General features: G+C 43.1%; 6 protein-coding genes and 1 pseudogene across 14 annotated transcripts in view; 4 read left to right on the top strand and 3 right to left on the bottom strand.

Annotated features, from left to right (window-relative positions):
* Nucleotides 1-12,679, top strand: part of SMIM1 (small integral membrane protein 1 (Vel blood group)) — a 19,055-nt gene extending 6,376 nt beyond the window's left edge. The window contains exons 2-3 of the mRNA XM_020975449.2: nucleotides 8,408-8,533; nucleotides 9,656-12,679. Coding sequence (XP_020831108.1) covers nucleotides 8,430-8,533; nucleotides 9,656-9,782 — 231 coding nt within the window. The 5' untranslated portion in view covers nucleotides 8,408-8,429 and the 3' untranslated portion in view covers nucleotides 9,783-12,679. The remainder of the gene's footprint in view (nucleotides 1-8,407; nucleotides 8,534-9,655) is intronic.
* Nucleotides 12,680-20,904: 8,225 nt separating this feature from the next.
* Nucleotides 20,905-35,282, bottom strand: LRRC47 (leucine rich repeat containing 47). The gene is made up of 7 exons (XM_020975436.2): nucleotides 34,665-35,282; nucleotides 29,276-29,731; nucleotides 28,083-28,199; nucleotides 26,225-26,340; nucleotides 24,460-24,562; nucleotides 24,006-24,095; nucleotides 20,905-23,774 (listed from the first exon to the last, which is right to left on the bottom strand). Exons 1-7 carry the CDS (start codon nucleotides 35,280-35,282, stop codon nucleotides 23,529-23,531), a joined length of 1,746 nt encoding a protein of 581 aa, XP_020831095.1. The 3' UTR covers nucleotides 20,905-23,528.
* Nucleotides 35,283-63,371: 28,089 nt separating this feature from the next.
* On the top strand, nucleotides 63,372-65,603 carry LOC110198061 (alpha-globin transcription factor CP2-like; annotated as a pseudogene).
* A 3,868-nt stretch (nucleotides 65,604-69,471) lies between these two features.
* On the top strand, nucleotides 69,472-95,533 carry LOC110200190 (UDP-GlcNAc:betaGal beta-1,3-N-acetylglucosaminyltransferase 7-like). 3 transcript variants are annotated; one of them, XR_002322194.2, is made up of 3 exons: nucleotides 69,473-70,819; nucleotides 73,152-73,714; nucleotides 95,448-95,533. XR_002322194.2 is itself a non-coding variant. In XM_020975403.2 (2 exons), the coding sequence occupies exons 1-2, from the start codon at nucleotides 69,938-69,940 to the stop codon at nucleotides 73,650-73,652; spliced, it is 1,323 nt and encodes a 440-aa protein (XP_020831062.1). In that variant the 5' UTR covers nucleotides 69,472-69,937; the 3' UTR covers nucleotides 73,653-82,963. The 3 variants fall into 3 exon arrangements, 2 of the variants coding, with proteins under 2 accessions (XP_020831062.1, XP_020831049.1); XM_020975403.2 differs by lacking the exon at nucleotides 95,448-95,533 and having other exon boundaries at nucleotides 69,472-70,819; nucleotides 73,212-82,963; XM_020975390.2 differs by lacking the exon at nucleotides 95,448-95,533 and having other exon boundaries at nucleotides 73,152-82,963.
* On the bottom strand, nucleotides 84,581-134,420 carry CEP104 (centrosomal protein 104). 6 transcript variants are annotated; one of them, XM_020975354.2, is made up of 22 exons: nucleotides 134,342-134,420; nucleotides 119,606-119,732; nucleotides 117,375-117,548; nucleotides 116,615-116,753; nucleotides 113,642-113,704; nucleotides 113,254-113,330; nucleotides 108,399-108,567; nucleotides 107,462-107,617; nucleotides 106,659-106,889; nucleotides 104,705-104,902; nucleotides 103,331-103,498; nucleotides 101,969-102,142; nucleotides 99,396-99,572; nucleotides 98,346-98,552; nucleotides 97,942-98,058; nucleotides 96,202-96,238; nucleotides 95,862-95,943; nucleotides 94,057-94,165; nucleotides 92,033-92,171; nucleotides 91,392-91,459; nucleotides 89,357-89,447; nucleotides 84,581-88,255 (listed from the first exon to the last, which is right to left on the bottom strand). In XM_020975354.2, exons 2-22 carry the CDS (start codon nucleotides 119,716-119,718, stop codon nucleotides 88,134-88,136), a joined length of 2,811 nt encoding a protein of 936 aa, XP_020831013.1. In that variant the 5' UTR covers nucleotides 119,719-119,732; nucleotides 134,342-134,420; the 3' UTR covers nucleotides 84,581-88,133. The 6 variants fall into 6 exon arrangements, with proteins under 6 accessions (XP_020831013.1, XP_020831030.1, XP_020831022.1 ...); XM_020975371.2 differs by having other exon boundaries at nucleotides 134,347-134,407; XM_020975363.2 differs by lacking the exon at nucleotides 134,342-134,420 and adding an exon at nucleotides 129,013-129,171.
* Nucleotides 129,204-162,140, top strand: DFFB (DNA fragmentation factor subunit beta). Of its 2 annotated transcripts, XM_020975418.2 has the most exons (7): nucleotides 129,204-129,416; nucleotides 131,734-131,860; nucleotides 138,621-138,809; nucleotides 140,823-140,902; nucleotides 143,926-144,096; nucleotides 150,713-150,813; nucleotides 154,542-162,140. In XM_020975418.2, exons 1-7 carry the CDS (start codon nucleotides 129,303-129,305, stop codon nucleotides 154,774-154,776), a joined length of 1,017 nt encoding a protein of 338 aa, XP_020831077.1. In that variant the 5' UTR covers nucleotides 129,204-129,302; the 3' UTR covers nucleotides 154,777-162,140. The 2 variants fall into 2 exon arrangements, with proteins under 2 accessions (XP_020831077.1, XP_020831085.1); XM_020975426.2 differs by lacking the exon at nucleotides 138,621-138,809.
* A 792-nt stretch (nucleotides 162,141-162,932) lies between these two features.
* Nucleotides 162,933-173,330, bottom strand: CUNH1orf174 (chromosome unknown C1orf174 homolog). Its single transcript, XM_020975337.2, has 4 exons — nucleotides 173,161-173,330; nucleotides 166,790-166,903; nucleotides 165,209-165,718; nucleotides 162,933-164,480 (listed from the first exon to the last, which is right to left on the bottom strand). The coding sequence occupies exons 1-4, from the start codon at nucleotides 173,173-173,175 to the stop codon at nucleotides 164,376-164,378; spliced, it is 744 nt and encodes a 247-aa protein (XP_020830996.1). The 5' UTR covers nucleotides 173,176-173,330; the 3' UTR covers nucleotides 162,933-164,375.
* Between the last annotated feature and the right edge of the window lie 115,028 nt (nucleotides 173,331-288,358).

Here is a 288,358-nt window from a genome sequence, read left to right as displayed (position 1 = left end):
CAGTGAGGCTTTGAACAATGCCCTCGGAATCTGAATTACCCATCCCACTTGGGAGATTCTTCCAAATTACCCGGTTGGTGCCTTTGGCTATTATGTGTTACTGATGAAGGCTAGGGCTTGGACTCATCTCTGTAGAGCCTGGCCCAACCAGCTGGCTCCCAGGGGTACTTAGCACAAGGGAGACCTCTTGAGGGTGTGTGAATGTACAAAATGTCTCTCTGCTGGACAGATAGCTGACATGCGGATCCTGCTGGTGGTTGTCAGAGGTATCTTTCCCTAACTTTTAAATTGCATGAGAATAAAATGGTGTGTTTTGGGATCCTCTGAAAAGAAGGATATTTGTATGGTATTCAATGGAGGTTACTGTGTAACCTGTACTGTGTACGGGGGGGGGAAGGGGAGAGCAATTGAGGTTAAGTGACTTGCCCAGGGTCACACTACTAATATCTGAGGTCAAATTTGATCTCAGGTTCTCCTGACTCCAGGGCCAATGCTCTATCCACTTGCACCACATAGGTGCCCTGTGTAGCTTATATTTTGTATAACCTCAACTCAGGTATTAATCACCTGCTACTGTATATCATTCCCCAGGAAGCTAGGTGACTCAGTGAAGCCTAGGCCTGAAGTCAGGAAGATCGGAGTTCAAATCCCAGCTCCGCTACTCAACTCTGTGTGACTCTGGGCAAGTCATTTCCATTCTGCCTCAGATTCCTCATCTGTAAAATGAGGAGAATAATAAAAACTACCTCTCAGGGTAGTTGCGCAGAACGGGATACTATTTGTTTAGAGCTTAGCAAAACTTCCTATATAAATGCTGAGGATGATTATTTTTCCCAACCCCAGCTGCTAATGCCTCTCCCCAATTATCTTTTTTATGAGTTTTGTAGGTCCATATATTATCTTCCCTAGGTTGAAGATAAGCTCTTTAAAGGCCTAGGACTGGCTGATTTTTTTTTTGTTTTTGTAGCTTAACTTTAGGCACTTACGTAATCCTTGTTGGATAGAATTGAATTCCAGACTCTATCCCTGTTCCCCAAGGAGCTGGGATAGATTCCCTTTCTCCTCTTCTCTGCCCCTCCCCCGCCCTTTGTACTGTAAGCTCCTTGAGGGCAGGGATGGTTTCTTTCTTCCTTTTTTTGTCTTTGTTTTTGGATTTTAAGCTCCTTGGTTTCTTTTCTTTTTTCTTTTTGTCTTTGTAGTCTAATTACAAAGTCCTTTTAATTAAGGATTAATCCATTCATGATTAAGATCCACCTTTGATTTGATTAGATCTCTCCTTTCCCACCCAATTCTTCTCCTTCTCTACCAAGTCAGTTCTATTCCCGCCTGCCCTAGCGTTTATTAGGCTCTTGCTATGGGCTGGGCTCTGTACAAGACACTGGGGATATATGGACCAGAAGGAAGCAGCCCCTGCCTACAAGAAGCTGCTATTCTAGCGGGAGGATACGAGTGCACAGATAAGAACACACAAAGAACATATCGAGAACATGCAGTTATTTGGAGGGAGGAGAGGGGTGTCTGGGAGTGGCATGGCGGGGGGGGGAGAAAGTGGGGAGCATTAGGAAGGCCTAATGAGGGGAGTTGAGCCTGCTGGAGAGCCTGGGAGTCCAGGAAGCTCAGCTAAATTCCACTTGGCGGTGACATCATCCTTGTTTCTGAAGTCACCGACACCAAACGGTTCTCTCACCCATTCTGTCTTCTCCTTAGGGGGCCCCTTGGTTGCCCTAGGTGTGGCTTGTATGCAGAGTTAGCCCTCCCAGTCAGGGAGGCCTCAGGCCTGGGTCCCTGAAGAGGCCCAGAGCTGAGCTGTTCACATAAGGAGGATTCTCCCTGAACTGAGTAACATCTCGACTAGAAGGAACCTTAAGAGAGCCTAGGCCCAGGGCAATAGCCCCATTTTGCAGATGAGGAAGCTTAGGCCTACTGAGGACAAATAAAGGTCCACCCAGTTTTGGATTCTCTCACTCCTGTCCACTCTTCCTTAGCCTCCCTGAGACAGAACAATGGCTCTGAGCTCGGCTAGGCTGCAGGCTGTATTTACTTCCTAGAGACTGATTAGTGCATAGAGGGTCTCTCCCATTAGAGTGTAAAATGGGAGGCAGCGAGGTACAGTGGAAAGGCACAGAATTCCGAGTAAGAGGACCTCATGTCAAATCCTGCATTTTCCTCTTTCTACCTACGTGACCTTCTCTCTCTGGGCCTCAGTTTCCTCCTCTGTGAAATGAGATTGAATTAGATGGCCTGTAAGGTCCAGCCTATGATCCTATATGTCTCCCGCACACAGTAACTAGTTGATTAAATGAGGCTTTCCTTAGCACTCTGTTGTCGTTGGGTCATTTCAGTGGTGTCTGACTCTCTGTGATTCCATTTGGGTTTTTCTTGGCAAAGATACTGGATTGCATTGTCATTTCCTTCTGCAGCTCATTTTACAGAGGAGGAAACTGAGGCAAACAGGGTGAAGTGACTTGCTTAGGGTCACACAGCTAGTAAATGTCTGAGGCTGGATTTGAACTCAGATCTTCCTGACTCTAGTCCCAGTGCTCTAAACATACGCTGCACCATCTAGCTACCCAGCACTAGTCTAGTATTATTTATTTTTTAGCCCATTGCAAAGGCCTTCAACTCGTTCGATCTACTCCTCTCCTCTTTATTCCTTTCATTCTCCTGCCTCTATCCCCCAAACTCCAGCTTTTATAGAGTTTCACTGACTTATGGAAGGAAGAAAGCTAATGGGGGGGGGGAGTCCCATTTCTAAAGTAATGCCCCAAAAGATTAGGCTAATTACCGGAGAAAAGAAATAGTCCAAGGCACTCCGAACCTCGTGAGGATGGGGGTGGGGTGGGGTGGGAGCCGGGATTCTTATCTGCACTGAAAAGCATTATCTCATCACTCTGTGTCTGCGGAGCCTTTTTAGTAATAGCAGAGATAAGGAAAGGACCTTTGATCTCCTTCCTGGGGATCTGCCCGGCGAGGAAACGCCCCTCTGTCTGTTCAGATAGACACCATATCTTCACACTGTACCCTTACAGACTTGCCTAGGGCAGTGGTCCTCCAGTGGTACCTGGGAGTCTTTCAGACCACGTCTGTCCGTATCAAATGAAATAACATTTGTGAAGTGCTCAGCACAGCGCTCAGTCGTGACCCCCAAATGGGGTTTCCTTGGCAAAGACACTGGAGTGGTTTGCCATTTCCTCTTCCAGCGATTAAGGCAAGTTAAGTGCCTTGCATTGTGCTAAGAGCTTGCTAAAAAGGGCCTCATCTGATCCTTACTACTATCTGGTGAGATAGATGCTATTATTCCCATTTTAGAGTTAAGGAAGCTGTTAAGTGACTTGCCCAGGGTCACATGTCTAGTAAGTATCTGAGGCTGGATTTGAACTCAGGTCTTCCTGACTTCAGGCTTAGTGCTCTGCCCACTGCACCACCTAGTGGCCTCTAGAACCAGCAGGATTTCCATTGCAGTGGGTGGATGGATGGATTTGCCCAGAGTCACAGAGCCTGACTCATCAGACCAGAGGGACTCTACCCAAGTACTCCCGCCTTCAAGGCAACAACACTAAGCTGCTTGGGATGTCTTGGAATGGAGAGTATGTGAAGAAGAGGAGCACGCGGCCTAATCAAACAAGCAGCATTTATTAAGTGCCTACTGTGTGCTGGGTGCTAGGGAGTTAAACGAAGACCAGGGGGGTAAGACTGAAGAGGCAGATTGGAGTGGAATTGTGGATGACCTTAGGTGGGCAAGGTCAGGATTTTATCTTTCATCCCCAAAGCAATGGGGAGCCAGTGTTGAGGCCAAAGGAAGAAGGAAAGTGTGCCTGGACATGTATCATGCCAGTTGGCTGCTTCCCAACATCTAGGGGCCCGCTCCCTGGGATGGAGAAGACAGCATTTGGGCTGTTAACCCCGCAGAGGAATGGCCCTAGGCACAGGAGGTGATGATATAGTAGAGAAGTGCCCTAGGTGTCAAGAGCCTGGGACTGGAGTCCTAGCATTGGCATTAACTTGCTCTGTGACCCTGAGCAAGTCTCTTGCCCCCCCATGCCTCAGTTTCCCCCTCTGTCCAGTGATAAAGGAGGTAGAACAAAGTGATCTCTTCCTGCTGAGACATCCTAGGATTCTTTCAAAACTCAAGACACCCGATGGCTTTGACCACATGATGTCACTCCAGCAGCCAGAGCAAAAACGTAATGCTCATTTTCTCAGCTTCTTCCTCTCCTTGGACTATGGTGACTGCTTCTCAACTGGCCTCTGTCTCCTTCCTCTGCACCCCTTTCAGCCGGTGTCCTTGGCAAAAGAAAGTTGCTGAGGAATGTTTCAGGGAAATTCTCAGAAGTCTCCATCCCTCATTACCTGCAGGATAAAGTCCAGATTCCTCAGGCAGAAGTTCCCTCTTCCCCAGCCCTGGCCCATCCACCTTCCCAGGCTCGTCTCCTGTCCCCCATTGCTATGGCCCTCTTCCCTGGCAAACAGTTCTGTGACGTAGGCGAGGCAAATACTACATATAATGGGTGGGAGCTGCAGAAGGGCAGACTGAGTTTTGGTGCAAGGAAGGACTTGCCACCACTTAGAGCCACTCTAGGGTGAAATATCAGCTGTCTGGGAAACCTCAGTCTCTATTATTATTATAATAATAGCTAGCATTTAAATGGTACTTTAAGGTATTTATTAAGTATATGACTAATAATATAAGCCTTAAATGTATGTACAAATCAAATGCACATATATGTAAATTTTGTATATATGAATATATAGATAATATTATTTTACACACATGTGATCACATCTATACATGTGATCACATAAACATTGATGTGATTACATACACACACACACACACATATATATATATATATATATATACATAAAGATAGATGGATGAATGGCTATAATTAGTGTGTGATTCACATGATCCTCACAACAGCTCTGTGAGGTAGGTACTATTGTTATCACGTTTCTGTTATTCAGTCATTTTTCAGTCATGTCCAACTCTCTGTGACCCCATTTGGGGTTTTCTTGGCAGAGATACTGCAAGGGTTTCCTTTTCCAGCTCATTTTACAGAGGAGGAAACTGAGGCAATCAGGGTGAAGTGACTTGCCCAGGGTCACACAGCTCTAAGAGTCTGAGGCCAGGTTTGAATTCAGGTCTTCCTGAGTCTCCACTCTCCCGTCTCCTCCGGTTTGAAGTCTCAAGTAGAGGTTGGACAATCGCTTGGTGGGTACATGATGGGTGCAGGATAGACTTTTTCAGTCCCTTCTCTGTGGTGTCATTAGCATCCCATTTTATGGAAACTTGAGAGATGTGAAGGAACTTACCCAGGATGATACTACTGTGAGAGTAAGCATCAGAGGGAAGGCTAGACCCCCTCTTTGGATCCCAGGTCAGCACTCTTGCCACTATAGCCCATGGCCTCTCAGTGTATTATCTCCCCCTCCCCTCCAACTTTTCCTCCAACAAACTGGTTGACTCCTTATTCTGGTCTCTCACTCATTCCACAGTCCTGGATTCTAATCTCAATTCTATCACTTAGGACCTGTATGACCTTGAGCAAGGCATTTCTCCCTCCCAGTGCCTCAGTTTCCTCATCTGTAAAATGATGACCCTCCCAGCTCTACTGGAGAGCTACGATCTTTGCCCTACCCTTCTGCCTCCTGGGATGTCTTCCCACACTCTCCTGAAGATCTCCGTCCTATCCACCCAGGTCAAGGGAGCCTTCCACACCCTCCAGGAAGGCTTCCATAGCTGCTGATGCTCAGGAATCTCTGCCTCCTAAGCTCCTCCTATAAGGTCTTAGACTACCCACTATTGTTAGTTACTTAGGTCAGACAGTCCATCAATAAGCATTTGTTAAGCATCTATTATGTGCCAGGTGTTGTGCTAAGCACCATTTCCCCTACTTGACCGAAAGCCTCCTGAAGGCAGGGACTGTATCTTAGTATCCCCCAGTGCCTGCACAGCCAGCATTTAGTAACTTGATTCAATTCAGCAAATATCAGTTGAGCACCCACTATGAAAAGTGAGCTGTTATGTATTTGATGATTGACTGACAAGATTCATCCTCTTGTATTGTCTTAGCTGTCCTCTGGGGCATCATGGTAAATGGATGATAGGGGATGGAAAGAAAGAAGAGACTTTGCCTTTAAATGGGGGATGAGGAGGGGTATATCGTGGTTGACCTCTTCCCAGAGCCCTAGGCCAGTGGGATAGGCCAGTACCAGCCTCCACCTGGCATCCTGTACCTTTAGTTATATAATTCTGATGGTACTGGACCCTGACTTCCCTCTCTCCCAGGGGAGGCAGGCACAGCAGACTTATCAAGCAAGAATGTGCTTATCAGGGGTTGGCAGCAGCCTCGCACCCCTCCCGCGTCCTGGCGGCTTCCCTTGTGCAGGCTGACAATATTCCACTTGTCAGAGATTAGCACCAGCTTTTCCCAGGCCAGATAAGCCAGCAGTGGACATGGGAGTGCTCAAAGGGTGGGGAGAGGGAGAAGAGTTCATTCCAAGCTGCTTTGAGGCCTTCCCTAGAGTCCATGGGCTCTTCGAATCCTCAGTTTCATCCATGAGAGCATTCCCAGGCAGATCACCACCCATTCAAGCCTGCTCCTCTTGTGTGACTCCTAGCCTTGCCTTCCAAGGAGTTCAATACAAGGAGCCCACATATGCTGGGGGCCTTCTTTGATTTCTTCAAGGAGCACATCCATCGTGTACCCCTCATTCATCATCTTTCTCACTCATACATTTCTTTGTCTTTTAACCAGTGCTTCCTTGTTTTAAAAATGAGGATATGACGGATGGATGAAGTCCATCCTCACTCTGTGGAAGAGAAAAGAAGAGAGAAGGAGAGGGAAAGGAAGGAAGGAAGAAAAGTTAAGGGAGGGATGGAGGAAAGGGAAGAAAGGAAGGAAGAAAGAAACCCTTAGAATCAACCTTAGAAACCATTCCCTTGGTTGAATGTAAGATCTTTGAGGGCAGGGACCCTCATTTTTACCTTTGAATCCTCATTGCCTTTGTCTTATGGTAGTAGGACTTTGATAAAGGCTTGATGATTGAGTTAAGCCCTGATTATTAGGACCTCACAGTGTTAGGAAGGAAAGAAGGATTTGTTAAGTGTCAAATTACTTTGTATCAAAATTACTTTACAAACATGAATGCATTTGATCTCCGTAACAGTCCTGGGAGGCAGGTGCCTGTTATTTCCCCCCATTTTATAGCTTTATAATTGTTTTATGGTTTTATGCTAGATGGAACAGCGGATAGAGCTCCCAGAGTCAGAAAGACTCACCTTTCTTGATCTGACCTCAAATACTTACTAGCTGTGTGACCCCAGGCGAGTCACTTAACTGTTTGCCTCATCTGTATACATGAACTGGAGAAGGAAATGGCAAACCATTCCAGTATCTGTGTCCAGAAAATCCAAAATGGGGTCACAAAGAGTCAAGACGTGATCGAAAAACAACAGTTGAAGAAACTGAGACAGAAGTTTAGGGACTTCCCCAGGGTCACTGAGGCTGGATTTGAACCCAGGTCTTCCTGACTTTAGGCTCGGCACTCTATTCATTGAGCTTCCTCACTGTGATAGGTTCTGGAAATACAAATACGGGAAAGCAAGGCAGTCTTAGCCTTGAAAGAGCTTACGGCCTAATGGGAAAGGGCAATATGAAAGGCTTAGAAATAGCTAGAACATGACACAGAGGCCTAGTTCTAGGCTCCAGCCATTTGAAAGCTCATCTTAACCCCAATTGCCCAAAAAAAAAAAAGATAAGTAATTGGTTTGTGGGGTGGGGAGGTAAGAGCAGCTGAGGGGCTCAGGAAAGGTTTCATATGGGAGGTGATATTTGAACAAAACTAATACATGCCTGAGGGGCAGCTAGGTAGTGCAGTGGATAGAGCGCTGGACCTGGAGTCAGGAAGATCTGTGTTCGAATATGGCCTTAGGCACGAGTTGTGTGACCCTAGGCAAGTCACCTAAGTTCTGTCTGCCTCAGTTTCCTTAACTGTAAAATGGGGGTCATAACAGCACCTACCTCCCAGGTTTGAGGTGAGGATCGAATAAGATAATATTTGTAAAGTGCTCAGCACACATAGTAGGAGCTGTATAAGTGTTAGCTATTATTTCTGTCACTCTTAGTAGTGTCTAACCACACTCCAAATCAGAGGGAAGAAGCTGGGGGACGACGAAGGTACACGGGAAGGTGGAGCAAGAGTCCAGATAGCTTAGCTTCCTTTCCCACATTCTTTCGTCCAGCTAGGTGCTGGCTTCTTGGCCAGTGAGAGGCAGTGTAGCCTAGTGGGGAGAACAGGCACCGGAAAGATGAAGAGCAGGCCAGTGTCGTCTTTGCTTTTCTGTCTGTGGAACGGGTTCCTCCACACCTAGGTTAGGTAACCCAGTGACTGCTCCCTCTTCCAGATCTCTCGCTCCCGCCTTGGGAATGATGGAAGCCCAGGAGAGCAGCGTCCAGTACAACAGATGGAGCAACAGCCAGGACGAGGTCAGCATGAATATGTCGGCCTCGGGAGGCTTGGACTGTGAGCGGTAAGGAACCCCAGGACTCCACTGGGGGGCAGGGGGGGAAGGGGAGGCCTCGGCCAAGTTCTTTAAAGCTCCCAACCTGGCTCCAGACTCCAAGATGGCTCCCACCTGGCAAAAACAAACAGCTGGACCGTCCATGACTCCACATTGGCCAGCACCCCCCGTGTGCCAAGAATTGTGTTGCCAGCTTCTTTCAAGACCCAGCTCAAGTCCCACCTTTTGCAGGAAGCCTTCCTTGGTCCCCCAGCTGCTCGTACTGGTCTTCTGAGATTATGATATAATTATTTACATGTTATCCCTTCCAGTCTAATGTACAGTCCTTGAGGGTGGGGACTTCTGTGTTTTGGCCTTTCCTTGTATCCTAGTGCTTAGCACAGTGCCTGGCACATAGTAGGTGCTTAATAAATGCTTATTTACTGACACGGTCCCTCCTGTGTTCAGGAACTTGCAATAGCTCCCAATGGACCGTGTCTCAGCTTGGCATTCAATGCTCTTCATAATCCCACTCTCCCCTGCCCCCCAGCCAGCTCTGTCTTCTTTTCAGCCAGCCTAGTTCCCTCTCTACCATGTCCCTTCTTCATTCATGGTCTTTGCCTTCCTAAAATGTCCTTCCTTTCCCTAGCCTTGCCTCTCATCTAAACCCTGACCATCCTTCCAAGTTCCGTCTCCATGCCTCCTTCTCCCTTCTCTGATTTCTCTAGGACTCAGTCTCTAGCACACATCACAGGCCTTACTCATAGGCAGCTTTGCATGGAGCTTAGAGGCTTAGTGAGTGTCCCGTCCTGTCTCCCCCATCCTAGGCAGGAAGCAAGCAAGCTCCTGGAGGGCAGGGAATCCTACCTTGTACTAGGTCTTCTTCATTTCCCCAATGCCTAGCAGAGTAAGCACTCATTAGAAACTGAGGCCTGGAGAGGGGCTGCCTCTTGCCAGCCCCTTCTCATTATCTCTGGGTATGGCTTCTGCCCCCAGTGCCTTCTCCCCTGAATCTGCAAAGAATATCTTTGTTCCACTCTGGCAGGGTCCAGTCCAGTCCAAATCGCTATTATGAGCCACTGTGGGGATCGATTCCCATCTGTACCTCTCTGACTCAGTTGCCCTCTTTGGGGGCTTGTCTCCTCATACCAGGATCTGCACCAAACTATGCACTGGGAAGCTGGGCATCGCCATGAAGGTGGCAGGCGGAATCGTTCTGTTCTGGGTCATCTTCATCATTGGCTACGTCACCGGCTACTACATCCACAAGTGCAAATAGCACTTCTCTGAGCCTATCGGATACCTTTTTGAGGAGCCCTCCACCTACCCAGAGACCTCTTACTTCCTGGCTCAGACCACCATGTCAGGCTGGCCCCTGGGGGCACATGCACCCATAGATATAGACACACATACACATAGGGACAGATACGGACACATACTGAATCTCTCTTCAGAGAAAGAGAGAGTGACAGACACATACAGGCACATGCTGAAACAGACACTGGATAGGAGGCAGACAGACAGAGAACACACACACAAATCTTTCTTCTCCCCTGTCCCAGGATAGGACCGCAGACCACGCCATCCACATCCTATCCTTCCCCTGCCACATTCTACCACCAGGGAGAAGCACCACACAGTTACTGAAGCCCAGGACTGCATCTCCCACTCATCTCCTCCTTTGTCACCTCTGTGTGCCTCCTCACTGACCCAGACGACCTCTCCTTTGGACCTGTGGCTGCCCTTGACAGCTAGCGGTCCAAGAAAGATGAGGGAGACCGGGGCACAGTTGTACCTGTCAGAAGCCTTTCTGCAGTGCTGGTTTATGTTCAGAACTGTAGTCAGATGCAGTGTTCCTATGCAGGATCTACCCACCCTGCCCCATCCTTTGCAAGAGCAAGACCTAGACAGGAAGGAAACCATCCAGTCAGGGAATGCTCTACAGGGAACTCATCACCGAAGCAGGACTGAGAATGAGAATCAAGGCCACTTCTAGGGTTCAGTTTCTGCCCATCCCTGGTGGGGGTAAAATCTGCTTCCCATTTGCTGTGACCTCTCCCCCCATCCCTGCCCTGCCTCTCGCCACCAACTCTACTCTTGAGAAACTAGACACAGTGTGAACCTGGTTTCAACATAAATTTATTGAGGAAGGGAAAGGCAGTGGCCCACTTATCTCCAGCAAAAAAAAAAATATTGAAGGGAGGTAGCATCATGTATGGGAAAGAGGTATGTGGTTCAAATCCTGACTCCTCCATTTATGTGTGAGCATGGGAATGTTGGGAAAGTCACTTATTTCTGGGCCTCAGTTTCCTCAACTGTAAGATGAGACTATATGGCTTTGAAGGTCCCTTCTCTAAATACATGCTTTTGTGGCAATGATTCAGCAGGGAAGCCCAGTAAAGCCCAAAATTTCCCGTGTCTCTGGCAGTCGGCAGGGAAATTCGTAGCCTTACCTCCTAGCCTCTGTTGTCGAAGATCCTAGGCTCATTGGCCCACAGCTGTGTCACTGGCCCCCTTCAGTGTGTATATGTGTGTTGAGGGGCGGGTCTCGGCCTTTCCGCTCTGGAGCCTTGTAAGAGGTATCCCCTATAAAGATTCCTTTGCCCCCTCTCCTGGATTTGCCCTCAATTGCTGCATTAAAGTCCCAGGGAATTCTGTCCCCTGGCCTCCCCTGAAGGAAGAAAACCCCAGTGAATCTGAATTGGGGGCCTTCTATTTCTGATGGCCCCTAGTCACAGGTGCCAGCTATAAAGACTCTGGAAGCCCAAGAGAAAGCCCCCATCCTGATCCAAGAGGCAGAGGCTGAGCCACGGAGGACTGGGGTATTCTGGGGGTTGAGTCCCAGCCTCCATACCCCATCCCCTTCTTGTGCCCTTCCAGAGAGGCAGAATAATGGAAAAGAAGGGGGAAAAAACGCCCTAGACATGGTTCCCTCTCTGAGTCTCAGCTTTTTCCTCCTAAAAAGGACAAGATGCTTCCCAGGGAAGAACTATCCAGCCTGGCACAGGTGGCTATGATGGGGTGACTGTTGGGCAAAGTTGGCTCGCCTGGAATGCGGCTGCCAGGGAGCTGCCGTGGAAGCAGGCAGGGGTACCCTCAGCCAATACTGCTGCTGGTGTCCCCTAAGCTAGGCTCAGGAAGGGGAGGAAGTAGTCCCAGGGATGGGGCTGCTGGGTCCCCTTCATTTCCCAGTCCGGAGCAGGGGAGCCCCTCCTCAGACACTATGGCTCGTCCCTATTAGTTTGGGTGTTCTCCACGTCTGTAGTGGCAGCTTTGTTCCCTTCCCCCTCTCTTTATCCCAAGTGGTCCCTCCTTGGACCTGGGCTTACCAGAAGCAGTTAATATAAAAAGCTTTCATGGAAATCTTGACAACCTGGGGCTATAACCCAGGCTCTGTCACTAACTTAACCTTGGACACATCTCATTTAACTTTTTTGGAGGCTTAATTTCTTCATCTGTAATATGGAGGGGGGGAAGGGGGTCTCTACCTTACAGGGCTGTTGTGAGGATGAAGTATGAAAATGGAGGTGAAAGGGGCAGCTGGGTGGCACAGTGGATAGAGCACTGGCCCTGGAGTCAGGAGGACCTGAGTTCAAATCTAGCCTCAGATACATAACACTAGCTGCGTGACCCTGGGCAAGTCACAACCCTATTGCCTAGCCAAAAAAAAGAAAGTGGAGGTGAAAGAGCCTTGGAAAGGACAAAGGGCTCTGGCTTTCTAAGTGGGGTGATGTTCACCTTTCATTTTCAAAGAGGACTGTTGACATCGGGGTGATGTCTTAGGCTCAGGAGTGAATTGGAGATTCTGCTGATGGACTTCGGTGGGATCTTGGGGACCTTACACCCCACCCCAAAATGAGCAACCAGTTTGACTCCAGGTCCCAGAGGAAGTTTTAATGATGGTTCTTTCTCTGCTCTTTGTCAGGGAAGGGGTAAGATCAATCCACACCATGCGGGATACAAATACAAACATTAGCTCAGCTGCCTTCAAGAAGCTTACATTCTCCTGGGGGAGGAGGGGAAGGAGGATGATAGAGTGGAAAGAGCCTGGGTGGGAATTCCAGGTCCATCTCTTAGCACCTGTGTGACCTTGAACAGCTTACTCCCCTTCTCTGCTCAGTTTCCTCATCTGTAAACCTTGAAGGGGATGGATTAAATGATCTCTTCTAGCTTTAAGCCCGTGAACTCCTCCTCTCTGGCTCTGTTCCCCAGGAATGTGCCTCCAGTCCTCCCCTCTATGCCCAACTGGGCTCAGAAGCAAAACAAAGGACTTCCAGCGGCCAGAGGACAGGGCGTGTCTGGGCCCGGAGCCCAGGACACAGAGGCCTCTGTGGTCAGAGCAGCTGGCCCTGCAGGGAGAGAAGAGCTCCAGCTCTGGCCTTGGCATCCTGTCCTAGGCCTCCCACTCGTTCAGAATGCTAGCTGCTGGCCCCTGTCTCCTCCTCTCCTGGGCCAGGACCTCCGCTTCCAGGCTCTCCTCCCCCAGCAGACTTCAGCTTCGGAGGGCTGGAGGGTTCAGAGCAGTCTGGCTGGGGGGAGGTCCCAGCTGGCACTTGGAGGGAATCTGTTCTGTGACTCAGGACCTGCCCTGTCCCATAACTGGAGTCACTTATTTCAGCAGGAAGCCAGCTGTTAAACTCCAAAGCAAACCCAGAGCCCCAGGGGAAGGAAGAGCGGGACAGTTTAAGCTGAGAATGAGGAAAGTGAAGCCCTAGCTGAGCCAGCCTGCAGGTATCAGCCTCGGATCTCATCATAGGAAAGAACGTTAGAGGGATTCAGGTTCAACCTGCAACTGAACCAAGAATTACAAGTCAACCAATCTCTTGAAGACCTTCAGGGATGGGGAGCTCACTGTCTTGAAGCAGCCCATTCCAACTTTGGACACTTCTAATTGTTAGGATGGGCAGATAGGCAGTGCAGTGGTTAGAACTCCTCTGGGCTTGGCATCAGGAAGACTCATCTTCCTGAAGTCAAATCCAGCCTCAGACACTTTCTAGCTGTGTGACCCTAAGTCACTTAACCCTTTTGCCTCAGTTTCCTCATCTGTAAAATGACCTGGAGAAGGAAATGGCAAACCACTACAGTATCTTTGCCAAGAAAACCCCAGATGGGGTCACTGAGAGTCAGCTGAACAATCGTTAGGACGTTTTCCTAATGCCCAGTCCACACCTGCCTCTTGACACTGTCCACTGCCCCACTGATCCCAGTTCTGCTTTTTAAGCTAAGCAGACCACATGACAGCCCTTCGAGATTTTTTAATACAGTACTCCCTTGTACCCCAAGTCCTCTTTCTTGGGTTAAATAGCCCCGGTTTCAACTGGTCTTCAGAGGACATGGCCTTCAGTCCCTTCCTCATCCTGCTTGCCCGGCTCTGAATGGGCTCTGAATTAATAATGTCCTTCCTAAAATGTGAGTTCAGAGTCACATACGACGTAATAATGGTTCTCATTTACATGGCACTTTAAGGTTTGCAAAGCACCTTCCATATATTATCTCATTTCCCCCTCACATTGCTACTGTGAGGTAGGTGTTATACCCATCTTACAGATGAGGAAACAGAGGCAAACAAGTTAAGTGGTTTGTTACACAGCTGAGTAAGTGGCTGTGGCTGGGTCTGAATTCACGATTTCCTGATTCCAAGGCCAATGGACTGTATTGACCCAAAAGACCTTCTGGCCAGGGAACAGGGGACAGGTCAGAGAGTGGAATGGTTTCAACGCCTTAGTAAGAACTATATAGGAAGAAATCACCCTCACATCTATCTCCAATCTCCAAAGAAGTCCAGACCCAAGCAACCACCCCACCATCACCCACTGTGATATAGTGACATTATCGATGCTGGGGAGTCTCCTCTCCTCTGCCCCCACAATTCTTTCTTTGTTCTCATTGAATTTGTTCATGCTAAACTTGAATGTGATAAAATCTGGGCAGTGTGGTGGAAAGGAAAGGGGCCAGAACAGAAGATCTGGGTTTGACTTTATAATTTTGCTCTGCTGTCCCCTTGGTCAAATTGCTACCCCAGTCTGGAACTTGGGAGGTTTAGATCAGATGATCCCAAGTTCTCTTTTAAAGGACATAGAGTTCTTTAAATTCAGCTTTTTTGTTTTAAATTTTTATGGCTTTTTAAAAAGCCACATCCTCATTTTTTACAACATCATAATTTTCAAGTACATCCCTCTCCTGTCCTCGATCCAGAGGAAGCCCATGCTTTTTCTTGTTTTGTTTTGTTTTGTTATTTTTTTTCCAAGCTATTTCTGGTAACAAAGAAAGGGGAAGAGGAGAAACCCAAAGTCCCCCACTTCTTCCAAGAAAGGTCAGCCTTTTACAGCCACATGTAGCTGCTGATTCGATCAGGTTTCACAGCACCTGAAGGGCAACAACAAACAGAAGTCCAGGAGAGACGAGAGAGAATAATTTTTATTTTACTCTGGTTGATGTCAGTGGAGAAGCAGCATTGTACAGCAAGATGAGCACTGGTTATGGAGTTGGAGGTGCTGGGTTCAAATCCTGCTTCTGTGACCTTCAGTGACTACCTTTATCTGTCTGGGCCTCAGTTTCCTTATCTGTAAAACAAGATGGCCCCTACAGCCACTTCTGGTCTTATGAATACTGGACAAGGAAATCCCATAATAGGAAGGCAGCATAAATGGCCAAGCTTGGTGAAAAATGAGCCAATTTGGAAATGACTTTGAGGTGCAAAGCCCTCACCCTAGGGTTTTCTTGGCTAGAGTCTCTCCCCCCTCCCTTTAGGGGACTGTGGTCTCCCTTGAGTGCAGTGGAGTAGGAGCTGGGTGCTTGGTCAGGATTCACCAGAAGATCAGCAAAGTTTGCCTCTGAAGGAAGGAGCAACATCCCTCCCTACAGTCAGCCAAGACGCAAGAGGCAGAGTCCAGATGGCACATATTACCCTTTCATCTTTTTCCTTTCTTTCTTTCAAAGTGCATACAAAAGGGGTAGCTAGGTGGCGCAGTGGATAGAGCTCGGGTCTTGAGTCAAGAGGACCTGAGTTCAAACCAGCCTCAGACACTTGACACTTACTAGCTGTGTGACCCTGGGCAAGTCACTTAACTCCAATTGCCCCATCCAAAAAAGCAAAACAAGAAAAAAGAGCATACAAGGAAACTCTTCTGTTCCCCCAAATCAATAGCCAGGATTAGGGAGCTAGGCGGTGCAGTATATAGTGCACCAGGCTTGGAGTCAGAAGACCTGAGTTCAAATCCAGCTTCAGACACTTACTAGCTGTGTGACCTTGGGCAAGTCACTTAACCTCATCTGTAAAATCGGGATAATAATAGCCCCTGTCTCCCAGGGTTGTTATGAGGATCAAATGAGATAACTGTAAAGTGTTTGGCACCTAGTAAGTGCTATGTGAATGTAAGCTATTATTATCTCCTTATTCCTTCCTCTTTCCCCTATGGAAGAAATGTACAAAATCTGGGTGCTGTGAGTCTGAGGGATATTTCCTCAGATGTCAAAGAAATGGAATCTGCAGGGTTGTGTACAGACCAAAATCATTTTATTCTGATTCCATTTCAAAGAAAAGCCTGTACTATCTTAATTAAACCTCTGGTCCCACCTAGATGGGCAGCCTAAGGTGCTACAGTGGGTAGTGTGGGGCCTGGAGTCAGGAAGACTCATCTCCCTGAGTTCAAATCTGGCCTCAGACACTTCCTAGCTGTGTGACCCTAGGCCAGTCACTTCACCCTATTTGCCTCAGTTTCCTCATCTGTAAAATGAGCTAGAGAAGAAATGGCAAACCACTCCAGTATCTTTGCCAAGAAAACCCCAAATGGGGTCATGACTAAAACACTTGAACAACAAAACCCACCCAGATAGTATATCTGGTCCCACCTACACAGCTGATGAGACCTCCTGCCCCTCATGATGAGATTTACTACCAGGAAACATGACCCCCATCCTCACCCCAAACAGACCAAATCTTGAGCAATATTATTAAAGTTAAAACATTCTCCCTCTTCTAAGCACCTGACATGTTTTCCCTACTACTCAACCTCACAAATAAAGTGGCAACGCTTCACATGATAGGTTCCTTTTGTCATCTGCCCCAAGGCCATGTAAAATCCTGTATGTCTGTGTATATCTTCCTCAGCTCTGTGGAGTTGCTGGCTAACTTAACTGGCAGCTGTCCATCAGCTGATAATACCTTCTTAATCTTCTAGCTTTGCCTCCTGGTTTATTGATCTCCAGTCAAAAGGATGTTGGCAAGACGAATTACTCTCCAGGAGGATCTTAGGGTTTCTGGGCTGAGACATTCCCAACACCCTCCAACCCCAATGCAAAATAAGACTGATTCCCTACCCACTCCTGATCTCCTAAGGTTAGTCCACAAGTTTCTGGCTCTTCCTGGTACTCTCCATTTTTTCTGAGCCTAGGTTTGAGATCTCAAGAGCCCAGGGGCTGCTCAAACCCAGCTCCCCAGTGGATAGAATTCTCTGTGCTTCTGGATCCTGCCTTTGGGACTGACAGCTCTGTGTTTCAGAGCTAGGAGACCCTGGCACCTTCTTGGGGTTACCTAGCGATGGCTGTGGTCAGTAACCCTGGTGGCACCAGGAGGCAGCTGGTTCAGAAATAGCCATATCACACTATGTGGGAGGTGAGAGCTCTCAGATGGTGGCTAACAGCTAAGTCCACTGCCCAAGCTTGGGAGTCCCTGGCTGAGATCCCACCCTTCGGGAGTCTGGAAAAGAGATGGACCAGCATGAGGGCTTCAAAGGTCTGCAGGGGAGGGGTCAGTCTCATCCTGGGTCTTAAGATATCAATAACTTCTCCATGAGAAGGTAAAGCGCCTGGCGGGGTCCAAGTTTCTCCAACAACCAGACAGAAACGCCAACCTGATGTCTGTAGGTCCTCCATCTTTGTTCAGAAGACTGTTGACTGTTAAGTCTCAGGTAACAAGTGTGCAGGTTAGGGACCACTGAACTCCAGCGTACAAGGCCCCCCACATACTGGCATGGAGGAAAGGCTTTCTGATTACACAGTGATTAAGGCTAGGTCACCCAATGGTGTTTTCCAGCCACAGGGAGACAGAGGAGTCCACAGATTCAGGGTACACATAGAAGGACTTTGGGCATCCTTGCAGGTCAAAGAATGCTTGGTTTAGCAGCGATCCCCTTAGCATGGAAACAAAAGATGGGATACAAAGCTGGACTAGGTTATAAAGAGCTGGCCTTGGAGGCAAGAAGAGCTGGGTCCCTGTACAGCCTTTGCCTCCTTACTGGCCATGGGATGGTGTGAAAGAAAGCCTGTTGGTGCTGCCAGGGAAATTCCCACCCAAGCAGACCCCAAACTGGAAACTAAGGAAAGCCTTGAATTTCTCTGGCTCCTCAGGACATTCCTGCTCCTAATCCCAGTGTCTCACCAAAAGCCCCTGCTCCTTCCCGGCAGTAAAGGGAAAGCAGGTATTTGTGCAAGAGTCCCTCGGCTCTGCTTTCCGACTTGTTAAGCCCCCTGCAAGAGGAAAGGGCCAACAAGTGCTTCACATCCTGGGATGAGGGAGGAGCCTGGCTACATGTGAAATAGAAGGATCAACGGCTTGTGTCCTTCTGCCTGCCACCAAGGAGCTGTGCGACCTTGGGCTCTCTCTGGGCCTCAGTTTCCCCTTTTGTCAAATGAGGGGGTTGCACTCCTCCCCTTCCGGCTCTGACATTCTCGGATTCCAGCACTGGCGAGTGGGAGGGCCCCGGTGTCCTGGTACGCCATTCGGACGGACTTGTCCTGTTCCGGAGGTCCTGAAACCCCCGAGGGAGAGAATAGGATGCGGTTCACCTGATTGATCCACTCCCAGATGCGCTTCTCGCTGTAGTAGCCGGGCTCGGAAGACCCCTCTCCAGGGCTGTTGTTTCCCAAGGGTCCCGCCAAGCCAGGCTGAGGCGCGGGGGGCGGCCGCAGCAGCAGCAGTGATAGCTTGGATCCCTGAGCTGTGGCCCCTCGGGGCTGCCTGGGCTGAGCGCTCCGGGGCGGCTGGGCGCGGCGGGGAGACGCTCGGGGATCTGAACGCCGCAGCAGCCGGGCAGCGCCCAGCTCCCAGACGCGCACCGTCGTCGGGGCAGCCGCCGAAGCCGGTGAGCCAGCCAGGGGAGGCAGAAAAGCCCCCTGGCTCGGCGGTGGGAGGCGGAGACGAGCCAGGGGTGCCATCGGGGCGGCCAGAGAGAGCCGACCAGGCTGGTGGCTGCGCTCTGGGGCTCGAGCGCCCCGGTTGGGCACGTCCACCGTGGGGCCGCCAGCCTGCCGCCGATCGCCGCCGGCGCGTCGCTGGGGCTGCAGGCCACCGCCCAGGGCCATGGTTTGGCTCCCGGGCCCAGACCTCAGCTTCGGCCGCCTCCAAGGCCGACAGATTCTGCGGTGAGGGCTAGTCAGCGAAACTCTGGTCCGTTGTCCCACAGGCTGTCCCACTTCATGGAGTGGGTGGGTGCGCCCCAGCCCCACCTGCCTGGAAAGGCTCGGGTAACAGGAAGAAGAGCTGAGGGTTTCAAAGCCAGGAGCCAGAGAGAGGGAGGGGGATGGGAATGGGAGTGGAGAGAGGGAAGGAGTGGGTGGACAGGTTGGAAGGGCCTTCCTTCGCTGGCGGGGCCGCCCCTCCGGACGCTTAGGTGCACCCCCTGCGCCCAGGCTTGGTTCTGCCCTTTCTACTCTGGCCTAGCAGTTCGGCTGGTGGACGAGCGGGAAGATGTGCGCTCGCCTCCGGATGCAGTGGGGCCCAATTAGCTCTGGGAAGTTCAGCTCTCCGCATATTGGCAGCATCTGTACCCTGGGCCAGAGCTAGACCTGCCTCAAGGCACAAGAAACCAGGGATGGGGACACCTCCCACCAGGTGCATTAGCAGCGGAGGTCACTGGGACCTGCATTTGGGAAAGGGGCAAAGGAGACCCCTGGGAAACGAGCTTCACCTCCTTAAGAGTTGGAAGGGTCCTTAGAGGTCATCTAGACCAGGGGTGGGGAACCTGCAGCCTCGAGGCCATATGTGGCCTTACAAGTCCCTGGGTTTGGCCTTTTTGACAGTCTAATTTACAGAACAAATCCTTTTATTAAGGGGATTATTTCTTAAGGCTAGATTTTAGCTCCACCTTATTTCATAGACTGAGGCCGTTTTTTCAGGGGAAGGTTTTTTCTTTTTTTGGTGGGGGAGGGGAGCAAATATTTCTTTCCCCCTCCTATTAAAAAAAGACCCTTGTAACAGATATGCTTCCTTAAGCAAAACAAATTCCCACGTTGGTCACGTCCAAAAATGCATGCACCGTTCTGCACGTTAGCACACATCCCTTCTGCAGGTAAGGCATGTAAGCAGCACCCCGACTTTACATTTGCACACTGAAGCTCAGGAAAGCTTGGTGTCCTGAAATGTTACCCGGTTACAGCCAGGTGAGGAAAGGGTACTTTGTATGCAAGAACTCTTCCTGCTACAACGCAACGTTGTAGCTTCTAAGTGAATGTACCCAAGCATCTTGACTCCCAATCAATAAACCTAAGTGCCTGCTAGGTGCCAGGCACTGTGCTAAGCACTAAGGGCTTAGATTTGAGAAGCTTCAAGGCCCCTTCCACATGGAATACTGGCCCCTTCCACATGGAATACTATCTCCTAACCCTTTGGACTTTTTTTAAAAGTTAAATCTGTTATTTAATGATCACTACCAGGGTGATGGTTTAATTGGGAAAGTTTGCATTCACACAAGCCACACCCATGAAGCAGTTGGCACAATGGTCAGTGCTGGATTGGAGCCAGGAGTTGGGTTCAAATCCAGCTTGACACTTGGCTGTGTGACCCCGAGAAACTCATTTTTATCCTTCCTACCCATTTCCTCATGTGTGAAATGAGAGGGTTGGATTAAACAGTCTCCAAGCTCCCTTAAAAGCTCAGTTTCCGATCCTGTGACCTAAGTCTTAGGTGCTAAGGAGATATTCTGGCTCTTACAGTAGGCCATCTACCAGGAAGAACACCAGATCCTTGGCAACGCTGACCTCTTGCTTCTACAGAGAAATGCCAACTTCTCAGGCAGGCACCTGAAGCCTTTCTCAGCCTGGGTCAGTTCTCCTTCACAAACGCCACGTTCTAGCCAAACTAAGACTATTGTCCTCCGGCTTGACGTTCCACCCCCACTCTGGACTCCCCTCACCGAACACCCTTCCCTCCTCCTGGTCTTGCAGAATCCTTCCCTTTTTCTGAAGTTTGGCTCAAGGATCCCCCTAGTTGTGGGGGCTTCCACCATCCTCATTCTTCATTGTTACTCCCTATTCTGCATTCATATCCTAAGCCCTGGGCAGAATATAAGCGCTTATTCATCTTAACATCCCAGGCAAACAGCATGCCTGGCACGCGGCAGGTACTTAATGAATGTCCTGGGTTTCTGTCCCAGAACCAAAAGAACATGCTAATAAAGAAAAGATTCGGTTTGTTACAGATTTTATTGAATCCTTTTGATACAGAGAAGCCAAGTAGGGCCCTTCTTTCCCCTCCCTCAGACCACCTGCGCAGGCTCTCAGAACAGGGCCGACTTTGACTAATCGACTGGACATAGCTGTGACACGGGCAGCTGATAGGCTGGTGATGCCCACACATGGAAGGCCGAGAACAGCAGCTGCTGGCCCCCAAGTGGTTTTTTTCCCTGCCGTCCATTTGCTGGGTCTTGCACCCAAAAATACTTTCTAAGGAGTAGACAGTGCTCATTAGCAGCCTCTGCTTCCCCAGAAAGCCCAACAGTGACATCAAGGGGTAAGCCATCCTTTACATCAGCAGAGTTTGAAGCAAAAACAAGATACAGAGGGGAAAACCATAATCCAGATTGGCATGGAACAATTCAGCAATCATGAATCTTATTTTCTCAACCTTCTACCCAGGGCCCAAGTCTGCAACCAGGAGTCAGAATGTGATCGTGAACCCCTTCTATTTACAGTATGAATAGCTAATACATGACCAGGGAGGCTCCAAAGCAGGAGACTTACAGATGACATCAATAGTTAATATTCCACCAAGGGCAGGCAAACAAGGGTCCCTTGTTAGAAAATGCTATTTGGTGCTGCTGGTCACTAGGCTTGTCACTGGGATTATGGACACTGGTCTGTGGCACAAATAATCATAACTTCCCACAATTTCAATGGAGAATGACCCGAAGGACCCTCGTTGATGGCTATTTATTTTTTATCGAAGGCAGCCAGTTTGCTAATTGACACTAATTTTAAGGCAGCAAGCCTGACTTCCTTTCACATGTCCTGATCTGGAGCAAACTGAGCCTCCAATTACTCCAGAACTGGTAGATTTTGGGGTACTCAGACACATCTTACCTGCTAAGCTCCCCTCCAATGGTGGCACGAAGGTGACCCTGGGCCTAAAACCTTTGCCAGCAGAGCACAAGCACAGAGGTCTGATACCAAGCTGGAAAAGCTTCAAATGCTGGGCCAACGGCAGATAGTGTGTCTGTTCCATGAGAACCAGCCTCACTGCGTTTGGAAGACGATGGCCACTAAGAGATTTCATTGTCTTTTTTGGCCACAGTAACTCCTGAGGACTATCTATGAGAGCTGCAACCTGCATCAGTGGTGGGGGGAGGAGGGCATGCCCACCCCATGAAGTGCATAAACACATCCAGGACTAAAGTGGGAAACTGCTCAAATGAAGGAGAAGAGCCATTCAGCTTTTGGCATGCAGGCTTCGTTTAAGATTTCTGGCTTCCTGGTACTTTTTAGAAGAGAATGTCTTCTCTTTATCACTACCTAAGGGAAATAACTGCTTAACCGCTGTCTTTAAAGAAAGAACACAGCCCCAGTAGGGGTGTGAAAAGAGACAAAGGGAGGTAGGGCACCAGAGTCAGTTTTGATTATATTTCAACGTTAAAACCTTCCTAGATTCCTTCCTGTAAGTAGGCCAGAAAGGGCTCCTCCAGGCACACTTGTCTGCACTGATCCCCCCTATTGATGAGTGAGTACTGCTCGAACAACCTAAATAGGGAGACACCGGCCCTGCCTCAAACACCCACACAAGACACAGGTTAGGACCACACCCTCCCACGCCCCCAGTGACTGACCGAGGGCTCTGATCATTCCCACCCCACAGGTCCCACACTGCTTATTTCTGTAGTCACAGAAAGAACACCTTCATATGTCAGTGCTTTGAGGCTAACTACACTGCTTGGCTACAGTTTTCATAATTTAACAGAGCAAAAGGCATTCTTAACAGCATTATTAGCTAAAAGAATTAGATCAAACGAACTCCATTTTCCTTATTCCTTCTTTCCTTACAAAAATTATGATTTATTCCAAGGTACTGTCATAGTGGAAATTAAAGTTTAACTCAGTACTTTTAAGCTGTACTACTGTCATAAAGTCAGTCTGCCTTTTTAACAAAGATGATCTCTAGTAAAAGAATAATTTTATACTTCTTAAAACCCTCCCAATTTTAAACCTAATGTTGTAGTCTAGGGGTGGCGAACCTGCGGCCTGGAAGCCACATGGGGCCCTCTAGGTCTTCAAGTTCAGCTCTGACTGAATCCAAACTTCACAGAATAAACACCAGTAATAAAAGGATTTGTTCTGTAAAACTTGGACTCAGGCAAAAGGCCGAACCCAAGGATGAGGGTGCAGGTCCCCCCCCCCCGCTTTTAAAAGCAGACACTTTTGGGCTGTGAAGTCATGATACCAGAACACTGATCTTACTCAGTTCATTTCAAAATCCATTTAAATTTCATGAAAAGGATGGATGAAACCAGCCCTTTGGTGCCTTAAAACCAAAACAACCATAACACTGAGTTTTACAAGTATATGATTAGACTAGGTGGCCTCTGAGATTCCGTGGTTTTTCACTTTTGGCATCAAGAAGAGACAGCTTCACTGTCACGAGAGAAGGAACTGAGCAGACGTAGCTTTGGAAACTGAACTATTACCTATCTTCTTTTATAAAATTTGGGGGTGGAAAATGTAGTGAATAATTTAATTATACCATATACAAACTCCTGTCCAATAGGCCAAAATGACAAGTATTTTACAAACAGCTTGCTGAGAACTGTGGCCATCTCCATCAACGGATGATGGTTATATGGGAAGCAGTTATGTCCAGATCTGTCTTAGAAGGATACAAAACTTTTAAGTTTCCCTCCATGTCCACCACTCGAACCTGCTCCACGATTAACGGAGAACTGCTATCTTTTTCAGCATTCTGATTAGACTGGAGATTGAATGGGCCAGAAACACCATCGGCTTCCGTGTCAGAGAGGGACTGCTCCTCTTTATTTTCTAAAGTGAATTTGTTGAGCTCTGCCATTTTCTGCAAAAGAAGTATCATTTTAATTAAAAGAATGAGGCGACCTCTAGAGCCCTTTCCAGCTTCATAATCCCAAGGACATGAAGCAGTTAACATTTCTCTATAAACCAATGTAGAAAGTAAATGTGTCAAATGTAAAGACTGAGAAAGCCAGAGGACAAAATTCCCATCACTTCTAAAGCTATTTCTACTTCTCAAAGACAGTTAATGTACTTGATTTACTAGGCTTCTTACCAAAATGAGGGTGTCCATGATATCTTTACAGATCTGCAGACTTGTAGCACTTGTCACTTCCAGAAATAAATCGGAGGTTGTTGTTTTAATCTAAAGAAGTTGCAAAAGATTTCAGAAAAAGTGAATGCTGTCAAAAATGGGTGTCAACACCTGCAATTTCTACTCTAAAAGAAGGTACAGAATGCAATTCTAGAAGCCAAAAAAGTTCCATGTCTCCTAACAGAAAACACTGGTGTGGAATGATGCATTGCAGAGTTTTCTGTTTCGTATCATCGACAGTTACTTAACATAGGATAAAGTTTTCCTCTGCCTCAGTTTACTACTAAACACAGTTGTGGAATTATAAGAATACTTTAATCATCAAGTATTAATAACTCTTCAGTAGATGCATTTACCTATCCATGACATAACAGCATAAGACATTTATAATACATGTTTATGATGTCACACATACCTTTGTCTTCTCACTGTTTGTTATTGGTGGAAAAGAAATAACCACATTATCTGCATCTACTAGACAAGGGTAGTTTTCTTTTCCATCTAATAAGTGAAGGTATCTGCCAAAGAAGGAAAAAAAACAGGGGCATCACAGTTAATTATTCAACCACCTGGACCCCAATCACTGAAGTGTAGCAATCCAGAAAGGGCCTGGGCTGAAGTTTGTAAGACCCAACTCTAACTCAATGATCCTATAATCTACTGAAAAAAGGTCTGTTGAACAAATTAAGAGCATAATGACAAGAAGGAAGCTTCTGATACATGGCAGAGAATAAACAGTTTAGATAAATGTATATGCATCCAAGAGAGGCAGTGCGGCTTAATGAACAGGGAACAGGCCTCAAAGTCAGAAGTCTGGCTTCTGACACACAGTGCCTGTAGGATACTGGGCAGGCAAAAATTCTAAGCTACAGAGAAGCTGCTGACCTCCACTGGTGAAGGTAATGTCCTCACCCTGTGAGTTCTCCATACTATGAAATACAAGGTCCAGTCCCTATCCCTATTTACCCATAAACAAGGTGGTAATTATTAATAATGCATCTTATTCATTAAAGCATGTGCAAGAACCCTGACCTGGCTAAGACATCCTGACCAAAATAAGGGGTCTGGGTAAAAAGAACCAGTCTTCCCAGCACTGTGGGTACCTAGCTGGACCTTCCAGATTCATGAGTTTTAAAAGTCAGAGTTTTAGTTTTTTTCATCCACATAATTTTAGAATTTTTCTGATCCTTGTCAGTAACAACATTTCCTAATTATTTGGGAGGTGTTAGCTGAAAAAACTTCATTTCCTCCTAGTATTTTAACCTCCAAAATGATTACTGCTCATTTAAAAAAACCAAACCTAGACCAGGAAGCATCTCCTGACATTTCCTGGGTGTCTGAAAAGAAGCTCTTAATTTTCACAATGTTTCTAATACGTGAGGAGAGTATGGCAAAAGCCCATCTGGGAATAAGACCATTTACTTCACTTGCAAATTCCGAATTGTCCATATCTTTAGCATTTATGGAGATAATTTTTAAATGGGCGTGTGAGAATCGACATCTAGTATAACAGTACCTTCAGATATTTACTTTCTAACTTGCAAGTCAGTTGTTTTCAGTTCATAAACTAAAAGAGAGGAAGCCCAGTATAGAGAAGTTTGGTTTTGAAGCCAGGAGGCCTGGGTTCTAGACCTGCCTCTAACTTTGTAACTGATATATTGCATGCCTTCTCCTTGGGTGTGGGAGGGAGGGAGAAATTTGGAACTCAAAATAAACATATAATGAATTGCCCTGTTTAAAAAAAATGATGAAACACACTGCTCACCTCCTGACAGAGGTGAGGGATGCAAAGGACTCAGGGCAAAATGAGACAAACATAAATACATATGTATTTGTAGTTCCCTTTTGGACATGGCCAACGTGAACATTTGTTTTGCTTGGCTATACACACTTGTAACAGGGATTTTGTTTGTCTTTGGTTTTTGACTGGGGTGGGGGGAAGGAGAGAATGAAGATTTTTACTAATTAAGAAAATAAAACCAAACTTAATAAATAAAAGCCAGCACTGGACCTTGATTCTTCGAGCACGAGCAACGTGTAAACAAAAAGCGCCCTCTGAGGCCTAGCTCCACCATCTGTGCTGCAAGTCACTCACTTCTCTCCTCTATCCTTCTCCCTTAGAACTCTCCCTTCCTCCCTCCATTGTTCTGAGAGTGTGAGGGGAGGGAGCAGGGGCTGACCTGTGCAAACCTGAGACATTCTGCCTTTTCTTCTGCTTTCTCTGCTCCTCAGCTTCCAGCTGCAATTGTCGGACGAGGTCCTTTGCTTTGATCTCCTTCCGTCCCAAGGGGACAATCTACCAAATGGGAAAGAAACAAAATGACTGAGTTGATACTGCCAACTTTGGGAACTCAGCTGATCTAACCTAAGATGCTACAACCCCCCCCCCCATTCTCTCTCACACCTTACTCAGTTTTCTAAGGGGATGGGAGGCATCTCTCCGAGCTGACAGTTACTAAAAGCCTTAGGCTTCTGGAGAGGCAGTGTGGTGGAGCAATGAGGGCACTGGAAATGGAGTCAGGAAGACCTGAGTTCAGATCCCAGCTCCCTTAACAATCCTGTGTGACCCAGAGCAAGCCATTTAACCTCTGCAGGTTGGATTCTATGGCCTGAGGTCCCCTTCTGGTTTTACTCTACAATATCATAATCCTATGATACTGATTCTTTACTATGTCCCACGTAACAAATATTCTTACACCTGAGGCTTCACTCCTGCTATGTTCCCCAACACTCTAGGATACACACAACTTTCTAATACCAGATAATTTCCTGTTAACTCGTAGCTCAAAAAATTCATTCATTCTTAAAACAAGTTTCCAAAGAAAATCAACTAGTACAAAAGCCATTATTTTAAAAAGCTTCTAAATGTGGTAATTTAATCAAAGCCTAGTTAGTATAAAACAGAGCATACAACTTGCTAAGTCAGAACCATAGGAAACCCATGAGTGCCTTAGGAAAAAAACCCAAGCTCTACTTGTGAGAAAATCATTAACTAGGGACAATAAAGGAATGGAAAGAAAAGAGCAGAAGCCTGCAACCAGACCTCGGACACCACCTGCCCTCTGACTGGCAAGCACGCCGAGCCTCTGGTTTTCCAGTCCCACTCTCTGGAGACTCTCAATTTCCAAACACTGTGAGTAATGTACAGGAAAGGGATGGGTTGGATATGGATACCTTTCAGACTAACCTTAACCTGGAGGTAAGCATGTTAATGAATTCCCGAAGGTTATCAGATCTGAGGAAGTAGGGCCAAAGGAAAGAAGGAACAGCAACACCTGAGCTGGTCAAGTTAGGTGAAGTATGCCCAGGAGAAACGACTTCCCTGCCAAAACCTCAGGGATCCTCAGGTAACCCTGATGCTATGCTAGGGAAGAATTTAGAAGAACAAGGGCAGGTTATGAGGAAACCTCTTAACAGAGGTGTGGAGTATACCAAATGAGAGGGTTGTGAACTTGGATAGAGACCCAACACCTACAAGTTCTTCCTTGTTTCAAAATGAGCAAAAATGTGCAAGATTACAAGAGGGAAACCTTACTATGACTACTTTGTTTGGAATGGAATCTGGGAGTTTAAGCAATTGATTTCAAAGTCATCTCTAAACATAACCTGGTGGGATTTGGGGGCAGGGAAAAAGAAGAGAAGGGAGTAAGGGTTTTTTTAATTAACTTTTTAGGGAGCGAGTTTTAAGCATGAGTGAGACCGAGGTTTTTTGTGTGGTGCGCACAGGCGTGCGCACACACACACATACACACACCTGTAATAGGATTCATAAATGAAAATATTTAGGTTTTTCTCAGAATATGTGAAGGACTGGAAATGTAGTGGGGCTACAGTACAATCTGGAATCGAGCCTTAGGCAACTCTAAAACTTAAAGCGATAGACAAGTTGCGATCTGCATCAGAGGAGGGCATTTTCGTACCAACAAAATCACAGGCTCTTGACACTCAGTCTTATACTGTCATCCAAATATAGCCCACCCTAACATTTTGTTGGAAACATCACATGCCCACAGGAGAAGCAACCATGCAATCGCGCACCTTCAGCTCTTGGGGAGATTGTGCTCTGTAGACCAGAGGGCCTTTGATCAGCTTAAGGTCATGAGTTGCTATCGTTGCTGCTGTTCTTTTCTCACAGATATCTTCGTGGAGTTTGGTCTAAAACATAAATTCAAAGGGATTATCAAGACATTAAGGTCGCTCTAAAAGTAAAATGTCAAAATGATCTCTGAATCCAAAGGCTCCACGCCAACAACTCAGTGACTGGACACTGGTAACCTAAGTTTCCAACACCCTCCATTAGGACAGCCCCTCTCTACAACCAATGAATGGCTTGTCTTATTGAGAAAAAAATTTAATGGAATTATTGAAATTAGTTACTTAACCTTAACAGAAAAAGGTCTTCTTTGTTCACATTCACCTGCATCACTGTTATCTAAAGTAGAAGACAGTACCTGGGTTCTCAATAAACCAACATTGAACTCTGACTTATGGTTGAATTAAAGCAAATAGGCCTAGAGGAAGAGTTAGAGAACAGGTCTTTCTCTAAATATTTATACTCTCAAAAGCAAAGTTTCTGACAATCTGCTTTATGATCACTGCCAATCCAACTAAGGGAAAAAATTCATGGTAAATGTACAGATTCACAACCTAGTATTATGTAAAAAAACTGATTCTGGCCACCTAGAGGAAAGGTCTGGTAAAAACATGTTAAGATTTTAGTTGAAAGACTGGTAGATTCCTTTAAAAGCCACATATTTCTTACGCTCAAAGATGCAGCTTTAAGTTTTGGGGGAGGAGAGGTCAAAAGGAACAAGAGAAATCAGGCCCGTTGACGTCCTGCCAATTTAACAATAATCTGACAACAAAATAACAATTTAACAATCCTCACACCCTGAGGATTTACAACTAAAACTGTAGCTTGGAGCAGAAAGTTAGAAAATACAAAAAAATGCTCCAAACTTCAGGGGATGTTTAACTGCATTAAATTTACCAGTTTAAGAAAAGGAATAGGTTTTGCATGTGGGGGAAAGCTAAGACAACTTTACCAACAAAAGGAGCCTTCCCAGTTTTTGAGGGAACAACTAACACTTTCCTACAACTGGACTCCGGGGGTGCGGATTTGAGACCCACTGGTTCCCACGATCTCATTTTCCTAAATGAGTTTTCACCCGCTTTTAGCTCTCTGCTCTAAGCCCGCCTGAAGTAAGGGGGCCTAACTCCCAGGATACAACCTGCATTGAGAGGAATCGCTTCAGAGCATTCCCTGGCCTCAAATTCATGCCCTTGACAACAGTGCAAACAATGTAGGGACGGACGTCCTTCACCATCGGGTTCACTTGGACAGTCACAGAAGTGGGGTTTTCAGAGACATGCAGAATCCTGATGAGAAGCTTGTTTACTTCCTCCACTTCCTCCTCCTCGCCCTCTCCACTCTCCTTTTTCTGCTTTCGCTCCCTCTTTTTTTTCCTGCTTTCTTCTTTTTCCGAGCCGTCAGTCTTTCCCCTTCCTTTGCCCCGTCCCCCAACTCGAAGATACTCCAGGATGGACTTAGGCTGGCAGCCATTCACCATTTTCTCCAGGCGTTTATCTTTCAATTTGTTCCCTTTGAAATTGATCTCCTTGAGCTTTGGACAGTCAGCAAGTTCCCCGGGAATTTCACTTAACTGGTTGTTAGCAAGATCCAGAGTCTGAGGAAGTAAAACAAGAGAGATTAACGGGACAGCAAAGGAGACCTAAGCTTATGGGATCACAGTCTAGAGCTGGAAGGGAACCCAGGGGTCACTGAAGCCCACTTGTCTCCTCTGCCTCGGCCCCACCCTGGCTCAGGCCCTCATCACCTCCTGGCCGCAGCAACAGCTGCTGGGGTGGGGAGGAGGGCGGGGGCAGGTCCTGTCTGTCTCAAGTCTCCCCTGCTCTAGTCCATCCTCCAATCAGCCACCAAGAGGATTTTGCTAAAAGCAGAGGTCTGACCGTGTCCCTGTCTGCTCAATCAATTCCACGGGCTTCCTATCATCTCCAGCAGGGCTGTTTGGCATTCAAAGCCCTTCCTAACCTGATCCTCCCTGCTAACATCATCTTTCCAATCTTCTCACGCCACACTCCCTGACCTGTTCTCTTATATCCAGAAACACCGGCCTCCCCACTGTCCCTTTAACTAGGCACTACTCCACCTCTCCACTCCAGGCATTCTCTCTGTCCCCTCTGCCTGGAACACTCTCCCTCCTCACCTCCACTTCCTGAAGTCCCAATTTAAATCCCACTTTCCACAGGAAGCCTTTCTCAATCCCCTACAACTCCACAGCTTTCCCCCTGCTGACTGTCCTCAGTTTATCCTGTCTACATCTTGTTTGTACACAGTTGCTCCATCCTTCATCTACAGAGTTCCCCTATGCTGAGGCTAAGCCACCAGACAGATTATGTGGGGATAGGTCAATTCCACATTGATTAGCAAGGACCTGGAGCTGGAAGAGACCTCTGTTCTCACAGTCCAACCCTCCCCTCATTTTACAGATTAAGAAACTGAGGTGGGGCAGCGAGGTGGCGCAGTGCATAGAGCACTGGCCTAGAAGTCAGGAGGACCCGAGTTCAAACTTGACCTCAGATACTTAACTAGCAGTGTGACTTGGGGCACGTCCATAACCCTGTCTGCCTCAACTTCCCCATCTGTAAAATGAGCTGGAAAAGGAAATGGCAAACTGCTCCAGTATCTCTGCCCAGAAAACCCCAAATGGGGCCAAAGAAGAGTCAGATACAACTGAAACAGCTCCACAACAACTAAACTCTTAATTTTTAAATAAAATGTTGCTCTGTCATCTGTGAGCAGACTTGCTGAGGGTGACAACCATGAAAAGGTGATTTAAAAAAGCATACTAATATGATCACTGGGTTTGGGGAAAACGTTTAACTATGGAGAGCCAGCTTAGGGAAAGAAACAAAGGGTAAGAATAACTGGTACTAATCTGGATGGAAAAGCATTAACAGTGGTAGGAATCCAGAAATCACAGCAGTGCAGCCTCTCAGGAGAGGCACCGAGGGGCCTGACTTCTCTAAGCCTCACAATGACCTTGCGGGGGAGGGCCAGGTCTTTGGACTCCATGTAGGGTAGTGCCTGATACAGGAAGAAAGAAAACAAGCGTTTATTAAGCCCTTGGTACTCACCAGGCTCTGTGTTAATAAGTGCCTGATAAACGATGAACAACTCTGCTATTATTGTGCCAATTGTTACAGATGAAGAAAATGAGGCAGAGGTTAAGTGACTTTCCCAGCCCAAGGACACACTTCTAGTTAAATGTCTGACGCTAGATTTCAACTCAAGTCCTGCTGACTCTAGGCCCAGCCTCTACCCACTGAGCCATCAGCCAGTGGTTCCCCACCCACGGGCTTCAGTTTGCCCATTATACAAGGTGAGAGGCAGCATGAAGTCATCAATCAGAATTTATTAAGCACCTCTGTGCAAAATTCTGTGCCAAACTCTAGGGATACAAAGACATAAAGTCCCTGCCCTCAAGAAGCTTACTTTCTAACAGGAGTAACAACACGCATGTACACATAGGTATGACAGATATGTCACCAGAAGGAAGGTAATCTTGGTGAGGAAAGACACTAGAGGCAGAAGCGAAGAGGGAGAGCTCAGCCTGTGCAGAGGCATGGTGACAGGCCTATGTTAGAAGCAGGCCGACCAGCCTGGCTGGATGGTAGACTAGTGCGTGCAGGGGAGCAACGTGTAATAAGGCAGGAAAGGTAGCACGGGACCAGGCTGGGGGGAGGCTTAAAGGCCAAACATAGTGTTTATCTGATCCTTAAGTTACTAGGGAACCACTGAAAAGTTATCAAGTAGAAGGGAGACGTGGTCAGACCTCTGCTTTAGGAAATGCCCTCTGGCAGGTCTGTGGACTGGGGAGACCAATCCATAGGGTGCTGGGAGAGGTGATGAGGACCTGGGGTCAGGAGATGTGAAACAGGATCTGGCAACTCCCTGGACATGTGGGGTGAAGGGGACGTGAACTGAGGATGCCACCAAGCCTAGGAACGTGGTTGACTAGAAGGATGGGGGTTCACTTAAGGTAATGAGCTGTTTTGGACACACCGAGTTTGAAGTATCTAATAAGTTGATGATATAAGCATGGAATTCAGGAGAGGAAACGGGCCTGGATTAACAGACCTGCAAGTCTTGAACGGAGATCACTGATCTCATAGGAGATGAGGCGGAAACCAAGTGGGAGAAAAATAAGAGACTCAGGAAATACCCCTCGTTAGGGGCACGCTGCAGAGAATGATCCAGTGAAGGAGACTGAGCAAAGTGGTGAGTCAGGTAGAAAACCCGGAGAGAGCACGGCCACAAAAGCCCTGAACGAAGAATGTGTCTGTCAGATGCTGCCGAGGTCAACAAAGTGAGGACTAAGAAAAGGCCGTTCCATTTGAGTGGGCAGCTAAGCCTGGTCACTAGTAACTCTGCAGAGGGCAGTTTCACATGAAGGACGCAGCTAGAAGCCACAATGCAGAGTATAGAAGAGAGAGAAAAAAAGTGACGTCAACAAGTATGACTGAGAAATGGAGATGTGACAGGACCTAGTGAAGGGTTTTTAATGATGGGGACGACTTGGGGCCTGGAGTTAGGAAGACCTGAGTTCAAATGTGGCCTCAAGACACTTCGTAGCTGTGAGACCCTGGCCAAGTCACTTGTCTGCCTCATCTTTCCTGTTCTGGAAAATGAGCTGGAGAAGGAAACAGCAAACCACTGCAGTATCTCTGCCAAGAAAACCCCAAATGGGGTCACCAAGTGTCAGACCCAACTGATGGGGGGGAGGGGGTAAGAGAAAATTTAAGTTTTGCAAAGAACTTCACAATTGTCTCATTTTATCCTCATATAAACCCAGTGAGGAAGGTTCTATTACTATCTCCACTTTACAGATAAGGAAACAGGCAGATAGAAGTTATGTGACTTGCTCAGGGTCATAAAGCTAATGTCTGAGGCTAGATTTGAACTCAGGTCTTACTGACTCCTGGTCCACCCCTTTATCCATTGCACCACTAACTGTCAAGAGAAAAGACATAAGGAAAGAAGAGGGAGCTCATGGCAAATGGTCATGATCGATCGTACTGGTAAAATATAAGAGGTCTCCAGAAAAGAAGATAGGACAGGATGAGGTTTGAACAGTACTGAAGACTTGGAGCAGTATATGGAAAGAGGGACAGAAAACTGATCAGGAAAGAATCAAAGGATTGCCTCGATGAAGCAAAGGCCCAATTGAAATTAGGAGACACATATGAAGTGGACCCAGTCAACAATGCTAGAGACTTCTAAGTCTATGAAGCCTATTCAGCAGTGCTGTGAGTAGGAGCAGAGAAGGCAGATGGTGGGAGAGATTCAGGGTTGGGGATGGTAGGGCGTAGGCTACCTAAAACAAATTATTCAAGAGTAGAACAAAACAGTTTTACTGGTTGACTGGGAAGGGAGAAGAGTGAACAGAGGGCCAGCCACTCAGGAAGAACCGGGCTCAGTCCAGCTCCTAACACACACTAGCTTTAGGACCAGTGGCAAACTTTGAACTTCAGTGCCCCAGAAGTCACTGAGGCTTTAAGTTAGACTAATGTGCCTACTGGGTGTGGCACTGTGCTGGGTGCTATAGATAAAAAGCCAAAAACAGTCACTACCGTAAAGGGGTTCACTTAGATCAATGGTTCTCGGTTGATTTTTTTTTCCCTCACAGCAAAACATTCTCTGCAAAAAGAATCGCAGGATTTCAGATTTAGAGATGGCAGAGACATTAAAGGTCATTTAAGTCCAGGACACTAGAATCTGTAATTTTGATAATTGTATTTCAATTAATTTAATTTTTATCAATTAATTTCTTCTGTCACCCTGCATATTTTATTACATATTTAAAAACATTAGTTTGACAAGGGTTCCATAGGCCTCACCAGAAGCTGCCAAAGGAGGTTCACGATGTTGCAGAAAAAAAACCGAGGCCTTGGAGAGCTACCCGAGGTCATGCACTGGAGGCAGATGGACGGAGGCCCTCAGACTCTAGATGGTGCTTTTTACAGTATTATGAACCAAACTAAAGGTCTGGCACCAAAGGACTCTGGAGCAGCAGGCCTAGGGATTCTGCAGCCTCTCCTCCTCTTCTACAACTCCATTCCCTGGCATCTGACGCCACTTTCACCTCCTCAGATAAAGCCACGTAAAGCCTTGGGGTGGGACTCCTTAGCAGACTCACCCTGGAAGAACCCTGGGACCGAGAGACAGCCTTTGACAGCTCCTTCCAACTCTAAATCTGATGATGCAAAGACAAAAACGCCCTCCCGGATTTACTTTCTAAAGGAGGTGGCATGGAAGTTATAAAGCAGGGGCTGGTCCGCTCCTCTCTCTTTAAAAAGAAGGGACCGGACTCCATTCAATCGTCTGAAGTCTCCAAGGTCAATGACGTGTACTCAGACTGGGCTAGAGGAAGGGGTCACTCTGGGCAGGTCCCTGCAGCTCTCAGCTCCAGCATGCCTTCGGGCACCTCCCTTTCCGTCTCCAGGCCTCCTTTCCCATCTCTGCCCCTGCCTCAGTCTTCCCAGCAGCTCCTCCCTCCCCCCTCCCGTGCCGGCTCCCCGCGGCAGGCGGGCGCGCACCTTGAGCGCGGGCAGCCCCGCCACGGCCGGGCTGAGCTCCTGCAGCTCGTTGTCGGCCGCGGCCAGCTCGCTCAGCAGCTGCAGCGCGAAGAGCTCGGCCGGGAGCGCGCGCAGGCGGTTGCGCGCCACGTTGAGGGTCTGCAGCCGCGGCGCGCAGCGCGCCAGCTCGGCCGGGAGCGTGCGCAGGCGGTTGGCGCTCAGGTTGAGGCTCTGCAGCTGCGGCAGCGCCGGGGGCTCGGCGGGGCCCAGGCCGCGGCCCGGCGGCAGCTCCTCCAGCGCGTTCCCGGACAGGTCGAGCACGCGCAGCGCGGGCAGCGGGCCCAGCTCCGGGCTGAGCGCGGGCCCGAGCGCGTTGCCCCGCAGCACGAGGCTGCGCAGGCGCGGGAGGCCGCGCGCCAGCCCCGGGCCCGGCTCGCGCAGGCTCGCGCAGCCGCACACCTCGAGGGAGTGCAGCAGCGGCAGCGAGAACACGCGCGGCGGCAGCCGCCCTCCCGCCGCCCGCACACGCTCCTCCAGCGCCGGGCCCGTCAGCAGCAGCTCCCGGCGCTGCTCGCGCTCCACCAGGTCCACCTCCGGCCACGGTTCCGGCGCTTCGGCCACCACCGCTGCCGCCGCCATGACGCCCGTCCACCTCGACCGCAGGCCGCCTGACACTACTGCTTCCGGGGCGCCGCGCCTGCCCTCCCCCCCTTCGCCTGCGTCACTTCCGTGGGAAAAGTTAGCGAGAAACGCGGGAGGCCAGAGAGGTGTTTCGTGGTCCATAAAGAAATGCTAGAGCGCCACCACGGGGAGGGGGGGGCTCCGGAGGGTGGATCATCGGCCCATAAAGGAATAATAGAGTTGCCTCACCATAGAGAAAGCTTTAGATGACTAGAGAGTCTACACGTTGCTGGAGGTGGGGGTGGGGAGGAGAGGACTAGAGCGCCGCTATTCGGTTGTTGGTGCCAAGGCCTCCCCACCGTGACCGATGGTGCAACATAAGATTCTAACACAGAAACAGCTTCAGGCTGGAAAGTCTCCTTCAAGTCATAGAATAGAAACGCAAGAGAGACACTTACGGGAGGATAGAAAGTAGTTCATCCTTCCGCCAGGAACGCTCCACCATAGAGAGCGCTTGGAGGCTAAATGGAAACATCATGCACCGGAACCTGTGGGACCATTAAAAAAAAGAATGGAGCTATCACCATGGAGAGCTCCAAGAAAGGCCCGCTGGAGAGTCACCTCCGCTCGTGGGAAAGGGGAAGCTTTGGTATCAGTGCGTGGCTAGAGAGTCACATTGTAAATAAGGAAGAAGCACTTCCTATTGAGAACTCCAAGAGGCTAGAGTCATACCCTGAACCATGAATAGTGGAAGGGCCGTGACCATAGAGAACTCCAAGGAAGGCTAGAGAGTCACACTGTGAACTACGACTAAAGCTTGGGCGTTTGCCATAGAGAACGAAGGCGAAGGCTAGAGAGTCATACCGTTAACCATGAATACTGGAGTTGCTTTGACCATAGAGACCTCCAAGAGAGGCTAGAGAGTCGGACCACTCTACTGAGCCAGCCCCGCAAAGGGCAGTACCATGGAGAGCTCCAGGGGGAAACTAAAGAGTTTAGTAGCATTGTGATTCCGGAAGGGTTTCCCAGCTGGCACCCCGGGATTTGTGGATATTGCCACCCAACTACAAAATAATACTAATAACAATAATAGTGTCTCATTTCTGTGGCCCTTTGAGTTTTCACAGAGCACTTTCCTTCCAACAGCACCTCGAGATAGGTATTACTGTGCCGTTTTACATATGGGGAAACTGAGACCCAAATTGGGGAAGGGGCTTTCCAACAGTCACCCAGCAAGTAAGTAGCAGAGCCAGGACTTATGAGCTCAACATTCCATTGCACAAAATATGTTCCTTCTATCGAAGGTGGGCTTTTGGGGGAACATAACCAGCTCCGTTCTGCGCTGTATTTGCTGTTATGATGTACATGTTCTGAATATCTCCTTCACTTCCCCAATCACTTTACATTACACAGGAAAACTCCCAAGACTTTGAATAGTTCCTGGAACTCACTTGCTTATTTTTATTCCATCTAAAAAGTCAGAAAGTAGGAGTTTAACGAATGCTAATTATCTAACTGACCGTTAAAGAAGATACTGTTTTCTTTAGTCTGATGTAAACGCATTTGTAATAGTTTACGCAACCTTTTTGTTTTACTAAAAATGTGCCTTTCTGTGTACATATCGGTCTGATCAGCCAGTCAGGCAGACCATAACTTGACTGTAGCATAGTGATTTCATTTTGGCACTCAGCCACCACCAAGGGGCAGCTAGGTGGCGCGGCGGATATAGCAGAGGGCCTGGAGTCAGGAGGAACTGAGTTCAAATTGTGGGAAATAAGAATTAAGTTTCCACATAAGTAGATAAGAAATCAACACAGACAGGCTAACTTCTCTGTCCAAGGGTGGGGGGGGAGTGGCAACACAATTCTAGGCACATTATGTTAAGGGGTGGGGATCACATGTATATAAAATATATGAACAGGGTGTATAAGGAAGATTGTAACCCAGAAGGATTAGGACCAATCCTGATCCAGAAGGGAGGAGTTAGGCAATTACTAATTATAAAGCTTGCTCTTGCTTCTGTACTCAATGCACTCTCCCCTTCAAAGGGGGTGTGCTGGCTTCTCATGAGAATCGAAAGGACGCGCTTCAACCTCTTTAATAAAAAGTCTTTGAGACACCAGTCTTTAGAACTGAGTCTGGAGTCATCTTTATAACAAAATCAGGCCTCAGACACGTAACACTTACCAGTTGTGTGACCCTGGGCAAGTCACTTAACACCAATTGCCTTACCAAAATAAAACAAAACAAAAAAAGAGACAACCAACCACCTTTGCCTGTCTATGTGTCCTACCTGATCTCCCCCAAAGCTGCTTTCTAAGCCTACCTAAATAACTTACTTGGTCTTACCCAAACTCTGGGTCACATAGCTAGATTATTCATGCAGTGGCTAGTAAGGACCCTTAAAATTCTTGCAACACTTTTTTAAACATTGTACATTTTTTTTGTTGGACTTTTAGATGATGTTCCTAAATGTCTCCCTTATTCTGACATTATCTTTGTGAAGAAGGGAATGCATCACCTTTCCTGTTTTACATGTAGGAAGATTTGAGGCAAACAGGCAGCAAGTGATTTACCCAAGGTCTCACAGTCAGAGAAACAAATTTCCTGATCACCACTCTTGTACTCTTTCATGGGATCTCACTGATGCTCCCCAAGACATTCCCATCTACCTGAACTGGCTCTCCACTTTATGTGGAAAGTAGCTCTTAGGCTCTCATGATTGGATGGATCATGGATTTGGAATCTAGTCTCCCAATCATCAGGGGTGTGCCAGTCATAGCACCAGAAAGAAACACATATTTACAGGACGATTCCAGGCTCTCCATCAAGACAGCCCTATTTTGGGGAAGGGCACAGCAACTCTGCTTAGACTTTAGGGTCTCCATGTGCCTTCTCCTAGGAAAATGGCCTCTAAACTTTTTTTTTTATTGAGTGATTTTATCAATAAAAATTTTTAACATGCACTTCTAATATATTTGTATTTACTTATTAATTAATTGGGTATGAGAGCATTGTGTAGACAGAGAGTTGGTTTTGGAGCCATGAAGATCTGAATTTACATCCCACCTCTGACATATGCTAGTTACGTGACCATTGTCAAGTCAAAAACTCTGTCAAGTCAAAAACTCTTAGTGCCCTGGGCAACTCTCTAAGACTTTAAGTTACAGAGAAATTATAGCCCCACATTGGTAGGACTTTCCTCATCCAGGAGTTCACTGTACTGATTACATCACAGATCTAGTCTCTTCCTATAAATTATATGTATGTAATACAGTACAAATACTGTACAAATACCATACATATAGTTACATACATTATACCAAACGGAGAATTTTTAAGGGATAAAATAAAGATGAAATAATACTTTGAAAATAATATTTTATGAAGAGTACAAAATATTTTTATTCTCACAAAAATATTAATTATATTTTTGCGGAGAGTAATGTGATTGAATATGCTTCATTTTCTTTGGAATTTGATTTGAAATTTTATGATACAACAGTTAAAAAGTCTGGTTCTTTATTCAGTTTATTTTGTTATTTGATTTAAAGGCTGTCATAGCTGGAAAAGATACATCAATATATGTAGATCCAAGTGGATGGAAATACTTCATTGGTTATGCTTACCAAATCATGATGCTCATTTTTCAATCCCATCTACCAATTATGCAAAGGGTTTTTTTTTGAAATTCGCCTAGTAAATGTCTACTTTCTGTACTGTCAATGTTTTTTTTTTCAAACTAATAGGCTCTTGCATTGTTTATATTTTTCATATTGTTTTGGAGACCATTGCACTAAGAAATGGGAAGATCAGGAGAGAGACAGAAGGAGAGAAGGAGGGAGGGAGGGAGGGAGAGAGAAAGGGAGGGAGAGAGAAAGAGAGAGAGAGAGAGAGAGAGAGAGAGAGAGAGAGAGAGAGAGAGAGAGAGAGAGAGAGAAATGGGAAGAGAAAGAATCCATGAACTAAAAAGTGAAACAAACTTTCTAAATGACTTTGGATGACTTTCTAAATCCCAATTTTTCTTTTCATGGAACATAAATTAAAGTTATGGATGTGAATTATGGGACACCATGATGTTTGAATATTGAAAATTTCACTTTACCCCAGGGGGACAGAGAGATTCCTAGTAGGCATAAGTAAGTTAAAGCATATGAGTAGCTATGATTTGCACTAAAGAAGTAGTGTAACATAAACCATTAACAACAACGACAACAATACTAATGTTGCCCATCAAAAGTCAGTGTGACTGGCTCAGGGTATGACCTTCTTGAGGTCTCTTTAATTTCACCTTATTCTAGAGGTAAGTGGAGAAATAGGTGGAGGGGGAAAAATGCCACAACAGTCCCTGGCACAAAGTGACCAGGTTATTTGGAGATAAAAGATGTTAATTGAGAGAGAAGGTCTCGGTTCCATTTGGTTTCCTTCTTCTGAAAAACTTTTTTAAAAAGCCATCTTTAAAATACATATTGCAAATGTAATTTATAAGATACTTTGAGCCACCACACAATCTGCTAATTGCCAAGCTGGATGGAGGTCTCCTAGCCACTTGAATTTTGCTTAATCAAATATCCATTGCTTTTCCTTCCCTCTCCCCCCCTACTTTCTATGGTAAAACACACTAAAAATTATCTTTTTCAAACCAATATTTAGAAAAAGAAAATAAATAGGATACAAACTTAAATGTCAAAGCAACCCTTAGTTTTTTTTTTTTATCTTGTCAACTAAATCTGTTATTTTGGGCAAGAACACAAAGTGGAAAAAATGAGAGTGGGGTAGATTCAGGCATTATTCCATAGTTTTCTCTAAGAAGCTGGAATTCAGTCACCCTCTGCTGACTTTTCTTAATTCTCTTAAGAAACTGAGATGCGTCAATAAACCAGAGAAAGGAAAAGGATTTAAATGCAAAGAAACTTTTCTTTCTCCTGGAAAACTTTTCCATTTGATGTTGCTGCCACCTCTGAACTGTTTCAACAGCTTCCTTTTCTTTCTCTCTACACTTCCCGTCTTTGAGATCAATCTATTTTCTGTGAATAGAGAGCATGTTTTCTTTTAGTGTCACTGCTTTTTTCATCTCCTCTTCTAGATTGTCCTTCATTCCTTTAGATTTGCATTCCCAAACAGCTGTCCTCTCTTCTGTTCCTTTGGTGAGATTTGACATGGCAGATTCAAGCTTTTCTATTCTGCCAATTATTTTTGCTTTGTAGCCATAAAAATCAGTTCTCATAATTCTCATTTCCTTTGTAAATCACCCAGGAATGGCATATTGTAGTGGTTTCATGTTCTTTTCATATGCCACAGGATCTATTTTCTCATTAAGTGTAGAATCATTTTCCTTTGTTTTTTACAGTATTTATTCGTAGATGCCTGAACATATTCGCAACATTTGGAAGGCATATTTCCTTCTGCTGTTGATGTCTTTCTTCCCTGTTGATTTATCTGCTTATGCTCAAGGTCTTCCTGCTGAGTTCTTTGGTAATTTCATATTTATTTTTCCCCTATTGCTCACTTTCTGACTCTCTTCCCTCTGATGATGGTTTCCCTAGGGTCTGGATCTCAAAGGTTCTCAGCCTCCTCCCATGCTGGGCAATTCATGGTTTACTAGCCTAGATCTCTGCCTCAAGTAATTTTTGAGGGGCCAGAACTTGCCTTAATGGATGCTGGGATTTTAGGCTTAGCAGAGGGCCATACAGTCCTTCTTCACCCCCCTCCCCGCAGCCCACACACATGGTGTCCTGTTCCATTTCCTCCATTCTTCAGTTCTCTGACCTGACTATATATAGCATTGCCACATTGGTGCTATTGCAGCCTGAGATGATTTTTGCAGTTTGGAGCTTGAATTCCCATAGTATTAGAAAGAAGGAGGGACTATGGGGTGTGGGGTTGCATTTCATTGCAAGCCTATGGCTCAGGTCAGTTAGTGCAGCCTTGTTATCAGGAAGCATGGGGAGAGGGCACCAGGGAAGGGGTCCTGGTGTTACAAGTTAGGCATTAATTCATGGAAGTTTTTTTTAAACCTTCTTTTGGGTTCTTGATGTCCTACCATGGAGACAGCTGAGTTGCTTTATATTTGGCACATAATTTCAGTTCTGGAGGGGTTTTAGTCACCTTGAGGATTAGAGAAAATGTCTAGTCCTCTATTTTGTTGTTCATGTGACTCAATGGTCTTTCTCTTTTCTCTCAAGAGAGTTATTTTAAACTCCTGCTGTACCGAAGGTTCTGATGCTGCTATGAGTCTTCTCTTCTCCACTTGGAAGCTCTAGAAATCCAAGTCTTTAGTGACTTATGCCTACCTGTAGACAATTAGCCAGCCTTGATAGAAAAGCTATTACGTTAATAATAAGAACACATTCAGAGCAATTAACACCTTTGCAACCAATCTTAATATAAGCCTTTGGGATGGTAAGATGGGTGAACAGTGAATTTTTAAAAATATCCAAACAGAAACTCATGTAATGTGAACAAAATACAGACTGGCCACAGCTATAGAAAGATTAACATGCCAGAATGAAAAAGGAGGAAGAAAACAGAGATGTTCTCAGAATGCATGACAAATAGGTTAAAGTATACAGAAATATTTCCTGAATAAACAGATACCACTGCTCAGAGGGATAGTAAAAGCAGATTATAGAAATATATCGGAGTTATTGACTGTAACTTATGTTAGTCATGTAGAGGAAGTAGACTGAGTTTTGGGAACATATCTCCCTTAGAGATCAAAAGAACAGAGCTACAGAGTTGTATAAGTACAGACCCTAAGCCTGGCAAGGTCGGGATAAGCCTTGCTGACTTCTATCTAGAAGGAGGCCTCCACTATCTTAGAGATCTCCTGCCCCACTAGGATATTCCGATGAGATTAACCACAAAGAAAACATCACCACTACAACAAATATGATCTTTACAAACTCCAGAATCCCATGATTAACAGTTCTAACCCCAAGGTTAACACCTTCTTTCCAAAATCACTCAACATCCTGTCCCTATTACTCAACCTCCCAAATGAGGAAAGTGGCCAAGCAGCTTACCTGATAGGCTCTTTTTACTGCCTATAATGTCAGCCCTGAGTTCCTCTCCAATATCACCCCTAAGGCTATGTAAATCCCTATATTTGTGTGTATGGCCCTATGCCCAGCCTTTGTTACCTGACAAGTGAGTTCAGCTCTTCCTCACTTAAATCCCATTCACTTGCACATCATGGCATTACCTTCCTGATGTCATGGTCCTCTTTAAGAAGGAAGGACAAACATCAGCAGTGACACTTAGCTGATGCTAATTAAACATTTTCTCTTCTAGCCTTCCTTCCTGGTTGGTTGACCTCCAGTCAAACGGACCAAGGTGGGAGGAACTACCCTCTGGGAGGCTCTTAGAATATCTGGGTTGAAGAATTCCCAAATAGTCCCTGCCAGAAGGACCCTACCTAATGGTTAAGCTCCATGTTGTTGTTGTTGTTTGTCCTTCATTCTTGAAGACAACCAATGACATCAGGAGTTGAGTTAAGATCCAAGAAGAGAATCAAAAGGACTTGAGGGGGCAGCATATGCACAAACTCAAACAATAATTTGCCAGCAAAAAAGCAAATGGCTAAGTCAAACAAATTTGCTTACAGAGATGAGGAGCTCAGGTTTGCAATGTTAGATTAGGTGGCACAGTGGATAGAGTACTGGGTCTGGACTCAATAAGACCTGAGTTCAAATCCAGTCTCAGACATTTACCAGTTGTATCACCCTGGACAAGTCACTTTATCTATGTCTTTTGCCCCAGTTTCTTCATCTGTAAAATGGGGATAATAATAGCACCTACCTCAAAGGGTTATTGTGAGAATCAATTAACACAAAACATTTTAAGCACTTTGAAAACCTCAAAGCACTATATAAATGCTAGCTATTATTATTATTCCTATCAAAAATTACCAAAAATACATTTTTAAGGAGTAATGACAATACTGATTCAGACTTTATAAGGAAACAGAAGTTCTGTAACAAATCTCTGCCAGGTATTTAGAAATACATAGTCAAGTGGTCAGAACTATACACCAGAGCCTCACGATTCTTCATCTCCATACTACCAATAGAAATTCCAAAGTATCTCTGAGAATTCAACAAATAAACTGTGCTGGAATGGGACACCGTATTAAATAAAACAAACATCCCAGACATAACATTGACCAATAAGAACTTACGAATACCATTTAAAATAAATTTTACCATAATGAATACTAATAACCTCAAAACAACACAGATGGGAAGGTTTTAAAATATAGAAATGTATCAGAAAACAACAAAACCACATGGAATCAGAAAGAAATACATATGAACCCAGTGATACTGTCTACTATTGGAATTGTCCCAAAGATGCTTTCAATGAGTCTATAGAAGATAAGCCTACATCCTGAGAGAAATCATTATTTCACTATTATATTAATAACCAATTATTAAATTAGGATCCAGGTTTTTCTTCTTTATTTCCCTATTTAAGGCCAAGCCAATGTAAAAAGTCAGTTTCTGAAGGACATGGCTGATTGATTAGATTGCTCAACCCTCAAGATGCTCTTCAATCTTGGTCAGGACCCCACCCAACTAGAAAACCTAATTTCTATTTAGGTAAATAGAATCCACTGTGTGTGAGTTCCTACTCAGGGGAAAGAAGCCCTGTCCTTGGTTCCCTGCATTAGAGTTTAGGGTGACCCAGCTCATGAAGAGAAAGCCAACCAGAGTTGTCTGGATGGAGATGAATTCCCCTGTCCATAGTGCTGGAGGCAGCTGAGTTTCATGCTCAAGCCATGTTCTCAGCAGAAGAAGCTGAAGACTTCTAGCCTATCCCCTCATTAAATGTTCACCAATGAGGGTGGATTTTCACTTGTCAGGGGCATTCCCTTTTACAAAGGCAGTCAGTATCTCCATGGGTTTGTCTTTGGTCACTGAGAGAAACCACTGACCATCAATTTATTGATTGCCTGCTAGCCCAATTGATATCTATCTCTTGGGGTTTTTCATTTATTACAATTCTAATACTTCTATTCAATTATTTTTAAAAATTAACCATTTGCCCCCTGTACAATAGTTTACTGAATATTAAGCATAGAATAATAATATCAGCATGGTGAGTTATTCCAGGATCATTTCTGAGTTCCATAGAACATAAAGGTGAGAGGAAACCATGATAAGTGATATTTATATAGCATTTTAAAGTTGGCAAGCACTTTTCATATATCAAAACCTTACCTCTTCCCAAGTTTCCTATTTCCGATAATAATGATAATAACTAGCATTCTTATAGCCCTTTAAGGTTTGAAAAACTCTTTACATGTTAACTTGGTCCTCATGATAACCCTGTGAGGTATGTGCTATTATCATCATCCCTATTTTAGAGATGAGGAAAGTGAGGCACAGGGAGATTAGGTGACTTGTCCAGGGTCACATTAGCTAGTAAATATCTCAGGCAGGATTTGAACTCAGGTTTTCCTAACTCCAGACTTAGCTCACTATCTACTGCTCCACCTAGCTGTCTGGGTGCCTATTATGGGCAACACCATCCCTCCAGTCATCCAGGTTCAAAATCTAGGAGTTATTCTTCACTATGCACTCTCCCTCCCTACCATATCCAATCAGTTACCAAGTCTTGTCAATTTTACCTTCACACTGTCTTTTAATCTTTCCCTTCCTATTTGTTCATATACTAACACCCTAGCTTAACCTCACATCACACTTCTCCTGGGCTGTTGCAGCAGCCTTCCAACTGGTCTCCTGCCTTTATCCTCCACAGATACCAATGAATACTCCTCAAGCATGGATCTCACCATGTCGTTCCCTTCTCAAAAGCTGCAGTATTTCCCTCTGACTTGTACTATAAAATAAAAACTCTTTTTGGTTTTTAAAGCCTTTTGCAATCTGGCTTTTTGCGTATTTTTCTCCTTCATTCACTCTGTGCTCCAGTCAAATTGATGTATTTGCTGTTCCCCATTCACAACATTCCATCTGTGAAAGCAGGGAATTAGACTTGTTGGCCTGTAAGATCCTATCCAGCTCTAAATCTAAGCTTCTTTGATTTCCCATTTCCTTGCCTTTGCACAAGCTGATCCTAATGCCTGGAATATACTTCTTTCTTGCTTCTTCCATTATGGAATTCCCTAACTTCCTTCCAAATTTCATTAGAGCACCATATTCTGGGGCCATCACCAGTTGTCTTGATTTTTGTCCTGCCACTGGACTCTGAAGACTCTGGAGGAGAGAGTGAGGCTGATGACTTCGTGCAGCTCTGCCTCACTTAAATCTCATTCACGGGCAAGTCAAGACACCACTTCATGATGTCATTGGGCCCCTTCAAAAATGAACAATGAACACCCCCACCACCACCATATTCTGTAGGAAGTCTATGGGAACAAAAAGCACTGTGGTTCTATAAGAAGTCTATCCTGCTCTCTTCTCACTTCTAACCCCAACACTAGTGTCCTCTCCATGGAAATTTTGTATACATTTTATATTTAATTTTCTGTGTATTGGTCATTTCCCCTAATTGAATGGAGGCTCCATGAGGGTAGGGACTGTTTTTAAAATTTTGTCTTTGTAGATTCATGATGGAAAATGCTATCCACATCCAGAAAAAGAACTATGGAGTCAGAATGCAGATAGACACATACTCTTTGGTTTCTTTTTTTGTTGTTGTTTCTTCTTTCTTGTGTTTCCTCCCATTGGTTCTAATTCTTCTTTACAACATGACTAAATATGTTCAGTATGAATGTGTATGTAGAGCCTATATCAAATCGCATGCTGTCTTGGGGAGGGGAGAAAGTTAGGGAAGGGGAGAAAATTTAGAATTCAAAATCTTATGGAAGTGAATGTTGAAAACAAAAAAAGAAAGAAAAGAGAATTTTTTAAAAATTGTCTTTGTATTACCAGTGCCTAGCACAAAGTAAGTACTTAATGTGTTTTGGAATGCCTATACGAATGGCTTTCACAACAATCCCATAAAGTAGGTACTACAGTCTTATTACCCTCATTTTACAGGTAAGGCACTGAGATTGAAAGAAGTTATTACTTAACTAGCCCTTGGTCCCATAACTAGTCAGAGTAAGAGTCAAGATGCAAAGCCAGATGTCTCCAGACTACAAAACCAGGGTTCTTTCTAAGACATCGAGCTGTCTCTTCAAGGAAGTGTGGATGTCTGGGGAAGGAGGAATCCTGTTTATGTAGATGGATTGAAGGATGAAAGACAGACGACCAATCCTCTGCTCAGGGCAGTGGATTGAGTGCTGGGACTAGAGTCAGGAAGACCTGAGTTCAAATTCAACTTTAGACACTTGCTAGCTGTGCAACCCTGGACACGTTACTTAAGCCTGTTTGCCTGTTTACAGTCAATGTAAAAGTAACAGGGGTGGGGCAGCTAGGTGGAACAGTGGATAGAGCACCGGCCCTGGAGTGAGGAGGACTAGAGTTCAAATCCAACCTCAGACACATAACACTCACTAGCTGTGTGACCCTAGGCAAGTCACTTAACCCCATTGCCTAGCAAAAAAACAAACAGACAAAAAAAGTAAGAGGGTCATGGCACACATGCAGATGACATCAGGTTGCAGAGGGGTGCAAAGGAATAATAATAGTGAGCTCTCTTTTACTGGAGTATTATTTCAATGAAGGCAATGACCCAGTTTTAGATAAGCTCTTAGTTTAGGATTAGAAGAAACTTCTTCCATTTTGACTCCCTCAGAACTTTTGTGAAATTGTTTGCCACCAATGCGGAGGAGATGAGACAAGGCTTGCCTTTCCTACTGACAAATTCCTCTTAGCTCAGATGTCCTTTCCCTTCATAAGCCAGTCCATGTTGTCTGTAATCATTTCCCCTTGCCATACTCCTTAGGGAATCTTGCATAGCTGAGTGGCTATGGACAAAGGTGGAGTGTGGTCGATGCCTGGAGCAGTGTTCACTGCCTTGCTGATCTCTTCATGTGTTATTAAAGTTCCATTTTCAAGGTAGCAATGTCTGTCTGCATCTGAAGGTTTTCCCCTTCATGTGCCTATGGCTCTGCTTTTTAGGCTTTGCAGACATCCAATTTTTGCTGAAGTCTCATCTTGCCCCCCTCCACTCCCCCTTAAATATAATTTTCCCCGTCATTACTGACAAGTTTAAAGAATTTTGTTCCATGCTGGTCAGAGTGAGCTTTCAAACAGGGAAGCATCATTTGATTTTTTTTTTCTCCTGTTAGAATCAAATCCACTGAAATTCATTGTAGGGCACATGCATGCTGTGAAGGGCAGTTATTTTTTAAAAATCTTTGGCTAATGTGTAATTTTCTCAGGAACATTTCAGGTTTTGCTGCCTACATTTATACATAATAAATACACAGATGCAGCTAGGTAGAGGAAAGCCCATGGCCCCTGGGATTAGCTTTGTTTCTACACTCCCCTCACCTGCCCCCCATCTGAATGAGTGAGTATAAGGAGTTTTAAAATTGAGAAGCTGGTGGACTTTGAACCCCAGAGCACTTGATAGTTTTCGGGGGAAGGCTTTTGTAGACTTTCAGTCATTTTTTAGTTGTCAAACTTTCATTCATGCCATTTGGGGTTTTCTCAGCAAAGATACTGGAGTGATTTGCCATTTCCTTCTCCAGCTCATTTTACAGATGAGGAAATGGAGGCAAACAGGGTGAAGTGACTTGCCCTTGAGTCACACAACTCCTAAGTGTCTGAGGCCGGATTTGAAATCAAATGAGTCTTCCTGACTCCAGGCCTGGCTCTCTATGCACTATGCCGCCACCTAGTGGCCACTGGAAAGAAGGCATGGAGACAAAAAGGAAGACAGTGGAAATGGCCAGCCTGAGCCAGAGGTTTCTGGCAGAAAGACCCAAGATCTCCACCACAGTTTGGTTGACAGACAGACTTAAGCTTGGAAGCTCTATAGCTAGGAGTATTTCTGCTCTGTGATCTGAAAGGCTTGGCTCTGGGGCAAAGATTCTGCTGCTGGAGATGAAAGCTCACTCTTGTTGGTACTTTTTGAAAAAACAAAAACAAACAAACAAACAAGCAAAAAACCCCCCAAAACCTGACTTTTCCTCCAGGAAAAAATCCAGAAAAATTTTGTCTCCTCCTCTCCCTCCTAAGACTTTACTTTTCTCAGGATTAAGTCTCCTGTGTATCTAAAATAATTGTGAATTGCTTCATGCCTTTAAATTAAAAGACCATGGCAAAGCTAACTTTTTTCATGAGGAAAATATAGAAAAAGATTTCATTGGAAGTCAGAAGCTGGAAGCAGAGAGAAGCTCCATCTGCCTGCGTCCAGGGGAGCCAGGCCTGGCATGGACTGGGCGTCAATATCATTTATTCATTCATTCACCCAGTGAAGTTCAGCAGGAGATTATGAATTCAGAGAAATAATGTTCGGCAGACGAGCATCCAGCGGAGATAACACACCTAAGAGAGACAACGCAGCTGTCATAGACTAGTGGGGAGCTGGTGTTACTGTTGTTGTTCGACCTTCCTTGGTTTTCTAGAAAAGGGCCAATGACATCAGGAGGGTGAAGTCTTGACTTGTATGCGAGTTAGAGTTGAATGAGGCAAAGCTGTACAAGCCCTGTGGGAGTAAGCAGAATGCTAAAGATCAAGGCTTGATTTATTGTGATGTCAAATTACTTAGAAGAGTGGAGTCAAATTCAAATAGAAAGGGGGACCACAAATCCTTACATGAGTGAGGATAGCAGTATATTGACCTAGTATTAAAATATCATGTTATCTATGTTTTATTGTATTTTTTAATTTTATTACTTATTTCCCAATTATATTTTAATCTAGGCAGCAATTAGGATGGCCCAGTGGGTAGATCTCCAGACTTGGAGTCAGGCGGATTCTGAATTCAAATCCAGCCTCAGACACTTCCTAGCTATGTGACCCTGGACAAGTCACTTAACCCTGTTGGCCTCAGTTTCCTCATCTGTAAAATGAGCTGGAGAAGGAAATGGCAAACCACTCCAGTATCTCTGCCAAGAAAACCCCAGATGGGGCCATGAAAGGTTGGAAAAGACTGAGAAATGATACAACAAGCAGCCACATGCTGGTATTTGACATCTATGGCCTAAGCCTAAGAAAGTGATGGAGAAAATGTTAATGCAGAGTTTAAATTTAAATTTAATTTAAAATTTATTTTAAAATTTAAAGCTGTGTCCTGCCTTTTCAGAGAGTCATTTTTAAATGTTTACCAGCACACTCCTGCATATCATCAGAAGACATGGCTAGAAGATATCAGAGGCCCTGCAGCATCAGAGACATGTTATCATCTACTGGGTCATGCTCCTTGGACAAACATGTTCCCTTTGTGTGGCCTGTATACATAAATTCCCTTCATGTATCCATTCTTTGCACCGATGAGATGTATATTTATGAGAGAATGTGCCCCATGTACATGAGGGAAATGTTTTGTGGCTATTTTTCTTATCATGCTATTTCACTAAATTCCTTTTCTTAGAATTAATTGTGTCCCCTGGCTGACTATTAAGGATAAACATACAAGCAGGGGCTCTTGAGGTGTAATTTTGAGCAGATAAAGAGCTATGGAACATTTTGAACCTGAAATAATTTTGTCTGGAGGTCCCACTGAGAGAAATGATTATTAATAGCTAATACCTTGGGGAGATTCAGAGCTCTCCCCTTTTTCCAAATTCCTGATTTTAAAAAGTTCAGTCTCTTGAAGGACACTACTGATAATAACATTGCATCTACTTTCCTCAATCTCAGTCAGATCCCACCCAACATTATAAGGAATTTAATCTAAGCCTGTTGTGTTCTAGATAGCCCAAGGCTGGGGGTGGACTGAGAATAGATAGTTTCAACAAGATGTCCCTCTCAGCCCCTCATGGACCACCTACTCTTCAAAGGGTATCTAAACTGTGAGCCTGCTGCCATGACCATCTCTGGGTTAATCGAGAAGGCCAAATGATCAACCTTTTATTAATAATCTGCTGGCCTTATTAATAAAATGATCAAATTACCCTGAAACTATGTCTCTCCAACCTTTTTAATCAACACACCACTTTTAGAGCTAGGTTTGCCCTAGGTATTCTGTGTAAAAAGTGGCATGAATACTTGAGAGCATGCAATAGAATCTTCCATTAGGAAGGACATTCAAATTGTACCCACCTTTAAGAAAGGTAATGATGATTATGTTGTAGAAAGATCCCTAAAGGAGCTTATACCAGTGTGCTTTCCCCCAATCACTCCATGAGACAGATAGTATAAGTGGGTAAGTAAACAAGCATTTGTGAAGAGCCTACTATATATCAGGACACACTGTGCTAAGTACTTTACAAAAATCTCATTTGATCCTCACAACAACCCAAGGCAATGGGTGATGTTGTTATTACATTTTATAGATGAGGAAATTGAGTCAAATAGAGGTTAAGTGACCTTCCCAAGGTCACACAGCTAATAAATGTCTAGGGATGGATTTGAACTCTCATCCTCATGACTTCAGAACCAGCAGCCTATTCATTGTTCCACCTAGATGCCTCTAAGTACCAGCACCTTCATTTTACAGATGAGAAAACTGGTCTCAGAGAGATTAAGGTCATCCAGATAGTGAGGACTGAGATTTTTTTTTTTTTGGTGAGGTAATTGGGGTTAAATGACTTGCCCAGAGTCACACTGCTAGTGAGTGTTATGTATCTGAGGCTAGATTTGAACTCAGGTCCTCCTGACTCCAGGGCCAGTGCTCTATTCACTGTGCCATCTAGCTGCCCCCCAGGACTGAGATCTTGAACCCAGGCTTCCTGGCTCTCTCACTATAACATGCTGCCTCGAAGGCCAGTCAGAAGGCAGAATGTGTCAAGTGAGCCAAACCACCGACTCCTCTCAGACACAGGAGAACAACCCAGCTAGAAACTCTAGGGAGCAGCTGCATCTGCAGGTGCTGGATGGGGTCCCCGGGGTCCTCAGCAACCATAATTAGAATGACCAAAGACCGTGTTATTTTCCTTTCTTTGTATCAGCAGCCCTTAACGCAGTGCCTGGAGTGGCATAGGGTGTAGGTGGGAAGAGTACCAGGCTGCATTTGCTTTGGGACATGTGAGGTTGAGTGTTTATCACTAATGTGGTTTCCTGATTTTACTCTGCTTTTCTGTTTTAAGTCAGTTATCTATTTTTCCACTGAGAGGTAGCATGGCATGGTGATAGAAGTGAGACATTCTGGGTCTGAGTCCTTCCTCTCACATATATTTCCCCTGGGAGAGTCACTTAACTTTTCTCTGCTCCAGGTAATTCTGTAGAAGAGTTGTTGACTTGCCTTCAATTTAACAACCAACAAGTATTTATTAAGTACCTTATGCTGTGCACTTAGGATACAAACATAAAAATGAAAAAAAAAACCCATACTCTCTCTTAAATTACATATTAAGTATTTTATTTTTCCCCAGTTACATGTGAAAACAGTTTTCAAGATTCATTTTTAAAATTTTGAGTTCCAAATTCTCACCTTCCCTTCCCACCCCCTCACTGAGAAGGCAAGCAATTTGATATAGGTTATACATGGATGGTCATGCAAAAAAATACTTTCATATTAGTCATGTTGTAAAAAAAAGATTAAAAAGCCACAAGGAAAATAAATAAAGTAAAAAAGTATGCTTCAATCTGTATTCAGACTCCATCAGTTCTTTCTTTGGGGATGGATAGCATTTTCCATCATAAATCTTTCAGAGTTATCTTAGATCATTGTATTGCTGAGAATAGTTAGATCATTGACAATTGATCATCTTACAGTATTGCTGTTACTGTATACAACTTCTCCTGGTTCCACTCATTTCACTTTGCATCAGTTCATATCAGTCTTTCCAGGTTTTTCTGAAGCCATCTCACTCATCATTTCTTAAAAGCACAATAATATTCCATCACAATCATATACCACAACTTGTTCAGCCATTCCCCAATTGATGGGCATCCCCTCAATTTCCAATTCTTCGACACCAGAAAAGAGGTGCTATAAAAATATTAACAAACCCTACTCACATTGGTACAGGGAATATCCTCGCAGAGAGTCCCCTATACCAAAGAAATCACATGACCATGACAACCACCACCACAACAGAATCCTTTTCACATTATCAAGTGATGTCAAATAATCATTAGTAAAATGGCCTGGTCTTTTGAGGAAGAAATTCAGAGGGAACTGGGGGCTTCTGTGCATTAATTTGAGTAGATCAAACTAGGCTTTAAAACCTTGGCAATAGCTAGAGGGCACTATACCCCAAAACTTTTTTTTTTCTTGATGGAATCAAGAACCTTAACAGTCATGCATGTCAAGGTCAGTGGTTGATCTCAAAGACAAATGGTTTATGTTCATGTTTTTGTAATAAGCTGTTTCATGCTATGCTTAAATTCACCTTGTTTATTAACTCTTCTTTGAAATGCCCCATTTTCCAGATGAGAGAATTGAGGTCCAGATAAAACCAGAATCCAGCTTTCCTGACCTCCAAGTCTTGTCCCAAGATCATGACCTTATCTAGTCATCAAAGCAGTTCCCCTAAAGCAACGCACTTTCCCAATGGGAGTCTATATGTTTGAATGTTTTATAACTGCATTAGTCTAAGAAATATTCTTGATTTCAGGTAGAACTTTCCCCTGAATTAGTCCAAGGTAGAGAGTATTTTAGGACAGTGAATTAAGCTGTTAAACTTGAAAGAAGTCTTCCCCTGGGGGAAGAGAAAATGACATTTCTCTCTGCATAACAAGTTCTATTTCCTCCCTCTCTGTCTCTCTGGGGATTATGACTCAGGCGGCATGGGTGAAGTGGCACTGAGGAAGCTGGTGGTGTGAAGGCTGCCAGAATCAGAAAGGCAGAGTGATAGCCGAGGTAGTTCAGAAATAGAAACAGATCTGTTCTCCCTTACCCCCCAGCCAAAAATAAAGAAAAACAAAACCTTGGTTACAAACATATATAGAATCAACATTAAAATAACAACAACAATATGGGTGAGTCCATCACCTCTCTGTCAAGAGGTGGGTAGCATGTTTCATCCTGAGTCCTCTGGAATCATTGTAGTTCATTGGACTGATCAGGGCTCTTTTCAAAGTTGTTTGCCTTAACAATTATATTATTGTATAAATTGTTCTCTTCCTTCTGCTCACGTTAGTTAGCCTTGGTTCATCTAACTCTTCTTGGGTTTTTCTGAAACCATTCCCTTCATTATTGCTTTCTTCCTTCCTTCTTTCTTCCCTCCTCTCCTTACTTCTTTTTTTTTTTAGCCGATTTCCAGGGATTTATTTTTATATGATATTTTATTTTCCTCCAATTACATGTAGAAACAAATTTTAACATTTATTGGTATTTTTTTAAGTTTTGAGTTCCAAATTCTATCCCTCCCTTCGTCCCATCCTCCCTCCCTGAGATGGTAAGCAATCTGACATAAGTTACACATGTACAATCATCCTTCATCATTTCTTACAGATGTTCAGCAATGACTAGCATCTCTTGTGTGAGGGCTTGCTGACCCCTTTTTAGGGTTGCTCATTCACCTTTGGTGTCTTCCTTTCACCTAACTCTCACCTGTGGCTCCAAGAAGCTGTAGCATGAGCAGCAGCTACTCCATGATAAACTGTCTTGGCAGACAGGCTAAACCAAGTTGAAAGTAACCAACAGGCCTCAAACCCATTGGTGAGTTAGGGGATGACTACCCCAAGCTTGCAAAGACTTCCCCTGGTGGATTGGGTGGGATAGGTGGATGAGAACAACTTGTTCCAACAGCCATGAAGGCGACTGAAGCAGGTGCTGTAGAGTGCTTAGAGCTTGGTCAGACACTGAAGATACCAAAGTCATCCTCTGCATCTCAGACCATCACTACTTGTCTTGACTTCCATTGGACTTTGATGACTCTGGAAGAGGAATGAGGCTGACCTTGTGCAACTCTGCCTCACTGAAATCCAATTTATAGGCAAGTCAAGATATCACTCTATGTCATTGGTCCTCTTCAAAACAAAGGATGAACAATAGCACAATAGCATTTCATTACATTTATATGCCATAACTTGTTCAGCCATTCCCCAGTTGATGGGCATCCTCTGAGTTTCCAATTCTTTACCACCACAACAAAGAGCTACTATAAATATTTTTGTACACAAGTATCCCTTTCCTCTTTTATAAACTCTTTAGAATGCAGAAATAATACTGGCATTACTAGGCTAAAGGGTAGGCACAGTTTAATAGCCTTCTTGGCATAGTTGCTTTCCAGAATGGCTGAAATAGTTCACAGTCCCATCAACAGTGCTTTAAAGTACCTGTTTCCCGAGTTCTTCCAGCATTTGTCATTTTCATTTTTCAGTCAATTTTGCCAATCTGATGGATGTAAGGACCTACCGCCATTATTAGTAACTCCTATTTGTGCAGTGATTTAATATTTATAAAACATTTCTTTATAATACAGTATTATTAGTTCCATTTTATAGTTTAAGAAGCTGATCACACAGAGTCATTGTCAGAGCTGGAACTTGAACCTGGGTCTCCTTAATTCCAAATCTAGTATGGTTGCTACTATACCACACTACCACCCAACACGTCTTAGACTTGGAACTTGAATACATATCTTCTTGACTTGCAGGTTGGCTATCTACTATATCACTCTGCCTCTCATTTTTCTCACCATCTTTGAGTACACAATAGAGCCCACTTCCTTCATGTGCCTGTCCAAGGAAAACCAGTGAGAAATTCTTCCATTTGTCTGCTAATTCTTTGTGTTTATTGATTTTTGGGTGAATTTTAAAAAAGCGTTTATTCAGTATTTGCTACATGCCAAACACCGTGCTAAGTGCTGGAGATTCAAATGAAAAAGTCTTGATAGTTCTTGCCCTCAAGGAAGACTGGGGGAAACAATCTACATAGGACAGTGAAGACCAAGGAGAGGCACTTTGGTCTAGAAAATGTCAGGATTAGTGAATGGGGCTCTAGGGAAGTAGACTGACAAATCCTGAAATTTCAGCATGGATATGCTTCACTTCCTCCGGAAGTAAACCTTATTACCTAAGAATCTGATGTTGAAACCAGTGCTTATAAGTGGTCTAAAAAAGGGTATAACCCTTAGTACCCTTTGCTTTCTTAAAAAATTATTCTAGCACTGTTACCAAGGTAGTGGAGGACCAAATTGTACTTGTATATGTTTCCCTGGTCACCATGGTTACAGACTTCCTCATCTAGTGGCCAACTAACTTGTGGTAAGCCTCTCTTAGCTTAGCTAAGCCATCCTTTAGACAAAAGGCACAGTCTATAGTTGGGATGATACCTGAAGCCTTTCCAGTATGGTATGACCTGTTAAAGCTTATGCTTCCCCATCATAGCCTTCAACAGCTCCAGCTTACACAATTCTGTAGTCAACAGGATCAACAATTCCCTGGCCCTGTGGTCATGCCAGCATGGTGTTTGTGGAGGATCATCATTCTAAGTGAAAACTGTGCAAGAGAAATGTGTGAGGGTCGGGAGATTCGAATTCCTCACTTTTTAAGCTGTTATAGTTCTGCAAATGCCCCAAACTCTTGGACTTTGTCTGGTTCATGATTTTGATCATCATACCTCTGTTCTCTCTCATCTTCCTAAGCCAATTTAGGTTTGAATTGCTGTCTCTGGATTGCCAATTGTCAGATAATCTTTTCCTAGTTCTCATCTTCCTTGGCTTTTCTATAGCATTAGACAATGTTGGTCAAACAACATTTTTTAAATCCTTTTTTTTCTAACACCTCCTTCCGTAAAACTATAGGGTTAGCCAACCAAGGCTTAGTTTACTTCACACACACACACACACACACACACACACACACACACACAAACACACACACACACACACACACCCCTTCTATGCTCTCTCTGTGTGCATCACAGATTAGACTACATGACCTGTAAAGTTCCTTCCACCTCTGAGATGCTAGGATTTTGTGATCCCCTTCTTGGATGGAAGTTCTCCCCAGCCAAATTTCTCAGAAGCCTCAGTGGTAGGGGTAGGCTTCTGGCATCCTAGTGCCTCTTTTTGTCATTTACATACCTATAGAGAATGATCTTCCCTAAAGTCTTAGGCTGATGGGGAAATAACAGTCTTCCAGGTGAGAAGCAGAAGGAAGGGGCAGCTGAATGGCCACAAGAACCCTATGACAAAGGCAAGGTAGGGATTATTATCTCCATTTTATAGATGATGACAATGAGATTCAGAGAATGGAAAGGAGGGCTAGTAAGAGCCAAGATTTCAATTCAGGTCTTCCTATTCCTGATTTGGAACTTTGTCTAATACCTTGGAGATGAGAATTTAAATTTGGGCAGAAACGGGGATGTTGAGACAGTGTCTCACTAGAGGGGTGGGGTTAGTTGTTAGCAAAGTCAAGTCATTTGACTTCTCATGCACTCCGCCATACTCCCCGCCATGTGACTCATTTTTTATGTAACTACTGCTAGCTCACCAGTTGTGAAACTGATACTATCTCAGCCTAGGATCATTCACTGGCAGTTCCAACCTTATATGACTAGGACAGAATACAGAGAGATTATTCTTCTCCCTGGCCCCAGACCCTATTTCTCTTTTAATGCACCCCAAGCTTGCATTAGTTCTCTTGGAGTTCATATCACATTGTTGACTCTTTGAACTTGCAGTGATCTAGAACCCCCAAATATTTTTCAGAAGAACTATGGACTAGCCCTAACTCTCCCATATTCACTCAAGCAATCAACCAATAAACATTTATTAAATGCCTACAATGTGCCAGGCACTGTGCTAAGGGCTGGAGGTACAAAAAGAGGCAAAAGACAGTCACTGATACCAAAGAGCTCAGTCTAATGGGGGAGATGATACACAAACAAATATATAGGAAGCAAGCCATACACAAGATAAAAGGAAATAATTAATAGAAGGAAGGCACTAGAATTGAGAAGGGCTGGGGAAGGCTTCCAGTAAAAGAAGGGATTTTAGTTGGGACTTAAAGGAAGCTAGAGAAGTCAATACATGGAGTGGAGGAGAAAGGAATAGCCTTCCAGGCATGGAGGATAGACAGACAAAATGCCCAGGGCAGAGAGGTGGAGTGTCTTGTTTATGGAAGAGCTGGAAGGCCAGGGTCACTGGATCAAAAAGTATGTGGAGAGAGTAAAGTACAAGAAGTCTATAAAGTTAGGAGAAGGCTAGGTTATTGAAGGCCTTAGAATCCAAACACCATTTTGTTTTTGACCTTGGAGGCAATTGGGAGTCGCTGAAGTTTATTGAGTAGCAGGGTGATATAATAAGACAAGTGCTTTGGGAATATCCCTCTAGTGGATGAATGGAGGATGAGGAAAGACTTGAGGCAGGCAAACCTACCAGTGGGCTGTTACAATAGTCCAGGTGTGAGGGGATGAGAAGCCTACACTAGAGTGTTGGCAGTGTCAAAGGAGAAAATGGGGCATATTGAAAAGATGTTTCAAGGTGAAATCAACAGATCTTGGAAACAATTTGGATATGGGGAGATGTGAGAGGTACTGAGGAGTCTAGAATGACTCTGAGGTCATTAGCCTAAGGGACTGAGAGGATGGTGTTGCCCTCTGTAGTAATGGGGAAGGTGGAAGAGGGAGAGGGTTTAGAGGGAAAGATAATGAATACCATTCTGGACATGTTGAGTTTAAGATGTCTACCGGACATCCAGTTGGAGATGTCTGAAAGGCAATTGGGCATGTGAGATTGGAGGTCAGTAGAAAGATTGGAGTAGGAAAGATAGATTTGAGAATTATCAGCAGAGAGATGATAATTAAATTCATTGCAGCTGGCGAGTGATGTATTATGGAGGGAGAAAAGAAAAGGGACCAGGACAAAATCCTGAGGATCACTTATAGTTAGAGAGCATGATCTGGAGAGGACACAACAAAGAAGACAGAGAAGGATAGTCTGATAGGTAGGAAAAGAACCAGGAGAGAGCAGTGTCCTGAAAACCTAGAGAGAAGAGAGTACCAAAGAGAATGAGGATGGAGAAAATGCCGTTGGATCTGGCAACTAAGGAGATTGCTGGTAACTTTCAAGAGCATGGTTTTGGTGGAATAATAAGGTCTGAAGTCAGATTGTAAGGGGTTAAGAAGAGAGTGAGAGGAGAGAAAGTAGAGGCACTTACAGAAAGCCTTTTGGAGGAGATTAGCTACAAACGGCAGAAGAAATACAGGATGGTGTGGGAATAGAAGGATCAGGTGAGGGCTTTAGAGAATGGGGGAAATGGGGCCATGTTTGTAAGGCAGTAGGGAATGAGCCAGTAGATAGGGAGAGATTAAAGTAAGTGATAGGGTGGGGACAACAGAGGGAGCAATCTGTTGGAGGAGACAAGGATGGAATGGGATCACTTAAGTAGAGATGGGGATTACCCTTGGTAAGAAGTAAGGCCACCTGATCTTGTGAGATTGGAGTGCAGGAGGAGATGATGGCAACTGAGCTATAGAAGATGAAGACGGGAAAAAGAGAGAACTCAAGGTGACTGAGCTCATTTTTTTTCTGTAAAATATGAGGCAAAATTCTCAGCTGAGAGTGTGTGGGAAGGAAGATATGTGGGAGATTTGAGGAGGGATGGAAAAATCTGAAAGCTTCAATGTGAAGGGTGGGTTAGTGAGTTGATAAGGTGGGCATAGAAGGATTGGTAGTAGAAGTAAGGACCCAGTTGAGGTGATATAACATAAATTTGTGGTAGATCCAGTTAGAATGGTTTCTGATTTTTTTTCCACCTTCATTCAGCAGCACATATGTGGGAGGGAAAGAGGTGAAGGGTGGGAGTGATTCATAGGTAGGACATGATCAGAGAAATGATAATGAGGCTTGAGATTCAAGAGAGGACAGTGTAGAATTGGACTGTTTCACCACGGGTCAGGATGGGGAAAAAAGGAAAGAGTGTCTAGTATCAGAAAGATTGCCTGAAAGAGAACTGAGAGATTGGAGGTCACAGTGCAAATGAGAAGTGGGATTTTTGTAAGGGAAGGCAGAGGTAGCGATGAAAGGCCAATAATTATGGTTGGATGAGGGGATTTCAGAATTTTTAATATGGGGGTTATACATTCATGGGTAATTGCAAGACTATTTGTGTGTGTCTGAGGCAGAGTGAAGGAGAAGGTCATGGAAAGTGAGTAGGTTGAGGAACTGAGTGGTTAGGGTGTTTGAGAGATAGTCAATATGTATGCTGAAATCCCCTAGTATGAGGGCAGGAGTTGGGGAATAGAGAAAAATTGTGAGCCATGTACTAAATTCAATGAGGAAAGAAAGGGAGTGACCTAGGGGGAGGGGTCTGTATACAACAGGTACCAAGATTTTGACACATATGGGTACATGAATATAGGTACATATGAATAGTATGAACCGCAAAGGAGAGGTTACTGAGTGAGAAAGCCTGAGAAACATGACCTGGGTTTGAATCCTACCTCCATCACTTACTATAATAATGATAACTAACTTTCTTTTTTCTTTAACACTTTACCTATATGATAACATTTGATTCTCACAACAATTCTTTGATTAGGGTGCTATTATTTCCACTGTTTTGTAGATGAGGAAACTGAGGCTAAGAAAATTGAAATGACTTGCTGAGTGTCACAAAGCTAGCAAGTGATGCAGAATTCAAAATCAGATCCATCCTGATGGCTGGTCCAGTGTTCCATCTACTGTACCAGCTAGTTGCCTCAATACCTGTGTGACCTCAGGCAAGTCCCTTAACCTATTCAGGCCTCAGTTTCCTCCTCTGTAAAGTGAGGAGTTGGATTAGATGGCGTCTGAGCTCCCTTTTAGCTATGAGTCTATGATCCAATTCATCATATTGCCTCATAGGTAAGTTCAGAACACATAAAAGAATGGACATTTTACCCCACTGGTAGTAAAATTGTGGAATTTATGATCTACCAGCTTCACACCTTCTTTACCCTAACAAGTAGTATTAACTGAAGACATACATCTTAAAAAATTCATTCAAGTTTGTGAGTGGTGGTCTCAGAATGAATTATGGGGCAAAATCAGAATGTTTTGCTACAGTTTATTATTACATCTCCTTGGTGTTCTCTTTGGAGACAAAGTCCTGGGCTGGGGCAGATCCCAGATCTGATGTGGCCTGGAATTTCTCACATTCTTATAATGCAAGGAGGTGAAATTTCCTTTGCTCTTGAGAGGTGCCTTGGTGAGCTCTGTATGTGTGTAGGAAGGCAGATGGAAATCACTCAATGGTGAAAGTGATTCATAAAGGACACCCGAAATACAAACTGTCTTTCCATCATCACTGATGTAGCCATAGATCAAAACTATAAATCGGATTCATGAAATCACTCTGTGTTCTAGGAACCACACATGAGGCAGGTAGGTATATCCCAAACTATGGATTCACTGTCTTTTTTGGGGAAGCTACATCCCCAAGAATTCTGTATGAGCTTACATCAGGGTATGACATTACATAGGAGGTTGCATGGAAGTTTGAAGAGAAGCATGTGGTTGGAGGAGAAAGAGAAGGTAAAGAATCAGAAGGGAATGAAATGGCCACAGAGCCAGGAGACTTCCCAAATGCCATACCTCATCCTATTGTAGTTTCTAGAGACTGAGACTTTTCTTCTCCTCTGCTATGATGCTAGGTTTTGGACTCTGATGTAGCTGAACTCTGGTCCCTTTAGTGCTGGGAAAGTTTGATCTGGGTATTGCTAAGTACAACCAGAGGTTTGTGGACCACTGAGTGAGGTTTGAACTGGGGGGGGGAGGAGGGAGAAATGCCAGAGAGAGAGGCAGAAATTGGGGAGGAACTGGAAGCAAAGAATTGGTGTTGGCATCCTGTTGACCCAGTTGCTGTGCAGAGGGAAACAACAAGGCTTTCTAAAAGGCTCCCTAGTTCCCATCTATATACATCATTATGAGTGTCTTTGGTCTCAGCAATGCCTTGCTGAGACCATTGCTCCCTAGCATTTCTTTCTGTGAGGAGCTGGTTTAGGAAGTAGATATTGGAAGTGTTTTCTAACTAATGCAGTCTCTGTTTTACACTGCTTTTCTATTGTAAGGAAATTGTCCTTTTTTCACCACTAGATATGAAGTCATATGGTGAATACAACTGGCTGGTCTGAGGGGAAGGAAATTCAGAGAAAGGGATGTGGGGGCTCAGAGCATTCATTTTAGTAGCCGTGAACGCCAGATACGGTGTAAGAACTCCGGTGTAATGCTGGGCTGTTACACAAGTCTGTGGAGTTGATTACCCTGGCCTTGGGAGATCTTGAAATGATTTGAATTGTTTCCTGCTCCCCCCCCCCACAATTTCTGAGGATGTATAGGCAGAGCTCAAACATTGGTAACCTTTGAAATACTTCTGTGAGTTTAGTTAAAACAGGAAGGAAATGCTGACGAGGCCACAGAGCAGCTGCCAGTCTCCAGGCTAACAAGATTAGCCAATTCTGTGAAAATGTGCCCTAGGAATCTGCTTGTTACAAGACTCTTTTGCCCAGTCTGTAAGGTTGAACAAAGGGGACTTCTCTCAGAAGGGAGGTTGCCCCTTTATTCTCTCTGAAGTCTAGACCTTCTACTCTCAGAGTCAGAATCTGGGCTGCTAGGCTGGAAGATCTCACTTTTAAACAGCTGAATAGCCATAATGAGCTGCAGTGAAATACAAAATGTCTCTGGATTCAGAGAATGTGAGTTCAAATCCTGCCTGTCTGACACATGTGACCTTAGACAAGTCACTTCACCTCTGAGCCTCATTTTTCTCATCTATAAAATGAATTGGATTTTATAGCCTTGGGGGTTCCCTCCAGCTCTGAATGTAGGATTCTATGAATCAGGGGGAAATCCTGATGAAGGCACACATAGCTGCAAGACTCCAAACTGTCAGGATTAGCAAAATTTGTGAAAATCTTCACTGAGAACTCACTTGTGCCAAGGTTCTTTTTCAGGCTGCCCGGTGGGCAAAGTTAAGACACAAAGGAAACATTTAAACATGAATGCAAACAAACAAACAAAAAACCAAAAAGCAGGGTGGCTGTCTAGCCTCTGAAGTTCTAGTTCATTGTAGAGTTATAACCCTAGGATGCTAGAAGACTTCAAAATTCTCTTTCATCTTTAAATCTTTGATTCTATTGTAACCCATGCCCATAACTTGCCTTCTTATTTTTCTGAATGATTATTTTCCTTGTGGTCTTGGGGTGATAGTTATTTGGGGGGGGGAGGCTAGCAAAGCATTTTCTGATGATTCTGGCACATGGGAGAGGCTGATTGCCCTTCCCCTCCCACCAAGAGCCTTGGGGAGTGTAGCCTTGTGAGAGACAGTACTGACAGGGGAGAGGATAGGAGAAAGGAGTTCAAGATCTGTATGCTAGCTGCTGACTCTTCTTCCTTTTGTTGCCCTTGAGATGGACTTCCTGATCATCCTGCTGGCCTGTCTGTGGGTGAACAGCAGCAGAGTGTGGCTTTGGGACTTCCATGGAGTAAAGTGGGACAGCCGGACTCTGGCTGTAGCAGACCAGTCTGCCACGGTTGCTACTGTCCAGGGCTCTTTTGGATGAAGACCGAGGCTTCCAGAGACCAAGTATGGTAGAGGAGATTTTGAGCCTGGAGCAGTAAGAGATGGGAACCTACAATAATAGGAAATGCCAAGTGCCAGTTTTGTGGTCTCTCCTCATCTCTCCCCTGTCACATTTTCCCCTTGTTATAATCTGTGATCCACAGTTGGGATACTGGATTACTGTGCTATGCTATGCTATACTATTCTCTACCCTCCTCATTTCCCCCCTCTCCATAGTTTTTTACTCCTTTCCTTGAGCACTAGAGTGGGTGGTTTGGGCATTTCCCCCACAGCTCAGAAGATCTGGGTGGGCAAGTGGAAAAAGGTTTACAAGATGGCTAAAGGTGTCTAGCTCCATCTGCTTTACTTCCTTTCATTATTTCATTTCATTCAATAAACCATGTGATCTCAATGTAAGAGTGGGACCGGTTAATTTATTCAGCCCCTTCCCATTTAACCTAAGTGATAAGATGTGAAGTCAGTCTCACTGGTTGGCCTTGGACTGAATAGGAAGTCTTTCATTCTGGAATTATATTGCACAAGGCTCATGTTCTAATAGGCTGAAGAAACTTGGCCACTTCCCAGGGGTTATCTATATATGAGGCAACTTGGGGGCACAATGGACAGGATCAGACTAGGAGCAGGAAGACCTGAGTTTGATTCTTGACTCAGACACTCACTAGCTAAGTGTTACTTGTCTTCTTGATTTCCTTATCTGTGAAATGAGAATGGTAATAGCAACTACAGGTTGCCCATAAGGGTAAAACATATGGTGCTTTGCAGATCTTAAAAGCACTACATAGGAGGGATGGAATACTTGTGGAGACGGCAGGGAGATAGCGGATTTGTGTGTTGGCGCTGGAAGAGCCCCGAGGGGCCTCGACGCTTCTCCGGAGCCATGGTCGGTGCTCGTGGAAACCCAGCACAAAAAAGGCCAGTCGGCGTCTGCAGAAGGTCCCTTCGAAGGAGGCTGGATGGCCTGGACTCTGAAGCTGCAGCTGTCCCACGAGGCGATCGAGTCCGGGCTGGTGCAGTACTTTGACACAAGTCTGTTCGGGATCGGCCAGGAACTGTGATGTCCTTGTGATGGCCTACGGGCTATGGGAAACCCCGAACTCTCCTTGAGTTTTCTCCGTTTTCCACATGGTCAAGTGTCTGGCGTTCGCCTGAGGCATCGACCCATTCCAACTGATCTTTCATTGTGTCCATGCCCAGTCTCCCAATTCTGTTACCTCTAACCTAGCCCAGCCCTTCATTGTCTGTTACCTCCATTCCTATCCAGACTTTGTTCTCCCTTGGCTATGTGGTCCAGGTCCCTGGCTGTTCTCTGTTATCTGCCAGTCACCCAAGCTATTGTCCACTCCTTGATCACTGTATATAAGGTCCATCTTGCCTCCATTAAAATGTTCAGATCGTTAAAATCTGGCCAATGGCTCAGATTCTTAAAATCTGGCCAATAGCGCAGACTCACTAAGAATCTAGCTCACCCCAGCTGGTGTTCTAATAAACCTTGTCTTTGGCTGAAAGAAGACTTGGGTCGTATTCATTCCAGGCAGAACCTGCACCACTATTTTGGGGTCCCAGCACCTCTAAACCTCAAAACTTACATTGCCCATTTTTAAACAAGAAGAGTCAAGTTTGCCATCTGATAATGAGAATAAAAGCCTACCTTTCCAGTGTGTGCTTTGTGCTGCTACCTCTCCTGCAGTAAAGCTCCATGATGAAACACTCACATATCTTCATTAAGGACAGTCTGATGAAATTCCAGTGCTGGAAAACAGGAAACTTTGAGAACTTCCAGTGGCAAGTTAGTGAAGAGAATATGGAGTGGTGTTCCATGCCAGACACCTGCAGTGTCTGCATCAGCATCTTGAGGGCTGGAGATGGAATAAGCCAGGGGATAGAATCCTTGCTATAGATATTAAGGTGTTTGTAGGTATAATCGACTCAAGGGCAAATCCAATACAACTGAATCCTGTGGAATTCCTCTGGGACCCTGCAAAGAGGACATCCGTGTTTATTCAGGTATTGTATCAGTACAGAGTTCACCATGAGAGAACATGGTGGAGAAAAGGTGGGCCATTCCCAGTTCAGACTGACACGTCCAAGGAGAATGAGAATGGAGGATACCCTGAACATTTGCATTTAGTCAGCTGTCAGATCATGGTTTTCAAGCCCAACGGTGCAACAGGAAGCAAAAAACAAACAGGGAGAAAATGGAGAAGTGAACCCCTCATGAAAAGGAAAAATACCAACCTCCCTGTGAGACACGGAGTACTCATGAAGTGTTCTCCATGACCTGAGATGACATATGTCAGTAATTCCCCTCCCCTGACTTTAAGGATTACCATAGCACTTTTTCAATTGGAGAAGGGAATGTTTCACCAAACCAGCAGTCAGAACCACTTCCTCCAATTGCAGATAACCTTCTGCCAACAACTAGCCCTCAGTTAGCTCAACAGTGGTTACATCTCTACCTTCTCATGGCTTTTCCCAAACTGCTCAGGTGCAGATTTATTGAAGTTAACCAGAAATGACATTATCCAAATTTGTGGCCCTGCTGATGGAATCTGACTCTTTCATGCCTTAAAGGGCAGATGGTGAGGCCCAGGCTGACTATTCATGTTGGCTGGGAATCCTTGCAACAACAGCAGCAGCAACAGTAGCAGAAATGTAAGAATGGAGAATCCAATGGTGCTTTCTTTGTGCACCATGCCATCTGTCTGGAAGAACTAACAGCTATTCAGTATTTCCCCTCATTAGATCTATAAACAGGGGCCAACAGGAATCCATGTGCTCATCAGTGTTGAGATACTGTTGTTTTGTTCTGGATGCAATGAAAGCTGAAATCAGTGGTAGCTACCCCATCATATTGAAATAGAAGGGGAGCATCTCATGCTGGGAAGCTGCTGCTTCCTTTGCCCCTTGGACACCCCCTCTTGCAGATATGGATAGAGAGTTGGAGATCTGCAGGAGCCTGACTGATGGAGAGTGGGAGGTGGGGTGGTAACATACTCCAGAAGTGAAATCCCAGCTCTCTGTTCCTTGTCCCAACTCTCTTGCCACACACAGATTCCTGTCTGGCATGTGGCTCTGCAGCTATTTCTTAGTTACAATTTCTGGACTTTATGGTTGCTGAATATTGATAGACACTTGTCATATCATTTAGGTTTTATGTAGGGCATAATGATGATGGGAATTTTGTGATGTTTAATTGAAAGATGTTAAATTTTAGGATAATCTGGAGCCATGTAATTTTTTTCCTAATATATAAATAAAAATGAATCTCTATATTCTTTAGACTATTCCCCAGTCAACTCCCCAATGACATACCTGCAGTCTCTGCTTTCACTGCAGTGTATTTGTTCCTGGAAAGCAGAATGGTGGGGAACTTTTCCCCCCATGCACTGTATATTCTGCCATTACCCTCTACACCACATGGTGATCCTGCATTGCTGTGGTGAAATGTGAGTTTACATGGAGGACTGAGCAAACAACTGCCCAAAGGGACCCATTAGTAGGGTCAGACATATGAAAAACAAAATATAAGAGCTTGCTCATTCTCTTTTTTTTAGGGGGGGACACTATTACACAATAAAGTTGACAGGATTTGAGCACTGGCTATACTTCCCAAAGTCAATTTTTGGTAGTGAAGTTCTCAGACCTTTCTTTTAATATATTGGACTTTTTTCTCTTTCTACTCTGTGCCCTCATTCCTAGTGTAAGAGGCACTTTTATTTATGTACTGTTCTTGACTGGATGATTTTTTTCCCTCAAGGCAGAGTTAAGTGACTTGTCCAAGGTCACACAGCTAGTAAATGTTAAATGTCTGAGGTCATATTTGAACTCAGGTTCTCTTGACTCCAGGACCGGTTCTCTGCACTGTGCAGTCTAGCTGCCCTGGCTGGGTACTTTTTAAAAAAGTCTTTCCCTTGTGAATAGAAGGAGCCCTAGGCTAAGAGTCAAGATCTGGTTTCTAAATTCTTAGCTCTGCATTAATTCACTCTGTGATCCTGGGCAATAAATCCTTTTGGGCCTTTCTTTCCTCATCTATAAAGTAAAGAATGTGAATAAGGTGAACTCCAAGGTCCTTTTTAGCTCTCAAATCTAGAATTCTATGATCCTATTTGTATTTACAGCCTTCCCATATATATTTTGTTCTACTTAAAAAATGATTGTGTCTGTGACTACGGATATTCCCTTCTTGTTTTACATATATATTGTCAAGAATTCCCTTTACAGATTGAGTTAGAGCTGAAGAAGACAATGTTCAAAGATTCTATATGGGTTTGGATTTTTTTTTTTAAAGCATTTGATTTATCATAGCTTAATTGGTTTTTATACAAAGGAAATTCATGTCCATTAAAGTTATCTTGTAATGTAGTCTAATTCCTTTTGGTTGAAAGCAAATTGAAAATCTTTGAGGTAGAAGATTAAAAATGGTTTCTTGGGTAAAAATAAAACAAAACAAAAAAAACCAACTATATAAAATGTTACTTATACAGGATGTCCCAAAAGTCATAGTGTAGTTTTAAGCTACTAAAGCTTAATTTCTCTATCTATCTATCTATCTATCTATCTATCTATCTATCTATCTATCTATCTATCTATCTACCTATCATAAATATAAGCATAGGTAAATGTCACAGTGTGATAAAAACAGTTTGGAGTTAACTTTCTTCATTTAATAGAATAACAATCACTTAAGCTTTCAGGAACACCCCTGGAGAATTATTTTCTCCAAATGACTCAATTTCTTTTTGACTCAAGCTATATTCACCTAATCAATTGTCATTGAGCCTTTGCTTGAAGGCTTACAGTGAAGGGGAACCCCAGCCCCCTCTTTGGACTCCCCAACAGTTGCTGTTATGTGATACTCCATTTGCAACTTCCTTGCTCCAACTAAAGACCATAATTTTTGCTACTTTGGCTGCCTTCTCTTTAATTCAGGTTGAGAGACTATAGATTTAATATTTAATATTTGGAGTTATATTCTATTTCATTCCCTAGATAGAATTACAGCCCAGTTTGAAGATGTGGATATGGTTGTAACTGAGGGTAGGAGGAATGGGAATTAGCCTTTTAGAAAGGCTATCCTGTGCACATACCAAAGAGATTCTGAAGAAATCACTGGGCTGCTGGCTCAAGTAAGAGCACAATGGTGGGCAACTGAGATATAGCACTCCACTGCTGGATAATCACTATGGCGACATGCTGCCTTTCTATAGACTTAAGACAAACAGTAGATTGCTTGATTTTTGACTGCTTAGAATGCCACAAGTGTCATAGGTGTCATACTATGATTCAAAGTAGTTGAAAGATTGACACATGAAAGATGGTTAGACTTGTTCTGCTTGGACCCAGAGGGTAGAATTAGGAGAAATGGGTGGGACTTGTAAAGAAGTTGGCAATAAGGAATAACTATCTCATAAGTAGATCTACCCAAAAGAAGAATGGGTTGCTTTGAGAGGCATTGGGTTCCCGCTTACTGGAAGCCTTCATGAAGGCTGGGTGACCACTTTAGGAGACATTGTAGGGGAGATTCTTGTTCAGGGGGCCTGGAGTCGATGGCCTTCGAGGTCCTTGCAACTCAGAGATTCTTTGAATTAAGATGTGTTTCCAACAGAGGCAGTAGTAATCCAATTTGATTACCGGTGTCATAGAACTGTAGATTTAGAGCCTAAAGGAACCTTTCAGTCCGACTCCTAATTTTATAAAATTTACAAAACAAAGAAATTGAGGCTCAGAGAAATTAAGTAATTTGCTCAGGATCCATTGATTTTCTGTAATACGGCAGAGTCTGGGAGCAATTTGGAATTGGCAGAAGCACCTGCAAGAGGTGCCCCAGATTAATTGACCAACAAATCTTTACTGAGTATCTACTATGTTATCTAAATCAGAGCTAGGTTTTGTGGGAGGTACAGGAAAAGAAGCATAAAATGAAATCTTCGCTTTCCTGGAGTTGACAATCTCTCTGGGGAACACTATAAAACAATTAGAAAACGACATTTAGATTGTAAATTCCTGGTAAACAGGAACTGTCATATTTAATTTTGTATCTTGCTCAGCACTTAGCCCAGAGCCCTACATACAGAAGGCAGTCAATAAACGTTTTGTTCAATAAATAAATGGGTTCCTGGATTACTGGGGTGCACATGGACCTCAGTTTCCTGCTCTGTAAGAAAAGTGGGCTGGACTAGATCTCCTATGGTCCTTTCCAGCTCTAAGGTATGATCATTCCTCATTTTACAGATGAGAAAAGCAAAGTCGTCGTGAGAAAAGCACATTGGAAATGATTATTATTATATTATTATTACGAATGAATTACTATTATTAAAATTATGGAGAGGCCGTGAGTCAAAATGCAACCTCAGAGTGGGCCTCTGGTACATACTTACTGGCTGTGTCACCCTGGGCAATTCATTTAACCTCTCCCTGCCTCAGGCTTCTCTAGAGACTGAAAGTTGCAGTGCATATGCTGCTCAGCACTGGCTGAGAGATTTTCCTTGACAGATTCCCCAAACCAAAGAAATCACACGTCCAGTATGGAAATATCAAGAAGGCCAGAGAAAGAAAGGAAGGTGCCCAGGTCCTTTAGTCAGTTACAGAGGTGAGGCTAACACCCTAGATTCCTGACCCCAAAGCTAGCCTGCCTGCCCTGCATTTATTTGTAATCTTGAACAAGGAACCTTTAGTTCTTTTCTACTGCTCATTTCCCGAGAACTTGTCGTAATCTGATGCTGCGCGTGCACAATCAGCATAACTCTTCTTAAGTCAGGGTGATGGGTCTTGGGAAGGGGAGGAGTGTCTTTTGATTCCTGAGTGATGATGATTCTTCAGAAGTACTCAGCCACAGCACACAATACACAGCCACAGCGCAGTGGAAACAGCTGGGGACTTCCCGGACCGCCGCCTCCGGTTAATGAGGGGGATCTATTTCGATGAACAGCAATCTGTAGAAACTTTAGGTTGGTCAGAGAGAGATGGGTTAGCAGCTCCGCCTGAGTGCTCTGTGTATCGCTATGACAGGTCCCTGAGAGGTGCAGGGGAGACGAGCAAAATACAGGGAAGTTGGGCCGAGTGGTTCTCCAGGCTTTCGGAAGTTCCTGGACGTCTCCGCTCAGCTTCACTTCTCCCCTTCCCCAGCCATAGTACCAGAACTGTGGGCCTTGCTGACGCAAGGTGGGGGCGGGTGGCCCCTTGGTTAGGATCTTGATGGCGACACCTGTACTCCTCTCGGGGCGGAGTCCTAAGTCCCGCCAGTGCCCGGGAATAGCTTCTCAGGAACGGTGGGCGCAGTGCAAGCACCGCTTCCCTCAGTCTTGGTCCGAGACAGGCTGGTGCGGACCGTGGTCGGAACAAAGAACGGGCACCCTAGCCAACGAGCTCAGTGCCATGTCACTGTGTTGCGCTCGGTGGCGGCCGGCGCCCGGCGGCCCGGGCAGGAGGCGGTGCGCCCTAGGGGCAGTGCTGTTAGTGTTGTTAGCTCTGCTGTGGCTGGGTGTCGCACGACCGGAGCTGGCTAGCCTGCCCCAGGGACGTCGCCCGCCTGCTGGTACCAATGCATCCATCCGCCTTGACCCTGGTCTGGAGCTGGAGGGTGGCAACGACGGAGATGCCATGAGGACCGTGTGGTGCGCCTCAGCGCAGCCCCAGGTCCTTCCTCGGCTGCCCAAAGAGGCACGCTTTCGCGCCTTCCTCCGCCACAGCCACTGTCGCTATTTCCCTCTGCTCAGAGACCACCCGGACAAGTGTGGAGGTCGGGTGCGATTGCTGCTGGCCGTCAAGTCGGCACCCGAGCACGGCGAGCGGCGAGAGGCCGTAAGGCGCACATGGGGTCGAGAACTGACGGGCCCTGGCTCCGGCTCTGGCTCGGACTTCGCAGCCGTGCGCACCGTGTTCTTGCTGGGTAGAGGAGCGGCCGAAGAGGGGCCCAGCGGAGAGGCGCTTCGCCAGCGGCTGGAGCAAGAGGACCGGGCGCACGGGGATCTACTGCGCTGGGACTTTAATGACACCTTTTATAACCTCACACTGAAGGCTGTCAATTTCCTGCGCTGGTTCCAGCACCGCTGCCCCAGTGTGGAATTCGTGTTTCAGGTAAGCTGAGCGAGGGAGGGATCCCTGAAGCGGCAGGCAGAAGCTGGGCACCTGCTGCCTGCCTGGTCTGTTCACGGGCCATGCCTCTGCCGGACTGACAGTCAGGATGAGGGAGGGTCTCTTCTCAGGGAGGGCCCTGGGTTGGATTGGCAAAGGGCTGGGGAACTGGAGGTGGAGAGGGACGGACAGGTAGACGGGCCACTAAAGATTAGAGTCATATTAGCCTAGAGCAAGAATGGATCGTGGGGGAATCATCTCGTCCAACCTCCTCTTTTTCACGGAGGGGAACACTGAAGACTGGACGGACTCGTTCGAGGTTCTACAGCAAGTTAGTGGCGGGGCCAGTACAGGACTCAGGAGGGTGAAGAGTGGGGAGGAAGGGTTGGAAGATTCAAGAGGGGAGAAGGGATCAGGACTTTGGGAGGTGCACGTCTGAGAGTTGGTGGAGTGAGAGAAATAAGAAGGAACACAGGGCAGGAAACTGGGGGATAACTGTCACAATTTACAGAATACTCTGTGGATAACAGCAGGGCATAATGGAAAGAGAGGGACTGGGTAACTAAGTGAGATTGTGCTGGACTCTGGAGTCATGAAGACAAGTTCAAATCCTGCCTCAGACACTTTCTGGCTCTGTGACCCTGGGGATGTCCCTTAACCTCTCTCATGCTCAGTTTCCTCATCTGTAAAATGGGGAGGTAATTAGCACCTATCTCTCAGAACTGCTGTAAGGATCAAATGAGAAAATACATGTTCGGTGCTTTGCAAACTTTAAGGAATGGCCCCTATTAGAAGACTTGGGTTTGGAGTGCATGACTGCCCTGCCCTATTTTTGTGATTTTCAACAAGTCATTTCTCTGGGCCTCAATTACCCCAGCCATAAAATAAGGGAGTTTGACTAGATTTCCTCTAATGTGAACTCCTGGAGTTCTGATTTTGACCAATTTACTTGTCCCCTCTCAGTTTCAATTTCTTTAGCTTGAGGAATAGGGATAATAATATTTTCCCTATTTTATAAAGATTGTGTGAAGGCCAAGTGAGATGCCATGTAAAGCACTATACACTATACTATGTCTATGCCACTCAGCCAGCAAGCATTTATTAGGCAACGACTGTGTGCCAACCATTGTGCTAAGTGCTGAAGATACGAAGGGCAAAAGACAGTCCTTGCTCTCAGGGAACCCATAGACTAATAGGGGAGACCTGTGCATGCAAGGTGCATGCAAGATATCCACAACGTAAATGAAAAGTAATTTCAGAGAGAAGGTGTTAGCTGCTGGGGAAGAGGAAAGACCTCTTGTGGAAGGTAGGATTTGAGCTGAGGCTTGAAGGAAGCCAGATTATTATATTATTATTATTATTATTACTTACTATTTTATTATCATCTCATGCAATATCCACAGCAACCCTTTGAGGTATCATATCATAATGTCAGAGCTGGAAGGAAGCTGAGAAATCCTTCAGGATAATCTACTCATTTTTTAGGTAAAGAAATTGAAGGGCAGACCCAGAGAATTGAAATTACTTGTTTTGGTCTGCTGATTTAGGGCAAATATTGGTATTCCCATTTGATACGTAAAGAAGCTGAGGCTCCAAACAACGCAACAAAGCTGACAACAGCTAGAGTGGCAGAGCTGGGGCTTTAATTTGGATTTCTGATCCCCAGTCCGGCACCCCTGCCCCAACTATATCATGCTGCAGGGACCATGGATTGAGAAGAAGAGGGAGGAATCCAATAATGATGATGATGATAACAATAGCTATTTGTATAGCTAATAATAATAATAATTGTTATTTGAATAGCACTTTAAGGTTTGCAAAATGTTTTACATATATTCTGTCATTTGATTCTCCTAACCATCCTGACATACAAGGATCAAGGGACCTCAGTTTTGTAGGGTACAGGGACTGCACAGTGTCTGGCCCATTTGTTATTGTTGTACAATTATTTCAGTCATGCCCAACTCTTTGTGATCCTATTTTGGGAGTTTTCTTGGCAAAGATACTGGAGTGGTTTCCCATGTCTTTCTCCAGCTCATTTTACAGAGGAGGAACTGAGACAAACAGGCATAAGTGACTTGCCCAGGGTCACACAGCTAGTGAGTGTCTGAGGCCGGATTTGAATTCATGAATATGTCTTCCTGATTCCAAAACCACTGCTCTATGAGATGTTCCACATATGTTTGGCACATAGTAAATGTTTAATTGATTAAATAATTGATTGATTAGAAGATCCCCCCCCCAAAATTTTTTTTTAAAAAAGAAGATCCTAAGAGGGATGGCAGGGGAGAAGCCAGTATCAGTCTATGTTGAGATGAGCTGGGTTTATCCCCAGGGTGACGATGATGTGTTTGTACATCCCGCCAATTTGCTGGAATTCCTACGCTCCCGACAGGGCGACCCTAGGCTGTCTCAGCTCTTTGTTGGGGACGTGATTCGACGGGCCTGGCCTATTCGCAACCAGCACAGCAAGTATTACATCCCGCCCGAGCTCTTCAACCAGCCTTACCCACCCTACGCTGGAGGGGGAGGCATCCTCATGGCAGCCCCACTGGTTCGGCGCCTGCTGCCAGTCTCAGAGTATCTTCCCCTGTTCCCCATAGACGATGTGTTCCTGGGCATGTGTCTGAAGCGGCTTGGAGTCGTGCCTCAGGCTCACCCAGGCTTCCGTACTTTCGGCATTCACCGCAGCCGCACCAATCCTATGAACTGGGATCCCTGCTTCTTCCGGGAACTGCTCATGGTGCACCAGTTGGGGCCCCCTGCCCTCATCAACATGTGGGAGGCTGTGCATAGCAAAAGCCTGCACTGTGCCAAGACTGCCAGCTTCCTCTGAGTCTCTTGCCACCCAAGGGGAATCTCCCCTTCCTACTTTGTCTCTACTTCAGTTCTTTGCAGGTAGAGTGTGACAACCAGTAGAATTACTGATTTAGGTGTCAGAGGACCAGGATTCCAAATCTCTCCTCCGATTTCTCCTAATCCTCTTCTCTGGGCCTGTTTCCACACTGACAGAATAAGAGCTTGGACTAGGGTCTAAATCTGGGATCAAGGATCCTTTGATGCTACCCCAATCTCGGCCAGTTCTGACCCTGGTCCTTAAACACCTGAGGCTAGGAAAGACTTGTTTTATAAGATGTACTTTGGGGGAGGAAGTGAGGAGTATTTGTCAGCCTACCTCAGCAGACCTGCTTTCAGGGGCTGGAAAAGGCTGGGGCAGGACTGAAGAGCAGTATAGACCCTTACAATTGGAAGCACCATTGGGTAGCTGAATGAACACTATTTGGAGACTGAGGACCTGGTTTCCAATCTAGCTGTGCCACATACCTGCTGTGAGACTCTGCGAAAGTCACATCTTTCTGAGCCTCAGTTTCCTAGATACTAAATGGGATAGCAATATTTCATCTGCCTACCTCATAGGAATTGTTGAAAGGATCAGATGAGGTAACTGAGTGAAAAGTGCTTTGTAACCATAGACACACAGAATGGATGATAAAGTCTTTCCTAGGCCCATGCCAAAAGGGCAGGGAGTGAGATGCCCAAAACATAATAGAAGGTATCTCTTGAGAGCCTTCTCTTCAAACAGATGGAGGAAACAGCCTCTAAATGAGCTCAGTTTCCTTCTGCTCTAACAGGGGAGATGCTCCAGGTTGCTTATGGGCAGATAGAAAGTAGGCAGTTTTTCAGCCCCATTAAAGCTGCCCTGTTGGAGGAAAAAGCTTAAAGGTACATCTGATGTAGCTAACAGCCATTTCCCTCAGGCAAGAACAGGCTGTGTGCCCAGAGGGGAAGAGAGTTGGAATTCACTAGCACAGTTGATGTTGTCAGGAAATGGTGAAAGCTGAGTCTTTGTTTTAGGGCATGGCTTAATCTTTCCTTCCCTTTCAACTGAAAAGTCTAAACCACAGTCAGCCACAATTTCAGACCTAATCACGGACATACAATAAATCACTGATCTTATGTGCTTGGAGACGTCACCATAGTGGCAGGGCATCCTGTGGTTTCAAACACACCCACTCCTGTGTTGGAAGCAGAGCTCTGGTGGCTATATCACAGGGTTGAAGAGAAAGCAAAAAATACATACGAATGAATTTTCCAAAGCCCTCAGCATCCTGCCATTGGACTTTGATGCCTTAGTTGATAGGTTTTTTTTTTCAATTTTTGTTACTATCTTTTGTTTTTACAACACCCATATTTCTCAATGTATTCCTTCTTCATTTATTGCCTAGAGATCTGTCCCTTATAACAAAGAATAAAAAAGAGAGAGGGGAAGTAGTTCAACAACATGTGCCAACACATCAACAGAGTCACATGTTATATAGTCGTGTGTACTTAAAATCCTCCACCTTCAGGAAGTGTGTGCATGGGGTTTTCCATGAATTGTTGGTGTCTCAGAGTTTGGACATTGGTTATAGTTCATACTTTGACTGACTGAAGAGAGGGACCTTAGCTCTATTCCCCTCATTTTACAGATAGGGAAAGCAGGGGCAGCTAAGGGGCGCAGTGGATAGAGCATGGGCCCTGGATTCAGGAGGACCTGAGTTCAAATATGGCCTCAGACGCATAGCTGTGTGACTGTGGGCAAGTCACTTAACTGCATTGCTAGCCAAAAACAAAACAAAACAAAAAAACAACAACAAAAAAACCAAATGGGGAAAGTGAAGTCTAGAGAATTTAACAGCCTCCTCTGACTGCCCTTTTGCTTGAGAAGAGCAAATGTAAGGTGAACTTATAGTTGTGGCCTTTCCCCAAACCTGAGTCTTGCTAGAACCTCTCTGGCAGTTAGTGATGGAGGCAGGGAACAGCTTTATGGTCTTGAGGCAGAAGGGTCTTTAACATTTTTGTTTTGTTTTGTTCTCTCTTCTCTCTGGGCCTGAAAAACAAGGGAGTTGGACTAGATGATGTCTGAGGTTTCTTTTAACTTCAGTTCTGTGATGCTGTGATCTCTATTGCTTAGCCATTGTTTGGTTATGGTCAAATCATCATCTCTGAATCTGAGTTCCCTTTTCTCTAAAATGAGGAAGCTGGCTTTGATGACCTATAAAGTGCTTTCCCGCTTCAAGTCTAGGATCCTATAAATAACTTCATCATTCATGTGAATAGAAGAACTGCATAGTTCTTCCCCAGCTCTTCCATAAAAGTGCCCTGCTCCACAGAGATGGATCCTGGGACTGTCTAAAGGACTGTGTCCCTGACCTGGGCAGTGCCAGCCAAAGAGCAGATGGAGGAGTACTTGCACAATTTTTGAGGCTGTCTTGATGGGCTTTGGGGATTCTGTTTCCCCTTCTGTTCCCAAACTGAAACAGAAGCAGAAGAGGTTTCCCATTGGTTTTCATTATGCATTGGCTGACAGCTAAAACTTGCCGCTAGCCTGCAAAGGACCTGATGAGCCCCCTTCCTTTGGTGGGTGCTATTTCTGAGAACCTAGCCAGATTGGGCCAAGAAGCCTGAGGAGAAACTTATTGAATTTACAGTCATGTAAGAGAGGAAGGAAGCCCACATGAGGGACTGAGAAGAGTTTGGTCAGTTTATGTCACCAATACAGCAAAGCAATATTTGCATCAGGCAGCTCTCACTGCCTTCTAAGATATTGAGAAAAAAAGAGTGTTCCTCTTTTCTTGTGCCTTTTCTGCTGATCCGAAACACTTTTGTAGAGTAAATGAATACAGATAGCTTTTAAGTTAGCCATAAATTGGGATTTAAAAAAGCCATTTTGTAATTAGTTCAACTGGCTAGTAATTTTTATAGCTTCTTGGTTTTCTTGTGAGACTGTAAATTATGGGAATAGTAGGTCATGATTAAATTTAACATTCATTATTTAACATTTACCTTGCCTATTTTAAATTTTATTGTATATTTATATGTATGTGTGTTTTTCTTGCTGTCCAATTCTGTATCTAACAAGGCATCATGACGTGTCTTCTGCAAAACAATGAGGGAGGTCTGGAAACCCTGGAGTCAGATTTGGCAGGTGCGTTGATGGTGAATGTTGGAAGCTAATGGCCACTGCCAGCATACAGTTGTGTAGGGGGAAGCGTTGGTTAAGCAGAAATAGCTGGTCACACCTCACTTGCCAACTGTTGGGTCATCCAAGCATGTGAGGAGATGGCCCTTGTGAAGACAGTGGCTTCTTCCAAAAAGGGTAGACCATATGAAAATAAAGTTTGGGAAGGTGGGTTCACAGCCATCTTCAGCCACAATGCTGAAGTTTCCATGAATGAATAACTGGATGCTAAGAGACTAAGTGACTCGGTTAAATCCCAGGCATCTCTTCTGAGAATGTAGAAATACTCATGGCACCTCAAACACTAAGGAGAAGACCTTAGAGGCCGTTTAATCTGCCTTGGAACTCCCTCTACAACTAAAAATATCCACCTTCTACAAGAAGCCTTTCCCAGACTCCCTCAGTGCCAATACTTTTCCTTTATTGATTATCATAAGTTTATCTTGTCTCTAGCTTACCTGCATGCAGTTGTTTACTCCCCCATAGTAGGGATCATATTTTGCCTTTCTTTGTATTGCTTCTTAGCACAGTGCCTGGCACATAGTAGGTGCTTGTTGATAAATGCTTCTGACTTGACTGTATTTCCAATAACTCATTCCATTCTCAATAGCTCCACTGATAAGTAAGTTTTTCCTTTAAAAAAAACCAACCCATAAATTTGGGGTCTTTTTGACTTCCACTCACTGTGCCTCATTCTGCCCTTTGAAGCTGAGAACAAATCTAAATAAACTCTATTCCACAGAACTGCCCTCCACTTCTTATAGGTTGCAATTATTTTCATACCAAGTTTTCTCTTCCCCATGTCCACATATACACACACAAATATATGTAAACATATTAAACATAAACACATAAACATATTATGCAAATATCTATATAACAATAGTATAATAATTAAATTATATTAGTCATATAATTTAATTCATATTATAATATTTATATATAACATTTGTATATACAGAAGAGAACATAAGGAAATTTGAAAAGAAACAGATAAAGACAGCTTTAAAAGTAATATGTTGAATTTATTACATACTTCTTAAAATCAAGCTGTACATAATTTTGTTGTTCAATTGTGTCCGACTCTTCCTGACCCCATTTGTATATAACTACTATATAAATATTATGTGTATATATACATATGCATATATACATACATATTCTTACCACTCTATTAGAATATAAGCTTCTTGAGGAATCAGGGAGCTGTTTCTTATTTTACATTTGAATCTCCCCAGCACTTAGCATCAACTTCTCAATCTTTCTCATCCACCGTCCCCAACCTGTTGCCCAGGCCTAACAATTTAACCTTAGTAACATCTTTCCCAAATGACCCTTCTGACACTGACCCCTACCACAGGCCTTCATTATCTCCACTCTAGACTTTTTTTTTTAGGCAATCAATTAAATGACTTGCCCAGGGTCACACAGCTAGTAGTGTCAGAGGCTGGATTTGAACTCAGGTTTTCCTGATTTCCGAGTTGGTGCTCCATCCACTGAGCCACCTAGCTGCCCCTCTACTCTGGACTATTGTAAGAGGCTGCTGGTTGATCTGCCTGTCACAAATATCTTCCTCCTCCAGTCTAGCTTCCATTCATTTTTCAAATGATCTTCCTAAAGCTCAGGTCTGACCTGTCACCCCTTTCCCCTCACTCACTCAGTTAACTCTTGTGGTGTCCTATTACCTTGAGGGTAATTGATCACATATTGGTATTATACCAAATATGAAATCCTCCATTCAAAGCCATGTATAACCTGCCCCCTACCTTTGATCCAGTGACATTGACCTTTTTGATGTTACTCAAACTAGACACTCCATCTCTAGACACTGGACATTTTCATTGGTTTCCCCATGCCTGGAATGCTCCCTTTCCTCTGCCTATTGTCTTTTCTGGCTTCCTTTGAGTCCCAGATAAAATCCTACCTTGTACGAGAAGCCTTTCTTCTTTCCCAATCCCTCTAAATTCTAATGCCTTCAGTATACAGAGCACCAGGCCTGGAGTCAGGAAGACCTTAGTTCAAATCCAGCCTCAACTCTGTTTGGCTCAGTTTTCTCACCTGTAGAAAAAAAAAAACGAGCTGGAGAAGGAAATGGCAAATCATTCTAGTCTTTGCTGGAAGCTCTGGATTTTGGCCTTGGTGTTCCAAGGAGTTTTCATCTTGAGGTTTCTTTCAGAAGTGGCTGATGGATTCTTTTTCCATGTTGCCCCCTAGCTGCCAAGAAAACTCCAAATGGGGTCACAGACAGACTGTGGACCTGCAGTTTTTCCAGTGCTCCCAAAGCGGTCTGATCCAAGGCAGGATTTCTGTTGCCCCCACCCCTACCCCAATCTGGGCTCTGCAAGTTCCTGACCTGGGTTTGGGTCTGTCTATACAAGAGTAGATGGCTGTTGGACTCTATCCTATTAGTCAGCTGGAAAGCTCTGTTGGTCCAGACTGACAGAGCCAGAGGTTCCTTTGGTCTGGGATTCCTGCCTTGGTTATTCTGCTGCAGACTGGGCTAGATGAGAGAGCTAAGATTCCACCATACTCCTGTTACGTAGTGATTATGAAGACCTTGTACAATCAAGATACTGCGGCTGTTGAGGTTGGGCTGACTGGGCAGGCGTTGCCGAGGTCTGAGTCACACTGCTTCTTGCTTCTGAACTTCCTCCTTTCTTGGCACACCACCTGGGCTCGAGTCTCCTTCTCAGTCAGCCCTGCTGTGGTTCTGGGGCCTTCTCTTGCCCTGGTGTACAGCCTTTCCCCCTGGGTGCTTTAGACTCCATCGCAGTGTCCACAGTCCTCCCTCTCTGTGCTGGCCTGGGCTGGAGAAATGATTCACTAGGACTTTTTCTGGTTTTTCCCACCAGGATTTGGTTACGTGTTTTCTAGGTCTTTTGGGGGGAGTTTTGTGGAGGGGAGCTCAGCTCTGTCATGCTCCTTTGCCATCTCGGCTCTGCCTCCAGGAAAACAACAACTCTGCATAGAACTCTCAAACTTGTCTGGCTTGTCTGTTCCCCACCCTTCCATTCTTCCTTTGGTTCCCTTCTTGCATTTAAAGAAATATTTCCGTGAATCTTTTATTTTGGCAACCCTATTGCTAGACCACTTTCCCAACTCTTCTCCACCTTCTTGAGAAAAAAAAAAGAACTTTTGTAACAAATAATATAGTCAAGCAAAACAGATCACCACATTGACTGTGTCTGAAAATGTATGTCTCATTCTAGATCTTGAGTCCATTACCTGTTGGGAGATGAGTAATATGCTTCACTACACAGAGGCAGCTTGTGGTGCAGTGGATAGAGCCCTGAGTCTGGAGTCAGAAAGACCTGAGCTTGAGTCCAGAGTCAGACACTTCTAGCCGTGGGACCATGGGCAAATTGCTTAACCTCTGCATGCCTTGGTTTTTCCCAACTGTACTTTGGAGATTATAATAGCACTGATCTATCAGAGTTGTTACAAGGATTGAGATATTTGTAAAAAAATACTACAATGCCTGGCACACAATGGGTACTTTATAAGTGTTCATTCCCTAGTTTACCTGTCAGATCTATGGAGAAGGGATGCATAATGACCAAACAGGAGATAGAGAACATTATGAAATGCAAAATGGATGATTTTGATTACATTAAATTGAAAAGTTTTTGCACAAACAAAGCCAATGCAACCAAGATTAGAAGGGAAGCAGAAAGCTGGGAAACAGTTTTTACAGCCAGTGTCTCTGATAAAGGCCTCATTTCTAAAACATAAAGAGAAGAGAGTTGAATTTATAAGAATTCAAGTTATTCACCAATTGGTAAATGGTCAGAGGATATGAACAGGCAGTTTTCAGAGGAAGAAATGAAAGCTCTCTATAGTCATGTGAAAAAATGCTCTAAATCGTTATTGATTAGAGAAATGAAAATCAAAACAACTCTGAGGTACCACATCACACAAAACAGGAAAATGCTAAATGTTGGAGAAGATGTGGGAAAATTGGAACACTAATGAATGCATTGTTGGTGGAGTTGTGAACTGATCCAACCATTCTGGAGAGCAATTTGGAACTATGCCCAAAGGGCTATAAAACTGTTCATACCCTTTGACTCAGCAATAGCACTTCTAGGGCCATATCCCAAAGAGATCATAAAAATGGGAAAAGGACCCATGTGTGCAAAAATATTTCTAACAGCTTTTTTTTTTGTGGTGGCAAAGAATTGGAAATTGAGGGGATGTCCATCAATTGGGGAATGGCTGAACAGGTTGTGGTATATGAATGTCATGGAATACTATTGTGCTATAAGAAATGATGGGCAGTCGGACTTCAAAAAAACCTGGAAAGACTGATATGAACTGATGCTGAGTGAAGTGAGCAGAACCAGGAGAATGTTTTACACAGTAACAACCCCGTTGTGCAACGACTAATTTTCACAGACCTGGCTCTTCTCAGCAATGCAAGGATCTAAGACAACTCCAGAAGACTCATGATGGAAAATGTTATTCACATCCGGAGTAAGACTTTTGGAGTCTGAAGGCAGATGGAAGCGTACTATTTGCTCTGTTTTTCTTTTGTCGTTTTGTTTTCTTTCTTCTTTCTGGTGGTTCCACCTGTTAGTTCTAATTCTTTACATCATGACTAATGTGAAAATGTTTAATAGGAATGTATAAGCAGCCTATATTGGATTGCATGATATCTTGGGAAGGGCGGAGGGGAGGGAAGGGCAGAAAATTTAAGACTCAAAATCTTATGGAAATGAATGTTGAAAACTAAAAATAAATTGTAAAAAAAAAATAAATATTCATTCCCTTCCCCCTTTATGATTGGTCCTCTGAAGTCACTGTTGGTCATTATATTATTCACGTTTCTGAAGTCTTTCAAATTTTTTTTCCACATTGTTGCTGTATAAATTGTTCTCCTGTCTCTGCTCATTGTCCTGTCTCGGTTAATGCATCGCCTGATATTTCTCTGAGACTATCCCTTTGTTTCTTATGGCATAATGATATGGTTACATCCATGTTAATTCGTCCAGTCATTCTTCCCCATTTAATGGGCACTCCCCTAGTTTCTAATTCTTTTCTAAAACAAAAAGAGCTATTTTTCTATATCTATATATCTCATATAAACCTGGAACTTTTTCCTTTTTCTTTGATCTCTTTGAGGTATAGGCCTAGTAGTGGTATCACTGAGTCAAAGAATATGCACAGTTGAGTCACTTTGGTGACTTTCTGATCATAGTTCCAAAATCTTTCGAGAACGGCCAGACCAATTCTTAACTCCACCAACAGTACACTAGTATGCCTGTTTTCCTTTTTTTGTTTGTTTGTTTATTGGCTAGGCAATGGGGTTAAGTGACTTGCCCGGGGTCACACAGCTAGTAAGTGCCATGTGTCTGAGGCTGGATTTGAACTCAGGTCCTCCTGAATCCAGGGCCAGTGCTCTATCCACTGCACCACCTAGCTGCCCCCTGTTTTCCCATAGCCCCTCCGATTTGTCATTTTTCTTTGTTGGAAAATTTCTTTTTTCATATAGCAATTGAGAATAGCCTATTTATATCCTTTGACAATTTGTCTATTGGAGAAATGGTTCTTGCTCTTGTTCTTACAAATTTCCATCAGTTTCTTACATAGCTTGAATAGGAGACTTTGATTAGAGGAATCTGTGGCAAAGATTTCTTTCCCAGTCAACTGTTTCTCTTCTAATTTTAACTGCATCAGGTTTGTGCAAACAACTTATGAAACTGGAATTATCCATTTCCTATCAGTCATAATAATGCCCCTTTTCTTCCTCTTTGCCAACGAGATGAAAATACATCTTGGTGTTAACCCTGCTAGGAATCCAATTGCAAAGGTTAAGTGAATCTGGCATGTCATCTCAGTGAAGCGCCTTAAAGTCATGCTTTCTAGGAAGTGTGCTGGCAATGCTTTTACTGAGTATATGCTGCTTACAGGCTCTATGTCAACATATGAAGTAACCCCTGTGGTCCATGGGAAAAGGCAATGATCTTGGAGTTGGGAGATGTATGTTTGAGACTTGGATCAAATGCATGCAAAAGCTTTTTGTTGGAACTTGGGAAACTCACTCTGTAAAACGGAGATACTTGCACTATGCCCTGTTAGGATTATGAGAAAAGCATTCTGCAAGCCTTAAAACAATAAACAATTGTGGCCATGAATGTCACTTTATACTACTGTTTTCCTAGATCTATGAAATGGGGATAACTACAAGGTTGTGAAAACACAAACTTACACTTAAAGCGGTATCATTTTGGAGTTGCAGTGTTAGGCCAGAGGTCATACTCAATTTCTCTGTAGTGGGAGCAATCTGAGAGGAATCCCCGACTTGCTACCTAGCTACACACCTATCATGGAGTTGGGTATGTGGCATGTGCTCTGGCTCTTTGCTGGGAGGACAGAAGGAACTAGATTGGTCTGAGTAAGTGGCGGGGCAAAGGGGTGGGTTGAGGTGGACTCCTGTTAAAGAGCTAACCTCTGTGGTCTTTAAGAGGAGATGGGGAAACATGGCTCTGCCCTCCTTTGGGTGATTTTTTTTTCCCCAGTGCTTTTTCTCCCTTGGACAAAAGGGAGAACAAAGTTCTTCCCCTCTCCTCAATCCCACTACCTCTCCATGGTATCTTGGAGCAGAAGCACATGCTGCATGAAAAACAGAACGGTCTAGGTATAACGGAGACTGGACTATAGATTTCTGGCTGCCCTTTTATGTCCCAAGTACAGGTTGGTGACTGGTAATCCTAAGAATAGATATCTGCAGTTCTGAGCATCAGCCAACTACAGGGAGATTTATGGAACATCGCAATTCTCAGGGACGACCTGTGCCAGGATTATTTCACAGCTTAAGGACTAAAGAAAGTCGGCCACTGGCTGGCCAGATCTGCACCTTGTTGAGTTGCTCAGGTAGCTATCCAAGTAAATATGAAATATCTGTCCAGCAGTCCCATAAAGGGTCTTTGCATTCCAGGGGAAATAGAATGAGTTATTTGAGATGTTTTGTTTTTGGTATTTGTTAATATTCTCCTGCAAGTCCTGGGTCTTACGTAGCTCATCTGTGGTGGAGGAAATAAAGTTGTCCTAGACCTGATTCCCATACTGTACTATGATGGATGCCTTTTCTGGAGGGAATCCTGTTACTCGTGTTTTGATGGGACCATAGATATAAGCATAAAACAAGTTTTGTTTTAGATTTCTGTGGAGTGAATCAGGGATAGAGGCCAAGCTAGAGAGAAAAAAACTTTTTTGCAATTAACTTCTCTTCCTCCTCAACACACTACACACCATTATATTTGAGGCTAATCTCTCTGGGCATCCCCAGGGCCATGAGGTACATGTCTTAAAAGAACAAACATGTCATTTAATAAAAGAGATTGTATCAACCTTAACAAAAATCAGTCTTTCATGTTCAAAATCCATATAATACTCAGGATTTATTTGCACTGGGATTTCCAACATTGTTCAAAGACAGTTGTTTCCCTGCTGAAGTCCTAGAGGAAGGTATACACAAGATGTTCCCTTTAGTTACTGTGTCATTGATGGGCCATCTAAAATCTTGGCAAGGACATAGGAGAGTCAGTGCTGCAATTCCACCATATCTCTATTTTGCTTATTATTCCCAGCCTCCTTGTTCCATTCACAGGATTTCTGCCCCTGGCCATTAACGGTAAGGCAGTGAGAGACCAACCCCCAAATTTGGTGGAATTTGTGTTAAAGACACACGAGGAACAAGCATGTTCTTAAGAAACACCTAAATAGCCTGGATTTAAAGGTACCCAGTAAGAGGAGACGGCCTGTTCTTTGAATTGATTTATTTCTTTTTGAAAGTAAATTGCATTTGCAAAAACCAAAAACCTAATTCAGAACAGCACACCCAAGAACTCTTTTACAGGTAAGACTCTTTACCAAATGGGACAAGAGCTTAAATTCACTTTAAATTTACGCCTTATACAGCACTATCTCTGCCTCTGCCTCTCTCATATATACATACACATACTCTCACAATGTGTGATGGGGTGACATATACCATGAGAACATTTCTAAAGCAAATTTTGTCAACTAAATAACTATAATCTATCAATTTAAAATACATTTCTGTATAAAGATTTAAACAATATGGTTTCAAAACAAAAACATAATTATAAAATCATATACAGTGCTAATATTAAGGTAACAAAACTGTACACTACAATTCTTATAAAGTTATGCATCTTTATATAAAAAAACAGAAAGAGAATAATAGACCAGTTATATTCCCTGGTGCAGAACCCCCAACTGAAGGTGAAAGGATGTTATAATTAATTATGCAAAAGATAAGGTATTATAAAGTATAATTCCTACATATGCAAACAAATGACTGTCTTTATACAACATTGAGCTAATGTTGCTTGTACGTTTGGTCAGTAATTTCTTGCCTTAGCAAAGGTCTGAAGTTTTTCGAGGTTCTGCAGAAAAAGTCTGGGCTGACTTGAAGGTCAAACTTTCTGTACAACACTAGCACTAATTTCTTCTCTTTCTAAGAAATTTTCATTGAACTTTTTAGGGTGTTACTGCTGAGTTAGCACAGATGCTATTCAACTGGAATAGGTCTAACTTAAGCTTAGTTTTTAATAACATAATTATTTTCTTAAACTCTTAGAATATAAATATAAAACTTTGAGGTGATCAATTATTAAATAAATATGCTTAACATGGGGAGAGATTGATCTTTAAATAGTCAAACAAAATTATGAGATGGTTATCTTATAACCATTTCCCTAAAATAAAAACAAACAGAAAATTAGGACATTAAAAAGTAGCAAAGTTACCTTCAAAATTGCTACATAAAAACTGTACCTTAAAGCTTTGTTGCAGAAAACTCAGAGGTATAATTCTCTGAATAGACCGTTACATGGAAAGAACCATACTTCAAAGGATATTATGACGTAGACACAACTTATTCGTGAATGAAAACTCATTTATGAAGCAAATGTTTCTAATTTGGATGTTTTACTTCTGAGTGACTTAATGAGTTATGGTTGCTTGACTTTTCTTCTGCTCCTTTAAAAACTCAATTTCTTTAGGAACACCTAAGAGGTGACACATGGCTGTCAAGGGAATCAAATCATTACCAAGCGATCCTTCCTTCCTAACAAGCAAATAGTTTTACTTCAGCTCACCACACATTGGCCTGCTTTTAACTTATGCCTTACCTTTCATCTGAATCTCCCTCGTCCCTCCCCACCAAAGAGAAAGTAACTTTTTGGATAGTGGAACGGCTTAATTGCACTATGAACACACAGAGAATAGCTGCAAAACTTGTGTGGGCGAAGGGCAGATGTTTCCTTCACCAAACCAAGATGAGACAGCTTAAAGAACAATTTATATGTTTGCACTTTAAAATATTAGAAAAAGCCAGCTGTCCTCTCTGAGACTAAAGGACTTTGATGCTGTGCTCTTGTTATGGACTGTTTAGCCTCATTTCTTATTTTTACTTTAGGTAACTAAACTACATTAGGTAGTTTTTACTTTCACAGTCTTAAAATGAGTCCATCTTAAAAGGTGTTACTTTACCAAAACGGGGATTAACAAAGTTTCACAATTACCAAAGCAGCCAGAAAAAGAACGCCTCTGTGCTGATGCTTATGAGACTTTCCTTGTTTCACAGAAGCAAACCAAACCAAAAGTGTCTGCTGTCATAGTATATAAAGTCATTCCTAATTAGCAATTTACAAATCTCCAACAGGCTGCCACCTGTCATTCATTCATTTTGCCAGCCTCTCCTGAAAGCATTTCAGGGAAAAGCAGGATTCTTCATTCGTAATACAGGATCTGGTGACAGCTTCTTCCCAGGTTCTTAATCTATCAGACAGAAGACTGGCCATTTAAGAAATAGCTGTTTAAATAAAAATCTCCAGGCAGACTACCCATACAGTCAGAAAAGTTACTTTAGTCAGATACTGGCTGCTCTTTTGCGGCTATTCCTTTATCAAGAAAGGATCCCTGGCAATAGCCATTGAGAGGAGATCTGCTAATTTACCAAGGCATCCTCACAGGACTGCGTCTGACAAATGGATCAGAGCACATCAGTTTTGAAAGCTTTTCCCTTCTTATATTCAGCATGTCTTGAAATAAATGTTTTGGTATATTAAAGAAAGGGGCTTTTTTTCCTTCTCAAAAGGGAAACTTCCTTTTGGAATGATGGTACAGATGTCAAAGGCATGGGAGGACAGTCCCAGATCAGCACGTGCTTCCCTCAGCACCAGAGATACTAGATACCTGTTTGCGTATGTGGTAAGCACTTGGGGGAAGATATTCTGTGCCAGATTAGAATACATCCAGCCCCAAATTCTACCAAATGTTTTGTAGGAAGAATCAGTTTGATTTACATGTAGTCAGATGATCACATGATAGCAACCAGAAAGCACTTTCACTATTTTTAAAGAAAGGAATATTTACAAGTGTAATGACCTCAGAGCCCCTCCCGAAAAAGGGCATGATATGGATCCAAGGCTTGTTCTAATATGTTCCATCTGTGCAGTCAGGATCAGCATAATCTGCTACCCACAGAGCACTCCTGGGGGAAAGCTACTTGCGGAGAAGTGCCCAGTTATGGGGAGCACTGGCTCCTCGGCGCTTTCCCCTTGAGATTTTCTTTACCTTCACTTTCTGTGACAGTGAGACACGTGCTTCTGGGTCACCCCACCTCACTACATCTGACAGAATGTGAACAGACAAAGCAACAGCAAAGAAAAAAGCACGACAGGAGACGTTCAAAGCATGGCTCTAATGTGACTGCAAACAGCTCCCTCAGCAATGCCACGCCGGGCCGGGGTCAAGAGGCAGCAAGGTGCTGACAATCTAACATCACTTTGGTTGTACCACACAGAGAGAAGAAGGTTTGGTGGAGATCGGTTGGCAAGAAGCATGTCATTTACTGTGAAGATTCTGAGAGCAACTAAAAAGGATGTTGTGTTCCTGCCCCTCCTTGGCTCCCTGTCTTACTGGTCAGCTGCTACTAAAGCCCTCGACTTCAGTGGCTTCTGATTCTGTTCTAAGACAGCAGCATTCCTTTCGTCATCCCAGAGAGGATCAGAAATCGGGAAGGTTCGAACGCCAACAGGCCTTCTACGCTCCATATCAGAGATGCAGCTCCTCTGGTCGAGTACATACGTGTCACTACATAAGGACTGACTGAGGGATCGGAACTCAGGGGACGCTACTTGTGGCAGAGGGACAGCCACCTGCAATTCAGGAAGGAGGGAGTGGATAGGGCCATGTCCACAAGACTGATTTACAAGAAATGGTTCAGAATCAGGAAGCTTCCTCAGTCACTTATGGAGACAAGGGGAACAAAATACGTGGCATATGTCACCGTTTTGTGTATGCCCTGCTACTGCTTTTATTCAGGCCTCCTTTTGGGGTGGGGATCTTGCTTCCAAATGTGGATCCTGAAGTGCCCGATTTGGCCATCACTGAGTCTACTGCTTTTCCTGCAGTGAAAATACACAGAAACGTTAAATACAGGCAGAGGATTAAAACGGAGATTCTTACGCATGAACCGCATCCCAAGAAAGGCTGTAACTGTACGCAATCTGACCAGCGGAACCAGTCACACTGCTGGGGTGGGGGTGGATGGCGTGCACTGAGATCTGTGTCGACGGACAGAATCAGCCCAACAGGCCCGAATCCAGGCTGTGTCAGCCATGCTGGACGAGGCCTACCCAGTCATCTGGCTGGGCTGATCAGCGGGTAAGGAGAAGTCAAAAGTAGTCTCTCTGGATAAGAACCCAAACTACCAGTGAAATATGGACTACTCATTCGCAGCAGGAGCCGAAAGACCAAAGACTGAATAAACTTTCATCCATATCTGGGAGACGATGGAACTGAGCCACATTTGCCTTGTCATTAGGGTTAAAAAATCCTGCAGCCATGAATAAATGAGTAATCACATTCTTCAGGCCTCCAATACCTGAATCCATGAATTATGTTCATTCTATATATAGTAAAAGGGCATCACCAAAGTTTTTCCTGGTCAGAGGAAAAAGAAATTAAAAGCAAAACAAAATATTTCCTTAAACAGGTCACTTTGAACCTCGTACATGCAAAGGCCAAAATGAGGGCTACAAATCATGGAGCAGGCTTGTAAAAGGGCACCCCAGGAATTCATGTCTTAAATACACCTGCAGGTACTTAGTCATCTTGTTTTCAGCAGGCCTCTCCACACTAAAACACACACACACACACACACACACACACACACGTCAGGTCAAATACATTCAACCAAAACAAGTTCTATGGGCCTTTAAAATGGCCATCCCAGCTGGGCTGGCATACTCTCATTCACTCACCCTTTTGCGCACTCTCCCTGAATGATGAAATGCCCCCATGCCACCCAGCCCCCTGCTAAGAGTTGTAGAGAAGAAAAAGATACATAAGACATGGCCCCTGCCCTCATTAAGTTTATGTAGAAAAGTATCTATCATATGAAAACACTTTTTCACTGAGGAATAGCTTGCTTTACAAAGCAGATCCCGATGAAAAAAAAAGAAAAAATCTGCTTGGTCTGCACCAACTTGGCAGAAATACACTACCCAGCTGCATGGCTTGTGTCTTCTGCAGATAGTAGGCCTTGCGCAGGTTCATCGTGCAGCCCGCCGGCCCTGTCAGGTGAGACTTCCAGGCCTGAAAATCACAGAAGACGGGAGGAGTGAGTCGCAAAGACAGCAGAGCCACGGGCTGCCACGGGCAGTCCTCAAAGTACCCGGGGCGTGTGGGATGAGCCCAGGGGAGCCCCAGGGTGACCAGGCTGAGGAGGAGCTGCAGCATTAGAGGGACGGCCTGCCCAAAGCCCAACGTGACAGCTCTTTCACAAAGCCTTTTCTCTATGACGAAACCTTCTTATGTCCTTGGTTTCAGACCACAATGAAAAGAAACACTTTCCTGCTGAGCCGTTCTTGTTCACATGTGGCCCATCAGCACTGGTGTTATACTATGGGGCTGCTTCACTGGGAAGCCAACACAACCCTACTTGCTTCGTGGTGTGAACAACTGAAAACAAACGATCAATCAGTGTGAAAAGGAAACAGCTACTGTGAGCTATGACTGGCTGGAGAAGCAGAGAGGGCCTGTCCATGCAAAGGGAGGTGGGCCTGAAGCAGGAGGACCTGGGCTAGACTCTGGCCACGATGAAGTCATTCCTACTCTTTGGGCCTTGGGACTGACAGTCAAAGAGAACCTGAGATAAAGCAGCTTGGAGGTATCACCTCACACCTACCAAAATCAGGAGCAATGTAAGTCAGTGGTAGAGGAGCTGGGCCACGATGGACTAGGGACAAACTATTCTAGTAACAACTGAAGTGGATCTTAAGAGAGTTTGGGTACCTTCTGACATCACAGCTCAGGTTACTATATACATTTTAAAGTATTAAAACACCATTTCCTTTACAATGTCGGATCACTGAGGCTTTTTGTGGCCTACCACAATTTTGGTAAAACTGTCAGGCACAGCTGAGAAATATCTCTTGTTTTTTAATTTCCATTCAGGAAACACCAGAGATGTTACATTTAACTTTTATAAAATTCAACTCAAGTCCTCAGCTTCTTTCTTACCTTTTTCTTAGAGCTGTCTAGGTCTGCAAGGGGCATAGTGACATCCTCAACTATTATAGTTTTGCTGCCTATTTTCCCCCTATAATTTAATTAGCATTTCCTTTTCAGTACTTATTGAAGCTATGCCATTTAGTGCATCTACATGAAGTACTGGGATTGCCTTATTTATGTTTACTTTAAGCACAATGTAGTTTCCTTGTTCATCTCTTTTAACCTTATCTATCTGTACTGCTGTCTAGAGATCATGACCGCCATCCCTACTTTGCTGAATGTCCTTGAAACACAACAAATTCTGCTCCAGTCTTTCATATTAACTGCATGAATCTTTACATTTCAAGTGTGTTTTCTGCAAACAATATATTTTTGGATTTCATTCGGACATTTAAGAAATTTATTCTGATGTATCCAATTAAAAGAAGAACAGGAGTAATAAATGTCATTGGGGAAATGTATAATAAGAAAAGATGAGTGGCAAGGGCCCCGAATAAAAGGTGGATGGTTAGAGTGATTCACTCATACTCTTGTGATGTCAAGAGAAATCAAGGAAGGGCCAATATTGGGTGGGCTCCTTGTGGTGAACTCATAGGTGGACACGGACAAGAGGTGCATAGAAGAGGTAGGTGTGCAGGGGCTGCCTTCTCATCACTGAAGATGCATAAGTCCCTAAGATCACAGATCTCATATAGAGGGTTTGGGAGCTTCTCAATTATTCTGAATTAGCAAGGCACGATGGTATGAGAAGCAGGCAGATAATTCAGATGTACAACTCGGGAACCTTATTTCCAAGACAAAGCTTAGCTCTAGTGAGTAAGACCTTATCAATATATAAAATTACTTTAGGGTTGAATGGAATAACTGTTCTGAAAGTCCAGATGAATTTACTCTGGTTGGTAGGAGGCAAACTTCTTACTACAATCAGTCAGGCTGTTTTTCAGACTGGTTACCTCAATCTCATTCAAACAGACTTCAACATCATAAAGGCCAGGATCAGCTAGACTAACAGTTAAGGCTCCTTACCTCCTCTCCTGGTGTAAAATTCTCGTGGCACAACGGACATCGGTTTGCAAGCTTTTCCGATCTGGCAGCTGAAATGACATTAAATAAAATGCTGTTGAGTTAGCCAGACAGAATGTTACCAGTTATACAGAGAGACAGAACTGCAAAGAGGGGCTGGGTAATCAGAGGCATTAACCCTCTCATGGCAGAGAAGATCGATGTTTCCCAATCCCGTGCTCATCTTTCCAGGCACATGAAGCCCAGAGGAAAGGTCACCGTTACATCTTACAAAGGACATGCTGATGTTATACCTGGCTATCATGAAATCTGACATTCAGGGCTTGCTACATAGGAGGCACTCAATAATTGCTGCTGCATGTCTGACTAGATGAGGTCTTTTTTTTTTCCCCCCAGGCAACTGGGGTTAAGTGACTTGCCCAGGGTCACACAGCTAGTAAGTGTCAAGTGTTTGGTCTGAGGCTGCATTTGAACTCGGGTCCTCCTGACTTCAGGGTTGGTGCTCTATCCACTGCACCACCTAGCTGCCCCTAGATGAGGTCTCCTTGAGAGTTTACTCTGCTTATTCTATATTTATCACAGAACTTTTGAGGGAGCAGGGACATCAGAGAGGCGCAAAGAAGCCTGGGAAGCTGGCTACGTACGATTGCAAGCTTTGATTTTTATGTGTTTGGGCAGCTCTTCCTTTAAGACAGCTTCACAGCAGCGATGACACTTTCCAAACTCGTCTCTTTTGTCACACTCTGTCAGCAGGTGCTCTGTCAGGCTGGCTATCTCGACCACCTGGAATGAGAAAGCAAGAAGCAACAAAGCCTGTTGGTTATTGGCGACAGGGACAGGGGCCTGCTGGGTTTAAGCTTCTATTTCACCTCAAGTCTGGATCACACCCCAGGCTTATGTGTGTGAGCATATGCAGATACACAAACATGTAGGATCTCTATGTGTGTAACGCACATGCAACTGAATTTAAGAAGGAAGCTCATTTTCTCTAATACTGAGCTAATCCTTCCATGCTCAGCCTTAGACTCAGTCAACAAATGCAAAGGATAAAAAATCCCTCACCTGCTTCTGCGCTAAAGAGTCACATAAAAGGACATTTCAAAGAGGTAAGAAACAGAGATGTGGGTGAGTACTTATGGAATTCCTGAATGAAGAGGGAGTTCTCAGATCCTGATTTGGTTTGATATTATATTATTAGTATGTTGAATGTACACAAAGCTAAGCACGGCTTTCCATATAGGATTTTTAAAGACCAAAACTAAAGTAAATTTTTACATTTCATTCAGAGAAGATCTGATTTTCCCAAAAGGTCTGGAAATATTTGGAACATAAGCCATTACCAAAACACACTTAAGTTCAACACAGTAGTCTTACTACACACTTTCCACCCTCCCTGAAATGATTGGGTTTTTAACTGGTTGGCTGTTTCTAAGCAATTCAAATGCTGCCACAGAACAATTATTGGGAAAGTGGTCAATGTAAACTTTCTTACAGAAAGCCTCAAAAAGCTATAGGCAAAGGTTATACTGGAAAGTAAGGGTAACTGCTGTTTAGCATATACAAACAGAATATACTCTGGAAACACAACTATCACAAGAAAGTAGGTCTAAAAAATTCCCTAGGTTGTTTCTGAAGTCCAGTTCACCTTGTGGCATCACAGCTGGAGTGCTGGAAGGGATGGACCTCACATGCCATACGGTCCAACCCTTTCATTTTACCGTTGAGGAAACTGAAGTCTGGGGAGGTTAAGAGACCTGTTCAAGGTCACACAAATAATGGTTCTTAGAGGCAAGATGCTGGAGCCAGTGCTCTTATCATCAATTGCAATGAATGACATGGAACAAAGACATAAAACCTGGCTCCAAACATGGGCCAAATAAAGTCTCTGCCAACTTCACAGGGCTGTTTGACGCTAAGTGAGAGGATGAGGGGGTACAAGGATATGATGCCCTAAGCTCCCCACAACAGAGATCCTAGAGGAGTGAAAGTCCCTCGTAAACTGCCCGATTAGCAGGCTCTGGTTTCCAGGGGTTATCTAGCTATTCTCTTGGACTAGTATAAACCAAAGCCCAAGAGATGTGTGTGGGCCGATCCAATTTTCAAAATTCTCTAAGGAAGGAGACATTTTTCCTTTATACAACTCCAGAGTTTGGTTTCTCACAGCTGAGTGCCTATTAGAGAAGAGGAGCAAAGACTGTGTTTGCCATTTGCTCAACTGAATTTTTTTAACTGAGGGCTAAAGCTTAGGGAACAAAGACTGTATAATGGAAAGAACACTGGATTTGGAGCAAGGAGCATAAGGAGAGACAGGTTCAAATCCCTGGGCCAGTAGTTAGTACTTGGGTAACCCTGGGCAAATCACTTCTTCTCATGGGGCCTGTTTCCTCCTCTGTAAAACCGGACAAGATGGACTCCTTATAAGGTCCCTTCCAGTTCTAAATCTGTAAGCCAAGGATGCTTACGCTCCCTTTCTTCCACCATTATTGAAAAGAAAGCAGACTGTTATGTTATAGGTTATCAGATTTCGGTTTTTCTCCTATGGATTTCTTTCTTGTTAAATGGGGGCTTGGCTCCTTTTCTGCCTTCCTTTGCTTTCTCATAAACTATGACTAAATGATGCTCAGACGGTGCTGCTGGGATGACAACTGTCTTGAGTAGAATGCATGACCTGTTTGCAGTGTTCACATCTGGTCAACATAGGACAATGCTTCCAGTAATGGAGATCCAAGCCTTCTTCTGTGAATGAGTCATCTCTTTCCCCACAAAAGATGCAAAGACTAAAATAAAGCAGGAAAAGAAATATGTATACAAATATCTGGTATGTTAACATTCATCCAGTCCTATTTTAGCCATCCTTAATTTTCCTAAATTTAATGATTCAATACAACAAACATCTATTAAGTGCCTACTATGTATAGGGTACTGTTCTACACAGACAAAAACTACAGTCCCTGTCCTCAAGGAGCTTAGATTTCACTGGTAGATAAAAGACATACACAGATAAGTGCACACATCCTGATTTGTGGAGGGAGCCAGCATTAACTAATGGGGCTAACGGGAGGTGGCACTTGGGAGGGCTTGGAGAATGAGAAGCTACAGTGGAAGAGGTACTGCACTCATGCCACACCACAGGTCCAAGGTGAAGGTCCTGAGTCTGGGGAGAGAACCTCACAAACGGGAAGCATCTCATCACAGTCCAGTTTGGGATAGAAGAGTAAATGGAAAATAATATGAAATAGGGCTAGAAAGGTAGGGAGACTGTGGAAGGCCTCAAATACCAGGCTGAGGAAGTCTGTATTTCAGTCAATAAACATTAAGTGCCTACTATGTGCCAGGCACTGTGTTAAGTGCTAGGGATACAGAGGATGGTAAAAGACAGTCCTTGCCCTCAAGCAGCTCACAATCCATCAGGATCCTAGAGGCAATAGGGAATCACTAAAAGTGTTTTTTTTTTTTGAAGCAGGGGAGTGGCACAATCAGATCTATACTTTGTTTTGGACCCCGCACTGGTAGATTGTGGTGGAGAGACTGGAGGCAGGGAGATCAGGTGGGAAGTTATTACCAAGGCTCATATGAGAAGTGATGAGGGCTTGACCTAGGGTGCTGGCCGTCTGAGAAGACAGATGTGGGAAGTGTTGAGGAAACAAGAGTCAACAGCATTTGGCGGCTAGCTTCGAGATAAGGGAAAGTTCTCTGCTGTCCAGTGGTGGCCTCAGCTCAGTCCCTTGGGCTGTTCACCACCCAATGTTGATACTGTGACTTTCGATTTGTACACAGAAAAGGTTGATCCAGATGGCAGGTTGCTGTCCTTACTGGAATCACTGAAGTACTAAGAGGAGAGTTCCTGGAATTGGCTGGCTCGGAGGTGGGGGTTGAGCTCAGTAGTCTTTGAGGGCCCCCCCAAATCAGAGATTTGATGACTTCAGAAGGGAAGAGTGAAAGCATCCGAGTTCTTACAATGTCTGCATGATCCTGGGGAAGTCACTTGATTTCTGAGATGACTCAGTCTCTTAATCTATAAAAGCGAGTCATAACACTGGCCTTATTTGCCTCCCCCAGGGTTGTGCTGAGGAAAAGTACCCCAGCTATGTGAGCTACTGTGACTGTATCACATGGCAGATCAGAAGAGAAATCTTGCCACAGGAAGGGTAAGTGAGGCTCTAATTTCCAGGTTTCTTTAGATTTCACTATGGCCATTTTGCATTCAGAAATAATCCTGCTCCTTCATAACATTCTGAGTTTTTAATTGCGACTCTCTGACTGTAACGGAGAAGGAAGAAATAAAAGGATCGTGCCTTGCCCACTGTTAATACTAACTAAAGAGAATTTTTTTGTTCCTGTCAACTATTAAAAATGGGTTCAATAAACAACAACCGAACAATTAAGAGGATATTTTGGTTTTTTTTACACACTGTTTTATGTCATCGCTGCTGCATTCTGAGTGACCAAAAAGTTTTCCATGACTTTACTCACAAATCCAAATAATTTGCAACAGAGGGATGATCATCGGGAATGTCTGGAGCATTAGGGTGAACTGCTTTCCTCTGGGGGTCATCTGTAGAAATGAGCAAAAGAAAAGAAGTGATTTAAGTAAAGAGACTTCATTTCTAACATTTCTTTTCAGAACTGGCTGTAATCAGTTTGACTGGAAATATTCTCTATTAGTGTTCTGACATTCAACATGCACAGGACCTATAGGAAGTAAAGTGGGCATCTCATGGAGTTTTGTAGAAGATAAAACTGTGAGGTCATTCAAAGGCCTCATTCAGCAGTATTTCCTCAGTGCAGGAGTCATGATGCACCTTCTACGCACCTTGGTTCTTCTCCTTTCTTGTGTCGCTTTCTTTGTCCTAAGATACAAAAACAGAGAGGTCAAAGTTCTGCTGGCTAAACATGAGGTCACATGAAGAAATAAACAAGTAACCTTTTGGTGATGAGCCCAGCCTCCTGCCAAAGGGACATTTTTAGGTTCTGGTCTAGGTAGGGCTCATCCTGAGAAACAAAGTATGACAAAAACATTATTTGTGTAAGAGGTAAGCCACCTATAGGAACTGAGCTAATTTTTAGTGGCCTGATCCCAGCTCCTCCATCAAACGGATCCTGTTCTCTTATCCTCTTTCCCTTTTTCCTTCTTCTAGTCCCTTTTTATTTCCCTATTGCTTGAGTTTGTCAATGACTTCAATGGGCAATGATTTTGAGTTCTCCTGAAAGGAGATGAGATAAAGAGAATCCTACTAAAGGGAATCTGAGAGAAAAATAAAAAAAATTAGTTACATAGTACTAAATTTAAAAAAAAAGAATTATGTAGACAGGGATATAGTTTTAGGTGCAGGTACTTCTCAACCCCAACCCTAACCTCTGACCATCAATCCTCTTTCCTTCTCTGTTTACTCCCCATCATCATGGGAAACACTTTAATATTTTTCCCTGCTCCCCTCTCCCTCCCCCCAACCTATCAGTGAAACTTACTAAATATTGATATCTTTTATAAGACCTCTCAGATGATAAGACTACCTTACAATGCATTTGGGTTGAACTCAATTAACAAACATCAAGCATCTACCATGTACAAGGTAGACATAAAAAACGTTATCAAAGCAACACCTTAGTTATATTTTTCTAATATATTTTTATTTGCTTCATTAAATATTTCCCAATTACAATAAGAAAAACTGTAACATTCATTTAAAAAAAATTGAGTTCCAAATTCCCTCCCTCCCTCCTGCCCAATCCCTTCTTCAGACAGCATGCAATTTGATAACAATTATACATGTGAATTCATGAAAAATTTATTTCCATATTTGCTATGCAACACTTTAGTGACAGAGATCAATCAATATTACTATTGATTGCTACATCAGCATGAGCTGGTGAAGTTAGCTTGATAAAAGGATTTGTTCTGTAAAACTTGGATCCAGTCCAGAGGCAGCAACCAAGGACCTGGAAGGCCACATGTGGCCTCGAGGCCCCAGGTTCCCCACCTTGGTTAAACTACAGAAGCCATGTAGTCTGGAATGAATGTGTAAAACTGAACCACAATATATGTGATCCCATATATTACATCTGTGCTGCTGGCTTTCTCCAGTATAATTTCAATTATCTGGCTCAATTAGAATGCTTACTCTGAACTTTCTTTCCAATATGGACTGAAACAAAATCTTAGTATTCTAATTGATTCTGACATTTCTGCAGGAGAAGAAGTATCCTCTGAATTATGGAAAAGAGAAAAACCTCCAGCCACCACTGATCCTATGGGAAGAAGACATCTTCTCTCCATTACACATAAACCCCCAGTGGGTTTCTCTTTGAAAATTTATGACAACTCAGACTCTAATCTCTACGATGGACAACGAGACTACCTCACAAATCATTTTTATTATCCAATGAGAAATGTTTACTTTAATGCATTACATAAAAAAAGTCAGAGACTCAAGAAAATGAAAGACTGCCACCCGACCTACATGGTTATGTGAAGAGTAAAAAATGAGCAGGCACGTGTGAAGTGTAACTAAGTGGCCAGGGCCGAGTGTTAAGTTATCAAAGATGGACTGACCTTTTCGATCTGAGCTTCTGCCTGAATCTCTCTCAATGCTGCCAGCTGTACCTGCAGAACTTTTATTTCTTCTTTCTTTTGTTTTTCTGCTTGTTCTGTTGCTGCTTTTTTTTGAGCCTATTAAAAAAACCCATTAAAGTGTTCTCAGTGTTGTTTCAGAAAACAGGATGCAATCACTACATATAAAAATGCCTCCTTACTTTTTATGATATTCACTTAATGCTGTGTTCACAGTGAAAAGTAAATTCGTAGTTTACCTTGAAAAGGAAACCATTTCAAAATGGCCAGTGTCCCACATGTGACCTTTGACCAGCTCCTATATTTTTTCCAGCTGGAGATTCCTGTTCCTCACATTTGTTTTTTTTTTTTGTAACTGGAAGACTAGGGGGTAACCTTTAACTGACCCTGCTATCCGCCGCTACAGCTTTGCCATCTATCTTTGCAAACCCCTCAAAAAGCGTCTTATAGAGAATGTTCTTGCGAGCGTTGCCATCGTCAGCAGGCAGGTACTCCAGAATTAGGGTCCGATGCTTCTTGTACATATCCAAAATAATTTTAACAGCAATTTCTCGTATTTCGTAAATTCTGTGCTCCAGAGCACTCACTGAAAACTAAAAACAGAGGACAGGTTTACAATGGAGAGACACTGCTGGTTCTTCTCACCTGGGCAGTTCCAAGAGTCTTGGAGCTGGGCCTCCTAGACCCCCGTCTCATCTTCCTCTGATCTACCTGTATAACACTGCTCTGCACATCAGCTCCGTTCAAACCCCACACATTGCACAACAGAGTCCAGCCTCTTTGGTCTGGCATTCAAGAGCCTTTACAACGTGACTCCAATTTACTGGTGCCTCCAACTTTATGTCCGACTTCTGCTTTATATGAGCCCTTTGCTTCAGTCGAATGGAAGCAAACTCATTATTCCCTGAAGATGTCATTCGCACTCCCCAGTCTCTGCCTCTGCTCATACTATTCTCTCTTCTTGTATCCCTTTTTTTTAAAAGACAATTGGGGTTAAGTGACTTGCCCAGGGTCACACAGCTAGTAAGTGTCATGTGTTTGGTCTGACACCAGATTTGAACTTAGGTCCTCCTGACTTCAGGGCTGGTGCTCTATCCACTGCACCACCTAGCTGCCCCTTGTATCCCTTTTTTTGGACTTAGTTAAGTCCTACCTGCTAATAAAGACTCAAGATTCAACTGCTATTTCCAATCTGAGGCCTTCCCTCCTCCTTCACCTGCCCCTCTTCATTCCTCTTTCCTCTAACTTTCTGTGGCACTTTCTAGGATAAGCCACCTGGTCCAGTTCCTCAACTTTATATAAAACAGCAATAAATGTTTTGAGGGACTCATGCTCTGGGTAAGAGATGGATGAGTTCACCTCCGAGGTCTCTTCCAATTAAACAACCCACCAAACAGCAGTAGCAGCGACAGAAGCGTGCCGTACAGGGCTCTTACCCGCATGACGTTATCGACAGTAAATCCAGAGCTTTCTGTCCCCAGGTCTTTTAACAACCGCGCTAGCAAGTCCGTCTGACTCATTGCCAGATGAGTTGAAGAATTCTGTTTTAATGGCTGAACTAAGTAAGTTGGAATAATTTGGAGGGGCTTAATTTCCTTACACAGAGCCAGTTCCTAAACAAGAAAGGCATAATTTGTTAACTCCACTAGGAGATTCTAGCTGTGATTTAATGTTGATTTAGGAGAACTTTTATGATATAATACCACCCAATAAAGATTAGAGAAATAGAAAATTAAATAGTTTGTGAGGAAATCAGATGATTAAGGTTGAGAAGCTTATTATTATAATGCAATTAAAAAAGCCCAAACCCTAAGTGTAGTAATTGAAATCTTGATCATTTAAGGATTTATTTTATCATTTAGGGCATAGGGAGATATGAATATTTCATGGAAAATTCAAGATTTTTTTGTGCTTATCATTGATTGTTCTCATAAAATCGATTAATAAATGCTAATAAATTTAAGCTATAATGGCTTTGTTGCTAGTATTCTTATCATTTAGGCATTAAATGCCAGTGGGGGTGGTGGTGGTATGGCTTTGTACTCAGCTTAGTATGATTACTAATTGGATGAATAAAATTAAAAGTATTAGTCATGTACAAATATGGACAAAAATATAAGTATTACCACGCATGCTACTCACATTTATATTTGTAATAATCATTTTGTAAAGAAAGAAAATTCATTTCAACAGACATTTATTAAAGTCCTACTACATGCAAGGTATTTTCTTAGGCGCTGGGATTACAAAGATGAAAAATAATTCTGGCTCTGGCCTCCCGAGACCTGTGAGCTGATGCGTAATTAAACAACTGTAATACCAGTTAGAAAGTGATCAGGTACCTAGAAGAGGCAGGTTAACCAGGGTGGTATGAGAGATTCAAAGGTGAGAATATCACTTTTTGCTTGTGATCAGGGAAGGCAGAATTTGAACTATGAAAGAAAAGGACTTCAACAGGCAGAGATTAGGGTAGGTTCCCCACCCCGGGATTACAGGACAGTCCATTCTCAGAAAGGGAAGTGAGCTAAGCAACGCCATTGAGGGAAGAGAGGGCAAGGAGAGATTGAATGATAGCAAGTAGAATTCAAGGTGTCTGAAGTACTAGCAGGTGACAAAGAGTATTCTGTGAAGCAAGGCAGGTTGGGGTAGGGAAAACCTTGAGTACCTAGCTAAGGATTAGATACTTTATCTTGTAGGCAATGAGACACTAGTGAAGCAGGAGCATGCCATGATTGGAGCAGCGTATCAGGAGAAGTGTCTTAGCAGCAGTATTAGATGGGCTATGGATGGAGGTAGGAGAAAATGAAGGTAAGGTGACTGGGTAGGAGGCTATTATAACAGGTGAGGAGAGACTGAATTAGGGTGGTGGCAGTGAGAGTGGCAAGGCAGGGATGGACTAATGAGATACTAGGGAAGCAGAAGCAGCATAACTTGGTAACTGACTGATTATGGGGGTGAAGTAGAGAAAAGAAGCAAGGATAACTGAGGCTTTGAGCCTGGGTAACTGGAAGGATCATGTGCTGTCACCAGCAGAGAACTTAGGCAGAGATGCAAATCTTATAAGTGATACCTGGGCACTGCACCGGTGAACAGTGTTAAAAACTGGCTAGTTACAAAAAAAAATCAATGCTGAACTTTTTTTCCTCTTTTATGTTTTTGGCTACATTAAAACACAGGTTATTTTTTTCCTCTTCCTTTTAAAATGAATGGCACATGCCCTGATTTTAAAGCAATGGCTGTATTTATTTTCTCCATCCCTTTCATGTATATAGCTACAAACCTATTCTCTAAGAGGTAAACTGTGCCCTAAGATAATGGGTACCTCTGGAATAAAACTAACAAGATGCCACAGCTTTCTTAACTTTGAAGTCAAAGAATCTAGAGCAAAAATCTTTTTTTCCCTTTGCCCAAAGCCTGGCTGTGTGCCACAGTAAAGAATCATAAGTCAATGACTCAGGTGATGCCCTCTCGGGAATGTGCTTAAACCTTGTGCACACAAGAGCGGCTGCTCCATTTTCTCACATCCTTTGGAGAAAACAGTCTGTAATCCTCCAGTATTTGGGTAGACATCACTGTCAGCCAGTAGGAAAACAAGCAATGGACTGTCAGACTGGACTGCCTGACTGATCGATCATGTGTTTTATTTCTAACGCAGTTTTATCTTGAGGCTTGCCTTAAGTCTGCTAATGGGACTAGACCAAATGGATAATTTAAAGAAAATGAAGATCATTTTCGTGCTGCTAAAAGCAGACCATGTGTCAGAATCACGGTTACTCCTGGGTTTGCGCCTTTGCCCCTGGTTTTCTAGTCTTCCACTCAGTGTCCCTGAGGCTGACGATGGGAGGCCCCCAGCAGAGCCGCACAACCCTTTCACAGCTGATGTCGAAACCAGCACAGTTTAGCTTCTCTGGGCCACAGCATGCAGCTGCTCACAGTGGAAACGCTCAAAGGTAAACACTGAGACAGCTCTGAGGGTCAGCTGCTCTGAGCCACGGGAGGAGGCTCTCACCTGAATAAAGTTCGATGCTACGATGCGGAGGCGCGCAGAAGAATCCCCGGTTCTGGTCAGCAGATTGGGAAGAGTCTTCTCCACAGAGAGGGCGGTTTCTGGCTTACCAAGCTTATGCTTAGGAATGTATTGGGTGATGATCATTTTTAATAATTTCAGTGATGCCTGAAAGACCTTTGTAAAACAACAAGCACAGCCTGAGACACGCACCTAAACTGCAATGGGAAGCCCAGCACCCAGCTATCCAGGGGCCTGCTTCCATTTAACAAGCGGGCGCCAAACATGGTCTTGGGCACTGGCAACGCTGGCACCAAATGAAATGGCCTTGGTTCCCCAGGAGCTTTCGTCCCTTGGGAGAAGTTGGGGAGAACAGGTCCAGGGAAAAGTCAACATCAACGTTCACAAAGCAAACATCAAATAACAGAAGGTGCGGGAAGGGGGGAGCCGGGAAAGGCCTTCAGGGAGGTGGTGGTGCTGATGGGGAGCCTTGAGCTCCAAGAGGGCGTGTGGGGAGCAAGAGGAACATCCCAGGCAGAGGGTAACTGCAAAGGCAAGGAGACAGGAGATGGACGGTGGGGCTCGGCATCTCTGGCAAACGAGGATTAGTTCAGTACAGGCCGCAGACTGTCCGGAGGGCTGAGGAGGACAGCCAAGAACCATCCTCATCCTTCTTAAATCCCTAGGTGGTCACAAGAACCTTCTTTTTGTATGTAAATGCTGCTTCCTAAGGGAAGGCAAACCCTTGCGGGCAGGGCCACGTCCCTCTGGACTCAGCATTCTGAGTTTCAGCACTATCGAAAGGTCAGACTCCTCTTTCATATTAGGTTTCATGAAAATAAAAATACAAGCTGACCAGCATGCTATTGTTTGTGAACCAAATTTCTGTAAACTATTAAATGAAATCTGCTTTTAGGCACTATGGAGAAAATCAAAACAGTCTTGACGTTGACCAACTCAAGATTAGAAAGGACTTCAGAAACAGGCAGCTTCCCACTCTTTTTCCTTAGAATTAAGGGACATTACTATTCATCCATTTTTCTTGATTTTTGTTTGTTTGGTTTTTGTTTTTTAGGCACTTGGGGTTAAGTGACTTGCCCAGGGTCACACAGCTAGTAAGTGTCAAGTGTTTGGTCTGAGGCCGGATTTGAACTCAGGTCTTCCTGATTTCAGGGCTCCATTTTTCTTAATATATGGAGTGTGTTGGTCCCAGAGAAGCCTAATCCTCACTTATGTAAATACTCTGGAGTTGCGAAAAAAACTATCCATTTACACACTGTTCAATCTGGTCTGGGTGTCTATTATGCAACTACACTGAGAATGTATAAGTCTATTTGCCTGGCATTACAGAGTTCAGTTACTCACTGAAGGCACCAGGTCCTTAATGGCTCTTCTGATCAGAAAGATAGCGGCTCTGAGAAGGTTCTTGAGATCTTCCTTTGATGTCCCAACAGGCATCGTCATTATTTTGTTATACAATGAGAGCAATGCATCTTCTCGGTATGACCAGGTCTTAGAATAAGCTCCAGCAACCTAATGCAAGGAAAATTCTCATTTTTTATGTGAAATGAAAAATTAAAATTGTTGGTTACATCTATAGCATGATACTAATTTGTTTTTTTTTTTGGGGGGGCCTAGGTAATGGGGTTAAGTGACTTGCCCAGGGTCACACAGCTAAGCTGTAAGTATCAAGTGTCTAAGGCCAGATTTGAACTCAGGGCCTCCTGACTCCAGGGCCGGTGCTCTATCCACTGCACCACTTAGCTGCTCCTTAGCACAATACTATTTGAGGTTTCTTTTTGTTTATTCAAAATATATTTAGAGTATGAGGTTTTAAATTAGTGAATGAATGAAGTACTTAAAGCCTAGGAATACCAATCATAAAATTAATAAGGATAAATATATATATTGAAGAAAAGTAATGTGAAACAGGAAAAAATAAATGACAAGCTTTGCTAGTAAAAAAAATTAGCCTGTGATACAGAATGGACAGTATTAAAAACCCTATCAAGAGAAGTATTTTAGAAGACAGCAACCTACAAAAATCCAAGAAGACCCTTTCTGAAAGGAGAAAGCCTGGCCTGTTTTTAAAGTCTGGCTGATATGACTACAGTTGACATATTTCTACTGCTAGCTCTGCTGACATTAAAAACAAATAGATATTCACTTTGGTTTTTTTTTGTTTTTGTTAGGCGATTGGGGGTTAAATGACTTGCCCAGGGTCACACAGCTAGTAAATGTCAAGTGTCTGGTCTGATACTGGATTTGAACTCGAGTCCTCCTGACTCCAGGGCCAGCGCTCTATCCACTGCACCACCTAGCTGCCCCTGCTTTTTCTGTTTTGTTTTCATTCATTTTGAACAGAATTCAGTTCAGCTGTTTTTCAGTCATGTCCAATTCTTCATGATATCATTTGGGCTTTCTTGGCAGAGATACTAGAGTGGTTTGCCAGTTCCTTCTTCAGCTCATTTTACAGATGAGGACACTGAGGCAAACAGGGTGAAGTGACTTGCCCAGGGTCTAGTAAGTGTCTGAGGCCAGATCTGAACTAAGGAAGATGAGAATTTCTGATTCCAGGTTCAGCACCCCCTGAATGCACCACTTTAAATTTTAGTTTTAGTATCTGCTGACTTCATGCATTTTACAATTAAAATATTTCTGTTCACTAGAGGATTTTATAAGTTAAATCAACGGAATTCAGATGACTAATATTAAGCTATATGAGCATTTTTTTTTTACCAGAGCTTCTCCCAGCACTTCAATGGCAGAACTGGCTTCTCTCAATGCTTTCTCGGTCAAGGGCTCTGGCTCTCCTGCAATGCCGCCTTTTGGAACCATACTGACATCTTCTTCAACCTTCTCTGGCTCCACATTTGTTTCTCCTTGTTGCTTAAGAACAGCTGGAAGAGGTCTTTCATCGTAAGGCAATAAATCAACCTGAAAGTGAATGAAAATAAAATTATGTTAAATATCTCATATCCTCTGACCTTCTGCTCTGTGGTTTCCCCCTATTCCCTCACCCTCAGTTTTAATGTTCTCTAAATAAAGGTCATATCTGAAAGATATCAGTTTAACCAGACCTGCACAACTTGGCAGTACGTAGGAGCCAAAATTAAAATAGGCCGCAATTCTTTGGGCCACAGATAGGTTAGACTAGAGACAGACTGACGATGGCTGGCTGCTGCGGGTCACAAACGAGAGCATGCAGTGGCAAGCCTTCACTTTTCTTGCCTCCTGAGGTCATGCCATATGTTGTGCAGGCCTGTTTTAAGCCAGACCTGATATAGGGTTTAGTAACATTACTACATTAGAACAATTCAATCCATACATAACACTTAACTCAGAAAAAATAGATGATGGCTCTATGTACTTTATGTAACAAAGGTGGTATAAATTCTAACTGAATTATTATTTACTTTTAAAAATATAAGTTCAACAAGAGATTAAATCACTAAAGCAGTATCAAAGTAAAAAATAATTAGTTGATATTGAGAAGGTCTCCATTATTTTACTGTTATGTCAAGCTAAGTCTATGCCTGGGTTGTTGTTCAGTCATTTTCCGTCATATCTGACTCTCACTTGGGGTTTTCTTGGCAGAGATACTGGAGTGATTTACCATTTCCTTCTCCAGCTCATTTTACAGATGACGAAACTGAGGCCAACACAGTGAAGTGGCTTGCCCAGGGTCACACAGCTGGTAAGTGTCTGAGGCCTGATTTTAACTCAGGAAGAGGAGTCTTCCTCATTTCAAGCTCACTGCTCTATCTACTGTGTCACCTAGCTAACTGTATGCTTGGGGATAAACAATAATTATGAGCATATTCATTCACTTGGTGGTCTAAAGTATCCATTTAAAGAAGGAAACCAGAGGCTAGACAGACAGCTTTCAATTTTATTAAATAAAGTATTTATTAAGAGTCTACTATATGTAGTTTTATTCATGTCATTTCTTTTTAATACTGCAATAATTTACTACAGAAATACCTAGCTAGCTCACGTTTTCAAATTAATCCCTATTTGAAAAACATATCAGACATTTGTTTGCATCAAATGCATATACAACCTACGATGTGTATTTAGTGGAAAATATTACACAGTCATAGTAAAGAAGACAGACATAGTATATAGTGTGTATATATATATATATATATATATATATATATATAGTACATATAGTAAAGACAAACTAAGTGTGAAAGGACTGAAGGTCACATGGTCCAACCCCTTTATTTTACAGGTGAGGAAATGGAGGCCTAAAGAAATAAAGTGACTTGCCCAGGCCACCCAGGCATTCAGCAGCAGAGCCAGGACTTGAACCCAGGCTCCCTGTCGACAAGCCAGAGCTCTGCCTCCTACACAGGTGAAACAGATCAGAATGAAATACCAAAGGGAAGTTCACAGTGAAGTCCAAAGAGGTAGACATGGAAGGTGATCCTTCTTTTGGACATGACCAGGAGAAAAGCTTCTGCATCAGAGCACATGCTGGCCCAGGGCCTGGCACATAGCAGGTGCTTAGTAATGCTTGTTGACTGATTCACACACTGCTATGGACTAGAGGAGATGCACTTGCAAGCTGGAGGTTGGGGGAAGGAGAAAGAGGGTCTCTCTGGTATTGGTGATCAGGTCTGAATTAAATTTGTCCCGATGACTCCTTTGAGTCTAGGCAAGGCAATCCTGGTTTTGAGCTACTTACATTGATCTTTGAAAGAGAAACTGAGGCTGACAGCTGGCCCACAGCGGCTTGCTGTGTGGGGGGAACATTCAGAGAAGCGGGAAGCTGCGTCTTGGCCGGCGGGAACGGATCCACGTAGGGTTTTTCTCCCGTTTGCTCCTCTCGGTGCAGTGGCGACTGTGCAGATTTCTGCAGGCAGGGGCTGGCAGAATGCACCAGAGGCGCGAGGGGAAAATCAAAAGGCTTTCGAATCTAGAAAGAGAAACAGGAATATTTAGTTTAAAATTTGTTTTTCCTTCACTACATCATAATTGTCTTAGCAGCTCCAGGACTAAACCCTCAAGCACACAACACATGTTAAGAGCCAGTGTTTCAGCACTACGGATGATGGGGTTGGTGCATCATATGTCATTCCAGCTGTATCCTCACTGTGCTGGCTATACACATGGCAGCATATGAGCATATAGAATATAAAATGATTAATTTGATTAAACCTTTTATAAACACAGGAATGGAGGTTATTTAATTGAGCCTTCTCTTTCACATTTTAGTTATCTGTGCCCCTGTCTATTTTTCCCCCTACCACACATCTACAGAAGGCCAGGGACTATGTCTTGCGCATCTCTGTATCTTCACAGAGTCTTAAACATAACAGGTATCTTTTTTTTTTAAATGCATGTCAAGCAAATGAACGAATGTTCTGTTAAATATTTGTGTTACAATATGTTTACCGACCATCTGTGTACCTTCTGCCCATCAGTCTTAAAGCTGCCTGTCCTAGAAATGGCGTAAAGGCCGACGTGTCATTTGGTACAGCAACTCACCATCTCGGAATCGAGGAGATTGTGCAGCTGCAGCTGCTGGTACACTTTGCTGCGGTACTGCTCCATCTGCTGCTTCTTCTCTTTGGCCAGGTCATAGTCTTCTTTCTCCACAGCACAGCGCTTTTCCACATCATACCTGCCAAGACGCTCCCCAACCTGACAGGCAGAAATCGCACTTTCAATTTCAAGTTTTAATTCACTGAAGTGATACAGGAGCTGAGACTGCCTGCAAATATTGGCTGTATTGAGAAGGTAAAAATATCATTTTGTTTTATTGACTTTTTTTCTCGGTGAGGCACCCAGGATTAAGTGACTAGCCCAGGATCACACAGCTAGTAAGTGTCAAGTGTCTGAGGCCAGATTTGAACTCAGGTCCTCTTGACTCCAGGACCAGTGTTCTATCTACTGCACCACCTAGATACCATTGTTTTATTGACTATTAAAAAGCCCTCTAAGCTACCTAAATTTCATCTTAAATGTGCATTGTGCTCTAATTTTTTAATTATCCTTTCTTACAATGGCCAGAAACAAAATAATGGAGCATCTTAGTGTCCAACTCCTAAGCACTGGACATTCCATTTTGGTTAAGAAGTTTTTACCTGCCTGTGTTAAGTGACGTGGCTTCTGTTTACATGCTCACATAAGGATCAAGCCTAGCTAAAGGCATGCTAACCAGGTTTGGTTATTTGAACTCAAGAAGGACTCTTGACACTTACTAGCTGTATAGCCTTAGAAAAAGTCACTTAACCTCTGTATGCTGCTACTTCCTTATCTGTAAAATGGGGATAATAACAGCGCCTTTCTCCCAGGGTTGTTGTGAGGCCAAATGAGATCCTATTTTTAAAGCACTTCGTATATAGTGTGTGGCACCTAGTAGGAACTATGTAAGTGCCAGCTGTTATTATTATTACTATTATTTTCTTTCTACTCAATCTACCTTTTGCAGATCAGCAATAGCTTGTTTCAGTTTCTTGGCGTGATCATACCGCTCCTTTTGGACGGCTTCTCGTTTCTTCTCATCTAACCTGCGGATTATGTGTGCAACTTCTGGATCCTGGTACATATCAAAGGCTAAATCATCCAGGGGAGAAATATAGTCGGGTTTCCTAAAGCAAAAACAAGAAATATTTCTAAAAAGAATTTTAATAATTGAATAAGCATTATTTATTGAATATCAGATAAAAGTACTTTGTGTGCTGGGAAGTGCCGGATATGTATGATATGTATCACAGCTTTAGGAGATACAACAACAGTATAAAACATGGTCTCCACTTTCAAGTAGTCCATTATAATCTTGGAAAGCCAAGGATAATATAAATGAAGCAATTAGAGAATAATATATAGGAACAGTTGCTAAATTGGATGGTATAGGCTATAAAGTATTGTAGGAAGTCAAAGGCATACTCGTTTTAATACATTCTGTATCTTTTAGCAACTCAATCAAGCCACGTTCCTGAGAAATACTGCTGCATACTTCCTTCTCCATCCCTGAGTGGAATAAATGGCTGGATTCTATACAGTCAAACTCTTACAACAAAACCAGCCCAGCTGCTGCTAAATTTCTGCCTCAGGTCAAATTCTGTGGTGTAGTGGAAAGAACATGGGATCTGCGGTCAGAGGACTTGCTTACAATCCTGACTTTGACCCTTAATACCTTTGTGACCTTAGGCAAGTTGACCTCATAATAACAATAAAGGCGTACAGTCACCCAGAGCATGGAACCAAGACATAACAGAGAGCCTCTCAAGACCTATCAAAATGGAGGACAACTACCCATTTTTGCTGATTCTTGGGTACCAATGACAGGGCAGAAGGAATCTAACAAGTATCGTCCACTAGCAAGACAATGAAGACGACAGGGCACCGGTTGCGGTGTCTTCAAAGCTGCCCGCTGGAATCAAGAGACATAAACAAAAACTGATGTGGAAAGTGAACAGCTGGCTCATAATGTGGTATCTAACAGCAGGACTTGGACTTCTGGACCACAACTTAAAATGAAATGATGACAGACTCCTGGCAAAAGAAGGAATAGAGCTGACAAGGGTTGAGGACAACGGATTTTCCTGAAGTGTTGCAAATTTAATGAAAAGAACTTTAAACGAAAAAGGATAGGAGGTGGTGACAACTGTCTTTTATATCTTCCAAGCTAGATACCATACACAATAGTTAGGAGGGAATAGTAGTTAAGGCAGTCAGGAATTCATGGGAGACAAAACCCAAGGAAAGATCTCGTAGTAAACTCATGGCCTCAAATGTTTATATATAAATGGCTCATTTAGGAATTAAAAAAAGGAATTAGCAAGGAGAAAAAATTGACCTCATAGATATTAGAGAATTCTCTGGATAAAGATCACGACACTATAGATGGGGAAACACTAATCCAAAGACATAGGGTGTACGAAAGGGGGTGGGGTAAAGTGGCATTATATATTAAGGTTAGGTTATGAAGAAATCCAGGAACTTAAGGGTGGAGAGATGATGGAAAACATCTGAATAATAAAGGTCAACAATGGCGAAAGAAACAGAAGTATTTTGTCAACGGAATATACTACAGACCATTTCTGAACACAGAGAGACAATCAATGAGAAGTTTGGGAAATGGATCACGTGTCTGGCACACCGGTAAGATCCAACTGTGAAGAAACACTTCAATTATCCAGACATCTGGTGGAGCTTTCTTTTTCTGCCAAAAGCAGAGCAACTAACTTCCTGACTTGCCTTAATGCTAATTTCATCCTTCAAAAGCTAGAGGAACCAACAAGAGGAAATTTTCTTCTGGATTTGATACTACTAGAGAGGAACTACTTGCTTGGTTGTAAATGATAAGAGCCTTGGGTGAAAGTGACCATTCCATCCTAGAGTGTGTGACAGAAGAGAGAAAAGATGTCCAGAGCCCGACATCCATCCCAAACTTGGGGAAAGGAGACTTCAAAGGGCCCAGAAGAAGGATAGGGAAGATCTCATGTATTCTATTCCTGCAAGGAAGGATGGGAAATGGACAAAAAGGAAATCCTGAAAGAAAAAAGGAATTTGTCTCAAGAGGCTCATACAGATGATGCAGAGAGGTCAGACTAACCAACTGAGATTTAAAAAAAGAGCAAAGTCAGGTAACAGGATAAATAGAAAAGTGTGCCAAAGTCCTGTAAATATAATGTCTGGAATGGTAATCAGAACGAGCTGATGCCATCAAGAACCTAAAGGGAACAAGAAGGTTTTTTTGTTGTTGTTTTGTTTTAAAATCTATACTGGGAGGCAGGTAGGTAGTGCAGTCATAAAGCAACAACACCAAAGTCAGGAGGACCTGAGTTCAAATCTGGCCTCAGACACATAACACTCCCTAACTGTGTGACTCTGGGCAAGTCATTTAACTGCAATTGCCTCACCAAAAAATAAAAAAATTTAAAAAAATTTAAAAAATCAAAAAAAAAATCTATACTGGGAGGAAAGGGAGGACAAAGAAGAGATAGAACCCAAGCTTGGAGTGGACAGGTCAATGATAACCACAATATGGAGAAGTCAGAGCTGCTCAAAGCTAATTCACTTTGTTTTTCACTGTGCAGTGGAAATGAGAGAACCAAAGTGGCTGACAGGAAACTGACATCAAAGGATGACTGAGGAAATAGCAACTGAATGCCTAGTTACCTTTGATAAATTCAGTTTTGTCCAAAGGAACTATATCTCTGAAAAGAAAGTACTGAAAAGAAAGAACATAAGGAAAGGAGAGAGAAGGAGGAGAGAAAGGAAGAAAGACAGGCAGGAATGAAGGAGAATGAAAGAAGAAAGAAAAGAAGGAAGAAAAAAAGAACAAATATTTACTAAGTGTTTGCTGTATACCAGGTACTATGCTAAGTGCTGGCAGTGCCATGGTAAAAGCAGATAGAATTACTGAGCTTTTGTCTGTAATGTTTGAAAGATCTTAGAAAATGGGAGAAGTACCACAAGACTGGAGAAACAAATGTTGTTTTTATTTTCAAAAAAGGGAAGATAAAAGAGTCTTCAAACTATAGGCCAGTGAGCTTGACTTTCATTCCTGAGAAAATTATGGAAAGACTCATTAAAAGATGGCTAGGAGACACCTAGCAAGGAGACACTACAAGGAGTAAGCAGGGCTTCATTCAGAACAGTTACATGATTCTATCCTTATTTCCTTTTCTGACCATTATTAAACTAGTAGCTTGAGTTTACCTTGATTTTAGCAAGGCTCCTGATAAAGTGTGTCATACTCTTCTTGTGGCAAAGATGGAGAGATGGGGACTAGGTGTTAATATGACTGGAGGCATTCAAGGCCCATGGTTGTCTCTGGGGAAGGAGGTCTCTGGTGGAATGCCTCAATGCTTGGCGAGGACCTGTGCTCTTCCACATCTGTGTCAATGACACAGAGATGGCGGACAAAGGCAGATATGGCGTGCTCAGACAAGAGGCAGAAGCCACAAAGCTTGGAGGGATGGCTAACACACTGGATAACTGAGTCAGGTTCCAAAAAGATTTTGGTAGGCTAGAGCACTGAGAAGATTCAAATGAGAAGAAATTAAAAGATATGAAGGTAAAGGATTACATTTGTGTAAAAGAAAACCAATTTCCCAAGTCTAGTCCTGGACAGACAGAGCCTGACGGCAGTTGGTTTAAAAAGGATTGTCAGGGAGTCTGAATGGACTGCAGACTGAAAATGGGTTAGTAGTGAGGGGCGTGAGGCTACAGAGAGGCACAACTTCTAGGAAGAAGGAGGTGATAATTAGTCTGTCCTCTGCCCCAGCCAGACTGCATCTTAGATACTGTATTCAGTCCTGGGCACACTGTTTAAGAAGGACACCGAGAAGTTGGAGACCATCACTAGTGGAAGGTAACCAGGATAGTGAAGTGCCTGGAGTCCAAGGCATGTGAGTATTAACTGAAGGAATGACTCTGAGAGCATGTGACACACATGTTCAAGGACAAAAAGGGCTGTCGTGTGGAAGGATTCAAATATTTTGTCTGGTCTTGGATGGCAGAACCAGGAATCATGGCTAAATGCTGCCAAAAAGCAAACTTAGGCTTGATGTCACCAGCAAACTTCCTAAAAATTCCCAGAAGAAAAGGACTGCCTTGGGACAAGGTACATTGCCCCTCTCCCTGGAGGACTTTAAACAAAGGCCGCCATTGCTGAAGATTCCTTTTAGATATGGGTTGGACTTCATGACTGCTGAGGTCCTTCCCAAATTTAAAATTCCAAGATTCTGGGATTACCACAAAGTCCATCTTCAGAGCATCTCTGAGACTGGAGAAGACCACTAGGGGTAGGGGCTAGGATGGGAAAGTGGGGAGTTTCCTTCTTCAGAGTATTTGTGACTTGTCCTACACCTTAGGCTACACTTTGTACTTGTGGATAAATGATCTTAGGTCTGTTGTTTGTTGCTAGTGGAGCCCCCTAAATCACAGGCAGAACAGTAGGCCAGGGAGGTAGGGGTGGCAAATCCTAGGGCGCAGCAACAATGAAATAGTCTGGACTTCTCTGGGTTGTATGGCTGCATATTCTTAGCAACACCTGAGAAATTCAGCTGTCTAGACAGAACAACAACCTAAAGTCCGTGGTCATCTTTGAAAGGGTAATGCAATATGTTTCTTTTTTTAATTCCTGACCTTAATCTGTAAATATATTTATGACAATCCAATTACTGGCTTATTGAGAAGTGAGGAGACTACAGGGTACACAAAACCAGGATTCTAAGGAAATGATTCATATTTCTGTAATAGTTCCAAGTTTCCTGGGAAAATGGCTACAGAAAGTCATCTTCCTAAAGGACCAGTATTCTTACCCAACATATGATCCCTCTAATCCTGAATCGTCTGAACTCTGTCCAAGATAATGGTCAATCAGCTTCTCTCTGGAGCTCTTCAGAGATAAGAAAAAAATATTTAATAACATAGATTATATGTTAAAAACAGAGAAACTATGTTTTCAAGATAGAATCACTTAATACCCTGAGAATTCAGAATGGCTCACTGTCCCTCATTTACTAGAGAAAGATCCAGAAATGCCAGATGAAAGGAAAATTTTATTATTAATACAGGAGTTAAAACTAGCCATCTTACAGTTAATTTTGTTAGTTCCTTTGCATGACAGTTTGATTACACTTTTTTTTCAAGAAAACCTTTCATTTAGAAATAATTTTTTTCCTTTGGAATTTTACTTCCCAAACTTACAATATTGCTTTCATCACTGCAGTCTGCAGGGTCCCCAATGATATTAACTGCCACTAAAGCAACCTAAAATAAATTCAAAACAACAGAAATTAAACACAAAGGGGATGAGGCATTTTGGTTCCTTCAAAACAAACTACCAATTTATACTTGTATTTTTCTCCAAACTACACATAAGTGAATATTAAAAAGTTGAATTTAAAAGACTAACTTCTTCATCTACCAAAAGCCAGAATGCTTAAATATGAAATGACTGCTCATACTGTAGGCTGGACATAAAACAATATTATACAATTAGAAATAAATTTAATGCACTTTCAAAATGTCAATTTGGGGGGAGGGGAGGAAGGGGAAAAAAGAACAAAGAAAAAAGTGCACAATAGAGAACAAAAGAAAACTTACAAAGAAGCAAAGAAAAGATGGATAGCTCCCAACACAATGTGTAGTATTTATTACATAGGCTTTCTTGAAACGGAAATTTATTGTTGTATAATTTGAATCCTCTCTTATGTTCTGCAGATGGCAATGCTTTTTTTTCCTTTTCTTATTTTCTATTTAAGTTTATAATGTTTCTTTTTCTTTTATTATTGTGTATTTAAGTTTAAAATAAATTAATAAAAAAATTCAATTTCATTCAGGAAAAGAAAAACTGAAACATAAAATTACAAAAACCTTGGTCTCCACAGCAGCCAGGCCTTAAGGTGGATCATTACAATTCTTTCTATCTTGTTTTTAATGCTAATAATACATCATTCATGTTTTTAAAAATCTTAAGTTCCCATCAGTCACAGATTTCCATATTTTAAAGACTTGTGGTTGCATTGGTATGGATCATTCCTCTACCCCGACTATGCCTCTGGGCTTTAGGAAGTGGTTGCTGTAGCTGAAAAACTCTTCACCTGGTGGCCTGCTCAAGAGTGAGAAGCTGCTATTAATTTTGCTAAGCTGGGTCTCAGATGACATACTGTTGGGCCCTGACTCACAGCATTTTTCCAGGTTGGGAAGCCCGGTCAGGGCCCTGTACTTTGTGGGCAATCTTTGAGAACGTAGGGTCACCTGAAGATCACATCAATTTCACAGGTATTTTACAAGAGAAAATCAATAGAAATGAAAAGCCTAGAGTTTTACTAATTATTTGGAAATGTGTGGATGAAACTTGCTAAAATAATGTTAACTCAAATATGGGAAATTTTAAAACAGCTGTGAAAATAGTTAACTCCCTAACCTAAGCATTCAAGTCATGTTTCTAAGCCAGAGGGAACCACTCAAGGGAATCCCAAACAGCCCTGATTTCCCAGGAGACCATTCTCTATGCTCTGGCAGTGGCAAAATCTAAAGATTTTAGTTTTTTGCCATACAGCTTCAGTTAGGAAGGTAAAACAATTTTCGTTTTACAATTCTGTTTTATGTGTTTTACAATTCTGGCTTAATTTTGTTATTCTATATAGATACAGTCAAAAAGCTTATCTATATTTTGGAAGACCATGTGTCACTTGTGACAAGGAAGGGTGTGGGTATGTGTGACAAATCTTTGCAATCATTTACTCGCACAGGGTTACATTAAAATTCATTTCCATCATTACTTTGCAAGACAGGAAACTGTTAAACAGAATGAGAAGTCAGGGGTACTGATGGGATTCTAGAACAATCTATCATTTATAAATAATGCTTTCAAGTTTTGACGAGGACAGTCATTTCATACAAGCTTGGTGAAGTTTAAATTCAGTTTTGAGATTCTTTAATGAAAGATGTTATGTTTAAGGAAAATTTGGAAGAGTGTGCTTTGAAAGTGAAAGCATGTCCTTCATATCCCAAAGCATATGAACAGTTCTCAAAAGAAGAATCACAAACTATTAATAACCACATGAAAGAGTGCTGCAATTCACCAGTAATAAGAGAAATGCAAATCAAAACAACCATAAGGGGGCAGCTAGGTGGCGTAGTGGACAGAGCACCGTGCCTGGAGTCAGGAGGACCTGAGTTCAAATCTGGCCTCAGACATATAACACTTACTAGCGGTGTGACTCTGGGCAAGTCACTTAACCCCAATTGCCTCACCAAAAAACAAACAAACAAAAAAAACAAAAAAAAAAAAACCCCAAACCCCACTATAAGGCTTTATTTCACACCTTAAAAACTGGTAAAGATGACAAAAGTTGGGAATAGTTGATGTAGGAGGGACCAGAGGAGGGCAGGCACACTGGTGGCACATGGCTAGCAGAGCTGTGAATCAGTACAACCACTGTAGAGAGCAATCTGGAATTATGCCATCAAAATGTGCATATCCTTTGACTCTGAGATCTCATTATCTAGGCACATGCCCCCAACCCCAGGAGTCACTGATCAGAAGAAAACACCAAAATATTTAGAGCAACACTTTTTGTGGTAGCTAAGAATTGTAAACAAAGTTTAGCCCACGGCTAAACAAACTATGATACATGAATATAATGGAATATTACTGTGTTGTAAGAAATAAACATGGTGAACACAGAGAATCATGAATAGTGCTGCATTACTTCATGCGCAGTAAAATAAACAGAGCCAAAAAACAATGAACAATGACTACCATGACGTAAATGGACAAAACCGCCACCACAAAACAATCACAAGTGAGTGCGGCAAAACTACAAGGACCGAGCTGGCCCCGAAGGAGAGATCTGAGAAGATGCTCCACCCATATCTCTGCCGAGGTGGAGGGCCAGGCTTGTGTAACACTGCATGGTTCCTGACTTTTGTGATGTATGGATCAGGTCTGTTGATTATTTTAAAAGTGTTATCATTATATGGAAAGGCTCTTTGAGGAGTGGAGGAGGAAGGATACTTGACAGCAATTTTAATATGTAAAAGCAAAAGATAAAAACAAAATTTATTTTCAAGAAAGAAAATGAAATCACAGTATAGTATTCTGATCAGACTGGACAACAAATTTAATTTAAAAGAGTGTTAAAGCTAGTGAGGAAGATTGGTTAATCTTACCTGGCTATATAAATTGTACCTATTGACATGGTTTTTATGAAAAATCAACTTGAGAAATTGTCCTACAGCATCCACATAAACCGATTTTAGTTCTCGAGCCTTACATCCTGTCTTTTCATTGTCACAGAGAGACACATAACTGCAAAGACCAAACAAAATGAAAGAATTTTATCTCTATAAGCATTCACAATTAAGTAAATTGTTCCTTTGTTCCTATTGGATACTCAGGTTAAAAACCAAACCAAATACCCAGTGCAATGAAAACTGGGGGAAAAAAGAATCGCCATATAAGGGATAACCGAATGATTGTCTGGAGCAATAGACTTCTTAGGGAAATTAGGGAAAAGCTCTATATCTAAAAAGCCGAATGAGAACTAGTAATAAAAGTTAGCACAGTAATGCGGTTTAAATATTTTAACAGTACATGCAAATAAACTAACAATTGTTATGTCAATATGATTCTAGTTGGCAGTTTACACCGAGAGTCAATCTATATTTTATGTAGCACCAGGAACACATTCTTAACTGATAATTCAGCTTTTAGGAATTATGTTCTTTCTCCATGCACAGCTACTGCCTATTCATGAATAGGGAATGAACTATCAGACTAAACCAAACTGCATTTCCATGATTGTTAAAAGCACACAAAACAGATACGGAAGCGCTATGCCCAAGAAATAATGCAAATTTTGACCTAGGTAGAAATTCAGATCACAAGACTGACTAAAGTTAAGAATTAACTTTGTACTTTCATTCTCACCCAAGCCTTCGAAACCGCTCTGCTTGATATGGTGCAAAGTATTCAGGCAAACTGTCGCTAATGTAGAACTCAATTTTACTGGAAATCATATACTGGTGAGCAAGTAACTGAAGCTTTCGAACTCGGCATCTCTCCACCATCTGAAGGACAATTTCTTGGGGAAACTGGCAAAACCTGAAAGAGAATGTTTCTTCTTGGAACTATCACTGCAAATTAAGTTTGTATTTGTACACCTGCCCTCTAGATGCCACTTGACCTGAGAATTTTCAGTGAAACATTCTGAAATCCCTAACTTCCTAACTAAGCAAAGCATGTTGGGATCAAAAGATTCCATCCAGAAACAAATGCTCCTCCATGAGGAATGGCTGCAGGAACTAAGTAAGGTTAGCCCCGAGAAGAAGAGTCCAAGTGGGGACATGATTGTTCTTTTCAAGACTCTGAAGGGCTGTCTCCATGGAAGAAAGGCTAGAGTCACTCTCGGTCTGAGGCCAAAGTAGGAACAATACGGAAAAGGCACACAAAGACAACAGGATGGGCTTTTGTCCTTGGGGATAGCTCTCCTGAACTTGCAGAGTTTACTCTGTCCTGATCTTTGGAGACTTCATTGAAGAATACTTTTCCCTGCCTTCCTGGGACATGTTTGACCTCAGGGAATTTGCTTGTGTTAAAGTCAGGGGGCCACTGGGACACACTCAGCTGAGACTCAGTGGTGAACAAGCGGGATGCATTTTATGTAGGTAAATGTTCTGGCGTCAAAGCAAGTCTAGGTATCGCCCACCTTAAGAAAACATCCTATCAACTTACAAAACATATAAGCAGAGATATCTCTGGTATCATCAGAATTTGTTCATTAGTTTCAGTCAGGATCGACTCTCTATGACCCTATTTGGGGTTTTCTTGGCAGAGACATTGGAGTGATTTGCCTTTTCCTTCTCTAGCTCATTTTATAGATGAGGAAACTGAGGCAAACAGAGTGAAGTGACTTGACCAAGATCACATAGCTAGTAAGTGGCTGAGGCAGATTTGAAATCAAGAGGAGTCTTCCTGATTCCAGGTCCAGCACTCTATCCACTGTGCCACCCAGCTGCCCCATCATCAGGATGAGTCCTTTCCATAGTAAGGCCCCTTACGTATCTAAGTGGCTTTAAAAACCCAAACAAGTCCTTAGCTGAAAGCTAAAGTGTTGGATGTTCAGCTGGCTCCTGTCAACATCAGGCCAAACAACTGACCAGCTCTGACTCAGCAAGCAGTTATCACGTGCCAACTGAGCCTCAAGTGCGGCGGAGGCCCCGGGAATGCAAAAATAGAGACGATAGAAACGTCAGTGCAAGTGACGATGGACACAAAGAACCCTGAGCCAAGGGCAAGAGAGAGTTAGGTAAGATACGGCACTAACACTTACACAGCTCTGGGACGTCACCCGGCTGGGGTCTCTGTTCACTGATGGAGAACACCCCCCTCCCCTCCCCAGTGCCTTAGGAGATGGTCTTCCTGTGGCACTGTGGCTGCGGCATTCATCACTAGCAGGCTGCCTTTCTGTCTTCAGTTAGGCTGGCTCTCACTCGACACATACACAATCTGTCTCAGATGACCAGGTCCAGACTGGGGCTTGGTGGGAGCAAACACAGCTTGGGCCCCAGCGAGAGAGTCTTTAAGAGCCCAGGGTCATCTTGGAGCCACCACTAAAAGCCAGAGGAAACCCTTAGTGGTGACAAAAAAGGGATTCAATTTAAAACAAGTCAACTCGTGTTCAACTTTTTAACATGTCAAATGCAGGAATTTCCATTCAGATTTAGGAATCTCCTTCCTCTGACGGTAACAAAACTGGTCAGATACACCCAAGAACATAAAAGAGGCCAACTGTACAAATAGTTAATGAGACATTACAAGAATGACATAAGTCATGGAAAAAAGACCATTCTCTTAAAGAAAAAGTAAACCAGGAAAACGACTTAGGAGTTCAGAGATACACTGAAGTCAAGAGGTTTGGCAGTAGGACAAGGAACACTCACACAGGTTTCACGGCACAGCTGTAATAAATTGATCACTAGGTGGAGTGTCTTTTAAAGGCAGTCAGGTCACTACAAGTTAAATTGTAGTGGCCACTTCACAGACTCTTGATTGTCTGATTTACAATGAAATTGGAGGCCTAGAATTCGAGACAATACACACTGTCCCCAAGTAACAGAGTGTTGTCACCTCACCCTCCACTTCCTTTTCATTCATAATACCTTGGTGATCTCCACCCATTAACAGTCGGTGCATGGACCATTAATTCTTTCGCACTGAAACCATCTTCGTGTCCCGATGAACTGACGACTACGAATCCAATCTTGTGTGGCATTCTGTACAGCTGGGCTGTTCATAAAAATAAATAAGATTTTTTTAAGTAAAAGAACCCATAGAAATATTAGAATTATGACAGTATTTGCTATTAATCCCCGTCATGACTTAATTTAGACATGAAGTAATTCAGCCTAATGTCAGGAAAACAAAATTAAAATAGCTCTCATGAATTATTTTTCTTTAAAAGTTTCTAAACATTATCTTTTCATCAACCTATTTCTATAGACAGCTTTAACTTTATTATACAAGGTAGTGTTAAGTTTTGATTTATCTTTTCTAAAGCTAAAAAAGTTACATGGGCTATATGAGGAGAAAAGACAATTTAAGCAATGCGATGATTATTCACTAAAGGAAAAACTGAGAGTAGAGAAGAAAAAAGTAGGAATCAATCAGAATTCTAGCCTGAAAATTTGTGGAGCTTAATTTCACTGAACAGTAATTATTCAGTTTTCAGGTCAATGTATTTGGAGAGCAAAGAAGCATTCATGAGTAAAATCTTACCACAAGCCGGCAGTGAATCTAAATCTAGATTCTCCCTATCAAACTCAAATATATATAAAATTACCTGCTGATTTTCTGTTAATCCTAATATAAAGATAAGATCATTGGAAACAGCATGGTATGATGCATAGAGTGCTACACTTGGAGACATGAAGACTTGCCTTCAAATTCAGCCTCTTAAACACTTCTCAGTTTTGTGTTTTGCCCATGGGCATTTAACACCTAAGCTTCCTCATCTGGAAAGTGGGAATATATCTCTAGTACTTTCTCCAGAGGGTTATCGCGGGGCTCGACTGAAGTCATGTAAGTCAAGCACTGTTCAAACATTAACAAGCTGTGTACAGTGCAGTTACTATCATTGCTCTTGTTAGCTGTGTGACCTTCACTTGGTCACGCCTCAGTTTCTTCACCTGTAAAATGGCATTAGCATTATCTGCTCTACCTGACAAGTTGTTGTAAGGTTCCAATAATAATGTACATTCAAGTGCTTTATAGGTTATAAAGCACTGTATGCGTGTAAGGTAATTATCTGGCACCAGGGATGTTTACTGGACTGCAGAAGTACTAGTAATTGAAAACCACACTGCTAACTATTATTAAAGATCTAGTCAGGTTACTAGCATCCATGGTTATTGCCACGGATGCCACTGATGTTGTTATGATACTCCACAAGATGCAATCTTGCTGGTGTGAGGCCTCCTGCTACCAATCTAGATCCCAACCTCTCTTTGCCTTCATAGTTGTTGTGAAACAAAACCATGCCCTGGTGGCTGGCCTGCCTTCTTCAGCTCTACCTCTGATTTTGGCTGGGCTGGCCTTCAGACAAAGAGTACACTACGCCTATAATCAAGGCCTTTCCAGCCTGCTCAGACCTGCCAGAGCTGGTTCTCCACTGGCATAGCTTTCAGAATCCAAAGTCAGCACCACACTGTCATGCTGGGGCAGTTAGTGTAGCATAACATTTGGGTATTCATTTTTGTTCTTTTACTCTTTTCTTTATTTTTAGTTTCAAATCCTCTCCTTCCCTTTACCCTCCTCCCCTATCCATAGAGAAGGGAAGACATATGATACCCATTTTACATATGAACTATACATGCAAAACATGTTTCCACATTAGCTTTGAGGAATATAACTTTAGCAGAGGGTAATAATAATGATGATAAGAATGTTGTTGATGATAATCCTATACAAAATTTACTACAGGATGTCATGGGGAAAAAAACAAAAGCATGGTGAATATGTCCAGCTAAGCCACAACAATGAAAAGGGGCATTTAGGAAATAGCAATGGCCTGGTTTTAGAAAATACTCAGTACCAGAGGATAAAGAAGGGCATGGCAGAAAAAAGTTATTAGCAATGACTAAAGATCTGAAGTCACCCATTAAAACAAGATGTCAGCATTTCTGAATCCAAGTCCCCTCTGGATGCCTCATCATCTTCTGGAAGTGACCTAGTGGTCTAAGAAGTTATGGCATCAATATGTTAGCTCTAGTAGGTCATCCACCAAGATGGTAGACCAGGTGGTATGTCTGTCCTCTGAGAACCAGCTTGGGGGGGACACCATGTGATGACTTTTCAAAAACTACAACTTTTACTTTTGTGTGTATGTGCATGTGGTATGTGTGTATGAGTGGAGGATGTGAGAATGTGTGGGGTACATGTATAGTATACGTATATATGTGTAGTATACTTGTGAGGCATGTATGTGAACATGTATCATGTGTGTGAATGTGTGTGGTGGAGTAGGGATGTGCACTTTGCCATGGGAAGTGATGAAGGAGACATATTGCTGAAACTAGATTTTTCAAAATTATTTGACAGTTGTGAAGAAGTGGAAAAACTCATCAAAATAGCAATCCCACATTGATAGGACATGCTGTGGCTGCTAATGTGCTTTACCCTCTGAAGTGGGGAAAAGAAGGGTTTATTTCTACTTTACTAACGAAGAAAGTACAGCTTGGCTTAGAGAGGTTAAGGAACCCATCAATGGTTACCCATCAATGTGTGGTCAGCTGTGGAGTCCAGACTCGTTCCCAGATCTTCAGACTCCAAAGCCAATGGGTTGTTTTTTTCACTTCTCCATTTATGCCTTTTTAGAACCTTTTGAGCAACTGTTATTACAACCAATTCTCTGAAAGCATTGCCTCCTTGTCTGGCACATCTAACAATGTCCACGTCACATACCCAAAAGCTCTATTTTTGTGAGTACCCCAAGCACTGCAGGGGTAGTTTGGGCAGTAATTACATCCACAATTAGAAAAGTAAAGCTGCTTTTACAGGTCAGAAAAAAAATACCATAAACATTCAGTAAGAATAAAAGCTTTGCTAAATAGTTATTAGAATGGACTTCTGGCCCACAGGGCCTGTTGAGTCCCATGCACCCACATGGATGCTTGTTATACTACTCAATGATATTCCTGAGTAACCAGTGCCAGATTCTCCCTGGGCATTCCTACTAGGCCCTTGTAATAGTAATAGTACCCAATGGTAATAGGCAAACAAATTTTTCTTTTACGTAAAGTCTATTTTATGTACTTGGTTTATCTGTATGGCTAGAGATTACCTAGACAATCCAATTTGGCAACAAATAATAAGATGAGAGAATGAAAAGGAAAAAAAACCCTATTTCCCCATTTTCTTTTCAAGAAAATTTAAATTTTGTTCAAGGAAACATCAATACTTTAGCATCAAGCAATTTTATGGACTCAAAGAGACTGAAAAATCCATAGCCCAAATCTCCAAAGGCCTTAAGCATAACCTAACAAAAGTGATATGAAAGGAGCCGTTAGGATCTGGAGCTGAAAACAGAATCTGGGACAACTTACATGTAATTCTTACAAGGTGCATGTTTGCCCAGAAGAAATTCATGGATGCACGAAAATGAAAATGAAAATCGATTCTACATTAGATGAATGAATTTGGAGGCAGTGCCGCTCATGCAGATGATAGACTCTGTGGGCACATGACCAAAGAGCATGCTGAAAACTTTCACTTTCAGATGTCCCTGTGAATTGCTCTAGTACCTCTGGAGCACTTTTGATGCCACTGGGAGGGTGAAATGAGAAGATGCCAAGGAGGGGTTCCTGATGGGAAGGCTCTTCTACCAAACCAGGTGCGAGCCCTTCAGTGTATGATGGCCTTATGCTCCCATACACTTTTCAGGCCTGGGACACATCTTGTTATTACCTTCAAGAAGTCCCACTAGACATAGGTGGGTGACAATCTTTCTACTGATACAGATGTCAATGCCTGCATGCCTGGGACATGGATTCTTAACCTGAGTTTGGTGACTTTGTTTTTTTTTTGGCTAGGCAATGGGGTTAAGTAACTTGCCCTGGGTCACAAAGCTAGCAAGCGTCAAGTGTCTGAGGTCACATTTGAACTCAGGTCCTCCTGAGTCAGGGCTGGTGCTCTATCCACTGCACCATCTAGCTGCCCTGGTGACGTTTTTCAAGAAATACTTTTGTAACTATTTTGAGAGAACTGGTTTCCTTTGTAATCCTATGCATTTTTGGTAGTTAAAAACTTGATTCAGACTCCTCTGAAAGACTTTCCCAGAGTGCTCAAAAGGCATGAAAAAGGTTGAGAAATCCTGCCTTGGGAGATGGTTTCCTGAGCTGCAGCGACCAAGGGAGATAATCCGTCCCTTCGTAGCCAACCCCTGATGAGTCTCTGTGCCAAGCTAGGCTAGTTCTAGGACAAGAAACACATTGTTCATTGAGGGCTCCCCCTTGAAGCCTTTTCAAATTATTGAGAACTGCCAGAGCCTGGGTGTCAAGCATGCTCTGACACATTAGAGGGACACACGTCAATGGAGGCACAGCATCAGGGGGTCTAGGAAAATACTCTGCAAACCTTTGGTCCTCCAAAGACAAAAGTGCATGTCTTCACTAGTCTGAGATGGGAAGACCCTACTGAGGCAGGGAGACATGATACAGTTCTCTTAAATTCTCCTTCTCCAAAGAGTGGGACTACCAGGGAACCTGAGTCCTGAGGAGACACAGCAGAATGAGGAGGGAAAGTCCTCCAGCTCCCATGTCAGGAACCTGTAGGTTTTACCAAGCACTTTCTTCATAACTACCCTGTGAGGCATGTACTGCAGGTACAACACTGCCCATTTTACAGCTCAAGAAAATAAGGCTCTGACAGGTTGCTCCTTAGGACTGGAAGAGGCCTTAGAGAAAGGGTATAAAATCTAACACCTTCATTTTATGGATAAGGAAACTGAGGCATAGATTTAAATGACTTGCCCTGAGTCACACAACCAAAAAGTGTCTGAAGCAGGACTGAATCCAGGGCCCTACGAAACACACCAGCACAGCTGACAAATGCCTGGGGCAGGATTCATCTTCTGACGCTATGTCGAGTGCATTTTCCACTTCCCTACATTGCCTCTCAGTCCCCCTTGGTTCCTTAGTAAGAGAGCTTAATGCAAGAGCTGTATGATAAGAACAGCCCACTTTGGAAACATGTAGGGGTGTGCAAAGTGTGAGGAAGACTGCACGAGCATTTTAGATCTCGTTTTACAGATAAAGAAACTGAACTTACAAGAGAGGAAGCCTTACTGACAGTCACACAGTACCCAGTGAGTGGGTCAAATGGCAGAGATCTGGGCCAGAATTCAGATCTCCTAATTTCAAAATCTATACTCCTCTACTACGACGAAGTCTCTGGACCTCATTTGTTGCTGCAGCTCAGTTGTGTCTGACTCTGTGACCCCATCTGGGGTCTCCCTGGCAAAGATGCTGGAGCGGTTTGCCATTTCCTTCTCCAGCTCATTTTACAGATGAGAAAACTGAGGCAAACAGGGGAAAGTGACTTGCCCAGGGTTCCCCAGCTAGTATCTGAGGCTAGATTTGAACTCATCAAGATGAATCTTCCTGATTCCAAGTCCAGTGCTCTATGCACTATGGCACCACCAAGTTGACCTATCTGTACTTCATTGATGGGTTCTATTTATCAGCCCCTGTGAGGCTCAAAATCTGTGAGTGACTTAGGGCAAGTCCCTTCCAAGACTAGACCCAAGTTCCTTCTCAGGTAATTTGAGGTCAGAGTAGATGGTCTCAGAGATTCCTTCTAGCTCCAGACCATGATTTAGAAAACCAGATGAGTCAGAGTCAGAGAGCTATCAGGACTGGGAGGGATCCTGAAGACATTCTTTAAGCCAATCTTTTCATTGTGCAGCTGAGGAAAAGGAGTTTCCTACAAGGGAAGTGACCTGGCCAAGGTCACACTGTGCTCTGGCTTCTTACATTATGCTCTCTTTTGCTGTCCCACAAGGCCAGTAAGGGTGTCAAATGACTGGGATGAAATACGAGCAGAGGATTCTGGTGCTGGGGGGATCTTGGAGATATGCTGATTCAGCTCTTTCATTTTACCCATGAGGGAACAGGTCCAGAGAAGGCTCTACCACTAACTAGCAGCAGAAATGCTCTCAGGATGAAGGGCTCCTGACTCCCAGGAGAGGAATCTTTCCATTTCCTCCAAAATGCCACTGGGAATTGGCATTGGGGCCCATTTAGAAGTCTAGGCTCACAGACTATTAGAACTGGAAGGGCCTTTAAAGACCAAATTCAAACCATTCATTTTGGATATGGAGAAACTGGCCCAGAGTGAGGGAGGGCTTTGTTCAAAGTCCCACTATTAATCACCAGGAGAGCAGGGACGGACCCTGAGTCTCTGCAGCCTGGTAGGGTTGAATTAGCCCAGAATTTGGTCTCCAGAGGATGTATGCTCAAATCCCAGATAGGTCACCTACAGGGGCAGCTAGATGGTACAGTGGATAGAGCACCAGCCCTGGAGTTAGGAGGCCCTGAGTTCAAAAATCTGGCCTCAGACACTTACTCGCTGTGTGGCCCTGGGCAAGTCACTTAACCCCAACTGCCTAAAAAAACAACAGATAGGTCATGTACAATCTGTGTCACTCTGGCCAAGTTGCTTTCCCTTTCTGGCCTTCATTTTCCTAATTTGTTCAATGAAGGGGTTAGCCTAGATCACAGATTTAGACCTGGAAAGGACTCAAGTCCAACCTCCTTATCTGACAGATGAGGACACCGAGGCTGAGAGAGGTGATGTGATCTGCCCAAGGTCACCTAAGGGTTCAAAGCTAAGTTCTCTGACTCCAAAGCCAGCAGGCTCTTCATTGGATTACCCTTACGTCACTCAGGTCTCTCCTAGCTCTAAATTCTTTGAAGAGTGGAAAGAGCCCTTGAAGTAAGCATGAATTAGGAGAAGCGGCTTTGAGTCCTGGCCCAAAGGCAACTAGTGGCAGAGTGGACAGAGTGCTGGACCTGGTGTCAGGAAGTCCTGAGCTCAAATTCAGCCTCAGATACCTACTGGCTGTGTGACTTTGGGCAAGTTATTTAATCTCTGGTTGCCTCAGTTTCCTCAACTGTAAAATGAGGATAATAACAGTACTGACCTCCCAAGATCAAATGAGATAATTATAAAGTGCTCAGCACAGTGCCTAGCATATAGTGGCCACTTATTAACTGTTTGTTTCACGTATAACCTGTATCTGATTGCTCACTGCCTCAGGGACAGGACAGAGAGGGGGAGAGGAGGAGAGAAAGAGAAAGAGAGAGGGGAGGGAGGGAAAAAGGGATAGAATTTGGAACCAAAACTTAAAAATTTTTTAAAAGAATTTTTTAACATTAATTGGGAAGAAAATTTATATCTATTTTAAAAAGGATAACAAATGCTTGTTCCCTTTCTTCTTCCCTTGGCTTTGCTACTAAGTGGTACAGTAGTGTTATCTTGGCCTAGTCAACTCCTCCTCCATGGGCCTGTTTTCCTATCTGTAAGATGAGATGGCTGGAATCACACAGAGGACCTTGGGTCCAAATCCTCTGTTAGCTTACAATAGCTCCTTTTCTCTCCCTGGGCCTCAATTTTCCTATCTGCAAAAGGAGAGGAAGTAGGAATCACTCCTGACATGACCTCAGTCCACATTCCTGACCTACCACTAACTTTCTTGTCTCACTTTAAAAGTGTCTGTAAAAGAGGTTCCCTCCACTTTACAGATCTCTGTAGAAGACTTAGGTAGAAGTAGATAATCTATAATTCTATATGACTTCCAGGCTAGGGCACTGAACTGTTACTTATACTGCTTTAACAACTGACTACTTAACTGTCTAGGTGTTGGGGGAGGTCAAGGAAGCTGTCTGAGCAGAAGTGAGAATACGGGGCCTCTGAGGACCCTTTTACCTCCTTTAATCCAAGGTTCTTGGGCATCGTAAGCCCATTCCACCTTCCTAGGTTGGGGTGGATACACATAGGCATGTGATGGGGGCCACCTCCAGCCCTAAACTGCTACCAGGCCAAGGCCTTCTCTTTCACCACATCATTCCTACTGCTTAACTACAGCCACATCCCTGTATTCCAGGCTGGATCAGGGGTGAAGGGTGACAGCTAGGGCAGGGAGGGTACTTCCCTTCCAACTCAGACCATCTCTGCTTCTTGATAACTCTAGTCTAGGTCTCATTCTGTCAGTCCACTTCACATTAAACACTATTGCCAGGTCCTCAGGAAAGGAAGGGCAGTAGCACTGAGGGCTGTGGGAGTGAGGATGGCCAGCAGGCAAGCAGGACTGTAATGAGGTTAGAAATGGTCCAGATAGGACAAACATATGATTACACATAACTCCCAATCCAGGGCTCATTCCACCAGCCCACTACACACCCATTAACTAAGGCCATGTCCCCAGCAGGGGACTGATTAACTAGGGCGGCTTCCCTAGCAGAGATGGGGGTTGGGCAGGCATGACTAGGGTGGGGCTTGGATGGTTTTTAAGGTCTCTTCCAGATCTGACAACCAAGGATTCTGAATGCCTCCTGGCCAGGGCGCTCCATCCTCCCCTTTCCCCTTCCCCCCACCCTATTTCATCCCAGCAATGGAAAGGGATAGGGACAGGGCAGGCAAGGCTGGAATGGGGCTCGAGATGGTCTTGGGGGGTCTCTATCAGCTCTGGTAACCCATAATTCCCATCTCCCCCCCTACAAGCAGGTAATCGGGGGAAGGGCAGGCAGGGTTAGAAAGGGGCTCGAAATGGTCTTGGGGGTCCTCACCAGATCTGATAACCCATGACTTTCATCTCCCCTCCCCCAGCTAGGCCCCCAGAAGGTAATGAGGGGAAGGGGAGGGGCAGGCAAGGCTACAATGGGGCTCCAGATGGTCTTGGGGGTCCCTAGCAGCTCTAATAACCCATGACTCCCATCTCTCCCCTCCCCCAACCAGGCCCCCAGGAGGTAATGAGGGGAAGGGAAGGGGCAGGCAAGGATAGAATGGGGCCCGAGATGGTCTCGGGGGTCCGCAGCAGCTCTGATAACCCATGACTTCCATCTCTCTCTCTTCTCCTCCCTCCCCCCAACCGCCGGGCCCCCCCGCTGGGGATGGACTTGGAGGGGGAAGGGGCAAGCGGGGGAGGGGCGGGGTCTCCTCCGGCCGGGCCAGCGGCGGAAGGGAGGGAGGCCCGGCGTGAGGAGGCCCCGGGGGGGGGAGGGGGCTTTTAACGTCTCTCCCCCCAACCACCTACTCAGCAGCAGCAGCCGCCACTCCCGTCCGCCGAGCGCAGGCGCAGGCCCCGCCGCCTCCTCCGCCGCCGCCCCCGGCGGTCCGGCACCGGTACCTCGGAGCGGTAGCCGCCGCCACCTCCGCCCATCGCCTGGGCCAGCACCGCGGCTCTCATGACAACCGAGCCCGGGCCTGGCGGGCGGGGGCCCCGGTGCGCACGCGCCTGGCCGCACGCTCCTCCCTCGCCTCCCTCCCTTCCCCGGCCTCTCCAGTCGCGCACCTGCGCAGAGGGGACGGAACTCTCCGGCGCCTTCTGGGGAGTGTAGTTTCCTTCCTCAACTCTTGCCTTGCCGGGCCCGCTGTGCAGCTGCGCAGAGGGGAAAACCAAGTCGCAGAGTCTTCTGGGCAATGTAGTTTGTCCTCGGAGGGCAAGGTGACTTGCTTTTTAGCTGTTTTGCTCCGTAGCTGCACTAGCCCCGATCCCAGCGGGCGGGCGGGCTGGGTCCGGACGGCTCCGTCGAGCAATCCTCCGGCTGGTCCCCGAAAAAGGTGTTTCTGCAGAAGTCTGCAATGTCCAAGAGGCCCCGGACCTTCAAGCTGCGGGCGCTCCACAGCCAGGACAAATACGGGGTGGCGGGAAAGAACTGCCAGGAAGTGTTGCTGAAAGGATGTCAGAAATTCCAGGTCCTCCAACTGCGCCCCCTTTTCCGAATCTTTCTCCTTCCTCCCGACCTCTCTGGCCTCGAGGAGATCGGGGGGGCACCCCCTTCTTTGCTTCTGCGGTCGCTCCCGCTGCACCAGTCTCTAACCCCTCTCACCCTCCTCCACTGCCCCCCGACGGGGCGGTCCTGGGCTTGGGGAGGAGGCGGGAGCTACATCTCGCAGGCAGATGGGAGCCACAGCTGCCATTCTGGGGGCCGGGGGTTAGGATGGGGGGAGGGAGGAGAGAGGAGACGGCTCTTGGCCGGAGCATCTCGGGAGCTTCGGCGCTGTTTTTTTGCACCCCGGAAGATCACGATCGGCCCAGCTCTGAGCAGCCCAGGCCCGCTGCAGACTCCTTGGGGTCCGCGGGGATCCGGCCCGAGGGGCAGATCTTGTGTTCGGTTGCAGGAGATGGGGCATGCCCATCCCGGGGGCCGCAGATGATATAACAGCCCCTTTCATGCCTGCTTAGACCATACCCAGGCTGGCTAGTCCAGTCACTCGAGGCTGGACTCAGTGGAATCGTTTAGCATTGCCTGAACAGCTCCTTATAGCTAATTATTAGCTAAGACCTGAGTTCAAATCCTGCCTCAGACACTGTGTGACCCTGGGCTAGTCCCTTAAACTCTTCCCTAGTTCCTTCCTTTGTAAAATGGAGATAATAATAGCATCTACGTCAGAGTGAGCTGTCATGAGGCTCACACGAGTATGTACAGCTCTTGGTAACCCATAATAAAATGCTCTAGGTAAATAAATGCTAGTTATACGGCTGTTATTGTCAGTTTCCTCGGTAGCCTTTGGGTCCTTTAGATCCTTGACCTCTTTTGAGTTTTAATACACTAATAGATAATAGCAACTAGCATTTATAAACGTTTAGGTTTACAAAAGCATATATTATCATCTCATTTCATCTTCACAACCACTCATCTTAAGAGATGAGGAAACACAAGCAGAGATATTAGGGTGAAGTACCTGAGATAGGACTTGCATTAAAATGGTCCTGACTTCATTAGCCCTCCCTTCCATGCAACAACAACCCTGGGAGACAGATGCAATTCATAATAGCTAAGAGTTATTTATGTAATATAGTGCTTTAAGATTTGCAAAATGCTTTACACAGATTATTTAATGCTCACAACAAGCCTATTATTACTCATATTTTGCAGATGAGGAAATTGAGGCACAGAGTTAAGGGACTTATCCAGGTCACTTGGCTAGTAAAGTGCCTGAGGTAGGATTTGAACTTTGGCTTTCCTAACAACTCCTAGGCTAGCTTCAGTGGTGGGTAGTGAAGGATTTATTTCCCTGCCTTGATTAGAGGGTCTGAGGCCCTGAGAGGTATAACATGCTTCCCCCCCCCAACACATGATTTAGAGCTAGAAGGGTCTTTGGAGATGGTCTAGTCTTGGTGGTATCATACTCAAATAGAAACTGGGCCACTAAACTGTATATAGGGATCCACGGGGGCAGCATACTGACTTAGAAAACCACATATGTTAATGTTGGTTTGTTGTTCAGTCACGTCTCATCTCTTTGTGACCCCATTTGGGGTTTTCTTAGTGGTCTGCACAAATATATGCAAATTGAATATAGAATATTTTAAGGCCCACTCACAACTAGGGGCTTGAGCTCAGCCTTGAAGGCAGTTGGGAATTCCAAGAGACAGATCAGAGCAGGAGAACATTTCAGGCACAAAGTGGGAGCTGCGCAGAGAGTTTAAATTACTCTGATATGTGTGTGTGTGTGTGTGTGTGTGTGTGTGTGTGTGTGTGTGTGTATGTGTGCATAAATGTGTGTGTATGTGTGTGTGACTTTGGGCAAGTCACTTCCCTTTCCTCACATGAGGGAGCTGGACTAAATGACTTCTGAAGTCCCTTCCAGCTCTAGGCCATGATCCTAAGTCACCTAACCTTGTGCCTCAGTTGCCTAACCAGTAAAATGAAGGGGTTGGACTGAATGACTGAAGTTGCTTCCAGGTGTATCTCTGGGAGCCTGTGATCTATCTAGCCACTGTGCTGGATGAACTTCTAGAGGTGTCAGTAGGTAGCTGTGTGATCCTTAGCAAGTCACCCAACTCTTTTTGGAGCCTCAGTTACCTCATCTGTGAAATGGGATGTCAGACCTGACTGAACTGCTGCTCTATGAGTATTTTGTTTTCTTCTTCAGCATTTTACTCTCCTTTGCTCATTTCTATGTGATTATTGCAGATAGAAATTTTGATTCCCACCCCACTACGTCTTTGCTGTTGGGTAGGATCATATGCTCAGAAACGACTTTTGTTTTTGATTTTCTCACACAGCTTCCTATTTCTGGCTGCCGCCTGTGTTTGTACGAAGATGGCACTGAGCTCACTGAAGACTACTTCCAGAGCCTCCCTGACAACACCGAACTCATGCTTCTGACCCCTGGTCAGGCCTGGCAGGGCTGTGAGTAGTAGCCTGTACAGACCCCTGGGGATCACGAAATAGATAGGATTAGTGATGTTCATGCAGTGAGGACTCCTGGGTTGCAGTCAAATATGGGAGGAAGTCACTTTCAGGCAAGACAAGCTATGTGTTACTCTTAGGAACCTTGTAACAGAACAAGTCCTACCTATAATAATCAGGGCCCAGGAACGCTATTTGGCATGCCTATTACTTTAAGAATCTTTTCAAAGAGGAAATAGACTGGACACTTTGTTACCCTCAAGTTTCATTCTTTGCTGGAACCCAGATGTGATGATAATCTTTATTCAGCATTGCCTTATATCTGTGCCTTTATGAGCCTTATGGGTCCAAAGAACAGTAACATTTACTTAATTGGTGTTTTTGTCAAGTCCCAAAGCTAGGATTTTTAAAAACATGGAATCAGTAGGATATTTCCCTGCAGAGTTTTTACTATTTGCAGTGATCACTTTTTTGTGTCTACGAAGTCATAAAATATGCAATACATAAATTTTGCAAATGAATTTTTTAAAATTTAAAGGTGCCATCAGCTGGCTCCTGGATCTCTAAAAGGCTGTGTGGCAATGATTAGGGTATATAAATTTTGCAAAAATAAATATTAAATAGTTATTTTGGCAAAGCAGCAGGTTTTATATTTACCTATGATCAGATTTCTCTAATCGAATCTATATATCTTTTCCATCTACTTGTCTAGCACTCCATCTATCTCTATCCATTCATCCAAATATATATCCATTTATCCATCTACCTTTCTGCTATTTATCCATCTACCTTCTGTCTATCCATTTAGCCATTATCCATCTATCCATTCACCTATCTACCCATCTCTCACCTATCTATCCATTTATCTATCTATCCATTCATTTATCCACCTATCTGTCTATGATGGCAGGGATCAAAGACCACCCCCCAATAATCCTAACCTCACAGCAGAGGCCGTTGGTGTAGGGATAGAGTGCTGAACCTGGAGGAAGGAGACACTTGCTTTTTCTAGCACTTTCAGTGTAATCCTAGGCAAGGCACTTAACCTTTCAAGGCCTGGTTCTTCACCTATAAATGAGGGATAACAAAACATGCCCTTGCTCTGATGTTGTTCAGTTGTTTCTGTTGTATCTGACTCTTTGTGACCTCTTTTTTTTTTTGGCAAAGATACTAACTAGAGCAGTTTGCCATTTCCTTTTCCATCTCATCTTTTTTTTTTTTACAGTGAGGAAACTGATGCAAACAGGGGTAAGTGACTTGTCCAGGGTCACACAGCTAGTAAATGTCTGAGGCCAGATTTGAAGTCATGAAGATATGAATCTTCCTGATTCCAAGCCCGGTGGATTATAAATGAAATAATGGATATATCCTAAACTGCTATATAATTAAGGGAGCTGGGTGTAATGGAGAGATTGCAAGATTCATCATTTGAGGGCCTGGGTTCACATCCTAGCCCTTCCTCTTTCTGTAACTTGGGAAAGTCACTTCACCTCTAGGTCTGCTTCTTTATCCATAAAATGAGGGAGTTGCACCAAATGATGTTTCAGGTGCCTTTTAGGTCTAAATTGATGGCTCTATGAATTGTTGGCTATTGTCTCAATTGAAGGACCAATACATTTTTATGCTTCCCATCTTTTTTTTTTAATAGGCAGTTGAGGTTAAGTGACTTGCCCAGGGTCACACAGCTAGTAAGTGTCAAATGTTTGGTCTGAGGCCAGATCTGAACTCAGGTCGTCTTGATTTCAGGGCCAGTACTCTATTCACTGTGCCCCGTAGCTGCCCCTCTGCTTCCCATCTGATCACTGTTAATGAGTACTCTCCTTTGAAAGAAAATACCGTTTTTCTTCTCCTGAATTTCAGTTGTGTGGCCGTTTGCATAAAGGAGAATTATGTTTAAGGAGGCTTTTACTGAGGTATCCTAAAAGTAATTGGATCATAGAACTGGAGCTAGAGGTAGAAAGGACTTTAGGGGTCATCTCATCTAACCCCTGAGGTTACACAGTAAAATGACAGAATGAGGATTTCATCCCAGTGGAAAGGACCTGAATTCAAATCCTGATTCTTACTCTTAACTACTTGTGTAACCCATTCTCTAGGCCTCAGTTGTTCTGCTTTTTTCTTTTTTTGTGAGGCAATTGCGGTTAAGTGACTTGCCCAGTGTCACACAGCTAGTTAAATGTCAAGTGTCTGAGGTCAGATTTGAACTCAGGTCCTCCTGACTCCAAGGCTGGAGCTCTATCCTTTGCGCCACCTAGCTTCCCCCTCAGTTGTTCTTCTATAAAACAAAGTAGTTGGACTCAACGACCTGAGGTCCCTTATGGCTCTAAGTCAATGACATTGAATCTTCTGAATCTCTGGACCATGATCTCCATCAGGAAAAGAGCTGTTTGCTCCATGGGGCATGGGAGGACTTCTTTACTAGAAGATGAGGAGGAGGAGAGAGAAGGGGAGGGGCAGGTCAAGAAAGGAGCTCTAAAGTACCTTACATGTGTCTTCCGTCTCATGGGAGCATCATTTGTTAAGTGTCCTAGGGTCAGCCAGCATGAGGGGCAAGTGTCTTAGGGTCAGCCAGCTTGAGGGGCAGGATGTGAGCCCCACTTCTGGGCTTCTGCTTGCTCTTCTAGAGCAGGCTGCCAGACAATGGAATGACTGTGATGTCACGCCGTGAGGGCAGCCAAGGGCTGGGACACTGCTCTGGCCCCCTCTAGTCCTGACATGGTAAAAGCTGCAAGGAGCTGCAGAGACATCTATCTCCGGTAGGCCCCTTTGTTTCCTTCAAGGCTGTGGTCCTTCTTCCTTTGTTGTTATCCTTACAAATTATTAAGCACTAAGTTTTAAAAATAGTTCAACAAGAGACCTGTGAGAGAGATGAGAAGGTCTGGGTATTCAGACTCTCAAGGAAGGGGCAAAATGACTTAGGTTGATTTGTGCCTAGCAAGGGAAGACACTGGATTCATTTAGGTGGGCTAGAATGAATGTTGCTTTTATTGAATAATAATTATAGCCAGCCTTTGCATTATACCTATTATGTGCTGGGCATTGTGCTAAGCACATACCCTGTGAGGTAGGTGATGTTATAATCCCCATTTTACAGTTAAAGAAACTGAAGCAAACAGGTTAAATGATTTGCTCAGTCACACAGCTAAATTTGAACTTGAACCTTCCTGACCTAAGACCTAGCACTGTATGCACTATGGTGCCACCTAACTGCCTCGAAGGACCACAGGTCCTTTCTCAAAGCACATTCCATCTTATCTCATTTAACCATCACCAAGACCTTGTACGGTATAAAGGGCAGGTATTATTATCCTCCTGTGAGAGATAAAGAAGTGTTGAGGGCAGAGATTGTCTCATTTTTGTTCTCTCTCCAGCACCTAGCAAAGTGTGCCTGGTACATAAAAAGCAATTCGTAAAATGCTCATTTGTTTTATCAGTGTATCCAAGGTTACAGAGGTTCAGAGTCAGGACCACGGTCAGGGGCTTTAGACCCAGCAGGCACTTTCAAGACCATCTGTTCGAGGGTTGGAAACTGTTGGCAGCCTTCGGAACCCAATAGACTCCTTTTCAGAGTAATATTTTTCAATGCATAAAATAAAATACGCCGATACAAAGGAAACCAATTACATTGAAATACTGCTATCAAAATATTGAAAATGAAACATTCAAGCACCATAGGCTAAGAACTACTGATGTAGTCCAACCCCAACCTTAGAGACCATCTAGTGATTTTGTAGAGGAGAAAACTGGTATTAAGAGAAGGTATTTTATATACATGCACACATATACATAGACACACATACACACATATATATGTATGTGTTGTGTGTACTGTATACACACATAAACACACACATGCATCTAGGTGGAGCAGTGGATTGAGTGCCCACCCTAGAATTAGGAGGGCTCATCTTCCTGAGGTCAAACCCAGCCTCAGACACTTACTAGCTGAATGACCCTGAACAAGTCACTTAACCCTATTTGCCTCAGTTTCCTCATCTGTCAATAGAGCTGGAGGAGGAAAACGCAAACTACTTGGATCTTTGCCCAAGAAACCCCCAAATGAGGTCATAAAGAGTCAGACACAACTGAAACAACTGAACAGCAACAAAATATATCAGAAGAAGGGATTCTGTATGTCAAAAAGATGTAACTTCCTTGAGGGAAAGGACTTTTTCCTTTTATTTTCTTTGTATGCCGAGCACAATGCATTATAGTGGGGCCTTATGTTGATGCTTGTTGAATTGAATTGCCAAGGACCATGGATTTAGAACCTGAAGGGATGTGTAGATCCTGGGTCATCCAGCCCCCTTATTTTATAGGTGAATTAGTAGCAGAGCACGAGAATTTGCCCTCAGATATTCTGGATCTAGATGAATGCTGTCTTTCAAGAATCCCATTGTCTGGATTCTCAGCCCAGAGCTTTCTACACATGACCATGGAGCTGGAGACGATTGCCCATCCGCACTGATGAGAACAGGTGTAACCTGGCGATGTAGAATTACAAGTTCTCTGAGGGCGGGGACTGCTGTTCATCGCTGTCTTTGTATCTTCTTCTCTGTAGCACGGCGCCTGACACACATCACTGTCACTTAAATACTCGTTAGCTGCCTGGCACAAAGTAATCATTTGCTAAATGGTTGTTGCATAACATTAAACCAGGACCGATTTTGATTAGGACTAAGGACGATGACAGGTGTCAGGAGGCTGGGGCGTATTACGTGGCGTAGCCTCTTTTCTGCAAAGTTCTAAAAGTAGGATAGAAACCTTGGTATTGTATCAGTGGAATTGGTCGTGCCCGGAAGCAGGGGGCGTGGGACTCTTGTGGTCCCTTCTAATTTCATCTATAAAATGGGGATAATAATAGCATTTATCTCCTAGGGTTGTGAAGATACATGAAATAGCATTTGTTAGGTGCTTTGCAAACCTTAAAGCATTATTTATGTAAATGCTTTGTTGTTGAGTTGTTTTTCAGCCTTTTCCAACTCCTCATGACCCTGCTTGGGGTTTTCTTGGCAAAGATCCCGGAGTGGTTTGCCATTTCCTTCTCCAGCTCATTTTACAGATGAGGAAACTGAGGGAAATAGGATTAAGTGACTTGCCTAGGCTCACGTGGCTAGTAATGTTTGAGGCTGGATTTGAACTCAGGTCTTCCTGACTCCTGGCCTGGTGCACGATCCACTGTGCCACCTAGCTGCTGCATGTAAATGCTAGCTAGTCATTATTCTGGGATTTCATCCACAAGTGCGTTCAGAGGCATGGACCCAGCGTGTGCCTCTGCCTGCTGGGAATTTGTGTTGCACAGTCTTATATAATGTATGTCTTTTTTATTTCTAGTGTTCTAGGGTTTTTTTTAAAATTTGAATTCTATTTTAAGTTTTACCAATGTCTTTTGTTTTTACCTCAAGGCATTTCTTAATATGCCTTCCTGCCACTGAAACATCATCCTCTTTTCAAAAGCAAAGGTCAAGCGACAATAACAGTTTTTAACAATAGAAATAGTTAAGCCAAACTATTGTGGTGCAAATAGAAGGAGTCTTACTTCAGAAGTCAGAGAACCTAGGTTCAAATCTTACCTTTGGTCCTTACTACCTGTGTGACCTTGGACAAGTCTCTTAAACTCCCTGCACCTCAGTTTCTCCATCTGTCAAATGAGGGGGTTGGATCAGGTGCTCACTGAAGGCCCTTTTAAAGGCTGTAATTCTATGACTCTTTGACCAGCCAGCAGCATGAGCGTGTCTGAGAGCATGTCCATTTCCTCCCCTCTACTTCTTTTTTTAATTATTATTATTATTATTTTTGGTTAGGCAATGGGGTTCAGTGACTTGCCCAGGGTCACACAGCTAGTAAGTGTGATGTGTCTGAGGCCGGATTTGAACTCGGGTCCTCCTGAATCCAGGGCCGGTGCTTTATCCATTGCGCCACCTTGCTGCCCACCCCCCCCCACTTCTTTACCGAGAGGAGGAAGGCGTGATTCCTCACTTATTCTCTGGCCCTATGATTGGTCCTTAGAGTCAATCAGAGTCTGTGACTGCCTTTTGGTATGATTTTTATTTATTGTTATTGTATCATTCTTTTATTGCTGCACTCTGGATCGGTTCACTCAGGTCTGCTCTGGGTTTGTTTAGGGGGTTCAACGTCCAATTAACAGACCTTTGTCTTCATCTAGGTGAGGAGGAGCCTTGAAGGCAAGATTTGCTTCTTTTCACCTAGACAAAGTAAGGTCCTGAAAGCCAAGACTGGCCTCTGTTCCTTCTCAGAACAAAACCGACTTCCCCATGAAGTAGTGGCTAGAATGGAAATGAGAATGCACCATTTGCGTTAAATGGTACTAATAATTCCTACCTCTCAGTAGTTTGGGAGGCTTAATTATTTGTAAAACAAGCACTTGAAGGACTTCGGGATGGAGGATGTAAAGAAAGTATAGTATCTCATGAAAGCAGCAATAAAAGCTAATGGTTCCTGTCATGTACCAGAGTTAGCTTTTTCCATATTGTACCTTTCAAAGTAGCTCAGTTGGGTGGATGAGAAACTGTAGTTAATTTCGGGATAAGAATGTAATGAAGAAAATTACTTTCCTCTCCTCTAAATGTGAGCTGAGTTACTATGGGAATCTGGAGTTCTAAAATGATAGCTCTTATGTCTTGAATTAAAGTCCTGAAAGCCTTTTTGGACCCCACTGTGGCCTTCATGGTGAGGTCTGGAAGGAGTAACCTTACAAAGTGCTCCGTGCATGCTGTTTGTTTTTCCTTCTTGGCGGCAGATATCAGCGACATCCATCGCTTCCTCACCATATTCTACCAGCCGCAGGCGGACGTCATTCAAGCAGCTCAGAAACTGCTCTCTGATGAGCGAGCTCCCTTGAGGCAGAAGCTTCTTGCGGACTTCCTTCACAACATTAGCGAAAACATCCAGGCAGAAACCCGAGAGGAGGATGGGCCATGGTTTGAAGGCATGGTCTGGGTTATTGCTCCCTCAGAGGGCTGGTTTATTAACTGTCACGAGATGTGGGGGTGGAAGGTGCTCCCCTGAGCCAGGAAGTTGAGTCCTAGCTAGTTATCCAAGCAAACTGGACCAAGAAGAGATCAGAGTATGTAATGTGTGGTTCAAGGAAAAGGGTGCTGGATATGGAGTTAAGAGGCCTGGTTTCAGATCTTGGATCTGCCACTTGCTAGCTGTGTGACCTTGGGCAAATCAATTTATCTCTCTCAGTTCCTCATCTGTCAAAGGAGGGGGTTGTACCTGATGCCCTCTCAGACCCTCTCGGGTCAGAACCAATGAGCACACTTCTCTGAGGCTCGTTTGGGCTCCCCTACTTCTGAATTGGGCTGAGAACCTTCTGTCCACAATAACCGAGCAATCCAACAAGGATTACTTGGGGACCTCATAGAAGTCCTGCTTCTCATCCTGGTTGGCTTTCAGATATAAGGATTGGTATGAAAACATGAAGTTAAGAGACAGTGTGGGGCAGTGACAGGAGTAATTGATCTGGAATCCGAAGATTCAAATCTCCTGATGGCTACTTTCTACCTGGGTGACCTTGGACAAGTCATTTAACTTTTTTGAGGCTTTGCTAATCTGTGAAGTGAGGGGGTAGGACTATTTAGCCTTTAAAGTTCCTTCCATCTCCAAACCTGTGATCCTGTGATTAAAATATATGATGGGATCTCGGATTTCAGACTTCATCAGCACAGGAGACTTCTTTCCCAATGTAGATCGCTACACTTGTTTATTTCTTGGATTCGTCCTAGGTGCCACCCAAAGGGTGACAGGATCATTGACTTAGAGCTGAAAGGGACCTTCGAGATACTTTAATCCAGCACTCTTTATTTTACATGTGAGCAAACAGCTCAGGGACATCAAATGACCTGGCCACAGTCACACAGCTAATAGATGTAAGGGGAAGAATTTGACCCCAGATCTTCCTAACTCCAAACTCTACATTCTGTCCACTGTGCTATCCTGCTGGTATAAAGGTCTATGTATCACCTGAATGATGCTCTTACTGGGAAAATGAGTGTATAGACCTGAAAATCTGAACTAGCAGGTGGAGGACCTAATTCTCTTGCTTCCCAAGAGCTGAAAGTTTTTGTGGATGGTGATATCTTTGTGTGTGCTAGTGGACGAGAGAGCTATTATGATGTTCTTTTAAGAGTTGCATTCTCTGCTACTAAGCTAACTGTAAGGAATTCTGTATTGTTATGGAACTCTACTTTTGAGCCAGAGGATCTGGGTTCAAATCTTGTCTCTGTTACCACCTGGTGTCTAATAATGATATGTTTACATTATTATATATAAATAATAGCTTATGTAGCTAATAATATAATAATATATTTTTATATATTATATAATAAAATAATATGTTATATATTTTATATAATAATAGCTTGTGCATATGTATATATACATACATAATATATTATTATATATAATGTATTAAATATGTATATAGTCTTACTATGTGTCAGGTACCATGCTAAGCTCTTTACAAATAATACCTAAATTGATCCTGACAACAACCCTGGGAGGTAGGTGCTATTACTTTTCTCATTTTACGGATGGGGAAACTGAGACTGAGTCTAAATAATTTGCCCAGGGTCACACAGCTTTCAACTCAGGTCTTCCTGACTTCAGGCCTGGTTCTCTCTGCACTGTTTCACCTAGCTCCCTCCAGGCCTCAGTTTCCTCATATGAAAAATAAAGGGGTTGACCTACATGGCTTCTAAGGTCCTTCCTAGCTGTAAATTTGTGATCATATAATCTTATTTCTCAAAATTCAGGCAGTTTTTCAGGATGGGACCTTAGAAGTCTTGGCTAAGAAAAGCCCATGAGGATAAACATTTTGGTCAAGAGAGCAGATCTATGAATCTGAATCCCCGGTAGGGGATCCTTGTCCTTTGCCATTGGGAAAACCTTTTCTGTCCCACTGGTGTGCTACATGTCAGTATTCTCTCTTTCCTTCCAGGTTTGGAGTCTCGGTTTAGGGATAAGTCTAGCTATTTGAGGTATAGCTGTGAGAGCCGCATACGGAGTTATCTGAAAGAGGTGAGTGTCTGTTCAAAGCCAGGTCTGTTGGCTGTCTGGATCACTACTGTGTTGTGAGATGGACCGTATAGGAAGAATTCCAATCCAGGAAACTCTGGTAGGATTGCTTCCCATGGTCCTGGGTCCTGCTTTTGGCCAGGCGCTCAGCCAACTCCTCTGTTGCAGCTTTGAAGATAATGAGGAAGAATTCTTGCCCTCCATTATTTCAGAATCTTAGTATTGTATAGTTGTAGGAATGCTGCTTCCGGAGTCAGAAGACCTGGGATCAAATATTGCCTCTGACTTGTATTACCTCCTTGGCCTTGGGTGAACCACTTAACCTCCCTGGACCTCAGTTTCATCATCTGTAAAATGAGAAATTGGTCTAGATTCCATCTTGAAGCTATGCCATCTATGATCCTATGGATCAGTGGAGGAAGTGGTGGATTGGGGTATCAGGAAGAGCTGAATTCAAATCCTGCCTAAGATACTTACTGTCTGTGTGACCCTGGGCAAGTCACTTAACCTCTGTCACCAGGAGGATCACCAGAGGTCTAGTATAACCTCTTCCTTTTCCAAATAAGGAAACTGAGGCATGGCAGGTGAAGTGATTTGCCCAAAATCACACAGATAGCTCTGCCAGTTAAGTAGCAAAGCTGGGATTTGAACCCAGATTTCTGTAGAACCATTTAGTTGTAGAGATCTTTTGTTTTTCTGTTATTTTTGAGGCAGCTTAGGTGGTTTAGTGGGTAGAGAGTTGGAACTGGACTCAGGAAGACCTGAGTTCAGCCTCTGCATCAGATACTTAATAGCTGTGTGAACCTGGCAAATTATTTAACTTCTCTGTACCTCAGTTTCCTTATCTGTAAAATGGGATTAATAACAGGCATCTACCTCCTAGGGTTGATACGAGAATAAACTGAGTACTTTATAAATCTTAAAGTGCTATATAAATGCTGTTATTATTTATTATTTTTATTCTTGAGATCTTTTTTTTGGGGAAGAGGGCAATTAGGGTAAGTGACTCACCCAGGGTCACACAGCTAGTAAGTGTCTGAGGCCAGATTTAAACTCCAGGGCCAGTACCCTATCCACTGCACCACCTAGCTGCCTCTCTTGAGATCTTATACTTTGCTATTAAAAACTATGATCATAAAATCATGGCTTTTAAGCTGCAAGGGACCTGAGAGTTCATTTAGTCCAGCCCTCTCATGTTACAGATGAGGAAGCTGAGGGCTAGAAAGGTCTTGTTCCTTGTCCCACTTAACTCATAGCTAAGGTCACACATGCTCTAAAATTTCCTTCAGGCTTTAAAAAAAGTGAGGGCAAAGTAGTGGGTCCATTTTCAAGGCATTCTCAAAGAAGGATTCCTTGTACTCAGGCCTTGTTAAGTGTCTTAACAGATTTTGCATCATTTTCACTGGTGGAAGAATGCTACCAGGTCTCTGTTTTTCCCGACCTGCAGGATGACAGCTGGTGCTATTGTTTCCAAGGGGCCTAAATCTCCGTTTTCTCTTCCTGCCTCTTCCCACCCATTCTGCCCTGGCTGAACATAACATTTGTGTTCTTCTGTAGCATCGAAGAGTACACTTCCTGGCACATAACAAGTGCATAGGACAGCTGCAGGCGTGTTGCGCCTTTCCTCTGGGTCAAGCCCAATCAGATCATCTGTTGATGAAAACATGAACCCTCAAGGGCTCTCAGGTTGATGATATGTACGTGCCTTGCTTGAACTTAGCCTAATAGGAAGGCAGTGGGATGCTTCCATGGATACAGGGCCTACCAATAAGCCTGGATAGATGCCCCAGTAAATACAGATGCAAGTGAAGGTGCTGGGCTTTATTCTCATTTTTATTTTTGAAAGTGCAGTCTTTGCAATTCTATGCCCTCTTGTCTCTTGCATTTGTCCCCTTCTCACTTATACCACACACATCCTCATTCATCATTGCCTCTGCCTAGACTCTTAGAAGAGCCTCCAGATGGGTCTCTTTGCATCCATTCTTTCCCCTCTGCAGTTCAGCCTCCAAACGACTTCCAAAGAACGTGTCTGACCATATGGCCCCGCTGCTCAACAAGCCACAGGATCCTGCTGCATCCAGGATAAAACAAAACTCTTTTGTTTGGCATTTAAAGCTGGACCTTTGCCTTTCTTTCTAGGCTGGTTATATATTTCTCTTCCTCCTACACTTAGTGCTATACTATTGCTTTTTCCTATAAATGACATTTGGGACAGCTAGGTGGCGCAGTGTCAGAGCACTGCAGTAGGGAAGACTTCTTCCTTAGTTCAAATCCAGCCTCAGGCACTTCTGAGCTGTGTGATCCTGGGCAAGTTGCTTAACCCTGTCTGCCCCAGTTTCCTCACCTGTCAAATGAGCTGGAGAAGGAAATGGCAAACTGCTTCAGTATCACTGACAAGAAAACCCAAATGCGGTCATGAAAAGTCAGACTTGACTGAAACAACTGAACAATAGATGACATTGCATTTCCAACCTCCATACTCAGGTTATACTCCTGCATCACCTATACCTCTAGTACTCTCTAGTCCCTTCTAGGTTCAGTTCATATGCCATTTCCTTTGAGAAGCTTTCCTGATTATCTCTCCACCATCCTCCCTCCCACCCCAGTTAATGCCCCATGCCAATTTGCTTTATTTTGTATTTATTTTGTATCTGTTTACCTAATTGGCGACTATGTTGTATCCTTGAAACTTCAGCCTGGCATTTAAAAAAAAACTGGACTAGATCTGTCATTTTGTTGATGTCAGAAATTCCCAGTGAGGAAATTCCTTATACCACTGTATCTTCTATGTAGGTTTATAGGCTTAGAGAGCTCTTCTCATGATGAAGCCAACTCTTTATTTCTATGCCTGAGGCACCTCTTACCTTATGGCTAATAAATGTTTATTGATCAGTTGAAAGCTGGGACACTTCACTAGACCCACCTGAAAAACGTGTTCTATTACACCATCTGTCAGATGGAAGTGAAAGATCTGTGTCATGTCTTGTATGATTGATCCTCTGGGCTTCCTTCCTGTCTTCTTATAGGTGAATGCTCATGCCTCCACCCTCGATCCCCAGCTTCGAGCAGAGTATCTCAAAATCATCAGCCAAATGTGCGAGAAACTGAAATCAGTGCGCTACAATGGCAACTACTTTGATAGGAGAAACAAAGGGAGAGAACGTCTTTGCACCGCAGAAGGCTGGTTCTCTTGTCAGGTGGGTGGTAGGGCATTCGCTCAAGAGGGAGCCACTATTGCCTATGGGACCGGACCTCAGGACCCCAGTCTGCTCTTATCTTGAAGGGCCTCTAAGTCCTGATCTGGGGTTGTAGGGAACCAAATTGGAAAGTATATGGAAGTACTTAACTTTTTAGTGAAAAGGAGGTTTTTGCCTCCCTCCCTTTTCCACTTAGAATCCCAGAATCTCAGAGATAGAAGGAATCTCAGAGGCCATTTAGTCCAATCTGCACCTGTGAGATTCCCTCCTACAGCAGCCCCAGCAAGTGGTCATGCAATCGTCTGTGGGCCTGAACTGATGAATTCCCTGAATAAAGGGAGAATTGGTATTAAATAGAGGTCTGATTGTTGTGAGCTTTAAATGCCAGACAGAGGGGTTTGCATGGAAGGGGTGGGGGGGGTGGGGAGAAAAAGAGAGCTCGCCATAACTTTTGGTTCTTTTAGAAGTAAGAAAGGGGAGATTAACCACAACTGGTGGCATTGCCAGTATAGACCCAATCCAGTATCCTGTAACAGAATGATTAATGGACCTGGAGAAGAAGTATCCAGGATGGTAGATTTTGAGGTAGGAGGGACCTTAGAGGTTATGAGATCTAATGCTCTCATTTTGCAGATGACACCGAAGCCCAGAACTCAGTTCCTCTGATTCTAATCCTAGTTTTCTTTATCCTACCTCCTTCAATGGCATGCTCCAGGGATCTGTCCTTGGCCTTGTTCTGTTCAATATAGTTTAAAGATTTCATTAGTATCTTTTGCTTGCATGGTGTATATCAGCTTCATCTCCAAATCTCTCCATATTTCCTCCCTGCTCAGACAGTGAGCCTTTGTAACAAAGAATAAAAAAAAAAGAGGAAATAAAACAAACAAACAAACAACTCGGCAAAACATAACCAACACTGCCTGTTCAATATTTTTTATCCGTTACTCAGGTGGAGATAAGAGATACCTGCTTATCCATGTGGCAGGTGGCGCAAAGCTAGGAGGCTTAATCCTTACATCTGATGAAGCCACTGGCATTCAAAAAGATCAAAACAGGTTAGACCAGTGGGCTAAATCTAAGGGGACTCAGTTCAATAAAGAGAAATGTAAAAGCCTACTAAGGAATTAAAAAACAAACCAAAACATGACTGTATAAGGAGAGGACAGGAAAGGTGTGTCCAGGCAACAGTTCATGTCCACAAGATGTAGGGGTGTCAGTGGACTACCACGTGAGTCAGCAGTGTGTTCTAGCAGTGAACTTTGGCTGTGTTAATAGGATCAGAGCCAGGGCAATGCATTCCCTTTAATTGTATTAATTAATTAATTAAGTTAATTAATTAATTAATTGAATTGATCCCCTTCTGAGAGCACCCCCAATTGATCCTATGTCTTGTTTATACGTAGTTGTTTGCCTGTTATGTCCCCTGTTAGACTCTGCATTTCTTTTCTTTCTTTTTTTTTTAGGCAATTGGGGTTAAGTGACTTGCCCAGGGTCACTCAGCTAGTAAGTGTTGAGTGTCTGGTCTGAGGCTGTATTTGAACTCAGGTCCTCCTGACTTCAGGGCCGGTGCACTATCCATTGCGCCATCTAGTTGCCCCCAGAGACTCTGCATTTCTTAAGAGCTGGGACTGTTGTTTGCCTTTCTTTGTGTATCCCGAGCAATTAGCACAGTGCCTGGAACATAGTAGGTGCTTAATAAATGCTTATTGACTTGTATAGCTTTGCTATTCTCGGTCTTGAACAGGTGGCATTTGGAGCCTCATCTTAAGAAGGATATTGACAAAGTGGAGCATCTTAGGAAGGATAGTGACAAGCTGGAGGTTGACCAGGATAGTGAGGATTCTAAAAATCATGTCATAGAAGGGGTTTTGGGTTAAGTGGGAGAAGGTTGATTTTTTTTTTCTCAATATAAGAAAAACTCTCTAATAGTTAAAGCTGTACAAAAATGGTATGTAATGAGCCATCAGACTTGAAATGGAGGCTAGATGACTGATAAAGCAATCAAAAAATATTTTACTGAGACCCTACTATAAGCCCAGCACTGTGCAGGGCACCCATTGATACAAAGACAGAAGAAACAGTTCCTTCTCTTAAGAAACTTAATATCAAATAGGGTGAACAAAGTCAAGGTATGGATAAGGTAGATACAAGGTAACTTTTTTTGGGGGGGGTGGTAAGGTACTAGCCGGGGGAAAGGGAACTAGGAATAGCTTCATGTAGAAAGGAGGACTTGTAATAGGTGAGACTTGAAGGGAACAAGGGATTCTCCTACACAGAGGGGAGGATAGAGTGAATTTCAGGCATTGAAAACAGCCAATGCAAAGGCATAGAAATGGGAGATGGAGTTGTTTCCTTTGAGTAAGAAGAATACTTGTTGGGGAGGTGATAAAGGGGATTCTTATTCCATTATGGTTTGGACTAGCTGAGTACCGAGGTCCTTTGTGACTCTAAGATTTTATGAAAGAAAGCTGCTTCTTTGCCATATGGTTATGGCATGATAGTAGAAATCATTTAGGGCAGCTGGGTGGCATCATAGTGAATAGAGTGCTGAGCTTGGAATTAGGAAGTTCATCTTCCTGAGTTCAAATTGGGCCTCAGACACTTCCTAGCTATGAGACCCTGGGCAAGTCACTTCACCCCATTTGCCTCAGTTTCCTCATCTGTAAAATGAGCTGGAGAAGGAAATGGCAAACTACTTCAGTATCTTTACCAGGAAACCCCCAAATAGGGTCATGGATCATCAGACACAACTGAAACGACTGACACGTAGTTCAGGGGTGGAAGCCTGGGCTTGGAGTTTGAGTGTCAGTGAAATCCCAAGTAGATGGGGGGAGCAGAAACAATCTATGTACCAGAAATGTGCTCGTATTATTCTCCATGTGGGTCAGAGTTTGTGGTAATCATCTTAAAAATGGTTATATATATTATATATTATTATGTATCTTCTGCCTACTATTATATGTGTTATGTTGTTGTTCGGTTGTTTCAGTCATGTCCAACTCTTCATGACTGTTCAGTCATGTCTGACTCTCCATGACCCCATTTAAGATTTTCTTGGCAGAGATACTGAAGTGATTTGTCCATTTCCTTCTCTAGCTTAGTTTATAGATGAAGAAACGGAGGCAGGTAGGGTTAAGTGACTTTCCCAGGATCACATAGCCAGTATCTGAGGCCAGATTTGAATTCTTCCTGACCTTATGCCCAGCACTCGATCCATTTTACCACCTCGCTGCATATATCTATCTATCTATCTATGTATCTATCTATGTATCTATGTATCTATGTATCTATGTATCTATCTATCTATCTATCTATCTATCTATCTATCTATCTATCTGTCTGTCTCTATAGATAGATAGATAGATGTGGATATATGTATGTATGTATATGTTGTATGTTATTATTTATCTATGTCAGGACCTTGAAACAGGGTTGCTTGGATTTGGGTGGAGGGGGAGAGATTCATATGCAAATCAACCACTTCCTTGGCCTCTTCCATTTTTCTTCTGTAGTAGGTCTGGCAGATTTCATCTGGCATGGTGGTGATGAGGACCTGGGGCTTTTGCTAATGCTTTGTCCCTGCTGGGGTGTGAATAGCAATTCAAGTAGCACTTTTTGCCATTTATAAATTGCAAATTGAATTTCCAGCATAATCCACCTCCTGAAGCTGTGGCCTTCCTATAGTTTCTAAGTGGTTTGAGCAGCAGGTGGCGTGATGCTCAGTCTTCAGTCAGTGTCCAAGCAAGGGAAGGGAGATTAAAGACGTCCTGCTGCAGCAGTGTCTTTGGGGGAGACTGCAGTTTTTCTCATTTTTTTTTGTTTATGTAGATGATTGTAAGCAACTCTGGCCATAAAGACATCTTTCCTACAGTTCAACAACTTTCTATTGAGTGTTTACTAGGAAGGCAGCATGCCAGAAGAGCTAACCTTGAATTCACAAAGACCTAAGGCCTACCTTTGACACTTACTGGCTGAGCGATTGTTGCCACTAGATCACTCTTCAAAGCTGTAAATTGTAAAGAAGGTGCCAACTTACAATGGCAGACAGAGTGCCCTCACCGAGAGTTCCCTTTGCCAATGAAATCAGACTCCCTAATCCTTAGCCTTCTGTATAAAGCTAACGTATTAAGAAGAGTTGCGGATATACATCTGAGGAAGGAGTATGTAAACCAGGAGTTCCTTCCTATGATAACCTCACAAGTCTGGAGTCCAGTACAAAGCACTGCTTTATAATTCTGATGATTAGGGCTGTGGAAGTTCAGAAAAGGAAAGATTTTGGTGAAATCAGAGAGGGCTTTGTCTTAGGCTAGGTCTTATGAATTTAGACAAGCCAAGGAGCAAGAGAGGGTAGTCCAGGAGGAGGAAGAAGATACACAAAAGCATGGGAACTACAAGGAGGATGATGATGCATTTTAACTTTGTCTTCTGCTCTTTCCTCATCACCATCTCATCCACTGAAGAGATGTGCTCTGCATAGAAAGAGCCATATATCCATTGTGGTCCGGAAACAACTTCTTTGTACTTCCTTTGTCTATCCCATGTTTGCTAGAACAGTCACAGCAGCGCAGAGCTTGAGAATGGGAAGAGCCCTTGGCAGCGAGCTACTCCAACCCATACGTGAAAGGAATCACTATAATATCTCTGACAAGTGATTATTGAGCCTTGGTTTGAAAGACCTTCAAGGCACATGGTGCTCAATGCGCACAGCAGTGGTGCAGTGGGAGTCTAGCCCTGGCTTTGCCACTAACTAGCTGGGAGATGTTGGATAAATCACCTCTGTCCTTTAACTTCATTCTCTAATTCTGAATAATGAGGGATTGCATTAGATCAGGGCTTCTTAACCGTTTCCCGCTCTTGTCCCCTTCAGCACTTCTTAAACTGTGGGTCGATACCCCATATGGGTCAGAGATGGAAGGGACCTGGATTAGATGACCTCTGAGGTCCCTTCTATCTCTGACCTTCTGTGACCATGTGAAATGAAGACATTTTTTGAGGTACTAAGGATATGAAAATGGAAACTCAGTCAACAAGCATTTATCAAATGCTGATTCTGTGCTATGGCACTATGTGAGGTTCTGGGACACAAACAATGGCAAAAATCACATCATCCCAGCATGTCAGGGCCTACCAATTTAATGAGAGAGGATAGAGAAAGAGAAAGAGATAGGTGAATGGATGGAGAGATGCATGGAGAGATGGTAAATGGGTGTATGGATATATAGATGGATAGGTAGATGGAGAGAAAGGAAGGAAAGAGGAGGAAGAGAGGAGAGAGACAGAGATACATACACACGCACACACACACACACACACACACACACACACACGTACACACATATACACAGAGAAGTCCTGGTAAATGAGAATAGTGGATCCCCTGAAGTAGTTGCAGTATTTTGATACTTAGTATTCTAACTACCTATTTCCACTGGGTTTGAACCAGTTACCATATTTTCCACAGTTAAAATTTCAAGCAGTGTAAATTCAAGTACATTTGGCCACTTGAGGGGATTAATTATTTAAACTAGTCATGATGTGGTTGTATAACATTTATTCATTTCTTATCACGTGCCAGGCACTGTGCTAAGGAATGAGACCCACAAATAATTTTGAAGACAAGTTAGAATGTAATAATACATAATATATAGGTCACTTCTACAGCTAGACTCAGAGTAGGTGCTTTAATAGATGCTTAGTGACTGATTAAATTAGAAAGGGAGAGAACTTATTTTGTCTAATCTGGAGCATAGAACTTAAGAAACTTTCTGGCTGGAGAGTTCATTCATTCATTCATTCATTCGCTCATTCATTCATTTAACAACCATTCATTAAGTGCTTACTTTGTGCCAGGAGCCAGGCTAGGGCTTCAAAGACAAAACCAGAACATTCCCTGCCCTCAGGGAACTTGCTTTATTTTACATCAGCACTTGCTAATATGTCATATTTCAGCCTAGTCTTATAGACATCATACCTGCCCAGATAGAAAGTGTGAGGGACACACGTGAGCAATAAATTAGTTATCCTGACAGTATTTATTAGGCACCCGCTATGTTCCTGGAAGAGGCCTATTGGTTCTGAGCAAAATCTGAATTCTCTAGGCAGAGCTGGAGTTCCTATGGTTCATAGAGTTAGTGGTGCAAGGCTATTCAGGAGGGAATCCTGGCATCGGGAAAATGCTTCTAGAACCAATTGCTAATTAGGGACAAAAACCATCACTGGGTGTAGAGAGGCTGCTGGTGTTTTTTCAATTAATAAGCATTTATGTTCTCCACTTCCATTTGGAAAAAGAAAAAGGAAAAACCAAACCAAAGCCTTGCAACATATGCCCAACCAAGCGAAAGAAATGCATGCATTGGCCATGTCCAAAAATAGATCTCTTCTCCTACCTCGTAAGTGCATCCCCTCTTGATCCAGGAGGTATTACCTAGCTTTTCAGCTTATATTATTGTGAGCTAATTTCCCCCCTCCATGGGAAGCCATCTCCCATTTTATCATAAAATCCAATGGGATAATAGGGTTCATTTTTACTGAAATTCATTTTACTCACCCCTTTGATGGAGGGACGGCAAAATTCACTGGAGTTCAAATCGACTTGTCTCCCATTTTGCCATTTTAGGGTCCTTTCGATTTGGATGCTTGTTTGTCTAAACACTCCATCAACCCCTATAGCAACCGGGAAAGTCGAATTCTCTTCAGCACGTGGAACTTAGATCACAAGTAAGTAAAGCTAGGCATCTTCAGTGCCATTCATGTAGCCAGAGCAAAGTGACCCAACCAAGACAGCAGCATGTCTGCTGTTAATAGGGATGGGGACCAGATATGTGATTTCACTGATACTGGGAGCTCCTTGGTGAAGGAACTCCCTCTACTAATACCTTGCTGTCTTAAGAGAGTTGCCTAGATGGTAAAAGTGAAGTGATTTGCCAAAGGTTAACTAGTCCCCATGTGTCAGAGGCAGGATTTGAACCTACATCAATCTGGCTCCTTCAAGGCCAGTTCTCTATTCTCTGTGCCAGTGGAGTCAAAATCAAATGAAAACGGGGACCACTCAACTATACCTAACAATCCCTACAGGCTTGGAAAACTACATATTAATATCATCTATATTCTATTATCTTTTATTATTAATTTTGCTAAATATTTTCAAATTAAATTTTAATCTTGTTGGGGCAATACACTGGGCTGAATGTTTGGTACTTATGTACTGTTAATTAACCTTATTAGAGTGTCTAGTAACTTATGAAGATACTTAATTTTATAGTGATTGGCTATGGTAGCAAATCAAAGGATGGTGCTGATGCAGAGATGTAGTGGTGCAGTGGGCACAGCATTCTATGTGGAGACAAAAGACAAGGTTTGAATCCTGACTGTGACACTGTGGAACTGGATTACTGTGAACAAAGTCTGGAGAAGACAAGATCTGGGGGCCATGGCGGTTGTTGTCAAATATTTGAAAAGCTGTCTTGTGGGGGAAGGATTGGATTTATTCTGTTTAGCCTCAGAAGGCAGATCCAGGAAGAATGACATAAAGTTACAGAGAGGGTGATTGGAGCTCAATTTCAGGAAAAAATAAACTCTGTAATGATGAGAACCCTACCAAAGCGGAATAGGCTGCCTTGAAAAATGGCAGCTTCCCTTTTCACTGGAGGAGTTCAAGCAGAAGTTAGATGTGTGGTGTGGTGTAGTGGGGGTATAAAAGTGAGCTAGTCCTTAACCTCAAGGAGTTGATATTCTATTGGTGGGGAAAGTACAGATAAGTTGGTATAGGCTATATAATAAATGGGGCACCTAAGTGGCTCCATAGTGCGCAGAGCACTGGGCCTGGAGTTCAAATCTGGTCTCAGACACTGACTAGCTTTGTGACCCTGGACGAGTCACTTCACCCTGTTTGCCTCAGTTTCCTCATCTGTAAAATGAGCTAGAGAAGGAAATGGCAAACTACTCCAGTATCTCTGCCAAGGAAATCCCCAAATGGAGTCATGAAGAGCCAGACATGACTGAAAACAAAGAAATTCGAGCTAATAGTTAAATAGCACCTACTATAAACATAACAGGCAACATGGCATAGTAAATAGAGCTGACCTTGAAGTCAAGACTTATATTCAAGTCTCACCTCTGGTAAATACTAGCAGTGTGACCCTGGCATGTTACTTAATCTCTTAATGCTCTGGGCTTCTCTGTAAGATGCTAAATTTTGGAGACAGAGCTGCCTTGAGCATTGTCACTATCAGTGAGATCATAAGGCATGCCCTTATTCTTATCACTTGTGCCAGGCACTGGGCTAGGGGAATAAAGAGGGAAGAACGTTTAATAAGTGCCTATTGGGCACCAGAAGCAGTGGGTGGTGTAGTGGATAGAAAGCTGGATAGACATCTTCCCTTGCTTTGCCTTCCTATTGTGCTAAGTGCTTTAAAAATATTACCTCAAATAGAGATAAAAATGAAGCAATCCCTACATTCTTCTCTTTTTTACATTTAATTTTTACTTTTTTCTCAATTACATGTAAACAAAAAATTTTACTCATGTTTTCAAATTTTGAGTTTCAAATTGTCTTCCTCCTTCTCTGTCCTCCCTCCTCCTTGACAAGGAAAGCAACTTGATATAGATTATACATGTGAGTCATGCAAAACATTTCCATATTAGCCATGTGGCAAAAGAAAATGCAGACCAAAAAAACTCAAGCATAATAAAAGAAGTTTAAAAAGTATGCTTCAGTTGGCATTCAGACTCCATCAGTTCTTTCTCTGGATGTGGATAGCATTTTTTCTCATAGGTCCTTTGGAATGATTTGGAGCATTAGATTGCTGGGAAGAGCTAAGTCATCTAGTTGATCTCTGTACAATATTGCTGTTACTGTGTATGACGTTTTCCTGGTTTTACTCATTTCACTTTGCATCAGTACGTGTAAGTCTTCCCAGGTTTTTCTGAAAACATTGTGCTCATCATTTCTTATGTCACAATAGTGTTCCATCAGAACCATATGCCACAACTTGTTCAGCCATTTCCCAATTGATGGGCATCCCCTGAATTTCCAGTTCTTTGCCACCACAAAAAGAACTGCTGTAAACATTTTTGCACATATAGATCCTTTTCCATTTTCTTTGATCTTTTCGGTGTACAGACCTAGTGGTGGTATTTCTGGGTCCAGGGATATGCAGTTTTATAGCCCTTTGGGCATAGTGTCAAATTGCTCTCCACAATGGTTGGATCAGTTCCCAACTCCATCAAGAGTGTAGCAGTGTCCCTGTTTTTCCACGTCCCTTTCAACACTAGTAATTTTCCTTTTTTGTAATTTTAGCCAATCTGATAGGTGTGAGATGGTACCTCAGAGCTGTTTTAATTTGCATTTCTCTAAACCATAGTGATTTAGAGCATTTTTTTTTTCATATGACTATAGATAGCTTTGATTTCTTCTTCTGAAGGCTTTCTTTGTGTCCTTTGACCATATATAAATTGGGAAATGACTCGTATTCTTATAAATTTGTCTCAGTTCAGTACATGTTTGAGAAATGAGGCCTTTATCAGAGAAACTTGCTGTGAAATCCCTCACCCCCCCAATTTCCTGCTTCCCTTCTAATCTTGGTTGCATTGATTTTGTTTGTGTAAAACCTTTTGAATTTGATATAATCAAAATTATCCATTTCGCATCTCATAAGGTTCCCTTTCTCTTGTTTGGTCACAAATGCTTCCTTTATCCATAAATCTGACAGGTAAAACATCCCATACTCCCCTAATTTGCTTATGTTGCCACCCTTTATATGTAGATCATATACCTATTTTGACCTTATCTTGGTATATTGTGTGAGATGTTGATCTATACCTAGTTTCTGCCATGTTGCTTTCCAGTTTTCCCAGCACTTTTTGTCAAATAGTGATTTTTTTGTCCTTAAACCTTGGATCTTTGGGTTTGTCAAACACTAGATTATTCTGGTCATTTACTACTGTGTATTGTGTACCAAATTCATTCCACTGATTAACCACTCCATTTCTGGCCAGCATCAGATTATTTTGATGATTACAGCTTTGCAATACGGTTTGAGATCTGGTACTGTTAAGTCACCTTCCTTCTCATTTTTTTCATTGATTCCCTTGATATTCTTGATCTTTTGTTATTAGTTTTTCTAGCTCTACAAAATAATTTTTTTGGTAATGTGGCTGACTTTCTTCTTAATATGAAACAAATAAAAATATAAATCCATCTTTGAGGATTGTGGGAGGAGAGCTCTAGAAACTGGAGAGCCAGGGGAGGGAGGAGCCAGTAAAGACCTCAGGAAGGAAATAGTACCTGAGCTATATTTTAAAGGAAGAACCTGTTAGAAATGAAATTAGGTTGGCTGGTCCTCAAATGGGTAAGTAAAAAACCCGTCATTTGGATGTTCTTTTGGCTTGAGGAGGGAAATTGCTCACTTTCTGAGAGCCAATAACTAGTTCATCTTCTCTTGCAGAATAGAAAAGAAACGCACCATTGTGCCCACCCTGACTGAAGCTGTTGCTGAGCAAGATGGGAGAGAAGTAGACTGGGAATATTTCTACAGCCTGCTTTTTACCTCCGATAATCTCAAATTGGTGCATATTGCCTGCCATAAGAAAAGTAGTCATAACCTCAACTGTGATGAAACCAGGATTTACAAACCCAAGAAGCGTGTTGTCAGGAAACGTGATGCCCGCAGACGTCAGTGACCTTTCTGCTATTGCTGTCCTAGGTTTTAGAGTGAGAAGGGGACTTGGAGATCATCTGCTCCATTCCCCTTGTTTTACAGAAAAAGAAACAGGTTCAAATAGGAGAAGAAGCAAGCATTTATTAAGTGCCTACCATGTGCCATTCTCTGTCCTAGTGCTGGGGATGGATACAAAGACAAAAATGCAACATTTCCTGCCCTCAGTGAGCTTACATTTATCGGAGAAGAAACAACATGTGTACATAAAATGATATACAAAGTATCTGCAAAGAAAATGGAAGACAATTTTTGTTTTGCGAGGAAGGATTAATAGCAGGTGGCCTCAGGAGCATCTTCCTGTAAGAGGTGGCAGTTCAGCTGTGCTTAGAGGAAGCTAGAGATTCTAAAAGATGGCAGTAAAGAAAGAGTCAGTCTAGTCACAGGGGACAGCCAGTAGAAAGTCAGGGAGCCTACCTCATGTACCTATCTGATGGTGCTTTAATGCAGGGTCTCCGTAAAGGCGCTGCTTTCTGTCTGTCTCTGTGGCTAATTCCAAGCTTACAAATGTCTGTCTGTCCATATGTCTGTTTCCGTCTTTGTGTTGTTGTTTAGTCATGTCCACCTCTTTGTGACCCCATCTGGCGTTCTCTTGGCAAAGATCTTGGAGTGGTTTGCCAGCTCATTTTACAGATGAGGAAACTGAGGCAAACAGGATGAAGCGACTGTAAGTTTTGAACTCAGGAAGGTGAGTCTTCTTGACTTTAGGCCCAGCGCTCTATCCACTGCGCCTCTAAGCCACTTGATGTCTCTATGTATATACATATATATGTATACATAGGTGTGTATGCATACACACACACACACATATATATCCATTCAGAGTGGCCAGGAAGACTTTGGATCAAGTGCCACCTTGGACACATCCTGGCTATGTAACCCTGGGCGTGTGACTTAACTGGTGCTTTAAACAACTGTGTAATTTCTGAGAAGGGGCTGACCTGCGCTGGTGGAGGAGTTTCTTCACTGGGAGTTCCCCATACCAATGGAACGGTATTAGTCCCTATCTCTCTATCTCTCTGTCTAGCTCTCTGTCTCTAGATCTATGTCTATATAGCTACGACATAGTTCTAGCTAGAGCCCTTTCCTTTCCTTTTTTCCTCTTCAGTCTCCCAATTTCTGTTGATTTCTAGGTCTTTCCCCTTGGTCGTGTTGTTAGTTCTGCTGTTAGAAAACAGATTGTTGGGTGCTCAGCATGAAATAATAGTTTCTAGCTATGAGAAAATGGTGCTCTGCGAACTAAGGAACTTTCTTCCCTCTGTAATTTATCCAGTATTTTGTTGACTCAAGGCACATTTTCCACAGTAAAAAATAGTAATCCTTGCTTTTTATAATTCCAGCTTGTGGGATATAGGTTGTTCGAATAGTCATGTTGGGTCTGTAAGCCATTGGGGGACATAATTCTGTTTTGTGAACCTTATGCATGAATTCTCACCAAGCTATAAGTGGGCTGGTGGTGGTGGTAGTGGTAGAGGGGTGTGTGAGTGTGTGTGTGTGTGTGTGTGTGTGTGTGTGTGTGTATTGTGTGCATGCGACATGTAAGAAGGAATTGGACCTGTTTTCTGGTCATGTATTACCAATTTGGTAGTAGTGGGTTAGAGAGTGAATTTTAATTTTAACTTAAAGTTTGTTTTTCCTGTGCCAAATTTCCTTTTATCTGAGAAAATGATGCATCTTCCTGAAGCATATATGTTGAATTAAAAAAAAAACCAACCAAACACTTCAATTTGTAAATAAACATTTATTAAATGTTTACTGGGTTCTAGGCAGGACAGCTAGGTAGTGCAGAGGAGAGAGGGCTGGGCCTGGAGTCAGGATGACTCATCTTCATGAGTTCAGATCTAGTGTCGAACACATATAGCTGTGTGACCCTGGGCATATCACTTCACTGCCTCAGTTTCCTCATCTGTGAAATGAGCTGGAGAAAGGAAATGGCAAACCACTCCACTGTCTTTGTCAAGAAAAGCCCAGATGGAGTCTCCAAGAGTTGGTTACGCCTGAAATGACTGAACAACAGCAAATGTTCAGGGTACTAGGGTCACACAGCTATTAAGTGTTCAAGGCCAGATTTGACCGAATGAGTCTTCCTGACTCCAGGCCTGGAGCTCTATGCACTATGGCGCCACCTAGCTGCATGAGGGGCATAGATATTCCCAACCTTTTCTTCTTCAAACCTCCCACACCATTCCCTCCTTAATCTTCTCTGCTGAGGAGCTGGACTCATGATTCACGGAAAGAAAGTGAGGACATTGAGAGATGCCTTCACCCATTCCTCTTCTCCCAACACTCTGACTTTGTCTCCTGCTATTTCTTCCTTCACTCCAGCCTCTGAGGAGGTGGTGCTTCTGTTTGCCAAGACCAGCTCCTCTGCACGTACCCCTGTCTTACTCTCTCCCATCTTCTTTAGCAGACTGCTCATATCTACTGCTCCTTACTTGCTATCTATAAACAAACCCATGTTTCCCCCTGTCCGGAGGCAGCTAGGTGATACAGTAGATTGAACATTGGGCCTGGAGTCAGGAAGACCTGGGTTCAAATCTGGCCTCAGATGTTTACTAGCTGTGTGACTCTGAGCAAATCACTTAACCTCTGTTTGCCTCAGTTTCCTTAACTGTAAAATGGGATGGAGGACCAAATGAGATAATCTTTATAGAAGTGCTTAGCTCAATTCTTGCCCTCCTCTTTAGCTTCCCACCTTTACTAGGTCCTCCTGTGCCCACCATATTCCTATATTCCTTTTCCCTCGTCGGTATGCTCCTTACCATCCACACTTGATCTCTTTCATCCTTTCAGGCTCTTCTAAACCTTCTGTACTCTGGCTTCCTGAAATCATCATTCAAATGAAAATGCTTTCTCCAAAGTTACCAGTGATCTCTCGATTGACTTTTTCTCAATTCTTATCTTTCTGGACCTCTTTAAAGCCTCTAACACTGTTGACCACCTTCTGATTCTGGATATATACTTTTTCCTCTCTGGGTTTTTATGACTGCTCTTTCTCTTGACTGTCTACTTATCTGTCTGACCCACTACTATGGGTGTGACCTGCAGCTCTGTCTTGGGCTCTCTTCTTTTTTATATCTATAAATATCTCAGTGGGCAGCTAAGTAGCACAGCAGTGGATAGAGTGCTAGGTCCAGTCTCAAACACTGACTAGCTGAGTGACCCTGGGCAAGTCACTTAACCCTGTAAAATGAGCTGCAGGAGGAAATGGCAAACCACTGCAGTATTTTTGCCAAGAAAACCCCAAATAGGGTCACAAAGTTGGACACGACTGAAAAAAACGATTGAAACTATGTCAGTTGGTGATCTCATTGGCTTGGAGATTCAATTACCATCTCTATACAAATGATTCCCAGATCTGTTTATCCAGCCCTAGTCTAATTTCCTGAGCTCTAGTCTTATATCACCAGTTGTGTTTAACGTTTCAGAGTGGATATCCTGTAGGCGTTGAAAGGTCAATGTTACCAAAATAAAATTCACCTTCACTCCCTCAGCTTTTTCTCTAAAACTCCTTCATGAATTTACCTATTACTATTTTTTAAAAAATTATACTTTTTTTCAATCAGCAAAAATTTACTTTCCCTGCCCCTAAAATTGGGAATGAAAGAAGACAAAATCCTTGTTAGAAATAGGTATAGTTAAGTAAAACAAATGTCCACGTTGGCCACATCTAAAAATATGTGTCTCATTCTGCACTTTGAGTCTTTTACCTCTCTGTCAGGATGTAGGAAGCATGTTTTGTCATTAATCCTCTGAAATTGTGGTTATTGATTACACTGATCAGAATTCCTGATTCTTGTGAAGTTGTTTGTCTTTACCATGTTATTGTCATTCTCTTGGTTCTGTTCACTTCACTCTGCATCAGTTCATGTAAGTCTTCCCAGGCTTCTCTGAAAACATTTTCATCATTTCTTACAGCACAGTAGTATTCCATCCCTTTTGTATGCCAAAACTTGTCCAGACATCCCCCAATTTACGGGTGCCCTCTCAAATTCCCATTCTATGCTACCTCAAAAAGAGCTATAAATATTTTTGTATAGTCTTACAGTTTGCTTTGCTTAGGTTTAATCTGTTCCTTAATCTACCTTCTCTCTAATTCTTCTTTTCCCTTTCTCCCCTTTCAGGAGGTGGCTGGTGGATTCTTTCTACTTTGCCTTTTTGTTCTAAGAGATCTGGACAGTTTTCTTTATAAAATTTCTTGAAATATAATGTCTAGGAACTTGTCTGGTCATGGCATTCAGGTAGTGCAATGGTTCTTAATCTTTTTTAATCATCAATCTGTGTTTTCATTATCAATAGTTTTTGCTATGAGATACCTTCCATTTTCTTCTGTTTTTCCAGACTGTGTTTTAATATTTTGGTTGTCTGATAAAATTATTGGCTTCTTTTGGGTCCATTCCATTCTAATTTCTAAGGAGTTTGTTGCTTGGGCAAGGTGTTATACCTCTTGTGCCAAGCTAATTTCTTTTCCAATTTTTTTCTTCCATAGCTTTCAATTTTCCAGTTTTTTTCCTCTAGCACTCTCATTTCATTGACAAAAACATCTACTTAGCTTTTTAAAAACACTATCTCTTCCAAGAATTCTGGTTGAATTAGTGCTCATGTTTTGTTTTTCTTTGAGACTTTGCTTGTACATTTTTGGAGTCATTCTCTTTTTCTGGATTTGTGTCTTGAGTATCCTTGTCACCATAGTAACTTTTTATGGTGGTTTTTTTTGGGGGAGGAGGGGTTTGTTTGTTTCCAGTCTGAGCTGGTCCTATTGCTGGGGGATCTCAGAGACAGCTCAGGCAGGAAACTTGTAAGCTTTCAGCCCTACTCAAGCAGTGTGATTCAGGGTAGAGTCTGTTTCTTTTCCCCTGGTCTGCATGCTAAAAGTTCCTGACCTGGGTTTGGATCTGAGCAAATTAGATTGCTGCTGGACTTAGCCCCTGTCAGCCAGCTAGGAAGTCTTGCTGGTTCAGAGTGACAGAATTACAGGCTTTCGTTTGGTGTGGGATTGCTACCCTAGGTACTCCTCTGCAGGCTGCACACCGGGCTAAAAGCTGGAACTGAGACCAGCTCTGCTCTGAGCCGCAGTGCTGATGCTTGCTTCTGGACCTGTTCCTTTCTTGCTACACAACCCAGGAGTGAGTGAGTGAGTGAGTGAGTGTGTGTGTGTGTGTGTGTGTGTGCGCAAGCATGCACATGTGCGCATGAGCGCATGCTCTACCATCCTCCTCATCATCTAGGTTCAAAACCTTGGCGTCATTTTCACTTCCTGTCTTGCTTACCCCACATATTCGATTAGTTGCTAAATCTTGTAATTTCCCTACATCTCTCCTATACCTCTCTTCCGACTCGCACAGCCACCACCGTAATTCGGGCCCTGTCATTACCTCTCACCTGTTCTATTGTTTCAATCTTCTAAATTGTTTTCCCTAGCTCAAGTCTTTGCCCACTCTCATCCCTCCTAAACTCAGTGATTTCCCTAAAGCGTGCGTAGGTCTGACCTTGTCACTCTCTGCCTCAATAAACTCCAGTGTTTTCCTATCATCTCTAGGAATAAATAGAAACTCTTTTTACGTTGAATGCTGTAGACAACTTGGCCCTTTCCAATCATCTTGCATTCTTCTCTCCACAAACCCTACAGTCCCGCCATTCTGGTCTACTTGACAACATTGTGTCATTCATCTCTTTGCTTTGGGCTATCTCTCCTGTAGGGCTGGAATGCTCTGCGTTTCAACTTCTGACTCTGAATCTCTGCCTTCTACACAGCTCAAGGACTGCCTCCCCCACAGTGGCCTTTTCTGGTCCTCCCGTGTTACCTTCCTGTAGTCTGTATTTGTCTTGTATGGTTTGATTTATGCGTGCTGTCTGCCCTATTAGAGTTAAGCCCTTGAGGACAGGGAAGGATATTTTGTGTTTAGTTTCGGGCAGCACAGTTTAGGAGCGACATTGACCAGAATGCTGAAGTTTCTCAGGTCCGTGCCACGTTAAGATCTGTTTACAGGAATGGGGATATTTAGCCTGGAGAAAAGACGATTCAGGGGGCATATCAATCTTTGGGTACTTGAAATACTGTCCAGTGGAAGGTGGTTTGGATGTGTTCTGTTTGGCCCCAGTGGGCAGAAGTAGGGGCATGGATCTAAGTGCCAGAGAGCCAAATTCAGGGATGATGTCAGGGAAAAACTTCTGAATGACGAGCTACCACTAAGTAAAATGGATACGCTGCTGTAAAAGGTAGTGCTTCTTCAGTTTACATAGTCTTCAAGATAAGACCAGAGGACCACGTTTCAGGCAGTGGCCACCAAGGTCCCTTCCAGCTCTGAAATTCTGTGACTTCTGTGAAAATCTGTGGCAATGGGGAATCTGGGAAATGTGAACAAATGAAATTGAAACAATCAAAAACTTCAACTTTTAGCAAAATTGACATGAATTAACATCCAACAAAGGCATGAAAACTGGCCAATTGATGTTCTATTGTGTCTAGCCCGAATGCTGGGCTAACCAGTGAGCAAACAGGATCATGGAATATTGATGGGAGATTCAATCTTCTCATTTTACAAATGGGAAAGTTATTTGCCCGAGATGAACCAATCAAGTTTCAAGTATGAAATGCCTACTATGTGTCCACGAACCATGTTAGGTGCTGGGGCTATAAATATGAATTGAGACAATCCCTAATTATAAGGAGCATTCTTCTGATATGGAAAATGTACTCATATGTGACAGAGCTGGGATTCTAATATAGGTCCGCAGACTCCAGATCTGGGGGAGGCAGATTGATGAAGTGACAAGAATACAATCCTTGGTGATGGGGGAAGACAGGTTAAAGTTCGACTCGTCTGATGGTGACATTTTAAATAAATAATCATAAAACAATTTTTAATTGGGACTGTAAGTCATTGCCTTGCTAAGCCCTGTTTCTTTTCCTGTTAAAAGAATATCTAGAATATCTAACCCTCCCTCATTTTTGAGGATCAGGTGAGATTAGTTATTTAAGATGCATTACAAACCATAGAACATGTCTATGTCATCTATTATTTCACCAAAGATACCTTCAAGGAAAAAAAACAGGTTTAGATAATGTACAAACTGGATTAGCATGCCCTGACAGCCTGAGTCTCTGGCACAGTTCTGTCATCTAACATTGTTTTTGAGAAGTTTTATCTGCATTTGGTAACAAGCCTCCTCGTCAGTTCCTGATAGTGGAATGAAAGCAGCAGTTGAAATGCTCATAAATGTCTCATAAGTGCCACAGGAATGTTCAACTGAGTAATTTTTTTTGCAATGCATTTTTATACTTTGGCTAATATATTTTTTTTAATAAAGAAAATGTCTCAAAATGAAGTTTTTATTTTGCACCTTATTAAAACCTGGGAATATCGTACATTTCACTTGATGTGTCTTGTTCCAGAATAATTCTGAATCGGCCGATTTAGAAACACTCATATTATAAACATTTTTTAAAAATTTTCTTTGTGAAGTTATTGGTGTGAGGATTTTATTCCTAGGTGTAAAACTAATGTTTTTGTGCACCTTCTCCTTGCTGGTTCCTTGATCTTCCCCCTCCCCAAATACTCCATGAAGTCTGGTCACCCTTGCCTTCCAACCTTTGACCTTGTAGTATTTACCTGGACTACTCCCTCCTTGGGCCCTTGTGTACCTTCCTGGTGACCCTAGTTGTATTACTTTTTGTGCCTTGATTTCCCCAACTAACTTATCCTCGTGGGGCAGAGACGGTATTTTTATCCTCTATGGCACCCAGGCACACCATACACACAATATGCAAATACTGGTTGCCCTAGAAGCTCAAAGGAAGGTCCATATAGATGATTTTGCCTGAAGCCCCCATCTTAAGCCTAGACAAGCATCTTAGCAACTTGGAGCACTTAATCAGAGGCAATGCACATACTTAGCAGGACTGGCTGTGTCTGAAGAACTTAAAACATTCCCAAGTAAACTTGGGTGGAAAAGCACTAGATTCATCCATGAGAACAAATTAACTCTGGGTTAGATTTCAAATGGGGAAAAAAAAACCCCACAATTTTTTGAAAGTGTGGCTATGAACCAACATGATGGATAATGATGTTACCATTTGAAGTTAAAAACTGCAAATGAACAGAGCACCATGCATACACAGTTTTTTCAATATAACTTTTTTATTGGAACACAGCAATAATAACGAGCAGTACTGGTAGATAACATTCTGATTTAATTTTTTTTAAAAAAAGTACATAGAAACTAATAGAGCAAACACAAAATTCTAAAATTTTGAGGCAACTCAATTACCACCAGAGAGGCGTTATGATTAATAGTCAAGTTCATGCAGTAATCTCAAACTGTAAATTATTTTCCCAAGCTTTCATAATATGAATGGATTATAAGCAACATGTCCATGTTATTAAATGTATTGTAGGTTCATTGACCAATAAATCACAGAATTATCTGGAGTAAGAGAAGGTCACATCTCCTAATGGGAAAATGATCAAATTAAAACGAAACTGGCTGCTGGGGAAAAAAATAAGTCAACTAGGGCAAATATTTTGAATGGCATATGAGATGAAGTTGAAAATTTTCTCTTCATTTTAATTTGCTATCAAACTATTCTACAAATGAAGTTGGAGAAGAAATTAGAGTATAGTCAACATTATTTACTATTTTTTGACTTGTAACAACTTACACAAAGATACATTGGACAAAAAGGAAAAAGTCCCCTCAATGCTGAAAAGTAAATGAGGCTCTTTCCTTTTAGGTGGAGATCTACTTTTACTGCAGTCTCCTTCTTTGAGGTTGTTTAATGGGTGCAGGAGCCTTAACACTAGTCAAACCCTTAGGAGAAAGAATTAAGTGCTTGGTCTTTAGTCAAGTAATTGCTCTCTCCATTAATGGGTTAAATATTTTTGGAAGGAATAATACTGTCCACTTAGGGACAAAATTAAAGCTTCTTAAAATGTAATTATAAAAAACAATCTTTTCTAGTGTTTAAGACTTCCTTTGCAAACTTAAAACATCTATAGTAACCACTAGTCTGCATGTATAGGGAAACAACAAAAGTAGAAAAATCACTCAAGGTGAATTTATTAGGTAACCTGCAGGAATCACTCAAATTACCCGAACTGGTAGAACAGAAGCTTGCTCATACACTGTAAAAACAAATTTTAGATGCCATTTTTATATGTATAAATGTGCCATTCTTTCTTAGCCCCACTGGGCTTACTCAAAGCATAATTTATTATAAAAAGTAGTAGACCCACTTTACTAGAAGGTATAGTTGGAGCTGCCACGGTTAAGAACAAAGCAATGCAAAATTTTCTGCCCAATCATCCCCCCAAAGAAAAAATAGGAGCTTTACAACCTGCAAGTTCACCTCAATGAATTTCCCACAGTGGCTTTAGAACCTTATCAACCAGGAATAGCAAAATTACCTTAGCTTACTTTTCAAGCTAGAAAGTTCCCATGGGGAGAGAGTTTATGTTGATACTGACATGTGGCAATTAGAATCATCTGTAATAGCATGACATTGGTAACTGTCCTTAATGTATAAAAAATAGAGATATAATTTTATAACGTTTTATTAAATATCTACATTTCTGCATCATCATCATCATCATCTTTGGCTCTGAAGTGCATTTTTCTGAATTCCCGTCTGCTCATTGAAGGACAAGGTGGAGAAACTGGCGGAAGGTCCTTGAGGAAAAGAGTAAAGATACTGAGTTTGTTAATGAAAATTGTTATTATTTCCAACCAAACTGGCCTCCTTGCTGTTCCCACACAACATTCCACCTAGAATTCCACACTCCCTCCTTGCCTCGACTTCTTACAATCCCTATCAAGCACGGCCTCCTCCACAAAGTCTATTGAACTCCTGCTTCCTGTACACCTCCCACTCCCCAATTACTCTATGTCTCCTCAAGAGAAAGCAAGTTGTGGTCAGGGCTGATTGTCTTTTGTCTCTATGTCAGTAATGGTTAGCACAGTGCCTGGCACATAAACATCTATGGATCTGGAAGTTCCCTTCAATGATGCCAATCCCAACCCACCTATGCTGCCCATGGCCATTAGCTGGCCACAGGTGGTCTACCCAATGTATTAGAGGGGTACCTGGCAGAGTAAAGAAGTTACTTGTTGAGTAAATACATTTCATCCACTTGGACTTATCCTTGCTCTTTTAACCATAACTTGGGAACTCGGGAACACTGGCACCCCATCGAATGCCAAATCTAAGGCTAGAAGGCACCTCCAGCATCCAGCCCTTTCATTGTTACACATAAAGAAAGTAGGCCTCTGTAAGTGGCAGAGCTGGATGTGAACTTGAGGCTGGGGCCTCCGTGTGTAGTAATCTTTCCACTTTAACACACTGCCTGCCTACCCTGTTATTTTTCAAAGGTTAAAGAGAATAAATGACTTATTCTTACTTGCATGAGCTCGACATTTCCAAAGAATCGATTCACTGGCATCGGCTGATTGCTATCTTCATCTAAAAAGATGCTATTGTCTATGTGGGATGGTGTCTTCTGGGGATCTGCCTCTGACCCAGCCTCCCCAAGCAGCACAGCATCATGCTTACACATGTCTTCCTCTACCAGATTTTCTTTATATTTTGAGGGGGCCAAGTCATTTTCAGTCTTTGCTAAGTAACTGTTGCCCACCTCTCTGGAGTGACTGTGATGAGAAAGACCATTCTCATTCCTCTCTATTTGCTGTTCACAAATCTTGGAAGTATTAGCTTCATTACTTGGCGGCAACGCTTTGTGCTCAGCACACTTCAGAGGCTCATTCTCACTTGAGGTTTCAGATGCTGTTTTTGGCAAAGAAGTTTTTTCCTTTTTGGTAGTTAGTTCTTGTAATCCTGACTTGATGAAACCGTCTTTTTCATACTTGAGTGTCTTGGAAGCACGTCTCTCAGTTGCTTTGTGTGATGAAGCCTGTCAAGAAAGTGATCTTAAGGAGAAACCAGTGATGCCCATGAGACCTAAGATTATCTTTTGTTCACTTCACATTAGGGGGCAGAACGGTTTGTTTCAACATCTTAAACAATATGAAAGATATAAATGAACAACTCTAAAAGAGAGTTCTTTTGCTTTAATACTATTATAGAAACACAAATTTAAATCAATGATTGAAAAAGAATTTGGCAAAATACCCAAACTCTACTAGGGTTGTTATACTTCTGGATAATTTACCTAAGCAAGTAGATATGTCTTGCTATATAAACAAACAGAGAAAAGTTATGACTACACTACAATCTTCCTATCTTGGGGGGGGCGTTATCAGATCACAGTTTTAGGATATTTATTAAAGACCCTTCATCTTACAGATTTAAAGAACAGGCCCAGAGAGATGCAGTGTTTCGCCCAATGTCACACAGGTAATTAGAGGTGGGATATGAATCCAGGCCCTCTGACTGCAGCCAGGGCTCTTTCCACTATAACTTGCTGCCTCACAAATTCCACTTTTCTCCTATCTGTTAATTCAGTAATTTTCAAAGGAGGATAACAGACCTGCTGTCATAATTGAAAGTATGTTACAGTAGGTCCCATAATAGTGAGGCCTCCAGTCTAACAAGACAGAAGGGATTAAAGTAACAACTGATTTGGTGGCATTTTCTACTGACTCCCTCTATTCTTTCCAAACAAGGCTATTAGGAATGAACTGTAGAACAAAATACAGTAAAGCTCTCACTGGACCGCACTTTGTGCATTCTGCATCACAGGAAGGATGACAGAGGAGAGGCTGAGGATGTGGGTCCATGACTCATGAACATGACCCCTCACTTAACATTAAGGGTATAAATTGCTGATCAGAGAAAGTGTCTCTTAGGCATCGACTAACAGTTTCATTCACTTTTCCTCTAAGACTACTCTCCTCTTTGGAACTGACAGTCATAAAAATGACTTCACAATGCTGTATCCAAAGAGTGTAAAACAGACAAAATGGGTCTATGGGAAACCAGATTTTAAAGGTGTTCAGACAATGAATGAATGACACCATCTTACCAAACACACTGTTTTTGTAGATTTGGAACCATCTGCTTCTTGAGCCGAGGCAGCTCTGGTTGCTGGGCAGTTTTTGCTCCTTAGGCGTGCTGAAGAGCGCACCCCATCTGCAAGCTAAATCAGACATGGAGAGGTCAGGGAAGCACTGGGGGAGCGTGAGAACACAAGACACAATCAAGGAGTCCAAGGAAGGTAGCAAAACTTGGATTTACGTAGCAAGCATGACTTCTGAAGGACCAAGGGGAGTAAAAAGTACAAAATACAAGCTCTTAAAGCAACTGCTAGGTCATCAAGAAAGGCAAGGGTCCTGTTGTTCATATCCATTTCAAGATAACAACAAGCATTCTAATAGCTGCCTACTACGTGTCAGACACTGCGCTAAGCACTGGGGATAAAAACAATGGCAAAAAGACAGACCCTGCCCTCAGGGAGGTCACTGTCTAATGGGGAGAGACAACCTGCAGACGACTGGGTACATAGAGCACATACACAGGGTAAACTGGGAGTCATCTCAGGCAGGCGGTGAGAACCGTTCTGTAAGTGCAGAGGAGGGGTCTGAGATGGCAGATTTTGAACGGCTTGCAGAAGGAAGGATCTGAATGTCACTGTGAAACCCATTTTTATCTCTGTCCTGGTGTTGGCCCTAGAAGCCCAGAGTGAACTGGAAGATGGCAGCCCGTCAATTAATCAACAAACACTTAACTAAGTATCCAGCACCTACCCGAGTACAAAGAATGAGGGGATCCCTACTCAGGAGTCTGAATCCTAAGAGGAATGTCAGCTATAGCAATCAGAAAACACTGACGGAAAAAGAAACTGGAAGCACAGAAAACATAGTTCAGAAGAATCTTCCTGAAAACAAAAATATCAAATGACTCTTAAACTTAAATGCTTTTAAAATAAATTCAATTTAATAAGTATCTACTAGATGCAAAGCACTGTGCTAGGTGCTGGGGTTACAAAGACAAAAAACAACCTAGTTCCTGCCCTCAAGGAGCTTCCACTCTGCTCTAGGGAAGATTGAGAACGCTGTCCCTTGAAAAGGAGACTACTTCTTATAATTCTAGGAGTTTGGAACTCTTTCTTGATCCTTCACCGTCCTCTTCCAAGAGTCTACCATAAAGAGTTCCAATATACTACTGAGGCATTTTTCAGCGGTGTCTGACTTTCATCACCTCATTGTTTTCTTGGTGAAGATACTGAAATAGTTTGCCATTTCCCCCTCTAGCTCATTTAACAGATGAGGAAACTGAGGCAAAGAGGGTTAAGTGACTTGCCCAGGGTCACAAATCTTGTGTCTGAGGCTGGATTTGAATCCACAAAGAGGAGTCTGCCTGACTCAAGGTCTGCTACTCTATCCACTGCCCCACCTACTTCCCCCTCTTCCAATACATCACACAAGAATCAAAGGTATCTGTGTCTAGGCTAAAACATACATTTGTTCACCAAGTAGGAGGGACTTTAGTTTTTCCTTAAACTTCTATTCAGTAACTAGAACTCTCAACATAAGTTAACATGGAAAAAAAGGCTGAGTTCTTCCAAAGAATGAAAGAACTTATAAATTATATGTAGAAACAGCATTAATTTATTTCATTTTGTCAAATTATTTCAGATCTGGTAAATTTAAGAGCCCCATAAACTTTAAGAGACTGTTCAAGATATTGGGGAAAAGGGGAATTGTAATAAAGCCTTTTGAAATTTTTTTTAAAGGCTAGACTGGAAATAAGGAAAATAAAACCTGAGGAATTAAATGGAGAAACAAAAGGGAAAGGTTATAAGTTGTTTGCAAGACAAGAAGCCAGAAATGGGATGTCAATCTGCTACACAAACATTTGGGAGTAGTGCCTCCCCCCTGAGATCATCTCCAATTTATCCTGTTTATTTCTTGCTGGTACACAGTTGTCTACCCACTAGACAGAGAGGTTCTAAAGCCCTGGTAGGAACTGTCTGGGGTTTTGTTTGTATTCCTGTTACATAGCACGTGTAGTACACGTAGCCTGGCATATATGAAGCACTCCAGAGGTGCTTAATAAATGCTTACTGATTAACTATACTAAGTATTAGAGAAACCCACAAATGGGAGAGGGAGGAATGAATAAGGAGATAGTAAAAAAAAAACCCTGGATCTTTAAATAGATGATTCTTTAACTTTTCCAAATTATCACATGACATGGGTAGAGGAATCCGGAGGATATAGCAAATATTCAGTTCATCAAAAGACTGAAAAAGGAGAGGAAGAAAAAACCCTCGATGTATGGAGGGGCAAGGTAACTGACCACATGACGTGTAGCTCAGAGGGCTTTTAAGAGTTCCTAAGCCACTGTAGATCAAACACACTGCTGGAGTTTACTGAGGACTGTGCTTCCACCTCCTTAAATCATGACATTACAGAATGGTTGGGATGACAACATTCCCTGGCAATGGGCATATGAACACAAACTGATGCCAAGCCTCCATTAACATCTTTTGTCATGAGTAACCATGATAAATATGTTGACCTAAAATATCTAGGTTCCAGTTTCACTTCTAAATCTAAATAATCTTTGTATTTACTGAAGGTTGACCAATAAACAAACATATCAGGGAGCATAAAAACCCTTAACATAAGAGCTACATATCCTCTGTCAGTGTTTTGAAGATAATCTACATGGGTCCAGAGGAGTACTTGCACCTTTAGCCTGGGCTTTTATTATCTATCCAAATGGTATCTTCTTGTCTGATAATTTCAGGGCTTTGGGAGAATACTCCTGGGTGCTTTTGCTAATGACACTGCTAAAGTCTGGGAAAGCAGCCGATTCAAACAAGAAAATCTACTCCCACACAGTCTCTGTTGTGTGTATTTCCCATGTCTCTTTTCTAGGATTCTCTAAGCTGAGTTCCAATCCTTCCTTAGGGATGTTTATTTCCAAATATTACTTCACATCTTATTCTTAGGGGGATCAAAGTGGGCTGACTGGATTTCAACAAGCCAGCTACCTATGATCTTGGAGGCAGATCACTCAATGTCTCAGGCCTCAGTTTTTTCACCTATAAAATGAACGTTAGGCTTGGGATTGCCTGATCTCCAGCGCCCTTCTCAGTTCTATGCTAATTCGGACATATTAGGTTTTCTGTCCTTAGAAGGCAGTGCTCTCCGGACAATGAAAACTGGTTGGAATGACTGCTGATCTTTTAACTTGTACTAGGCATGGCCTCTTGGGCGGTAATACGTTCTTAAATCAGTGAAATCTGTGAGCTCATCAATGCACTTCCTTCAGTGGTAAAGGTGACAACGTATCCCCGCCTTCTCATTCTGGGCAGAGCTTGTCAGGTCTTTGCCATCAATCCTCTGGTCAGGAGGGAGGGTGTATACCCCACCATGCTGGGGGCTACTTTCTAGATCTCTCAACATCACATGGCTAACATGCCCAGGGGAGAGCAGTCTGTCATCATCTCTTGCTTGCCTCCTTTTCCTGTCCCACATCTCTTTGATGGTATCCCGTATGCCACCTCCTGGTAACATGCTGCTGCCTACTCATACCTACCATGTGGGGGGGACCCACAACTTTACCTCTCCAATGGCTGTGGCATTATTCTACGACCCATAGCTCTACTGCATGGTCACATACATTTGTTACAACCTATGCTCAAGCCTCTTAAGGGCTGTTAAGTTCCCAGAGGGCAGGTATCATCTCTTATTATTTAGTATCCCTACACAAAGTATTGTTTGTATAACTAAATTGAAATTTCTCCCATCCTTCTCAACACTTAAATTACTTTATCAGTTAAAAATGGAGATGCCTCTTAGGGAAATTCCTATTTCCAATTCTACGGAAATAATAATACTTAATATTTATTTGGTGCTAAAGTTTATATAGGACTTTGCCCTCAATTACCTTGTGACAAGTAGTTAATAAAACCTTATATTTTTATAAAGAAGGAAACTAGGGTTCAGAAATGTTAAATAATTGATCAATGTCACAGAGCCATGATGTGAATCTTCTGGTTTAAAATCAATGTTCTTTGTATGCTACACTTCTTCCCCTCACTGCTGCCCATCTATAAAGGTCTGGGAGACCAGGCAGGCACTTTGCAGTACAGGTTCTAAGGAAAGAAAAGCAGAGAGTAAAAATATAAAAACTTCAATTCTACCAATATTCACTGAGAGGTTACTATGTGAGAGGCACTGCCAAGGATGCTGAGTACCTAGACAGACAGAAGAGAGAGAAGGTTGGAAAAAAAAAAAGGCCCAGCATGAGAACTGGCATTTACTTAGCTGGAAGGTTTGTTGCTCAGTCGTGTCTGACTCTATGTGACTCCATTGGGGGTTTTCTTGGCAGAGATACTGGAGTGCTTTGCCATTTCCTTTCTCCAGCCTATTTTACAGATGAGGAAACTGAGGCAAACAGGGTTAGGTGACTTGCCCAGGGTCACACAGCTAGGAAGGGTCTGAGACTGGATTTGAACTCAGAAGATGAGTCCTCCTGACTCCAGGGCTGGTACTCTATCCATACTTCACCACCTAGCTGCCCCAAGCTGAAAGGTTTACAGAGACATTATTTGAACCTCACAACAACCATGTGAACAGTAAATACTACAGGCTGTATTTATCTTCATTCTACAGAAGAAATTGAGATGTTAAAAAAAAATATTGAGTGACTTGACCAAGGCCACACATCAGGTGACTGACAGAGAAGGGGTATGAACCTACATTTCTCTGTACTCCAAAACCAGCACTTTATTTACAAGACTCCACTGCCTCTACAGATCACAGATTAAGAGCCAGAAGCAGCTGGGGAGATCATGTAGCCCAAACTTCCGCTTTTTATAAAGAAGTTGAGGAGTAGAGATCATCAGATCACAGATTTAGAATAGAGGGGCTGTTAGAGGCCAGTGAGTTCTACACCCTCATTTATTTTATTTTTTTAATTTTTTTTGCTTTTAAGCAATTGGGGTTAAGTGACTTGCCCAGGGTCACAAAGCTAGTAAGTGTCAAGCGTTTGATCTGAGGCCGGATTTGAACTCAGGTCGTCCTGACTTCAGGGTTGGTGCTCTATCCACTGTGCCACCTCGCTGCCCCTACACCCTCATTTTACATGAAGAACTTGAGGCCTTGAGAAGTTGCTTGAGGTTAAGTATATGATAGCAGATGGGGAGTACATGACAGTAACATGGTTAGTTAAGTGACTTGTCTAAGGCCACACAACAGAATGTGACAGATATTGATCTGATTCAGGTCATCTGTCTTCACATTCAGTCCTCTTTCTACCATATTTTGGGATTACAGTTTTGATTCAATTCAACAAGCATTTAGTTATGTCAGACAGTGTGCAAGCTGTTGGGTACAAAGATAAAAATGAAATCAGCCTCTGAACTCAAAGAGCTAACATTCTACTAGGGGGAAACAACATATACAGATAAACAACAAAGCAAACCCCCCCACAATTTATGTATATGTACATGTGTATGTGTACAGTTGGGTGATTCATTTCGGCTAACCATTTTGGGGTGAGGGTTCAGTCAGTCAATCAGTCACATATCAAGCACCCACTAAGCGCCAGGCACTGTGCTTAGCACCGAGGATACAAAGGAAGGCTCAAGGAGCTCCCAGTCTAATACAGGTCTCCCATAGCTGGATTGGGAAGGAGCAGAATTGAAAAAATTTTCCAAGTCAGGCACCTGGAGAAGAGGGTGCAGACTGGGGAGTTGCAGGAGGAATTCACTACACAAAGCAGGGAAACTGAGGCAAGGATCCACTTCTGGCAGTGTGACCTAAATGTGATGTCATTCCACCTCCTGATGACCACCTTAGGTCCCGAGATGCTTGGAGGGGTGGGCCCCGGACCCCCAAGATCCCAGAGCACTGGGGGGGGGGAGCCCCATGGCCAGGGCAGGTGAGCATCCTCCGTCGGTGCCCTCAGGCATCTGACCCAGCCTGGACAAAGAACCCCCGAAGGGGCAGCCCCTTCTCCGTGGGGCATGGCCTAAACTGATGGATCCGCCCCCATGGAAACACTCAAAACAGGCGTGGCCCGAACCCCGGAATCCGCCCCCTTCTCCGGTCTCCGTGGGCGTGGCCTAGGACGCCACCAGGGCGGCGAGTGGGCGTGGCCTAGCTCCCCTGGGGCGCGCAGCGGGGGTCCTTCGAGGAGTTCGCTGAGGGGGTCCTGGTGGGCGTGGCTTGGGGGAGGGATTCCGGCCCCATACCAGCCTCCGCCACGGAGGAGGGGGACCAGGACAATGGGCTCGCGTCACAGGCCGCGTCCCGGGCGGCGCAGTCCACCTTCCTCGCCCCAGCCCCTCCTGACCCCCGGCCTTCCCGCCCCTACCCCGGTCCGGACGCCGCGGGCCGCCCTCCCACGCCGGGGCCACGGGGGCACCGGTTCCCTCACCTTCCGGCTCCTCATGAGTCTGAGGCGCCGCCGCCACCGCGGCGTCCTCAGCTCCCGGGGCTAACGCTCCCTTGCGCACCTGACCCGCGACCCGGGGAGACACCAGCCCGGGGCCGCCGCCGCGTCCTCCGACGTCTACCGCCGCCTCCGCCAATCAGGAGGCGGTGCCGCCGGGCCACGTGACCCAAACACGTTCAGCCCCGACTGAGAGGAGGAGGTACGGGCTTCACGAGGCCGGGAGGGTGGGCGGGACTTAGCGGCGCGGCACGGGGAGAAGGGCGGAGCTTGCGCGAGGGCACGCGCCGCCATGTTTGTGAGGGGCGCGCGCATGGGCGGCCACCTTGTGTCCGCCATCTTTGAATGGAGTAGGCTGAATCGATAATCAATTATCCACAAACTTGGAGCGATACAAAGACGATGAATGAGACAGAAAGTGACCCAGGGTTCTCAGATAGGTGGTCATGGGGGCATGCATTTAGAGATGGAGGGCGCTTTAGGGGTCATCTGTCCCAATGCTCTTATTTTGCGGATAAGAAAACTGAAGTTAAGTGACTTGCCCAAGGTCACCCTGGTAGAACTGGGATTTGAACTCTAGTCCTTGAGTATCTTGCAGTTTTGGGGGCTGACGGATGGAGAGTTGATATGGACCATGTGGTAACTTGGTTAAAACACAGAATCTCTGGTTTGGAAGAGACCTTAGTGACCGTCTCACCCAACCCTTCCAGCTCATACCTGAAAAACAATTCCTGGGGGCAGCTAGATGGCGCAGTGGATAGAGCACCAGCCCTGAAGTGAGGAGGACCTGAGTTCAAATCCAGCCTCAGATTGACACTTGACACTTACTAGCTGTGTGATCCTGGGCAACTCACTTAACCCCAATTGCCTAAAGAAAAAAAATGAGAATTAAAAAAAAACAAAACTAAAAACCCAATTCCTTCTACAATATAGCGGAAAAGTGGTTAACTTTGTGCGGGCGGCTGCTGGGCGATGTCATGGATCACAGTGGGCGGGGCCTGGCCTCAGGAAGACCTTAATCAAAATCTAGCCTCTAACACTTATTAGCCAAGTGACCTTGGGCAAGTCACTTAACTTCTGTTTGGATCAGTTACCTCATCAGTACAACAGGGATAATAATACTTCCTACCTCCAGAGTTGTTGTGAGGATGAGATATTATGAGGTGATGATTGTAAAGTACTTAGCAAAAGTGTTTGGCACATAGCAAGTGCCCTATCAATATTAGCCAGTGTGTTATTTTTATTATTACTTACCTCCCAGGATAGGTGAGAATCGAAATGAGAGAGTATCTTGAGTTGGGCTTGGAACATAATAAGCACTCTACAGATGTTAGCTATAATTACTGTTATTAGCTTTTACCAATTTAAAGACACTGGCAGAAGGGGAAATAGATGATTAGTCTGGCCTAAGCTGACCTTAATGAGGTCATACTGGCTCTTTGAGATCACCACTTTCTAGATGGTCACTAAACTGTCTCTAATCATTTATTCCAGTATTTTTCCAGAAGCCAAAGGCAAAAGTGCTGCTCTGTAGTGGACATATGCTATTTTCTTCCCTTTTTTGAAAACTGGGAATTTTTCTTCTTCAGTACTCCTCCTCTTCTTCACTTTCTTGAAAGTGTCATTGACAAGAGGTTATCAGTCACCTCTGACAGTTCTTTCCATAGCTGACGATAGGCAGGGTTCATTTGGGCCAAGCAACCTCCTCTCATGCTGTCCCCATGTTTGCTTTGAGTATCACCTCTCTATTAGGTATTTTTTGTTCTCTTTCCAGACAAAAGGGACCAGAATAGGAGTGATAGGATGGGAAAACAGAGGGGAATGGAGGGCTTGGAGCTTTTGGTGAGGATGGCGACTAGATCCAGGAAGCCTGGAGGGCCAGATAAAAAGATGGATTTAACAGCTGTTTATGAAGTGGCCGCTAAGCCCCGAGTTCATGGAGGCTGATCCGGCTATCGGACTGGGAGGCCCGGGTGTTCTGTGGTGCGTCCACACGAGTGTTGAAGGTCCTAAGTATAAAGGCAGTGCTTGGTGAGAAGAGGTCTCGGCTCTGAAATCCTTGCAAAAACAGGGTGAGTGTTCTGGGGTCCACGACTGTGGACGACAGCCAGAGCGAGGCGAAGAGGCTGATCTAACCAGGAGCAGAGAGGTGTGCCTGGGGAGAACGCTTTGTGAGTGAGCGCAGCCCGGCAGGGTCTGGGAGCATCGGCAGGGAGTCGGGCAAAGCACCGGTGATTCCCTTTCTCACGGCTGTGAGAGCTTTCCATCTCTCACGTGGGGTAACAGTGTGGCAGGGGAGAGAACTCTAGACTGACGGGTAAAGGAAGGTTAAAGTCCGAACTCTGTGCCACCCTGGGCAAGTCTTTCCTTTCTATGTCTTCGTTTCGTTATTAGTAGGAAGGGGGATGGACCGCTAGGTGGCGCCATAGTGCACAGAGCACAGGCCGGGAGTCGGGAAAACTCATCTTCCTTAGCTCAAACGTAGCCTCAGACACTTAACAAGCTGGGTGACCCTGGGTAAGTCACTTCACCCTGTTTGCCTCAGTTTCCTCATCTGGAAAATGAGCTGGAGAAGGAAATGACAAACCACTCCAGTGTCTTTGCCAAGAAAACCCCACCTGGGGTCACGAAGAGTATACTTGACTGAAACGACTGAACAAGGAGAAGAGGGGTAGAGAGTCGAGGTAGCACAGAGAGCAGAGATTGGCCATGGAGTCAGGCCAACTTGGGTTCAAATTCTCCCTGTGACCCCTACTAATGGTGTGACCCTGGGCAGCTCATTCAGATATACCGATGCAATCTCGGGACCAGTCTTTATTCTTGGCCCTGGCAAGGGGGCGAGGTTGGCTCTCTGAGGCCTCTTCCAGCTCTGATGTTCTTTGACTTGGATGGTAAATGGAGCTGCACAGTTTTGGGGGCCTGAAATTCACATCCCAGATTTGGAGGCTTTGGGTACAGAAGAATTTCCCTTGCCTCTGACAGTATGCAAATTAGGCAGCTAATATAATTAGTGAGCTTGGCAGAAGTTCTGTCCTGCTCCTGTATGTAAACTAATTCCTCTGTGCCCTGGCTTAAACCTATTTCCTGGTGCCTTGTCCTCATTAGAGCCCTAGAACAGCTGGTCACCTTTACTTTTAATGGAGATCGGTCTCCTGCTGGGATTGAATTGTTTCACATTCCCTTCCTACCTCTGGTTCTCCTCTTGCCCAAACCATCCTGTGTGAGGACAGTGATGTAGGTTGTTAGCTACCTCCCTTGAGTCTCATTTCCAAAACCTCAGATACTCAGATACGCTCCCAGATACTTGGTGATCAGTTCAATGAGGTGCTTACAAAGCTAAGAGACTGCTTTTTGTCTTTTAAGGATTTTGAATCACAAAGACCTCAGTTCAAATCCTGGCTCAGACTCTTACTAGCTGGGGGACCCTGGGTAGATCATTATCCTCTCCCAGCCACGTTTTCCTCATCTATGTAACAGAGATACCTGGAAATGATGATGTGAGCAGCAAATGACAATTTACAGGAAGGACTTTGCAAGCTTTAAAGTGCTATATTAATGTTCATATTAATTACTAGGTAGTATTATTAATTACAAAAATGAAATACAGCCTTCCTATAAAACACTTTAGGCAAAAGTAGTAGTAATAATAATAATAACAATAACAGTAACAGACATTAGGGCTTTAAGGATAGCAAAGTGCTTTACATACATTATCTCATTTGGGCCTCAGTTTCCTCATCTGTAAAATGAGAGGTCTGGACTAGATGGCCTCTAAGGTCCCTTCCAGCTCACAATCTGTTAACCTGCGTTCACCATGACAGTTCTGTGGGGTAGGTGCTGTTATCTCCCTTTCTACAGATGAGGAAAATGAGACCTTTTGTGCCACCTTCTTCACTCTACCTTCCCTTCTCCCAAAACCCAGCATATAATTAACTGATTTCATCTATATAATGCAAACTTCCTAAAGATCTGGAGTTCAAATAAACAGACACATGGCAAACTACATATTGTGTGTCTGGTCAATGGAAATGGTTTTTCCTTCCTTCCTTCCTTCCTTCCTTCCTTCCTTCCTTCCTTCCTTCCTTCCTTCCTCCTTCCTTCCTTCCTTCCTTCCTTCCTTTCCCTGTGAGAACATTTAAATCAGGCAATTTTGTCAGAAGCATTAGGCCTCTCAGTTAAACTATAAAGGTTGAAAAGTGAACTATGACACACAACAACTCCATGTACTGCTTGCAGCTCCCTCTGCATTGCTCCATAACTGAGGTGTATTCATATTCTCTTCCAAAAGCCTCTTAAAGCTCTCTACTCCAGTGGAATGACTCCCTAGAAGACCAGAAATACAGATGATGCCGTCTTAGTGCATAAAAAGTGGTAACACTTAACGCCTCTTGTAGACATTCTTGGAATCAATATGCAGGTTTGCTATGTCATGTAAACAAAGAATCTGCAGTTTAGGCTGGGGCCCTTTCAATGACTTAGGCTGGGATGTTGGCATTTTGCCACCACCTTTGTTTGGGAAGAGGCGAACCCTAGACAGTCTGCGTGTATGTCTGTCTAGTTCAGTAGTTCTTAACCTTTTTTTGGGTTATAGACTCCTCTGTAGTCTGGTGAAGCTTATGGACTCCTCAGAGTAATGTTTTTAAATGCATAAAATACGTAGGATGATGAAGGTAATCAACTATATTGAAATAAAATGTTCAAAATATTAAAAAAACCACAAGTTCATGGACAGCTTGTTAAGAACCCCTGGTCTTTCTGGACATGTCATTCATCTAGTTTGATGATGCTACTGTTGCTTTGACTGATGGTGTTATTTCCCATAGTTATAGATGTAAGTAAAAAGACTGCTAAGTGACTGGCAGGAAATCACTAACTAATATAATCACTGCCAGCCCTTAAGAAAAAAGCAAAAAGGATACTATATTAACTGTCTAACCTGGCCTATTTTCATTAAAATTGGTTTCATAATAAGTTTTGTTCTGTAGTTCTATATAGGGATTTGATATGGGCAAAAGTCATCCAGAGATCAAGGTTTTTATAAAGCTGGGAACTGGGACAAGTCATCTTCAGCAGCTTCAAGGATCTGTGTTTAGTCCAGACTCATGGGCAATATCTTTCAGGAATGGAAAGGGCTCTGGTTACAGTTGCCATAGTGGTTTCCTGCATGGAATCATTCCAGAATGCCTAGCATGAGGGACGGTAGAGGATGAGTTCCCTTCTGTGGGCAGAATGCTTTTGAAGTACCACATTCAGATCTCAGGATGATGATATTTTAGGAATTACTAGACTATTGTCTTGGCCTCCTAACTGGTCTTCCACCTTCCTCCTTTCTTCTGTGATACATCGTCTTTCAGCTGCCAAAGTAATCTTCCAAAAGGACAAGTTGGACCATGTCACTCCCTTGTTCAAGAACTTTTCAGTGACTCCCCATTACCTGCAGAATAAAATGCAAATGTTAGCTTGCCATTAAAATGCCTTCACAATCTGGTTTCAGCCTGCCTTTCCAGGGTTTTCTAGGCAAACTGGAATAAATCTTGTACTGAATGTTCCCACTAAATTGGCCTTCTTGTTTCCCGAACTCAGCAAACCATCTCCTGCCCCACTTGCCTTTGCATGGTCTGTTCCCCTTACTTGGAAGGAGCTTCCTTCTTACCTCCACCTCTTAGCATTCCTGTCTCCTTTTTAAGACTCTTGGCTCATGGGCCGCCTCATGGTCCTTTCCTGGTCCTCCTGGTTCTTAGTGCATTCTCTTTTTAAATACCCGTGTAGATACTTATCTTTTCTTCAGTTGGTGAGTTTCTTCTGGGGCCTCCGTGCTTCATTCCCCTCTTGGTTCCTACATCTCTGGGCTTTGCAGCTGTTCTTCCTTCATTTCCTTCTCTCCTCCCTTCCCTCCTCTTTTTAGCTCAGTTTTATGGGTTATCTTCTTCTATTAGATGTAAGCTCCTTGAAGGCAAGGATTATCTTTCTTTTTTGTTCATATTTGCATCCCCAGCACTTAGCATATTGCCTGGCACATTGTAAGCACTTAACAAATACTGGTTGCCTCTCTACTTGTCTACATATTGTATTCCCCCAGTAGAATGTAAATTTCTTGATGACAGGAACTATTTCTAGTTTGTTTTTGTATCACCAGTACCTACCATAGTACCTTCTACACAGTAGGTGCTTAATAAATGCCTGCCTGATTGGATTGGCTTAGACAAAGCAGATTACTTCCTCAAAAGATCCATTGGGGTGGCAAGCAGACCAGCGTCCAAACTTTACAGGGCTTGGTTGAAGGCACTAGCTAGAAGACAGGCTGGAGGTTGGGGTGGGGAATATGATAGCATTTGAAGGGTTTGATCTGCTTGGCCCCAAAGGAGACAACTAGGAACAGTGGGTGGGAGTTACAGAAAGGCAGATTTAAGTAGGATGTGAGGCAAAACTTCCTGAAAATTGTTGTTTAGCTATTTCTGACTCTTTGTGACCCTGTGGACCATATTGTCTGTTGGGTTTTCTTGGCAGTGCTACTAAAGTGGTTTGCCATTTCCTTCTCCTGCTCATTTTATAGGTGAACTGAGGCAAAGTCACACAGCTAGTAATTGAGAAGAGTGATTATTTTTCTATTATATTAATGACCAATTATTAAATTAGGATTAAGGTTTGCTTTTCTATTTTCTCGGTTCAGGGACCAACCCTCATAGGTTACTTAGCTAGTGTCTGAAGGACAAGGCTGATAGATGAGATTGGTCTAATCCTTGGACCAAAGGCACCCAGCTAGGGGACCTTACTTCTGTTTTGTAGTGACCTGCAGAATCTCATGTAGGTGCATTCCTAAAGCGTTGAGGCCATGCCCTTGCCCCCCTCCATTGCAGTCCAGGGAAACTCAGATCATGAAGGAGAAAACCAATCAGAGTGGTCTGGGTAGGGATGGATTCCTTTGTACAGACTGCTCAAGGCATCTGAGTCTTGTGGTCAAGTCACGTTCTCAGCTGGAGGAGCCGAAGACTTTGAGCCCGCCTCCTCATTAATATGTCCATCCCCTCATTGATGTTCACCCGTCAGGGCTGATTTTCACCTGTTGGGGCATCTCCTTTTCCAAAGATATTTAAGCATCCAAGGATCTCCTTGGTTTTGTCTTTGGTTATGGAGAGAAACCACCGACCATCAATTTATGGATTATCAGCTGATCTAATTAATAAATTATTAATTACCCCTCAACCCTGTCTCTCAGGCTTTTCATTTGTCTCCTAAGTGTCTGAGGCTAGAATTGAACTCAGGAAGATGAGTTGTCCTGACCCCAGAACTGCTCTATCCCCTGTACCACCTAGCTGCACCTTCCTTCTCCAGTGGATTAAGGCAGAAGGTGTGACTTGCCCAGGGTCTCACAACTAGTAAGTGTCTGAAGCCAGATTTGGACTCAGATCTTTCTTACTCCAAGCCCAGTGCTCCATCCACTGTGTCACCTAGCTTCCTGCTAATAATTAGCGCTATTCACAACTGGTATGAGTGGGCAGCTTTGGGTTCTCCCTGTGATTTTCAAGCAGAGGCTCATCAGCAATTCTATGGATCTAGAAGGGACCTCAGAGGTCATCTAATACAACCTCTGAATTTTACAGATGAGGAAATTTGGGGAAGTGACTTGTCCAAGGTTACACAGGCAGTAAATATCAAAGGCAAGATTTGAACCCAGGTCCTCAGACTCTGGAGCCAGTACTTTTCCCACTGCCCTGTCCTGTATTCTGTTTCAGATATGAGTTGAACTAGACAAACTTTGACATTCTTTCCAACTCTGAAGTTTTTGGTAAAGTACTGATAACCTTATTTGTCTTCTCACAAGAAACAGACCTTCCTTAAATTCTAATACCTGAAGGCCCTTTGGCAGAGATTCCAAGGGCTACTGAGGAAGTACAAGGAGATTTTAAACTGATTAATGAGCTGTAACTGAAGTCACCCAGGCTTGGAGCACACACTTCTCATTGCAGACATGGGATGGTCAGCGAGATGTATATTTGATCTTAAACAGCTTTTGTTGCTGTTCATTTGTGTCTGACTCTTGGTGACCCCATCTGGGATTTTCTTGGCAAAGATACTGGAATGGTTTGACGTTTCCTTCTCCAGCTCATTTTAGGAGATGAGGAAACTAAGGCAAACAAGGTTAGGTGACTTGCCCAGGGTCACACAGCTAGTAAGTGTCTGAGGCTGGATTTGAACTCAGGAAGATGAGTCTTTCTGACTCCAGGCCTGGCACTCTGTGCACCATGGTGCCCCCTAGCTGCCCCTCCAAAAAGCTTGCCTTTTATATTTAAAAGAAAAAAAAAACGTTAAAAGGAGACACCATCACAGAAACTGAAGGGAAAAAAAAAGCCCTGTAGTCTTTGCTTTCTTATGTTCTTTCTGGATGAGGTTGAATTCAAGTTTCTTTCTTACGGCAGTTTCTTTTTCAGTTTGACTCGGCAGTGAAGCCATCATGCCATGACTGGGCCATTATAGTGTGCTGCTGGGGAGAGGACTGTAGCCTCCCCAGTTTTCATTGTGATCACCCAGGAGTGTCACAGAAAAAGTGGCAGACAGTCTGGTAGACGTTGGGCAGTCACTTGATAAGTTTATTTCCACTGGATCCGTGAGGCCAACTGCAGGTTAAGTCAGCCGGGCATTTGCCTGGAGGCCTCTGGGGATGAATCACCTGGACTTTTGGCTCTTAGAGAGGAGTTGAGGGATGAAAACTCAACAGGCCACATCTGGGAAACTTTAGGGATACTCCTCCTCCCACCCCCTTCATCTGCTTGTCTCCGGTTTATTCTGGCTATTTCTTGTTCATACACAGTTGTGAACAGTCTGTCTCCCTCACATGAGAGTGAGCTGCTTGAGAGCAGGTGCTGTGTTTGCCTTTTTGGGCACCTCAAGCACTTAGCATGGTGCCTCCTAGCACATGGCACTTTTAATAAGTACTAATTGACTGGACTGTCTTTATCTTGTATATTCTTATTTATGTAGATGATGTTTCCTCCAGTTAGAAAGTAGGCTCCTGGAGGATGGCACTTGCTTTTCCCCACCGCTTTATTTATGCATCCATCCATTTATTTATCTATTAATCAACCATTTAATTAATTGGATCACCACTGCTTAGCCTCTGGTCACATAGTAGGTTCTTAATAAATGCTTGTGGATTGATTGAAGGCTAGGCAGTCTCTCTTTATGGACTTAAATTCAGTACCCCCACTTGCATGGTCCATCTGTCATCAGACATCTTTGCATCCCCAAATCTATTAAAGGTCAGTAAGTCTCCAAATTCTCTAGGCATTGGCCATGAGAATTGAAAGCCTGGAAACTGAACCCTAGAAGATACACAATTTAGAGAGAGAAAGAGAGGGAGAGGGAAGGAGAAGAGAGAGGGAAGGAGGAAAGGAGGGAGGGAGGGAGAGAGAGAGAGTGAGAGAGAGAGAGAGAGAGAGAGAGAGAGAGAGAGAGAGAGAGAGAGAGAGAGAGAGAGAGAGAGAGAGAGAAGGGAGGGAGGTGTTTGAACAGGGACCATGATGCCTATATTGAAGAGAAAGGGCTGATCTTGGAGGCAGGAACACTTGGGTTCAGGTCCTCCCTCTGACCCATCATTTAATTAGCACACTGTGCCTACTATGTACCAGTCACTGTGTTAGTTGCTGGAATACAATGACAAAAGTAAGATACTTCCAGTCTTCAGGGAGCTCACAATCCAATGGGAGAGACAACATATACATATATAAGTATATGCAGAATAAGCACGTAAATACAAGATAGTTTGTGGTGAGAGTCCTAGGGGGTAGGGGAGAGATACTAGTAGCTACTTGCCTTAGATCCTAGGTGACTGATAGGTCAGAATTGCTTAGATGTAACTCTAGCTCACGCCTCGGGCTTTATCCTCAAGGAACATATATTCTACAATGTGTGATGTGACTGTAGGCAAGTTACTTAACCTCTGAGTGGCCCTGGCAACTCTTTAAGACCGTGAGTTATGAATGAATTGCCAATTTGTATTCATGAAAGGAGTTACCATGATGGGAAGACTCTACACTGAAGAAATTACAATTCCGTACTGAACCTCCCCTCCCCACCCCCCAAAAATTATAATAAAAATGAAGCACATGGGAAATTATTAGCTCAAAAATAGAAGTACAAATCCATCAAAAATGAGTACTGTGTCATGAAAAATAGATTAATAATAGTCATAAACCATAATACATAGTTCTTTCTAGAAAGAGGTTGCCAATGGATTAATAATCACTACCTGTCTTAAGCCTGTCAGGCCTGCCTGGGTATGAGGCCATATCCTCATATCTCAAATCCTATCATGGAGAGAGGAGAAGAGGGAAAAAAAGGGAAAAAAAGCACTTCTCACTCCTCTGCCTACAAAAAGAGTATCCTTCCATCCATTTCTGCCTGTGGGAATGTTGATCCTCCATCCTCCGGAAGAGCAGGGAAGAACCATGGACAGAGAATCCTGCTCCCCTGCCCAGCCTGAGGAGGAAGAGAGCCAAGAGGCTGATTCTTTTGGGGTCACGCCCAACAGAGGTCAAGAGATCCTTCAGAAGACTTGGGTCTTGAAACCCTGCCTATAACTGTTGGTCAAGTCATACAACAAGCAACTAGCCACGTGCCTTCTTCCTCTGCTCTGAGGCTACACTCAGCTTCTTTCCCAAGGGTGAGCCCCTATCTTAGTCCTTGCATTCTAAGCATTAACAGCTCTGATAGGTATATACTGTTGCTTTTTCAAGAACAGCACTAGTTTTGAATCTACGGGATCCTACCTCATTTAAAATAGAAAATTGCAGCTTTAATCCAGTTCATGTGATTCATTGAGGGCTACAGTTTTCAACAAAAGGTTCCTGACCTAATCATGAACAGGATGCTGCCCCTTCAGCTTGTGACTCGTGAGGGACTATATCTATACCATCTGGAACCATGGTGAAGGCTGGGACCTCACCTCTCTATTAAACAGCTAGAAGGTGTCACTTGTTAATGGTGCTAACCATTCCTGAGCCCAGGAAGCTTCATAAAATGCAAGAGGAAAATGATTGAGACCCATTGGGTCAAAGTTTCTTAACTCAAACTATACTCCAGGCTGGTAAAATAGTTGAATTCTTTGCCCTGAACTGATTTTCCTGCCTTTTGCAGCCTCATTGTTATCGCTTATTGGCTCATGGAGTGAAGACCAGGAAAAGGAAGGAACTGGGGATGGAAAAGTAGGACACAAGGAGGAGATAATTTTTAAAAAAATAGGCTTTAGAAAGGAAGACCATTTTGGTGATCAGGGTTTTGTGGACCAGGAACATTTACCATGGACCAAGCAGTTGGGATACTCACTTCAGGTTATTCATGCTGTTTTCAGTGCTCATGAAACAATCTATATGATTAAAGTAGACATTAGACTTGCTTATGCTTCAGTAAATCCCTATGAACTTTCAAATTCCAAGGCTGTAGGACCCAGAAAGTCAAACCCAATAGTTCTTTATCAGTTGAGTCCATTTAATTAAATAATTATTAAATACATATTATATGCAGAGGGCTGTGCTAGGTGTTGGGAATTGAAAGACAAAATCAGTTCTTACCCTCATAGAGTTTATATTTTACTGGAGGGAGGAGTTCAATATATACACATAAATAAATACAAATACAATAACATACAAATTATACAAAAGAATTTAGTGATGGATGGAGAGCAGTAACACTCAGGGGATGGTGCAGGGAGGATGAGCAAAGTTCTTGTGTAGGAGAAGGTAGTCCTTGAGATGACCCTTCACAGAAAGGAGAGCAGGGAGGGCACTCCAAGGAGGAGAGTTCTGTGGGACAGCCCATGCAAAGGAACTGGGGTGAGAGATGGAATGCTAAATTTGGGGAACAGCAAATAGTCCTGCTTTGATAGGATTTTGAATTCATGTGGGGGAGTAATGTGAAATCAGTCCAGAAAGCTAAGCCGGAGGTAAAAGACTTTAAATGCCAAAGAGAAGAGTTTGTCTTTCATCCTAGAGACAATAAGAATCCACTCAAGAAGCTTCTTGAGTGAGCAAGACTTGTTAGTCTTGTGCTGTGGGAAGATTATTTTGGCAACTGGGTGGAGGCTGTATGGGAGAAGGGAGGGACTGGAAGTAGGGAGTCTAGTTAGGAGGTTGTCGTAATAGTCTGGGGAAGAGGTGATGAGGGGTTGGGGATGGTAATGGTGATGGGAGTAGAGAGGAGGAGGAGGAGGAGGATGAGAGAAACATGGTGGACATAGAATAAAGAAGACTTGGCAATTGACTCAAGAGTCCAGGACACTTCCAAGGTCAAACACTTCAACAAATCCTCTGGAACCTTTGGAAGATCCAGTAACTTCTGAAGGAGTTTGATCATTCATTAATTTATCCGAGTTATATCGACAGTCATTTTTTAAACGCCAATCATTGCTCTAAGTACTGGGAACAGAGGCCAAAAGAAAGACAGTTCCTGCCTTGGAAGAGCTTACATTCTAGTGAGAGAAGACAGTACATGAAAGGAAGGTGACTAGTGATGGGGGAGAGGGAGGAGAGACAGGTACCCAAGCAGAGTCATGGAGGAGAAAGAAGTCCAGAGAGCTAGGATTGGGACAAAGGGGACTGAGAGTGAAAATGGGCCTTTTCTTGCAATGTCAGTTCTGGGAGGACCTGGTCAATATAAGGAGGGGGCTGCATGGGCAGAGGGATTTTCCAGAGTGAGAAGGCTGATGGAGCATCAAGTAATTGCTTTCTGTGTGCTTCAAAACCATGAGGAAAAGTATGGGACGTTATCAGGCTTTTAGTAAAGAAAAAAAAAGCCCAAGACGTGTTTTCTGAGCTTACAGCCTAGTTTGGGAGATTAAATATGTACCTAGGAGAGTAAATTACAGCTTTGTGGAAAGTAGTAACTTCAGTTCATCCTGATAACATAGTCATAAAATTTTTAGACCTGGAAGGGGCTCTGTAGAAACCATGTAGCAGTCTGTCCAATCTCCTTATTTTCCAGATAAACAAACTGAGGCCCCAAGGGAGATAATGCCCTGCCTAAGACCATTGCAAAGCAAGTTAATTAATAATAGCAGCTAACATTTGTATGTCACCTTAAGCTTGGTAGCACAGTGAATAGAGCATTGGGCTTGGAAGCAAGAAGACTCATCTTCATGAGTTCAAATCTGGCCTCAGACACTTACTAGCTGTGTGACCCTGGGCAAGTCACTTCACCCTGTTTGCCTCAGTTTCCTCATCTGAAAATGAGCTGGAGAAGGAAATGGCAAACCACTCCAGTATCTTTGCCAAGAAAACCACAAAATAGATTCAGGGAGAGTCAGACATGACTCGTGAACAGGTGCTTTGATAATATTTTCTCATTTGATTTTCACAATAATTCTGGGAGGTAGGTGCTATTATTTTCCTCATTTTACAGATGAAGAAACAGAGGCAGGCAGAGGTTAAATGTCTTGCCCAGGATCACACAGCTAAGTGTCTGAAATTGGATTTGAACTCAGGTCTTCGTGCCTCTAGGCCTGGCATTATGGTGTCCCCTTGCTGAAATACAGCAGGGCCAGAGCCCAGGCCAGCCTCCTTTCCATTCTACTGGACCATCTACATTTGTAGGTAGCTCATTTGTTAACTGATGAAACTGACATCAGAAGATGCTCCAGGCCACACCTGGGCCTTTGGAGAAGGATGGATGGTGCAGTTGTTCACTGTGAGCTCAGGACAAAAAGAGAACCAGAATAAAATATCCCTCAGATAAGAGGCCCTGGCTGTGCAAAGCCTGGGAAAGGCTGAACTTCCCAGGAATCTTTGGGCAGACAGGAAGAAAAACATGAAGATGAAAGGCCCTATTTCTAGAGCTCCCTTGCCTTCAAGCAAGGTGGGGTTGGGGGGAGGGGGAGGCATCAGCCTGGAAGCATATTAAACATGAAGTGAGGCTCAGGCTGTGAAAGGGAATGTGTAAATTAGTCTCTCGCAGCTGAGTTATTTCTGCCTCCCACTCCTGAGTGCTACTGTGTTCCATAGGCCTTTTGGCTCCTTTTTTTCAACATTAGTGACACATTAGAGGCAGCAGCCAAAGAAATGAATTCTGTTGTAAACGTAATGTTTGTTAAGCATTTAATTTTTTTTTCTTGTTGGCCATGTAAAGATACACAGGGTGTGTTCAAGAGGGTGGGATTGTTGTAGAAGCAGCATACCTCTATGGGCATTTCCATTCCTTTAAACCAGAAACCATCATCAAACCAAGTTAAAAACCCAGACCCTTGGTCCTATAAGAAGACCAGTTTAGTGATCCATCATTGATAACCTCCTGTGTTTTTTTTTTTTCTTTGCCATTTTGGCAGAACTCGACTCATCAGGGCCATGAATGTTTGACCTCAAGTCAAAGTTTGTTCCCATGTGAGCCCTCTGTGAGCCAAATTTCATCAGGATTCAAATCAAACAGATTTCATCTGTGCTGTAGAGACATTATAAGGTGTCGGCAGGCTCCCCAGGCTATCAATAAAGGCGATGAATGTCACTCCAAGGGGGTAAACCAACATGGTTAGAAAATGCCGGCAGGGCATGTACTGCAATAAAGAATGAGGAAGAGAAAATTAAAGGCTTCTACCCACCCCCTAAATGGGATAGGGCCAAAAAATTCTAGTCTCATTAGGATGGTCTTGAGTTAAATATATAAAAGCCTTCTGGCAAGCTTTTAAACCTCTTGAAAGATAAGCTGAATTCCTATTTATATTTTGGTTTTCAAAGATAGATACCAGGGCTGGTATTATTTCCCAAGGGGGCTTTGCACCAGCAGTATTTACTTCTGAAAACAAGGCAATCTAGGGAAAGAACACTGTTAGCCCATCTTCTGTTTTCCTTGCAGCTGTGGAAGGGAAAGAAGGTACTTATTGGAAAAACAGGTAACACCCTGGAATCAAACTGCCTTCACTTCCCAGGTCAGTGGCAGAAAGCTGCTCTGAACACACCATGAGCCCAGAGAAACCAGCTGGTACCCCCCTGTTTCTCTAGCTCTGCTCTTAGACATGCCACCCTGGATGGTCAATATAGGGCATGAAACCACAAATCTCCTGGGAGGATTAAAGATGACCCCCCAGAGATTGAATTCAAAATATACATTTATTAAGTACCTTCTGTATGTAAGGCTCTATGCTAGATACTGGGGATATCAATAGCCCCTTAAGAAGAATTTATATTTTATGTGCTTGGTGCAACCTGTATCCAGATAAATAAATGCCATGTGATTGGAGCGAGAGAGAAAACTAGGGGGAACAGGAAAAGTTTTGTGCAGAAGGGGACACCTTAGCCACAAAGGTTGCTAAGGATTCCAAGAGATGGATATGAAGATGACATGCATTCCAGGCAAGAGGGAGACCTATGAAAAGGCAGGATATGGAATGACGAGCTCAGGACGGTTTAAAATGTAGAATGCATGGAGGGGAATTATAGGAAATATTTGGAAAGATGGATGAGAAATTGATCATGAAGGGCTTTAAATGCTAGGCTGAGAAGCTGGCACTTTATCCTAGAGGCAATGGGGAAACTACTGAACATTTCTGAGCAGAGTATAAGACGAAATGCTCTAGGAAGTCTGATTGGGAGAGGGGGAAGATGGGAAGCAGGGAGATCAATTAGGAGGCTAGGGTATTATTTTAGATGTCATGGGATAATCAACTTGGAGCTAGAAGGTCTCTAATCCGGCTCCATCATTTTATAGATGAAATAATAAGGGTCCGGAAGAGGTGAAGTGACTTACCCAGCATGTCTACACACACGGTAAAGGGCAGTTTGGGATTTAATCCCCAGGTCTCTTATCTGGGCCAGTATTCTTTCAACTATACCTTGCAGTGACAAGAGCCTGAATGAGTGTGAGGACTACCTAGATGGAGAGAAGATGGATGGGAGAGGTGTTGTTAAGGCATAGTTATAGATGGGCCTTTGTAAGTAGAGTGAGTACTGAAAGTGAGGGATGAATGAGTTAGTGAGCCTGGGTCACTGGAAAGGTAGTGATGTCCTCAACAGAGATAGGAGAGTTTGGAGGATAAGATAGTGAGTTTTTTGGGGACATATTAAGGATCCAAGTAGAGATGTCCGGTAGACAGTTGGCAATGCAGGACTGGACTTTAGGAGAGGCCTAAGTATTGGATACAGAGATTTGGGTCTCATCTGTATAGAGACAATCGATCTCATGAGAGATCGTGAGATCATAGAGAGAGGCTGTAGAGAGAGAAGGGAAAAGAACTTAGCTTGGAACTTTGGGGGACACCCACGTTAACAGGTGGGAGATGATAATAGACTGAGAAAAAGCAGTCCAACATGTCAGAGGAGAACCAGGCAAAAGTGTCAAGAAGAGAGCCTTTCCAGGAAGAACATGTGTTTAGTGGTACCCAAATCTGCAGAGGTCAGGAAGGATGAGTGCCCACCAGAGGCCACTGGATCCAGCACTTAAGAGCATCGGTAATCTTAGAGAGAGCTATTTCAGCAGTGAGCTTGAAGCCAGATCGCTGGCACCAAGATCTGGAGGGGAGATGGAATTTTAAAAGAGCAGACCCACCCTCTCTGGGATGCCTTCCCAGGGTACCTTGGAATCCTCAATCCCTTGAAAGCGATTCGCCTCCGCCTCCACAGCTTGGCATCGTCAGCAAGCTGTTTAACAAGAACCTAGGATCAGATTCAGGTCAGTGCATTTCAAGGAGGCTAAATAGCAGATAAATGGCACCATGAGTAAATTCAAATGACATAGCCCAGGGTTACCTGTGGTCTATTCACAGTGGCTAACAGGTGTGAACTAATGTTAGCTGACATAACCTTTCTTTTCATGTGGCAGCTTTGTGAAATCTAGCTTGCCCCCCAGTTCTCACCTGGCTATGAAATGAAACACTTTGCCTTTCTCTTGTTACAGCTTAAACTCTTTTATTGCTTTTTTCATTGTGGATTTGTCTCATACTTTTTCATTCATTTTCTCATTCTTGATTTTTTAAAAGCCTTTGTCAAATGGAAGGAGGGTCTATCTAATCGTACACTTGCCTTGTAAATCCTGGGGGATGTCTACTCCTGCACTACAGCTTTACAGAGAGCCTGCTACCCTAGAATTTCATGACAGGCCCACCTGCGGTCTCCCATCCGTTCTTGGAAAGTCTCTTGCTCCTCCAATAGGCATGACCTCCAAGCCGCCATGATAGAATAAGATAGAATCTCTTCCTAAGTATTTTCATCCCCACAGTATCTCACTTTGCTGTTTCCAGAAATCATTTCTCCTGTATGGGGGAGTAAATGTAGTACAGTGGTGAGGAGCAGTGACCCCAGAGGACCTGGACTGAAATGCCATCTCTGGTGTTTACTACGCGGGTGACCTTGGGCAAATCCCTTAAATTCTATGGGTCTTAGTTTCCTCATCTGTAAAATGAGGAAATTGAGTTAGGATGACCTCTGAAATCGCTTCTGGTTCTAAACCCATGACTGTATAATGATACACACACACACACACACACACACAGACACACACACACACATACACACACACATAAAGAAGTCAAATTGACATGCATTTAAATGTCTTCTGGCTCCCACATGCAGTGGTAAGTCCTGAGAATACAAAGAATTTACACACAGTTCCTGCTTTCAAGGTTAACATACATATAATATATACACGCATACATATGTACATAGACATACATATGTGTGTACATACACATATGTATGTCTTTCTCCTTGGATGAACTAGGACTTCCTTGTTCCTTTTTTTGATTACTGTTGAATTTATTGGAACTAGGGCCTATTGTGTGCACCTGATTATACTGGAGAAAGGATTTGTAGTCTTTTTTTTCTGGGGAGGGAAAAAGTCTTGGTTTTCATTATGTGAAAGGAATGTTCTATTGAATAAATTTTTAATTTGCTAAAAAAATTTTTGATTTTTATTGCTGAGAGGAATACAGTCCTCCAGCAGAGAGACACAAAGTTAATGTTGTTTTAATATTTGTGGTACTCCAAAGCCAGGCAGTAGAAAGCCCCAGGGGGAGTCCATGCTGGGGTGATCAGTAAAACAGCTTCTTCCCCCACACTGGGAAGATGAAAATGCATCCCCAGGCCTAGGAGACCAGAATCTTTTTAACTTCAGAAAGACCAGGGGAAACCAAGAAAGTTTCTCTCTAGAGACCTGGTTATGAAACATGCTTCCTGCCTTTTGAAGAGGTGGTGGATGGCAGGGGCAGAATGTTGCCTAAATTGTCAGGTGCAGTTGCTTGGACAGTGTGTTTTGCTGAATTGTTTTCCTTTGTTGTAAGGGAGAGGTCTATAGGGGATTATTGAGAACCTAAAATGCAAGGTTCTGTAAAGGGAGGTTATTGGGAATGATGTAAAAAAAAATCAATAAACATCTTTTTAAAAGAAAAGAAACTGAGTCATTCCCTGCCCAGGGATGGCAGAATTGAAAACATGATGCCTTTTACAAAGGTTTACAAGCAGCTTTTTCTAGTCTAGTAATACCTAGTATTAATCTAGTACTTTAAGGTAAAGTCTTCTGGGTCTGGAGTCAGAAAGATCAGAGATCAAATCCTGCCTCAAACATTTACTTGGTTGTATGACTCTGGGCAAGTCACATAACCTCTCCTAAACTTAGTTTTCTTATATATAAAATAGGACCTACTATTCATGGGTTGTTGTGAGGATCAAATGGGATATTATGTATTGCAAATCTTAAAGTGCTCCATAAATGCTATTATGATATATTATCTCATTTGAGATCTAATTTAGTAAAAAATAATCCAAGACCTCTACCCCCAAATACTGATTCTGAGGGACTTTTAACTACTTGGGGGAAACAGACTACCGTCAAGTCAAGAAGTTTAAGTGTTTGTGTTACTAGGCTTTGTGCCAAGGGCTATAAAGAGAGACGGAAGAACAGGCCTTGCCCTATGATGGAGAAAGATGACACACAGAATGGTGGAAGAAGCCACCAGAATTGGAGCATGATAGAAGAAGAGTCAGGATGAGAGTCAGAGAGGCGTGGAGGAATGAACTGGGCTGGCTTAGGCCCTTCTTAAAATGTAGGGTCTGGGAAGAACTGACCAGTCAAGAGAAAGGAGCCCCATGGATGGGGTAGAGAAGGCTGCTTGGTGGGAAAAGCCAGATTGGAGCTGGGAGAGGGCTTTTTGTCTTCATATCTTCAGAGATTAGTGCAACCCCTCAGCATTTACTAAATTTACTAAAGATTTGCCGAGTTGAATTAAATTGAATTATAATTCAATACTTTAAAGAATGTGCTGCCTTAGCAATGTAAATACCATCTCCCAAAGGGTCACTCAAACCATTTATGCCTTCCTGCCCTGTGGGATCCTTGGGATCAGAGTCTGATCATAGATCTAGAGACTGAAAGTTCTAGACCTTAGAGGTCATCCCCCAATCCTAATCTCATTGTATTGATGAGCAAACAGAAGCCTGGACAGGTGAAGACTCCCCCAAGGTCACAAGGTCTTGTCAGTATCCTCCCATAAAGCACCCCCATTCCATATGTGGCCCACTCATATTGGAAGCCTGTCTCTAGGTCTGACATTACCAGTAGACTAATGCACTGCCTGAGACTTAAAAAAAAAAAAAGAAATTAGAGGTTAGGTCCATTTATTCAGGACTGCATCAAAATTCTCCTTCTGTGTTTCCTTGATTCTGTCTAGAGCATTAGTGTCAAACTCAAACAGAAACAGGGCCACTAAACCGTGGAGATGGAGCCCTGTGGAATGCATGTTGATTTAGAAAACCACATATTTACATGTTTTATGTTCTATTGTATTTTTATTTTGTTAAATATTTCCCATTACATTTTAATCTGGTTCAGGCCTCATTTGGGAGTCTTGTGGGCTGCATGCTCAACACCTCCAGTCTGAGGATTTTTGAAGTTTATCTGGAGTTCAGTTCAATTCCAGAAGCCTTTATTAATGCCCTACTGTATGCCAGACATAGCTAGCTGCTGGGATTCAAAGACAGAAAAAGCCGGAGTCTCTATGTTATTCTCCTGTTTCCCCAATGTGATTCTTTCTTCTCAGTTGCTTTTAGCTTGGCCGCCAGTCATCTGGTGCTAATCAGTCATTTATTAACAGCAGGCTGGTCAATGCAATTCAGTTAATCAGAATCACGAGTTTCCATTTCCATCCGGAACTTTCAATGTCAGGCATTTCCATCTGAGGTTACCCCTCACCCCCTTTCCCAATTTTACTGATACCAGACCTTTTGTTTTCACACCACAATTCATTAAAACTGACATGGGGCAGGCAGGTGGTACGGTAGATAAAGCACTGGGCCTGGAGTCAGGAAGACCCAAGTTCAAATCTGGCCTCAAATCCTTACTAGCTGTGTGACCCTGGGCAAGTCATTTAATCATGTTTGCCTCAGTTCCTCATGTGTAAAATGAGCTAGAGAAGGGAATGGCCAACTGCTCCAGTATCTCTGCCAAGAAAACCCCAAATGGGATCATGAAGAGTCGGGACCGACTCAAGAACAACGCAAAACACATAGTGATTCAGTCTGACATGTTATGCAGTATTCCACATTCATCTCAGAATAATCCTGTGAAGTAGGTGCCATTATTACCCTCTTTTGATGGTTTGGATTTAAGTGACTTGCCTATGGTCACACAGCAAGGAAGTATCTGAGGCTGGATTTGAACTCGGGTCTTCCTGACTCCGGGCCTACTGCTCCAGTAGCTGCCTCTAAATATAAGGATGTATAAATATAAGTATATACTAAATAAAAGCATACATAAAAAGGCAACTATACAAGGTTATTTTTTTCTTGGAGGGAGGGGGGACATTTGTAGTTGAAAAGATTAAGAAAGGGCTCAGGAAGGAGGTGTCTTTGGAGCTTAGTTTTAAAGGGAGGCAGAAGTAAGGAGAGGGCGTTGCAGATGCAGGGAACAATGTTTGCAAAGATACAGAGGTGAGGAGACAGAAAGTCTGTGTGTGTCGCCTCAACAGAGGGGTTTACATGTGGTCCTAAGGCCAGTAGGGAACCACTATAGGGTCATAGAATGGGAAGGGACCTTAGAGGTCATCGAGTCTTACTCCCTAATTTTATAAATAAGTTATAAATCTTATAAATAAATAATTTTATAAATAAATTACGAATCTTATAAATAAATCTTAGAATTTTATTTTCTAAAAATTTGTAAATAAAATTATAAATAAAAAATTTACAATGGGGAAATTGAGACCTGAGAAGTGATTTGCCCAAGGTCACAGGGGTCATAAGTAGGAGAGGTGGGATTTGAACCCAAGTCCTCCTGGACTTCAAACACTGTACTTTTCCCGGTGTCCCATGTTGCTTCCTACCTCAATTTGAATCCCATGGCTCCCACTTACTACTTACTTGTGTTACCTTCTTTGGGCCTCAGTTTCCCCTCTCTGCGAAACAAGGGGGTTGGACAAGCTGATCTCTAAGCTCATTTCATAAATCCCACGAAGGCTGAGTGACTCTCATCCTGAGTGATTCTTGTCTCCATCTTTCCATAAATGCTCCGTAGGTGACCCACCCAGAGTCCTGGAGGCCTTCTTACACTGCCTTGTTCCTCTGTCCTGGCCCCTGGCTTGTCCAGGGTCTTCTCCAGGCTGTACTTGTGCTCGCTTCTGCCTTTTAAACCACTCTTGATTGGAGGCCATTCTTACTTAATCATAGGCTTCAGCTGGTTACTCAAGAGGCTGCTGGGTATGGTGGAGAGGCTAGTCTCAGAGGGTTCAAGTTTTGCCTCTGATACATCCTGGCACTTTGACCCTGGATAAGTCCTCTGACCGTTCAGTGCCCCCAAACAACTCTCTGTCCAAAGAGGGGCTGATCCCAACGAATACAGTAAGATTACATGTTTTGTACGAGCATGTATGTGCACGTTGTTTTCTGTGATAGAATGTAATCTTCTTGAGGGTAGCGATTGCTTTACTCTTGTCATTGTGTCTGTAGGGTCTAGCACAGCGCTCAGCATATAGTAGGTCCTTAATAAATGCTTGTTGATTGATTGGTAGGAGGAAAGGAGTTCCCTTCGCCAATAAAATCGCAACTCTGGACCAAAAGAAGGATGCTTGCAGCCTGCAGCATGTGTCTGTCCACTGCCCTTTGGGTTAACTCATGATTCCCCCCCCACTCCCCAAACTTCCCGAGATTCTCCTGTTTTCCAGTGCAATCCCTCCCGTCTCGAGCACCAGGGGTCAGTATGAGACAGGAAAATGGGCAGGCCTGCGGACAAAAAGCCAGGCCAGCATCTCCCTTTCTCAGTCACAGGACCTGCTCTTTCTTTATGGAGGGAGGCGGGGATGGGAGGCAGCGGCTGATGAAGAAGAGGAAGAGCAGCATCCCTTTCAGTGACCTTCAGGCTCCTTGAAATGGGAGAAGATTAGAGGCAGGAACTGATTAGAATCAGCCCCCCTTCAGAAATACTGTTTTTCTGTTTCCCAGGTTCTCCACACCTTTGCAGACACGAGGAGAGGAAATCAGCATATTAAAAAATAGATTAGCAAGAAGCAGCAGCTGCTCCCGGGTGCTGGGCTTATTACTAGGAGAGGAGCCAGCCTGCTGTGCCCAGGTTCCGCCCCCCTCTCTGGAGCCTCCAGGGATGAGCTCGGAAGCAAACAGCTCCCTGCAGGACACCTTGTTGGGAGGCACAGACCTGCCCGATATTTTGCTTAGTAATAATGTTAAACCACCGGCCCCAACCGGTTTCACGCCTTTCATTAGTGAGGCTCATTCTGGCGTGTGAGGTTTTAATTTGGTTGTCCTGATCATCCGCGTATCCACCTCGGTCTTGCCAGGTGCGCACGTACACCTTGGGCTGCCGGCGAAGCAAGGTTCCCAGGGTGTTCGGCATCTGGGCCCCCACTGTTCATCTACGTGCATGACTACGTGCATGACCGTCCCGTGCTTCAAGGTTTCATTTAGGAGCAGAGATCAAAATCTGGAAGGGTGCTGGAAGGAGGTCACTCACACACAGCACCACAGAAGGAAGGGACCTCAGAGGTCCTCAGGTCAAGGCTAGCATGGCTAACATTTTATGCGACGCTTTAAGGCTGGCAAAAGGTTTGAACACATCCCTCCCGTTTGATCCTCACAACAGCCTTCTGAAGTAGGTGTTGTTATTATCCCCATTTTACAGATGAAAAAACTAAGGCTGAGAGAAATCGTGTGACTTGTCCTGGGTCACACGGAGAGAATCTCCCCCTTTCCCTGTTCCAGCTATGACCTTCTTCTGCCTTAGCTTAGCCAGCTCATATGTAGACTTGGGGTGGTGGTAGAGAGCATTGGTAAGACTGTTCTAAATTCAGGAGCAGCTTCGGGCTTTTTATGATCCTCACTCTCCCCGCCACCCCCAGCTCCCTTTCTTCTGAAGAACATCATACCCAGCACTGAGGTGACCTCCCTAATTGTATGCTTTTCTGGACTGCCTTTGTCCCAGTAACCCTCCTTCTCTTGTATGACTTAATGCCCTAATCAAAGTATTTTTTGCATTGCTGGAGTGTCAGATGGTTGTGAAAACTCTTTCCTCTAAGTGTTCTGTGGTGGAGTCAGAGGATTCAGGTGCTAGAGTATGGGAATAGGACATAACATATCATAAGCCTGGAAAGGCAGACTGCAATCAGGTTCAAATTCCACCTGACATTTAAGACCGGAATAACTTTATCCTTGATCCCCCCCTCCCAATCTTCTCTGGGCCTCAGTTTGTCCATATGTAAAATGAGGAAGGCTTGGACTTAAAGATTTCTGATCAGTGCTGTAGATCAGTGCCTCTATGACTCTCTTGGGTAAACTGGGTGATTTCAAAGCAAAGGAATGCTAGATGTCAGTCTAGCTGCCTCTCAGAGCATATTGGAAGTTGAAAAGCTTAGATCATGGCTTTTGACCTTAGAATCCAGCCCCTTCTTTTTAAAATTTATTATTTCTTTATTTTTGACATTTTAAAAAAAGTTTGAGTTCAAAATTCTCTCCCTCCCTCTTGCCACTCCCCTGCTCTTGAGAAAACAAGTAGTATGACATCAATTATACATGTGAAATCATGCAAAACATATTTCCATATTAGCCATATTAAAAAAAAACAAGAAAAAATAAAGTGAGAAAATGATACTTAAATTTGCAGTCAGAGTTCATCAGTTCTCCCTCTGGAGGTAGATAGCTTCTTTCATCATGAATCCTTTGGAGTTGTCTTGGATCATTGTGTTGATCATAATTGCTCATCATTATAACATCGCGGTGACTGTGCACAGTGATCTCCTGGCTCTTCTCACTTCACTTTGTATCAGTTCATATAGCTCTTCTGTGTTTTTCTGAAATCACCCCCCTCGTCATTTCTTACACAATTGTACTCCCTCACAATCGTGTGCCACACCTTGTTTGGCCATTCCCCAACTGATGGGCATGCCCTCAATTTCCAATTTTTAGCCACCACAAAAAGAGCTGCCATGAATATTTTTGTACAAATAGGACCTGTTCCTTTTTTTGGGGGGGGGATGTCTTTGGGATACAGTCCTAGCAGTGGTATTGCTAGATCAAAGGGTATGCATGGTTTTATAGCCCTTGGGCCATAGTTCCAAATTGCTGCCCAGAATGCCAGCCCCCATATTTTTCAGATAAGGAAATCATTCAAGAGGCTAAGTGACTTTTATCAAGCCACTTAGATAGGAAGCAAAAGGTCTGGAATACAGGCCCTCTGACAATAAATCTGGTCCTTCACTGCAACTCATCAGTGCACTTGATTGGCAGGGCTTATGATTCAGGTAGGCAGCTATGTGTTAGAAAATCCTGAATTCAAACTCTGCCTCAGACACTAGCTGTATGATTCTGGGCAAGGCAGTTATCTCTCCTAACCTCAGTTTCCTAGACAGATCAAGCAAAACCGAAGACTTGTTGGGGATATTAGAGAGGATTTACTCAGGTTGACATCTGGACTTCCATCTAGTTCTGAGCTTCTTTGAGTTCATGCCTGTAATTTTGTATGTGAGTGTCATGTCTGCTACAAAAGGAAACGCTGAAGGTATTTCTTTGGGCCGAGTCAGTTTTGCTTCCCCACTTCTGAATATGCTCCTTTCCCTCCCATCTAAGGCTGAATGGAGTAGTGGACAGCATCCTGGATGTCGTCAGGAGCTGAATTTGAATCCTGCCTCTGATGATTACTAGCTGTTTGACCTAAGGCTAAGTCACTTAGCTTTTCTGAGCCTCAGTTTCATCTTCTGCAAAATGAGAACATGAGTAGCACCTACCCTACAGAGTTGTTGGAAGGATCAAATGACATCTGTTTAGGCATAGTGCTTTGCAGTCCTTAAAATGTTATGTATAAGAGAGGCATCTGGCTTAGTGTATAGAGTGCTGGGCTTGGGGTGAGAAAGAATTGAATCCACATTTTGCTTTTGACATATGGGAAATTAATTTAACCTCTTTTTGCCTCAGTTTCTTCATCTGGAAAATGGGGATTAATAACACCTGTCCTACCTATTGTACCGGGCAGTTTGAAGTTCAGCAGAATGTATCTCAGGTGCTTTGCAAACATCAAGGCACTACATAAATGCTATTTTATATAGCTCTTCCTCTCCCCCTCTTCCTTCTCCTTCTCATCTTGTCTCTGCTTTCTTTCTCTTTCCCAAAGCCCAAATCAGAGGATAGTTTAAGGGTAAGGTGAGGGATGGTAGGGATGCTGTTTTCCGAGACGTGTCATAGCTAGTAGGCAGCATGTTGAACTTGGAGTTAGTGAATTCAGGTCCTGCATCTGGTCCTCGGGAGCTATGTGACCACAGGCAAGTCCTTTAGGCTCTTGGTTTGCAGGATCAAACAAGATTAATGTACATAAAGTGTTTTGCAAACCATAGAGAGTTATTTCCAAGACAGGCAGCTGGCACAGTGGCTAGAGCACTGGACTTGGCAATTTCATTACTTTAAATGTTTTGCAAACCTTAGGGTGGCTATATAAATGCCCTCGTTGTTGTTCCTTCTCCTCTTGCTCTGGATATGGAGAAATGAGTTCCTACCATCTACCATCCACAATACTATAGTGGTTATCTGGAGAAGAAGGGGAAGCACGTCTGATAGGGGATAGAGGAATCACTTGTGAATACAGTGGGATGCTTGTTTCTGAAATCCTGAAGGGGGCTGACCTTTACTGAAAGTGGAGAGTTGCGGAGAGATCATGGAGCTTGAAGGGACTTCTAAAGACATATAGCCATACCCTCTGATCTTAGAGATGAAGCCCAGAGGAAGGAAGAAACTTGTCCATGGTCACATAGGAAATAAGGATTCACAAGTCATAGACTTAGAGTTATGAGGGACCTCACGAACCATTTAGTCCAATTCCCTCATTTTACAGATATGGAAACGGAGGCCCAGGGGAGTTAAATGATTTGCCAGCTAGGTGGCACAGTGGATAGAAGAGGTGTGGAGTCAGGAAGACTTGAGTGAAAATCTGGCCTCAGACACTTACTAGCTGTGTGACCCTGGGCAAGTCACTTTACTTCTTTTTGCCTTGATTTCCTCATTTGTAAGATATGGATAATAACACCTACTTCCCAGGGTTGTGGTGAGGATCAAGGGAGATGATAATTGTAAAGGGCTCAGCCCAGTGCCTGACACATAGTAAGTGCTGGATGTTATCATCATCATCATCATCGGGCCCAAATTCACGCAGGCAGTGAGTATCAAAGATAGGATTTAAGGCTAGGTGATGCTTGGGATTTGAACCAGCATCTAGGACGGCATGTTAGATTCCCATTCTTGTCCAGTATATCATAATGAGGATCCCTTTCACGTATGGGTTGGACGACGTGGCTGCTGAGGTCTCATCCCTCTCTCAGAGATCTGTGATTCATTAATTGTGGGGCATAGATACAGAACCAGGATCAGACATACAGATTTTTCCTCCCCTTCCTTCTGGAGTCACAGGGGAACTAGAAGCCTCAGACATCTGCTGGCTGAGGCGGAATGATCCCGTCAGGACACCTCACGGAAACGCTCTCCAAGTTGTGGGTAGGGGATGTAGCTGCCGTGGTCAGCGTGGAGCCCTGGCAGCGGCAGTGACATCGGCAGCCGAGACCGCCCCTCTCAAGGCGAGTGTAACCCAAACAAGTCAAACAATCAGAAAGCAAGTCCGCGGTCCCTGGGCTAATCTCCAGCTAGCTGTGGATGGCCGCTAGTTTCTGGCAGATGCCCAGAATTGTGGCACTGGTATCCCAGTGAATCCAGGTCTGCCACAAAGATGTGGGATCGGTCATTCCCAACTCTACTGGAGCAGCCGCTGGCTGGGGCTGCCAGGTTTCTCGCTAACCCTCAAGAGCAAAGGCGGTCTGATGTGGCCCCGTGCTAGGGGAAGGGCTGAGAGAACCCTGCCTACAGACTCCCGCTGGCTAACCCAGATTCCGCATGCTTGCATTCAAGCCCCCCCCCCCACCTAGTTTACTTCTGACTTGCTTTCCTCAGTCGGCTGTCCTGCATAGAACCCTCTCCTCTTCACAATCTGATCTTACATTACCCTCCCATGCATCGGGCTTCTAAAGGAAGTACAAAGAGCTGCTTTCTTTCCCCACCATATATGGTGTAGTCACAGAGAACACTTTCCCCCTGTATTGCTGTACCTGGGCTGCTCCTCCTGCAGTTACACCTGTATATATTTTTATAGATGTTTCCAGTCTGCCTTTGCTTACACAGGGTTATGGTCTCAGAGCTGGCTGGGACCGTAGAGGCCAACCCTAATCATTTTGCAGGTAAGGAAGATGAGGCCCAGGGAAGTAGACTTACCTAAGGTCACTCAGGTAGTAAGCTTGGTAATGAACCTGGGTCCTCTGACTCCAAATCCAAAGCTCTTTCTACTGTATGGGGGATATTGGACAGGTATAAGATGTGAGAGTAAGAAGGGAATGTCAAGGAACAAACATTTATTAAGCACCTTCTGTGTACTAGGTGCTTTACAAATATTATCCCATTATACAACAATCCTGTGAAGTAGGTGCTGTTATTTCCTTCATTTTACTATTGAAGAAACTGAGTCAGATAGAGGTAAAGTGACTTACCCTGGGTCACACAGCTAGTAATAATAATATCTAAAATATACATACACACATATGTGTATATGTACACATATACATATATACCTTACTATGTGCTAGCCAGTGTGCTAAGCACTTTACAATCGTTATCTTCTTTGATTCTCACAACAACCCTTAGAGGTAGCTGTGATTATGCCCATTCTACAGTGAAGAAAACTGAGGCAGACAGCATTAAAGTGACTTGCCCAGAGTCACACAGCTGGTAAGTGTCTGAGGCTGGATTTGAACTCAGGTCTTCCTTACTCCAAGCCTCAGGCTCTATCCACTGTGCCACCTAGCTGCCTTTAGGTGGCATCAGTGGTTTGCAAGATATTACCAACAAAGGCTGTGCAATCAGAACTGGTACAAAGGATGTCATTGGAAAGATATATAATTGGAAAAGAAAAAGGGCCAGTCATGTCAGGAGATCAGTGCCCAGAGCACACACTCCACTGGGATTTTCACAGTGTTAGGAAAGAAGGGAGTGTTGGGCCAATCTTTTCAAGAAGATTTGTAGGACTTGGACAAGGGGCTGAGAAGGTGTGGGTGGGCTGGAATCTGCACTGTTGACATTGTTCTTAAAGAATTTGTAGTCTATGGGGGCACAGGGATGTAAGGAAAAGGGGTAATATCATCAAGAAGTGAGCTACAGTGAAAAGAACACTGGCCTGGAGCTGAAGGACCTGAGTTCTAATCCTGTTTCTTACCACCTATGTTCCCTTTGGTTAGTGACTTAACCTCCCCAGGTCTCTGCTCCCATACCTGGAAAATGGGGATATTGCCATAGATGACCTGTGAGGTTTATTCTAGCCTTCTGATACTATGATTCATTCACTGTTGTTCTAAGTAATCATTCAGGCAACAAAAATTTTGGAGACATCACTATATTCAAGGTCAAAGGTTGCAAAGACGTGTGTAACACATCCCCTGTCCTAAAAGAGGTAGCTTGGTGGTGCAGATATAGAATGCTAGACCTGGAGTCAGGAAGACCTGAGTTCAAATCCTGCCTCCAGACACTTACTAGCTATGTGCCCCTAACCTCTGCCTGCCTCAGTTTCTTTATATGTAAAATGAGGATAATAAAAGTACCTACCTCAGGGTTACTGATAAAGTGAGCACTTTGCAAATCTTAAAGCTAGCTGTTATTAATAGCTCAAAGAACCTAGTAACACTAGGGGTGGAGTGGGGATATAATTTTACCTGAAAAGGTGGTGCAGTGGAAAGAAATGTTGGGTTTTTAGCTAGGAGACATACATTTGAATTCTGCCTCTGCCACTTACTATGTAACCTAGGGTGAGTGGGTTAACTTTTCTGGGCCTCAGTTTCCTCATGTGTAAAATGAGGGGGTTGGACCAGGTGTCTTCTAAGATGCCTTTCTGCCCTCTGTCTAGGATCTTTGACACAGTGAATAACTGAGCAGTTGGCAGATCCCTACCTGTATCCGTAAGGGAATGGAGTGGCAGTATAGACAAAATACTCTTCATGACTACCACCGCATTTCACAGAGGACCTTCCTGCTTATTTCTGTCTGAAGCCTGACCGTGGCTTGTTGATTCTCATAACCCAAACCCAAGGGGATGGAGTGGGCTGAACTGCCACCTTCATTTACTCCACGAACCACAAGGTCATGTTGACATCCTTGGATCAATAGAAGACCGGTTCCCTTATGTGGATCCTTTCATAAACATCGCCATTTGGCTTCTGGAAATAGGCGATTGCATTAATGCTGTTCAAGACCAGTTAATTGAGTTGTTCCCTGGATATCATTTTGGCTCTAGACGTACATCACACAGCTTCACTCCCCCTTTGCTCCGGGTGTTTGATAGCTTTTGAATCCTGCCCAAATCGTAAAAACTGTGTTTCCATAGATTCAAAACTAACCCATGTCTCCTCTTGCCTTCTGTCAGGCATGTGTAAGGATCTCTCAAGGCACCAAAAGGCACTAGGGCTAATGATGGCAAATACATTTCTTTTTCACTTTGAGGAAAGTACTGAGAATAAAATAAAATCACGCATTTGGACTTCTGTAGAAAACAAATCGCTGCCTCGGGAAAGTTGAGTTCCTTTGCCAAACTTGAAATCGGTGTGAGAGAAGGTACATCTGGCCTGCTACTTTCTGATCCCCAAAGTTTTCAGCTCTGATTTATAGTTGCAGTTTCATTAGCTTCTTGGTTAACCTGCCAAGACAGTTCAGCAACAAACATTCATTAAGCACCTTTGATGAGTGAGTTCCTACCCTAAGTGCTGGGCATTCAGAAAGACAAAGGAAGCTGTGCCCGTCCATAAGCAGCTTGTTGGAGTGAATGTGGGGAAATAGAAAACCAGAACAAATATATTTTGAGTGATTTCAGGAGGGATACAGTGCTGTATTTGGGAGGATGAGGAAGGGGGTCAAATAGGAAATGGAGGTGAGGAGAGAGTGAACTCCAGGCACAAGGAACTTCTCATCTGGGGATGATGGATATGATATCATATGTGGTGAATATTCAGCAGGCCGCTTGGTCTATGGCAGGAAACAATATGAAATAAGACTAGAAAGTTGGGTGACAGCCAGACTGAGGATGGTTTTAAAAGCTGGGATGAGGAGTTTGTATTTGCTTTAAAGGCAATAGGGAGCCACTGATGATGTTTTTTGAGTAGGGGTAGAAACATGCTCCTCTAAGGTGGCTAGATGGTATAGAGCACTGGGCTTGGAAGCAGGAAGACTCATCTTCCTGAGTTCAAATCTGGCCTCAGGTACTTACTAGCTGGGTGACGCCAGACAAGTCACTTAACCCTGTTTGCCTCAGTTTCCCCATCTGTAAAATGATCTGGAGAAGGAAATGGCAAATCACTAGCTGTGTGACCCCAGACAAGTCACTGAACCCTGTTTGCCTCACTTTCCACATCTGTAAAATGGGCTACAGAAACAAATGGCAAACCACTCCAGTATCTCTGCCAAGAAAACCCCAAATAGAGTCATGGAGAATTGGACATGACTGAACAACCACAATGGGCCTTGAATGCTAGACAAAAGAGTTTGAATTTTACTAGTTAGGCAATAGAGAACCACTAAAGATTTTTGAGAAGAAGAGTAATGGTATTGGATCTTTGTAGAAGGAAGATCTGTCTGGCAATGGGAGGAAGGATGGATTGGAGTGAGGAGAAAGTGGAGGCAGGAAGATCCATTGGAGAACTATAGTATTAGCCTAGGAGGATAGTAATGGTGATCTGGACTATTGTGATGGCAGTGGGAATAAAGAGGAGGAGGAGGGTGTGAAAAGAAACTGGAAGGATTCCAAGAGTGTTCTAGGGTCAGGGCTCCTATCACAAGCAGGCAGAGTCATAAGCTGCCCAATAAGCAGCAGTCTTTGAAGAATACCCCCAAGGTTACCCTGCCCAAGAGTTTTCTCCTCTGCTTCTCACAGGGCCTGAAATCCTGGCATCAGAAATGAATTCCTGTAGATCTAAAAGGCTTTTTACGTCTTTGGGAATTCTCTGTAAGGTAGAAATGCCCAAAGGGAAGGATAACACCTTGAGTCTTCCTTAGCTGACACCGTCCTCTTTCAGCAGCTTTCCTTTCCTGACAGTTTGCTGAAAGCAAGAACTTGGGGGAAGGAGACCCAGGATGGATGTGAGGGTGAGTGTGTGCCAGCACTCCAGAGGGAGAGAGGAGAGCACAGAAAAGGAAGTTAGGCAACAACAAAGACAATATCTATAATCTCACCAGTTGGCACAGCACCTGTTCTTCTAGAGCAAGAGTTCTTAACTGTTTTTGTCATGGGCCCCTTTGACAGTGTCTGGTGAGGCTTATGGATCCCTTCTCAGAACATTGTTTATAAACATATAAAATCAAATGTATAGGATTACAAAGGAAACCAATTGTATTAAATAGTTTTCCATCTATTTATCCATCTGTCCATCTTTCTATCCATCCATTTATTTATCTTTCCATTTCCCTGTCTATAGCTGTCTATCCATCCAGCTATTTATCCATCCATCTACCTATGAATCCATATATATATCTCTCCCTCTCTCCCTCCCTCCCTCTCTCTCTATCCATCTATCCAGTTTTTCATCTATCCATCCATCCATCTAGCTAATCTAGCCATCCATCCATCCATCTAGCTATCCATCCATCTGTTTCTATTTATCTATCCATCCACCTCTATCCATCCATCCCCCTCTCTCTGTCTGTCTGTTCATCCATCTGTCTGTCTGTCTATCTATCTATCTATCTATCTATCTATCTATCTATCTATCTATCTATCTATCTATCTATCTATCTATCTTTACAGTTACCAGATTAAGGAACCATGTTAAGAGCCCCTGGTTTAGAATTCCTCCTTGTGGTTAAACTCTCTCCATCAGTTGAGGGATTGATGATACTTATAGTCAGAATAGGATCACAAGGTCAAAGATCCAGGAGAGAAAGAACATGGGTCCTGAAATCAGAGGAACTGGGTTTCAGACCTGTCTCTGATGATTCCTATCTTTGAGACCTTGGACAAGCCGCAACCCTGGAACCAATTTCCTATTCTGTAAAACGATGAGTTTGTACTGGCTGGACTCTGAATTCCCTTCCAGCTCTGGATCTATGATCTTTGGGTTCTAATCAATCAATTATTTAGTCAACAAGTATTAACAGTGCTTCCCTGGGCTTCCTCCAAGCCTCAGGAAAGGTCTCTTAATGCTAGCCCCTTCCTTCTAAGAGTATCACTGATTTGTCCTGATCGTATCTTAGTGGAGGTAGTTGTTTGCGTGTTATCTCCTCCTGCATTTAGATTGCAAGCTCCTGGAGACCAGGGTCTTTCTTTTTGCCTTTCTGTATCTCCCCATGGCTTAGCCCAGAGCCCACGACTGATTAACTGCTAGGCACCAGGCTGAATTCTGGGGATACAAAGAAAAAGTAAAAGTGGTTGCTGCTCTCAAAAAATTTACATTCTAAAGGAGGAGATAATATGCATATAAATCAGAATATACAAGACAATTACAAGGTAAGATGGAAAATACCTTAAACTTCATCGAATCTAGCCTTCTAATCTCATCTGGTCCTGATATAGTTGGCAGAGTAGTGAACTTGGGGTCAAGAAGAACTGGGTTCAAATCCTACTTCAGACATTTCCCATTTGACAGATATGTGACCCTGGGAAAATCACTTTTAACCTGCAGTGATCTCCATTTCCTTGTCTCTAAAGCGAGGATAATGTCTGTTACATTTACTTCACAAGGTTGTTGTGAGTATCAGATGAGGAAACTGTATATAAAATACTTTGCAAATTTTACAGCACTTTATAAAAGCCAGCACATAGTTGGCACTTAATAAATGTGTGCTGACTGAAGCTCAGAGATACTGGCCTGAGTCTGCACAGACAGCAAGTGATAGACCTTTGATTTGACCCAGGCTCTCCAGACTCCCAAACCAATGTTATTTTCACAGTTCTGTGCTGAGCCCCCCTGCAGATTTGACTTTTCTCCAGCAGGGTCCTGGACTCTGATTTCGTCCTCAAAGGAAGCTTAATCCAGTCTCTGGTGTCTATGACAGCGTTACGCCAAAAGGATATTCCAGAGCATTCAGCGTCCTGAGGCAAACATCTGGATTGTACAATAATCTCTTTGCCCCGGGGCAGTCCCATAGGTGCCTTTTTAAAAAAAATAAATGCATGAAACATGTGGGTTTCTGTCCAAGGGCTGTGGGGAGGGATGAAAATCAGCCTTCTGAGGCACTTCCCTGACTCTTGTCTCTTGCAAATTTCCCGAGAAACTTCTGAACACATTCCAACTAGAATTCTACTCCAAAAAACTGCTGTAAACAGCCCCCCATGCTGGAATAATATCAGGATTGTGACCAGATCATCAGATATCAAGAACATTCCTGAGGTGATGTTAATAGAATAAGGGATTTATTTCCAGGATCACAGATACTGGGGAATGCCAGAAAGTATGGGGCAGACTGGGCTGAGAGGCGTCTTTCCGAAGAATCCGGGAGAGAGAAAAAAGCCTAAGGGCTTCTTATCCAACCAGCAAGATTTCCCTTCTTCCTTCCTTCCTTCCTTCCTTCCTTCCTTCCTTCCTTCCTTCCTTCCTTTCCTTCCTCCTTCCTTCCTTCCTCCTTCCTCCCTTCCTTCCTTCCTTCCTTCCTCCCTCCTTCCTCCCTCCCTCCCTCCTCCTCCCTCCCTCCCTCCCTTCCTCCCTTCCTCCCTTCCTCCTTCCTCCCTTCCTCCCTTCCTTCCTTCCTCCCTTCCTCCTTCCTTCCTTCCTTCCTTCCTTCCTTCCTCCCTTCCTTCCTTCCTTCCTTCTCCTTCCTCCCTTCCTCCCTTCCTCCCTTCCTCCCTTCCCCCTTCCTCCCTTCCTCCCTTCCTCCCTCCCTCCCTCCCTCCTCCCTCCCTCCCTCTCCTTCCTTCCTTCCTCCTCCCTCCCTCCCTCCCTCTCTTCCTTCCTTCCTTCCTCCCTCCCTCTCTTCCTTCCTTCCTTCCTTCCTTCCTTCCTTCCTTCCTTCCTTCCTTCCTTCCTTCCTTCCTTCCTTCCTTCCTTCCTTCCTTCTTTCTTCTTTCTTTCTTTCTTTCTTTCTTTCTTTCTTTCTTTCTTTCTTTCTTTCTTTCTTTCTCTCTTCTTTCTCTCTTCTCTTCTCTTCTCTTCTCTTCTCTTCTCTTCTCTTCTCTTCTCTTCTCTTCTCTTCTCTTCTCTTCTCTTCTCTTCTCTTCTCTTCTCTTCTCTTCTCTTCTCTTCTCTTCTCTTCTCTTCTCTTCTCTTCTCTTCTCTTTTCTTTTCTTTCAAAAAATAATACATTCTGTGCCAGGCACCCCATGCACATTTGATTCAGAAGGCACAAAGGGCTCCCCAGAGCTCCAGTCCTATTTGTGGTCCAGCTCAGGTCACATGATGCTCTTCCTCCTCTCCCCCACCTACATTCAGGGTAGCCCTCTCCTAGCAGGCACGTCTGGTTTTCTCCTCCTGCTGCTAGTTTGACGTGGATCCTCTTTAGTGAAGCTAAGCCACGCAGTGCTCTTTAGAAGGAGAGAAAGGGAATGGAAAACAAAAGCATCTGAGCACTTCACTCCCTGACTACAGCACTACCACCCGCAAGCTTTTACCTCCGAGGACAGTGGTTTGTTCTTTGTTTTGCATATGGAATGTTGCTGACATTCAGGAGAAGAAGAATTTGGAACTGGTGTTCCACTGGGGTCGAGAAGGGGGATAAGTTTGAGATAAGTTAGTTATCCATGCTTTCTCTCTTCCATTTTACTTTTGAAGCAAAGGGAATTAAGTATTTATATAGTGACTACTACATGGTGGGCACAGTGCTAAGTACTTTTTCTTTTTTAAACAATTATCTTACCTGATCTTCAATAGCCCTGAGATGTAGGTGCTGTAATTATCCCCATTTTATAGTTGAGGAAACTGAGGCAGACAAAGGTTAAGTGACTTGTGCAGGGCCACATAGCTGGTAAGTCTCTGAGGCTAGACTTGAACTCAGGTCTTTCTGACTCCAGGCCCAGCACTCTATCCTCTAAGGGGAATACAAAGATAGAAATGAAGCCAGTTCCTGCCCTCAAGAGGCCTACATTCTATTGCAAAATTCTACTTTAGGAATGAACACATAAGTTTCAGCTACCAGCGATGAATACAAAGGTAGAAAAGAAGCTGTGGCCCTGGAATCAGGAGAACCTGAGTTCAAATCTGTCCTCAGACACTTGACACTTACTAGCTGTGTGACCCTGGGCAAGTCACTTAACCTCATAGCCTAGCCAAAAAAATAAAAAAATAAAAAAAATGTTCAAGAAGTTTATATTCTATTGCAAAATTCTATTTTAGTAAGGAACACATAAATTTCAGCTCATCAGTCCCAAGCTCTAACTAACTGGTCTCATTCTTTAAGACCATGGAGATAGACACTTAGTCAGTTAACTTCCACTAGCCTCTGTTGGAAGCAGCTACATGGTAAGGGCGAAGTGCCAGACTTGGTGTGAGGGAAATGTGAGTTCAAATCCAGCCTTGGATACTTGTCAGCTGTGTGACTATGGGCAAGACACCCTGTTTGCCTCAGTTTCCTTAACTGTGAATAGGGATAATAATAGCACCTACACCCCAGAGTTGTTGTGAGGATCAAATGAGATGATGATCTTAAAGTGCCTGGCACTTAATAAGTGTGTGTTCTCTTGTTTCCTCCATAATTTAGCTCCATTCCACATTTATATACATCACACATTATTCTCCTTTGTGGACCCTATGGTGCAATCAAACTGGTCTGTTTGCTGTTCCTCAAACTAAGTATTGTGTCTCCCACCTCTGAGCCTTTGTCCTCATCTCTACATCTTAGAATACTTAGCTTTCTCCAAGACTCACCTGTGTCTATGAGAAGTCTTTCCTGGGTCCTCTCCTTAATGCTTTTTCCTACGTCTAATAATTGAGTATCTATTTGGAGTGCATGAAGTGTTCAGGAGGACCAGCTCCTCTGGTGGGAGGACTGCCGAGCCCTTTCCAGGGCTGCTCATCCACCTTTGGTGTCCTCCTGTCACCCAACTCTCGCTTACTGTGTAGCATGAGCATCGGCCATACCCTGGTAAACCATTTTGGCAGATGGCCTAAACTGGGTTGAGGGTAACCAACAGGCCTCGAACCCATTGGTGAGTTAGGGGGTGTCTGCCTCAAGCACTTGAAGACTTTCCCAGTTAGAGTGAGTGGATGAGAACAGTGTGTTCCAAGGGCCAGGAAGGCAGCTGAAGCAGGTGCTGTGGAGCGCTTAGAGCTTGTCAGACATTGGAGATGCCAAGGTCATCCACTGCATCCTGGGCCACCGCCAGGGCTTTCGTCCTGCCTCTGGACTTTGATGACTCTGAAAGCAAGAGAGAGGCCGATGATTTTGTGCAACTAGGCCTCTCTTAAGTCCAACTCACACACTAGTCAAGGCATCGCTCCTCGTTGAAGAGGACCTCATTGGTCCTCTTCAAAAATGAAAGATGAACAACAATTTATCCATTTATGTGTTTCTTCCCAGTGCAATGACCTTGGATTATAGACTGAAAGCTAGAACGTACCTTAGAGGCCATCAAGGTCAACTCCCTTATTTTAGAGATTGTGAAACTGAGGCACAGATCAGTTACAAAGCTTGCTTAGGGTCACACAACTACTAAACATGTGTGGCAGGATTTGAATTCATATTGTCCAAGTGCAACACTCTATCCATTATGCTACCTGACTGCCTGCAAATTTTTTTGACTTTGTATCTCCTTGTGTACTGATTCAGAGCTGCTGTAGTGCCTGGAGAGGCTCTGCTTCTCTAAGGAGACCCCTCATTTCTAGACCCATGCACTTAGCCTGCATTCAGTCCTACTCCAGAAAGAGGGCTGAAACTCTTGAACTCTCTGACTCTCTATGATCCATTTACAGGGAATCCATTTGGGGAGAATCACTTAAAGTTCAAGTTTGATTCATGTCTGGAGCCCCTCAAAAGGGAGCAGAAATGCACTCAATGGATAGTGTCAGTCAGATATAGGACAGTTATTTATTTCCTCCATACATTAGAAATGCTAAAACTAAAAAAGAATCAGGAGCACATACTGACAAAAATTCAAACATGAAGCAGTGATTTGAAACTATTATACTCTTTTATGAATTTGTTACTTAAAACATACAAACATGAAACATATTGGGGGATTGTTGAAGTGGCATTTAAACTTCCACTAGGTTCTGGACTGCCAGGCCAGGGGTTGAGTGCCATCTCCTTTCAGTGACCTTCTCCTCCAAGTGATACTGTAGAAGTTGTAAGGGGTACTTCACATAGTAACTAAAGGACCAGGATGTCCTGACTTCTTCAACTTCACAAAGTTGGAAAACCCCCCTCACCATCACTGTTCAGTTCTTTATGTACAGGGAAACAAAGCAGAAGACCTGTTAGAGACCTAAATTAAAGCTTATCTAAGTCTAGACCTTGCTACAGGCACCATGCACAAGTAGTTGCCATTTTTTGTTTGGGTAGATGAGGATGCCCCTCTTCTACCCCTCATGAGAAGTCTCAAAGAGAAATAGTCACAGGATACATGTTCTGAAGAGAGGAGGGGCTAACTAGAGGACAAAATCTCTCTTTTTAAAGTCTACTGAATTGTTCAGTGATTAATCCTTGAGGGCACAGCTTTGGCAAGATCTTTGTACCATCACAATCTTATAGGAGTTGGGGAATGGGTGACAGGCACCATCCAGAATTTTCTACACCATCCCAAAGCACCAAGTTCTTCAGTGCTCAGCAGGACATTGGCCTATCCTCAGGCATGCTGCATGGGATGGCCACTGTTACTCTAGCATGATATCTTGCATATGGTAGGACAATAATAAATATTTGGATTAGATTGAGTAAGTGCTGGTTGATTGCCTGACTGACTGCGGAAGTTTTCAAAGGGGAAGGCAAACATCGGTGACCCTGGACTGCCCCTGAAAAAGTTCTTCGTTTTCATGGATTCTCAGAGACATGAGGAGAGCCAAAAGGACTTGCCAGTTTTTGAAACCCTCTACAAATGTTAGACTTGCTTAGCTTAAACAACCCAGCTTTGTCTCAAATGGGGGGGAAGCTTCAGTAAACGCTCTGCATTATTCAGTATTGTTTCTGTGGGGAGATTAAAATTGCATCGTGTGAACGGACCTTGCTCCCTGCCACACTCGCGCACCTGACAGTGATGGAAGAATCTGTTTTACTGAAGGATCATTAAAAATGAAAACATTCTGTTGATTTCCAGCAAGCTTAAATTACTTAAGCCAGTGTAACAGGATAAATATTTCATGCTATAGTTTATTAAATTTCCACCAATATTATGTTGCTGCTGTAGATTCACGGGGCTCTTTAAATGCTGCTTGGTGGTCCCAGAGGAGAGATTAGCTAAACCCTCATTCCTGAGTCCCCACTGGTAGATCTCATGCTGGTAACCTGCTGTGCTCTTCCTGTGATCGTTTCTGGGCCCTACCAAGTGATGCCAACAGGCTCCATAGCGTAGTGGCACAGTTTGCCAGTTCTGCCTCATTACCACTATCAGGGTGGAGGTTGATTGAACCAATTAGTCAACCATCCCACCCCACCCCATCCTGTCTACTTGAAGTGTTTACTACCAACTATCCCCCACACCAAATTCACTTCTGGACTAGTTGGTCCACATTTTGCAGGACACAGTGTTTTTGCCTTCTGGGTCAACTCACTGCCAGGCTGGGTCATTGTTCCTCAGGACTGCACTGGGTCCTCCCCAGACTTGGCTCCTTCAATTACTGGTAGACTTTGCCTTGGACTCTAGCTACTGGACCTATGATGACTCATTTCAACATTTTGAAGCTTACAAGGACAGTCTGGTTTGTTCTGCCTCTCATATTCATTCATCTAAAATCAGGAAAGAATGAAAGAGAACAGAGACAGGAAATAGCAACACCATGTGTTCAAGGCCATATGGCAGCTCAAGTAGGGAGATAAGGTAGCTACAGCATTGTTACTAATACTCCCCCAACTTAGAGGCTTACCGGAGTTCTTCTTCCTCCCTTGAAAGCTTTGGGAGAGAGGCAGGTAGATAGATAGATAGATAGATAGATAGATAGATAGATAGATAGATAGATAGATAGACACACACAGAGACACAGAGAGAGACAGAGACAGAGAGAAACAGGGAGAGACAGAGACAGAGAGAGATATAGACAGGCAGACAGAGAGACCCACAAGAGAGACAGACAGAGACAGAAATATGAGGGGGAAGGAAGGGAGAGGAAAGAAAATGAAAGAGACACAGAAAGAGACAAAGAGAATTAAAGAGACAGGGACACAGAGACACAGAGAGAAGTAAAGAGACAGGGACAGCCACAGAGAGATGACAGAGACAAAGAGAGACATAGAGACAGACATGTAGAGAGATAGACACAGAGAGAAACACACAGAAACAGGACAGAGAGAAGTAAAGAGACAGGGACAGCCACAGAGAGATGACAGAGACAAAGAGAGACATAGAGACAGACATGTAGAGAGATAGACACAGAGAGAAACACACAGAAACAGGACAGAGAGAGGGAAATAGATCTTGTATATTTGTGCCTTTTGTATGTATGCATAATTCCAAGTCAACCTCCAGATAAAAAGCTTTTTATTACCACAAAATAAACTGACACTGTTTGTGGGTGTTTTGAAAGGGCAGGGAGGATCAGAGCCTCTGCTGTATGCCAGTCTTACCATGCCTTCCTGTGGATTGTAGCAAGCAGAGCTTATCGTATGTGTTCTAAGGACTGGCCCCTTATTGGCCGGTCCCTGGTTGTAGCCGGAACTAAAGAAAAATGAAGAAAACCTAGAGAAAAATGGGTCCACATTTGCTTAGGTTTTTGTTTTTTGCTTTTTGGAAGAAGTGTGATTTTCTGGAGGGCAGTTTTTTCCCCTCTGTCTCTCCAGTGTCCATCATAGTGCTTGGCACATAGTAGGTGAATAATGAATGCTTATTGATTTCTTGGCAGGGGAAAATCTGAGTCCTTAGAAATTTAGGAAACACATCCCCTCTAACTTGCAGATGTGTGAAAACTGGCTTCTTGTTGCCAGAAGGCAAAACAATTAGATGGCCCAGGTTGAGAAACAATTTCCAAGCACTGAGAAGCTGAAAAGTCCACATGAAGCCCGTTTCCAGCACTGGCTGGAAAGAACTCATAGGTATCACAGGACAAGACGTGGGTATCCTAAGCCTGGGACACCAGCCTTTTTCCCCTTTCCATCACCGATGTGATGGGGTTTTCTTGGAAGAAGCTCATGTTTTCATCAATGATTGCTGCTTCAGGAGGCTGGTAAAGAAGGCCATCTCTGCACACGATTAGATTAGGGACATAACTACATGGTATGATTTGAGGGTGTCACAAGGTCCTGACAGATAAAAAATATCTCTTGCATTGGCCTGGCCTGCCATATACCCCAAATTCCCATCTTTTACAGAATCACAGAATTTCAGAGGGACACCACAGTCCATCTAGTCCAACTTGTGTGGGAAAAGAGAACCCTACAGACAAGAGCCCACTCATCATCAATCTCTTGAAAGACCTCAAGTGAAGGGCAGCCCATTTGGGCAGTTGTAATTGTTAGAAGGTGCAGCTAGGTGGCGCCATAGTGGATAGAGAGTTGTACCCAAAGTCAGGAAGACTCATCTTCATGAATTCAAATCCGGCCTCAGACACTTACCAGCTCTGTGACCCTGGGCAAATCACGTAACTCTGCTTCAGCTTCCTCATCTGTAAAATGAACTGGAGAAGGAAATGGCAAACCACTCCAGTATCTTTGCCAAGAAAACCTCAAATGGGGTCATGAAGAGTCAGAAATGACTCAACAACAATTGTTAGCAAGTTTTTCCTGACATTAGTCCTATAAACTTCACTCATTTCTCCTGATCTTATCCTCTGGGGCCAAGGCTGATCCCTCTTCCATGTGATATCCCTTCAAATACTTGAACACAGCTCTCATGTGCCCCTTCCCCATCCCACTTCCAATTTTTTTCCTGTCCTGTCTAAACACTTCCCCTTTCCCCCATGAGCCTTTAAAGGAGCCTCATATTTCATAGGAAGCAATATATTTCAGTGAAAGGAGTGCATAGCTCTATGAGGACTGGGAGCCATTTTTCATTTTTGTCTGTGTTCCCCCCACACTAAGCATGAATGCCCTGTACTGACTAAATGTTGGTTGAATTGGGTTAAAGAGGAAGAAAAAGTAAGAATGCTATATCATGAGTCAGAGAATCAGGTTTGAATCCTACATCTGAGGACAAGTATTTTTGTCACGTTGGTCAGTCAGTAAATAAGCACTTATTAAGCACCTAGTACTAGACACTGAGCTAAGTGCTGAGAATACAAAGAAAGGCAAAAGACATTCCCTGTGCTTGAGGAGTTCATAATCTAATGGGGGGGGGAGACAACAAGCAAAAAATAAGCTATATACATGGTAAATAGGAATAGTAAATGGAGAACACATCACTAAACTTCCTTGGGTCTCAGTTTCCTTCTCATCAAGTCAAATCAATTTAATAAGCATTTATTAAGCACTTACTATATGTCAGGCACTGTGCTAAGCACTGAGGATACAAAGAAAGATAGAAGACAGTCCAGGTTGGACTTGATGGGCTTTGATGTACCTTCTACCACTCAAAACATGATCCTATGATCTCCATTCCAGTTTAGGGCTAACATCCATCCTGCTTTTTATCCTCACCCTCATTTAAAAAAAGCAATAGTTCTAAGGTCCAATCTTCATGCAACTTTTGTCAACAGATATTTCTAAGCACCTACTATGTGTAGAACACTGTGTGAAGCCCAGTGTGTATGTGTGTATGTGATGCACAAATAATGTGTCACATTAATAATAATGAGATAAATGAGAAATGTTGTTTGTTCTCTAGGACAATATAGTCTAATAGGAGTCCAGAAGTAATACTACTATTTGTTAGGGGAAGAAAAAGAATCACTGATATTTCTGTACACTATATGGGGCATATAGGATGTTCAGGGAGGACTAGCACTTCTGCTGTGAGGACTCATGGGGCTCTTTTCAGGGCTACTCATCCACCTTTGTTGTCAACCTTCACCCAACTCTCTCCTATGGCTCCAAGAAGCTGTGGCATGTACAGCGGCCACACCCTGGTAAACATACTCAGCTAATGGCTAAAGAAGGTTGAGGATAACTGACAGGTTACAAGGCCTGAGCTAGGGGGGCATTTACTTCAAGCCTGTGAAGACTTTTCTGATGGAATGGACAGGTGAGAACAATTTGTTCCAATGGCCGTGAAGACAGTTGAAACAGGCACTGTGGAGGGCTTGGAGGTTGGTCAGATATTGAAGACTCCTAGGTCATCCACTGCACCCCAGGCAATCTCCAGTCATCTTGACTTTTGTCCTGCCACTGGATTGCAATGAGTCAGGAAGAGAGAGTGAGGTGGATGACTTTGTGCAAATCTGCCTCGTTTCAATCCAACTCACTCACAAGACATTACCCCATAATGTCATTAGTCCTCTTCAATAATGAAGGATAAACAAGTATTTACTTTCCTTCCACTTCACTTCCTCTCCCTTCCCCTCCCCCTTCCTTCCCTTCCCATCTCCAAGGGCTATTACAAAGATCAAATGAGAGATCTGTAAAGCACTTAGCACTATGTGCTAGGGCATATAGTGTATGCTTAATAAATACTTATTGTCTTTCCCTTCCTTCCCAAGGTGGGAAGAATGTGTTTTCATATTTTATGAATAATGAAACTGAGGATCAGAGAGGCAAAGTGATTTTCCCTGGGTCATAAAGGAGAAATGGTCCCTGTACTCAAGAAATTTATAATCTGTTGTAAAAACTAGGAAATAGTGATGATGGTGATGATGATGATGATGGCAAACATTATGAGGTAGTGGGCAAGCCTTGGAATCAGGAATTCAATTTAATTGGATTCAGGTCAATAAGCCTTTATTAAGCACCTGTTCTGTGCCACATCTTTGCTAAGCCTGGAAGATGTGGGTTCAAGTGCTGTCTTCATCACACCCAAAGTATGTGATCCTGGGAAAGTCATTTAACCTCTCAATGCCCTGGGTAATTCTCTAAGACTGTAAATTATAAATGAGTTGTTTATTTATGTTGATGGAAGGAGTTTTCACATCAGGAGTTCCCCAAATAAATGAAATTACAGTTACCCCACTCCCTACCCATTAGCTGACAGTTCACAATTGATGGAGTGATTGTGTGTGTGTGTGTTTAAATGTGTGTATGATAATCCAGTTATCTTAGGGGGGGCACCTTCAGCCTCCATGGGGGAAAGAAGAAGAGAGAAGAGCTGGGGGTTGATTTAGTTTATTTTGAACAGCACCTTGAAGAAAAAGTATCCAATTCTGGGCCAGTTGCATTTAAAGCAGAGACCACTTTTTGGCCAGCTATCTTTAATCGCTTTTCTGCATTCATCCTTCTCACTGAGTGGCATCAGCAGAGCAGGAGTTGTCCAGCACAGGAATGTACTAAGCCATGATGCAGCAACCAATCTTTGGAGCCTGAAGGAATTGGCCTGGTGATAATTTGGGAATATCTTCTGTGTGTTTGCCATGACAGACTCTCATTCCGCCCCTGAAAGAAATATTACTTGTAATTGTATTAGTCCTAGAGTCCTGGCCATCTTCCAGTTTAGGTAATTCCTTTCCACCCAAGGTCTCTCTCGCAACTTCAATCAGATAGCTGATGCTTTTACATTGACTGTCTCATGAATATGTCACATTACCGGGAACATCTGAGTCTCTGGGTTATAAATCAACTGTCCTTCTGAATGAACTCCCTCTCCTTCCAATTTAGTTTAAAACTAACAAATCCTCACCAGGAACAACAGCTCTCTAAAAGCCAGGGGCATGTATGTTTCTGATTTAGAGAGAGGCATATTTGGCAGGGAGACACAATGATGGTAAATGTAAAGTCCTACACTCAGGTGCAAGAAGTCAGTGCAAGAGCACAATAGGAGAGGAAGATATGATTGGATAGCTTCAGGTCATGAAAAAAGACTTGTGGATTTCAGTGGACCCTAAATTCAATATGGGAAGCCAGATAGCACAGTGGATAGAGTACCTGGCCCGGAGTCAGAAAGATTCATCTTCCTGAGTTCAAATCTGGCCTCAGACACTACTGGCTGTGTGACTTCACCCTGTCACTTTACCCTGTTTTCCTCAGTTTCCTCATCTGGAAAATGATCTGGAGAAGGAAATAGCAAACCACTTTAGTGTCTTTGCTGAGAAAATCCCAAATGGGGTCACAAAGAGTCAGGACATGACTGAACAATAACAATGACCACCAAGTTCAGTGTGAGTCAATAGTGTGACATGATGATGGTCACAAAAGCTAATGTGGTCTTAGACCACAGAATGTTCAGAGTGAGGCAGCTACTTGTTTAGTGGTATTTTGTGCCTGGTCAGACCATACTTGATGAACCTACATATGGAGTATTTTGTTGTGATTTAGGCTCCACATTCAGTATGGAAAAAAAATGAAGGGGATGTACAGAGGATGACCAGAACAATGAGGCCTGATGAAGTGTCATGCAAGGATCATTTAAAGGGATTGTGTATGTTTTGGCTTTAGAAGAGAGGCTTGGGAGGGATATGGTAGTGGCTGTCTTCCCAAATCTGAAAGGCTATGTTATAGAGGGATTAAATTGTGGGGCTCCAATGAGTAGAACTCGTCTAATCCAAATCAATAAAGCATCTCTTAAACACCATATGGAAGGCACCATGCTAGGCACTGGGAATACAAAGATGAAATGCAAGATGGTTCCTGTCTTCAAGAAACTTCCCTACGACTGGAGTAAGATCAATGGGCTGGGTTTAAGCGCAATAAAAACAATATTCTCACAATTCAATCAGTCCAGTAATATAATCTTCCTTGTGAAGCAGTGAATTCTCCTTTGCTGGAGGTGTTCAGCCAGTGGCTAGGTGACTCCCTGGCAGGAATTTGTTATAGAGGGGATTCCCACATTGGCCACAAAACTGGACTTGCTTTTTTGAAGACCTGTTGAAATTCTCAATGCATTTAGGTCGTGTGAGATAACATATATAATTAACCCAACTAAGTATTGTCACGAATCATGAGTTTCATAAAGATCTCTAGGCTCCTAGACCAGGCAGTAGATTTTTTTTGTGTGTGTGTGTGAGAAAGGTAGGCTTGTGTGAATTCCAAATTGACAGGGTAGTGTTGGAGGAGCCCTCTGTTTCTGGATTAATTTGGGAGCACGATCAAACAGGAACATTTCTGGATTGGGAGCCGGAGAATCTGGGTTCAAATGCCAGCTGTGATACATAATCAGTCAACGAGCATGTTTTAAGTGGCTCCTATGCACCAGGGATGCTTGTTAGTAGTATGACCTTGGGTAAGACAACCTCACCTCTTGGGTTCCCAGTTTCCTTATCTGTGAAATCAGGGGGTTGGATTGGACCAGAGATGTCAGACATGCTGCCTGCAATGTTTCCTGAGCCAGATTAAAATGTAATTAGGAAGTAGTTAACAAAATAAATAAACATACAATAGAACATAATATTAATTTGTAGTTTTCTAAATCCATATACAGCCCACAGGGATCCTTCTGTACAGTTTAGTGGCCTTATTTCTATTTGAATTTGACACCACTAGAGTAGGTGATACTGAAGGTCTCTTCTCACTTTAAATGAACAGGCCTTTGGAGATAGGTGAGATGCTGTGATAGAAGACTCTCTAGCTGTGTGGAAACACATCTGGTGAGGGAGGGTCGAGAGGTGGATGAGTCAGGAATGTTTCTTTCCCTTGTTACAATAGCTGTCTAAACGCATGGTAGAGAAGAAATCTATTACTTGGTTTAGGAGTCTAGAGATCCTCAAGAAACCTAGGGTTCATGCTCATCCTTAATTCAGTTTAATTGCATTTAACCTTCTGTTGTTATTGATCAGTCACGTCTGACTCTTCATGAGGCCATTTGGGGCTGTCTTGGCAAAGATGCTGGCATTTCCTTCTCCAGCTCATTTTACAGATGAGGAAGCTGAGGCAAACAGAGATTAGTTAAGTGACTTACCCAGAGTCACACAGCTAATAAATGTCTGAGGCCATATTTGAATTCAGGTCTTCCTGACTCTAGACCCAGTGCTCTATCTACTGAACTACCTAGCTGTGCACTCAACCTTTACTAAGTGGCTGCTATTGGGATACAAGGACAAAAAGAAATAGTCCCTGCCCTCAATTCTATTCCATCTCTGACAGATATTTACAAATGCTGGCAGATTTTATTTGTGGGAAATGAGGCAGTATAAGGCTTACTACATACAGATATCCAGGTAGAGGCTTCCTTCCTAGACTCTTGTTCAGGTGCTGCTGTGACCATTGCTACTCCTCTTTGTCTACTTACAATGATCATTCCTCATGTTCCCATGATAGTTTTTAGTTTGTAAAACACTTCAACACATGTTCATTTCACATTCAGTTCATCTGATCCTAACAACAACCCAGTGTTGCTAGTAGGCAGGTTGAGTATTATTCTCCCAATTTTAGAGATTGAGGCAAGTGAAATGTCTACTATCCCAAGGTCACCCTGGTAGCAAGTGATAGAGCAAGTACCCAGATGCAATTTTTCTTTCTTTTAGCACAGTATTCTTTCTATGATGCCCAGAGGCTCACTACCCTCTTTGATCCAATAGAAACAGCTGCATTGTGCTGACATGCCTTTGGAATCTATCACCCTCGGAATGTTTCAAAAAATGCAAATACAAGTGAGATTATGATATTTTACGTAAATAAGCAATGTAGCAACTCAAATCTGGTTTGGACTGTCAGCTGAATCCACTGGAGAGATATTAATGTTGAAATATTTGAGTGTGTTCTCATGGAACATTTATTGTGGAACACTGGGCTCCAATAAAGCTTTTATATAAATTATTCATTATGGAATTCAGAGGAAATGCCAAAAACCCTCCCACCAAGGGACTGCTGTTTTTTTTTTTTATTACCCCTGAAGAGCTAGTCTTAACCACTAAACCATCATGTAGACCTGCACTGTAATTAGTGGGCAAAGATGAATGGGTCTGGCAGCATCTTCCTGACCTTACGTTTGCAATTTTTCAGCAAGTCTTTTGGTCAAATTACTTCTCTTTGTGGGATAATTAGGTGGTGCAGTGGATAGGAAGCTGAACCTGGGTCAGGAAGACTTGAGTTCAGATCTAGCCTCAGACACTTACTAGCTGTAGGCAAGTCACTTCACCTTGCTTTCCTCAGTTTCCTCATCTGTAAAGTGAGTTGGAGAAGGAAATGGCAAACTGCTCCAGTATCTTTGCCAAGAACACCCCAAATGGGTTTGGACATAAAACCTGAAAAAGGGCTGAATAACGACTTATCTTCACACACATACCAAACCAGACAGCCAGCTTTTCCTCAAGAAATATTCCCTTTTCTACCTCCATGTCTTTGCATGGATACAAAGGTGTTTCCCCATGTCTGAAACACACTTCCTCAACCCTACTCCCACCCCCTCTGTAATCCCTAACCTTCTTTCAAGTACAGCTAAAGTGTGGCCTTGAGGCATTTCCTGATTCCTCCAGTTAATCATGTTAACTTCTTGAAATTACTTTGAGATATTTTTCAAAATTCTTTAAAAAATAGTTTATTTTCCCCCAATTCCACATAAAAATTTTTCCAATTTTTTACCACCTCAAAAAGAGTTTGCTATAAATATTTTTGCATATATAGTTTCTTTCCCTTAAAAAAAATCTTGTTGGGATATAGACCAAGTAGTGGTATTGCTGGGCACAATTTTGTAACCTATATGACTATAGATAGTTTTGATTTTTTTTACCTGAAAGCTGCTTAGTGATATCTTTTTACCATTTATCAGCTGGGGAATGACTGGTATTATAAATTTGACTCAGTTCTCTATATATCTGAGAAATGAGACCTTTATCAGAAAAACTTGCTGTAAAGCCCGCCGCCCCCCCCCCCCCGTTTTCTGCTTTCCTTCTAATATTGGCTGCATTGGTTTGCCTTGTACAAAATTTTTTTTAATTTGATGTAACCAAAATTAACCATCTTACATCCTATAATACTCTATATCTCTTGTTTGGTCATAAATTCTACTCTTATCCATAGATCTGACAAATAAAATATTCCATGCTCCCCTAATTTGCTTGTGGTATCAACCTTTATGTATAAATCATGCACTCATTTTGATTGTAGCTTAATATAGTGTGAGATGCTGGTCTACACCTAGTTGCTTACTTTTTTAAAAAAAATTTTCTATTTACTTCTCTGGTGTGCAGGACACGTTTCCCCAGTAGGATGTAACTTCCTGGAGGGTAGAGACTTTTTCATTTTTGTCTTTGTATCTCTAGCACCTTGTGCAGTGACTATATACAACAGATGCTTAATAAGTGATTGCCCCGTTGAATTGAGTACATGAGGAATTATCTGAGCCAGTGGATGCTAGGATCATATCTCCTTTTTACCCCATGAAGTCTCTGTGCCCTGCTGAAGTTAATTTAGTAGATGGAGAGAAAAATTCGAATAACCTTAGTGTAGGGCAAATTATCAGAATTCTTTGTTAAGTTAGTTAATACATGTTTATTAAGTTCATATTATGTGCCAGTCATTGTGCTAAGTGATGGCTACACAAAGAAAGGCAGAAGACAGCACCTGCCCTCAAGGAGCTTAATAATCTAGTGGTGGAGATAATAGATAAAAGGCAGCAGAGAAGGGAGGGAGGGAAGAAGGTACGCAGTCAATACTGGCGTGATGGAGATAGCCAGAGGAGGGGTGCCAGATGGGAAGTAAAGAGATGGCTGGACTCTTTCATGGAGGCTCCAGGAAGAGAGGACTTCTCCCTCTAATCAAAAGTTGAGCAGGCCCCCAAAGAGGGGCGAGGCACCTTGCACCAAAACACTGTAGACCAAACCCAGTAGCTTATTTCTCATTAGCAGCCCTCACACACTCCGTTGCAGTTCTACTGATCTGATAACTGTTCCCCATTCAAGATGTTCCCATCTCCCACCTCCATCCATGCCTTTCTGTAAGAGTGAGCTTGGGCAACCCTCACCTCCACTTATGATCCCTATGGTCTCTAAAGCACAGCTCCAGGGCTTAAGTGTTGCTCTTCCATGAAGCCTTTTTGGATTCCCATGTAGGGGTAGGCTGGAGCCAACTCTTACTGGCAAGATGATTATTAAAATTTCAGTGTGAGCGTTTACACGTGGGAAACTGGCCAATGCTAACAAATCAGCCCTTGATGTATTGTGTGGTTACTTGTCCAGATTTAACTAAGTGATGGAGAAAATATGAATAATGCCTATTCAACTTAAAAAATGGGTTCTGCTTTTAAAAGATCTGGTTGTTAAACATCTACCAGCATGCTCCATCCCCCTTCCCATGCCCTGGTTATTATTGCCCTTTTCCCCTTTGAAGTTACTTTGCATTGCTTTGTATGTGGTACATTTATTTTCTCGTATTGTTTTTATAGCTCTCTGCCCCCACCTTGCATATTGCAGTCCCTTAATAAATACATGTGGGATTGGCTTGGTTTCTTGATCTTGTCATCATCATAGGAGTATACTGCTAAAAAAGAACTCAGAGATCGTAGTATCATAGATTGAAAGCTAGAAGATACCAGTCTTGTCTTTCATTTTTTAAAACAGATGAGGAAACTGAGATCCTGAAGGTTGAATGGCTGTTCAACGTCACATAGGAAATTGTATTCTTCTGTCCAGTGGGTCTTGACTTGTGTGATCCCTGGAAGGAACCAAGGGAAGCTAATTACTAGTGAAAGATAATTAAGTAGAAAATGGAAAGTTCAGGCATGAGTATTTGACTGTCAGACAGGTAGTTAATGAAGTTAGCCCAATGACTCAACTGTGTTCTCCAAAATGAGTCAGTGAAAGATAAACATTCTGAGCAGCTACTGTGTGTAGAGAATTATTATACAATGTGGAGAAAACACAGTTTTCCTCAAGGAGCTTACAATCTAGTGGGAGAAAGGAGGGGTGGAGAATGAAGTCACAAGGATCACCTATGCTTCAGTGACAATGACCACCTTACTGTTCTTTGCGTAAGATACTTCATCTATCCCCCACACCTGGAATTTTCTTTCTCCTATCTCTGTCTCCTGGCTTCCCTGACTTATTTCCTTCAGGTCCCGAGTCCCACCTTCTACAAAAAACCTTTTCACAATCTTGATAATGCTGTTATCTTATATTAGCTCCTTATCCTATTTTTGTACATAATTGTTTTTTGGGTGCCCCATTAGACTGCGAGCTCTGTAGAACAGGGACTTTTTTTTTTTGGCTTTTCTTTGAAGTCCCAGCACTTAGCACACTTCCTGGCACATAGTAGGTGTTTAATACAGGTACACCTGCATTACAGTGTGTAATAATGCATTACCTGTATAAACAATTGTGATATTTTCTTTTTCCCTTTCTCTGTCTTTTTGCCTCTCCTCTCTCTTTTTCTTTATTTTTTCTCTTCCTCTTTTCTCTTCTTTCCCTTTTCCTATCTTTCTGTCTCTCTGTCTTTCTTTTTGTGTCTGCTTGTCCATCTCTTGTCTTCTTCTATATGTCTCTCTCTTTATATTTTTTCCTCTTCCTCCTCCCCATCAGTCTCCTTCTTTTAACTGGATATAGTATTTATTAGAGTTTTAGATTTATTCTTAATTTCAGTGGCAGATGAGTACTCTATTTCATATTTTCCTCTCTCTACCCCATAAATAACTAAGTTAATGCTGCTTGTCCTTATGTGGTTCTTAATGGATGCTCTCTCCCCCTCCCCCGTGGAATAGTATGTCTTGATAGAAAATCATCTCCACACCCCTCACATAGCTTATTGATGTGTTTGTGTGTGTGTGTGTGTGTGTGTGTGTATGTGTGTGTGTATGTGTATGTGTGTGTACGTGGTATCAAGGAAAGGAAACAATGTAGAATGTGCTACAACGTAATGATCAATGGCTTTGGAAGCAGACACGCTGGATTTAAATCCAGCCTCTGATGATTGCTACCTGGGTAACTTGGGTAAGTTAATTCACCTCCATGGGACTCTGTTTCCTCATCTGTAAAACAAAGGAGTCAGATTAGATGGCTTCTGAGGTCTCAGGTTTCAGATATATGATCCTATGACTTAGAGCTCTCCAAATCCCACCTTCTCTATGAAGTGTTTTCAATTTCAATTCCATAAACAGTTATTAAGCACCTACTATGTGTCAGGCATTGTTCTAAGTGCCGGGGATACAAGTAAGGAAAAGAAAGACAGTTCCAGCCCTCAAAGAGCTTACAATCTAATGGGGGAAGACATAAAAAGAAGCTGGAAAGTGGGGTGAAGGACTAGTACTTTTCCTCTGAGATTGCCTTCCATCTATCCTGTATGTAACTTATATGTACATAGAGAAGCTGAGAGAGAAAGAAAGAGGGAGAGAGAGAGATAGAGGATGGGAAGGAGAGAGAGAGAAAGAGAGGAGGAAGGAGAGAAAGGGAAGGAGAGAGAGGATGGGAAAGAGAGAGAGATAAAGTACATTGGTCTGGGAGCTCCTTGAGGGCAGGGACTGTCTTTTGCTTTTCTTTGTATCTCCAGCACTTAGCAAAGTGTCTGGTAAACAGTAGGTGCTTAATAAATGCTTGCTGGCTGATTGACTGGATTTGGAGTCAGAGGATCCGAGTTCAAATCTTAGCTCTGCCATTTACTACTTGTATGAGCGTGGGCAATCTTCTCATTGGTAGATTGAGAGGGTTGTACTAGATGGTCTGAGAGCCTTTCCAACTAGAAACCTGTCATCCTATGAAATAATAATATCATTTATATAATCCTTCATGGTTGGCAAAGCACTTTATAAATATTATCTCATTTGAGAACGTTGGGTGGTGGCTGCTATTGTTATCCCCTCACAAAAACCCTGGGAAGGAGATACTAATATTATCTCCATTTTACAGATGAGGAAACTGAGGCTGAAAGAGATTAAGTTCCTGAGTTATATAGTATTTCAAGGCAGGATTTGAACTCAGATCTGCCACTGTATCTACTGTACCACCTAGAAGTCCCTAGAAGGTAGGGACTTTACTAGCACTTTACTTTATTTCTACAGTCCAGTACTCATATTGCTCCTTTAGAAACTCATCACAGTTGTAATTCTTGTAAGCTGACTTAGTGGGCATGATAGCTGTGTTCAGGCTATTTGAAGGGCTATCAAGTCTTAGGATTTAGATATATCCTGCTTGGCCCCAATCAGCAGGACTCCAAACAATGGGCTAGAAGTTACAGAGAGGAAAGTTGGGCTAAAGGTAGGGAAAAACTTCCCAACAATTAGAATAGATGGAATTGCTTTGGGAGGTAGTGGGTATCCTCTCCAGAGAAGTCTTTAAACAAAGACTGGATGCCCCACTTATTGGGGACTTCATTGGCATTGTAGATTTAGAACTGGAGAGAACTTGAGGCATCATTTAATACAAATCCCTTACTGAGGGAGAATCTGAGACCCAGTGATGTGTCTAAGGTTCAACAGGTAGTCAGGGGATGAGCTGGGATTTGAAGCCATGGTCATTGCTTCCAAATCTATTGTTCTCACTGTACTGCCGTACTGGATTCTTTTTCAGGCAGTGGTTGGCTTCTGTAGCCTCTGAGGTCCCTTCCCATTCTCAGATTTTGGGATTCTGCAGTTACTTCTGAATTTCTGCCCAAGGTATTACTGGGTGATGTGCTCAAACACGTCCCAATGTCTCATCTTCCCATCTTTCACATAAGGCAGAGGCTTTAAGGCAGGGCTTGCAGTTTGCAATCAGAGATGACTTTTTCCACCTTGAATGCAACAACGTGGATGATTTCAAGGTGCAGGTGCAGTTGGCAATTAGTTTTTTTCATCCCTCTTCTTTCCCAGGGGAAAGGTTACCTTCCTTCCCCTTATGTTTCTGCTCTCTTCTCACTAGTGATACATAAATATGGCACCTGTGCTAATATGGGGCATAGGGTTGGGAGCAAGAAGAGACCCAACTCAAAGGGGCATTTATTAAGGCTGGTGTTGTACCAGGAGGTGGGGTTATACAGACAAAGGAAACAGTCTCTGCCCTCCGGGAGTTTACAATCTATTGAAAGACAGGGGTGTACTTCAAACCATATTTCCTGAATACCTATGATAGGCTACTGGGGTAGGCATTGTGGAAGATGGGGATGGGATGGGGATATGGGATTAATGAACACACTCCCTGCCCTCGTAAGCTTGCTTAATAATAGTAACTATAATTTATTTAGGTAGAAGTTTAAGATTGGCAAGTGTATGTTAGTTACCTCCCTTGATCTTTACAACGATCTTGTGAGATGGGTTCTCTATTGTTATTGTTCAGTTGTTTTTCAGTAGCATCCAAGTCTTAGTAACCCCATGTGGGGTTTTCTTGGCAAAGATACTGGAGCGGCTTGCCATTTCCTTCTGCAGCTCATTTTACAGATGGGGAAACTGAGGTAAACAGGGTTAAATGACTTGCTCAGGGTCACACAGCTAGGAAGTGTCAGAGGCCAGATTTGAACTCAGGAAGGTGAGTCTTTCTGACTCCAGGTCCAACACTCTAATAAAGCTACTTTTATTACATCCATTTTACAGCTGAGAAAACTGAGGCAAATAGAGGTTAAGTGACTTCCTTGCTCAGGTCACACAGCTAGTAAATATCTGAGGTCAGATGCAAACTTAAATCTGCTGGTCCACCACTTTACCCACTGCACCACCCAGCTGCCCCTAAGTAGGTCTCTCCACCAGAAAAATGAGGGTTGTTGTGGGGAAATCATTTTGTAGCTTCAAAGTGCTTTACAAATATGCTTTATTGCTATTTTGCAATCTAGATTTAGAACTTAGGGGACCTCAGAGGACATCTAATCCAATCCTCCTCTTTTTATAGCTGCAGAAGCTCAATAATTATCCAAAGTAGGATCTGAACCTAGGCCCTTCAACCTTGGAGTTACTCTTTCCCAGGGCCAGCTATAAGCCTATATGAAGCAGAATTATTGATTGGGGCCTGGGATTTGAGTCAGCCCCTGATGTTTTCCCAGCCTACTGTGATAAATTGGATAAGATTCTCAGTTGTTGTTTTTTTTTTGGTTTGTTTCTGTTTTGGTTCAGACCTGTGATTTCATCAATTTGAAGTACTTTCTGATCTGAAAACTCCTTCTACCAAGTCAGATCAGAAGCTAGTTTATAGTTTTAGAGAATCATTTAGGGGTGGGGAAGAGGGACACACACACACACACACACACACACACACACACACACACACAGAAGAGGGTACAAGAGAAAGAAAGAGGGAAGGAGAGAAAGAGACAGAGAGATACAGAGAGAGATTCCATGACTTGCCTGTGGACACATGTCAGAGGTGAGACTTGAACTCAGGACTTCCTGATTCCAAGGCTGGCCCTCTATCCACCACACCATGCTGACTCTCTATTGCAATAAATAAGACCAATTGTAATAGCCCATCCTATTTCTATAGAACTTTAAAGTTTTTCCTTTGAGGACATGGTGAAAGTATCATTCTCCCCATTTTTTTCAGTTGTTCATTCATGTCCAACCCCACATGCTGGGCCTTTCTACCCTTCACTATCTCTCCAAGTCTCTCCATTTTACAGATCTGGTAACAGAGATGTTAAATAACTTGCCTCAGGCTTTACAGCCAGTCAATGACAGAGATGGGATTCAAACCCATACCTCTCCTATCACCAAGTCCAGCGCTCTGCCTCCTAAAACACTTTGAGTTAAGTAATAGGTCTGTAGAAGACAGATGTTAAAAAAAATATCTTATTTGGAATGGGTAAGACACAGACAGACATTAATATGGGGGTTCTTGAACAATTCCAGAACAGGAAGGAAAGCCTCAAGGCAAAGGGTAAAACATAGGAGACAAAAATCTTGAAGTGTAAAGAGGAGGTTGAAAAAGGCTTAGACTACAGGGTGATGCCTGACTGGTATCAAAAAGGAGCATCCTTAGTTTCCAGAGGTGTGGAGAAGGAAGGGTGCCAGTGCTGAAGAGGAGGGGAGGTGAAGAAGCTTTAGAGATAGATCTTTTTATTTCTTTTAAATTCTTTTCTTTTTTTTTTGAATTTAACAAATGTCAAATAAAATGAACATTTCCATGTACAAAGTAGAACAGAGAAAAAGGATTGAAATGACATTGTGAATCTATTATGTACAGTTTGCCTTTCCTTTTAAGCATATAATAAATTCAACATATAACTTTTAAAGCTTTTCTGCCTGTCTGTGTTTCCTTCTGACCTTCCTTCTGCACATTTAAAAATGCTTCAAAGACCTTTTGTCTTTCTTTGGCAGTCTGATGGCTGTGAGAAGGAGCCTTGTAGTCACTTTGATTTGCATTTCTTTAATTATTTGTAACTTTTTGTGTGTGTGTGTGTGAAGCAATGGGGGTTAAGTGACTTGCCCAGAGTCACACAGCTAGTGAGTGTTAGGTGTCTGAGGCTGGATTTGAACTCAGGTCCTCCTGACTCCAGGGCCAGTGCTCTATGCACTGCACCACCCAGCTGCCCCCCAAATATTAGTAATTTAGATCATTGCTTCATATGGATATTGATAATTTGAATTTCTTCCTTTGGGAGCTACTTTTGATCTATTGGGGAATGGCTCTTATTTTTATGTATTTGAATCAGGTCTGTAGGGATTTTTCCTCATTAACTTCTTTTCTAATTTTAACTGCACTGATTTTGTTTGTACAAAAGCCTTTTATTTTTCCATAATTAAAATAATTTTTTTCCTGTGATCATCCTTGTCCCTTGTTTTGTTATGAACTGTTTTCCTATCCATTGTTGTGAAAGATGTTTCCTTCTTTGCTCCTCTAATTTGTTTATGATTTGCCTTTTTACATCTGTCATGAACACATTTGAAGCATATTTTGGCATATGGTATAAGCTGTTGGTGTATACCTGATTTCTGCCAGGCTGCGTTCCCATTTTCCCAGGAGGTTTTTCATTGCATACTGAATCCTTACCCCGGTCTTTGGGATCTTTGAGTTTATTGAACACTCTGCTACTGTGTTCATTTACTTCTGTCTTCATCTTCTACGTGAATTTTTTTTTTCTGATCCCATTCCCCCCCACCCTGAGCTGCTAGTACTTTCTCTCTTTGCCTAATTACTTTCCATCTAGCTTGTACATACATACATAATGCATACATACATGTTTTTCAGTAGTTGCGGTTGTGTCTGATTCTTTGTGACCCCATTTGAGATTTTCTTGGCAAAGATATTGAAGTGGTTTGCCATTTCTTTCTTCAGCTCATTTTACAGAGGAGGAAACCAAGGCAAACTTGTCCAGGATCACACAGCTAGTCAGTGTCTGAGGCCAGATTTGAACTCAGGTCTTTCTGACTCCAGGCCTAGTGCTCTATCTGCTCTGCTGTCTAGTGGTCCCATATATATGTGCACATATATACATACATACATGCACACATACATAAATACTCCACAGTGAGGGAAATGGGAGGTTATATGGTGTGATGGACAGGTATATATTATTATATCATAATTAATTTTTTTATTAATGTATTATATTTAAAATTAATGTTATTGAAAATTTTTACAAGAGAGAAGAGGATGTTGGAATAAATGGCCTCTGAGTTTCCTTCTAGCTCTAGGGTTAGGACCCAGTGACTGTTCTGGGACTCAGTTTCCTCATCTGTAAAATAAGGGTATTGGGATGAAATGGCCTCTGAGGTCCTTTCCTGCTGTTATATCTTTGAGTCCACACGCCTAAGATCCCAGCTCCAAAGAGATGAGCCTGTTTCCTTGAAGGAAAAAGCAGTTGGTCATTTAAAATAATTAAGTAATGAATTAATTGGAATGTGGTATCTATTTTTCCCCTTGTAGCCAGACTATAGGAGCATTCCACCTTGGTAGTTCCCAAGCCTCAGTTTGTTTCTGCCCACAGCTGACAATAGACACCACCTAGCCTACAATTTAGCTGAAGTATGCTGAGGTGCCCTCATGCACTCCATGTCCTCCAGACACATCTTCCTTTGTTAACATAATCAGTGTTAAAGATAACAGGGAGAGAGGTAATGACAGTATTATGAGCCTTTTCTACAACCAGTACTCTATTTGTGAGCACTTACAGGATGGGAAACATTGTCATTTGAGATCATGTTAGTGAGAGGAGATGTGTTATGATGAATAATTAGCAGGCAGAGGAGAAGGGGAAACAGTGCACCCACACCCACACATGCACCACCAGCCACAGTCACTCACAGACACTCATGTTATGTGTACAAGCATATCCATCCTACGTAATGGAATCAAAAGAAATCCTAGGATTTAATAGCTACATCAATAACCATTATGGGAAGACCTTCAAGTCTCTGTTCCATTTATTTCCTCCATGCTTTCCCTGAGTCTCTCTCTCTCTGTCTCTGTCTCTCTCTCTCCTCTCTCTGTCTCTCTTTCTTTATTTCTCTCTCCTTCTCTCTCTCTTTGTCTCTGTCTCTTTCTCTCTGTCTGTCTGCCTCTGTCTCTGTATCTCTGTCTTTCTTTTTCTCTCTCTGTCTCTCTCTCCTCTCTCTCTCTATTTCTCTCTCCTTCTCTCTCTCTTTGTCTCTGCCTCTTTCTCTCTGTCTGTCTGCCTCTGTCTCTGTATGTCTCTTTCTTTTTCTCTCTCTCTGTCTCTGTCTCTTTCTCTTTCTCCTCCCTCCCCATCTCTGTTTCCCTTTAGATGTAAACAAAACAGGCTGCTCCAAACCCTCTCTGACGAAAGCGGTTACTGCTGAGTCAAAGAACACATTGAACCTCCCCCCCCAAACTATTTTGCTCCCTCCTTGCTCCTTCTTTCTCCCTCTGTTCTCAAGCTGTCACCCAAGAACTTACAATTAAGGGAGTTGTTAGCAAATGTTAGCATGCCCCATGAGTGAAGACTCTTAGGAAACCAGACACATTCTCAAATAAAGCAGAGTAGCAAGTTCCGGAGTGTTTGCTAATATTTGGCTTGTTCTGAGAGTCAACTTCTGATATGGGCTTTGTTCTGAGCCTTTAAAAGGTAAGGTAAAGTTGTAGTGGCAGGGAGAGAGACAGAGACAGAGAGAGAGAGGAAGAGACAAAAAGAGACAGAGACAGATTCAGAGAGACAGAGACAATGAGAGACAGAGACAAAAAGAAAGAGAAATGGAGAGAAAGAGACAGATTCAGAGAGACAGAAAGAAAGAGAAATAGAAAGAGATATTCAGAGAGACAAAGACAAAAGAGATACAGAGAGAAGCAGACAGACAGGAATCAGAGAGACAGAGATAGAGAAACTGAGAGATAGAGTGACAGAGAAAGAGAGACAGACAGACACAGAGAGAGGGATCCAGAGACAAAGAGAGTTCCAGAGAGACAGAGACAAGAAGAGACAGAGAGACAGAGAAAGATACAGATTCAGACAGAGATGAACAGAGACAGAGACAAAGATAGAGAGACAGAGACAGACAGAGAGATTGAGGCAGAGGCAGATAGAGACAGAGACATAAAGAGTCAGAGAGAGATAGAATCAGATAAAGAAACACAGAGGCAGGGAAAGGGAAGGAGACTGAGTGAATAATGGATGAAAAAGGATTTATAAAGTTAACATGTGCACAGCATCATGTATGCGTTGGAGACAGAAAAACAAGATGGTTTGTGCTTTCCAGGGGCTCACATTATGACACAGGAGATTTCATCTGCAAGTCAGATAGAAATACTCTGTGATTCTTAGGTTGCTGCATCAAATCCAATGGTAGTGCGTCTTCTTTAGTGTCACTTCCATAAAGAGAGAGAGAGAGGGGAGGGGGCATCCTTGGCTTTATCCTGTAAAGTCATGCAGCTTTCCCTTAGAGACACCAAATAAAAGGGTCTATTGCCTTCAGCAATGAATAGCTGGGTTAGTCCTTCTATGAAGCAATATGTAAATGTGTCTCTTCCTTCCGAAATGTGAATCCATCTAGTAATATCAATCGAAGTATTTCTTAAGTTCTCACTACATGCTAGGAATTTGGGGTACAAAGACAAAAGTGAAACAGTCCTTGACCTCAAGGAGCTTACAGTCTAATGGGGGAGACTTTTATATGTATATATGTATACACATTAAAATGTACATAGAGAATATGTATTCCTGCTGTTGAGGATGGAGACCCTATCTTATGTCAATCTTCTACCTCTATCATTGCTTAGAATCACCACCATCATCACCACCATGATTGCTATCATTTATATAATGCCTTGAGGTTCCCAAAGTCTTTTTTTCTTCCCTCTCTTCTTTTACCCTTACCATAATCCTGTGTTTAGGTGCCATTGTTATCCCCATTTTATAGATGAGGCAGCAGATGTTATAGATAGAGAACTGGCCTCAGGGCCAGGAAGACCTGGTTCATGTTACTCTTCTGACACATCCTAGCTGGTGAGTCATTGAAATTTTTCAGTGCTTTAGGCAGCTTTCTAAGACTAAACATTTCAAATATGTTTTCATCGCTTCTCATATGTGGAGGGAGTTTTCCCACCCAGAAATTCCTTATACCAATGATATGCTCCCATTTTACAGATGAAGAAACTGAGGCCAAGAAGGTAAGTGACTTGCCTAGGGCCACACAGTTAGTAAGTGCTTGAGGCAGATTTTGAACTCAGGTCTTCCTGACTCCACATCCAGCTCCCTACCCACCCCACCACCAATTTTTAAAAAAAATTTAATCATTGGATTTGAAAAACAGTCGTCTTCCACTACGACAACCTTTCCCTAGTTGGACAGCCAATGAGTGAGGTATATTTCCATAAAGGATCTCCCCTACACTCACTTTGACACATAAGTTTTTGTGTCAGTGAATAAAGACAAATCTTCTTCTTGCCTGGGAGGAGGAAAGTCTGAAACATAACCACCCAGGCAGTCTTCCTAGCTCCAATCAGAGGAGAGGAACCAAAATAATCAATTGAGAACATACAGTGTATGATTTAGCTCCTGGAAATCCTATATCCTTTTCATTTGTGCCCTCCCACAACACTTTGATCTCACTTTGGGATGGGGTCACCTCAAAACACTCATGTAACTCCCATGTCCTGCTCAGGTTTCCTTTTCCTTAACTGGGATTCTTCATGTGGGGAGAAATCATTCTAAGGCATAACCAGAGAGGATGTCTCCAGACCTGAGCAATGGGTGTGGGATGGAAGGGGGTCTCTCGGGTTAAAATCACACTAGAAAGAAAAGCTCAAATTGTGAATTTGGTCAATCAACTCATATATTAAGCACCTGCTATGTGTCAAGCACTGTGCTAAGCACCAGGGTTACAAAGAAAGGTAAAAGACAGTGCCTGCCCTCAAGAAGCTTGCAGTCTAGTGGAAGAGACAACATGGAAACAATGATGTGCAAAAAAAGATATAAATATAAATAATATTTATCAGGATAATATAATATCAGGATAAATAAGAGATAAGCCATAGAAGAAAGAGAGTAGCATCAAGGAAGCCTGGGAAAGGGTTGGTCATAACCGCAATCATTTCACAAATGCCTACTCTACGTAAGGCATTGTGCTAGATACGGAAAGGTGGCATGTATAGTGGGCAAAGCAGTGGAATTTGGAACTGGGAATGCCTGGAAGGGACTTGATTTTATGGATAAGGAAACTGAGGCCTAGAGAGGTGAAAACATTCCCTTAGGGTCCCACAACAAGTAGTAAATAGCAGGACCCCAGTTAGGAATGATATTTGCTGACTTCAAATCTAGGGGAGGCATTGTGGTGGCATGTATAGGATTCAGGTTTTGGAGTCAGGAAGACTTGGGTCTAAATCCCACATCAGATACTTTCTCATTCTGTGACTGTGGGCAAGTGACTCAATCCCTTGTTTTTCTCATCTGTAAAATGACAATGTTGATTTGATAGCCTCTAAGGTCCCATTCAGCCCTTTTTTTTTGGCAATTGGGCTTAAGTGACTTGCCCAGGATCACCTAGTTCGCAAGTATCTGAGGCTGTCTCTGAAGTAAGATCTTCCTGGCTGCAGGGCTGGTGCTTTATCCACTGCACCACCTAGCTACACTTCCCCCATGCAGCTTTGAGTCTATGAAAATGAGTATAATACCAACACCTACCTCATAGTTGTTATGAAGCTCCAATGAGATAATGTATATAAGGTGCTTTGCAAACTTCAAGCCCAGTAATAAATGTCAGCTATTATTAATAAGGCATGGGAGATACAGAGATAGAATTGAAAAATATCGCTTCCCCTTGGAGATACAGCATGGGAAGCAATAAGTCAATCCAGGAAAATTTAAGGAGGGAAAGGGTACTGGAAAATAGGAAAGGCTTTCTGTGGGAAACTGATTCTAAGAAGGAAGAAAAGCAATGGACAGTCCTTAGTGAAAAACACTATTCTCTTTTTACTTTGATCCTAGGGCTTAAAGATGTCCATGCAAAGCAATTGTTATCCGAGAGGCAGCTGGGCTCATGGGACAGAGAAGTGGACTTGGGATCGGAATCTCGAGATCAGACCTGTCTCTGTTTCCTTGTCTGGAAAATGGGGAACATGACCAGTTTCACGGGTTGGTTGTCAAGATTCAATGCTTCCAGAAATGTGGACCGGAAAGTGTTATGTGAAGGGACTTGTTAAGTAGATAAGGTGGGGAACCAGGCCTTAAACCCATATCTAATAATCCCTAGTCCATGGTTCTTTTGGCTACAGAAACCCCATATATATTGAGTGCCCTATATGTACTTCATTCATATTTATTGAATGAATGGAGGGATGAGTGACTAATATTAGCCTTAGTGCTTATTGAATGAATGAAAGGATAAAAGTCTAAGAGTTACCTTTTCTCTGAGGTCACTGAGACCACAGCCCAAAGGAGGGATGCTAATGGTGGGAATTGGTGGGGCAGACTTGTGGGGAGACATGTTTTGGGGACAGAGGCACCTTTTAATGTCCTCCATGTCACAGTCCACGGGCAGCTGCCTGCCTATGTTTAGAGTAGGGCCTGGTCAGAAGGATGGCTCCCTACATCGAAAACAAACCTTGCTAGCAGCTCTTGGTGAAGGGATTTCAGAAATGCTTGAGTTTCATACATTGTTGGAATAACAGAGAGAGTGAGAGAGAAAGAAAATGGGGGATGATCAAATGAATCTTAGTACCCTGCTAAAAGACCCACTTATCATGTTGCTATGTATCAAGGTCATACCGGGGAGCTAAGAACCAAGTCCTTGTCTTACCATAATGATTGTAATTAAATTACAGCAGGAGGAGTCGTAGGAAGATTGAGGAAGGATTTCCTGACTGCAAGGAGAGAATCGCATGGAGTGGTGGGAAGGGCACAATATTGGAGCCAGAGCACCCGGGTTCTATAACCTTGGAGAAGTGGTCACTTCATTTCTCAGGGCCACTCCAGCCCTGTCACATGACCCAGATGGCCTCACTAGATGATCCCTTTAACTCTGAATGGATAATTTGGAGACTTAGAGTCAAGAAGACTGGGTTCTAGTAATGCTTTGGACATGCAATAGCTGGGTCATTCTGGGCAAATAATTCACCTTCTCTTGGCCTCAGTTTCCTCACCTGTGAAATGGGGATAATAATAGTCCCTACCTCCCTGGGTTGTTGTGAGGATAAAAGGGGATAATATATGTAAAGTACTTCGTAAACCTTGAAGTGCTATATAAACGCTGTTATTATAACATATATTTAGATATTATTGTTTTAACATATATGTATATTATAATATATACCCCCACACATATACACAACTATATATCTATGTATGTATATATACACATATACAAATACATAAATTTGTGATATATGCATACATATACATGTATACATACATATGGGTATATATACACATGCGTATAGGTGTGCATATATATGTGTATGTGTGGGTGTATATATATATATATTTATACACACACACACACACACACACACACACACACATATACTTGCAAAGATTCAAGTGCTATATAAATGTAAGCTGTTACCCCAGACTTTCATCCCTCCTCCTCTTAGCTTGGTATAGTAACAGCTGGGTTCCATACCATACAACATGGCAGCCCCTTAATGTGGCCAAGGCTCAGGGCAAAGGAAAGAGGACTTGAGAGAAAGGATACATCTGGGTCACAGTCACAGGATGTGAATGGGGTGCATGCACCCTTCCTTATTTTCCTACTTTAAAATGGGATGACATAAGCTATTTGTAAACTGCTTTGCAAACCTCAAAGCAATATATAAACGTTAGCTATTGTTGTTATAGCTGTTCTTCTTCCTTATTTCCTTGGGTATCTCAGATTAGGAGGGAGCATGGTACAACAGGAAGAGTATTAGCTCTGGAGCCAGAGAACCTGGGTTCAAATCCCACCCCAGATGTTTGCTATGTGACCCTGAGCATGCTGTTGAAGCTCCCTGAGCGTCATTCCCCTTCTCTGAAAAATGAGGAGGATGGTCCAAATGACCTCTGAGCTCCCTTCCAATTCTAAATCAATGAACCTAAGTCATCTAGCCTCTTGGAACTCCAGTTTCCTCATCTTTAAAATGAGGGGATTGGCCTCAACGGCTTCCAAGGTCCCTTCAGATCTAAATCTATGATCTTGTGTCAAGTAAAATGAGACCCTCAGAAAGGCTTCTCTGTTTTAATGTTACCAGCTGGCCTCTGAAAACCCCTGAGTCCCCAACCCGTGGGAATAGGCTGCTGTGCCCCTTAGTACATTTGCTGTTCCAAGGTCACAATGTCTTCTTAGACACATCATCCAATTGCCTCCCCCTGCCCCTCCGCCTCTGTTCTATCCTCCTCGACCACCTCGGCTTTTGGTGCTGTCCACGGCTTTCTCCTCCATGAATCTGTAGCGTGCTTCAGCTTCAGAGATGTCCCACTTTCCCGGTCCTTTCCCTGCTTCTCTAATCAGATTTTCTCTGTTTCCTGAGTGTTCCACGAGGGCGCATCCTTGGTGCTCTTCTCTTCCCCCTCTACACTCATACCCTTGCCCAGCTTATTCATAACCTTGGCTTCGACCCCTGACTCTAGGAAGAAAATATTCAAGTCTCTGTCTCCAGCATTGATTTCTCTATTAAGCTGCAAGACAAGGTGTTTGATTCTCTAAAATATACCTCTACCTGGATAATCTATGTGATGAAGTGCATAGAACCCTCATCAGGAAGACTTTGGTTTCTAATCCTGCCTTAGACACTTAACTGGCTTTGTGACTCTGGGCAAATCATTTAATTTCTGTTTACCTCAGTTTCCTCATCTGTAAATAGGGGATAATAATGCGCCTACTTCCCAGGGTTGTTGTGAAGATCAAATGAGATAATATTGTTAAGTACAATGCCTGGCACATGGTAGGTATTTAATAAAATGCTCATTACCTTCCTTCCTTCCCTCCCTCCCTCCCTTCCTCCCTCCTTCTTCCTTCCTTCCTTCCTTCCTTCCTTCCTTCCTTCCTTCCCTTCCTTCCTTCCTTCCTTCCTTCCTTCCTTCCTTCCTTCCTTCCTTCCTTCCTTCCTTCCTTCCTCCCCTCTCCTCCCTCCCTCCCTCCCTCCCTCCCTCCCTTCCTTCCTCCCTCCCTCCCATTCATTCTGTCTTCCCCTGAAAGTTGAGTGTAATCTTTGCCACTTCCTTGTTCACTTTTCATATGCTACTAGTCAACCAGCAAAATTTAATTAAGCACCTACTAGGAGCAGGTGCTTTCTCCTCAATGGATGAAGGCAGTGCATTGAAGTAGGAAGAGTCTTGGATTGGGCCAATCACCTCACCACCGTGGGTCTCACTTCTTCTTCTGTAAAATGAGGTGGGCTCCGAGGCCCCTTCCAGCTCTACATTTGGGATTTTATGGCAGCAATCCTCAGTGGCTCCCTATTGCCTGCCAAGTCAATTTCAAACTTTCTTAGCCATTGAAGATCCTTCATAGCATGGCACTCCCTGTATTTCCAGCTTTATTTCATATTACTCCCCTCATATGCTCTATACTTCAGGAAAATTAGGCTCTCCTCTGCCCTTCAACATATATTGTGTTCTCCAACCTCCATGCTACTCTCTCTCCCTGGGATGCCTCCTCTTTTGCAACTTCACTGCATTCCTACTAATCCTTGAGGTGCCACCTCTGTTCTCCTCCTACTGTTTGGCAATGACTTTCCTCATTAGATCCCAGATGTTATTTTGCACCTCTTGAAGCCTTTATCATGCAATATTGTGCATTATTGGTGCAGAAACCCTTTAAGTAGTACCCATTCCTCTAGTCTCTCCCGTCTCCAGTTCATCCTTCATAAGGTTGCTCAAGTGATATTCCTAAAGCCTGACCTTGTTTCACCTCCTTCCCCCCTGCCCCGGCCCCACTCCACAAACTCTTTGTGTTGTTGTTGAGTTGTTTCAGCCTTCTCAGACTCTTTGTGATCACATTTGAGGTTTTCACGGCAAAGATGCTGGAGTGGTTTGCCATTTCCTTCTCCAGTTCATTTTACAAATGAGGAAACTGAGGCCAACAGGGTTAAATGACTTGCTCAGGGTCACACAACTAGTATGATTCTGAGGCTGGATTTGAATTCAGGTCTTCTTGATGCCAGGCCTGGCGCTCTATCCACAGCAACCTATTACCTCTAAGAACAAATGCAAACTTGAATATTTGAATGACATTGCTCCCACTTAAAATTACAGACCTATTTCACCTCATTTTCCCTCATGAAGTCTGCTTGCCAGCCTGGACTTCCTTTGTATGGATAGCTCACCATCCATGGCATTCCAAATCCCATTTTGGAATAATGGAAGGGTCCCATTTTTCCCCGTGCCCAGAAACCTTCCTTACTAGCTATGTCCTGTAGCTTTGCCCAGCACACATACCACCTTCTACACGGGACCTTTCCTGGGCCTGGTCACAGCTGCTAGCTCATCTCTGCTTTCCACAACAACCTCGTATACATTTTGTGTATGTTTCATCCCTGTTTATGTATGCACACATCATCTCACCTGGTAGAATGCCATTTCTTTGAGATCATTGTCTCTTTCATTACTGACTTTGTCTCCCCAGCCACTTAGCCCATGCACGTGTAGGTGCTTAATGAATATGTGTGTGTATTGGTTATATTTACCTGTGTTGGCATCTTCAATCTCTCCTAGCCTGCAGGGCCTTATGTAAACTTTGTATCTCCTCTGCCATGTAGTTTGGTACACAGTTATGGTGGCAGCTAAATGCACAGAGTGCTGCACCTGCAGTCACAAAGACCTGAGTTCAAATCCAGCCTTCGACACTTAGCTGTGTGATCCTGGGCAAATCATTTAACCTTTGTTTGCCTCGGTTTTCTCATCTGTAAAATGAAGATAGTAATAGCACCTACCTCCCAGGGTTGTGAGGATCAAATGAGACAGTATTTATAAGATGCCTAGCACATTGCCCGGAACATAGTAGGTGCTGTATAAAAATGTTAGCTGTTTTTATTATCTATTGCTATGTAATAAGTGCTTAAAACATGTTGAATGAATGAATGAGTGATTCTTGTAGTCTTGACTGGTATTGTTGCTTAACTTTTTTTTAAAAAATATTTCTGCTTTGTCTCTTAGATTACAAGCTAACTGTGGGCAGAATCATATTTTGACTCCTCAGGGCCCCTGGCATAGTTTGATCAGAAAAGAGGCATTCACAGTTCCATGAAGCTGTTCGAGTGATACCTAAAAATGGGCTAAGCCTCCAGAGAGATGATGTCTATAATTCTGGGAAGAGGCAGGCAGGCAGGCAGGGGAGGAGTCCTTGTAAGTATATCATTAAGCCCTGAAGCATAGTTTGAAAAAAAAAAAGGAAAGAAATAGGTCATTTGAAAATGCGCTTATTTGCATGAGTGAGTCAAGAGGAAAACACATTTATGATTTTTCCTCTCCCTCCCAGCTTGCACTTAGTGCCAAATATGGCGTCTCTGCGCTTCCTGGGTCGGGGTTTTTTGCTCAATCTTTCTGCTCTGTTTTTGATGTGTGGAGGATGCTGGGGGAAGACACGTGGGCTCTCTTGTGGAAGCCAAAGGGTGCTTGGATGTGAACAAGCTTAGGCTGTGGCAGAAGAAGAGGCTCCTGGGCTGCCAGGAGATCAACAAGACGCAGAGAGTCCCTCGCATGTGCCTGCTCATACACGTGCCCATCTGCCCCCAGTGGGATGGAAACACCTAGATGGCAGGGACTGCTTCTTTATGTCGTGAATCCTCAGATCCCAGCACAGTGCCGGCACGTGGCCGGTGCTTAGTGCAAGTTTGCTGAATTGAATTACACTACTGGGCTCTGTCCTGTGAATGAATGAATGAATGAAAAAACCAATTCTTAATAATAATCACTAGCATTTATAAAACCTTTGAAAGTTTACAAAGAATATTACAAGTATTATCTCATTTGATCCTCACAACAACCATAGGAGGTAGGTGCTATAATTATTATGTTATGTAAATTGTATTAATAATGCATTATTAATAGTATGCTCCTTTTTACAGTTGAAGAAACTGAGGCAGATAGAAGTTAATTGGCTTACCCAAGGTCACACAGCTAGTGTCAGATTTGAACTCTGATCTTTGCTCTATCCACTGCACCACCTGGCACATACTGCATACCAAGTGCTATGCTAAGCCCTGGGGGTGCAAATATAAAAGTGAGATAGTCCCTGACCTCAGGGAGCTTATATTGTAACGGGAGTTATATTTATATATATACACACACACACACACACACACATATACATATATGTATGTGTGTATACATGTATACATACATATATGCATATATGTGCATATATACATATATCTATGTATTAAGATAGAGAGAGAGAGAAAGAGAGAGGGAAAGAGAGAGAGAAAGAGAGAAGAAAGAGAGAAAGAGAGGGAAAGAGAGAGGGGGGGAGAGAGAGAGAGAGAGAGAGAGAGAGAGAGAGAGAGAGAGAGAGAGAGAGAGAGAGAGAGAGAGAGAGAGAGAGAGGAGAGAGAGAGAGAGAGAGAGAGAGAGAGAGAGAGAGAGAGAGAGAGAGAGAGAGAGAGAGAGAGAGAGAAAGACCAGGGTGGGGAACCACATATGGCCCTCTAGGTCCTCAAGTGTGGCCCTTTGACTGAATCCAAACTTCACAGAACAAAATGCAGGTTCCCCACCTTGGACTAGACAATACATCTTCGGGTGTGATAACCAGGAGAGGTGTCGCGGATCTGGGAACTCAAAGGGATGGTGAGTGGAATCCGAGGAGTTGAATGAGGCACCCTTTCTAGTGAAGTGGTTGCACATCCTTCATTTTTGAAGAGGACCAGTGACGTCCTGTGTGATGTTTTGAGTTGGTAGTATTGTTTTGATTGTGTTTCCTTGAACAAGTGGTAGAAATCTGGGGATTGAGAGAGAGGGAAAGGGGGGAGTGCAGGATGCAAGTGAATGGTAAATAGATGGCCTGGGTGTGTGGTGAGGTGGAATGTGAAGGAGAGGTGGGGCAAATTAAATACAATGGGCTGTGTGAGTTTGCAGTCTTGAATTAGGGCACCTAGGGTGGGAGTTCTAGAGCACAAGTGGATTCAGTCCTCCTGGGCATAATCTCTGGAAGTCCTGAGACTGGAGGGCAGCGTCAGGGATGGCTGCCATGCTCAGCTGGGTAAAGTGTGGGGAAGATTCTTCAGCCTTCAAATAGCTTATGGATTAGATAGGAATGAAAGGATAAAGTATACTGTCAGCATAACTCATGTTTCAATGGCGCTTCAAGGCTTACAAAATGTTTTCTGCATAATAACCCTATGAGGCAAGTAATGAAAGTATACTTAACTGTATTTCACAAAAAAGGAAATTCATCTCAGGGAGTTAGTTGGCTTGCCCCAGGCCATATGGCTGGTAAGTTAAGAACTGGTACTTGGACCAAAGCCATTTGTCTACACTTGGGATTGGAATCAAAGCCATTTGTTAATACCTCCGTTGTCCTTTCTTCTGATTCATTCCACTATGGTAGGCTGTCTTTCATTAATCATCACTGCCACCACTACCACCATCATCATTTATTAAATACATTTTTTGGTAGCTGTAGATGGATATTGGAAAGAACACAGGGTGTAGAGTCAGGAGGCCTGGGTTCAAGTCTCAGGTCAGTTACTTTTGATTCAGGGAAAATAAAGTAGCCTCTAATAGCCTCAGTTTTCTTATTTATAAAATTAGGATTTGAATTTATATGTCATCTAAGGTTCCTTCTACCTGTAAATCTATAGTTCTATTGTAATAACAGGGCTCTGGTGATTTTTCCACATTCACTGTAGCTGTTTTGGGCAATAAATTGTGCAAATCACTAACCAAGCTCCCATTCGGTATAGTACTCTTTGCTATCAGACTATGCAAAATTCACTAATTGAATAGCCAAAATGTTTGATTAAAACATGAAATTGCATTAAAAGTACAAAAGGTTCAAGTAGTAGATTTATTTTCCATTGCCTGGACTGAAATGGACATAAACTCTTATAGACTGCAGGAGGAGTATACTTGAATTATGGGCCAGCCACGCTTCATACCCCTCTCCGCTGTGCTCCTGACTGGAAGGACTTTGACATTGTAACTCAACTGCTCTCTCTCATCCTGGACCTTCCCTCAGACCATGCAGCCTTCTCCCTCTGCCATGCTGGCATCCTCTTCCTGTTTGTGAGTTTCTTCTGGGGAACCAATTTTGCGGATGGGCACAGGCTGGTCAGGCTTCATTCCCTTTGTGACTATGCTTCTGACTCTCTGGACTTTGGTACCACCTCCTTCCAACCCTGGTTTCCAGTTCCTTTTATATGTTGTCTTCGGTCATTTGAATGTAAGCTCCTAGAGGACAGGCTTTGCTTTCTTTTTACACGTGTTTGTATCTTTGAAATTTAGCGTCGTGCCTCCACATAGTAAATGCTTCATGGTGTTTGTTACCTGCTGGCCTCCCTAAGTCTTCTCTCCTCCAGGCTAAGCCTGTCTTCTTCTGCCTGATCTCCAGTCCTCTTCTGGGCACGCTCTAATTTGCTAATATCCTTCCCAAACTGTAATACCAGAATGGCACAGAGTCCTCCAAATGTGGTCTGACCAGGACAGAGTATAGGTGGCTTCTCATCTGCTTTATTCTGGAAACCACATCTCTCTTAATGCCGAATTCAGTTGCCTTATTATGTTTGGCTCATGTTAGGTTTATGGGGGAAGGGAGCAAGCATTTATGAAGCACTTACTATGTGCCAGGCACTTGTACTAAGTGCTTTTACAGGTATCTCATCTGATCCTCACAATGATCCTATGAGGTAGGTGCTATTATGATCCTCATTTTAAATTTGAGGGAACTGATTGAATTTAAGTGACTTGTTCAAGGTCACACAGCTAGTAAGTGTCTGAGGCTGGATTTGAACTCAGGTCTTTCTGACTTTAGGCTCAGCTTTCTCTCTACTTAGCTGCCTCTGTGGTTCACTAATATCCCATGGAAGGACTGCAGCTCAGATATTTAGGGAAAAGCTTCAGAATTCTTGCTGGGTAGCTCTAGTGGATGGCAGACAGAACGCACACCCTTTGTAGAAGCATGCCTCAATCTCATAGCCTGAGCACCAGTTGTGTCTGGTTTGTCTGATCTTCTGCATTCATTATTTAGCTCCTGGTAAAGTTTCCCTGTAACAGAGCATCATGACTTCAGACATCAGAAGACTGAGGGAAATACATACAGAGCTAGAAGAAATGGCTGGCGTTAGGAGATTCTTGGTGGGAACAGAAGCAGGGGAAGGCAGACTTTCCAGAAACTGGTTTGGCTCTCTGATTTGGTTCTCTTGTTTGAGAAGTGAACATTCACAGCTTTGAAAACCCAAATACATTAGGAAAAGCTGCTGTTTCCTTCTCTTGTGTGAGATAGTGCATGGTCTACCGGCTCCTGAATTCAAATCTCCCTGTCACATAGACGTGTGACCCTGCATCGTTATTTAACCGTTAAGTGTTCTTGTTGACTCTCTAGGAGGAGAAGATGCTGATGTGTATTTTTAGAAGCAGCCCTTCCTTAATAAGATTAAGTGACTAGAAGCATCTCCTCCCCTCTTGAAGGAGAAAATCTTTCCCAGAGGCTATCATGCCACTAGCTGGGAAGGGGACACATATAAGGACTAGGGTAATCAGGCAAGCTGCATGGAAGTGCATATAGAGAGGGAACACGCAAAGTGAGGGAGTGCAGGTGGATGGCAACTTATATCTCCAGTAAGGCAAGGGTTTAAATGTCCTGCAGTGATGTAATTGTATTGGACATTTTGGCTGCGCTGCTGCTCTTCTCTGCTGCCACCTGCTGGTCGTCATCTATTACATGGCTTTTTAACCCAAGGAAGGAGGGATTTGTTAGCTGTTTATTGATCTGGAATAGAGTCTCAGGACTCCTCTACATTCTGAAAAATTTACTGAAAATCTCAAACAGCTTTTCTTCATGTGAGTCTATCAATATTTACAATATTAGACTTTAAAACCGATAAAATTAAAAACATTAATTTACTTAATAAACACAAGTGAACATAAATGACATTTTAATGAAAAAATAGTTATGTTTTCTGAAACACAAAATTAGTGAAAGCGTAGCATTATTTTACATATTTTGCAAATCTTCTTAATGTTGTCTGGTTTAACAGAAAACAGTTGGATTCTCTTATCTGCTTTGGCATTCAATCTGTTGTGACATGTTTAAGTTGAATAAAGTCTGACCTCACAGAGATGTGTAGTTAGAAATGTAGTATTTTAATAGGCAAATAACATCTTATTATGAAAATAGTTTTGACCTTATAGACTCCCTGAGGACCCGCAAGGATGTTCAGATCCCACTTTGAGAACCATGACCTAGAGGTTATTTTAGCCTTTTTGTGATGTAGACCCTGGTTAGCCATAGCTAGCCAGCTAGCTGGAAATCCCTTTAGTCCTTTCTCAGCATAAGAGACCACATGGTGTAGTAGGTAGGGCACTAAATTTGGAGGTAGGAAGGTCTGGGTTTAAATCCTGACATAGATATTACTTGTATTACCTTGGACAAGTCACTTAGTCTCTGTAGGCCTTAGTTTCCTCATCTTCAAAATGGAAGAGCTGGACTTGATGACTTCTAAAGTCCTTTCCAGCTCTAAATCCATGATTTCATATGCCTGTCCCATGAAAAGCTGCTCAGGCTGTTTTATGGATGCTTACCTTTGACTTAGGGTGAGAAAATTCCTTTCAACTTCCTTTGCTCCCAAGATGCCATTCTGTAGTCCATGCAAATTACCAATCAAATTATGGGAGCTCAATGGAGAAGACTGAAAGGTAATGGAGAACTCTCTCCCACTCTTTCCTAGCACCTGCATGAGTATGCTTATCCATGCCCTGGTGGGGCATGGAGAGGGAGCAGATGGAGAGGCATAGTATCTAGGGCCAAGAAGGCCATAATTCCTCTGTATTCTGCCTTGGTCAGATTCTATTTGGAACACTGTGCTGGATTTTTAGGAGGGACAATGATAAACCAGAGGTGAAGGACCTTGGCATTAATTAAGTCATAATGATGATTAGTCATGCAGAAGAGACATCAGATTTATTCTGGTTGGCCCCAGAGGGACATTTCAGAGCACAGATTTAGGCTAGATGTCAGGAAAACCTTCCTAACTGTTAGATCTGTCCCAAAGTGCAATGGGCTCCCTGGGGAGGTAATGAGTTACCCACCCCTGGAGGTCTCTAAGAAAAGGCTGGCTGGCCCAACTATATGCCAACAAATTTCACAATCTTAGTGAAATGGACGCATATTTACAAAAATATAAATTGCCCAGATTAACCAAAGAGGAAGTAAAATACTTAAATAACCTCATCTCGGAAAAAGAAATTGAACAAGCCATTGATGAACTCCCTAGGAAAAAATCTCCAGGGCCAGATGGATTTACATGCTAATTCTATCAAACATTTAAGGAACAATTAATTCCCATACTATATAGGCTATTTGGAAAAATAGGTGAAGAAGAAGTCTTACCAAATTCTTTTTATGATACAAATATGGTGTTGATACCTAAACCAGGAAGAGTCAAAATAGAGAAAGAAAATTATAGACCAATTTCTCTAATGAATATAGATGCAAAAATTTTAAACAAAATACTAGCAATAGATTGCAACTTATCACAAGAATAATACACTATGACCAGGTAGGATTTATACCAGGAATGCAGGGTTGGTTCAATATTAGGAAAACTATCAGCACAATTGAGCATATCAACACCAAAACCAACAGAAACCACATGATCATCTCAATAGATGCAGAAAAAGCTTTTGATAAAATACAACACCCATTCCTATTAAAAACACTAGAAAGCATAGGTATAAATGGAGTCTTCCTTAAAATAATAAATAGCATATATCTAAAACCTTCAGCAAGCATTATATGTAATGGGGACAGGCTAGAAGCATTTCCAATAAGATCAGGGGTGAAACAAGGATGTCCATTATCACCACTGTTATTCAATATTGTACTGGAAACTTAGCTTTAGCAATAAGAGAAGAAAAAGAAATTGAAGGCATTAGAATAGGCAAAGAAGAAACAAAGCTATCACTCTTTGCAGATGACATGATGATATACTTAGAGAATCCTAGAGAATCAAGTAAAAAACTACTTGAAATAATAAACAACTTTAGCAAAGTTGCAGGCTATAAAATAAACCCACATAAATCATCAGCATTTCTATATATTACCAACAAAGCCCAACAGCAAGAGATAGAAAGAGAAATCCCATTTAAACTTACTGTAGACATTATAAAATATTTAGGAGTCTACCTCCTGAAACAAACCCAGGAACTCTATGAACACAATTACAAAACACTTTTCACACAAATAAAATCAGATCTAAATAATTGGAAAAACATCAGTTGCTCATGGGTAGGCCGAGCTAATATAATAAAAATGACAATCCTACCTAAGCTAATTTACTTATTCAGTGCCATACCAATCAAACTACCAAAAAATTATTTTATAGAGTTAGAAAAAATAATAACAAGATTCATTTGGAAAAACAAAAGGTCCAGAATATCAAAGGAACTAATGAAAAGAAATGCAGGGGAAGGTGGCCTAGCAATTCCAGATCTTAAATTGTATTATAAAGCAGCAATCATCAAAACTGCTTGGTACTGGCTAAGAAATAGGGAGGTGGATCAGTGGAATAGGTTAAATATGCAAGACACAGTAGTCAATGACTATAGTAATCTATTATTTGATAAACCCAAAGACCCCAGCTTCTGGGATAAGAACCCACTCTTTGAAAAAAACTGCTGGGAAAACTGGAAAAGAGTATGGCAGAAACTAGGCATAGACCCAAATCTCACACCATATACCAAAATAAAGTCAAAATGGGTTCATGACTTAGATATAAAGGCTGATACCATAAGTAAACTGGGAGAACAAGGAATAGTTTACCTATCAGATCTATGGAGAACAGAAGAATTCATGACCAAACAGGAGATAGAGAACATTATGAAAAGCAAAATGGATAATTTTGATTACATTAAATTGAAAAGTTTTTGCACAAACAAAGCCAATGCAACTAAGATTAGAAGGAAGGTAGAAAATTGGGAAAGAATTTTTACAACCAGTCTCTCTGATAAAGGCCTCATTTCTAAAATATATAGAGAATTAAGACAAATTTATAACAACACAAGCCATTCCCAATTGATAAATGGTCAAAGGATATGAACAGACAGTTCTCAGATGAAGAAATTAAAGCCATCTATAGTCATATGAAAAAATGCTCTAAATCATTATTGATTAGAGAAATGCAAATCAAAACAACTCTGAGGTACCACATCACACCTATCAGATTGGCCAACATGACAAAACAGGAAAATGATAAATGTTGGAGAAGATGTGGGAAAATTGGAACACTAATACATTGTTGGTGGAGTTCTGAAATGAGCCAACCATTTTGGAGAACAACTTAGAACTATGAACAAAGGGCTACAAAAATGTGCATACCCTTTGATCCAGCAATAGCACTTCTAGGGCTATATCCCAAAGAGATCAAACAAATGGGAAAAGGGCCCACATGTGCAAAAATATTCATAGCAGCTCTTTTTGTGGTGGCAAAGAATTGGAAATTGAGAGGATGCCCATCCATTGGGGAATGGCTGAGCAAGTTACGGTATATGAATGTAATGGAATACTATTGTGCTATAAGAAATGATGAACAGGCTGACTTCAGAAAAACCTGGAAAGACTTATATGGTCTGATGCTGAGTGAAGTGAGGAGAACCAAGAGGACTTTGTACACAGTAACAGCCACTTTATGCAATGACTAATATTGTTAAACTGAACCCTTCTCAGTATTACAAGGATCTAAGACATCTCCAGAGGCCTTGGGATGGAAAATGCTGTCCACATCCAAAGAAAGAACTATGGAAGTTGAATCGCTATCACTGAGTTTTACCTTTTGTTGAGTTTTGTTTTATCTTTCTGATGGTTCCTCCTATTGGTTTTAATTTTTACTTACAACTTCACTAATGTGAAAATATGTTTAATAGGAATGTAAACATAAAGCCTATATCAGATCACGCGCAGTCTTGGGGAGGGTGGGGGGGAAGAAGGGGGAGAAAAATTTTCAACTCAAAAGCATATGGAAGTGATTGTTGATAAATCAAAATAAATTAATAAAGTAAAAAAATATAAAAAAGAGGAAATATATGACTTCTAATATATATATATATATATATATATATATTTAATTTAAGATGATAGTACCAACACTAAAAAAAAAAAAAAGAAAAAGCTGGTTAGATAACCATCTGACAGGTATACCATAGAGGAGTCTTGTTCTGATACTTTTGGACTGGGTGCTCTCTGAAGTACCTTTTCACTCTAAGATTCTGTGATTCTCAGTGAAGTAATAATAATAATAGCTAACATTCAGATAGCACCTACTTTATATAGCCAGGCATTGTGCTTAAACACTTTAGAAATATTATCTCATTTGACCCTCACAACAATTATTTTTCAGTTGTGTCTGACTCTTTATGACCCACATTGGGGTTTTCTTGGCAGAGATACTGGAGTGGTCTGCCATTTCCTACTCCAGCTCATTTTACAGATGAGGAAACTAAGTCAAACAGGGTGAAGTGACTTGCCCAGGGTCACATAGCTAGTAAGTGTCTGAATCCAGATTTGAACTCGGGAAAAGGAGTCTTCCTGACTCCAGATCCAGCACTCTATCCACCTCACCACCTAGCTGCCACTATTATTATCCACATTTAATAGATGAGGAAACTAAGGCAAACAGCGTTTAAGTGACTTGTCACACAGTTAATAAAGGTCTGAGGTTGGATTTGAACCCAGATCTTCCTGACAGGTTGGATTTGTACTGAAGTTTTCCTGACTTCAGGCCCAGCACTCTGTCCACTGTGCCATCTAGCTGCCTGCAAATAGGAGACAAGCTTATACCAATTAGGGCTGTCCAAAGTGGAATGAATTGCCTTGAGAGGTGGTGGGTTTCTCCTCATTGGAGTTCTTCCAGTAGAGGCTGGGTGACCTCTTTCCATGGATGTCATAGAGGGCTCTGCTTGGTCTTTGAGGACCCTTCTAGCTCAAAGATTCTGTGACAATGTTAGAATATACAGCTACTGACCTGTGAGTCTCTGCAGTGTTGGCGTTGGGCTCCAAAGAGGAAAGAATGGTTAGAGAAGGCTGATCCTATGACTTGCCTGTATGACCTTGGGTAAGTCAATTGTGACCTCTCTGGGCCCCAGTGCACTTGAAGGCCTCTTCCAGCTCATAATCTATATTCTTGTAAGATATATTAGAAAGAATCCTCTATCTTGAAACCAAGGAACTGGGTTCAAATCTTAGTTCTGCCAATTATTAGCTGTTTGATTCTGCATCTTTAGTATGTGGGGTTTGGTCTAGCTGGCTTCAGAGGTCATAGGGAAGGGATCTGGAAGGTAATTTTAGTCCAGGACCCTCATTTGATATACACAGAAAGCAAAGATGGTAAACTGAGTTTGTTACGTCATTTGAGTGATAGGGCTGAGAGGTTCAAACTCATGTTATCTCCAATCCAGAGCTCCCACAAGTTATAAAAGTCTTTGACTTGTTTTTACAGGTACAGAGTTATTTTTCTTCTGTGGCACACAGTCCCCCTACCAGATAAAGGTTTCGAATTATCCCCATTTAATTTGGGTAATTTAGGAGCATCGGCAACATTAATTTGCCCAAGTTGCTGAATCTCTTTGGGAGACTTATTAATATTCTGATTCCAAAAGGAGGCTATGTAAATTTCTCTGTGCAGATGATACAATTACATTTCTAAATTCTCCCCCCAAATTAGTACAGATGGTTAAAAATACCCCAGCCTTTTAATTAATCTTCTGAACAATGGTTTTATGAATATAGATAGATCATTATCTGCATCCACAGACTCTGGAGGGAAAGATGAAAGATTTATACATTTTGATAGCGGTCATTTCATTGCCTATACCAGGAGGCCAGGGAATGGGAGATCACCACTTCTAATGCTTTGGTGGGCAGCAGGACAGCGAAAGAGTCATTAAACAATCAATCACCATCAATCAATGTGCATTTAGGAGGCATTTGCTATGAATTAGACACTGCACAAAGGCTGGAGAGACTAAGGAAGGGAAAACAAAAAAAGCCAGAGCTTGACCTCAAAGGGCTTACAAACTAATGGAAAGAGTATGTAAATAATAGCTCTTTAAGGTTTGTAAAGAGCTACACACACACACACACACACACACACACACACACACACACACACACACATCATTTGATCCTGACAACAACCCTAGCAGGTAAGTGTTATTATTATCCCCATTTTATAGCTCAAGAAACCGAGGCTAAAAGATGTGAAATCATTTGTCTAGGGTCACATAATTAGTAAGTGTCTGAGGGAAGATTTGAACTCAGGTCTTCTTGACTCCAGGTCCAGTATTCTTAACTAATGTACCACCTTGTTGTTAAGTTCTTTTTCAGTCATGTCTGACCCATTTGGGGTTGTCTTGGCAAAGATGCTGTAGTGGTTTGTCATTTCCTTCTCTGCCTAGCTGCCTGTAATACATGTGACAGATACAGAGTATAGGATCATAGATTTTGAGTCAGGAGGGTCTTGAGAGTAGATGAATGGTAGCCTTGGAGGGGAAGCTCTTGCAGTGGGGAGGACTGGGAAAAGCTTCCTGAAGAAGATAGGATTTTAACTGAGTCCTGAAATAAGCCAGGGAAAGTATAGAAGCAGAAATGAAAAGGGGGAACATTCCAGGCATAGGAAACAGCCAACACAAAGACAGTCAGTCAGCAAGCAACAGCAGTCAACAGTCAGGATGACTCATGTTCCCGAGTTCAAATCTGGCCTCAGATACTTACTAGCCATGTGACCCTGGGAAAGTCACTTAACCCTGTTTACCTCAGTTTCCTCAGCTGTAAAAAAAAATGAGCCAGAGAAGGAAATGGCAAACCAATCCAGTATCTCTGACAAGAAAACCCCAAGTAGGGTCATAAGGGACATAAGGGACACAAGTGAAAATGACTGAATGACATCAACGTGTCTTGGTATTTACCTCAAAGTGTAGTCTGAGGATGGAGGATCAAGTCTTTTCTGATAAATTCTGAGCTCCTTGAGGGCAGGGACTGTTTTTGTTTGCCGGGTTTGTTTTTTTTTTTTGGGGGGAGGGGTGTTTGTTTTTTGCCCTTTCCAGCATTTAGTGCTATCCACTGCCCCACCTGGCTGCCTTCTCCTCTGTTCTTTTTGAAGGGTGGCTCAGCTCATGGGGAAATGCTGAGGAAGGAAGGGGTCTCAGCTTGTTTTGAGCTTTGTCTCAACAAAGTAGTAGCATAATCCTAGGACCTTTGGCCTTTGGGCAGTTTGCCAGCAGGTCTAAGGGAGAGACACTTGGCTATCCCCCTTGGCTCCCCTTGCCTGAGACCCATTCCACACTCTGAAGCGTTCCATCCAGGAGCTTTCCCCCCACCTCCTCGAGAGCCTTCAGGAAAGCTTCTGACATTCTAGTGCCCTTTCAAGGTGTGACTGAGGGATCCCAGGGACCGGAGAATGTGCCCTGCAAAGAAACAAATATTCAGTGCAAATAGGTCATGCTGATCAACAGCACTTGTTCTCATCAGCAAAGAAAAATACCATGATCAAGACGCATGTCAACCTTCCCTGACAAAGAATGAGAAGTTTCAAGAGAAAACAGAAGGCTGGAAATTTAGCAAGGGTTCTCAAGGCTGTCAGACGCTCAAAGTAGGAAGAACACAGGACTAGGAGTTAGAAGCCCTGGGTTCGAGTCCTACCTTTGCCAAGAGCCAGCTAGGGGCAGCTAGCTAGGGCTGCTGGGTGCAGAGTCGAGTGCTGGACGTGGAGTCGGGGAGATGTGAGTTTGAATCATGATCACTCTGAAATCTCTGGGTTTCAGTTTCCTCTTCTGCAAAACAAGGAGGGGTCTAAGACCTCTAAGGTCTCTTCCATTTTCTAAATCTAACCCTCCTCCCTGCTGCCCTTATTATAAACTAGTATCTAAAATTGAGGCAACTAGGTGGCACAATGGATAGAGAGCTAAGACGTGGAGTTAGGAAGACAAGTTCAAATCAGATACTTACTAGCTGTGTAACCTTGGGAAAGTTACTTGCTCTCTGTCTGCCTCAGTTTCTTCACCTGTAAAATGAAAATAATAATTGAACCTATCTCCCAGTGTTTTTGTGTGGATAAAATGCAAAGTGTTTTGCAAACATGAAAGTGCTATATAAATGTTAGCTATTATTATCATTAATTTTTAATTAATAATAATACTGATGTAGGTGCCTTGGATTCAGTTGTGCAGTGCATAAAGCCTGGCTGATTACTGTGCTTGTTCTGCCCCATTGTTTACTCTCAGTGGTCAGCAGTGGGTTTCGAAGACCCCACAGGCAGCACAGATCAGAGAAGAGAGCCAGGCCAGCTGTGAAACAGATATGGTAGCTGCGGAGCAAACCCCAACCTCCATGCCGCAGATAGACCCAGGCATTGAGAAACATTGGCCTGCGGGCTGTAGTGTTTGGGTTTACCAAATGAATTGTCCTTGACCTGAAAGCAACCCAAGCTCATCAAAGCTGATTTCTCCTTCATAGCTGGGGCTCTACACAATGCTTTGCTCCCCTTTTAAAGCAGTCCCGAAATCTTGCTGGGAGATTTTGACCTGAGAGGCAGCCTACCTTGGTGAATAGAGCACTGGACTAGGAGTCAGGAAAACTTGGGTTTGAATTCTCCCTCAGACACTTACTAGCTATATGACCATAGGCAAATGACTTCACCTCTTGGGGCCTTAGTTTTCTTGTCAATTAAGTAGGGATCATGCTTATACTACCTACCTTATAGGCTTATTGTTAGGTGCCAATGAGATAAGGTACATAGGGTACTTGGCCAACTTTGACATTACATAATTATCAACTAGAATCATTACTTAGAGAAGACTTACTGCAGTGTGACCAGAAAATGGTGGCCAATGCAGGTCCTGTTGATCCTACTGTATGCTTGGAAAAGACCAACTATTCCAAATCAATTCAATTAAACACTTCCTGAGTACCTACTATGTGCTGGCCGTTGTCCTAAGTGCTGAGAGAGAAGCAAGATGAAAGGATAAGATTATGGGTCTAGAGCTGGAAGAGGTCTTAGAGACCATCTAATACATTATATAGATGGGGAAACCAAGGCCTGGAGAGGTGAAGAGCCTTGTCCAAGACCTCACAGGTAATAAGAGTTGACTTCAGGGACTCTGACTCCAGAACCTGTTCTTGGGGAAATTTTTAATTTTTTTCTTCAGACCTTCATAGTAACTGACACATAGTAAATGTTTAATAAATATTTGTGGATTGAGATAATACAACTGTCTTACGCTAACTGGAAGACAAATCAGAATGTCTTGAGTGCAAGAGAGAAGTCTGAAGTTTGATGAAGAATTTGAGGAGGGGGACATCTTATCCATTTGGGGGGTGGGTGGGAAGGGAACCAGGAAAGCTTTGTAGGGGAGCTGGCACTAGGGTTAGGCATTGAAAGGCTTCCAAAGGTTTAGTTTTCTCAATTTGGTATTGGCTTAATTACACAGTGATGACAGAAGACAGAAGAAGCTACTTGGGGAATTTAGCTTCCAATGAAATTACATCTACTCCTGACTTGTGAATTCCATTTAAAATGCATGCATGGTACTGTGGGTGTGAGGTGCTATATACTCTCCAATTCAATTCAATTCATTTCAATTCAGTTTAATTCAGATATTAATTATTAAGTCCCCACCGAGAGAGGCACCATGGTAGCCCCTGTCAAACTTTTTACCCTTGTGCTCTCTTAAAAATTATTGAGAACTCCAAAGAACTTCTGTTTATGTGGGTTATATCTATCAATATTTACCGTACTTGAAAGGAAAACTGATGATTAAAGTAGTTATTTGTTTAAAATAATAGGAAACTGATTACATGCTAACATAAATAACATCATTTTAATGAAAAATAACTGTTTTTTAAGCAAAGAAAATTTAGCAAGGATAGCATTGTTTTACATCTTTTCGCAAATGTCTTTAACATCTGGTTTAATAGAGGACAGCTGGACTCTGCTATCTGCCTCTGCATTCAATCTGGGGTGATGTCTTGTTTTGGTTAAATTATAGGAAGAAAATTCAGCCTTTATGTAGAAATGTAGTTGGAAAAGATGGGAGTCTTAATAGGCAAATAAATATTTTCATATTATCAAGAAAATAGTTTTGACCTTGCAGACCCCATGAAAGGGTTAAGGGATACTGGGGAATGCAGACCATACTTTAAGAACTGTTGGTGTGGTAGGTAGAAAGCCTACCTAGGTGTCCTAAAGACCTGTATTTCAGCCCTGCCTCTAATGATACGCGTTGGCTGTGTGACCCTGGGCAAGTGTTTGGACCTCTCAGGTAACTATGACTATAAGCTATAGAGCAGCTGTTTTATTGGCAGAGGGAATTTCCTTACTGGGAGTTCCCCATCTTCAGGAAATCCCAGATCCTCCCTCCCCACACAGTATTGTAAAGTGCTTTAGGGCTTACAAAGTTCTTATTCGAGCTTTACAACTACCCTGGGAGGTAGCTTCTCTAGGTACTACTATCTCCTTTTTATGAATGAAGAAACGCACTCAGAGAAAGGGAAAGTGACTTAGCCAGCAACATACAACTTCCTGACTACAACCTTCTAGAAAGCATAGCCATGCTTCCTTTTCATGGGAGTGTGTGTGTGTGTGTGTGTGTGTGGCTATGTATGTATCACTGATAACAGAAAACATGGTCTCTGTCATGGGGACGCTTGCAAATATTGACTTATAATCTTCTTTAGCATCTTTGGGCTTTTGCTTTGTGAAGAAGGAAGGACAGTTTCTCATGACAGATTCTAGAAGAGAATCTATCCCCTGTACTCTGCTGTCTCATAGGATAATATAATCAGAGCTGGAAGGAACTTTACATTCCCTCTGGTTTATTAGTTATTAAACATTTTTTCGTCTCAGGACTCCTTTATACTCAAACTATTGAGAACCTATCCAAACAGCTTTTGTTTACATGGATTGTATCTATAGATATTTAACACATTAGGAATTAAAACATTTTAGTGTTATTATGAGGTATTTTTTTTTGTCCTGTGGACCTCCTGAGAGGATATCAGGGACCCTAGAGGTTTTAGGAGCATCTGATCAAGTCCTATCCCTTCATTTTATAGATGAGAAACTGAAGACCAGATGTGGGAAATGATTTGCTTAGGGTCACATAGCCAGTATGTGTCAGAAGAGGTATTGGAACACAGGACTTCTTAACTCCAAGGCAGCATTTTGTCCATTACACTGAGACTCTAGTTAGCTCTACAGAGAGCCATTGTTTTCAAGGGGCCACTCCAAGGGATTCTGTTTAGAAGGGTGTATCTTAGCTGAGGAGAATTCAACAAATATTTATTAAGTCCCAACAATGAACCAGTGCTCAAAGAAGCAAAGATGAAAAAATGAGCTCAAGGAGGTTAATGATCCCAGAGGTCTGGGCAACCAAGCAGCCAGCCAGATTCAGTCTCACCTGGAAACTCTGGTGAGTCACGGTGTTTTACCAGCTATGCCATGTTAGAGCTGGTCTCCTGTTTCTCTCATTCTCTCTGAATCTGCTGCACAGCTGTTGTGATTTAGTCATTTTTCAGTACTTTCCGACTCTTTGTGTCCTCATTTGGGGCTTTCTTGGCAGAGATCCTGGAGTGATTTGCCACTTCCTTCTCTCATTTTACAGATGGGGAAACTGAGGCAAACAGGGTGACGTGATTAGCCCAGGGTCCCACAGCTAGTAAGTATCTGCAGCTGGGTTTGAACTCAATGAAGATGAAGATGAGTCTTCCTGACTCTAGGCCTGGTGCTCTATCCACCTAGCTGATGCAGCTAGAGATCAGTAAAAGTATATTGATAGCTGAAGGGATGATGTCCCAGTTAAGAGCACTACCTCAATACCAAATCACATTTAAAGCAATTCCTTTAAAATTTAACTGACTATTTAAAATGGGCACTCGTGTGTGTGTGTGTGTGTGTGTGTGTGTGTGTGTGTAGTGATGATGTGATATCATGAGACTTCAGAGCTTTAAAAATGTTTTTTTGATGCCTTCCCTTCCCTTCTCTCTTCCCCTTAGCCTTCCTTTCTCTCCCTTTCCTTCCTCTCCTTCCTCCTCCTCTACCTTCCTTTCCCTTCTTCCATTCTGTTCTGTTCCATTCTTTCCCATTCCTTTCCTTTCCATTGCATTGCATTGCATTCCATTCTGTTCCATTCCCTTCCTTTGAAATTGGACATTCCAGAAGCTGGCCAGCTTAGTAGAGGTTGGATATAATGGTGAGGGACTCCTGCAAGGGAACTGTCTTTGGAGAGGGGAGAAGAGTTACATTCTCTTCTTCCCTATTTTGCAGGTGAGGACCTTGGGAACTCTGGCATGGAAAATGGTCTACAGCATCCATTGGGGCATGTAATTTTGTTCCCAGTGCATCAATGGCTGCATCAAGAATTGAGAGACACACTGAGGATAAACTGGATACACTGAGCAAAGGAAGCTTAATGAATCTGCAAGGGAAGAGAGCTGCGCCTATAGGGAATTTCGTTAGGATTCTGTGAAGGGAGGTGGTGAGAGAAATATAGACACACAGAGAGAGGCAGAGAGACAGAGAGAGACAGATGAGAGAGAGAGAGAGAGAGAGAGAGAGAGAGAGAGAGAGAGAGAGAGAGAGAGAGAGAGAGAGAGAGAGAAAGACACAGAGAGAGAGAGAGAGAGAAAGACACAGAGAGAAAGACAGAGAGAGAGAGAGAGAGAGAGAGAGAGACAGATGAGAGAGAGAGAGAGAGAGAGAGAGAGAGAGAGAGAGAGAGAGAGAGAGAGAGAGAGAGAGAGAGAGAGAGAGAGAGAGAGAGAGAGAGAGAGAGAGAGAGAGAGAAGAAAGAGAGAGAAGGGGACCTGGCCTGCCAATTCCAGTGGCAGTTGGGGAATGTAGGACTGCAGAGAGGGAATTTGCCTTGGAGGCAGGAGCAGCTGGGTACAAATTCTCCTTTTATACATGTTGTCTATGTGATTTTGTGTGCAGTACTTCAGGTATTTCTCTAAGATATGAAGATTAGGAACTGATCTGCATTGGTAGGTAGGGGAGTTTCCTCATTCCAAATTTCCCTACACCATCAAGTCATAGGTCTGGACCAATAATAGGCCATGGAGATACAAAGATTAAAAATAAATGAAGAAGTGCTTGTCCTCAGTGACCTCAGATCTGACTAGGGGCAGGGTGGAGTTGGAGGAGTGGATGCCATGCATGTGGAATAAGAGTGACATACAGTAGGGAATGATGAGACAAAGGAGAGATACTGGACAAATGTTCTTGACAATGCAAGGAGGGAGAGTACACAACAAAATCCTGAGTATTATTATCATAACTTCTGAGACACGTTGAGATAAAAGGACTTACCCAGGGTCACTTTACTAGAAAATGGGCAGAGCAAGGAAGCCAGCCCAGATCTGCTGACTCCCAAGGTTGAGCTCTTAAGAACCACATCACATGGCTTTACCAATCCTCACACATAGTCTTCCAACTTCTACCTCCCTGCCTTTGCACTGGTCATCTCCCATGCCTGGAGTGCCCTCCCTCCTCACCTCCACCTCTTAGGAACCTTCTTTTTCTTTAAAACAGCGCTCTAAGGGGCAGCTAGGTGGTGCAGTGGATAGAGCACGAGCCCTGGAGTCAGGAGGACCTGAGTTCAAATCCAGCCTCAGACACATGACACTTACTAGCTGTGTGACCGTTGGCAAGTCACTTAACCCCACTGCCTAGCCGAAAAACCTACTTCTCTAGTGTTAATTTCCACGTGAAACTTTTCTCATGCCCCAGCTACTAGTGACCCTCTTACATATTTCCTTGAATTTATCATGTATATGCTGATTTATGTTGATGCTGTCTCTCCTGTTAGAATATAAACTCAGAGGGCAGGGATTGTATCATTTTGGTCTTTAAATTCTCCAGCAACTAGAAAAGTACTTGCCATATATTAATACATACTTATTTCCTCCTCCTTCCCTCCCTCCCTCCCTCCCTCCCTCCCTCCCTCCCTTCCTTCCTTCCTTCCTTCCTCCTCCCTCCCTCCTCCCTCCCTCCCTCCCTCCCTCCCTCCCTTCCTTCCTTCCTTCCTTCCTTCCTTCCTTCCTTCCTTCCTTCCTTCCTTCCTTCCTTCCTTCCTTCCTTCCTTCCTTCCTTCCTTCCTTCCTTCCTTCCTCCTTTCCTTCCTTCCATCCCAGCTGCTGACAGGGCAAAGCACCATCAGAAAGGGCACCTCTCCCCTTGATCTGTGAATGTTTCAGCTTCTTTCCAAATCAGAGTGGACAGCACCAATTAAACCTTTGGATTAGGCATTGATTCCTAAACTCATTTGGTGGGCTGCCTCCCCAGATGCTTCCTGACTGCTTGGAGGCTTTCCCTTTGAATTTGCTCACACTCAGAAAGCATCATCTCAGGCAGCACTCCAGGCTCATTCTTGGTCCAACCAGGCATGGCTGTGATAACATCTCCAGGGTGGCTGCCATTCCTGGATACTCTGGGTAATTGCACCGCGTTGTTCCTTGCTGTCTGCTTGGAGTTTGTGCTTCCTGAGCTGGAGGACAATAATCATTCTTTCCTTCTGTTAAAACACTTACATCCACGCCCAGCAGCACATACTCACCTCCCCCTCCCCACCTTCCTGCTTCCCACCTCTTGCTGTGAATTTCATTCATACCTTCAACGAGCACGTATTTAAACACTTGCATGTGCCACACACTATCCTAAGCACTGGGAATACAAACACTTGGCTTGAAACAATCCATTGAGGAGGAACTCACTGCCTCTCGAGGCACCCCATCCTACTTTGGGACAGTTTTTTCTTACATGACATCAAACCTAAACCTGCCTCGTGGTGCTTTCCCTCTGTGGCTGAGCAGAATGGGGCTATTCTTCCATGTGAAGGCTCTTCAAATACTTAAAGACAGCCGTCAGGTTCTCTTCCAATTCCCTTCTCTAGGCAAAACAATCCCTAGCCTTTTGATTCATCTTGATTTAGTATAAATGGGAGACCCTCCCTCCAGTACATTCTCTTTCTCTGGTTACTCTCTAGTTTGTCAGCGTCCTTCCTAAAATACACTGATCACAATTCTCCAAATATGGTCTGACCAGGACAGAGGACAGTGGGATCATTAGCTCTTTGTTCCTGGATCCTATATCTGTCTAAGACTGAATTAGTTTTCTTGGATGGGCCAACACCCTGACTTATATTGAGCTTTCTGTCCACTAAAGCTCCTAGATTTTTTTTCAGATGAACAACTGTCATTATGATTTCCCTCACCACCCCCATCTTGTATTTGGGAAATATACACACACACATACATATATACATATACACATATACACACATATACACATATATATACATATATATATACATATATGTGTGTGTATATATATGTGTGTGTGTGTATATATATATATATATATATATATATATATATACACACATTTAATCCAAGTGTAAAACTTGACATTTTCCCTATTATGTTTCATCTCATTGGAGCTTTTGAGATCTTTTTGAACTTGGATTTTTCTATCTAGTATGTTAGCTATCTCACTCAATTTTGGGCTATCTCCCAATTTCACAAGAGTGCTGACTATGCCTTTGTTCAAATAATTGATAAGAATATTCAACAGAACAGGACCAAATGCAGATCCCTGGGGAGAGGCAGGGGGAACTTCCTAGGGGAGACTTTCCAACTTGACACTGAACCATTAAGGATCACTCTGGTCCTCACTCTTCATCTATCTCCCAACCCACCTAATTGTTCTCTTCGTTAATTATAGCTGGCACTCATATCACTCTATGATTTGCAAGCACTTTACATAAATGTGATACTCACAACAGCCCTACAAAGTAAATACAGCTATTTTAGGCAAGGAAACTGAAGTTGAGACAGGTCTAATGACTTATCCATAGTCACACAGCAAGTAAGTTGTCTGAAGGGGAATTCACACCCAGGTGTTTCTGACTCAACATTGGCAGTGTTTTTTCTCTACCATGCTCTGTTAGCTCACACTTTCCCATCCTTTCCACAAGAATGGCTTGAGAGATATTTCCCAGATGATTTGCTGAAAACTAGGCAAACATTTCCAATGTTTTCAATGCTGTTACAAAAGGAAAGGCAACCTGTTAGGGTCTGTGGTTGGGACTACAGTTCTTCCCAGAAGAAGTTGGGAAATGGGTCAGTACTGAAGGCAGTAGCCCCTTTTATTTTGTGTGTCAAAGGGAAGACCTTTTTTTTAAAAATTAATTTATTTTAAACTTAAATGCTAAAACTGAAATACACAATAAGAAAAGAAAAAGAAACAAACTTAAATATAAGACAAGAAAAGAAAAAAAAGCATTGCCATGTGCACAGCAGAATGTGAGAGAGGATTCAAAATATACAGTAATAAATTTCCATTTTCAGAAAGCCTATATAATAAATATTACACATTATGTTGAGAGCTGTCTGTTTTTTCTTTGCCTCCCTGCAAGATTTCTTTTGTTCTCTGCTGTGCACTTTTTACTTTGCTCTCCTTACCCCACCCAAGGCTACAGTTAAGTGCAGATACACACACACAGACCTATACACACAAATATATATATATATATATATACACACATATGCATACATACATATATACATACATCCATACACTTACACACACACACACACATACACACACACACACACACACACACAGACATCTATAGGGAAGACCTTTTGAAAGGGAGGATTATGTGACTTAGTGGAGGCCCTCGAGGGAACAAGAAGGCAGGGAGAAGATGGGCAGGCTACTGATCCCTCCCGATGGGGCTGGGACAAATACCTCTAAATTTGCTGAAGTCAAAAGGGAGGGATACAACCAGGGGAGCCTTGAACACACTTAGGCCGTTGGAGGAGTCCTTTCCTAACTCCCTTCTATTTAACAACCTTCTATTCAACTTGCATTCATTCTCTACATAACTTACATTATTTATTCTCTACAGGGTGTCCCAAAAATCTTGGTGCAGGTTTAAGCTTAAATAGCTTAACATGCACTGAGACTTTTGGAACACCCTGTATCCTTGTTGCTTGGCAGTTTCTCAGTAGTGTGTGACTCTCCACGACCCCATTTGGGGTTTTCTTGGCAGAGATCCTGGACTGGTTTGCCATTTCCTTCTCCAGCTCATTTTATAGATGAGGAAACTGAGGCAAACAGGGTGAAATGATTTGCCCAGGGTTACACAGCTAGTAAATGTCTGAGGCGAGATTTGAACTCATGAAGATGAGTCTTCCTGACTCTAGGCTTGGTGCTCTATGCACTATGGCGCCACCTAGCTGCCAAACTTGGGTACTTAATAAGTGCTTGTTGCTCAATTGATTGATTTCTTTGATAGACACTTTCTTGGACAGAGAAAAGACAGGTCAGAAAGCCATCCCGGTGCAGCCAGGCGCCTCATTCTCCCAACCTCCCTGAGCTCCTGATGCTCAAGGATTAATGAGGGGAGGGGGCAGCAAGTGGCTTCCTGGGCTCCATGGCAAGGAGCAGGGAAGTCCTTGGGGTGGCCTCATTTTAACAAGGAGACAGTTATCTTGAGCAGCTCCCGGGAAAGGTCAGGATCCAAACATTGTGCGCTGTGGCTATTAGACATGATTTCACACTTGCTGCTATCAAATATTAAATGGTCCTTAAGTGCTTTTTATATCTAATACTCTGTCCTTTTCCTGCTCTCCTATTCAATAATGCAGTAGGTTCTTACCCAAATGCAGCAAAGGTCAGGCCTGAGCCAGTCTCTCTGCTCAGAGAATCTGGTCCAGCGCCCTGGTGGAACATTTACTCTGCTTATCAGTGCCAGCAAGACACAGAGAATGACCTGGGGAGGCCTGGGAGAGTGCTACATTGCCCTCTGTAGAAAACTGTAGATATAAATACCCATCACTTTTGAACCTTCCGTTATGGAGACCTCCTCCACCAAGGCAGATCACACCCCATGGAAGCAGGACTTCCTAGGTAAGTCCCATTAAACTGCTTGAGGTACATAGAGGTTATGGGATATGCCTAGGCTCACACAGTCAGAGATGGGATTTGAATCCAAGTTCTTATGACCCAACCCCTGAATTCTATTTATTTTGCCATACTTTGCGAAAAGAAATGTCATATTTCTGCAGATGTTTTAATTTTGATCCTTATCCAAGGGGACAAGTAGATACATATGGGCTGTGTGACTTTGGACAAGTCACTTACTTTTCTGGGCCTCAGTTCCTTATCTGTGAAATGAAGGAGTTGGACTGATTGGATTAGATCTGAAGTCCTATCCAGCTCCAAATTACATGATCCTAGTGATTGTTTATGTGTCACTCTCAGGGATAATAGTGAGCATTTACACAACACTTTAAGGTTTGCAAAAAACTTTATAGATATTATCTCATTTGATTTTTACAACTCTGGGATATAGGTGGTGTTGTTATTCTCCTTTTTACAGAAGAAGAAACTGAGGCAGACAGAAATGAAGTGACTTGTGCAAAGTCATACAGCTAGTAAAGGTCTGAGGGAGGACTTAAACTCGGGTCTTTCTCACTCTAATCTAGTGCTGTATGCAAGTCAAGACATCATACTGTGATGCCACTGGTCTTCTTTGAGAAAGAAAGATGAACAGCAACAGATGTACCCACTGGGCCACCTAGCTGCCTAGAAAGTGGTAGGAAGTTGAGTGTGGTAGAAAGCACCTTGGCTTTGCTGTCAGGGGATCTGAGCTGGAATCTTGGCTCACTTATTAATTCATTACATGCAAGTTACTTAGCTTTTCCCAAGAATTGAACTGGGTTTAAATCTTGGCTTTGAAGTTTACTAGTTGTAAGAGTAGGTAGGCAGTACAGTGGATAGAGCACTTGACCTAGAGTTAGGAAGACTCCTCTTCCTGAGTTTGAATCTGGCCTCAGACACTTACTGGCTGTGTGACCCTGGGAAAGTCATTCAACCCTGTTTGCCTCAGTTTCCTCATCTGTCAAATGAGCTGGAGAAGGAAATGGCAGACCAATCCAGTATCTATGCCAAGGAAACCCCAAATGGGGTCACAAAGAGTCGGACACAACTGAAACAATTGAATAACAACAAAGTTACTCAACCCCTCAGCGCCTCAGTTCCCTACTCTGTGAAATGAGGATAATAATAAGTGCTCTAATAACTTCAGAGGCAGTGTGGTACAACAGGAAGGACCCAGCATTTGGAGTCAGAGGCCCTGGTTCTGACTTCCTGCTCCACGTCTGTGTGACCTTGGGCAATGCGTTCATCTCTCCCAGGTTTCAGTTTTCACGTTAGAAAAAATGAGATGGTTTCTGAGGTTCTTTCCAGCTCTAAAAATACCATCCTTTCCCCACACGGGGCCTCAGACTCCCCATTTGTAAAATGAGATGTAAAAAAATGATGGCACCTGAAGTTCCACTCTGATTCTATGAGCCTATGAGCTGGCTCTGAGACCCTGCTCCACACCTGTGTGGTCTTGGGCCATGAACCCATCACTGCTAGGTTTCAATTATCTCATTAGTAAAATGAGCACCTCCTGATATACAGGTAATGGGCTCAAGATGCAGAATGAGACATATATTATTGAACATGGCCAATGTGGGATTTTGTTTTGACTATATTTGTTGCAAGGGTTCCTTCCTTCCTTCCTTCCTTCCTTCCTTCCTTCCTTCCTTCCTTCCTTCCTTCCTTCCTTCCTTCCTTCCTTCCTTCCTTCCTTCCTTCCTTCCTTCCTTCCTTCCTTCCTTCCTTCCCCCCCCTCCTTTTTCCAAAAGGCAAAAAAGTGGGAGAGGGGAGAGAACACTACAGAAGTGAAGCGTTGCTTTCATTTTCAGAAGAGGTCATTGTATTATTAGTGATATTTGTTTGCTTTGTTATAAGAAACCTTTTGGGAAGCAGGACTAATCTATAAAGGTTTCTAATGTTAAAAACGAAACACATCAACAAAAGAGGGAAAATAAGGGCTTGTTAATTGAAATAAAAATTGAAAAAAAAAATTAAAAAGGAGGGAACTGGATTAGACAGCCCTCAGGTTCTTTCAGCTCTCAGCCTTATTATCTAATTTATGATTTGGAGTTATGGAGAAAGTGAAGAAGTGGAAAAACTGATTCCTGCTCTCTTGTAGTCTGGAATCTAGCTGAGGAGACAAGACAAACACAGGAAACAACAAGAGCGTAAAAGAAGGCGCCCGCCATGTGGTTCTGCTGAGTTGTGTGCTCCAGGAGGTCAGAGGAGAGCTAGGATCATTGATCCTCGTGGTGCTGAAGATTCACAGCAAGACAGTCTAGTACTTGCTGCTTTTAAAGGCTGCTTTTGTAATTTTGCTCAGGTCTGTGTCAGTGGGTAGAATCATGGATTTATCAGCAACTTGGCCTGCAAAGAAAGCCAAGGCAGGGCTTCACTTCATTCTGTTGGAAAATCTCTCCAAAGAAATTGCGCATTACAACCTTTCCCCCTAATTCTTTCTCGTGTTTTACCAGTCCCCTTCAGAACTGTTTGCTTTTGAATAACCCCAGTCTCTGGCCTCTTTTAGGCTGTTTGTTCTCTTTGCATCCTTGAGAGAGAGGAGCAGAGACTGTTTCCTATTATTGTAAGCTGTTCCAGGTTTGAATTCAATTCAGTTCAATCCTAGAAAGACTTGTTAAGCGCCTACTACTCAGGGCACTCTCTTTGGTCCCAGAGATGCCAAGAAAACAAAACCAAACAGAACCAAACAAAAAACAACCGCTGCCCTCAAGGTGTTTACATTCTAAGGTAGGGAGGGGAGGGAATGTAAAATACATACACCAAGAGTCCTTAACCTGTTTTTGTGCCTCCTAGACCTGTTTGCCTCAGTTTCCTCACTTGTAAAATAAGCTGGAGAAGGAAATGGCCAACTGCTCCAGTATCTCTGCCACAAAACCCCCAGATGGGGTCGCAAAGAGTTGGGCGTGACTGAAACGACTCCACAGCAACAACAACAATAATAATAACAATAATGCCTCTGGAAGTCTGGCAAAGCTTATGGGACCCTTCTTAGAGTTATATTTTTAAATAAATAAAATACATAGGATTACAAAGGAAACCAGTTGTACTGAAATAAAGATAGAATTCCCTCCCCGCTCTTTTTCCAAGTTCCTGGATCCCCTGAAATCTAACCACAAATTCTGTAGGGACATCTGTGGATGCCTCCATCCCTGCGGTCTCCTTTTGTGATTGGGGGGGTTCCTTCCCAGAATGCACCTGTTATCTTTCTTCCCACAACCCTTCTCCTCCTCCTTCTCAGTTTCCTTTTGAGTCTTGTCTTCCTCTATTAGATTGTAAGCTCCCTGAGGGCATTCGTTGTTCAGTCGTTTTTTCAGTCCTGTCCAACTCTTCATGACCCCATTTGGGAATCAGATACAACTGAACAGCAACAGCGTTGGGAGGGATGGCACCTGGGTTGGACCTTAAAGGAAACACAAGGATTCTCCCAGTACTCCAGCCCTTCTCCTTGCTAAAGCCAACCCCTTTCCTTGTGTGCCTGATCCTGTCTCTTCTCCTTTCCTCCAGAAGTGGGAAGGGGCTTTTCTTATTGTTTATCTCTGGTCTGACAAGTTACTTCCCTGATCAAGAAGCTCTAGGGGCTCCCTGTTGCTTTGTTTGTTTGTTTGTTTTTTGTCTAGGCAATGGGGTTAAGTGACTTGCCCAGGGTCACACAGCTAGTAAGAGTTATATGCCTTTTTTAAAAAAAATAGTATTTTCCCTTTCTTTCTTTCTTTCTTTCTTTCTTTCTTTCTTTCTTTCTTTCTTTCTTTCTTTCTTTCTTTCTTTCTTTCTGGCAATTGGGGTTAAATGACTTGCCCAGGGTCACACAGCTAGGAAGTATCAAGTGTTTTGTCTGAGGCCAGATTTGAACTCAGGTCCTCCTGACTTCAGGTCTGGTGCTCTATCCACTGCACCACCTAGTTGCCCCTCCCTATTGCTTTTAGCAGAACATAATAATTGCTCTGTTTGGCATTTGAAGCCCTTGGCACTCTGAATCCAGTGTTTCCAGGCTGATTATATGTGCTCCTCTTTCACCCACCAGCCCTTTATGTTCTAACTCGTGTGTTACCTCCTATGAGCCCTTTCCTGATTCTCCCATTGTTAGTGCCTTCCCCGACCCCCGTTATATCCTTTCCTTGTCTTCTCTAGCTGATCTCTCCATTATCCATGCCCATTTTATCTCAATCTTCCATCTCTCCCTAGCTCCTTCCAAGCTTCCTAGAAATACTCCCACCTCACCCCAACTCTAAAAAACTCTCCCTTGATCTGACCATCTTATATTTCTTCTCTTTCATGAATAACTCTTTGAGAAAGCCATCTATAATTGATGCCTCCACTTCCTTGCTTCTAAATTCTCTGTAAGATGGTTTCTGACCTCATCATTCAATTGAAATTACTCTCTCAAAGTTACTAATGATCTCTTAATTGTCAAATTCTCAATCCTCATCCTTCTTGATCTATCTGCAGGCTTTGATACCCTTGTCTCCAGGATACTCCTTTCTCACTAGGTTTTTGTGACTCTTTGAGTTTTTTAAAATTCAATTTTGTTTTATTTTCCGTTCCAAATTCTCCCCTCTTACTCCCCAGCTATATACACATACATGTAATCATGCAAAACAAATTTCTGCATTAGCCACATCCAAAAAAAAAAGGCAAGAAAAAGAAAGAAATAGAAGAAAATATGCTTCAATCTGTACTCTGGGTCCATCAGCTCTCTGACTGAAGGTAGGTTACATATTTCATCAGGAGTCCTTTGGAACAGTAGTGGGTCATTGTGTTGATCAGAGTTACCAAGTCTTTCAGAGTTGATTATTTTCACAATGTTGTCATCATTGTATAAATTTTCTCGTGGTTCTGCTCACTTTACTTTGCATCAGTTCATACAAGGCTTCCCAGGTTTTTCTGAAATGATCCCCTTTATCATTTCTTATAGCATAATATTATTCCATCATATTCATATACCATAACTTGTTCAGCCATTCTTCAGTTGATGGGCATCCCCTCAGTTTCCAGTTCTTTGCTACCACAAAAAATCTGCTCACAAAATTATGCAAAAATAAATGTGTTTGTATGTATGAACTCTTTTCCTTTCTTTTTCATCCCTTTGGGGGTACAGACCTAGTAGTAGTATCACTGTCAAAGAACATGCACACTTCAATAGCTTTTTCAGCATGGTTCCATTGCTTTCCAGAATGGTTGGACTAGTTCACAACTCTATCAACAATGCATCAGTGTCCTTATTTTCCTACATCGCTTCTAGCATTTGTTATCTTCCTTTTGTATCATCTTAGCCAATCTGATGATTGTGAGGTGGTACCTCAAAGTTGTTTTAATTTGCATTTCTCTAATTATTAATTATTCAGAATATTTTTGAATGTGGCCATTGACAGCTTTAATTCTTTCTAACAACTGTTTATTCATATTGTTTGACCATTTATCAATCAGAAATGGCTTCTGTTTTTGTAAATTTGGCTCAGTTCCCTATATATTTTGGAAATTTACCTTTATCAGAGAAATTTGTTTTTCAAGAATTTTCCCAGTGTCCTGCTTTTCTTCTACTTTTACTTGTATTGGTTTTATTTGTGTGTACTCCTCTCTGCCAGGAGTTTGGCAACATGTTTAATCATAATTCCTCAGGAATCATGGTAGGTCATTGTGTTTGTTGATCAGTGTTTCCAAGTTTTCTTCTCTTTTTTTCTTTAAAAAAGTGTTTTAATCAGACAAGATCTGCCTTCTCACTCTCCAACCTCCCCACCTTATTGAGAACCCAAGAAGAACATTACACATATGTATAGTCAATCAAAATACATTTTCACATAGGTCATGTCCTTAAAATATTTGTCTCATTCTGCAGTCTGAGTCCTTCACCTTTCTATCAAGAAGTGTTGTGGGCTGAGAGGTTGAGAGGTTGTGACCCCTCAAAGCCTGAAGTACATGGGTCATCTGGAATGAATTCACAGACTGAAGCATTCTTTAAGCCAAGGTGGCAAAGTTTATTGTTACGCTTTTCAGCGGGCAAGGATTCTTAAAGGATCCTGCAGTCTTAGAGAGGTAGAGTTAAAGTTTATATAGGATAAAATACAATAAAACGTGTGCCAAATATGCTAACTAGGGGATTCAGGGTGGGATTAGGGACTGGTTAAGGAATGGTCAGTTCTTAAAAGAACATGCACTTCTTGTACCTACTGTGCAGGCAATTTACCCAGAGTTCACTAGGTAAAGCCCACAAGGGGGTCCACATGGAGGTGTGGTTTTAGGCCTGTTACATCACTAAGTCAACTAGAGTTCAGGGTAACTGAGAGTTGTCCAGTCTGCCACCAATCAATGTCTTGTTAGACAAGATAGATGTAGGGAGTATACATGTGTCTTAAGTCTAGAATACAGTTAATGAGGAACCCAGGATGTAGATAATAAGGTAGGGCAGTAGGATAGTATAGTAGTGGGTAAAAATGTCTTTATGACCCAGTTCAAAGCCAGTTTAAACTAATAAATCCTTCAGGTGCTATTTGGAACTGCACCAGGGAGAGAGATAAGGGTCTTGCTGGGGCCCACTCATGAGTAATTGCTAGGCACAGGGTCCTTGGGCTGGGGAGAAACTGTCAGGGATAGTGTTTCTGAGGCTAGGGAGAAATTGGGGTCCAAGTACAAGCACCCAAACACAAGCACCCAAGTACCCCGTCAGAAGTAGGTAAAATGTTTCATCATGTATTCCTCTGGAATTCTGGTTGATTATTATGCTGATAAAATTTCAGCACAATAGCATTTCATCACATTTATATACCATAACTTGTTCATCCATTCCCCAATTTATGGGTATCCCCTCAGATTCTCATTTTTGCCACCTCAAAAAGAAATATAAATTTTTTTTTATATCCTTAGATGTATTTTGCTTGGAACTCATCTTTCCCCTATCTACCCTCCCTCTAATTTTCCCTCCCCTTTCCTTCCTATTTTCTTGTTGAGTGAAATATAGCTCTGTATCCAACTCTGTGTGTATGCATGTTCTTCCTTCTTTTGACCAGTTCAAATGACAGTGAAGTTCAAGAGTCAGCCATTCTCCCTATACCCTCCTTGTTTGTATAGATGTCTATTTGTGTATGCTAATTATGTAAGACAATTTTCCCTAATCTTCCTTTCCCTCCCTCTCCCTCCAACACTTCCCAGCATATTCCTCTTTCCTTCTCTTTCCATTTGTTTCTTAATATCATCAAGATATAAGAGAACCATTCCTAGACTTGTCTAACTAGCCTCCGTCTGTGACTCATGATGATGATAAGGATCAGAGGGGACATGTGTTTCATCTCCCCATGTTTGAATGTAAGCAGTTTATCTTTGTTTAGCCATTTACTGTTGTTATTTGTTTTTTTTTTTTAATATCTCTCAACTTCTGTGTTTGAACTTCAGAGTTTCTCCACAGTTCTCATCTTTTAATCAGGAATGCTTGGAAGTCCTCAATTTAGTTAAAGATCCATTTCTCCCCTGTATAACATTGTACTCAGTTTAGCTGGGTAAACTATTCTTGGCTGTAAGCCAAGCCATAGCCTTTGACTTCTGGAATATCATATTCCAAGCTCTCCACAACTTCATAGTGGTGCCTTCTAAATCTTGTGTGATCCTGATGGTAGCAACTTGGTATTTGAATTCTTTCTTTCTGGCCACTTGCAGCATTTTCTCTTTTACCTGGGACCTCTGGATTTTGGCTATGATATTCCTGGGAGTTCTCATTTTGGTATTTTTTTTCAGGAGGTGATCAATGGGTTCTTTCTATTCTACTTTGTCCTGTGGTTTGAAGAGATCTGGCCAGCTCTTAAGATTTAAGAATATGATGTCTAGGCTCTAAGTTTTGGTTCTGGCATTCAGATACTGCAATGATTCTTATTTTTTTTTTCTCTTTGATCTGTTTTCCCAGTTCAGTTGTTTTTTTGCTATGAGATACCTTATGTTTTCTTCTATTTTTTCCAACCTTTCATTTTTTTCCTCTCTTGCTTTTTATAACCTGCTCTCTTTCTACCATTCCAATCTTCTTAAACTACTCCCATTCACACACTACAATCCTGTTAACCTGGACCACTTGACCTTTGCACATAACACTCCTGCCTTCCGCCTCTGTGTCTTTGCAGTAGCTGTCCCTTGTGTCTGGAATGCTCTCCCTTCTCCCTCATGCTTACTTAGAGGCAAGTAGGTAGTGCAATAGATAGAGCATTGGGGTCTAAAGTCAGGAAGATCTGAGTTCAAATCTAGATTCAGAGACTTACGGTGTGACCCTTGGCAAGTTACTTTAACTTCCCAGTGTCCCAGGCAATTAGGGATCCCTGTGCGCATTGGTAGAGGGACTTTCCTCATCCTGAAGATAGCTGTATTAATGAAATCACAGTACCAGTCTCTATATTACTATTACTGGCGTCATGGCAAATAGAAGACTCATCTCTGGATTTCAGAATTTAGGGGTAGGAAGGGCTTTAGAGCAGTAAACTCATCTGCAAAAAGGATTGTCTTCCCCGTCTCCTCCTAATATACATTTCACTGACCACAAAGGAAGCTGAGCATCTGATCTTCTTCCTACTGAGCAAAAATTTTGTCTCTTTTACATATAGGTCCCCTTCAGGTTCCATGACGACTGTGATTTCACCAGTGCTTACCATGATGCCCAGTACATTGTAGGAGCTTAATAAATACTTACTGCTTAGTTAATTCTCTCTGAGACCATCTAGTCTAATTAACCCATTTTACAAATGAAGAAACTGAGGCTCAGAGCAATTGGTTGACTTGCCCATAATCACAACACTAGTAGTAACAATAACAATTGCTATCTATATAGGGCTTTAAAATTTACAAAATGCTTTGTCCAATCTAATCCAATAAACATTAATTAAGCACCTACTATGTACCAGGCTGTGCTAAGTGCTGGGGATACAATTGATAAAAAGAATGTGACAGTCCTTGACCTCAATGAGTGTATTATTTAATGAGAGGAGACAACACACAAAAGAAGGCAGGAAATCCAGGGTAGGGGGAACACCTTGGGGTACCCAGAATGGAGACATTTTGTTCTATGGAGTTGAAACCAGGCAGAGCAGCAGATGCAGAGTGGAGTGAACCCCAAAGTCCAGTTTCTGCCTTCTATGAAGGAAGGCATTGGGAGGAGTTTGGCACTCTATGCTCCAGTCCTCCAATCAGAGAGGAGAGGAGCCTGAGGGAAGTGGTGTTCTTCAAGGATTGGGTCATTGGCTCGGTGGTGAATTTAGAAGTGTCGACTTATCCCGGAGGAGCATCTTGTTCAGTGGAGTTGGAACCAGGTAGAGCAACACATGCAGATGGAGTGAGCTTTAGGTAAATTAATCTGGGTGAGATAGGTACTACAAGTGTTATTACCATCATTTTACAGATGAGCAACCTGAAATTCGGAGATTTGCCAATGGTTGCATATTTAGGAATTGCCAACCAGGATTTCCACTATTTGCTGGCTTTTTGGCTCAGCCAAAGTATGTATGCAGTGAGACTGTGGCTACCCAAGCAAAGAGTAGAGCAGAAGTTTGCCCTGATTCCATTTGAAATCTTTGATCTTCCCCAGCAGACAGAATTACTGATTTAAAAAAAAAATTAATTGACCGAATCAACCAATTGTTGCGACATGGATACATGGCTAAGTTTTACACTCAACTAATTATCTTGATGACTTAATGCCTTCCTCTCTCTGTTTGGAGAGTCAGGAAAATATCATTAACCCATGAATGCCTTGTGTCCTTGTTGGACTAGGTAACAGGGAGGAAAGTGCTGGATTTAGGAGTCAGAGGACCTGGGTTGTGATCCTGGCCCTCCTTCCTTAAGACTCAGCTCAAATCCCACCTTTTGCAAGTGGCTTTTCTCATTTCCCTTCAAGGGTGGTGCTGTCCTTCTGAGATTGCCTCCCACTTACCCTGCACATATCTTTTATTTGCATGTGTTCCCCCCATTAGAATGTGAACTCCTTGAGGGCAGGGGCTCTGTTTTGGCCTTTCTTTGCATCTTCACCATTTAGAACAATCCCTGGCACATAGTAAGTCTTCAATAAATGTTTGTTGACCAACTGAGTTACTTGTAACCTGTGTGACATTGGACATGCCATTTGGCCACTATAGGCCTCAATGTCCTTAATTACAAAATGAGGAACCTCAACTACGTGACCTGTAAGGTCCCTTCTAGCCCTGAGGGTATGGACTTATGATATCTAAGCTCCCTTCTAGTCCTAAGGCTTTTGAAACCTAGAATTTCTTCCTGAGATAATCTAATCCAATCTAGCTCCCTCTCAGAGTGGCCAGAAAACCTTCAAGCTTCACTTGTAGAAGACTGGCTCTGCCTTGGACTTTGCCCCTCCTTCAGCCCACCCTTCCTTACTTTTGTGGAAGCGTCCATGTCTTGTATTTATACAGAGAGTATTCTTATTGTAGTCAATTCCTAGTGTTTCCTTACTTATGATGCCATAAATGGTAAACCAATCAGAGGTGCTTGAATGAGACCCCCTCACCCAAACCCCCATGGCCCTTGTCTGCCTTGGGGCTGGAGGAAAGGGGGTACTAGCCATCATCGCAGTGAAAGGATTGATGGAATATTGGTTAAGTTGGCTAGGCCAACTCTAATGGAGGCATCTCTGCGAGGTCCCAACAGACTGCCCTTCTACTGTGGACTGAACATCATTGTATCCTACATTTATCAGCCTCTGGGCTCATCTGCCCCCTCTTATTCTTGCCCCTCTCCCTTTCCCCGTCCTCTTTCCCACCCCAATGTGACTCGTTTTAGGCCCTGGGTCTTCCCTTGTATGAGTTAAGGTGTACTAAAGTCTCATCTAGCAGAAGATTATTACAGTTTCACCCTGAGACTAGAGGAGCAAAGGAAGCCATGCCATTGGGTCTGGGCAAGAGAACCAGATCTTGCCAACCCTCTGTGATAATTGCTGTCGATTACTTGGACAGTTAAGGCACATCTGAGCTAATCCATTCAGCAGCATCCCGTATGGTCTTGACTTTTGGAGACACTGGGGAACAAAGAGGTATGTTGAATATGATGGTCTGTTTGGGGTGTTTTATATTTCTATCTTCATTCATGCCTTTACATGTTATTCAGTTTGTACAGAAGAGTCCATGAGAAAACTTGCCTTTGCCTCACACCTATTCTGTGCACTGAGCACTTTTGTGAGAGGAGGCTGTGGAACGTAGAGAGCTTAGTCATGAGTTGTACCCAAGCTTTGTTTGAGAGAACACTCCCGGATAGGGGCAGAGCCATAAATAGAACCTGACCTCTTTGTGGTAGCAGGGCTCCCAGCATGGAACCTGGGTCCATGTGAGCCCAGAGCCCCTTGGTATGGGCCTCCTGGGCTGCACAATGCATTGGCCTGTCAGATTCTTTTGTGAAAAATTCTCAGTATCCTGGAAACTGCTGGAATGGACTGAGACTTGTGTTTCTTGTTCTATATGTGTAGTCACGTCTCCCCAGGGACATTATGTGTTCCTAGAGAACATAAGCATGTTTTCAGTCTTCCCTTTCTGCTGTTGGCACAGAGAGTGCTCCATGAATGCATGACCTTTAGGGATAGTGTCATTTGAATTACAGCAGCAACTCCCATCTTTGTGCCATCTGCAGTTTTAAAGCTCAACATGACGGGTGGGGGAAGAGGGGCAGAGAAGGAGAGAGGGAGAGAGAGATGGAAAGAGAAGGAGAGAAAGATGGAGGGATGGAGAAAGAAAAAGGGAGATAGAGAGAGAGAAAGGGAGAGAGAGAGGGAGAAAGAGAGAGAAAGGGAGAGAGAAGAGAAAGGGAAGGAGAGAAAGAGATAGAGAGGAAGGGAGAAAGAAAAAGGAAGGATGGGAGAGAGCGGGAAAGAGAGAGGGGGAAAAAGACAGAGACAAAGAGACAGACAGAGAGAATGACAGAGAGACAGAGACAGAGGGGAGAGAGAGAGAGAAAGAAGATGGAAAGCTGGCCCCAAAGCTTAGAAGACCTGGCTTCAAGTTCTGCCTGCTGATCCATACTGTCTGTGTGACCCTGGGCAAGCCACTACAATTCTCCTTGCCCCAGGGAGCTTTCCAAGATTATAAGCTGCAGAGGAGGCGCCTACCTGAATTGGTGAGGGGAGTTTCCTCACCTGGGAGTTCTCTTTACTAATGACAGTTCCAATATCTATCTCCACCTGTTGCAAGTCAGCAATGAGATGCAAGAACCAAAGAAGCCAGTGGGATGTGGGCCACATTAAAGAAAGATCATGCCCAGGACAAAGGAGGCAGCAGCTCCACTGACTGGAGCACATCTAGAGTATCGTGTTTAGTTCTGGGTCTCCAATTTTAGGAAGAACGTTGATAAGCCAGACAGCATGCAGAGGGGAGAGACCGGAAGAGAGAAGAGCCTTGAGAAGGGTGGATGGAGCTGGGGTTGTTCACCCGGAGAAGACTTGGGAGGGAGGAGGGAATTACAGGTGCTTTCAAGTATTTGAAGAGTTGTCAGGTGGAAAGGATTGGTGTTTGCTCCACTAGAACGTCAGAGGATAGAGCTAGAAACAGTTGTATGGGGCATATATTTTCAGGGACGAGGGCCTAGATGTCTCTTCTCTCTCTTCCCCTCACCTTTGCCTCCATTAGATTCTACCTTGTGGTATGATGATGATGATGATAATAATAATAATAATGATAGCTAACATTTATATAGCACCTACTATGTGCCAGGCACTATGCTAAGTACTTTACAATTATTATCTCATTTGATCCTCACTCTGGGAGGTAGATGTTATTATTATTTCCATTTTACAGAAGAAGAAACTGAGGCAAACAGAAGTTAAGTGACTTGCCCAAGGTCACACAGCTTGTAAGTGTTGGAGGCCAGATTTGAACTCAGATCTTCTTGACTCTAAGTCCAGTGCTCTACTACTGTGATTTGTGTATATGCTGTAGCCCCCCTCCCCAATAGAATGGAAGGTCCTTGAGGGCAGGGTCCATATCACTCTCCCCCTCTTGGCCCCTCCTCACCCCTTTCTTCCTCTTTCTCTCTTACCTTCTTCTCTTCTCCTCTCCTCTCTTCCAGCTCTGAGATCCTGTGATTCTCTGATTGCCTCCGTTCCTGGCCAAGTCAACTGGATCCAGATAGGAACATAAGAACAAATTCCAATTTTTGTTTGTGGAATGGATGTTTCTAAAATGCTTGATTTCAGTCCAAGGCATCGCAGGCGTATTAACTGCCTCTGATGTCTGACACAGTGCTAAGAAGTAAGGATGCTAAAAATAATAATGATATGGTTCTTCCCCTCCAGGACCTTTTATTCTATTGTGTACAATATGTACACAAATAATTATACCACAGGGTAGGAGCTAAGGAAGGCAAAGCTGAGATCCAGAGGAGGTGCTCAAGGCATGTTTTGAGTGGGAGAGATCACTTTTACCTCGAGTGGGGGGGGATCAGGGAAGACTTCATTGAAGAGGTGGCCTCAGAGCTGAGCCTTGAAGGAAAAGGATTTTGAAAGGGAAACCATTTCAGACATATGCAGGTGCTTGAAAAATTCATGGAAATAGAAGATAACAAATAGAGTTAGGAGCCCAGCTAACCATCTAGCTTGGCTAGAAAATGGAATGCAAGAAGGGAAGGCTTTGTGACAGCCAGCTGGAAACATTAGGTTTGAGCAAGACTGTGGCCTAAATGTTAGGCTGTGAAGTTTGTTTTCTATGCTAGAGTTAACAGCGAGCCACTGAATGTTCTTGAGCTTGGGAGCCATATGGTCACATTTGTGTTTTAGGGAGATTGGAAACTGGGAAACTCCTAAGGAAAGTTTCACAATAACCTGAGAGAGAGAGGATGAGGGTCTATAAAGTAGGCTGAAAAATATTTTTCTCTTCTTTTATGTTTTCAAATATTCTCTTTTATACACTGTTTTGCGAACCCCTTCTAGATGATAAGCTTCGTGATGGCAGAGACAGTGTAGTTTTTCGACTTTGTATCTCTAGCACCAGGCACAGTGCTTGCACATCGTATGCATGTTATAAATAATTACTGAATTAAACAGAATGGCGTTTGCTTCCTAAGCCTTTCCTTACATATTGCGCAAAGGCAAATCTGAGTCCTCCCAGATCTGGAATCGATAGGGCCCGACTTATTCAAATTTTCTTGGCTCTTTATAAATAGGTACAAAGATACAGACTCATCCGGAATATTTTTCAACATAGAACATGGCTGCGTCTGTGGGATGTCAAAGCAGTTGGTTGATTAAGTGTAAAGGAGAGACAAACCAGCTGTTGGCAGACATTGTGGAGAGCAAACATCTGGCTGGCTGATGATGCAGTCCATGTTTTAGCAGTTGGTTGGACTTGGAAAGGCGCTGTCCCAAGCCAAGCCTTTCTTTGAAAGACTGGAAAGTGGGGGAACTTAGGGTGGAGTGAGGGGCAGAAGGAGGAAAGGCGGCCCGGTGAAGCTTCTGTTTTTGTGACTCGCCCTCTGGGGTGAGCACTTCTCAACGCTGGTCATTGCACTTGGAGTCAGAGTCTCAGCCAGCTGGCCAAGCAGACAGAACGTGGGAGCTGGAGACCGAGAAATCCAGGTTTGGATCCCGCTCAGATACTAAGTCACTTTGCCTTGGTTTGCCTGTTTCCTCATCTGCAAAATGGGTATAATAACAGCATCTATTTCACAGGATTATTGTGAGGATAAAAGGAGATACTATTATGAAAGAGCATTCTCTACTATTATTCTCTGTAGACCTTAAAGAGCTATAGAAATGAGAGCTGTTATTATTTTGGAGTTTGAAGGACCCTTAGCAGCCATCTCATACAAATGATGCCTGAAAAATAATCCTTACTACCACATACCAACAAATTGTCATCCAGTCTTTGCTTGAAGAGGTCCAACGAGGGGGAACCTACTTCCTTCAGAGATAGCCCTTTCCTCTTTGGGAGAGGTTAAAAATAATAATAACTAGTACTTAAAAATAAGATTTTTTTTCTTTTTTTCCCATTGTTGTAACTTTATTTATTTATTTTTATTTATATAGATTTATTTATTTTTAGTTTTCAACATTTACTTCCACAAGATTTTGAATTCCAAATTTTCACCCCATCTTGCCCCTCCCCTCACCCCCAGATGGCATGCATTCTGAATACCCTTTTCCCCAGTCTGCCCTCCCTTCTATCTCCCCCCCCCTTCTCTTATTCTCTTCCCCTTCCACTTTCCTGCAGGGCAGGATAGATTTCTGTACCTCATTTCCTGTATTTCTTATTTCCCAGCTGCATGTGGAAACATTTCTTTTTAAACATGTGTGTCTAAAACTGTCGGTTCCAAACTTTCTCCCTTCCTCCCAAGCCACCCACCCTCATTGAAAAGGCAAGCAGCTCAATACAGGCCATACATGTGCAGTTATGCAAAACACTTCCATGGTAGACATGTTGTGAAAAACTATCTCTATTTCCCTTAATCCTATCCTGCCCCCCATCTATTCTATTCTTTTTTTTGACCCTGTCCCTCCTCAGAAGTACTTCCTTCTGATTACCCCTTTCCCAATCTGCCCTCCTCTCTATCATCCCCTGCTCTCTTGTCCCCTTCCTCCCCTATTTTCCTGTAGGGTAAGACAGATTTCCATACCCAGTTGAGTTTGTATGTTATTCCTTCCTTAAGTCAAATCCTATGAGAATAAGATTCCCTCATTTCCTCTCACCTTCCCATTTCCCCTCCACTGTAAGAACTTTTTCTTGTCTGTATTGTGTAAGATAATGTACCCCATTCTACCTCTGCCTAGTATAATCCTCTCTCACCCCTTAGTTTTATTCTCCAGATATCACCCCTTCATCTTCAACTCACCCTGTGCCATCTATCTATCTATCTGTCTATCTATCTATCTATCTATCTATCTATCTATCTATCTATCTATCTATCTATCCATACATATAATTTTTCCCCTCCCACTACCCTAATACTGACAAAGGTCTCATGAGTTATAAATATCATCTTTCCATGCAGGAATGTAAATAGTTTAGCCTTAATAAGTCTCTTATGATTTCTCTTTCCTGTTTACCTCTTCATGTTCCACTTGAGTCTTGTATTTGAAAGTCAAATTTTCTATTCAGCTCTGGTCTTTTCATCAAGAATGCTTGAAAGTCCTTTATTTCACTGAATGACCATTTTTTCCCCTGAAGGATTATACTCAGTTTTGCTGGATAAGTGATTCTCGGTTGTAATCCTATCTCCTTTGCCCTCTGGAATATTATATTACGTGCCCTTTGGTCCCTTAATGTAGAAGCTGCTAAATCTTGTGTTATCCTGATTGTGTTTCCCTTCCACCATACTTGAATTGTTTCTTTCTGGCAGCTTGTAATATTTTCTCCTTGACCTGGGAACTCTGGAATTTGGCTACAACATTCCTAGGAGTTTTCCTTTGGGGATTTCTTTCAAGGGGAGATCGGTAGATTCTTTCAATTTCTATTGTGCTCTCTGGTTCTAAAATATCAGGGCAGTTTTTCTTGATAATTTCTTGAAAGATGATGTCTAGGCTCTTTTTTTCTTGATCATGGCTTTCAGATAGTCCAATAATTTTTAAATTCTCTCTCCTGGATCTATTTTCCAGGTCAGTAAAAATAAGATCTGTAAAACACTTTTATGCATAGTTTGATCCTCACCACAACTCAGGGATAGAGTACTATTATTATTCCCATTTTGCAGATGAGGAAACTGAGGCTGTCACACAGCTACGGAAGTATCTGAGGAAGGATTTGAACTCACATCTTCCTGACTCCAGGTCTAGCACTCTATCCTCTATGCCCATCTAATGGCCTCTGAAAACCAAACCAAAACTAAACTGCAACTTTCTTTAATAGAAAGCTTTCCCCCCCGGCATCAAACTTAAATTTGCCTGTTTGCACCTTTCATCCGTCGCCCCTGTCTCTAGACAGAATAACTGTACAAATACCCAAAGATTATAGTTTTGTTCCCCTTGAATCATCTCCAGGATAAGCCCTGCCCCCTTCCACTGATCTCACATGGTATGGATTTGAGATCCTTCATCATTCTGGTTTTTACCCCTCTGGCTGCTCCCCAGCCTGTCATGTGCATCCTAAAATTTGTTGCACAAAATTAAAGACAATACTTCAGATACAGTCCGACCAGAGTAGGAGACAGCAGCTTCCAATCCAGATTCTGCAGCTTGGCTGGGTGAGGTACATGGGACACATTGTTTCTCTGCTCTGAATCTGTATTTCCTCCTTTGTAAATGAAAGGGTTGGAGGAGATGATCTCCAAGCTCAAACTCCTATGATCTTTCCTTGCTCTGAATGTCTGGAGACAGACTTCAGCTGTTTCATCAAAACAAGCTCTTCCCCCACGGACAGTTTAAACAGCTCCCCTTTGAAGGGTGATGTGTCTTGTGTGTCTGTCTTATGAGTACGGCACCTTTCCATCATAGGTCTCCCCAGCCATAAAAGAGGCATAACGTTCACCCTTCATGAGTGAGGGACCCAGGACTGCCTGCCTGCCAAGCCATGCAGCCCTTCTGCAGATACCTTGCAACCTTCACCTTGCAGTACTCCGAGTCCAGCAGACAGAAAGACGCAGGATTGCTCTGGCGAAGAAGAACGGGTCAACAGTCTCAGACCTTGCAGAAGGTGGTCGATCCTGGGCCAGGGCACCTCCGAAGCTATTAAGCTGGTGTTAGGAGCTTGGCTGAAAGAATGATAAACAAACTCAACATTTATGTGTGACTCTTTAAGGTGTGGTGAAATGTTTTCCATCCAGTAATCACATTTGACCCTCTTACCTGTGTGACCTTGGGAAAAAAGACTTCACCTCTCTGTATTTCAGTTTCCTCATCTGTATCAGAACAGAAGTGGATAACCTCTGAGGTCCATTTCGATTCTAAATGTATGATCCTGTGACTCTTGGGTAAGTCATAACTTCTCTGGGCCTAAGCTTCCTTATCTGTAAAATGCTACTTGAAGTCCCTGTAGCTCTAGGTGGCACCATGGATAAAATGCTAGACTTGATTTCAGGAAGATCTGAGTTGGAATCCTGCCTGAGATACTTCCTAGGTGTATGATCACCCTGGGCAAGTCATTTAAACCTTTCTCTGCCTCAGTTACCCCCTCTGTAAAATGTAAGTAAAAATTGTATTCCTCTCACAGGATTGTTGTGAGGATCATCTGGGTTAATTTAGGTAAAGTGAGCTGTTTTTCAGTCCTTGTCTGACTCTTTGTGACGCCATTTGGGGTTTTCTTGACAAAGATACTAGGGTGGTTTGCCATTTCCTTTCTCTGCTCATTTTACAGATGGAAACTGAGGCAAGCAGGGTTAAATGACTTGTCCAGGATTGCGCAGTTAGTAAGTGTCTGAAGTCATATTTGATCTCAGATCTTCCTGACTCCAGATCTGGTGCTCTGTGCACTATGGCGCCACCTAGCTGCCAAAGCACTCTATAAAAGCTAGCTATTATTATTCTCTCCATTTTTACTGAAAAAGAAACTTAGGCTCAGATATATTATCCTAGGTCGCACAGCCAGTGTCTGAAGGATTCAAATAAATCTTCTCGATTTCAAGTTCAATGTTCTTTCTACTAAAAATTCAGAGCCTCTTTAACAATACAAACAACCATGATAATCACAAGACAACGCACATTTACATTGCCCTTCCAGGCTGGCAAAGCACTTTATATACATGATCTTGTTTCCCCAAAGTAGGGTCTACTGATACCCCCATTTTACAGATAAATGAGGCTGTGAGAGGTAGAAATTTTCCTAGGCTCATATACTGGAGAGAGCTTAATGTAGTGGCTAGAAAAGCAAAAATGGAAGTGGTCGCTGCACTTACATTCTGCTGGGGAAAGCAACATGTATGAGGAAACAAATACACAGACACCAGACCTATGATTTCACTGCTAGAGGAAGCTCCCAGATGAAGACACTCCCTTCATCAACACAGTTGGCATCTAGAGAAAATGAGAGGTGAAAAGGACTTACCCAGGGTGGCACAGCCAGGAGAGGTCAGCAATCTTATGGTACTATATTCCTTCTCTTGTAAGCAAAACCAAAATAAAATATAGAGTCATTGTTGGAGGGGAGGAGATGTCTCTGTTAAGTGGAAAGGGGTTGGGGGGCAGAGGAGGAAAAACCTCATATCAGAGATAGAACAAAGAATATGAGCTAGAGAGAAAGTTGAACCAAGACAAGTCTTACTGACGTATATCGTGCAGCCAATTTTTTTGACCTGTGAGGCATTTACAGGAGTCTGCGTAATCTGAGTCTTCCTCAGAGATAACCACCTTACTGACATTTCAGGTGTCTCCTCTGACATTTCAGCAAGTGTTTGAGGTGAAAATGAACCCCGATCTTCCTTTTCACCAGTTCAGCGCTCGATCAATCAGCATTTGAGGAGAAATAGAGCTATTATTACTCTCATTTGACAAATGAGGAAATTGAGGCCCAGTTAGGTTAAGTCACTTGTGGGATCAACCAAACAGTTCTATTGGTTGGTCAGCCAACATTTATTAAGTGCCTAGTAAAATCAAGTCAACAAGCATTTATTAAGTGCCTACCAGGTACCAGATATCATGTTAAGTTCTAAGGATATAAAAGATACATGTCCTCATGAAGATCTCATTGTAATGGGGGAGACAACGGGCTATGTACATTTAAGATATAAGCATGGTAAATAAGAGGCATGTGCCAGGCACTGTTCTAAACTCTGAGGGTACAGAGAGAAAAGAATGAAACAGACCCTGGTGTTCTATTTGGGAAATTTTAAAAAATAAGAAATACTTTTTTTTTTCTCAGAGAAGAGGGGCATGCTATCTGTTCTCCCCATGATGCCAGGTTGCCTTTAGAGAGAAATAGAATGTGCTGCCTCCAGTGAAAAGTACTTGAGAGGATGGAAGAATCCTGGTGCCACTGGGCATCAAAGCTCATCGCTCCTAGGTCAGCTGCCTCTCCTCTGCTTCCATGCCCAGAACATAGGGACCTTTCGGCTCTGGAAGTGTGGTTTGGATTGCCTGGAAAGAGCAGAGCAGGAGATTCTGCTTGTATCTGGTGCCTGTCTCCTGCCTTTAGCAAGAGAATGGGCTTGGGGAAAGATGAAAAAAGAGCAGAAATCCGGCTGACCCCCTAGGCTTTCTGTAAAGAGATTAAAGGAAGGGACGGGCCTTGGACACACCAGGCTCTTTGATCTGCACCCTTTTCTTATTCTATCTTTACAGCGTCCTCACTTTAGACTTTCTGAATTGGCAAGATTTCCTAATCCCCCCTTTTAAATAAAGATCAAAAACAGGAGTCATCTCTTTGTAGGCTGCTTTTTCTCCTCCTCGTTGATCATTACCCAGTGCTGGTTTTGCTTGAAAGGACAGTTTGGGAGAGGAAACAAGATTAATACTGGGGATCGGAATTGGGAATCCCCATGGCCAGGTGCCTGAGGTCAGCGGGGAGGCAACCGTGAGCTTCCAAAGGTTGAGTTTATGGGTCACGGCGAAGTCTGGTCTAATCTTCCTAGCACCGGATGGGGCTCCTCCCTCTTGGGTAGTGCTCCCCGTATGGGGCACTGGTTTAGCATCTGGAATTTCTAACACACTTTTTTGTTCTTCCCTCTCTGTGTGGAGGTCCACAATCCAAGGATATCAGAGCTGGAAGGGATCTCTCAGGCCATCTAATCCAAATCATCCCTGAAAAGGAATCTTGCATTCGGTAACTGTGATAAATAATTAACCAGCTAAGGCTTGGTAACCTCCAGTGATGGGAAGCTCCAGTGAAGGCAGCTCATTCCACTTCTGGACCGCTTTCTTTAGTAATAATAATAATAATACTAATACTAGCCAAGATTTATATTACTCTGTGCCAGGAACTGTACTAAGCACTTTACAACAAGTATCTCCTTTGATCCTCACAGCAACCCTGGGAGGTAAGTGCTGTTATTATCCTCATTTTATAAATGAGGAAACTGAGTCAAAAGAGGTGACGTGATTTGCTAGGGTCACACTGCTAGTATCTGAGGTTGGATATGAACTCCTGACTCCAAGACACAAAAATTTCTGTCTCTGAATCTTTCATCTTTTGATCCTAGCTCTTCCCGTATGAGGATACACTACAACATAGTATAATGGAAAGAGTGATGAGCTTGTAGGCTATCACCCCCTCCACTAGCTATGTGACTTTGAGGGATCATTTCGCTTTTCTGGGTCTGAGTTTCTTCAGTTTTAAAATGAAAGGTTTGGATTAGGTGGCTTGGGACACCCCTTTCAGCTCCAAATCTATGACCCCATGACTGGGTGATCTGTGAGATCCTGTCAAGCTCAGTTTGTGATCTGTGACTTCTGATTTCTCTTCCACAGGATAGACCCTCAATCCTTGAATGAATGAAACGATAATTGTCTCTTCCCTATATTTTTCTTCAGGCTCAGCCTCTTCAGGTTGTTCAACTCAAGGTCTTTCGCCATCCTAGTTGCCTTCTATAATGACTGGGAAGAATGAGATGATCTAGGCTTCAGTCAATCAATCAGCATTGATGAAGAGCCCACTATGTGCCAGGCACTGTGATAAGCTGTAATTTACAATATTCTGGGGCATCAGTACTGGGACTTGGCTCTCCACTAAGGCTGGACTTAAGGCAGAATAGTAGTGCTATATGAACCCTAGGGTAGCTGTAATGTAAACACAGGGATAGGAAATATTTTCTGTCTGACCTCAAGACAACGGGAATGAAAGTGATCTAAGATGAGCTTGGTTGCCCAGAATGCAACAGCTTCAGGCACCTTTCTCCTTCCCTGAGAAGGTTGAGGGAATCTTCTTCCTCTGTATCAAAGTAACAGAGAAGAAAGGCAGACTAAAGCTGCATTGGCATCCTCTAGAGGGGAGAGTGGATAGGTTAGGAAGACCTGAGTTCAAATTCCAATGATATGATCTTTGTAAAATCTTCAGTACAGTGCTTTGCACATGTTGCTGAATTGTTTCAGTCATGTCTGACTCTTTGTAACTCTATTTGGAGTTTTCTTGGCAAAGATACTGGAGTGGTTTGCTATTTCCTTCTCCAGCTCATTTTACAGACGAGGAAACTGAGGGAAACAGAATTAAGTGACTTGCCCAAGGTCACACAACTACTAAGTGTCTGAGGCCAGATTTGAACTCAGTAGGATGAATCTTTTTGATTCCCAGCCCAGTGCATTATCCACTGTACCACCTATAAGCCTTATCTTCCACCTAGTAGGATTATAATGTTTGTTGAATTGAATCAAATAGGAATCAGAAAAATATGCATTTGAATCCTGCCTCAAACTCTTGCTAGCTGTATCACTTGACCTTGAACAAGCCCTTTAACCTCTCCAAACCTCAGTTTTCTCATTTGTAAAATGGAATAAGATAATCTACCTGATAAGACCATTTTTTTTTTTGGTTTTATACTGGATTCTGTTTTTACATTACAAACTTTCCCACATGGTGAGAGGTTTCTTACAACAAAGCAAAAAAACATTTTAAGTAAAACTAGTAATACCATGACCTCATCTGACAGTGCATGTCACATCTATAGCACCCTCATCTCTCTGTTTTTTTAAATGAACAGAAACCTATTTTCTCTTTCTCCTACTCCTCCCCCACCCCCTGGAAAAAAAGAAAAGAAAAACACATTCCTTGTAATAAATATTCGTAGTCAAGCAAAACAAATTCCTTCAATGACTGTCTACAAAAACATGTAGGTGTCATTCTGCACCCTAAATCCATCACCTCTCTGTCATGGATGCCATGCTTCATCCTAGGTCCTCTGGAATCATGAATGGTCTTTGTATTGATTGTGGTTATTTGACTTTCAAAGTTGTTTCTTTTCATTGTGTTGTTGTCATTGAACAAATTGGTCTCAAGGTTCTGTTCCTTTTCATTCTTCATCAGTTATGTTCATTTTTGTGATATTGACCTCATAGTATAAATTGTTCCCTTGGTTCTGCTCACTTGCATCTGCATCAGTTCATAGGATTCTTCCATTTTTTTGAAATCATCTCTTTCCCCATTTCTTTTGGCACCATAGTACTCCTTCATAGGGACATTGTGAAGATCTAGTGAATAAACTGCTATAAATGTCAGCTTTTCTTATTGTTGTGACAGGCAGGGATTGCTCAGTGTCTCTGGTGTCTCTGACTGGTTTTATTAGAAATAAGATTCTGCCACGGCAATAAACATTTGTAACGTGAAAATGAGAGGTGAAAGTTGAGATGCAGGATCTCTTGGTGACTCAAATAGGACAATGCTTTATTACTCTATCTCATAATTCACATTTGATTCCCAGGACTGCATACACAGCATGTCACAGGCATGTTACTCTCTCTTTTGTAATCCTCTGAATTCTTTCAAATCATAAAAGGTATAACTAGGGCAGGATGATCAGGACTTTGCTCTGGGATATAAAAGTTTAATATTGAAGTAATTGAACACACACATTCTTTCCATATAGCAACCATGATAATCACCAAATTTCTCTCCTGATAACTGAATTTGGATTACTTCTATTATTTTCACATTCTAATAATTCAGAAATATTAATCTGTTAGTTAATAGATTTAGTATTGCAATGATGAAAACTTTTACAATTCACGTGCCTTGATTATAGAAATTTGCAATGAAATGAAAAAGGAGGGAAACAATTATGACAATGTCAAGACTGTCCCTTCAGGGGCACAGACTGATCTAAGCATATCAGGGGAAAAACTCCCTTAGCTCTGCTTGATTCCAGGTAAATGTTATAAAATTTGAATTTTTTTTTTGTTCTCTTAGTACTGGGCACCAAAATTACTTGTTATGGCTCTGCAACTCATTCAAATGACCTTTTTTTTTTTTTTAAAAAAAAAAAACCCATTGGAACATGGTAATGCAGTATGGTGGAAAGAGCAACGGGTCTTGCATTTCAATCCAATTTCTGATACTTGCTACCTGTGTGGCTTTGGGCAAGTCACTTCCTTATCTGTAAAAGAAGAAAGTGAGACTGGGTGACCCCTGAGGTATCTTCCTGTTTTAGATCTGTGACCCTGTGACTTATTTCTAATTTTGAAAAGGAAGTCCATGGGGTTCTCTTAAAACAGAATTTGTTCTCCGGTCAATGTCATTCTTCATAAGGAGAAGGTTACTGGAATGGGAGAGAAGACAAAAGAAAAATGAATCTACTCACTAAAAACTACCATTTTCTCATTGTGCTCAGCTTGGAGGTATATAGATCTTAAAATAGCAACCTTTCCAACTCTTCAGCTTGTAAACTAGCTTATTATTAGATTTGCAAGGCCCATCTTTATGTTTTATTAATTTAATGAAATGAAGTTCCTTTCCCCCGAGGGCCATCAGTGAGGCAGTCGAACTGCAGCTGAGTAGGTCTGGCAGAGGACTTCATTGCTCAGGTGCTGTTGTTTATGCCCACTGAAAGGAGTGTCATTAATTCATTCATTAGACTGAAGAGTGACCTAGTTTTGAGAAGTGACATTGGTTTCTATGTTATTTGCTACCCACAAGCTGAGAGTCATCAGGTTGACTCTTGTAGGACTTCTTGAAGATGAAAGGGAACTACTTTGGTTGTAGCACCTTTTTTTTTTTTATTCTTGAGTCAAGCCAATATCTTTCCAGAGCCTTCCTGGTCCCCAAAGCAAAGGGAGGGGCAAGGGTGATGAACATGCTTGCTTCTCAAGGGCTCACGCGCAGAAGTACAAAGCAATTGTAGGGAGTTTTGGAATCTAAAGGAATCTGTGGATTTTGGAAAATAATAGTTGCATTTCCTAAAGGAATCATAGAAAGTGAGAGCATTAACCCAAACCAGTCACTTTACTGTTTCCCATATGTAAGATTCCATTTCTCAGCTGTGGACCTGTACATAGATTGTCCCCTCTCCCCTGCCTGGAAGGTTTCCTTTTTCACCTCTGTCTCTTGAACCCCTAGCTCACTTCAGTGCTCAACTCAAGTGCCGCCTCTTTCAAGAGCCCTATCCTGACCCCTCCACTTTCCATTGCCACCAATCCCTCCCTTTCCCTTTAAGAGTCAAAGTACAAGTCATGTTACAAAAAGTGGCTGGAAAAACTGTGTCATCAGGAGGGAGCTGGGTCTCAGTGAGTGCAAGAGGATGAAGGGAGCGAGAAAGGAAAAGGTTTAAGATGAAAGCTAGTTTGCTATTCATGGAGCATGCATTCCAGAGAGCACAGTGAAAAGGATGGGTAGATCTTGAGTGGGATGTCATGGCTGGGGGAGGGGTTAGGTTCACAGCGATGGATATAAAGAAGAATCAATGGGAGATTGAGGA

Source organism: Phascolarctos cinereus, unplaced genomic scaffold, assembly GCF_003287225.1.
Source record: "Phascolarctos cinereus isolate Bilbo 61053 unplaced genomic scaffold, phaCin_HiC Scaffold_726;HRSCAF=1367, whole genome shotgun sequence".
NCBI lineage: Eukaryota > Metazoa > Chordata > Mammalia > Diprotodontia > Phascolarctidae > Phascolarctos > Phascolarctos cinereus.
The sequence above is the reverse complement of the archived record's forward strand: the minus strand, read 5'-3'. Positions and strand labels throughout refer to the sequence as shown.

Excerpts from the sequence above, each read along its gene's own strand:
- LRRC47 (XM_020975436.2), bottom strand. The coding sequence starts at position 35,282 with ATGGCGGCGGCAGCGGTGGTGGCCGAAGCGCCGGAACCGTGGCCGGAG. Across the intron at positions 29,732-34,664 it reads CGGGGCTGCCCGCGCTCAAG|ACTCTGGATCTTGCTAACAA; the intron begins GTGCGCGCCCGC and ends TTACTTCCTCAG. Across the intron at positions 23,775-24,005 it reads TCATGGACACCCTCATTTTG|AAAATGGCAGAGCTCAACAA; the intron begins GTAAGAAGCCTA and ends CTTCTTTTGCAG.
- LOC110200190 (XM_020975390.2), top strand. The coding sequence starts at position 69,938 with ATGGCGACACCTGTACTCCTCTCGGGGCGGAGTCCTAAGTCCCGCCAG. Across the intron at positions 70,820-73,151 it reads GTGTGGAATTCGTGTTTCAG|GGTGACGATGATGTGTTTGT; the intron begins GTAAGCTGAGCG and ends GTTTATCCCCAG.
- CEP104 (XM_020975354.2), bottom strand. The coding sequence starts at position 119,718 with ATGCCACACAAGATTGGATTCGTAGTCGTCAGTTCATCGGGACACGAA. Across the intron at positions 113,331-113,641 it reads GCAGTGATGAAAGCAATATT|AGCTCCAGAGAGAAGCTGAT; the intron begins GTAAGTTTGGGA and ends TTATCTCTGAAG. Across the intron at positions 98,553-99,395 it reads CTGTCGATAACGTCATGCGG|TTTTCAGTGAGTGCTCTGGA; the intron begins GTAAGAGCCCTG and ends CTCTGTTTTTAG.
- DFFB (XM_020975418.2), top strand. The coding sequence starts at position 129,303 with ATGTCCAAGAGGCCCCGGACCTTCAAGCTGCGGGCGCTCCACAGCCAG. Across the intron at positions 129,417-131,733 it reads AAGGATGTCAGAAATTCCAG|CTTCCTATTTCTGGCTGCCG; the intron begins GTCCTCCAACTG and ends TTTCTCACACAG. Across the intron at positions 150,814-154,541 it reads ACGTGGAACTTAGATCACAA|AATAGAAAAGAAACGCACCA; the intron begins GTAAGTAAAGCT and ends CTTCTCTTGCAG.
- CUNH1orf174 (XM_020975337.2), bottom strand. Across the intron at positions 165,719-166,789 it reads CTACAAAAACAGTGTGTTTG|GCTTCATCACACAAAGCAAC; the intron begins GTAAGATGGTGT and ends CTTTCTTGACAG. Across the intron at positions 164,481-165,208 it reads GAAATGTCGAGCTCATGCAA|GACCTTCCGCCAGTTTCTCC; the intron begins GTAAGAATAAGT and ends CTTTTCCTCAAG.